General features: G+C 37.5%; 2 protein-coding genes and 1 non-coding gene across 4 annotated transcripts; 2 read left to right on the plus strand and 1 right to left on the minus strand.

Moving 5' to 3' along the window:
• The first annotated feature begins 48,226 nt into the window (after window positions 1-48,226).
• CCDC73 (coiled-coil domain containing 73) lies at window positions 48,227-152,091 on the plus strand. The gene is given in 19 exon segments (XM_057749219.1): window positions 48,227-48,349; window positions 61,971-62,042; window positions 72,928-72,999; window positions 74,631-74,666; window positions 75,600-75,674; window positions 100,295-100,333; window positions 106,364-106,499; window positions 106,743-106,822; window positions 119,609-119,740; window positions 120,268-120,327; window positions 121,695-121,796; window positions 129,415-129,528; window positions 133,951-134,085; window positions 141,776-141,962; window positions 143,039-143,737; window positions 143,740-143,830; window positions 143,832-144,517; window positions 146,621-146,754; window positions 151,565-152,091. Coding segments are annotated over 19 exon segments (3,078 nt in total). The 5' UTR covers window positions 48,227-48,340; the 3' UTR covers window positions 151,784-152,091.
• Window positions 152,092-152,181: 90 nt separating this feature from the next.
• EIF3M (eukaryotic translation initiation factor 3 subunit M) lies at window positions 152,182-168,133 on the minus strand. Of its 2 annotated transcripts, none has more exons than XM_057749221.1 (11): window positions 167,995-168,133; window positions 165,706-165,838; window positions 164,764-164,902; window positions 164,357-164,480; window positions 164,106-164,200; window positions 159,378-159,461; window positions 158,023-158,122; window positions 157,333-157,414; window positions 153,675-153,818; window positions 152,829-152,889; window positions 152,182-152,375 (listed from the first exon to the last, which is right to left on the minus strand). In XM_057749221.1, the coding sequence occupies exons 1-11, from the start codon at window positions 168,034-168,036 to the stop codon at window positions 152,255-152,257; spliced, it is 1,125 nt and encodes a 374-aa protein (XP_057605204.1). In that variant the 5' UTR covers window positions 168,037-168,133; the 3' UTR covers window positions 152,182-152,254. The 2 variants fall into 2 exon arrangements, with proteins under 2 accessions (XP_057605204.1, XP_057605205.1); XM_057749222.1 differs by lacking the exon at window positions 167,995-168,133 and adding an exon at window positions 167,655-167,761.
• Window positions 168,134-263,055: 94,922 nt separating this feature from the next.
• Window positions 263,056-263,161, plus strand: LOC130829586 (small nucleolar RNA U13). The gene has a single exon (XR_009047609.1). It is a non-coding gene; the product is annotated as a small nucleolar RNA U13 (small nucleolar RNA).
• The last annotated feature ends 25,197 nt before the right edge of the window (window positions 263,162-288,358 follow it).

Genomic DNA, 288,358 nt, shown 5'->3' on the forward strand with positions numbered 1-288,358 from the left:
GGCTATCTATTTTACAGTTGGTACTATATATATGTCTGTGCTACTCTCTCACTTCCTCTCAGCTTCCCCTTCACCCCCCGCCCCCCCAAAACCTCAAGTTCTCCAGTCCATTCTCTGCATCTGCATCCTTGTTCTTGTCACTGAGTTCATCAGTACCATTTTTAGATTCCGTATATATGAGTTAGCATACAATATTTGTCTTTCTCTCTCTGACTTACTTCACTCTGTATGACAGACTCTAGGTCTATCCACCTCATGACATATAGCTCCATCTCATCCCTTTTTATAGCTGAGTAATATTCCATTGTATATATATGCCACAACTTCTAGGAAAGGATTTCTTAAGAAAGACACACACAAAAAAAGCACATCCTAAGGGAAAAGTATTGATAAATGAAATAAAATAATTTCCAGCAAAAAAACATAATGAAAAAAATGTGAAAGGACAATTTACAAACAAGAAGAAATATTTTCAAAACACATAATTGACAAACAATGGGTATTCAGAATATATTCTTTTAAAACCTCTTTCAAGTCAGTAAGACAAAGACAAACAACCTGATAAAAAAATGTGCAGAAGAGAAATCAAACTGGTCAGTGAATATATGACAACATGCTCAATATCATTATTAATCAGAGAGATGTAAAATAAAACTAGTATCTGATTGGAAGAAATGAAAAAATCTGACATTTCCAAGTGTTAGAAAGGATATCAATCACTGGAAACTCATAATTACTGCTAGTTGGAGTGAAATTTGTAAATTACTCCAGAAAGTAATTTAACATTATCTCAAATTTGAAAATGTCCATACCTTACCACTCAGCAATTCCACTGCTGTAGTACTCTTGCCTTCATGAAACAGGATAGAAGTACAAGAATATTCTTGGCAGTATTGTTTGTAATAAAAAAAATTGGGTTGTCCATCAACCAAAGAATGCATAAATACATTTTAGTGTATTCCTCTAATTGCAAGCAATACAGCACTGAAAACTAATACTTTAAGGCAACATATAAAAATTTTTAACAAATGAAATGCTGAGTGAAAAAAGAAAGTTATAGGGACATATTTACGTTTATGTCAATTAAGTTTGAAAGTATGCACAAATTAAACAGTGTATTGATTGGGGGAACATTTGTGTGTAGTAAAACTATATAGAAAAGCAAAGAAATGGTAGAAAAGAAATGACAGTTACTTCTGAGCATGGGAGAAAAGATGCAATCAAGAAGGGATAAAGAAAAAGTGGTATACAAATGGTGTGTGTGTGTGTGTGTGTGTACACATATTTTTTATGTATGAAATAGTAAAATAAAATCTCAGAGGAGTTTTCATGAAGAAGGGTAGTGGGAAGAGGAATGGGTTAATAGGGAACCTGGGTTTATGTAGGAGTGTAAAATGGGGAAGGGAGGTATTGAGGAAAGTCTTCACAGTTTTGTCTAAGGTTGGCCTTTTCCAAGATAGGGGTTCTATTTCTTTACACCTTAATGTCACAAAAAAATTGGGAAAATGAACATATTTTGTTTATTATTTTGCATAAGAGATGACTACCCCTCAGGGCATAGGAACTGCAAGCATTACATACACTAACAATATGAAAAGTACAATAAAGGAATTTCTTTTTATCCCCCTTTAAATGGCTTGATAAATTTGAAAGAGCACTGGATTAAGAATCAGAGACCCAAGTTTCTACTTTTGCTCTGTCCTAATTAATTGTGTGACCTTGAGTAGCCGTATTTTGTCTCACTGAATCTCAGTTTGCTTAACAAGATTATTTCCAAGGCTCAACTTTAACTTCACTCATTCTATGAGTTAGAGACCCTCTCAACCAAAAAGAAAGTAGGCATGTACATTCATCATTTTAATAAAGATATATTCTATTAATTTGGAAAAGCAGAAGAGAGTATTAATTTTCCTCCCACAGTCTTAATGAAGAAATAAAGAAACTAATTTTCCATTACCATTCAAGGGGCAATCCACTCCTTCACAGATTGTGAAATTAATGTAACAGATCCAACCAACTGAACAGTCTATGCATCTTTCTTCCCCTCTCCAATTCCAAGCCTGGGAACTGTATTTTATATAAACAAATTTTAAAAAGTTAACTAAAATTGAATACCATTTTAAAACAAGTTTATATATAGTACTGTAGTAAGAGCAAAATACCTGTAGACAGTTTCCAGTATCTTTGACTTTGTAACATTTATTGAGTATTTTCTGTGTGTGAAGCATGGCAGATATTATGATCTTTACTAATTATAATTTTCCTAATTGAAGTAACTTGTATCTATAATGCCTTATTTTCCTAAGATGTTCAGTGTAGTTAGTAGATATTAAATCATTTATCTTTACAACACATCAGTGAAGCTAGTAGAAGTATTGTTCTCATAATTTAGAGGAGAATATTAAAAGTCAATGATCATAGGTCATGATCATACAGTAAAATTTGTCAGGAACATTAGGATTAGATCTCTCTCTCTCTCTCTCTATTTTCCTCCCCCATCAACTTCCTGTTTAGGGGCAATTCCCTACCATGCGCAGCCCTAATGGGATACAGGGATCTGCCTTCCACTACTTAAACCAAAGAGCAGTGATGTCCCCTCTCCTCAGTTTGGGGCAGCCAGAGTAAGGGCACCTTATATAGGATACAGGACTTGGACACTTCAGCTCAAGGCCTTGAATCTTTCTTTAATTTTTATTTTATATTGGAGTATAGCTGGTTTACAATGTTGTGTTAGTTTTGGGTGTACAGCAGAGTGATTCAGTTATATATGTACATATATCTATTCTTTTTCAGATTCTTTTCCCATATAGGTTATTACAGAGTATTGAGTAGAGTTCTCTGTGCTATACAGTAGGTCCTTGTTGATGATATATTTTACATATAATAGTGTGTGTATGTTAATCCCAACCTCCTAATTTATTGCCCCCCACCCACCTTTCCCCTTTGGTAACGGTAAGTTTGTTTTCTAAGTCTGGGAGTCTATTTCTGCTTTGTAAATAAGTTCATTTGTATCATTTTTTAAGATTCCACATATAAATGATATCATATGATATTTTTCTTTCTGTCTTATTTCACTTAGTATGATAATCTCTAGGTCCATCCATATTGCTGCAAATGGCATTATTTCATTCTTTTTTATGGCTGAGTAGTATTCCATCACATGTATGTACCACATCTTCTTTATCCACTCATCTGTCAATGGACATTTAGGTTGATTCTATGTCTGGGCTATTGTAAATATTGCTGCAATGAACATTGGAGTGCCTGTACCTCTTTGAATTATGGTTTTCTCTGGATATATGCCCAGGAGTGGGATTGCCGGATCATAGGGTAGCTATGTTTTTAGTTTTTTAAGGAGCCTCCATACTGTTCTCCATAGTGCCTGTATCAATTTACAGTCCCACCAAAGTGTAGGAGGGTTTCCTTTTCCCCACATCTCCTCCAGCATTTGTTATTTGTAAACTTTTTGGTGATGGCCATTCTGACTGGCGTGAGGTGATACCTCATTGTAGTTTTGATTTGCATTTCTCTAATCATTAATGATGTTGTACATCTTTTCATGTGCTTTTTGGTCAGGGCCTTGAATCTTGAGGGAGTAACACACAGACGCAGAAACAATTTAGGAATTACTCGTACATACTAGCAAAGACAGCCAGAATCTACAATGGTGTTGAGTGTCTGATGTCAATCATGTCCTGTGGTGTGACCTCTCCTAGCATCCTAGCCAGACCATTCCTCTGGTGTTTCCTGAGTTCTGGCTCCTGATGATCAAGCTTCCTTGGCTTCTGCTCATTTTCTGAATCTCCTCCTCCAGGCTTCTTATCGATTTTGTGAGCTGCCCAATGCCCTTCCAATAAATTCCTCTTCTGCTTATGTTAGCCAGAGTTGATTTCAATTACTTGCATGCAAGAACACAGATTTCCTTAATCTGACTGCTGTTGAAGACATTATTTATTTTGGCCCACTGCACGGCATGCAAGATCTTAGTTCCCCGACCAGGGATCGAACCCATGCCCCCTGCAGTGGAGACACTCAGTCTTAACCACTGGATGGCCAGAGAAGTCCCAAAGGGATCAATCATATTTTAATCACTGAATTGTCCCGTATACTTAGGATGTTTAAGTTTTGCGCTAAATTAAAAAATTTCTCTGCTGTTGAAGTCTAGCTGCAAAATCATAAGCCTGTGTATACAGCCTTTAGGATAATGTCAACCACATATCTTTTTATTGGACCTAATCAATAAAGTTAAAATGGAATTATAGATTGAAAATATTTCCATTATATCGAGCAAGGAAAAGCAAGATACAAAGCAGAATGTATAAAATATTCTCAATTTTATAAACATATTTGTGAATACAAAAAGTACTGGAAGAATGGATAATGAAAACTAAGTCTAGTGGGAATATAGGTTTGATTTCTTCATGCTTTATTTTGACATTACAACGATTAACATGTATTATTTCATAATTAAGAAAAACCCATAACTTAAAATTCTGTTTTTTTAACCGAAATTTACTGTTAAAAGAAACACTTCCCCAGACAATTTACTGATTTAGTAGGCTTTTAGTTAACGATTCATGAATTCATTCATATTGGGGAGGGATTCAAACTAGCAGGTAGAGAGGAGCTCTGAAGAACCGCACAAGATGAGAGATTTTTATAGATCAAAGTGAGCAGGAACAAGGAAGTTATACTGGGCATTTCCTGGTTGGTTAAAGCAAGATTACTTTCCTTATATGGAGCAAAAGAGCATCTTGGAGCTGGTCAGGTAACTTGTGCTGAGCAGGCCAAGCACAGAAACATAGTTAAGTTTTGTTTTGCTGACATGGGGCTTAACATGAGGGACTCCAGCTTGGGCCTCATCTGGTCACTTTAACATTACGAACAGAAAGAACTAGCCTCATCTTACAAACATAGAAAGAAAATTAGTCATCATTTGGCTTCAACAATTACCAACACTTGGCCTTTCTTGTTTCATCTGATATGTGCTTTACTCCCACTCATGCTAAAGTATCAGCTCAGAAAGATTTTTTCATTTATTTGATTATTCACTCTTTTGCATATGTTACTCTCCCTTTTAGGAATTCTTAAGCAGCATTTATTTCTTTCACTTCTCTAACCCTTATTCTCATATTTTTCTTTCCTTTATCCTTTATCTCTTTATTTGGGTTAAATTTCTAAGTTTGCTTCCTGCTTTACTAATTCTGCTTCTAACTTTCTTGTGTACTGCCTTCAATGCAATTGTAAATCCAATCTTTTCTATTCTCAAAGTGTTTCATTTTTATGAATGCTTATTTTGTTCTTATAAATGCAACCTAATCTTCAATCTTATTGAGAAAAAGAATCAGAAAATTTTCTAGACTTTTCTTGTTTTTGTATTAAATTTACTTTGGAGGGATCCATTCCTCTGATCATTCTCCATCACAAGTAGTCAAACTACAGCTCTCAGGTGCCTGTTTTTGAAAACAGTTTTATTGTAATACAGTCACGCCCTTCTATTTACATAGTATCTATAGCTGCCATTGCATTATAAAGGCTACAGGACCTGCTTTCGGGCTACAATACAACTCTGTCTAGTTGCCACACACTGCAGGGCCTGCAGACGCTAAGATGTTTACTATCTGGTCCTTTATAGAAAAAGTTTGTTGACTACTTTCCTAGGTGGTAGCTTACTTCCAAGTTTCAGAATGTCTTCATAGCTCCAGAGATTTTTTTTTTATTTGCATATCAACAAGGATTATGAACAAGAGGTTAGTACCAGAATCAAAAGGGGGCCCTTTCAAATTTTACCTGCTTGGGGCCCCACATTAGACCTACCAAATCGGAATTCTCTGTTGTGCCAACCTTCTTTCTCTTAATACCTTGGCTCCGCTCTCAAGAAGACGCTCTGGAGGTTAATCCTTTGTCCGTTGTTTCGTAGGCAACTATCTTTTCCCATTCTGAGGGCTGCCTTCTAGTCTTGTTTATGGTTTCTTTTGCTGTGCAAAAGCTTTTAAGTTTCATGAGGTCCCATTTGTTTATTCTTGATTTGATTTCCATTATTTTAGGAGGTGGGTCAAATAGGATCTTGCTTTGATGTATGTCATAGAGTGTTCTGCCTATGTTTTCTTCTAGGAGTTTTATAGTGTCTGGCAGCTCATGCAGCTTAATACCAAAAAAGCAAATAACCCAATCCACACATGGGCAGAAGACCTAAATAGACATTTCTCTAAAGAAGACATACAGATGGACAACAAACACATGAAAAGATGCTCAACATCACTAATCATCAAAGAAATGCAAGTCAAAGCCACAATGAGGTATCACCTCACACCGATCAGAATGGCCATCATCACAAAATCTGGAAACAACAAATGTTGGAGAGGGTGTGGAGAAAAGGGAACTCTCCTGCACTGTTGGTGGGAATGTAAGTTGGTACAGCCACTATGGAAAACAATTTGGAGGTTCCTTAAAAAAACTACAAATAGAACTACCATATGATCCAGTAATCCCACTACTGGACATATACCCAGAGAAAACCATAATCCCAAAAGAAACACGTACCATAATGTTTATTTCAGCACTATTTACAATAGCCAGGACATGGAAGCAACCTAAATGCCCATCAACAAATGAATGGATAAAGAAGATGTGGCATATATATACAATGGAATATTACTCAGCTATAAAAAGGGATGAGATGGAGCTATATGTCATGAGGTGGATAGACCTAGAGTCTGTCATACAGAGTGAAGTATGTCAGAAAGAGAAAGACAAATATTGTATGCTAACATATATACGGAATCTAAAAATGGTACTGATGAACTCAGTGACAAGATAAGAACAAGGACGCAGATGCAGAGAATGGACTGGAGAACTCGAGGTTTGGTGGGGTAGGGGGTGAAGGGGAAGCTGAGACGAAGTGAGAGAGTAGCACAGACATATATATACTACCAACTGTAAAATAGATAGCCAGTGGGAAGTTGCTGTATAACAAAGGGAGTTCAACTCGAGGATGGAAGATGCCTTAGAGGACTGGGACGGGGAGGTTGGGGGGGAGTCGAGGGAGGGAGGGAATACGGGGATATGTGTATAAAAACAGATGATTGAACTTGGTGTACCACCCCAAAAAAAGTAAATAAATAAATAAAATGAAAAAGAAAAAAAAAAAGAAGACGCTCTGCCCGTCTGCTTTTATGGCCAGCTCTGTAATTTGTACCTGGGGAGGCAAAATGCCTGGATGAAGTCTACTTGGAAGACTAAGTTTTTCTCCATGCCTTTTCCTGTTTCTCCTCTATGTTAATATAAACCAATAGGAATCAAAGTGTTATTGTAAGTTGTTTTGGCTTGACATAAATAGCTATAATAAGTAATCAAAATAAGCTTGCATTTTTAACCTCCTTTAACTGGTTTCCTACTCAGAGTATAGATTACACATATATACACATATTAATTCACATAGGGCAATATGAGTTAAACGTGATTATTATCTCAGGTCTGATTAGTTTGCTAGTTCATAACAAGAAAAGAGCACTTTTCAAAATGAGTCTTAGACCCTGAGTACGCAAAAAAAATGAACCATAGATTTGGAATTAGTGTTAGCTTATTTGTGATTTATGGTAAAGTCTTTGAATTTTCTGTCCTTCTGATTATTCAGGTTTAAGAATTATGCTTGGAACTGAGAATTTTATTTCCTTCCAGCTCTAAAATTCTTTACTATGACAATACTTGAGTATGGTCCTGGAGTCTGTCCTAGTGCTAAGTTCCAACAAGTCGAGTCTCCACATAAAAGCCCTGGTGGCTCAGAGGGCTGGCTAGGAGGCAGGGGAAAGGCATAATGATGCAGAAGATAATTGAAAAGTAATACCGTTAGCGGAAACACTGATTGAAACTACCCGCCATGCCCAGGCAAAGACAGTAACAATTTGCATGAGTTATTTTATGACAGGAGATCCTGGTAAGGAACACAGAACTAACAAACCACCACCAACTGGAAGAATATGGGAAAGGTCAAGAGGAGAGCAGAGATACAGTGCACATATCCTGTCAACCTCCCAGAATCCTTCTGGCTGGAATCCGTCTTGGATGAGAGATGTGTGTGCCACCAGAAAGGACCCTGAGTCAGAATGATTGTTCAGAGACAACCTGGAAACTAACCCCATTTCCATAAAACCCAAGACTGCGAGCCACGTGGCGGAGCAGTCCTCCTGGGTTCCCTTGTTGCAGAAATTGGTCCGTCGAGAAACCAAGCACCACACTCGGAGGGTTGGAGAACTCAGGTTTATTAAGCCGGTGACACCAGATGAGCTAACACTCCAAAGTTCTGGGCCCGAGCTCAGGGTGAGCTTTGCTTTTATAGTGCACGTGTTCACAGAGCATGGAAGTTTCCAAAAAGAAACTTACAAGAGCAGGTGCAGAAGATTCCATTTTTTAGCAAAACATCTTAAAGTTACATTCGATTGTTAGGTCATCCTGTTTTTCTGTTTTTCTTGGCACAGCAAGCATATTTCACAAAAGCAGAACAAGTGCGCAGTTATTTTTAGCTGAGTGTAAGTTTCTAACTTTCCTCTTCACCCTTACCCTGCTGCTCTCTGCCATGGCACCCCTTCCCCATAAAGTCTCTTGCTTTGTCAGCACGTGTGTCTCCTCGGACACTGCGTTTCTGAGTGTTAGACAAGAGCCCACTCTTGGGCCCTGGAAGGGGTCCCCTTTCCTGAAACAATACCATAGTTTTCCCCAGGACTGGTTCAGGTCTCTCTTACTTGGTCTTGTGCAATTGCTTTTAACTGAATTAATAGGAATGTTTCAAGCCACATTTGGCCAGAATATGAGTTTGTTAGATAAATCTGACCTTCAGAAAATTACCTCAAGTTGGCCTTGTGTTTTATATCTTTATTTAACTTAGATCCACATTTTGGATACAGTTTTTTACTTACTGAACGCTGTGAATAAAGGAGCCCAATAAGCATTTTAGTGTATTTTATAGCAATATAAGTTTTAAGAGCTCTTTCATCCTTTCCCTACTTATGTGGAATTCCTGTTAATGTCAGTGGGACTTACTGTGATTGAAATGAAGGGAGTCTGTGTGCTCGAAAAGTTTGTACGCAATCTTTAGATATAGAAATGGTATTACATACTTATGAACAACATATAAAAATTTAAATAGCGTTAACATGAACAGAAAAAAGTAAGATGTTAAAGATATGTCTATATTAACAATTGAAGAAAATTGGAGGGGAGATTGAATTAATTATCTAGGTAATTGTTTTTTTCACTTTAAGTTTGGGACAGAGTATTGCGAGAGGCTCACTGCTCAGGTTGAGTAATGAAGTGCCTTCTTTCAGATACAAGGTTCTGTATGCTTGAGTTAGTAGATCAAGGATTGCAAGGATAGAACCACTTTCCTCCAGATGAATTTCGTTTTTTTTTTTTTCTGTTCTCTCAAGATGGTTTGTCTCTGCATCCATTCCTTTATCCCACAGTTTGAGTCAGGTAAAAACAGGTGGGTGTTTCATCTATATTCTACAACTAATTTTGAGGGAAGAAGGGGGTGGAGATTGAACATTCCATTATATATTCTAGCATAAGTGGGTGTCTTTTTTATCTCAGTGTAAAGACTCAGTGAGGAAAATCCCAGCTTCATTCATCAAAGGTGTACAGACAGGGCTTAAGCAAATCTTTGTTTTGAGGTTATGGACTAAATCTTTAATCTAGTAAAAAAAAAAAAAGAAAGAAGAGGAAGCCTCAGAGCAGCCCATCCACACTATTTTAGAAAAATACTTGGCCTATTGAATAGAGGAATAGTTCAGTATTTGAAGCCCTAGGCAAAATCCATCACTAAGTCCTAAAACTTGGAGGAAAGGAATAAGAGAGAGAAAAAGACAAGAATACTGCTACTCTGAAGTCCTTATCTTGATTAACTAAGAGAATAATGCTACGGCAAAGGCATAATACAAGTAAAGGGGTCAGAAAGATGATCTGGTTGGGGGGCAAATAAGATAAATTTTATAAACTTGCGGGATTTGTCTCATTGCTTTTCATTAAGATTTGGATTGGAAGTTAAAAGAAAAGAAAAAAAAGTCTTAGGAAGAGTATGTTTAATGCAAATTTTCTGATACAAGGACTTTTTTCCCTCCTGCCGTGCTTGAGGGATCTTAATTCCCCTAGTTCCCCAACCAGGGATTGAGCCCCGTGCCCTCAGCAGTGAAAGCACAGAGTCCTAACCATTAGACTGTCAGGGAATTCCCAAGGAATTTTTTATTTGTTCTCCTATGTAGTGTATATACAACATAAAGTTAAGTAAAGTCAACTAATCATAAGGTCAAAAAAAAAAAACCCTACCAAATCATAAGCTCACAATAAAACCTCTCCCATAGTGCATGTAGTACATATAGTAAACATTGCATAGTTGATTAGTGTCCTGATATCGACACCTAAAATTCAATAGCTGATTGACATGTTACATTGCTATATATGTTGAGGGGAAAAGCCAGAGTGAAGACCCAATATGTGAATTTTAGAGAGATTTTGACTGCAGTTTGTGGCACTACCAACATGAAATTCTTTAAGTTATATGCAACTTTGACTTTAAATATAAGTATATATCCATATTTATTAAATGTGCCTCATGGGCTGAGCACTGTGCTGAGGCTGCAGATACAAAGATGAATAAGATACAATCCCTTCCCACAAATATGGAAACAAATAACTATGATGAAATGTGATAAGTGCGGTAACTAACAAGTTATAAGCACTTGTTTTCACTATAGCATTTATATAAGCTATAGAAACCTGTTCATTTACTTTGTTCATATAACATTTTTCTTCCATGTACATATTAACTCCTGTTATTCTCCTAGGGAGTCATTGTGCTTATTCATGACAAACTCTAAGTAGCTCCAGGCCTATTAATATAGGATGCAAAAATTGTGATTGTAGAAAACCTAGTTTGGGAGACATGTAAATATGCTCACTCCCTTTATGACACCAAGTAAAAATGACATACTTTCACTCTCTGACAATTATGTTTAGGGTTGGATTAAGACATTCTGAAGCCTTAATCTCTGTTAAGTGTAAAAGTGATTCTGTATTATAACAAAGATTCACAATTTATTCATAAAAGAACACACACTTTGTAGTGAGAAAAGCTTTTACTTTGCATATATGTAAAGTTACATCAGAGTAGTTGAGAGGAAGAAATGAGAACAGAGAGCTAAAAGGGAAAAAAAGAGAGAGTGCAGAAGAAAGAGGAAGAACTTCCCATCAACTGGGCATGGACTTAGATGCCTGATAGTCATTTAATATTTATCTCATTCATTCATTAATTCACCTAATCAATGAAGATTTATTGAGTTCTTAAAAATAACAGGCATAGTAATAATAGCAACGCCACTATCATGTATGGAGTTCTTACTACCTGCCAGGCACAGCACCGCTCTTTATGCACCTTATCTATCATATTTATACCTTATAGGTGGGTACTATCATTATTCTCATTTTACTGATGTGGATTTTGAGGCACAAAGAGATTGAATACTTTGCCCAAGGTCATCAGTTAGTAAATGACAGAGTCAGAATTTGTATCAAGCCATCTGCTCTTAACCACTAGATATGGGCCATCCACTGTGCTAGCCTTTGGGCATTTAAAAGTAAATATGACCAGAGTCCCTGTCCTGGAGTTCACAGTCTTTCTGGAGAAAGAAAGTGCAAATAATTGTACTGCAGTGTGATAGTCACTACAATAAACATATGTAGAATCCAGTGGATTATACAAATGAGGGAATGATTACTTTTGCTTAGGTGGGAATAAAGGGTTGATGAAATTTCAAAGAGGCAACCTGTGAGCCGGAATTTAAAGAGTGAGAAGGTGATTTTAGGCAGGCAAGGTAATAGTAAAAGTAGAGGGAGCAGCATATGTAAAAGCTAAGGGGCGAGGTACTGGGGAGGGAGAGCCCAGAAAGGAGGACTCCAAGGATATGCCAGGCAAGTGAAAGAAGTGTGTGGAATTCTAAACAGTTTTATTATGTTTATTAATTTTTAATAAGGCATGTATCTATTAGCAAGTTATTCAAAGGTAAGATAGCCATTCATTAAATAGAATTCATTATAAAACGTAATGGCTTTTGGTAAAAATTTTAGAAATTAAAAGATTTTCCAAACACTTATTTTCACTTCTAGGATATCACTTTCACTCTGGGCATATCACTTTTAGGCCATTGTACACGCAGACATTTTAAAAAATAAATTTCCACCTTATTATACTGTATTAAAATATCTCAGATATTTTGGCATAGATATCTGGACCAGGTGGTTTCCATCTGGCTACTAGCATCAAAATTATGGTGTTCAGAGATGAAAAACAAAGTCAGCAACATAACTTACAGAATGAAGTCTTAAGGCTTCTGTCTGTGAGGTATGAGAGAGAATATCTCAACTAGACACTAATCTTCAATGGTGTCTAGCTTAAAATGGGTCCTCACTTAGGTCCTCTGAGTTTTACAAGCCTTTTCATAAAGAATCTGGGGCTGGGGTCAAAGAATCCTAAAGCCCTCCTTCAAGATTTTTCACTTTTAGTCTTTAGAGTCTCCCTTTCACCTCTTCCCCACACAATTGACTAATACCATGCATTAGATCTCGGACAGATACAGAGGGGTAGGTAGCACTGTTTCTAGTATTTAATGAGTCCATTAAATAATCATGTGATAATTATGTAATTAAGTATTATGGTAATCATATGGTAAATAGTTATGTACAATAAAAATGTTTTGATTATAATAGAAAGGGGTTTGTTCCCTCACAACAATTTCCCTATTTTTGTTTACTCTTCAAAATATCATTTTAGTCTACTATAATTTACTCAATCATCCTTTAATATGATATTTAGGTTACTTTCAATTTCATGCCATTATAGATAATGCTGTGAGAAATAACATTGTGTACATATTTTTTCCCACATGTTATTTCTTTAGTATAAATTCCCAGGAGTGAGAGAAAAAAATAATATTTTCAAAGCTTCTCTGTGTATTACCATATTGCTTTCCAAAAAGGGTATGCCATTTATAAAGTCACCAAAGGTGAGAATGACCAATTTAATCACGTACTTCACGGGCATCAGATGTTACAATTCAACAACAAAAATTGCTAATGTAATAGGAATAAAAAAAAATCTCAAGTTTATTTTGACCTGCAACTCTTTGAGGAACTATAAGGATGGTCATTTCATGGGTTCTCTTATCGTATGTAAGAGAAAATTCGAATTGTGGCTTAAGGTGAGTCTACATAGTTATAACTTAAAAGAATAAAGTGTTAGAATTTACCAGGTTTTGTTAAACATTTTTAAAATTTTTTAAAAATTCCATAAATTTGGGCTTCCTAGGTGGCACAGTGGTTAAGAATCCGCCTGCCAATGCAGAGGTCATGGGTTCGATCCCAGCTCCAGGAAGATCCCACATGCCGCGGAGCAACTAAGCCCGTGTGCCACCAAAAAAAAAAAAAAAAAAAAAAAAAAAAAAAAAACTTAAAAAAAAAAAAAAAAATTCCATAAATTTAAGTAAGTTACGTCATGCTAACGTTTTCTCTGATCCTTCTCAAAATTCAAAGATATGGTTTTAGTTTAAGTCAGCATACCTATTTCTGTGTTCTTTGAGATTACTTGCATTTTATGTATTGAAACAATATACTTGTTGGGGGATTTCACAGAGTGAAGCGAGACACCAAGGCTGTATGCAGGAAGCAGCGTTTATTTGTGCCGGCACTGGCTCAGCAGATTCGTATCCAAAGGCTGAGCCCCGAACACCGTGGGGCATAGTCTTATATACTCTTTGTTAACCTATACATTAGGCTTTCTTTGTCCCCCAAATAAGGTAACAAGGAAGGTTACATGGAATGTGATTGGATGTTTTTCTTTCATGGCCTCTGGGCCCTTACAGAGTTACAAGGGTTACATAGTAGCAGAGGTATGCAGGAAACATGAAAGAGGAGTTACAGAGTAAACAGGCACATATAGATAACAACCGGCTACATTTCTCCCCGGTTGAGTTATGGCCTCTGGGTCCTAGAGCTCCTAGAGCTCCCACCACATACTTATTTTTTAAAGATTATGAAGGGTTTGAATATATTAATATACAATGTAGTTTTCTAAATAGCCAATATTTCAGAATGACTGTTTCAAAGTTTTCATGAACTGCTATGAAGCGCTTTGCATGATTGTTATTCTTCTTTCTCCTGCATCCATTTGATTACTCTGCTTGGAATGTTACCTCAAAAGTGGGATTACTGGGTCAAAGGATGTGCCTGATTGTAATTGTTAATTGTTGTTAACATACTGATGAGTTATTTTTAAGTGATTAACTACTTTTGTTTTAAAATAGGCACTTCAATTGAAACCAAGTTGTTTTCCATTGAACCAGACATTTATAATGAATATTTTAGAAAAGGAGAAATGATCAAAAAAATTTCTGAAAATTGTTTTAAATATTTCTTCTGGGGCAAGTTATATTTTATATTTACCAACCATTGGGAAATTCACATAGAATTATGAGGGGATCAGAGGTCATTAAGTTCAATTCCTTAACCTCTGAACACCTTACTTCCTTAATGTGCAAAAAGTATATAATAATGGTGTTGTTGTGGAGACTAAAACAAGATAATACATGTAAAACACTTAGCTCATTATATGACACATAGTAAATTTTCAGTAAATATTAGTCATTAATAGAGTATAGCTGTTATAGTTAGCATATACCAAACTGAAAGGTCATATTCTAGCCATTCATTTATTTGGCATTTATGTGCCAGATATTGTTCGAGAATTTGGCATGCGAAAGTGAACAAAACTACACAATGAAGGAAACCATTGACAAAATGAAAAGGCAATCTACTGAATGGGAGAAAAAATTTACAAATGATATGACTGATAAGGGGTTAACATTCCTAATATATAAACAGTCCATACAACTCAACATTAAAAAAGCAAACAATCTGATTAAAAAATGGACAGAAGACCTGAATAGACATTTTTCCAAAGAGGACATGCAGATGACCAACAGGCATACGAAAATATGCTCAACATCACTAATCATCAGGGAAATGCAAATCAAAACCACAACAACATATCACCTCACAACCATCAGAATGGCTGTCATCAAAACGAAGACAAATAACAAACATTGATGAGGATGTGGGGAGAAGGGAACCCTCATACATTATTGGTGGGAATGTAAATTGGTGCAGCCACTTTGGAAAACAGTATGGAGGTTTCACAAAAAACTAAAAACAGAGCTACCATATGACCCAGCAATTCCACTCCTGGGTATATATCCAAGAAAAGCCAAAACCAAGATACATGCACCACAGTGTTCATGGCATTGTTATTTACAGCTGTCAAGGTATGGAAACATCCTGAGTGTCCATCAATAGATGAATGGATAAAGAAGTTGTGGTATATATACACAATGGAATACTACTCATGCATTAAAAAGAATGAAATTTTGCCACTTGCAACATGGATGGACTTGGAGGGCATTATGCTTAGTGATATAAGTCAGACAGAGGAAGACAAACACTGTATGATATCATTTATATGTGGAATCTAAAAAATACAACAAACTACTGAATATAACAAAAAGAAATAGACTCAGGTGTAGGGAACAAACTAAAGGTCACTGCTGCGGAGAGGGGAGGGGGGGCAAGATAGGGGTAAGGGATTAAGAAGTACAAAGTATTACATATAAAATAAATAAGATACAAGGATATATTTTGTAAAACACAGGGAATATAGCCAATATTTTATAACTATAAATGGAGTATAACTTTTAAAAATTGTAAATCACTATGTCATACCTGTATCATATGTCAACTATACTTCAGTTTAAAAAAACTAGTCCCTGACTACATGGAGCTTATGTTTTAGGATATAGACAATATACAAACATACCATATGGACACCAAGGGGGGAAAACAGGGATAGGGGGATGGGAGGTGGGGATGGGGGAGATTGGGATTGCCATATATACATTACTAACAAGAAAGAACTATCAAAGTATACACTTTAAATATATGCAGTTTATTGTATGTCAATTATAGCTCAATAAAATTCTTGAAAAAAACACCCCTGCCAAACCCACAAATATACGATGTTAGATGGTGATTGTGTTCTAGAGAATAAAGTGCGGGGGGTGGGGGGTGGAATTCCCTGGTGGTCCATCACTTAGGACTCCACGCTTTCACTGCAGTGGCCGGGGTTCAATCCCTGATGAGGGAACTAAGATCCTGCAAGCCAGCCTCGCAGCTCTGCCAACAAAGAAAGAAACTCAAGACCTTGTAGAAGTGCAATAGATACCACTTAGTACAGTCTCTCGTGAAGTTTCATCTCAGGGGCACAGTTTATATAAAAAAAAAGTAAGGGAGGTATTGTAGAATATGTGTATGGGTGTTACTATTTTATTTAGGGTAGTCAGGGAAGGTGTCCTAATATGGTGACATTTGGGCAAAGACATGAAGGAAGTGAGGGAATTAAAAGAGAGTTCCACATAGACTTCTACTTGCAAATATGGTTAAAATTTTTAGGACAGGGACCATTTCTTTCAGATTTTGGTAGCAGAGCAAAAAGTATGTTGGAGGCCTGAAGTATATTGCATTCTATGTTAGTTAGGTGCCAGAATAGGTTTATCATCAGTATGATTAGATCTACAGTTTTTATTATTTTACTTATATAGACCAACTTTTAATTTTTTGCATGGATAACACTTTCACATGATTCAAACATAAAAAAGTATGAAAAGATATTCAGTGAATGCTCCCTTTCTCTCCTGTCCCCATTTGCAGTTCCTATTGCTCCTACTGGGTTTTTCTTTATCCTTCAAGAGTTTGTTTGGTTTTTTTTTCCTACTTAGGAGGTCTCAGATTGAAAACTTGAGCTCATGCACCCACGGCTGCCGCTCATCAATCTCCTGTATAGCTGGTTCTGTTGGATACTTGTCAGCTGTGAACTGTTCACTCTCAGAAACACACTTGCAGAATCCCAAGAATTTTTTTTTTTTTTAAACCTGGATATATAAACCAATACTTAAAGTAAACAAAGAAAAACATCTAACATCCAGAGATAACTTTCCAGGAGCTTTATCTTTAAAAAAAAAAAAAATCAATCATATTTCCCCAGGTGCTCAAGATTCCCCACCCACGCTCATCTAGGGTCCCCAAAAGCCTGAAAACCGGAAGTGCCCTGGGGTTCGGAAAGGTGAACCGGAAGCGCGGAGGGGGAGGGGCCGGCGGTGCTCGAGAGGACTCTGGCTGAGGTAACTCAAGAGCCGTCAGTACCCTGCGGGTGACCGCTTAGAATCAGCCCAGATTTTTTCACCCGGGGTCCGTTTAAGTGTTTGACCTGCATCTCTGGCTGCTCAGGGGCTGACTTGCCCCCAAGTCCCCTGACTGGGAGTTGGTGGCGTCTAGAATCTTCCACGCACCCGACCAGCGAGAGGCAGGCACCCTCGGACCTCGCTGTCTTTGGGCTTCTCGTGACTTTTCCTGAAAACTGTCGAGGCTGTGGGTTAGTATTGTAAGTCTTGTCTGTTTGTGTTAGAAGTCCAGACGCTTCCATCCTATTCGCGTGCTTTCAGGATTGTTTTGTTTTTAAACCTCGTGTCTGCGTCTTTAATAAATGTAATCATGTTGGTCATTCTTGTGAGAAATTTTCGAATGAGTCTGGTGCTCAACATTTGTAACATTTCAGACTGTGAAGGGTGAGTCTCAGTTTTCGTTGGTGGATGCTACTTTGCAAAATGAAGTATAGTGCAAAAATTCTTCTAGGGCTATGAGCAGTTACCGAAGTGTGTACATGCCCAAGGAAAATGTCTCCAGCTTTCTTTATTCCTAGGGTAATTTTATTCTGAAGTGCCTTGCACAAGCAAACGGAATGGAATCTCCCTGGGACTGAAAGAACTGACCTAATCGTGATAATGCTGAATTGTAGATTTAAATTACTTATGTTATCGTTTTAATCTTACACTTAACTTTGCTTTTGGACATGGTCAGTGATGACTCTCAAGGAGTTTATGCGAACCTTTATAATTAGTACAGTTCATTTAGTGGACTTCCCTGGCGGTCCAGTGGTTAAGACTGCATGCTTGGACTGTAGGGGACACAGGTTCCATCCCTGGTGTGGGAACTAAGATCCTGCATGCTGGAGGGGCCAGAAGAGAAGAGCTGTACCGTTCATTTAGAAAAAATGAGCAGTACAGTTCATTTAGAAAGAAAATGTGAAGATTCCACTAAGAATCTTCCCCTTAGATTAATGAAATCTTTTCATTTTGATTATTTGCTATTTTGTGTTGGTTGTGATAAAAAGTTCATGGCCGTTTTTGTTTTGTACCTTGAAGAAAAACCCTTGCTGAAATATTCTGGCTTGAAAATCAGCAAATACTATGTAAGTGGGGTTTGTTGGGCAGACTTTCACAGTTGTCTTCGCTAGCCATTTCTTTAGCCAATTTGAGTGTTTATGATAACCCTCCCTGGTTTCAGAGTTGGTCGGGAGTAGTTAGTGAATTTTTAAAAATTATATTCCCACTTAATGATTTATAAAGTGTGCTAATGTAACTTGAGAGAATATTTTAATTTTTATACTGCTTCATACCATATTATCAGGAACTAATATCAATTTTTACATCATAGTGTCCACTGGGTGGCAGCATGGTGTTTTTTAGTTTCTTTTGCTTTGACTGGATTTCATAATTTCTCTGGCTATAATACTGCTATTCTGATTGTAGTAGATATCTATCATATGCTGAATGCCAGGCACAGGACTAAGTACTTTATGCCTGTCATATCATTTAACCCTAAAAAGCAAATCCCAAACTCTCTGACATAAGTATTCCCATTATTCTTATATCATATGAGGAAGCTGTCGGAAAGAGGTTAAATAATAACGCAAGGCTGATAAACTACACAGCCAATAAGTGGTCGAGCCAGAATTGGAATATAGGTGCTTAACTTCTTGGTAGTCAGATTAAAGTTATTCTAAGTTTGACCAAATAGTGAAGAACCAGCAGTTAAAATGAGAAATCTGTGGATGTTCTGAAAATGGTGAGAACTGAACCTTGGTTTTATATAATGTGTCTCAAGACAGTTGGGGGCGCATGGTTTCCAAAAGGCAATATTTCCTAAATTGTCCTGGGAGATGCTTCAATAAAAAAAGGTTCCTGTGACCAGAAATGCTCTTGGAGATTCATTAAAGGCTCTCAAAAATCCTGCAGTAAAGGGACTTGTTTAACCCAACTTTTTTGAAACTGATAACGTTCTTAAGTTTAATGATTATATCCCACATTAAAAAATATTTTTTATATGCAGGTCAGTATAAACAAATGTATATACACCTGAAATAAAATACTAAAATAAATACACATGATGCAATACTTACCTTTAGTATGACCAATGTACTCATATTTTCTATTTTTTTCTAGTCTTTTTAAAAATGGTAAATATCTTTGTTGATATTTATTCTTCTATTAATCTTGGTAATAGTTGAATGAACAGTGTTTCTTGTTGGGAAATTATCCTTTATAATCAATTCAGACTACTAGCAAAGTAAGAACATAGGAACAATTTTATTGTTAGAACTCTCCAAAATACATTCTTTGGGACACATGTTCCCCAGAATGTTAGTTGGCATTATGAATTATCAAAAAAGTGTTCCACAGTCAAGATAAACTTGGGAAAGTTAAACAGGTTCTACCTATGCTAATGGTGTTGTTAATCTCTAAGATGGGGAGGTAGTATGCATTGTTCCCGGGTTTGTTTGACCATGGAACCTATTTTTAGAGGTATTATTTTGTGGACCTTGTGCCTATTAAAATACACTTTGGGAAATGATCATATTGATAATTACGGCAAAAATGTTTTTGTTGTAATGTATGCATTTTAGGTGAAATTTTTATTGTAAATTATTTACCTAATTTTCATAAGTCATTTATCCTATTTGCTAATATTGACGTGGCAGAGAAGTATGTCAGAAAGCCTTTCAGCTTCTTAGTTTTCTTCTGATGCATGGAAACTTTCTGTTCATAATAAGAAAAGTCTTTATGAAATTCTTTGGCACCAATTAATTTCATATAAACTGAAACTTTTATTTTCAGTTTAAATTCAATGAGCAGTAAATTTCCAGGTGTGTTAGAATCAGACATGTTAAGACGTTTTGGCAATTTTTGTTTCATATTTGGAAACATTTGGAGTTTAGTTAAAGGTTATACATGTTTAAGAGATCTTTAAGGGATTTTCCTACATTTTATTTATAAGCTAGCCAAAATCAGTGCTTATGTACTTGATCCAGAGATGTCTGTTGTGTTGCTTTAGATTAGTTGACTTTATAGTATCTTTAATAGTTTATTTCATGCTTGGGTCCATAATGATCCCTAGGGAGAGAGTTTCCAGTTCTCTCATTTCCTTCACACATCTCACACATTCAGTTTTAGAATTTAAGTATTTCTAACTTTCTAAAGTTTGTATATGAAATCCCTACTCCTTTTCTTTTTTTTTTAAAGAAGTTCATTCTTTTTTCAAAAATTAATTAATTAATTAATTTATTGGCTGTGTTGGGTCTTCATTGCTGCAAGTGGGCTTTCTTTAGTTGCAGTGAGCAGGGACTACTCTTTGTTGTGGTGAGCGGGCTTCTCATTGCCCTGGCTTCTCTTATTGTGGAGCATGGGCTCTAGGCACGTGGGCTTCAGTAGTTGTGGCACATGGGCTGAATAGTTGTGGCTCACGGGCTGAGTTGCTCTGTGGCACGTGGGATCTTCCTGGAGTAGGGATTGAACCCGTGTCCCCTGCATTGGCAGGTGGATTCTTAACCACTGCGCCACCTAAGAAGCCCCTACTCCTTTTCTTAAATCAAGGAGAAATTTGGCCACGATTTTACTGTCAATAGAGAATATTTTGCTCATAATAGAGTGAAATATTTTCTGTAAGAAACTCAGTGTTTTAGTAATTGCACATAATTTATAGAAAATTTAAAGAAATACTTATCAAGTGTTCCCACATTGCATTTCCCACTGGAGCTTAAGAAACCTATAAACATAAAACAGTTAATGAAAAATAACTTTTATGGCAGCATTATCAATTGACGTAATAAAATACAAGATTATGTGAACCAGACAATAAGAGCAAGGCAGTATACAAAATAAGGTGCTCATCATATGATATGGGCAGCAAGTACAGTTCCGAAAAGGAGCAGTTGGTGTCGAATGGATTCATAAGAAAGTTTCATGGAGGAGGTGGAATTTGATCTGTTTTAAATATGTTTACACAGAAAAGGTAGAGGAAGGCATTCTGTATTAGCAGAATGTGCAAATCAGTTCAAGCTCCTTAACATGGCATGAAAGATCCTTAGGACCTGCCTGCTTCTCAGACCTCATCCCATCATCTCCCAGCTTTACATGTTAGACTCTAATCTCCTTAAACTGTTTCTCGTTCCTTATGTACAGTGATGTTTCATCCACCTGTCTTTGCTTATGCTGTTTTTCCCCTTTAAAAGGCCCTTACCTCATTTTAAACTTTGCTAATTTCTTAACTTTTAAGATTTTTAAGTCTCAGCCTAGAATTCACCTCCCCTAGGAAGTCTCTGACCTTCTCAAGTCTTCCTTGATTTTCCCTTTCTGTTTTAGAAGCTCCTCTTCCTGATACCATAATACTCTCTGGGAGGGATCTCTACCATTACACATGACCGCGTTGTATTATGATTATCTATATATATCTGTATGTCTCTAGCAGAGTTAGTTCCTTGAGGACAACGTCTCTGTATTTTTTTTTTTAATCATTACATTTTGAATATAGAAGGGATTCAACAGATGTTTGTTTAATTAATGATTTTTTTGTTTCCTTTATTTTTTAAAAATTTATTTATTATTTTTTATTTTTTATTTACTTTATTTATTGGCTGTGTTGGGTCTTCATTGCTGCACGCCACTTTTCTCTGGTTGTGGAGAGTGGGGGCTACTCTTTGTTGTGGTACGTGGGCTTCTCAGTGCAATGGCTTCTCTTGTTGTGGAGCACGGGCTCTAGGCACACAGGCTTCAGTAGTTGTGGCACATGGGCTAAGTAGTTGTGGCTCGTGGGCTTAGTTGCTCCGTGGCATGCGGCATCTGCCTGGCCCAGCACTCGAACCCATGTCCCCTGCATTGGCAGGCAGATTCTTAACCACTGTGCCACCAGGGAAGCCCTCCTTTATTTATTTACATTAATATTTTCAGGCTTTAAGATTCTCCTTAGTTCTGGTATTTTGAAATTTATTTAACAAGATCAGGTCTACAATGTTATAATGTCCTATTCCTCTCTGGAATCTCAATGATCTTTGTATCTTGGCCCTTGATCTTCTTCACTCTAATTTCTAAGAAAGAAGGGAGCGTTATTCCCTTTTTTTCTGAAGACTAATTCTCCCAGACCTCACTTCTACAGATCCCTCTCTTTTCATATTAATCACATAATCTTTACTGTCTTTTTTCTATAAAATGTAAAATGTGTGAATTTCTTCTGTTCTGTCCCCTACTTTTCCTTGATTACTTATGACCTTAAACTACTACTTTATATCTCACTTAATGTCTTATTTTGTGAAAACTGCTCATCAGCAACCTCCTACTTGCCAAATCAATTTGTGTCAATAAGAGCTACCCTCCTATCCTTCAGCCAAGTTTGATTTCCCCTTGCTCAGAGTCTATCTCAGAATTCTCCTCCATGAACTATTTCTTAAGTTCCTCAATAGCCTGAAGTCTATTCTCTGAAGGTTAATTAAATCAGAAATTTACTGCTAGAACTAGCACTAGACACCATCTACTTCAATTTGCTATTGCACTTATAACTATTTGGGTAATGAGAGAGGATATTTACAAATTAACAATCATATTAAAGTTAAAATTTAGTTTAGCCTCCTTATTTTATAGATGAATAAATGAGGCTCAGTCACTGTGTACTTTGAGCTCTGAACCCTTAGAGAACCCTTTTTTATCTATCATGTCTTCTATATCATGCCTAGTATTATCATGTCTGGGATTATAGTTGTTTGAATAAATGCTTTATCTACCTTTCTAGACTTTGAAGGTAAAGACCATTAACTCACATTTGTGTCACTTGCAATTTCTTGAACAGAGAGATGTATTGATATTTAATTAAATCACTTATTCTTTACTATCTCTGTATAAGAAGTCTAATTTAAAAAATCCCCATATGTGGGGCGCTTTTTCCATTTTTTCTTTGTTACATAATTTTTCTTCCCTAGGTCTTCCCTAGGTCTTTCTAGTGTTATGGTATCTTTCTTAAGATATCTTATTATATAAATGCAGGTGTCTTAAGATATAAACACATTTACAGGAAACACTTTCAGTGCAACACGCAATGCAACAAAAATTAATTGCGTGCCTGATTTTAGTAAATTATTATATGAAGCAGCATGGGCCTGAGCAGGGAGGTGGTCACTCAGGCCCGGTGCTCAGTCGTATGACCTGTAACTGTCAACTTTTGCCCTATCTGTTAAATATATACTATGTCATTAAATGCTTTTAAATCTAAAAAAGAAAAAAAAATGAGACTCGGCCACTAGCCTCACTACTTAAAATGTAACAGTTAGCACAGAACTATTGCTAATACAAGATAGAATGTGAGTGCAAATTTAATCAGTTCAAGTTTGGCACTGTGCTATGTGGAGCATAAAAAACCCTTTGGCTCTTCACTTTTAGAGGCGATACACTCTAGGAAATGTTTGTAATGTTTATCATACTATTATAAATGGTCCTGATGGAGTTAAGGTGATTTTCCAATGAATCTTATAGCAATCCACGATCAGATAATTAAGTAGTGATTATATATTTTTAAATCCTGCTTTTGTAATTTTTTCTCAATGTTTCTCAATCTATACATACACCAGCTTGTGTGTAATTAATGGAGTTTTTTTACATAAGGGCTCACTTTTTGTGACACATCATCCATATTTTACACTTAAATATATATTAATAATTTCTTATGAAGGAGACATGCTTATAAAACTGATTTAGCATTCAGTTCAAGTCATATGAGTATTTCCAAGAATAAAAAGTAATGAAAAACTAACTTAAGGGTTATTTAAGGAAAAAAAAAAGGAAACTTGAAACTTAGAGCTCTTTAACAAAGAATTTTGGGGGAACAATTCTTGAGAAGTTCTAGTAACTGAAAAATCAGATTTTTGTTATATTTGTAAAGCTATTTTTGATTATTTTGTTTATAGTCTGAATGTTTTAGCTAATGTCAAAGCCTACCAATTGTTATTATGTGAAATGATAGTGTGAAATTGATGCAGTTATAGTATAACAATAAGGACGTGACTCATGTATTTTATGTACACATTCATTCAACTGTAGTGACAAATGGCTTCATGCTGTGTGATTAAATGCATATTAGCGTTTGCCCTAGGCATTTGATTATTACCATCTTTACTTCATTACATTACCACACTGTATGGCCATATAATTTATAAGATAATACACACATCACTTTGTTGCTGATAGGAATTATTCTGTTTTATGGATGGTGTCCTTTAATTTTGCCTTTCATGGATTATAAAATTGGTTAATATCTGCTGAAGTGAATCACTGGAGAAGCAAATAAAGATGTTGGCCTCAGGTCACAGTGTCATTTGTGATACTGGCAAAATCTCACAGGCTCATTTATCCCTGTACATGATTGATATCAGCATGGGTTAAATGGAGAAAGCTTTGCTTCTATTAAAGGATCGTCATGAATGAAGACCTCCCACTTAAAAGTCAGGCGTGATGAGAAGACAGGAGACTATCTACAGGTCAAATTAAATCACTTAAATAATTTAAGTAGACTGACAGTGTAATTTGTCCATTTTGTGTTATTACTCTGACCCCTATCAGGATTATAGGCTAACTTTCTTCTGTAGAGTATTTAAAATGTAATTTTTAATAAATACTTTCAAAGATAAAGCCTTTAGAACTCTTAAATTGTGGTAAAATATAGATTTTTTTTATTATGTGTTTCTGAAAAAAAATCTCTTTTTTAAAAAGAACTGCAATAACTGAATCAGTTATATGGTGAATGCTGAGGTAATGCTTTAAGCATTTTACAGTATTATATTGACTTTAAAATATTTTAATACTGAAATATTAAAATTAATATAAATGTTATAACTATTTTATATTATAAATACATTTATTATAAGTATTTATACAAATTATAAATAATAAATTTATTATTATAAATGACTATAAATGGACTATTTACAAGAGTTTGTTAGTAACACTTTTATGCCAAATGTTAAAAATAAAGATACAGTCAGCATTTTTTCATGATTGCTTTCCTATATGGAATCATTGTTTGAGTTTGGCTATTCAAATTGTGGTTCAAAATGGGGAAGCCATGTGCATTTTTGAGTAATAAAAACAGTATCGAAGTGTGAGAGTGTTTTGATCTGTTAAGAGTAAAATATGGATGAAATCTCAAATTGAATAACATCTGTCTCCTTTAACTGACCAACAAGGTGTATTTTGTACATAAAAACATTCTCATCTCTTGTTCATTGTCTACTGAACCCTTACTATATGCCAGGACTTTAATATATTACCTCTTTTAATCCTCACACCCTGTGAAATAAGTATCCCTGTTTATAGTTGACAAAACTGAAACCCAGAGAAGTCACCCAGTAGTTAAGAGGAGACGGAGTTTGAACCCACATCTGTTGGGGATTCTTAGAAGAATCTGCAAAGACGGATGTATCATTTTCAAAATGCATAATAAAAATCTACATTTTACCACAGATCTTCAAACTGGTGCATTTCTCACTTTACCAAGCTGGCTGTATTCGCATTGTGAAAACTTTTTTGGACTCTTCAGTAAAAAATACATTTCACTTCGTGATCCAGTATACATACATGTGTTTACATTTATGCATAATTAAAATAAAAGTTTTATGAAATATCCCACATGTGAAGATTGCTGATATATTCTAATTTATTCTGTTCTTTTCTGTCCTCTTTCATGATAAGAATTGCCGCTTGCAACTAAATTGACTTTATATCTCTCTAAGGATTCTCAACTGAAGTAATTCTGTACAACTTAAAACATACACAATAAGGTTTTTTCCTCCATTATAGAAGTTATGTATACTCTTCATAGAAAGCAGAATGAAGGGGAAAACATTACTCATACCTTGATAACTGAAAGACAACAACAGTTAACATTCTGATGTATTGTCTTTCAATATTTTTTATGATGGTATTTATGTTAGTATTGTTTTAACTATGATGATTATGTAATTTTGAATCCAGATTTTAAAAACTTAGTACAGTATTTACTTTTATCAAAGTAGTGTGTGCATGTAATGGAAAGAATTAAAATTTTTTTACAAGGTTTGTTCAGAAAAACAGTAATCTCGCCTGCCATTTCCAACTCTCCAGAGAAACTACTTTAAACTATTGTAGCTGATTCCTTATACATTTGCTTCCACAGCTCTAAATAATATACTTATCACTACTACTTATTCATTTTTCGGTTAGGTATTATTAACTGACTCTCCATTATGGAAGATGAGGATTTAACTTTCTTTCATCTTTTGCTCCAGCCCTGCCCCCTTCACATACTATCCATACTGCCTATATACTTACATCACGGTATTGATTATTTCTGTATTTTTTAAGCTCTTTATTGGAATATAATTGTTTTACACTCTTGTACCAGCTTGTGAGGTACACCAAAGTGAATCATCTGTATTTATATGCATATCCCCTCCCTCCCGCGACTCCCTTCCACCCTCCCCGTCCTGACCCTCCAGGGCATCACCCATCATCGAGTTGATCTCCCTTTGTTATACAGCAACTTCCCACTAGCTATCTATTTTACAGTTGGTAGTATATATAAGTCTACGCTACTCTCTCACTTCATCCCAGCTTCCCCTTCACCCCCCGCCCCGCCAACCCTGTGTCCTCCAGTTCATTCTCTGCATCTGCATCCTTATTCTTGTCCTGTCACTGGGTTCATCAGTACCATTTATTTCTGTATTTTTTTAATGAAGGGTAAACATTTATTGAATACTATATTTTCAACATAAATGACAGTTTTTTAAAATTTATTTTTGGCTGTGTTGGGTCTTCATTGCAGCACGCGGGCATTCTCTAGTTGTGGCGAGCAGGGGCTACTCTTCGTTGTGATGTGTGGGCTTCTCATTGTGGTGGCTTCTCTTGGGAGCACAGGCTCTAGGCATGTGGGTTCAGTAGTTGTGGTGTGTGGGCTCAGTAGTTGTGGCACATGGGCTTAGTTGCTCTGCAGCATGTGGGATCCTCCTGGCCCAGGGATTGAACCTTTGGCCCAGTGAATTCTTAACCACTGCACCACCAGGGAAGTCCCTGTTTCTGTATTTAGAGTCATATTATTATGACTGCATAAGTGTTCTTCACAGCTGAACCATTGTAGTATGCTATGATTATTTTTCCTTTCTTATACAACATTCTCCCCAACTCCATTGTCTTGTTTTTCCCCATTCTTTAATTTTTAATGTATTCATCACTAAGTCCAGACTTTTCTCAGTTATATAAAATTCTTATTAATGACTTAAAAACAGTTGGTAATCTGTCAATTTCATCCTATTGAGGAACTTTCTACCAGAGCTTACTAAACCACTCCAATCTGGGCTGGTTGCTTTCTAGGTTTGCTATACAAGTGTCATCTTGCTATCTCCCTTTACCATCCCAGGAATTCCTTTCCTCCTTCTCTCTTGTATAGGGTCCCCTGTTTCCTGCATCCCATACCTTCCTCTTGGAGAAATCCTTAAGTAGCTACCCGAGAAAGGATGCGTGGAAGTTTGGGACACTGCATGTCAGAAAATATCTTTTACTGTCACACTTGGCATGGCTGGTGAAATTCCAATTCCTCTTAATTTTGAAGGCGTAGTTTCTTTATTCTAGCTTTCATTGTAGACAATTTTAAAACAAATAAAAATATTTATTTATTTAGGCTGTGCTGGGTCTTGGTTTGCAGCGTATGGGATCTTTGTTGCAGCATGCAGGATGTTTAGTTGTGGCATGTGGGCTTATAGTTGCAGCATATGGACTTCTTAATTGTGGCATGCATGCAGGATCTAGTTCCCCAACCAGGGATCGAACCTGGGCCCCCTGCATTGGGAGTGTGGAGTCTTGCCCACTGGACCACCAGGGAAGTCCTTCATTATAGATGTTGAAAAACTCTAATGTAATTCTTCATCCTTTGTGTGGAAAAAAATATTTTCCCTTTTTAAAAGTGTATAGGATCTTTCCATTTTCTCCAGTGTTTTATTTCATCGTGTTATGTCTTGGTGCCAGCTCTTAATGAGCCCCTTGCAAACTCCTATTTTTTAGTTCTGGGAAAATTGATTTTGAAAATTTTTGATAATTTATTCTCCTCCAGTTTCTCTCTCTGCTTATTTTGGAGTTCTAGGGTACAGTTATTGGACCTTCTGAATTATGTAATCCTTTTTTTACCTCAATTCTGTATTTCTTTGACTTTCTGCTCTTTTTATGACTTCTTCAATTTTGTCTCCAATCCTATTGAATTTTTCATTTCTTCTACCTTAATTTTTTTTAATTAATTGATTAATTTTTATTGGCTGCATTGGGTCTTTATGGCTGCACATGGACTTTCTCTAGTTGCAGCAAGCGAGTTCTGTCTACTCTTCGTTGTGGTGTGTGGGCTTCTAGTGTGGTGGCTTCTCTTATTGTGGAGCATGGGCTCTAGGTGTGCGGGCTTCAGTAGTTTTGGCACGTTGGCTCAGTAGTTGTGGTGCACGGGCTTAGTTGCTCCTCAGCATGTGGGATCTTCCCGGACCAGGGATCAAACCCGTGTCTTCTGCATTGGCAGGCGGATTCATAACCACTGCGCCCACTAGGGAAGTCCCCCTACCTTAATTTTTAAGAGAACTGTTTCTTTCTGTGAATCTTCCTTTTACGTTAGCATCTTCCTTTTTCCACATAAACACAGTATATACTCTTAGCTTTTAATGGGAATATTAATGTTTCTTTTGAAAGAATTCCCTCTGTTTAATCTTTGCTTCCTCTAAATTCCTTTAAAATTTTTCTATTAGATTTCGTCTGTCTTTGAAATTAGACACTTTCCTTCAAAGTCTGTTTATTGGTCTTTAGCTCTCTGCTCTGTATTTAAGAATGAGGTACCAAAAAAGTGTATTGGAAGCTCTAGATATATGGATAGGACTTACTGACTATGGTCGTCATTTTAGGGTAATCTGACCAGAACATTTTGTGAGGAAACTCCCAGTGTCATATGACTTATGTCTTTTCTCTTGGCCAGTCAAATCCTTGAAAACACACTTCCAATCTCCTGCTTTGAGTGATATCCACCTGTCAGGTGTGGGAGCCCTATAGAGGAAGAAGACTTGTGGGCAAGGGGTGTCTCAAATTTTGGTATGTAAACTTTTCAATATAGTAGCCACTCCTCCCTCCCCCACCCCTGCCCTTCTCAGCTGTGCCTGTTATCTCCTGTTCTAGAGACTCTGTTTTATCATCTCAAAACAACTTCTAATCTGTCCAAATAAGGGAAGGGTAGTCGTTTGGAAACCCAGAAAGAGAGAGGGAATCTGTGGGTCTAACTTCTTCTTCAATAGACTTTCAAGCAGTTGTCCTGTTTTTGGCTTCACGTTACCTTCACCTTTACTTTAGAAGCCCTTGGTATCACCAGACCATTCATTTGCAAGGGTGGGAAAGGAGGGACCAGGGAAGGGGTTGGGGAAGTGGGGCAAGTGATGTAAATCAAATTGCTTGTTAGTTTTCCCTGTTACTGGCTTTGCTTTTTCAGGTCTTGCAAGTATTAGTACTCCCCTATCTGCCTGCCAAAAACCAAATTTTTGTTGGTTTTGTCTTCTCTCTCATCTCTTGGTCAAAGGTTTATGCCTTAAATCTTGCACTGTCATTTATTGGTGCCAAACTAAATGCTTGTGTTCAACCCATTATCTTTAACTGGAAGACTCTAAGTCCTGTTGTTGTTGTTTTTGATATTTTAACAAAACATTGTAACATAAACATTCTCTGTCTATATAAACTCTACAAACATTTTTGAGAGGCAATATAATGTAGTGGTTAGGAGTGAAGCCTAGAATCTGGTTGCTGGGTTCATATCTTGGTTCTACCCCTTATTATGTTATCTTGGGCAAGGTACTTAATCTCTTTTTGCCTTGTTGTTGTTTATTTATTTTTCATTTCTGAAATGGAAATACTAATAGTAAATATCTCATAAAGTTGTTTGGAGAACTAAATATAGTGTTGTCTTGCATACAGTAAGTGCTCAATAAATATTATTATATTTTCATGTTAAGTGGCTGCATATACTTCATCAGGTAGTGATAACTTAATTCACTATTTTCTTATTACTGGACACAGGTTGTTTCCAATTTTTCTTTCTTGTTTTCATTAACAGATATTTAGTAATAAACATCTGGTAACAAAAATTTTTCTGCATTTTAGGACTTTTTCTTTTGAATAGATTCTTAGAAGTGGAGTCAGTGTATATCTGTATAGTTTATGACTCTTGGGATATTATAAATTGTTTTCCAAAGGACTGTTTCCACTTACATTTCTACCAGAACTGTTTGAATGCCTGTTTTACTGTCCTTTTACCAGTACTAATTTTTTTTTAAACCTTTGCTAACTTGGTAGGTAAAAATATGTCATTTTAACATACATTTTTTAGAATGCTAGTACAATACTTTTCAAGAAGAAAAGTTTTAGTCAGTTTTAGCTTGTATTTTAGCTCATTTAGAGATGTATGGCAAGCTGTCATGGAAAGTTGTTTTATTGACCCACATACATTCTTATGGGTTCTTAATACCCAGACCACAGATTGAACCTGGGCCCTCAGCAGTAAAAGCACAGAGTCCTAACTACTGGACCGCTGGGGAATTCCCTCTTCCTCTTTCTTGATGACAGTATCTGACATTTCCCTAAGTAGTCCTCTTCACTTTCTCAGGCATGTGATGTTTGTGAGATTAACCTGGATTGAATTCATCTCCAGCTGCAAAGGTTGAGCTTGTTGAACTGTTTCCATTCATCCTGAGCTCAGTAATTGGTTCAGGGATGGAAAGGTAACCCAAGCAGCTCCAAATAGGTAACCTTAGGACTTTTACTGGGACACAGGCTCTCTTTTTTTCTTGCTGAAAGAAGGAACAAGGAAGTGTGTAGCCTTGGTAGGTGCGTGCAGCCGTTTTGGCTTTATGAAATGATAGCTTATTGAGAATGTAGCCAACATCAAGGGAGCATAAGCAAAAATTAAAAGAATAACAATCCAGGTGTGCTGGTCACATTGGTTGCCTGAAGCCAAATTTAATTCCCTAGTCTTTAAATCAGGGAAGCCAATAAATTTTCTTTTCTTTTCAAGCCAGTTCAAGTTGGGTTTTCTGTATTTGCAATTGCAGTTATCCCACTCACTGAGTTAGCAATAATGGTTGGAAGCGTGCTTCCTCTTTTTTTACTCTCACATCATGGCACAATTGAAAAATGATATTTGTACAGTGCAGAGGGGCATGTGGAGAAAGTTACTCTTGACCAGTTGCAGCCAGCCCTGGGTGTTTTGGCTTTCCCAGGCTGTGCCTGGCCTTTGCACGACTGAGAGAAGTAATGAGTCTCAAACCTGTAACTTATTCATAGTATACTGTCTTAGCACATCAGTTGGAAATCTCTGGCTAGAATAAAATACTTATTAACTTAAGCCCATGGGATTGATTCCCATATGCTTTGCTTATTTTGCTCCTTCTATGACACTCCTAACTCTGATTATGAATTTAAAAAGTGTACCAAATGGGGAAGCAATGAAATCTTCTTAATCATTTGCCCTGATTCAGATTTTGGGAACATTTGCAAATTTGTGGGTACTTAGCATTAATTTTCTCTGATTCTTAATACAAAGGATAGAGTTGTCACCAAGTTTCTCATTTCCGTTGAAGCCTGATTATAGTCCTCATAGTTTCATTTAGTCCTTTAAATCAGGATGTGGTAAACTAAAACAAGAAAACAATCTTTTCCTACATGAGATCTAAAATCTACATCTTCTGTATATTTTTAAAAAATTCAGTGACCAAGTAAGTATCATGTGCTTAGGTTCATTTGTATCCGTGTTTTTCCACACTTGAGTGGACTTGTTAAAACAGGATTGTTGGACCCCGCCTTCAGTTCTTGTTTCAGTGGATCTGAGTTAAGCCCTAGAATTTGCATTTCTAGCACGTCCTTAGGTGTTGCTGATATTATTGGTCCAGGGACTGCATTTTGAGAACCACTGATTTATTTCATTGCTTTTGTTGTTTGCTTAATACTATTGATTGTTAAAGTTAACAGATAGGTAATGTGATTTTCTACTCTTAACATAAAGAGACTGTTCTCAAATTTTGAACTTTGAGCATTTAGGACAAGTAGTGTTGTATGTAGCAAGAAACAAATACCAAGTCACTAAATAAATGCAGTTTAAAGTGTATTTCTGATAAATGAATAATATTTTGACATTGAGTTACCATATAAAATAGGAGGAACATTCTAATGTAAATAATTTAGCCTTCTTTAGTAAAAAAATCACAGATAAAAATGTAACAAGTCTCTTAAAGAGACCACTATGTAAAATCTATTTTGGGATATGTTGGGATATAAGTAATAGCTAATATCATTTTAAAGAAATATAGGTTTCTGATAAAATATTAATAGTATTTAAATATTACCATTATTTTGTGTTTTTTAAAAATAAATAAATAAATAAATGTATTTATTGGCTGCATTGGGTCTTTGTTGCCACACATGGGCTTTCTCCAGTTGCGGCAAGCGGGGGCTTCTCTTTATTGTGGTGCACGGGGTCCTCATTGCAGTGGCTTTTCGTTGCAGAGCATGGGCTCTAGGCACATGGGCTTCAGTAGTTGTGGCATACAGGCTTAATAGTTGTGGCTCACAGGCTCTAGAGCGTAGGCTCAATAGTTGTGGTGCATGGGCTTAGCTGCTCCATGGCATGTGGGATCTTCCTGGAGCAAGGCTTGAACCTGTGTTCCCTGCATTGCTAGGCAGGTTCTTAACCACTGCACCACCTAGGAAGTCCCTTGTGTATTATTTTTAAAGGTCTCAATAGTATAGAAAATGAAATCAGACATAGTTGTCAATTTTTCCTGTATTCTTTTCACAGTTATTTATTAATTTAACTGGTTGGAGTTGTTAATCCATCTAAAAATATATTTCAAGCCTTTAGCAATGCTGTTCTTTTAAAATAAGAGCCTGATTTTTTTGGGGGGGGGGTTAAACTTGAAATTTGTTGTCAGATTAGGGAACTGAGTCTTTTTCCCCCAAGTTATATGATTGACAGAGCAGTCAAGTTTTCACTCAAGTTTAGGCCTCTAACTTTAAGTTTAGTGATTTTTTTTTTTTAAATATACCACATAGGAAGTAATACCTTACAAACCTCAGAGAAGGAATTTAAGGATCAAAGGAAAAATATAGGTGAAATTTCTCTGTAATATGTAAGAAGTTGTATAAAAATAAGCTATTCTAATTGTCAGTTAATTCATTGAGTACTTTGTGCCTAGAAATGCTGTGGGGGAGTAAATGAAAGTGTGTAGAACAGTTCTTGCCTTTAAGAAATATCCAATTTGGAGAGGCAGATAAAACACACATAGAACAACTGGCAAATTATTGTTAAATTTTGTAGTGTTGAATTTAACCACTCAATAGGAATTTAGCAAGTGGAGTGGTCAGAGTGGTTTAGAGTGGTCAGGGAAGGATTCCTGGAGAAAATGGGCCTTGAATCGGGCATAAGAGACGGATAGAATTTAAATGGGGGGGGGGGAGTTGAAAAATTGTTCTAGGTACTGAGGTGGGAATGAGCATGGAATAGGTAGGCGACAGTAAAGAAACTATAATAGAGGATTTGTTGGTCTTCTGTTGGGACCTCTATTTGGTGTAGAAGATTAAATTTGAATAAGAGGATGAAAGTAGAGAGTGGGAAAGCTTTAAAAGTCAAGCAGATGCATTTGGACTTGATTTGTAGACAAGAGGAACCCTCTTGAATTTGGAGATTGATGAGATTTAAGTGGTGTTTTGAAAAGTAATTCTGGAGAAAATATGCAGGATAGATTGAAATGGAGGAGAAGATTAAATAAAGGGATAACAGGAAAATGTGATTATAATTCGTGTCTGAGGTAATGAGGGTCTGACTAGATTGATAGCAGTAGGAGTAGTGATGCAGAATGAATCGAAGGGCCAATTAGAAGGAAGAACAAACAGGTCCATTTAGAGGTTAGATTTAGGGATGAAGGGGAGTGAAAATGAGACAGAGAGAGAGAGGAGAGAGAGAGAGCAAGAGAGAAAGAAAGAGATCAAAGATTTTGTGAATGTTCATTGGAGATTTAAATAAAATACGTGATACTACTGACAAAAATGAAGTTTAAAAGATTTGAGGGAGAAATGCAAATTTTGATTTGTTAAATCTGAGGAGAAAAAATGCCAGTGAGAAATTTTGAGATAACTGAAGATACATTGGGAATCATTCACAAGGTAGTCACAAGATAGAACTGTGAAACTGGAAGTGAATTTAGAGATAAAGTAAGAAAGTAGATCCAGAAAAGTCAAGCATGCTTATTTGTCTGAAATCACATGACTTCTTATTAACAGATTTGTTAATATCAACTGATTCCCAGTCTTTTGCTCTTTGAATGATTATTTATATGCCTATTGCAGGGGTCACTAACTAAATATTTTTAAGGAGTAGGAAAGTGAGGTAAATTCATTGACTAGTTAACAAATATTTATTTAATCTCTGATATTACTTTATATCAGGCCCTGTCCTAGGTGCTGAAGACACAGCATGGCCAAGAGAGATGAGATTGTACTCTCACAAAGCTCATTTTTTTTTTTAAAGGAGGAGACATAATAAACAAAGTAAACAGGTAATTAACAGATAATTTTGGGTAATGGGAAATGCTGTGAAGAAAATAAAACAGGGTGATGTACTGAAGAGTGATGAGATGTGGTGCATACTGAAGAGGTAACATTGAGCTGAGACTTGAAAAACGTTAAAGAAATTCTCTGTAAAGGTGAATGGAGACAGAGCATTCCAGACAGGAGGAACAGCAAGTATGTAAAGGTTAAAGCTGAAGTAGATTTGGTATGTTTTTGAACTGAAAGAAGATTTATTCAGTTCCTGTTATGTACCAGACATAATGTTAGGCTCTGGGGGATACAGCAGTGAATAGAACAACACTGGCTCCCCAAACTGAGTGGCAAATTATCTAGATTTGCACTATCTGTTAGACATTTCTATTGGTAAATTGATATATTTTATGTGAATGGTAAACAATATAAACATACAATTATTTTGTTATTTTCTCCCCCATAGTCGTTGTCCAAACAATATTTAAGGCCTAGCACAGTTATATTTTTCTGTAACACTCTTTAAGCCCTGTGGACAGAATTAGTTACTTTCTTATTTGCATTTTCATTGGTACTTGTATATGCATCTATTTTAGTGCTTTTCACACTGTTGGTTTCCATGTCTCTCTCTCCAATCAGGTTATGAGCTCATATACTGGGAAGCTTGCATAGTGCTCTGCATGTGCTTCCATGTCCTCTGCATATGCTAACCTCATTAAAGTTTCTTTAATCAATTGCTTTGTGCAATTCATCATGTATTTTGTTGTTGTTGTTGAGAAGTAACATTGTTTAAGGTGTTCTGTGCATAGCAGTTTCTCTAATGAAATAGGATGTGGGTTTTGCAATCCTGTTTGAGGCTTTTGGTTAAATATGATGAATTGACCACATAAATTTATTTTCCTCATTCTCATTAAAATGCATAAAAGGAATTTTAACTCGTAGAGAGAGCAGGAGATGATTCAACAGTGTCTCTCAGAAAGCAAATAGAGGAGTGGTGACTGACTTAAAAGTTTGTAAGTATGCTCAGCACTTGGAAAAACCAAATGCTAAAGACAGGAATAAGGCTTAGGCATAAAAAGGATGATTTGTTGAAAATCTTTGTATGGAATACTTGAAACTTCCTAATCTCCTTCTCCACAGGAGATGGGAAGTTTATGCTCTGAAAAAATTAAACCATGGCAGTTCTAGTCAGGAGTACACCAGACACAGTGGAGGACAGGGCTGAGGCATAGAACTGCAAGTGAAATTGAGTAGAAATCTGTCCATTGAACTGTGGAACCCTTACCTCCTGTCTATCACACTTCTATCATAACGTGCCGACAGATAAAATCCTCTTCCCCTCCTCTTGCATTCCAAGACAAGAGAATGGAGAGTTTTTCTCTGGAGAAAATGAAAGTCCTGAGAGAAACGATGTCTACATATTAATATTGGGGAGGTAGTCCCCTAAGGAAAAGACTGTCTTGCCACCTAGTCAACCGGTATTGGAGTCTGTTAGTCAATAAGCCCTCCCCAGAACTTCCATTCAGCTTTTTAGTATACTATTCCATTTAAAAAAATAAAAGCTTTATATAGATATAGTTTACATACCATATAATTCATTCAAAGTGTACAATTCAGTGGTTTTTAGTATATTCACAAAGTTGTGCAACTGTTACCACAATCAATTTTAGAATATTTTTATCACCTGAAAAAGAAATCCCAAACTCATTAGCAGTCTCTCTTTATTCCCCTCTAATTTTCCCAACCCCCAGCCCTAAGCAACCACTAGTCTGTGTGGTTTTACCTATTTGTAAATAGGTAAAAATGTGGTTTTACCTTTCTGTCTGTGTGGATTTACCTATTCTGGACATTTCACATAAATGGAATCATACAATATGTGGCCCTTTGTGATTGGCTTCTTTCCCTTAGTATAATGTTTTCAAGGTTCATCCGTATTGTAGCATGTATCAGTACTTCATTCTGTTTTATGCTGACTGACATTCCATTTTATGGATATACCACATTTTATTTATCCATTCATCAGTTGATGGACATTTGGATTATTTCCACTTTTTGGCTATTATGAATAATGCTGTTATGAACATTCATGTACAGTGTTCTCTTGAGTAACTAGGGGTGAAATTGCTGGGTCATGTGGTAACTATGTTTAAACCTTTAAGGAGCTATAAACTGTTTTTTTGTTATTCATAACAAGCCTCTTTTAAGCACACCTGAGTTTATGTTAAGGAGGTGATTTTTGGTTTTCTGTTTTTAGCCTTGTTTATTTATTATTGAAGTATAGTTGATTTACAGTGTTGTGTTAATTACTGCTGTACAGCAGTGACTCAGTTATACACAAATATATGTGTATTCTTTTTTTTTTTAATTCTTTTCCATTATGGTTTATCATAGGATATTAAATATAATTCTCTGTGCTATTCAGTAGGACCTTGTTGTTTATCCATTCCATATATAAAAGCTTCCATATGCTAACTGCAACCTCCCACTCTATCCTTCCCCCAGTCCCCTCCCCCTTGGCAACTACCAGTCTGTTTTCTGTGTTCGTGATTCAGTTTCTTTTTAGTCGATAGGTTCATTTGTGTCATATTTTAGATTCCACATATAAGTGATATCGTACGGTATTTGTCTTTCTCTTTCTGACTTCACGTAGTATGATAATCTCTAGTTGCATTCATGTTGCTGCAAATGGCATTACTTCGGTCATTTTTACGTCTGAGTCGTATTTCATTGTATATATGTACCACATCTTCTTTATCCATTTATCTGTCAATGGACATTTAGGTTGTTTCCATGTCTTGGCTATTGTGAATAGTGGTGCTATAAACATAAGGGTGCCTGTATCTCTCTGAATTATAGTTTTGTCTGGATATATGCCCAGGAGTGGGGATTGTGAGATCATATCGTAATTCTATTTTTAGTTTTCTGAGGAACCTCCATACTGTTTTCCACAGTGGCTGCACCAGCTTAACAGTTCCACTAACAGTGTAGGAAGGTTTCCTTTTCTCCACATCCTCTCCAGTATTTGTTATTTGCAGAATTTTTGATGATGACCATTCTGACTGGTGTGAGGTGGTACCTCACTGTAGTTTTGATTTGCATTTCTCTAATAATTAGTGATGTTGAGCATCTTTTCATGTGCCTATTGGCCATAAGGAGATGATTTTTGGAAAGCTCCTAATGATGGCAACTGGTTGCCAGGGGAACCAACCATGCGATTAGAGGATTTGAACTTTCGCCTCCCCACCCCAACTAGACCTCCTGGTAGGGAAGAGGCATTAGAGAATAACTTGGTCACTAATGGCCAGTCAATCATGTCTATGTAATGAAACCTCCATAAAATGACCATCATCAAAAGTTATGCAAATAACAAGTGCTGGAGAGGGTGTGGAGAAAAGGAAACCCTCCTACACTGTTAGTGGAAATGTTAAGTTGGTGCAGCCACTGTGGAAAGTTTGGAGAGTTTCTGGATTGATGAACAAGGATGCATCTGTGTGCTGAGAGGGTGACACACTCAAATTCTATAGGGACAGACGCTCCTGTGCTTGGGACCCTTTTGGGTCTCTCCATGTGTATCTCTTTATCTGGCTGTTCATTCACATCTTTTAATGTCCTTTGTAATAAACTTATAATCTAGTAAGTAAACTGTTTTTCCTGAGTTCTGTAAACTGCTCTAGCAAATTAATCAAACCTGCATGGGGGGTCAGGGAAACCTCTGATTTACAGCCAGTTGGTCAGAGGTACAGGTGACAACCTGGACTTGTGGTTGGCATCTGAAGTGGTTGGGGAGGGGGGGCAGTCTTGTAGAACTGAGCCCTTAACCTGTGGGATCTGACTCTATCTCTAGGTGGATAGTATCAGAATTGAGTTAAATTGTAGAATATCCAGCTAGTGTTGCAGAAGTGCCTGGTGTGTGGAAACCCCCTACACATTTGGTGACCAGAAGTATCAGAAGTGAAGTACTGTGTATAAAAGAAAACAATAGAGTTTCTCTTTACAGTCTCCATTCTGCTCTCTGAACATGTTCCTCCAGTCCGTTGTTTTCCTCTTGGCTCTACCTCCGGATTCTTGGCTCAGCTTTTTGAAAGCCTTTTCATTTTCCATGAGAAATGGTCTCTGTTTGCAACTGAATAGCTGTTTCAGTCTTGTTTCCCACCTGTAGAACTTTGGTGGCCCAGAGGGTCCTTCAGTTTGAGCTGTCTCAGTCCTTTTTAGTGTAAGCTGGCAGTGCTCCTACCAGTACTATTAAACAGACAAACAAACAAAAAACCAAAACCAAAACAACACACCAAAGCCAAAAAAGCCATAAACTAACTCAAAGCAAAAAACATAACACTTTCTTGCTTTCCTATGAATTTTTTTCTCCAAAGCCAAACCCATAATTCTTTTCAAGATGGACCTCTGTCTGCTCTGGACATATCAGGCTGCTCTGAGATAACACCCTTAAGATTCTTAGTTAGTAACATTGCCTTGCATTTTCTGAGGCATTAAAGGTCTTGGTTTGATATTTATTTTGAGCTTTTTCTTACTGTGAAAATTTTTGTTGATTAGAGACTGGAAGTGTGAAATAGTTTTAATTTTCCAATGCAGCACATCTTGGGCCCTTTACATTTCCTACAAATTTGACTTAACGAACCTAAACAATTCTTTCCTTAATTTATGTCTTTATATACCTTTAATATTTAGCTAGAAAAAAAAAACCAGTTGACCCTTGCAACATTCTGCCTGGAAACCTCCTTAGTCAGATTCACATTTTAATTAGGTACATTTTTTATCTTCCAAGTTACCTTAGTACTTTGGCCAGTTATTTTGTGCCATTTTTACAGACTCTAATAACAGTTCCTCATTGCTCTTCCAGTTTCCATAGTTTCTTTGCCACTCTTCCAGCCTCTGCTTACCATGCAGTCCCCAAATCAGTGCTACATATTTTAGGTTTTTGTATGACATCATTCCATTTGCAATATTCATTTCCGTATCAGTTACCTGTTGCTGAGATACCCAAAACTTAGTGTCTAAAACAGCAGTAGTTTATTATTTCTCATAATTTTGTGGATTGGCTGAGATCTTTATCTGTTGATTTTATGTAAGCTGTTTCATACAAGTTTATTTAATTGATGGGTTTCCCTGGGGCTGAGTTCAGATAAAAAAGAACTCCTGGGTCTCTTTCTTTGTATGTTTTTTCACCCCAGATTTCTTAATAGCATGGTGATGTCTGGGGAGCATTCCAAGAGTTCACAGACAGAAACTTCAAGACTTCCTGAAGCCTAAACTCTAGGAGTCAGACAGTGTCAATTGTCTCACATTCTATTGATCAAAGAATGTTATATGGCTAGCCTAGATTCAAAAGGGTTAAGAAATATATTCCATTTCTTGGAGAACTCGAGGTATGGGAGGGGGCAGGGGGTGAAGGGGAAACTGAGACGAAGCGAGAGAGTAGCACAGACATATATATACTACCAACTGTAAAATAGTCAGTGGGAAGTTGTATAACAAAGGGAGTCCAACTCAAGGATGGAAGATGCCTTAGAGGACTGGGGCGGGGAGGGTGGGGGGGACTCGAGGTGGGGGTAGTCAAGGAAGGGAGGGAATACGGGGATATGTGTATAAAAACAGATGATTGAACCTGGTGTACCCCCAAAAAAATAATTAAAAAAAAAAAAAGAAATATATTCCATTTCTGGATGGGAGGAGAAAGAAAGTCATACTGCAAAAAGGTGTGAATACTGAATGGGAGGAATTTTTGGCTGTTATACATGTGTGTAAGAATTATAACACAATATATAAATAATCATCAGATAAGAGAGGTTTTTATGTTCATAAAACAGGATGCTATGAAAAAAGTACAATTCTATAACACAAAGGAACTTTTGGACATTAAAAACATAAAAAAATTCAACAGAATGATTGGAAAATAAAGGGGAGGAGATCTCTGAGAAAGTAGAACAAAAGTACAAGAAGATAGAAATAGGAGAGAAAAGCAAATTAGATGATCAATATATGTGATTCAACATCCTACTAAAAGGAGTTCCAGAAAGAGAGAACAGAGAATGAGGGGAGGATATTATGAAAGAAAAAAGTGAGGGCAAACTGTCAATTAAGTATGAGGTTGGAATAGTGTAGTTTTCAGACATTTTTATGTTAAAAAAGTTTAGCTCCCTTTCATCCTTCCATAAGAAATTATTGGGGACTACTCTTTATCAAGACCAGGAAAAAACAAAAAAGAAGAAAGCATAAGAGACAGGAAATAGAAGTTCCAACATAAGAAAATGCCAGTGGAAAACAATGGTTATGCATCTGGACAAGGCCAGGTTGGAGCAACAGAATGGAAGGATGTGGGAGAGTTGTGACTGAAATCATTTGATGTTTTTGAAAACTCAGAAAAAATTATTGACTGATTTTTTTTGAGTACTTGGAAAAAGTAAGGGCAGGTACAAAGCAAAATAAGAAATGGAAAAAAGTCTCAGCAGTTACTAAGCTTGAGGATAACTCAAGAGGACATATAATAATATTTTACCCGGCTGCCAGTAAACAATATTTACGTAGTCTTAATGATTTAAACCAGTAGTTCTCAAAGGTTTGAGACCTTATACTTTTAAAAATTGTTAAAGACCTTAAAAAGCTTTTATTTGTATGTGATACATCTTTTGCTATTTTTTTGTATGAGATGAGAAATTAAAACTGAGAAAATTTTAAAATGTTTATTCAAATAAAAATAACAAATCATGTAATTGTAGCATGAAATAACATTTTTATAAAAAATAACATTTCCCTAAGCAAAAAAATTTAGTGATAAAAATGGCATTGTTTCTAATCTTCATATCTGGCTTAAAAGGAAACAACTGGATTCTCATATCTGTTTTTGCATTGTCTGTTGCAGTATCATGTTATTTAGCTTATGGAAAATGCCACTGTACACTAATGAGAAGATAAAAATAAAGAAGGCAAATAACTCTATAGTACTATAGTGAAAATATTTTTAACCTTGCAGACCCCCTTAAAGAATCTTCGCACACTTTTAGAACTACTGATGTAAGCTGACCTTTGAGTCAACCAAAAATTGTGCTATGAGTATGTTTGGAAGATGGAAGAAGGGAAAGTGGTGGTGATTGTGTGTGATGTAAGTGAGCTAAATTAATTACTATAACAGGATGTAAAAAATGCAGTAAAATGGATACATTAAGAAATAGAGTTACATTATTTAGAAATATAAAGGTATATATCAGAAGAAACAGCCAAAATAGTTGAGAGTAGCTGACTCTGGGAAGTGGGAATGGGGAAATGTAGGCCAGATGATCACTGTTTTCCAGTGTTTGCTTGTCAGCTCTTTTTTTTTTTTTAACCAAATGCAAATATTACTTTGGTTAAAATTAAAAATTAACAAAATAAAGCAAAGAAAGAAAATAAGACATGACCCTGCCCTTAGAGGTCATCTAACATGAGATATCTTATATACCAATAATTACTTGTAAACATATTTAGATATACACAGTTATAATAGATTCTCAATGATATAGTAGCATGGTAGATTAGAATTACTTTGCAGCAGATAATATAAAATTTGACTGAAACTACCTTAAACAAGAAGGACATTTATTACCTAACATTATGCAGGTATAGAGGTTGAGTAGATTCCTGGTATGGTATAGTTGGTGCCTGAACAGTGTTGTCAAGGACCAAGGTTCGTTTTCTTCCTTCCTTCCTTCCTTCCTTCCTTCCTTCCTTCCTTCCTTTCTTTCTTTTTCTTTCTCTCTTCCTTCCTTCCTTTTTCTTTCTTTCTTTCTTTCTTTCTTTCTTTCTTTCTTTCTTTCTTTCTTTCTTTCTTTCTTTCTTTCTTTCTTTCTTTCTCTCTCTCTCTCTCTCTCTCTCTCTCTCTCTCTCTCCCTTCCTTCCTTCCTTCCTTTCTTTCTTTCTTTTCTTTCTCTCTCTCTCTCTCTCCCTTCCTTCCTTCCTTCCTTTCTGATTTATTTTCTTATTTATTTAGACTGCATTTATTTTGGCTTCATTGCAGCGCCCAGGCTTTCTCTAGTTGTGGCGAGCGGGAGCTACTCTTCGTTGTGGTACACAGGCTTCTCATTGCCGTGGCTTCTCTTGGTGTGGAGCATGGGCTCTACGTGTGTGGGCTTCAGTAGTTGCAGCTTGTGGGCTCAATAGTTGTGGCACACAGGCTTAGCTGCTCTGTGGCATGTGGGATCTTCCCAGACCAGGGCTCGAACCTGTGTCCCCTGCATGGGCCCTAGGCAGGTGGGCTTCAATAGTTGCGGCACATGGGCTCAATAGTTGTGGGGCACGGGCTTAGTTGCTCCATGACATATGGAATCTTCCCAGAGCAGGGCTCGAACCCATGTCCCCTGCATTGGCAGGCGGATTCTTAAGCACTGCGCCACCTAGGAAGTCCTGGCAGGTGGATTCTTAACCACTGTGCCACCAGGGAAGCCCCCAAACTTCTTTCTTTATCAGTACTTTATCATCCTCACTGCCCTCAAGCTGACTCTCTTTGTGGTCAAATATGGCTTCAGCAATTCCAGGTGTTAAGACTAGACAAAATAATGCCTAGCATAAGAAAAGGTTCCTCTCTTCCTGTGATTCCTAGGAGCAAGGAAAACTTTCTCAGGAGCCTGCCTTCAAAATACACTTTCCTTCTGAATTCTTTGGCTAAGATTGAGTTGCCTGGTTATTCATAAATCAGTCAGTGGCAAAGGTAATCTTCTATGGTGAAGAAGATGTTTGGGAATTAGTTACTGTGACTGCAGATATAAGATGTATTTTAAGATAGCTACATATTATTATAGTTGCTCAGCAAAAGAAAAGAACCACTCTAATTAATGAGACCAAAATGACCTCTTGGAGGAATAGGTATGTTAGTGGAGCCTTGAAGTATGGTAAGATTTATACAGGTCCACATGAGAGTAGGGATGTATACAGAACAAAGAAATTCCTAGGTCACAAGGGTGTTTGGTGTATTGCATAAATGGACACCATTTCTGCCCTCTCTGCATACACACCCTTTGCAATGTGACTTTGCATCTCCTTACATTAAGAAATGGAGTGTATTTTTTTCACCTCTTGAATCTTGGGCTGGCTTTGTGATTTGCTTTGGCCAATAGAATATGACAGAAGCAATGGTACACCGTATATGAGCCTGGACCTCAAGAAGCCTTGTATGCTCTGCTTTTTTCTTGGAACTCAGTCCAGCCACTATAAAAACAAACTTAGACCACCTTAATAAATGATGATAGGTATGTGGCCCAGTTGTCCTTATACTCCAGCTGACAGTGATTCCCCTAAAGCAGTCATCTGACAGGCAGCTGATCACAAACTCATAAATAATCCTATCAGTGAACAGAGAAACTACCTAGTCTAGCCCAAATTCCCAATCCTCAGAATCTTGAGTAAAATAAATGTTTTGTTTCTTTTTAAAAATTGAGCTATGATTCACACGTAATGTTATGTTAGTTTCAGGTGTACAACATAATGATTTAGTATTTGTTACGTATTGCAAAAATGATAACCACAACGAGTCAACATCCATTACTATACATTGTTAGAAGTTTTTTTCTTGTGATGAGAACTTTTAAGATTCACTCTCTTAGCAACTTTCAAATATATAACACAATATTATTAACTGTCATCACCATGCTGTACATTACATCACCATGACATTTATTTTATTTTATTTATTTACTTTTTATTTTTTGGGTCTGCATTGGGTCTTTGTTGCTGCACACGGGCTTTCTCTAGTTGTGGAGAGCAGGGGCTACTCTTCCTTGCGGTGCATGGGTTTCTCACTGTGGTGGCTTCTCTTGTGGAGCACAGGCTCTAGGCGCACTTCAGTAGTTGCAGCACTTGAGCTCAGTAATTTCGGCACGTGGGCCCTAGGGCACATGGGCTTCAGTAGTTGTGGTGTGTGGGCTTAGTTATATGTGGGATATTCCCAGAGCAGGGATCGAACCTGTGTCTCCTAAATTGACAGGCAGGTTCTTAACTATTGCACCACCAGGGAAGTCCCCCCATGACTTATTTATTTTGGAACTGGAAGTTTGTACCTTTTGATTACCTTCATCCAGTTTCACCCCCACCCCCGTATCTATCAATCACTAATCACTTTTGTACCTATAAGGTTTTTTATTTTTAGTTTTGGGGTCTTTTTTTGGAGGGGTGGGTTCTACATGTAAGTGAGATTGTGCAGTATTTATTGTTCTCTGTCTGACTTATTTCACTTAGCATAATGCCCTCAAGGTCCATCCATGTTGTTGCAAATGGCAAGATTTCCTTCTTTTTTATAGCTGAATAATATTCCATTATATACCTATGTATATACCACTTCTTCCTTTTCCATTCATCCATTAATGGACACTCAGGTTGTTACCATATGTTGGATAGTGTAAATAATGCTGCAGTGATCTTGGGGGTACATATATCTTTTCAAGTTAATGTTTTCATTTTCTTCAGATAAATGTCCTGAAGTGAAATTGCTGGATAATATGGTTGTTTAATTTTTCAAGGAACCTGCATACTGTTTTCCATAATGGATGCGCTAATTTACTTTCCCACCAACAGTGCACAAGGGTTCACTTTTCTCCAGGTGATATTTCTTGTCTTTCTGATAAGAGCCATTCTAACAGGTTCAGTGAGGTGATATCTCATTGTGGTTTCGATTTGCCTTTCCCTGGTGATTAGTGATGTTGAGCACCTTTTCACATACCTGTTGGCCATCTGTTTGACTTCTTTGAAAAAATGTCCATTCAGAGCTTCTGCCTATTTTTTAATTGGATTGTTTGCTTTTTTTGCTAGTGAGTTGTATGAGTTCTTTATATATTTTGGATATTAGCCCCTCATCAGATATATGATTTACAAATATTTCCTCCCATTTGGTAGGTTGCCGTTTCATTTCTTGATTTTTTTGTTTGTTTATTTTGCTGTGCAAAAGCTTTTTAGTTTGATGTAGTCCCACATGTTTCTTTTTGCTTTTGGTGTCAAAGCCAAAAAATCATCATGAAGACTGTTGTCAAGGAGCTTACTTCCTGTTTTCTTCTAGGAGTTTTATGGTTTCAGGTCTTTTGTTCAAACCTTTAATCCATTTTGAGTTAATTTTGGTGTATGGTGTGAGTTAATGGTCCAGTTTCATTCTTTTGCATGTGGCTGTCCAGTTTTCCCAACACCATTTAACAAAGAGACTTTTCCTTTCCTATTGACTTTATTTCTTTAAACATACTAAGCATTTTGGTTTTTGTTTTTTAAAAAAGAATTATTTGTTTAGGCTACACTGGGTCTTAATTGCTGCACTCAGGATCTTCGTTGAAACATGTGGGATCTTTAGTTGTGGCATGAGGACTTCCTAGTTGCAGCATGTGAACTCTTAGTTGTGGCATGTGGGCTTCTTAGTTGCAGCATGCATGTGAGATCTAGTTCCCCGACCAAGGATGGAACCCGGGCCCCCTGCATTGGGAGGTAGGAGTCTTATCCACTGGACCACCAGCAAAGTCCCCTAAGCATATTTGTTTTAAAGTCTATTTGTGATAATGCCAAAATCTGCAGTATGTGTATGCCTGTTTCTGTTATCTGTTTTTTCTACTTGTTCTCATAATGCAATGTTTCCTTCCATGCCTGGTTATCTTTGTGTGCTACTCATTGTCTCTGAAAAATTATTTGTGAAGATTCCTTGAGTACCTAGAATAAAGTCACATTCCTCTAGAAAGACTTTTCTGAGGTTTCCCAAGGAAAAAGGAATTCTGCTTCCAGACTGCCTTTGGACTTGAGTTGCAATATTACCTCTTTCCTGGGTCTCCAGCCTGTTGGTCTGCCCCCAAAATTTTAGACTTGCCAGACCCTACAATCACATAAGCCAATTCCTTAAAATAAATCTCTTTATATATATATATGCACATTCTATTGGTTTCATTTCTCTGAAGAACACTTACTAATATGATACCTATGAGAATGGCTAAAATAAAAAATAGTGATAACACCAAATGCTGGTGGGGCTTTGGAGAAACCGAATCACTTGCACAAAGCCAAATGGAATGTAAAATGGTATAACCACTCTGAAAAATAGTCTGGTAGTTTCTTTTAAAACTGAAAATTGGCTCAGTATTTATTCAGCCCAGCAGTTGCACTCTTGGACATTTATCCCTAAGAAATGAAAACATGTTCGTGTAGAAATTTGTACATAAATGTTCATAGCAGCTTTTTTTTTAAGAGCCAAAAACTGAGAACTCAGATGTCTTTCAGTGAGTGCATGGTTAAACAAACCATAGTATGTCCATACCATGGAATATTGCTCAGCAATAGAAAGGAATGAACTATTGATACACATAACAACTTGGACGAATCTCAAAGTAATTATTATGAGTGAAAAAAATCCAGTTTCAGTGGGTTGCATGATATGTGATTCCATTTTTATAATATTCTTGAAATAACAAAATTAGAGAGAGAGAGAAAAGATCAGTGTAGTGAGTATGGAGACAAAAAACCTGCAAATGGGAGCCTGTGTTGATGGTACAGTTCTGTATTGTGATTGCAGTATACAATATATAGCTATACATGTAATAAAACTTGCACAGAATTATAAACACACAAAGACACATACACAAACTAGTGTATGTATAATCAGTAGAATCATTATAAGCTCTGTGAGTTGTAGCAGTGTCAAATACATAGTTTTATATTGTATTATTATTATATAAGATGTTAACATTAGGAGAGGCTGAGTGAATGGTGCATAGAACTCCTTGTACATTTCTTTGCAGCCACCTGTGAATCAATTATTAAAATGAAAAGTTAAAAAAGAAGAGCTTCTTGCAGCCTGATTCATATATTTTCTCGGTTGAGAAAGACATTTAAATGCCTTGGTTTTTAGTAAAAGGCAGTTGTCCCCGTCCTTCTTTTCCAAGTTTGTTGGGTTTAACGATTGCATTGCTATTAATTAGTATTCACACCACCCTTACAAAATGCTTTATATCAAAACAAAGTTTAGGAAGCACAGTATCTATCTCAGCCTTGGTATGAAGAGATTAGTGATGGGCCAAGCCTTTTCTATAACATTAGGAACCCAACCTTTGGATGTTAAGGGGCAGAAAATTTGGTCTCAAGGGTACTAAGGTAACAGAAACAGCCTCAGCCATAGAGGAACAGAACAGGATCATTGTTGCTGACTGTTTTGTGTATGAAGATCAGAATAGCAGTGATGACAAAACTGTTATTTGGTGTTAAACCTGGAGGGTTATGGGATACAGGTTGTTATATTTTCATGGTAACTGTGATTTTACTTGAAAAACCTAAATAAATTTTTTTTTTGGTTAAAGCTTTTTATATTACAGGAAGTAAATGGTAACATGGAGAATGATTTTAAGACTGAGTCAGCATCATCTGCCTTCACTCTTCAAAGTTCTTCAGAGACATTGTTTTCTATTCAGCTATTAGATTTCAAAACAAGTTTACTGGAAGCATTAGAAGAATTACGTATGAGAAGGGTAAGTTTCTTTTTAAAATGCTTTTTTAAATCAGAGGGCTTGATTTTATCCAATATTTTCTTAAGGGGGAAAAAAGACAACAAAATAACCTCTTATTTAGAAAGAAGAAATACAGGCCAGATAATGGAGTAAAAGAGAAAAGTCAGATTTAGTCAACATCAGGAGATGGAAAAGAAGAGTTATAAACTAAAGTAAAGAATAAAACAGAGATTTGATAAGTCAGCCAGTATTGAGTGCCTTGGAATGCATAGATAGCATTACAGTTGGATACTGTGGCTGATAAAAAGAGAACTGCTCTTTAAGGAGATTAGTTTTGTTATGGCTATAAGATAGGTGCCAATGAAATGATTAAATATGAAACGTAACATGATTAAGTGACAGAATAAATGTATGTGGTAAGTATTCTGAGTTCAAATAATAAAATGCCTTTATTTTTGAAAATGATAACCCTGAGATTTTTAGAAAGGAGATATCTAGTATAAAATTGTAAGAGATGTTTGGTTTTAGCAGGAGATCCATATAGGACAAAAACCCTTAAAAGCATTTCATTTCTGAGATTCTGTGGGTCTGAATTTGCAGAACATGTTGTCAGCTCTCTTAGATAGATTGGAGTTGATGAGATTCTAAAAAGAAGAAAATAAACTCTAAAACATTGTAATAATGATCTAAGGTTGAGGTGAAGATAGACCAAAAGAGACAAAAAGGTGAATCAATAAAATTTGGTGACTTCTTGAAAATAAGGTATAAGTGAAAGAAAAAGAGATCTGAAATAACATTTTTATTATATGAACCCTGTTCTAGGCTTTAAAAATTTTGAGATTTGTTGTCATAATAAGAAAACTTAATTACTGTAATGTTCATCCTGTATAAAGCTACTTACTATCAGTATAGCAAAAGTCTATTAAACAAAGAAGAAATCCTGCTAAAAAAAGATATCTTAGATAAGCATTGAAAATAACTACTTTTATAAAATTAGCTTAAAATGCTATCTTTTCTAGGTAAAGCAAATTTAGGTAACTATTTAAAACTTTATATTCTGTTTTATTATGTTTAAACGTTATATTTTGGTCTGTTTATATTTCTTACTTGAAAAATAAGCTTCTTTTAAAAATCTTCTGAAAAGTTTCAGGGTAGCAATAAGAACAGTGTTTTTAATAACCAAAGGAATTATACTACTTAAAAAAATATATTTATTTATTTATATTTTTGGCTGTGTCAGGTCTTAGTTGCAGCACGTGGGATCTTCTTTGTGGCATGCAACATCTTCGTTGTGGTGCTTGGGCTTCTCCCTAGTTGTGGCATGTGGGCTCTCTAGTTGTGGCTTGCGTGCTTAGTAGTTGCAGCACATGGGCTTAGTTGCCCTGTGGCATATGGGATCTTAGTTCCCTAGCCAGGGATCAAACCCACCTCCCCTGCATTGGAAGGCAGATTCTTAACCACTGTTCCACCAGGGAAGTCCCAAATGTATACTATTTTTAATAACATTCCTCACTGAAAGGAGAACTTTATTCTTAAAAGGGGGGCAATTCCTCCTTTTATTGGAAAACAACAATTATGATTTTCACATTTACCATAATGGCAACATTTTATCCATATTGCTGGATTTTATTTTTCCTCCATATTTTAATAGGAAAATTTCAAAAATGCATATGGCTGAAATAATTTCACAGTGAACACCCATATACCCACTAAGATAGGCAGAATAATGGCCACCCCAATGAAGTCCACATTCTAACCCCCAAAACCTGTAAATATGTTACCTAACATGGCATATATAAGTGATATCATATGATGTTTTTCTTTCTCTGACTTCACTTAGTATGATAATCTCTAGGTCCACCCATGTTGCTACACATGGCATTATTTCATTCTTTTTTATGGCTGAGTAATATTTCCTTGTATCTATATCTGTATCACATCTTTTTTATCCATTCATCTGTTGGTGGACATTTAAGTTGTTTCCATGTCTTGGCCATTGTAAATAGTGCTGCAGTGAACATTAAGGTGCATTTATCTTTTCAAATAATTTTTTTTCTCCAGATATATGCTCAGGAGTAGGATTACAGAATCATAGAGTTCTATTTTTAGTTTTTTACGGAGCCTCCATACTGTTCTCCATAGTGGCTGTACCAATTTACAGTCCTACCAACAGTGTAGGAGGATTCCCTTCTCTCCACACCCTTTGTAGCATTTATCATTTGTAGACTTTTTGATGATGGCTATTCTGACTGGTGTGAGGTGATATCTCACTGTAGTTTTGATTTGCATTTCTGTAATAATTAGGGATGTCGAACATATTTTCACGTGTTTTGGCCATCAGTGTGTCATCATTGGAGAAATGTCTGTTTAGATCTTCTACCCAATTTTTGATTAGATTGTTTTTTTTTTAATATTGAGCTATGTGAGCTGTTTATATATTTTGGAGATTAATCCCTTGTCAGTTGCATCATTTGCAAGTATTTTCTTTCCTTCTGTAGCTTGTCTTTTTGTTATGTTTATAGTTTTTTTGGTTGTGCAAAAGCTTTTAAGTTTAATTAGATCCCATTTGTTATTTTTATTGTTATTTCCATCACTCTAGGAGATGGGTCCAAAAAGATATTGCTGCAATTCATGTCAAAGAGTGTCCTGCCTATGTTTTCCTCCAAGAGTTTGCTAGTATCCAGTTTTACATTTAGGTCTTTAATCCATTTTGAGTTTATTTTTTTTATGGCATTAGAGAATGTTCTAATTTCATTGTTTTACATGTAGGTGTCCAGTTTTCCCAGCACCACTTATTGAAGTGACTGTCTTTTTTCCATTGTATATTCTCGCCTTTTTGTGGTAGATAAATCGACCATAGGTGTGTGGGTTTATTTCTGGTCTTTCTATCTTGTTCCACTGATCTATATTTCTGTTTTTTAGTAACATACTGTTTTGATGACTATAGTTTTGTAGTATGGTCTGAAGTCAGGGAGCCCATTTCCTCCAGCTCTGTTTTTCTTTTTCAGGATTGCTTTGGCTATTTGGGGTTTTTGTGTTTCCATATGAATTTAAAATTCTTTTGTTCTAGTTCTGTGAAAAATGCCATTGGTAATTTGATAGGGATTGCATTGAATCTGTAGATTGCGTTGGGTAGTATAGTCATTTTGACAATACTGATTCTGCCAATCCAAGAACATGGTGTATCTTCCCATCTGTTTGTGTTGTCTTTGATTTCTTTCATCAGTGTCTTATAGTCTTTGGAGTACAGGTCTTTTGTCTCCGTAGGTAGGTTTATTCCTAGGTATTTTATTCTTTTAAAAAAAAATTTTTATTTTATTTTATTTATTTGGCTGCATTGGGTCTTAGTTGCAGCATGTGGGATCTTTTGTTGTGGCACATGGGCTCAGTAGTTGCAGCATACGGGCTCTAGAGCACACGTGTTCAGTAGTTGTGGCCCGTGGGCTTAGTTGCCCTGTGGCATATGGGATCTTAGTTCTCTGACCAAGGATTGAACCTGCATCCCCTGCATTGGAAGGTGGATTCTTAACCACTGGACCACCAGGAAGTCCTGGTATTTTGTTCTTTTTGATGCAATGGTAATTGGAATTGTTTCCTTAATTTCCCTTTCTAACCTTTTGTTGTCAGTGTATAGAAATGCAACAGATTTTTGTGTATTAATTGTGTACCTGCAACTTTTCCATATTCATTAATGAGCTCCAGTAGTTTTCTGGTGGTGTCTTTAGGATTTTCTATGTATAGTATCATGTCACCTGCAAACAGTGACAGTTTTACTTCTCTTTTTCCAATTTAGATCCCTTTTGTTTCTTTTTCTTCTCTGATTGCTGTGGCTAGTACTGCCAAAACTGTGTTGAATAAAAGTGGTCAGAGTGAACATTCTTGTCTTGTTACTCATCTTAGAGGAAGTGCTTTCAGATTTTCACCACTGAGTATGATGTTAGCTGTGGGTTTGTCATATATAGCCTTTATTATGTTGAGGTAGGTTCCCCTCTATGCCCACTTTCTGGAGAGGTTTTTTTTTTTTATCATAAATGGATGTTGAATTTTGTCCAAAGCTTTTTCTGTATCTATTGAGATGATCATATTATTTTTATTTTTCAATTTGTTAGTGTGGTGTAGCATAGTGATTGGTTTGCAGATATTGAAAAATCCTTGCAACCCTGGGATAAATCCTGCTTGATCATGGTATATGATCCTTTTAATGTATTGTTCTAACATAGAACTACCATATGACCCAGCAATTCCACTCCTGGGTATATATTAAAAAAAAAACCCAAATATTAATTCAAACAGATACATGTAGCCCCAATGTTCACAGCAACATTGTTTAGTTGCCAAGGTATGGAAGCAATGTAAGTGTCGATGAACAGATGAACAGATAAAGAAGATGTGGTATATATGTGTGTACACACACACATACATGTACATACACACACATGCATGTACATACGTGATGGAATACTACTTATCCATAGAAAAGAATGAAATTTTGCCATGTGCTGCAACATGGATGGACTTGGAGGGCATTATGCTAAATTAAGTAAGTTAGAGAAAGTCACATACTATATGATACCACTTATATGTGGAATCTAAAAAATACAGCAAACTACTGAATAAAACAAAAAAGAATCTGACCCCCACAGATATAGAGAATAAACTAGTGGCTACTAGTGGGGAGAGGGAAGGGAGGAGGGACAATATAGGGGTAGGTGAAAAAAGGGTTATTACGAGATTATATGAAATCATGTGTGTGAAACTTTTGAGAATTGTAGCACTATAGAATTTAAAGAATCTTTCATTCAGTAATAATAATGTAATAATAATAACAATAATAATAAAACATGGAAAATCTTAAAAGCAGTTGGAAGTGGAAAAACATCCATTTATTTTCAAAGGAACAATAATACTATTGATAGTGGACTTAATAATAACTCAGTCCAGGAGACAATTATACTTTAAAGTGATTAAACGAATAACTACCAACCTAGAATTCTATTCCCCCCAAAAATAGCCTCAAAAATGAAGTCATGAATAGTCAATGAATTTTTTTTAAGGAAAGAAGTAATATCTAAGTTTACGTACTCTACAATGCATTTATATGACATTTATAGACTATAGGGAAGGAAAACAAATCAGTAGTTGCCAGGTGTTGACAGATGGGATAGGGATTGTCTACAAATGGAATGCATAAGAGAATTTTTGGGAGTGATAGACTTTTTTGTATGGTGTAGTGGTGGTGGAAACATTCTGTGCTTCTGTCAAAACCCATAACACTGTACACCACAAACAGTGAACTATCCTGTGTGCAACCTTTATAAAAATTCAACCAGAATATGAGGAGAATTCCAGGATGGAATGCAGACTGTGAAAATATATGTAACTATTTCACCAGTGTATGACATTACTTCAGTTAAAGAAGTGGTTGGGAAAAGAAGCTGATTTAAGTAACTTTGGAGAATATATGTTGACTCCATACTGTAAGGCTAAAGACAAAAAGCTTAATAGTTTACATTAAACACTATCTCTAGTTGGTAAATTTGTTTTTCATGGGAGTAACATTGAAACTACTTTACAGGTATGCTAGGGTTGAACAAATAAGCAAATTATAGATTAGGAGAGTTAGGAAGATTTTTTTTCTCTGTTAAAGGAAGAAGTTACAAATAAGCAAGGGAGCCGGGTTAGAATGAGTTCTGTGGTGCTATATTAAAGTTGAAAAGAACAGTGTGAACTCATTTAATTCTATACAGATAGAAGGACAGAAGCCTACACATGTGTACACATGGGTTAGAATACATACATACATTTTGTAGCTCTGCTGAAAGGGCCTAGAGGTAGTAGCAATACTCCGGTAGCAGAAACCATCTATAGTGCCCAGATCTTGGTTCTAAAAGTCATTATCTAATAAAGGGAACCAGAACTCCTTGGAGAAGTGGCTTATTCTGGGATTGGACATCTTGTAGTGCTGGAAAGTTCTTAAAGAAGGTACTTAAAGCAGCATATCAAAAGAGTACAGAAGCCAACCTGGAAAAGCTCCCATGAACAAAGCTGGAAGAATTTAAGCAACAAAATAAATAATGATAGTATTGGATTGTAACCTGAAGAGTAAAATAAATATCCATTTTACCCTACTAACATAAATAAATGATAAATAAATGGAGGAGATGGGACAAATCTTTAATTCCAATTAATAAATATAGGACGAAGGAGAGAAATAGAAACCACCCTTAGAACATCACAGTAATAATTGCTGCAGGGAAGATCCACTGATGAATGCTGAAATTAGTGGATGAAACTTTAAGGAGAAATGGAATAGTTGCATACTCACACAGTATCTTCCCCAAATTGTTTAGTAAGTTACTGTGGTAGTTTTATACATGTTTACAAATTTTTTGATATTCCTCCCTCTAGGAAGTGGAGCTTAATTTCTCTTGCTTTAGTTGTGGACTAAGTTCTAACAGATAAAAAATATAAAGGGAAAAGTAGTTAAGTTTACTGTGGAGAAACCTGGTAGATATCACCTTAACTAAGTGATTGTGTGGTATCAATAATTCATGTGAATATCATGTACTCATGATATGATGTGATAAGAAGACAACTTTACCTCTGTGGTAGTCATCCCTGAAACCTAGTCTAATCATGAGAAAATATGAGACAAACCCCATATGTGGAACATTCTACAAGATATCTTAATAATGCTTGTCAAAAGTGTCAAGGTCATGAAAAAGAAGAGGACTGAGAAACTATCACAGATTGGAGCAGTCTAAGGAGACATGACTAAGGGGAACATGGTGTCCCATATAGCATCCTGGAACAAATATTGGAGGAAAAACTAGTGAAATATGAATAAACTTTGTAGTCTAGTCAATAATATCGTAACAATGTTATTTTCTTTGATCAATGTACGCTGCTTATGTAAGATTTTAATGTTAGGTAAGCTGAGTAAGGGGTATACAAGAACTCTGTCTTTACACAAGTCTTCTATAAATCTATAATTATTTCAAGGTTAAAAAGTTTGTAAAAAGAAATTAGGACTTTGAAACCATGAAAATTCAAGAAATACTATAGTACAAATTAATGTCACTTTTTTTTATTTTTAAGAGATATTAAGTAAGAAAAACTATATTTGGTCACTCATATAATGTTTCCTGAGCATTTACTGTGTCAGGTTTTAGAGATTATAATGCCATTTAAGAATAAAGGAGTGCAGGATATACCATGAGAGTGTGGACAAGGAAATGCCTAACTTTACTAAGGGGAGTGAGAGAAGCCTCATGGAAGAAATAAGTCATGAGAGATGCTATGAATGAGTTGGAATTTTGAATCAGTCTTTCTAAGAGTTTATCAATTATGTTAGTCTTTTCAAGGAATTAAATTTTGACTTTGATAATTCTCTCTATTGCGTATTTGTTTTATGTTTTATCACTATCTGCTCTTATCTTTATTATTTCCTTACTTTATTTAATTTGTTCTTTTTGTCTTGAATTTTTGGAGATGGTATTTAGTTGAGTAATTTTAACCTTTTTTTCTTTCCTAATACACAGCATTGAAGGCTCTAAACTTTTAGCATGCTTCTAGCCAAATTTCAGCTTCATTATCATTCAGTTCAACTTACTTTCTAATTTTCATTGTAATTTATTCTTTGGCCCATGAGTTATTTAGACATGTATTACTTGTTTTATAAATATTTGGGAGTTTTATTTTACATTTTATTAACTTTAAAAAATTGATTTCTAGCATAATTCTACTATGTCAGAGTATAAGCTCTATATAATTTCTGTTTTTCTTGGCTGTGTTAGGTCTTCGTTGCTGCATGCAGGCTTTCTGTAATTGTGGTGAGCGGGGGCTACTCTTTGTTGCAGTGTGTGGGTTTCTCATTGTGGTGGCTTCTCTTGCTGTGGAGCACGGGCTCTAGGTGCGTGGCTTCAGTAGTTGCAGCATGAGGGCGCTAGAGCTCAAGGCTTCAGTAGTTGTGGCGCATGGGCCCGGTAGTTGTAGCTCACGGGCTTAGTTGCCCCGTGGCATGTGGGATCTTCCCAGACCAGGGATCGAACCCGTGTCCCCTGCATTGGCTGGCAGATTCTTAACCACAGCACCACCAGGGTAGTCCCTCTATATAATTTCAATCACTTAATATTTTTGGAGCTTTGCTTTCTAGCCAAACATATAATCAAGTTTGGTAAATATTCCAACATAGATAAACTTGAAAATATTATATTCTGTATTTCTTGGGTGTAGTATACTATGACTGTGAATTTGGTCAACTTTGTCAATCATGTTCAAGTCTTCAGTATATTTATTGATTTTTTGTCTATATTTTCCTTCCCTTTTTTCTTTTTCTGTCCATGTTTCAGTCTGTTTATTTTTTCTTTATTTTCAGTTAATGAATTTTCTCTTCAGTTTACCTAATCTGTTGATTAAGTAAATCTATTGAGTTCTTAATTTCTCTTCTTATATTTTCAGTCCTAGTATTTTCATTTGGTTCTTCTTTTATAACTTTCATTCCTCTGCTGAAATTGATTTTGTCGTATAATTTCTTGAGCCTGTTAGTTTCATATATTTCAAATCTGTGTCTATAAACTCCGATATCTGGACCCCTTGTAGATCCATTTCTGGCATCTCTTTTTTTCTCTTTAATTTTGGTCTTTTGGTGAGGTGCAACAAAAACAAAACAAAAAACAATGATTTGCTAAGGAAATTGTGGAGGAAACTGGGTAATTAATGGTATATGTGGTAAATAACATTAAGCAGAATTTTAATGTCCCATAAAATTAGTTATGCTATGAGTGAAATAATACCCCTTTGTAATTATAATGATTTGTAGAATCTGTATCATGATTCTGCAAATGGAAAACTGATAAAATGAGTGTTACCCACATTGCTGGAAGATAACATAATAATATGCTTCTATATTAGGATTTTGATTTAACTTCATGCTTTTTATTAAAAATTATTACTAACATTTTATTTGAACTTTTCATTTTTACCCATTCTTCAAGCAGCTTTCAAAAGGTATTAATAAAAATTCTTATTAAATGGTCAGTGAGAAAAAATATATTAAATTTGGTAAGAAAATCCCATGTGTAACTTCAATAACGTATCCAAGATAGAATCTTAAAAGTGTTTATTTTTTATTAGCTGCCTTAGGACTACAAGGATTTAAGTGTTTTTATAAAAACAATAAAAGAGGAGTAATTTGATGGTTTATTTACTCTTTGTAACCTTTAGAAAGTGTCATGCTTCTTTTAAAGTACTTGCTTCAGGCTGTAGTTTTACAAGATGGGCTGAGTATTGGTCAGGCCTCTTCAATTCTTGACCCTGAACAGATTTAGGGACATAGTATATACAGCAGTCACTTGTCCAAGCAGCCAAAACTGTTACTGGGTACTTTTATTCTCCTTTTCAAACTCATAATCTACCTCCTACGAAATTGTCCAATTCAGTTTCTCATGTTGTCTGATACTATACTAATCTCTCTTTCCAAGAGTTTCTTGGTTTGATTATCTACAAAGTATCCAAGATAAATATCTCTAGTATGCTTGGCATAGCCTAAAAGTTCACATTTTAAAATATGTCTTTCCTAATTTGTATTTAAACTACTGTTTTCATGTTAGTCAACTTAATCTATTACAAAGATTTCTGAAATAGAAAAATATTAATATTAGACTACCCATAGCAATTTAAAAGTTTTTTGCTTTTCCTTTCAGCAAATATTTCTAGTTCTTATTTTGAAGTATTCTACCAAATAATCAAAATGTACTTGTGTATTTACAATAGGTAGTGTGATTTTGAATGGTTTTCTAACTTTTATGAGATATGAAGATTAAATTCTGAAGTTTCTGAAGGAAAAGAGTATATTATAACAATTCATACTGTCCTATAGCACCCATAGTTTCTTAAAGGTGATATAATGGCATGTTTGGAGACAGATCATCTAGGTTCAACTGCTTGCTCTGCTGTTTACCTGCTGTATGACTTTAGGCAAGTTACTTATCCTCCTGCTAATAACCCAGTTTCCTCATTTATAAAATGGCAGTAACAAGAGTACTTACCCATAAAATTATACTTAAGATTAAATTAATACATAAAAAGTGCTTAGAACAATATCTAAATCATAGTAAGATCTCAGAATCCCCTGTAGCCACTAAAAGAGAAGTGTGTAACCAGGCCCACATGAAGAAAGCTGTATCTTGCACATTTTCAATCCAATTGCTTTGGGAAGATATGCATGTTATATGTTCCACACACTTCCCCCCCAAAATGTGTATACACTCATTTCCTTTTTCAATATTTTGATTATAGATACATATTACTACAAGAGCTTCTATTTTCTCCTCACTCTATTTATCACATAGCATACCCTGTTTGTATACATTCTGTCCCTTATTCCATGTTGGAAGAACCTTTACTGTTTCTTAGGGTCCAACTCTCACCAATGTGAGTTAGGTAAATCCTGACTGTCCTAACAACTCATGAAGGTCTAATGCATTTCACCAGCCAGCAACCGGTTTAGGAGTGGGCATATGACCGAGTTATGGCCAATGAGATATTAGAAGATGTGATAGAGAAGCTTCTGGGATAAGTTTTATTATCCTTTTAATAAGAGATTACACTTTTTCTACTGTAGGATAATGTCCTTTCTATCCTTAATGTCTGAAATTAAAGTAGTCGAGGGGTGAAATGCCTAAGGAAAATCACTTGGATAATGGCAGAATGGAAAGATGGGCAGAATTATAGTCCTTGATGATGTTGTTGAGCCACTGAAATCAATTCTAGAAGCACTCTGCCTTTAGACTTCCTGTCATGTGAGACAATAAGTCCTATAAGCCATTGTGAGTTTGGGTTTGTTGTTGCTGCTACTTGCTCCTGAAAGCGTTTTATATGAGACAGCTTTCATGAAAGCCTCTTTGAATACCGTAGCATAAGTGTGTGTATGTGTATGTGTAATAAAGCAAAGAATATGAGTCAAAGGAAAATATTTCATAACAAAATGTATTTTTTTTTTTTTTTTTGGTGCACGGGCTTAGTTGCTCCGTGGCATGTGGGATCTTCCTGGAGCAGGGATCGAACCTGTGTCCTCTGCATTGGCAGGCGGATTCTCAACCACTGCACCACCTAGGAAGCCCCACAAAATGTATTTTATCTGTTAATATCCACTCTTTAATTTCTTCCAGTTTGTTATGAGAATTGTTACATACACAGCAAAACTAACAGATTTTGACAGTGAACACTCATCCACTATTAATGTTTTACTGTACTTGTTTTATCACATATCTATCCATCTGTTTATCCCTCCTTCAACTTTATTTTTGATGACTTCAGAGTGAATTGCAGGCATTGTACTTCCTAAATACTTCAGAATGTGTATCATTCAGAATTCTGCAGTGAAATTATGTGGGCCTGGAAATTTCGTTTTTTGGAGGTTTTAAATTTATTATTATAGGGCTGTTGAAGATTGTTATTTATCTCCTTGGTTGAGGTTTGATGTTTATGGTTTTAGAAGAATTGGTCTGTTTCTGTATGTTGTCAGATTTATGAGCATAAACTTGTTTGTAGTTTTCCCTTAGCTTTTTAATGGCTTTAGGACTTTTGTACATGGTTCTTTTAGCACTATGAGCATATTTTAAATTATCGATATAAAGTCTTTGTCTAGGTCTATTGTCTGCACTTGCTCAGGACAGTTCCTATTAAATTGTTTTTTTCCTGTGCATGGATCACACTTTTCTGTTCACTTGCATGCCTTGTAATTTTTTGTTGAGAAATGGACACGGACATTTTGAATATGTGACAACACTGGAAATAAGATTCCTCCCTCTCCGCAGGGTTGTTGCTTGTTTTTGTCATTGTTTGTTTAGTGACTTTTCTGAAATAATTTTGTTACGTCTTCAGTTTTTGTCACTTGTGTCATATGCTCTTAGCTTAGTGGTCAGCTAGTGCTTTGTTTGACAGAGATTTCCTTAAATACCTGCAACCAAAACAAACAAAAAAACCTCTCAGTCTTTGCAGAAGAGCTCTGTGTGTGTGTGTGTTGGGGGTATGCCTTCAACACTCAACCAGGCAGCTTTCAAGTCTACCTGTTGAAGTTTCCAACAGAAGCTTCAGATTTCTCTAGTATTTATTGTGTGGGCTAAATTCAAGAGTATTACAACGTTTTAAATAAAATCAGAGGGTTTTTCTAAATAACTGCTTCCTGCTTGGGTTTTGGCTCCCCAGCCCCCCCCCCCCCACCCCCCGCCCTTGACTTTGAGTCTTCCCTTTGTGCTGCTTCCCGGAAAGAGTTTGTCTTTGCAGCTCTCCCAGCTATGTCTCACTGTTTTTTTACTTGACACTTGTTAGTTGGGTGGTGGTGGCAGGTGGGGAATAGGAGCATTCGCTGATGTTTCTGTTAAGTCTCAGTCTTTGGTGAACCTGAGTCTCAAGGTGAGGCCTTCACAAGAATTCTGATCCCTCTTTCGTATTTAACGGTGGGCTTAGCGTGTATTCCTTCCCCTCACCCATCGATAGAACTGTTGTTTTATTTTTTTAGCCTTCTCCTCTCAGCTGCAGTGCGTTTCCACAAGTGCTCTCATGCTATAGTTTTTATTGTCCTTCCCCGTGTAGATTAAGACTTTTGTTCCTTAGAGGAGATAAGGAAGACAGGTCTGTCTAGGTAGAATTTTCAGTGTTATCTGTTGATCCCTTTTCCCAGCTGCAGAGGATTTTCACTCGTGTCCTTAGATACAGTTTTTGTTGTCCTTTCCCTTACACATTCAAGTTTTTGGTCTGTAGGAGATTTAGGGAAGATGGCTTGTGACTGCTCCTCTCCTCCCCAGCCAGTACCACAGGGAAAAAGCTTTCTCAGGTTCTTCCCATCTTTCCCTGTAAGCACCTGGTAGATTTCATGGAAGAAAAACCTGTTAGAAGGTATAAACCTCCTTATTTCTAGAAGATATGAACCTCCTTATTTCTGGGGCCCTTAGGAGCTTCAAGTTCTTACACCAGCCCATGTTCTGCCTTTAGAAATTTTTTTTTTAATGAAGATTATTTATTTACTTATTGGCTGCGTTGGGTCTTCTTTGCTGGACGTGGGCTTTCTCTAGTTTTGCTAAGCGGGGGTTACTCTTGGTTGTGGTGTGCAAGTGCTTCTCATTGTGGTGTCTTTTCTTGTTGCAGAGCATGGGCTCTAGGTGTGTGGGCTTCAGTAGTTGTGGCACATGGGCTCTAGAGTGCAGGTTCAGTAGTTGTGGTGCAGGGACTTAGTTGCTTCTCAGCATGTGGGATCTTCCCAGACCAGGGATCAAACCCATGCCCCCATTGGCAGGTGGATTCTTAACCACAGTGCCACCAGAGAAGTTTCCCTTTAGAAATTTATTAAGAACTTTTAGCTGAGTTTTCTTATCAGTACTCAGGGGCTCATGTCCCAGGTAAGCAAATGCTGTGGTTCAGTTCTCCCTGCTGCCACCCATTTCTCTATCCAGATTTTGGATTACTTGGTTGATCTGGGACCTCAGTTCTCTGATGGATTTGGCTATTTAATTTGCAAATTTTCCAGCTTTTTTTCTTGTTGTGAAGATGGGAGGATGCTCTTTCTATCTCTCTAGAAAGAGCTGAAACTGCAAATTTTCAAGTCCTAATTTTCCTAGCATTTTTCTTCTTTTTGACTTAGGAAGCAGAGACTCAGTATGAAGAGCAGATTGGTAAAATTATGATGGAGACACAAGAACTTAAATGGCAAAAGGTGAGTATTTCCCCCCTCTAATTAGCATTTTATTTTAAAATGTATTTTAATCCTTAATTGTGAAGTTAATTTTTAAATTTCCTAAACATATTTAGGGAATTGTGCATCATTTTAGAGAGTCGCAAGAAAATTTCAACTAAAACTGTTTAATAACCTTTCCAGAAAACTGAGAATAACCTTTTTTTTTTTTTTAAAGCAATGTTGTGTTAATTTCTGCTGTGAGAATAACCATTTTTTTTCAGGCTTTCTGATAAGAAAATAGCCAAGGGTAACTCTGAAAACTACTATGAATTGTTTCATATCTGAGAAACATATTGTGTGTTATAGAGGAGTCAAAATATTTTTTAAGAAGTGAAGCCTCAGAATAGTACCATATTTTCCTAGGCTGTTGTCACATATACTGTAACCAAATATTTAAAAAAATAGTATCAAATCTGATTCTCTTTTGATCCTTATTCATATAAAGGCATTTTTGATAGTGCTTCTGTTGCCTTTCCACCAAAGTAATCTTTTTTTTTTAAATATTTATTTATTTACGTATTTATCTGACTGCTCCGGGTCTATGTTGCAGCACTTGGGATTTTCGTTGCTGCGTGTGGGATCGTCGTTGTGGGATGCAGGCTCTCCTAGTTGCGGCATGCAGGCTGTTAGTTGTGGCATGCAGGATCTGGTTCCCTGACCAGGGATTAAACCCAGGAGCATGGAGTCTTAACCACTGAATCACCATTTGAAGTCCCCCACCAAAGTAATCTTAACAGCTAAAAATTGAAAGCTTAATTAAGATGGCCCCTCTTCTCAGTATTTGGCAATATTGAAACAGGAACTTGGAGATAACATGTCAGAAATAGAATTCAAATGACAGAGGATAGGCCAACAATGGGAATTTTGAGGCCAGGCAGATCCAAAAGGTTGTGTAGAAATGGGAGTGAAACCAGAGTTGGGTTTTGTTGAGGGACAGGTCTGAAATAAAGAGACTTGTTTGTGGAGAGAAAAAATAAGTAAACACCAAATATAATCTAAAGCTCCAAGCACATTTCAGAATGTAAAATCATATCTTGTTTTTGAGAGAGGCAACAGTAGAAAGTTATCAGAATCCTTAAGTTAATCATTAAGTTTAATACAATCCAATTTAAAATTACAAGTGTGTGTTTGGGGTACTTAAGCTGATTCTAGAGTTTACGTGGAAGTAAACTTAAAAGAGTGGCTGGGAAAGTTTTGAAAAGGAAGAGGATAAAATAATCACACTAGATTCTTAAATATATCACAAAGCTATAATAATTAAAATAGCTTGGTAGTATACATGAACAGCTAGATAGAATATAATGGAGTCCAGAAGTAGATCCAAATACATAAGATAATTTAGTGAATGATAAAGGTGGTGTTTCAGATCAGTGGGGAAGAGTAGATTATTCAACAAATGATATTAGAACTGGGTACTATCTGAAGAAAAATAAAACCAGATTCCTACCTTACTTTACAAACTTGTAGAAAAATAGAACTTTCATATATTCTTATTGACAATGTAAATTAAAAGTATCTTGTTGAATTTCCCAAATACTGAAATCCCATAACCTTCTATATAGCCCAATTCTAACTTGTCCCTTTTGAGATACTACTAAGACTCTGTCAAGGTAGTATCCTCACTTACTGCAATGAATTCTAATAAACATGATTTTGCTTTGTTAACAGGTTGTTTCGGTGGTGTTTTAATTGAGTTCATTTTTGTATATGGTGTTAGGTGAGGGTTCAGCTTCATTCTTTTGCATGCGTATATCCAGATTTCCCAGAACCTTTGGTTGAAAAGACTGTACCCCATTGAATGATCTTGACACCCTTGTCAAAAATACTTTGACCTTGTGTGAGGGTTTATTTCTGGGCTCTTTATTCTGTTCCGTCAGTCCATGTGTTTTTCTTTACACCAGTTTAACGCTATTTTGAGTCTTGGAGCTTTCCAGTATGTTTTGAAATTAGGAAGTGTGAGTCCCCCAGCTTTGATCTTCTTTTTCAACATTATTGGGCTATTTGGGGTTCCTTGAGATTCCATATGAATTTTAGGATGAGTTTTTCTATTTCTGCAAAAAATATTATTGGGATTTTGATAGAGATTACATTGAATCTGTAGATAATTTTGGATAGTATTGACATCTTACCAATATAAAATTTTCTAATCCCAGAGAAAAAGGTGTGTTTATATTTTTTATTTAATTTCTTTTGGCAGTGTTTTGTAGTTTTCATTGTACAAGTCTTTCATCTCCTTGATTATGTTAATTTAATGTATTTTATTTTTGTTAGTGCTATTGTAAATGTAATTGTTTTCTTAATTTCATTTTTGGGTTTTTCATTGTTAGTGTATAGAAATGCAACTGATTTTTGTGTGACTTTGTATCTTACTACTTTGTTGAATTCATTTTTTGTGGAATATTTAGGGTTTTCTGCATGTAAGACCATATCATCTGCAAACCCTTTTTCCTTTTCAAATTGGATTTATTTTTCTTGCCTCATTGTTTTGGATAGGGCTTCCAGTACTACACTGAATAGAAGTCCTGAAAGCGAACATCCTTGCCTTGTTCCTGATCTTAGAGGAAAAGCTTTCAGTCCTTTACCATTGAATATTATGTTCCCTGTGGGGTTTTCAAATATGGCTTTTACTATGTTGAGGTAATTTCTTTCTATTCCTAGTTTGTTGGCCTTTTTTTTTTTTTTTATCATGAAAGCGTATTGAATTTTGTCAGATCCTTTTTATTGCGTAAGTTGAGGTGATTGTGTGCTTTTTTCCTTTCATTCTGTTAATGTGGTGTATTACCTTAATTGATTTTTTTTGTATGTTGAACTCTCCTTTTATCCCAAGTATAAATCCTACTTGGTTGTGGTGTAAGAACCTTTTAATATACTTCTGAATTCAGTTTGCTAGTGTTTTTTTGAGAATTTTTGCATCAGTGTTCACAAGGGGTGCTTGTCTATAGTATTCTTTTTTTGATGTGTCTTCGTCTGGCTTTGGTATTAAGGTAATAGTGGTGTCAAACATGAGTTAGGAAGTGTTCCTTCCTTTTCAACTCTTTGGAAAAATTTGAGGAGGATTGCTGTTAATTCTTCTTTAAATGTTTGGTAGAATTCACCAGTGAAGTCAGGTTCAGGCTTTTCTGTATTGGGAGTTTTTTGATTATGGATTCAGTCTCAATAGTTATAGGTATATTAAAATCTTCTGTTTCTTCATAATTTGGTCTTAGTAGATTTTGCATTTCTAGGAATTCTCCATTTCATCTAGATTACCCAATTTGTTGACATACAATTGTTCATAGTACTCTCATAATATTATTTCTGCAGAATCAGTAGTAATGTCCTCACTTTCATTTCTGATTTTAGTAATTTGAGTCTTCTTTTTTTTTTTTTTCTTAGTCCATCTAGGTAAAGGTTTGTCAATTTTGTTATCTTTTCAAAGAACCAACTTCGATTTCACTGATTTTCTCTATTGTTTGTCTGTTCTCTATTTTATTTATCTCTGCTCTGGTCCTCATTATTTCCTTCTTCCTGCTAGCTTTGGGTTTAGTTTGTTCTTTTTATTAAGTGTAAGGTTAGGTTGTTGATTTGAGATCTTTCTTGTTTTTTAATGTAAGCATTTATAGCTATAAATGTTCCCTTTAGTATGTCTTTTGCTGCATCCCATAAGTTCTTGTGTGTTATAGTTTTGTTTTCATTTGTCTTTAAGTATTTTCTAATTTCCCTTATGATTTATTCTTTGATTCATTAGTTGTTTAAGAATTTTTTGTTTAGTTTCCACAAATATATGGGTTTTCCAGTTTTCCTCCTGTTATTGATTTCTAACTTCATCCTATTGTGGTTGGAAAAGATACTTTGTGTGATATCTATCTTTTGAAATCTATTGAGACTCAGTTTGTGACCTAGCATATGGTCAGTCCTGGAGAAATGTCCCATGTACACTTGAGAAGAATGTATATTTTGTTTTGGGGTAGTGTGTTCTATATATGTCTGTTAGACCTAAGTGGTTTACTGTGTTGTTCAGGTTCTCTATTTCCTTACTTATCTTCTGTCTGGTTGTTCTCTCCATTATTGAGAATATGGAAGTCTGCAACTACTTTTATAGAACTGTTTATCCCTTCAGTTCTGTCCATTTTGCTTCATATATTTTGATGGTGTGTCATTCAGTTCATAAATGTTTATAATTGTTGTATCTTCTTCCTTATTGAACGTCTTATGGATATACAATGTCTTTCTTTGTCTGTTGTAACTTTTTAAAATTTAAAATCCATTTTTTATTTTGTTTTATTTTTGTTCTTTTGGTTATTGTTTGATAGAATATCTTTTTCCATTTTTCCACTTTAAACCTGTTTGTGTCTTTAGATCTAAAGTGAGTCTCTTGTAGACAGCATAAAGTTGGATCATGTTTTTCATCCATTCTTCCAATTTTTGTCTTGATGAGAAGGTTTAAATACACATTTAAAATAATTACTGATAAGGAGTGACTGGCTTCTGTCATTTTGCTATTTGTTTTCCATGTATTTAATAGCTTTTTGTCCCTCATTTCCTGCATTACCATCATCTTTTGTGTTTAGTTGATTTTTTTGGTAGTGAGATGTTTAAATTCCTTTCTCATTTCCTTTTGTGTATATTCTCTAGCTATTTCCTTTATGATTACCATGGGGATTACAGTTAGCATCTATCATTATAGCACTCTAATTTGAATTTGTATCAGCTTAACATCAATAACGTACAAGAGCTCTATTCCTTTATAACTCCATTTACATCCCTTTCAGGTGTTGATATTACAAAATTACATCTTTATATATTGTGTGCTAAAGAGAATAAACTAGTAGTTTTAAAAATGCATTAGTCTGTGGATTATATAGAAAATAAATATGGAGTTACAAACCAAAGTTACAGTAATACTAGCTATTAGTCTAATAACTGTTTTTTTAATGTATTAGTTTCTCAAATCACGTAGAAACAAAAAGAAATAAAAATTGCTATTAGAGTATACTAGCTTTTATAAATTGCTCATGTATTTGCCTTTACTGAGATTTTTATTTCTTCATATGGCTTTGAGTTACTCTCTCATGTCCTTTCATTTCAACCTGCAGGACTCCTTATATCATTTCTTGCAGGGCAGGTCTGATGGTAATGAACTCACTCAGCTTTTGTTTATCTCTGTTTTAGATCATGTAGAGGAAAGGCAACACATATGAGATAGTGATAAGATTATGAGGTATATTTCCTGAGTCCTTGGAGTACTTTGCCAGGTTTGTCTGAAGTAAGAAAATGTCTAAGATTGGGGCACAGGTAGCCCAGTTTCATATGGTAACCTGTAACAGGTGTGTATGGTGGAAGCCAATGAGTGTAGGAGAGTGTGGACTTAATGGTTTTGAGGGTTAGACATAACCTTCTTGGTCATGGAAGTTCAAGAGTGTCAGATTTAAGATGCCATTAACTCTCTCTACTTTTCCTTAAGATTGGGGATGATTGGGGCAATGAAATATCTAAATAAATGACAAGGTTTTGCAAAGTTCTCTAATAACAGGTCCAGTAAAATGAGTGCCTCTGTTATTGGAGATCCTCATATTGGGAACACAAAATCAAGTAATTTTTTCCTACTCTCATAATTATAGCTCTCTCTCAAGAAAAAGTTTTAATCTATCCAGAGAAGTAGCAAGCAATGATCAGAACATATTCAGAACCCATTGCAGGGGCTAATTTTAGGAAATCCATTTAGACATGTTCAGCGGGGTCCTGAAGCTTGGGTTTACAAGGGTAACAGTTTTACTAGGATTGTGAAGGAGACAAATGAGATTTGCACCAGAAACATCCTCAGAAATCTTAGTAAAATATCCCCATCAATGCTCATTGAATGTAGTTTTCAATATGTCCTTGCTGTGATGGGTAATTTCTTGTAAAAAAAAAAAAATATGTTTGCAGAGTTTCATCGAGGTTCTCTGGTGCCACCAAGTGTCTGTCCTGAAAGTGCCAGGGATTCTCTTGTAGTTCTCTTGTAGAAAAGAAACCATGTATTCTTTTCACATTCTGGAGCCAGTTGTGGGAGTTCCAAAATGGCGTTTTTGAATATCCACAAAGATTTAGCTTTTTAGAGTATCATGGGGCCAGGACCTGACTGAGATTTGCCTGTGTGTCATAAAGATAAACTAGGATATTTCTGTTAGGCTTTGTTATCCTTAATAGTGTGGCTTCATGATGGCCACCTCCTTAGGAAGCATTAGACTACTTAAAACTATTGCTCATTTTACACTGGGATTCCTATTGAGGTTAGAAACTCTCATTGTTTCTAAAGTATTACAAAATCATGGACTACTCCAAAAGGTATACCTGATATTAGTTTTATGTTAACTCTCTTATCTCTTAACAATTGACAAGCTTCACTGAGCGGGTAAGTAGTGTCATCTGGACTGGTTTTACCTCTGTAAGGAATTGTGTTTTAGGGGTCAGTTGAGACTGTTGCAGTATATCTTGCTTGATAGTTTCCATTTCAGTTATAAAAAGTGATATATCAACAAATAATATTAAACTTAGATTTTCTAGGAGAAGTTTCTAATAAATCCATTTGAGGCATAGTCATTGTTTGGACAGAGGCTAGATCCTGTGGAATTCCCTTTCTTTGGGTAATGGGAAAAGAGTAACAATCTTTAAAGTATAGCACTGAATTGATATGTGTGAGGAAGAAAATAATAAAGAGTTCATAGGATGTAAGCCTGCTTGCCGAGAAATGTGTTTTCAGTAGCGTCCAGGATTGTACAGCATACAGGACCATCAAATTTAAACAAGATCCTTAAACCAAGTCAGTAGAGGCCTCTACTAGTTTGGCTGCTGCTTATTACTATCCTTAGATAAGTAGTAGGATTTTGCCACTGGGTCAAGGGAAAGGTTGTAGTAAGCAATTGGGCTCTGATGATACCTGTGGTGTTCTGTTAGAGCATTAAGGACTTGTTTACATTGCTCAGATGCAAATAGTTAGAAAGCTTTATGACAATTTGGAGGGCCCCAATTGTGGGGGTGTGAGGGGGCCTGTTGAGAGTTATTTTTATTTTATATTAAAAATAAATTTATTTATTGGCTGCATTGGGTCTTCATTGCTGTGCGCAGGCTTTCTCTAGTTGTGGAGAGTGGGCTTCTTGTTGTGGTGGCTTCTCTTGTTACAGAGCTCAGACTCTAGGCGTGCAGGCTTCAGTAGTTGCAGCGCATGGGCTCAGTAGTTGTGGCTCGCAGGTTCTAGAGCACAGGCTCAGTAGTTGTGGCACATGGGCTTAGTTGCTTTGCGGCATGTGGGATCTTCCCAGTCCAGAGCTCGAACCTGTGTCCTCTGAATTGGCAGAAGGATTCTTAACCACTGCGCCACCAGGTAAGCCCAAGAGTTATTTTTATTTTTATTTTTATTTATTTATTTATTTATTTATTTTTCCCAAGAGTTATTTTTAAATCACAAAATTCTTGACCATGTTCAAGTTCCTAAGGAAACAGTTCCATTGTTGAGGACTTAAATTACATAGAGATGTGTCAATTTCAGGGATAGTTGGAACCCAATGTCTGCAGTAGCCAGTGAAATCTAGACAACTTTTTTCTTTTTCTTTTTTAAATATATTTACTTTATTTTTTTGGCTGTGTTGGGTCTTAGTTGTGGCATGTGGGATCTTTCGTTGTGGTGCGCGGGATTCTCTCTAGTTGTGGTGTGTGGGATTTTCTCTCTCTAGTTGTGGTGCACGGGCTCCAGAGTGTATGGGCTGTGTAGTTTATGGCACACGGGCTCTCTCGTTGAGGTGCATGAGCTCAGTTGCCCTGCAGCATGTGGGATCTTAGTTCCCCTATCAGGAATCGATCCAGCCTGTACTGCATTGGAAGGCAGATTCTTTACCACGGGACCACCAGGAGAGTCCCTAGACAACTTATTAATTTCCTCTTAGTAACCAGCCTTGGAAAGTTTTGAAGGGCTCATAATTTATCAGGAATGATAGATTTACCCCCTTGGGATAAATTATACCCCAAATAATGTACTTTTTTCTTATAGGATACTATTTTTTTTTTTGGAATTCTTATGTCCCTTCTGAGCTAAAACAGGAAGTAGATAAATGGAGTCAGTCTTAGAGTTCTCTTCATCTTTAGAAGATAGCAAAAACTTGCTCACATATTGTTTAAGTGTAGAGTTTACAGGGAGATTTAAGGTCCCTAAGTTCCTCAGTAAACCACTGCTGCGTAACTCTCCAGGTAAATTGTTGACTTCCCCAGGACAGAGCAAACAGGTGAAACAATCCTGATCTAAGGGGACACCGTAGAAAGCAGAACATACATAAATATATAGTAGTAAAATATGCAGAGTCCAGTGGCACTGAAGATAAAATAGTATTGGGGCTCAGTACTACAATGAACTGGGAAAATGATTATTTTTATTTATGGCCTTAAGGTCTTGAACAAATCTTCACCCATTGGGTTCTTGACTGGGGAACAACAGTGTTTTAAGACTGGTATAGGTGTGATTAATTCATCCTTTCTTTATTAGGCTTTAGGACAACTGACTTTAGTTTTTCTTTGTTTCTGGTTTTACAGGTATTGTATAAAGTTAAGTAGAGGTTTAGATGGGTCATTCTGAACTTTGCTGCCAGTATCAGTTAAGACATTTTGCCCACAAAGGGTCCACTTCATGGAGATCTTTAATTTGGTCTCATCGTACACACAGGTACCTAAGTCGAGATCCAAATAAGCTATGATCTGATTGTGAATAGGATCCCCAGGAATCTTAAAAAACAACAAGAATTTAATTTTTAAATTCTATTTGCATAGCAGATTCCTGTCTCTTAAATTAGTGGGTGCAGTGTCATAAAGGAAAAAATAATATTCCTCACTTGAGAATCTAAGGATAGCAGTTATAGGCTAAAATGGGGCGAGTATCTTTGGATTATTAGAGATATGCACTATTTGAGTAGCTCATTGACTCTGAGGGGAAGGTTATGTGATGCTGCCAGGGTTTATGGTATGAATAAAAATTTTCAAGGTTTCTTTTAATATTTAGAGAAATTGCTCTTGCAAGTTTGAGGAATAAAAGGTAAGTTTGGTGTGTGATTTCCCCTTAGAGCAGTGTCATTGATTTACCCACCTGATATTTTTTTCCCTTCATTTTCTTAGCTAGTTCAGGATGTTTTTTTCACCAGTGTGTTTTCTGCTTATAATAAGTATCTACAGGTGTCTTTACCATGAGATTATTCTCTTCTCTCATGCTTGATGACTGGAATGGGAATATTAAATTGTTTTATCTGTAAGTCTACCAGTTTATTCTTCTTTTGTTCTAAGCCTTTTTGAAGATCTGAATTTGGAGATCTAGTAATGGGGCTATTTCCCATTCCAGTTTTTGTTTCATATTAAATCTCCTATTTCTAGATTTACAGCTGTTCACAAAAAGTGAGGAGGGAGCTGGAGTTCACATCTGCTTCAGAATCTACTCCTCAAAGAACTTATCCCGGAAGTCTCCTATAAATTCATTCTTTCCTTGCTTGCAGGAGTAGATTAGAGTCTAATATAGTTTCGTAAGAAAACTGGGCAGTAGCCTCTGAAAAATTTTGTCCAGTATCTACAGCTTTTCTAAATGTCTGGTCTCTGGAAAATTCCCTGATAGTCCAGTGGTTAGGACTTGGTGCTTTCACTGCCCGGGCCCAGGTGCAATCCCTGGTCAGGGAACTAAGATCCTGCAAGCCATGTGGCGCAGCCAAACATTAAAAAATTTTAAAAAAAGGTCTGATTTCCTATGCAGTTTGGGATTTCCTTAGTCATTCTTGGGATCTTCTCACTTTGCCTTTTCTATTCTTTTTTTTTTTTTTGCAACTGAGCATATGAACCAATTGATACAGACCTTGGAACTGGCAGTATTATTGTTAAAAATTAGTTATGGGAATTATGACATTTTAAAGTAATTACTAACTTCAGGAAAAAAAAAGTATGAAAATTGAAATGTAATCATGATATACCATATGGCTTAACGTTGAATAAAAATTGCATAGTTATAAGAGTATAACTACTGACTATTGATTTAAGCCACAATTTTTATATAACTGTTGGAAGAATAGAGGGAGGACATGTAGGATTATGGTTATACAAGAAAGCTAAACTCCCAACTATCATAATAAGAGGTCAGTAGATAAATTTTTTAAATTGATAAATCAGTGTATATTTAGAATCATGGAGTAAAATAGAAACATTTGAAAGTGGTTGCCAGTTTTAGATCTAATTTTTTAAATCATGAAAACTATTTGATAAAAATAGAAGAAACTAATCTTAAATCTAAAGGACAGGACACACAACTTCTACCAAAAAACAGGTGGAAGGGAAAGAAATGGAATTGTATATGTGGATTTTTTTCAAAAATGTGCTGTGGTAGTTTTGGTTTTGTAAAAAATTATTTCAGTGAATTTAAAGAGTCGTATGTTACCATGCAAACATTTGTGCCTGGATAATAAAATTGTTTTCTTTGGAAACTCTAATAGTCTGCTTATATACTAGACTTGTATACTAGTCTGCTTGTATACTAGACTTGTTAATTTGAATAACTTGTATACTAGCCTGCTTGTATACTAGACTTGTTAATTTGAATAACTTTTGATGAAAGATATATTCTTGAAAACTTTAGAGTAAGCTATATTCAGAGTTTAAGATTTTAAAAAGCAATATATTGTATCATGAAGAAGCAACTGGAAGCAAAATTATTGTATGCTGAATCCATGACATTTAAAAAAAATCAAAATTGTTGTAAGTTGCATTTTAAGAGCATAAAATAATATGTGCAATAAATATGTTTATCTTTAATTTGTGAACCCAATTAAAATTTAAAACTGAAGGTTGTTGGAATTTATGTTTTAACTTTTCATAATTTTTAAAATAGGAAACTCTTCAGAATCAAAAGGAAACATTAGCAAAGCAGCACAAGGAAGCAATGGCAGTTTTTAAAAAGCAGGTAATTTCATAAGGATAGACAAACATTACAGTATTAAATATTGCACTTTTCCCACTTCTCATGAATATTATGACAAGTTGTTCTCCAAACTCACTGAAGACAAAAAGGTTATTAGAAGTAGGAAGTGAATAAAGTTATTTTGAATCACAGCTGATAATAACGTAATGCAATAGAATGATTTGGTTAAGGAAAGAAACTGAGAAACTCTTTTCTTGGGCACGTCTTTTCATTTGTCCTAAATGAAATATGTTAGTGATATATGTGTTCTTGCTCTTTCTCTCTCTTCTCCGCTTTCTCTCTTTAAGTAGCATATCCTAGGAGCTTACCTTTTCCACATTACTCCTTTACCCAAGCTAGCATTATAACACTTCATGAAAAGCTGAAATGCAAGTAGGGAGATGTAAAGGATGAAGAGATGTGATTATCAGGCACCTCCATAAATAGCAGCTAGCAGCAACTAAGAAAGATCAGTAGAAAAAAATGAGAAAAATAAAAGAAAAATATTTTAAAGAAGTGAAGAGCAACTCCTTCCATTATTTTGAATTCTATAGCTCTTCTTTACTACTTCAAATTTCTCTTCAGTCCCTAGTTATAAAATATAAATGTAAGCAATGTGCCTACAGAAAATGTACTCTGGCAGTGCTTTTCTTTACAGCCATGCCAACATCACCATTTTTTCTTCCTTTTTCCTTCCCTTTTTTTTTGTTTTGATCTCCATACAAGTGTGTGTGTTTAGAAAGAAATGCATAAAAAGAAATAAACCTATATAACCTAAATCACTAGTGGGTTAAGGTTATTGGTAATTTACACTGTAGTGTGGATTTGTTTAAGCAGATGATAAACTTCCTTACAGTCTGAAATTTGCTTTATCTAAGTTATGGGAGTTTTAATTGAAGGGTAAGGAAGCAGAAACCAAATGTACAGCATAGTATTTAGGAGATAGCAAGTCTGTTTCTCTGTTACCACAAGGGACTCTGGGCAAGAAAGAACAGCCAAGTAACTGAAGGGTAGAAGAGAAAGTGCTATTGGGTTCTTTTTTTTTTCTTCTTTCTTTCTTTTTCTTTTTTTAATTTGTTTCTTTTCTTTTCTTAAAAAAAAGGATTCTTGAATGTAAGTGAGGAGTATGGAAAATGAGATGCATAAATTCCGAAGAAAAATTTTATTTCTTGTGTTGCTTGGAATATTTGTTTTCTTTGGCAAGTTCACTTTAGTTTTTCTGTTTTAAAATGTTGTTATTTATTTGACTGACACATGCATTTTAAAAAAATTTCAGAAAATATTGTCCGTGCAAATACAAATGATACCAATTTCATAAAAGTGTGCCTTTAGAAAATGTTATATGTTGTTTATGAGTAGATGGCATAATGTTGAAACATTAAAAAAAACCTAGCTTTCGAGGATGATTGACACTCTGATCATGAGATTAAATTGTTTATTTTCTTTGGAGACTGGCTTTTTCCCCCTTTTATATCTTTTATTATTTATTTTCTCAGTATAAAAGTGGTATAATCACATTGTACTGAGTTCAAACAATATAGACATGTAAAACATTTCTGCAGTCTCACTGACCAATGTAAATCACTGGTGACATTTCACTTACCTGTATTTTAATTTTTAAAATTCTTTATCAGTTGCAAATGAAGATGTGTGCCTTGGAAGAAGAAAAGGTATTTATTAATTTTTTTAGTAATTTGAAACATAGTTAAATGCATTTAATTATCAGTTGTTCACCATAATGGAAAGGAGCATTGGTAAAAAAAACAAATGGAAACTATTAATTTCTTAAAATTTTAGAAACAGAAAGGACCTAAGGGAATCATGTTACTTGAGCTCTTATTTTATAGTTGAGCGTACTGAGACCTGTTAAGATATAAATGACTTGCTGAAGCTGAAGTTCCCATTTTGAAGTGGCGAAGTTGGGACTAGAATCTAGATTTCTTAAGCCCCTAAATTAATGCTCTTTCCACTATACTTCAGTGTTTCTATTAAGTATAATATATTTTTAGTGCCTTTTCAGTGAAATTGCCTTCTTTAAAAAACAGTAAGATGATTTGCATCTGCATGCAGACCAACAGAAAGAGAGCATTCAACTCTGAACAGGGCTAGAAATTCATCTGGCATTAAATGTTTTCTTTAGCTATTTAATAGTTAATACATGTTTTTGTTATATCAAAGGACATGCCATTTATAATATTAAAATTTATAGTTATTTTTAGCAAAAGACTTTTTAAAATTTTTCCCATAACCTTATATTTATAAGACAAATGTACTTGTGTCTTATTAATTAGAATATATTTATTCTAGCTATATGAATTAAATAATTATATAGTGTCCATAAGTTCTCAGAGATGCTCTACTGATAAAATGATTTATTGTTATAAGATTTTTCCATTTCATGATATTTGTAATTTTGTATAGACCTTATTGTAATTGTATGATATCTTGAAATCATTAGAAATATAAGCTGTAGTACAGATACAAGTTTAAAGTCTGTGAAGTATTAGGTTTCAAGTAGAGATTTTGGTTCTTGAACTCTTGTTTTCCCTGTTAATAATGTCACTTACATTGGAAAGTACTGAAATATAGTTTTTTACTTAAAGGGTAAATATCAACTTGCTACAGAAATAAAAGAAAAGGAAATAGAAGGATTGAAGGAGACATTAAAGGCATTACAGGTAAAGTAACTTAGTATTGCTTGAATAGTAATTTGGTATTTTTAGCATTGTATCAGTAAAACACCATAAACATGTAATCTAGCAAAGTGAAGCTGACAAAAATTCATGTATCATATATTGTATAATTTAGTACTTTTTCCTGAGATCCTTGGATTTCAAATTAGTAGGATTTTTGCTTTATCTTTTATTTTAAAAGGAAATATTAAAATAACTTTTATTATTTCTCACAATATAATTAAGTATATGTTATTTTTAACACTTTATAGGTGACAAATACGAGTTAGGTGTATATATTATAACTGATTTATCCGTGGTTCTTAAAAAATAACATAAAATAGCATTTATTGCTATTATTATTTGCTAAGTACCATGCTTATTTTCTGCAAATACACACTTGAAGGAAACATCACTTTGCCTTTAAGTCATTCAGTCTCATAGAGAATACAGAGGTATATAACAAATGATGATTCATTCAATACATATTTGTGAAGGTCTACTATGTGCCAAATACTGCTCTGTGCACTGGGAATACAGCCATGAGTAAAAGGGACAAAAACCTCTGCCCTTGTCGAGTTTACATTCTAATGGAGAAGACAAACAATAAAGAGATAAAGAGTGAAATAGAGATTGTTGGGGGAAAAGATATTCACATGATTTCAGAGTACCACTCTATAGATAATATTAACTACAAAGAGAAAAGTCTTTTTTTTTTTTTTTTTTTTTTACAGTGGAAGGATCCTGGTGGTTACTACATTAATCAGGTCATTCACACTGTAGTGTGGATTTGTTCAAGCAGTTGACAAGCTTTTTTTCTTTAGTCTGATTACAGTAGTACAAGGATTCCTTTTCTCCACATCTTCACCAGCACTTCTTGCCTCTTGTCTTTCTGATCATAGCCGTTCTGATAGGTGTGAGTTAATAACCTCATTGTGAGTTTGATTTGCATTTCCCTGATTGTTAGTGATGTTGAGCATGTTTTCATACACCTGTTGGTCATTTGTATGTCTTCCTTTGAGAAATGTCTGTTTAGATCCTCAGCTTATTTTTTAATTGGGTTATTTATGATTTTCTGCTATTGAGTATGTATATGACTTCCTGCTATATTTTGGATATTAACCATTACCCTAATCAGGTACATGGTTTGCAAATATTTCTCCCATTGTGTAGGTTGCCTTTTCACTCTGTTGATTATTTCCTTTGCTGTGTAGGAGCTTTTTAGTTTTATGCAGTCTCATTTGTCTATTTTGCTTTTGTTGCCTGTGCTTTTGGTGTCATGTCTAAAAAAAAAGTCACTGCCTAGACTAATGTTGAGAAGCTCTTTTCGTATATTTCCTTCTAGTAGTTTTATGGTTTCAGGATTTATGTTTAAGTGTTTAATCCATTTGAGTTGATTTTTGTTTATGATATGAAAGTTTGTATATTGTATGAGATAAGGGTCCAGTTTCATTGTTCTGCATGTGGATATCCAGTTTTTCCAAACCCATTTATTGAAGACTATCCTTTCTCCATTATGTGTTCTTGGTGTCCTAGTTGAAGATCAGTTGGCTATAGATATGTGGATTTATTTCTGGGCTTTCTATTCTGTTCCATTGGTCAACATGTCTCTTGTTAATTTTTGGTTTTTGTTTTGTGTCTTGTCAGCACCATGCTGCTTTGGTTACTATAGCTTTGAAATATATTTTGGAATCAGGAACTGTTGTGTCTTCAGTTTTATTCATCTTGCTCAAGATTGCTTTGGCCATTCAGGGTCTTTTGTGATTCTATATAAATTTTAGGATTTTTTTTTCTATTTCTGTAGAGACTGGCATTGTGATTTTGATAGGGATTGCACTGAATCTGTAGATCACTTTGGCTAATACAGACATTTAAACAATATTAAATTTTCCATGCATGAACACAGGATGCCTTTACATTTGTCTGTGTCTTTTAAGTTTCTTTTATCAATGTTTTATAATATTCAGTGTAACAACATTTACTACTTTGCTTAAATTTATCCCTAAATATTTTATTCATTTTGTCACTATTGTGATTATTTTCTTAATTTTCTTTTCAAATAGTTTGTTGTTGTGTATAGAAATGTGGTTGATTTTTGCATGTTGATTTTGTCGTTAATTTTACTGAATTCATTTATTAGTTATAACAGTTCTTTTGTTGAGTCTTTAAGGTTTTCTATATGTATGATTATGTTACCTTCAAATAGAGATAATCCTACTTCTTCCTTTGTGATTTGGATGCTTTTATATCTTTTTCTTTTCTCATTGCTCCAGCTAGGACTTCCAGTACTCTGTTCAATAGAATGGTGAGAATAGGTACTCTTGCCTTATACTGGTTTGATTATAATGATCACTGTCAGTTTTTTATATATGGCCTTTATTATGCTGAGGTAAGTTTCTTATATACCTATTTTTTGCGGGGGGGGTACACCAGGTTCAATCATCTGTTTTATATACCTATTTTGTTGTGAGTTTTTATCATGGATGGATGTTGAATTTTGTCAAATGCTTTTTCTGCGTCTATTGAGATGAACATGTGTGTTTGTTTTTTTTCATTCATTCTGTTAGTGTGGTGTATCACATTGATTGATTTGCATATGCTGAACCATCCTTTTGTCCCAGGGATTCAATCTCACTTGGTAATGGTGTATGATCCTTTTAATATGCTCTAGAATTTGGTTTGCTAGAATTTTATTGAAGATTTTTGCATCTGTGTTCATCAGGGATACTGACCTGTAGTTAGTTTTCTTGTAGTGTCTTTGTCTGGTTTTGTTGTCAGAATGATGCTGGCTTCATAAAATGAGTTTGGAAGTGTTCCCTGTTCCGTATTTTGGGAGGCTTTGAGAAGGATTTGTATTCAATCTTCTTCATATGTTTGGTAGAACTCTTCCATGAAGCCATCTAGTCCTGGGCTTTTCTTTGTTGGGAGGTTCTAAATTACCAATTCAGTATCCTCATTTGCTATTGGTATGTTCACACTTTTTAGTTCCTCCATCTTCAGTTTTGGTAGGTTGTATGTTTCTAGGAATTTATCCATTACTTTTTTTTTTTTTTTAATTTTTTAATTAATTTATTATTTTTGGGGGGGTACACCAAGTTCAATCATCTGTTTTTATACACATATCCCCATATTCCCTCCCTCCCTCAACTTCCCCCCCACCCTCCCTCGAGTCCCCCCCACCCTCCCCATCCCAGTCCTCTAAGGCATCTTCCATCCTCAAGTTGGACTCCCTTTGTTATACAACAACTTCCCACTGGCTATCTATTTTACAGTTGGTAGTATATATATGTCTGTGCTACTCTCTCGCTTCATCTCAGCTTCCCATTCACCCCCCGCCCCCCCCAAACCTCAAGTTCTCCAGTCCATTCTCTGCATCTGCGTCCTTGTTCTTGTCACTGAGTTCACCAGTACCATTTTTAGATTCCGTACATGTGAGTTAGCATACAATATTTGTCTTTCTCTTTCTGACTTACTTCACTCTGTATGACAGACTCTAGGTCTATCCACCTCATTACATATAGCTCCATCTCATCCCTTTTTATAGCTGAGTAATATTCCATTGTATATATATGCCACATCTTCTTTATACATTCATTTGTTGATGGGCATTTAGGTTGCTTCCATGTCCTGGCTATTGTAAAGAGTGCTGCAATAAACATTATGGTACATGTTTCTTTTGGGATTATGGTTTTCTTTGGGTATATGCCCAGGAGTGGGATTACTGGATCATATGGTAGTTCTATTTGTAGTTTTTTAAGGAACCTCCAAATTGTTTTCCATAGTGGCTGTACCAACTTACATTCGCACCAACAGTGCAGGAGAGTTCCCTTTTCTCCACACCCTCTCCAACATTTGTGGTTTCCAGACTTTGTGATGATGGCCATTCTGATCGGTGTGAGGTGATACCTCATTGTGGCTTTGACTTGCATTTCTCTGATGATTAGTGATGTTGAGCATCTTTTCATGTGTTTGTTGTCCATCTGTATGTCTTCTTTAGAGAAATGTCTATTTAGGTCTTCCGCCCATTAGTGGATTGGGTTATTTGCTTTTTTGGTATTAAGCTTCATGAGCTGCTTGTATATTTTGGAGGTTAATCCTTTGTCCGTTGTTTCATAGGCAACTATTTTTTCCCATTTTGAGGGTTGCCTTCTAGTCTTGTTTATGGTTTCTTTCGCTGTGCAAAAGCTTTTAAGTTTCATGAGGTCCCATATGTTTATTCTTGATTTTATTTCCATGATTCTAGGAGGTGGGTCCAAAAGGATCTTGCTTTGATGGATGTCATAGAGCGTTCTGCCTATGTTTTCCTCTAGGAGTTTTATAGTGTCTGGCCTTACATGTAGGTCTTTAATCCATTTGGAGTTTATTTTTGTGTATGGTGTTAGGAAGTGTTCTAATTTCATTCTTTTACATGTTGCTGTCCAATTTTCCCAGCACCACTTATTGAAGAGGCTGTCTTTTTTCCGTTGTGTATTTGTGCCTCCTTTGTCAAAGATAAGGTGCCCATATGTATTTGGGCTTACTTCTGAGTTCTCTATTCTATTCCATTGATCTTCCTTTCTATTTTTGTGCCAGTACCATACTGTCTTGATCACTATGGCCTTGTAGTATAGTTTGAAGTCAGGAAGCCTGATTCCACCAACTCCATTTTTCCTTCTCAAGATTGCTTTGGCTATTTGGGGTCTTTTGCATTTCCATAAAAATTGTAAGATTTCTTGCTCTAGTTCTGTGAAAAATGCCATTGGTAATTTGATCAGGATTGCATTGAATCTGTAAATTGCTTTGGGTAGTACAGTCATTTCCACGATGTTGATTCTTCCAATCCAGGAACATGGTATGTCTCTCCATCTATTTGTGTCATCTTTGATTTCTTTCATCAATGTCTTAAAGTTTTCTGCATACAGATCTTTTGCCTCCTTAGGCAGGTTTATTCCTAGGTATTTTATTCTTTTTGTTGCAATGGTGAATGGGAGAGTTTCCTTAATTTCTCTTTCTGCTCTTTTGTTGTTCGTGTATAGGAATGCAAGAGATTTCTGTGCATTAATTTTGTATCCTGCTACTTTACTAAACTCATCAATGAGTGCTAGCAGTTTTCTGGTAGAGTCTTTAGGGTTTTCTATATATAATATCATGTCATCTGCAAAGAGTGACAATTTTACTTCTTCTTTTCCAATGTGTATTCCTTTTATTTCTTTTTCTTCTCTGATTGCTGTGGCTAACACTTCCAAAACTATGTTGAATAATAATTGTGAGAGTGGGCAACCTTGTCTTGTTCCTGTTCTTAGAGGAAATTCTTTCAGTTTTTCCCCATTGAGAACGATGTTGGCTTTTGATTTCTCATATATGGCTTTTATTATATTGAGGTAATTTCCTTCTATGCCCATTTTCTGGAGAGCTTTTATCATAAATGGATGTTGAACTTTGTCAAAAGCTTTTTCTGCATCTATTGAGATGATCATATGGTTTTTATCCTTCAGTTTGTTGATATGATGTATCACATTGATTGATTTGTGTATATTGAAGAATCCTTGCATCCCAGGGATAAACCCCACTTGATCATGGTGTATGAGTTTTTTAATGTGCTGTTGCAGTCTGTTAGCTAGTATTTTGTTGAGGATTTTTGCATCTAAATTCATCAGTGATATTGGTCTGTAATTTTCTTTTTTTGTGACATCTTTGCCTGGTTTTGGTATCAGGGTGATGGTGGCCTCATAGAATGAGTTTGGGAGTGTTCCCCCTTCTGCAATATTTTGGAAGAGTTTGAGAAGGATAGGTGTTAACTCTTCTCGAAATGTTTGATAGAATTCGCCCGTGAATCCATCTGGTCCTGGGCTTTTGTGTGTTGGGAGATTTTTAATCACTGCCTGAATTTCCATACTTGTGATTGGTCTGTTCATAGTTTCTATTTCTTTCTGGTTCAGTCTTGGAAGATTGTATTTTTCTAAGAATGTATCCATTTCTTCCAGGTTATCCAATTGATTGGCATATAGTTGCTTGTAGTAGTCTCTCATGATGTTTTGTATTTCTGAGGTGTCCGTTGTGACTTCTCCTTTTTCATTTCTAATTCTGTTGATTTGCATCTCCTCCCTTTTTTTCTTGATGAGTCTGGCTAATGGTTTATCAATTTTGTTAATCTTCTCAAAGAACCAGCTTTTAGTTTTATTAATTTTTGCTATGGCTTCCTTCCTTTCTTTTTCATTTATTTCTGCTCTGATCTTTATGATTTCTTTCCTTCTGCTCACTTTGGGGTTTCTTTGTTCTTCTTTCTCTAGTTGTTTTAGGTGTAAGGTTAGGTTGTTTATTCGCTCATTTTCTTGTTTCTTAAGGTAGGACTGTATTGTTATAAACTTCCCTCTTAGAACTGCTTTTGCTGCGTCCCATAGGTTTTGGGTTGTTGTGTTTTGATTGCCGTTTGTTTCTAGATATTTTTTGATTTCCTCTTTGATTTCTTTAGTGATTTCTTGGTTGTTTAATAGTGAATTGTTTAGCCTCCATGTGTTTGTATTTTTTGCAGTTTTTTTCCTGTAATTGATATCTAGCCTCATGGCATTGTGGTCTGAGAAGATGCTTGATATTATTTCAGTTTTCTTGAATTTGCTGAGGTTTGATTTGTGACCCAAGATGTGATCTATGCTGGAAAATGTTCCGTGTGCACTTGAGAAGAAGGTGTATTCTGTCATTTTTGGATGGAATGTCCTATAAATATCAGTTAAGTCAAGATGGTCTAATGTGTCATTTAAAGCTTGTGTGTCTTTATTTATTTTCTGTTTAGATGATCTGTCCATTGATGTAAGTGGGGTGTTCAAGTCTCCCACTATGATTGTGTTACTGTCGATGTCCCCTTTTATAGCTGTTAGCATTTGCCTTATGTATTGAGGTGCTCCTATATTGGGGGCATAGATATTTACCATTGTGATATGTTCTTCTTGAATGGATCCCTTGATCATTATGTAGTGTCCTTCCTTGTCTCTTTTAATAGTCTTTACTTTCAAGTCTAATTTGTCTGATATGAGTATTGCTACTCCAGCTTGGTTTGTATTTGTAGGTGTTTTCCTTTTCTTGTGTGTCCTACTTAGAGAAGTTTCTTTAGCACTTGTTGTAAGGCTGGTTTGGTGGTGCTGAATTCTCTTAACTTTTGCTTGTTTGTAAAGCTTTTGATTTCTCCCTCAAATCTGAATGAGATTCTTGCTGGGTAGAGTATTCTTGGCTGTAGGTTTCTCTCTTTCAGGACTTTCAGTATATCCTGCCATTCCCTTCTGGCCTGCAGAGTTTCTGTAGAAAGGTCAGCTGTTATCCTTATGGGTTTTCCCTTGTATGTTGTTTGTTGCTTTTCTCTTGCTGCTTTTAATAGTTTTTCTTTGTGTTTAATTGTCGTTAGTTTGATTAATATGTGTCTTGGTGTATTTCTCCTTGGGTTTATTCTGTATGGGACTCTCTGTGCTTCTTGGACTTGGTGAATTATTTCCTTTCCCATGTTGGGGAAATTTTCCACTATAACCTCTTCAAATATTTTCTCAGACCCTTTCTTGTTTTCTTCTTCTTCTGGGATGCCTATCATTCGAATGTTGGTATGCTTAATGTTATCACTGAGGTCTCTGCGGCTGTCTTCTAGTCTTTTTATTTTTTTTTCTTTTTCCTGCTCTGTGGCGTTTATTTCCCCCATTCTATCTTCCAACTCACTTATTCATTCTTCTGCCTCAGTCATTCTGCTGGTTATAGCATCTAGCGTATTTTTTTTTTTTTGGGGGGGTACACCAGGTTCAATCAACTGTTTTTATACACATATCCCCATATTCCCTCCCTTCCTTGACGCCCCCCCTCTCGAGTCCCCCCCACTCTCCCTGCCCCAGTCCTCTAAGGCATCTTCCATCCTCGAGTTGGACTCCCTTTGTTATACAACAACTTCCCACTGACTATTTTACAGTTGGTAGTATATATATGTCTGTGCTACTCTCTCGCTTCGTCTCAGTTTCCCATTCACCCCCCGCCCCCTTCCATACCTCGAGTTCTCCAGTCCATTCTCTGTATCTGCTTCCTTGTTCTTGTCACTGAGTTCATCAGTACCATTTTTAGATTCCGTATATGTGAGTTAGCATACAATATTTGTCCTTCTCTTTCTGACTTACTTCACTATGTATGACAGATTGTAGTTCTATCCACCTCATTACATATAGCTCCATCTCATCCCTTTTTATAGCTGAGTAATATTCCATTGTATATATATGCCACATCTTCTGTATCCATTCATTTGTTGATGGGCATTTAGGTTGCTTCCATGTCCTGGCTATTGTAAAGAGTGCTGCAATAAACATTATGGTACAAGTTTCTTTTGGGATTATGGTTTTCTTTGGGTATATGCCCAGGAGTGGGATTACTGGATCATATGGTAGTTCTATTTGTAGTTTTTTAAGGAACCTCCAAATTGTTTTCCATAGTGGCTGTACCAACTTACATTCGCACCAACAGTACAGGAGAGTTCCCTTTTCTCCACACCCTCTCCAACATTTGTGGTTTCCAGACTTTGTGATGATGGCCATTCTGATTGGTGTGAGGTGATACCTCATTGTGGCTTTGACTTGCATTTCTCTGATGATGAGTGATGTTGAGCATCTTTTCATGTGTTTGTTGTCCATCTGTATGTCTTCTTTGGAGAAATGTCTATTTAGGTCTTCTGCCCATTTGTGGATTGGGTTATTTGCTTTTTTGCAATTAAGCTGCATGAGCTGCTTGTATATTTTGGAGGTTAATCCTTTGTCCGTTGTTTCATAGGCAATTATTTTTTCCCATTCTGAGGGTTGCCTTTTAGTCTTGTTTATGGTTTCTTTTGCTGTGCAAAAGCTTTTAAGTTTCATGAGGTCCCATTTGTTTATTCTTGATTTTATTTCCATGATTCTAGGAGGTGGGTCAAAAAGGATGTTGCTTTGATGGATGTCATAGAGTGTTCTGCCTATGTTTTCCTCTAGGAGTTTGATAGTGTCTGGCCTTACATGTAGGTCTTTAATCCATTTGGAGTTTATTTTTGTGTATGGTGTTAGGAAGTGTTCTAATTTCATTTTTTTACATGTTGCTGTCCAATTTTCTCAGCACCACTTATTGAAGAGGCTGTCTTTTTTCCATTGTATACTCGTGCCTCCTTTGTCAAAGATAAGGTGCCCATATGTGTTTGGGCTTACTTCTGAGTTCTCTATTCTAGTCCATTGATCTTCCTTTCTATTTTTGTGCCAGTACCATACTGTCTTGATCACTATGACCTTGTAGTATAGTTTGAAGTCAGGAAGCCTGATTCCACCAACTCCATTTTTCCTTCTCAAGATTGCTTTGGCTATTCGGGGTCTTTTGCGTTTCCATACAAATCGTAAGATTTCTTGCTCTAGTTCTGTGAAAAATGCCATTGGTAATTTGATCGGGATTGCATTGAATCTGTAAATTGCTTTGGGTAGTACAGTCATTTTCACGATGTTGATTCTTCCAATCCAGGAACATGGTATGTCCCTCCATCTGTTTGTGTCATCTTTGATTTCTTTCATCAATGTCTTAAAGTTTTCTGCATACAGATCTTTTGCCTCCTTAGGCAGGTTTATTCCTAGGTATTTTATTCTTTTTGTTGCAATGGTGAATGGGAGAGTTTCCTTAATTTCTCTTTCTGCTCTTCCGTTGTTCGTGTATAGGAATGCAAGAGATTTCTGTGCATTAATTTTGTATCCTGCTACTTTACTAAACTCATCAATGAGTGCTAGCAGTTTTCTGGTAGCGTCTTTAGGGTTTTCTATATATAATATCATGTCATCTGCAAAGAGTGACAATTTTACTTCTTCTTTTCCAATGTGTATTCCTTTTATTTCTTTTTCTTCTCTGATTGCTGTGGCTAACACTTCCAAAACTATGTTGAATAACAGTGGTGAGAGTGGACACCCTTGTCTTGTTCCTGTTCTTAGAGGGAATTCTTCCAGTTTTTCTCCATTGAGAACAATGTTGGCTTTTGGTTTGTCATATATGGCTTTTATTATGTTGAGGTAATTTCCTTCTATGCCCATTTTCTGGAGAGCTTTTATCATAAATGGATGTTGAACTTTGTCAAAAGCATTTTCTGCATCTATTGAAATGATCATATGGTTTTTATCCTTCAATTTGTTGATATGATGTATCACGTTGATTGATTTGCGTATATTGAAGAATCCTTGCATCCCAGGGATAAACCCCACTTGATCGTGGTGTATGATTTTTTTAATGTGCTGTTGCAGTCTGTTAGCTGGTATTTTGTTGAGGATTTTTGCATCTATATTCATCAGTGATATTGGTCTGTAGTTTTCTTTTTTTGTGACCTCTTTGCCTGGTTTTGGTATCAGGGTGATGGTAGCCTCGTAGAATGAGTTTGGGAGTGTTCCGCCTTCTGCAATATTTTGGAAGAGTTTGAGAAGGATAGGTGTTAACTCTTCTTGAAATGTTTGATAGAATTCACCTGTGAATCCATCTGGTCCTGGGCTTTTGTGTGTTGGGAGATTTTTAATCACTGCCTCAATTTCCGTACTTGTGATTGGTCTGTTCATGGTTTCTATTTCTTTCTGGTTCAGTCTTGGAAGATTGTATTTTTCTAAGAATGTATCCATTTCTTCCAGGTTATCCAATTGATTGGCATATAGTTGCTTGTAGTAGTCTCTCATGATATTTTGTATTTCTGAGGTGTCCGTTGTGACTTCTCCTTTTTCATTTCTAATTCTGTTGATTTGCATCTTCTCCCTTTTTTTCTTGATGAGTCTGGCTAATGGTTTATCAATTTTGTTAATCTTCTCAAAGAACCAGCTTTTAGTTTCATTTATTTTTCTTATGGTTTCCTTCCTTTCTTTTTCATTTATTTCTGCTCTGATCTTTATGATTTCTTTCCTTCTGCTCACTTTGGGGTTTCTTTGTTCTTCTTTCTCTAGTTGTTTTAGGTGTAAGGTTAGGTTGTTTATTCGCTCATTTTCTTGTTTCTTAAGGTAGGACCGTATTGCTATAAACTTCCCTCTTAGAACTGCTTTTGCTGCGTCCCATAGGTTTTGGGTTGTTGTGTTTTCGTTGTCATTTGTTTCTAGATATTTTTTGATTTCCTCTTTGATTTCTGTAGTGATTCCTTGGTTGTTTAAGAGTGAATTGTTTAGCCTCCATGTGTTTGTATTTTTTGCAGTTTTTTTCCTGTAATTGATGTCTAGTCTCATGGCGTTGTGGTCTGAGAAGATGCTTGATATGATTTCAATTTTCTTGAATTTGCTGAGGTTTGATTTGTGACCCAAGATGTGATCTATGCTGGAAAATGTTCCGTGTGCACTTGAGAAGAAAGTGTATTCTGTCATTTTTGGATGGAATGTACTATAAATATCCATTAAGTCGAGATGGTCTAATGTGTCATTTAAAGCTTGTGTGTCTTTATTTATTTTCTGTTTGGATGATCTGTCCATTGATGTAAGTGGGGTGTTCAAGTCTCCCACTATTATTGTGTTACTGTTGATGTCCCCTTTTATAGCTGTTAGCATTTGCCTTATGTATTGAGGTGCTCCTATATTGGGGGCATAGATATTTACCATTGTGATATGTTCTTCTTGGATGGATCCCTTGATCATTATGTAGTGTCCTTCCTTGTCTCTTTTAATAGTCTTTACTTTCAAGTCTAATTTGTCTGATATGAGTATTGCTACTCCAGCTTTCTTTTGTCTTCCATTGGCATGGAATATCTTTTTCCATCCCTTCACTTTCAGTCTATATGTATCCCTTGGTCTGAAGTGGGTTTCTTGTAGGCAGCATATAGAAGGGTCTTATTTTTGTATCCATTCAGCCAGTCTGTGTCTTTTGGTTGGAGCATTTAATCCATTTACATTTAAAGTGATTATTGACATGTGTGTTCCAATTACCATTTTCTTAATTGTTTTGGGTTTGTATTTGTAGGTGTTTTCCTTTTCTTGTGTTTCCTACTTAGAGAAGTTCCTTTAGCACTTGTTGTAGGGCTGGTTTGGTGGTGCTGAATTCTCTTAACTTTTGCTTGTCTGGAAAGCTTTTGATTTCTCCCTCAAATCTGAATGAGATTCTTGCTGGGTAGAGTATTCTTGGCTGTAGGTTTCTCTCTTTCAGGACTTTCAGTATATCCTGCCATTCCCTTCTGGCCTGCAGAGTTTCTGTAGAAAGGTCAGCTGTTATCCTTATGGGTTTTCCCTTATATGTTGTTTGTTGCTTTTCTCTTGCTGCTTTTAATAGTTTTTCTTTGTGTTTAATTGTCGTTAGTTTGATTAATATGTGTCTTGATGTATTTCTCCTTGGGTTTATTCTGTATGGGACTCTCTGTGCTTCTTGGACTTGGTGAATTATTTCCTTTCCCATGTTGGGGAAGTTTTCCACTATAACCTCTTCAAATATTTTCTCAGACCCTTTCTTGTTTTCTTCTTCTTCTGGGATGCCTATAATTCGAATGTTGGTTCGTTTAAGGTTATCACTGAGGTCTCTGCGGCTGTCTTCTAGTCTTTTTATTTTTTTTTCTTTTTCCTGCTCTGTGGCGTTTATTTCTCCCATTCTATCTTCCAACTCACTTATTCGTTCTTCTGCCTCAGTCATTCTGCTGGTTATAGCATCTAGAGTATTTTTAATTTCAGTTATTTTGTTATCCATTGCTGTTTGTTTTTCTGAGTTCTTATGAACTGTTTCTTGTACTTTCTCTATTTTGTTATTGAGATTTTGTATCATTTTTACTATCATTACTCTAAATTCTTTTTCAGGCATTTTTCCTATTTCCTCCTCATTTATTTGGTCTTGTGGGTTTTTTTCCTGCTCCTTTGCCTGCATGGGGTTTCTTTGTTTCCCCATGGTTGTCCAAACTTTTGGGGTTGCTTGTCCTGGCAATAGAGGTGTTTATAGAAGACTGTCCAAGCCTCAGACTAATGTCCAAGTATTGTATTAAACAAATACTAAGTCTAGGAAACACATACGTGTATAAGACACACAATTACTGAATCCATTAGGACGTAAGGCTCTGGAAAGACCTGACAGAACCCCAGTGTGCTATCAGATATTCAAAGAGAAACCCAACAGAAATTGACAACTGAAACAGAACAAGTCAGAGACAAAGGCAAAAGCAAGCAAAGAAACAAATAACACCTTACACATACAAACACTAATCCAGGGAGATTTTGTAAGGTAGGATCACATATAGAAAAGAGCTAGAGTACCACCAGACAGAATGGAGGGTCTCAGAATGAAATTAGACAATTGTACTAAGAACTAAGATAAAGACAAAAACCTAATATTAAATACCAAGGTGGTGCGGCATCTGGAGAATAGAGCAAGGAGTCTGAGCAGATCCATAGTATTGCCTATAAGTATGTTAAGATAAAATAAACTTAAAATGGCTGGAAGAAAGGGGAACAGAAGAGCATAGTGTGGTTGGAAATATGCAAATAAAAAAAAAGGAATAGAAATGTATAAAAGATAGGGATGAAAGGAAAGTATGAGATATATTGTCCGTACTACCAAAAACTTAGCTAGATATAGAAGTATATAAAAAGGCAAAAAAATGAAAATAGAATAAAAAATATCATTAAAAAAATTATGTTATAAAACTTGTAGATCCCTTAGGTCTAAGATCGTAATAAATAAGGGGAAAAAAAAGAGAAAAAAAAAATCCAGAACTGATCCAAGAATGGACCAGTTCAATGGGATTGATACTAATATTTCTGTTTCCTTAGAGTCTCAGCTGTAAGTGTCCTTCTACTCGCCTTGGATTCTTTTGCATTATTCTGTGACCAGCAGAGGTTCGTTTATTGTTCGTCTGTATGCGTTGGTGTGTGGGGAGGGAGAGGGTACAATAGTGGCTCCTTCCCCTGGGAGTGAGTGAGCAGTGGCGCACTGTTGTTTCAGTCGGGCTTGGAGGTGCCTGTTGCAGAGGGGCGCCGGTGGCTCAGGTGTAAACAGAAAGTCTCAGAGTTGGGCCTTTCTCGGGTTTTTGTTTGTTTGTTTTCTTCGCAGCCTCCCTGCTTTCGGTGTTCCAAGGGGTTTTAATCTAGCCCTGCCCGAGTGCCTGAGGGTCCTTGTTATCCCTGAGCGCCTTAGGTGGCCCACAGGGTGTCTTTCCACTGTCCGCTGCAGGCGCTGAAAGAGAGAGAGAGTCTATGCCCGTGGCTCCTCCCCGCCACCCGCGAGCCTGCAGCAACCAGCCACCATCATGGCCGGGCAGCTCTCAGGGACAGGCACTCCTCACCACAGACCTCTTCCCTCCTGTCCTCTCGGTCCATCACCTTACTGGCAACAATGTTTCTCACCCTGAACCAGCTCTCCGGTTCCCACACTCCCACTCCCAAACCCTCTGTTCAGCTGTGGATTGATGTCTCGGTCCAGGAACGCTGAGCTGCGGTGCGGACCCTCCGTATGTTTCTCTCTCCCTCCTGTCTGCCACGGCTCCGCCACTTCACCCTCTTTGAGCCGTCGTAGATGCCTCCCTACCAGTTATGTCGGGATCCTTGTGGTCTTTTCTGGTGTCCGAGGCCGTCTGCTGGTGTTCAGCTGGTTCTCTGTGGGAATTATTGTGTCCTTCGGTGCATTCCCAATGCATCTGTGGAGAGGGATGCATTCCACGTCCCTCTACTTTGCCGCCATCTTTTTCTCTCCGCATTACTTCTAATGGAAGATGCCGGCATGTAATTGTTCATAAGTCTCTTATAATTCTTTTTATTTCTGAGGCATCCATTGTAATGTCTCCTTTTGTTTTCTGATTTTGTTTGTTTGACTCTTCTGTCTTTTTCTTAGTTTAGCTAACAGTTTGTCAATTTTGCTTATTCTTCCAAAAACACGAACTCTTAATTTTGTTGATTTTTTTCTATTGTTTTTCTATTGGCTATTTGATTTATTTCTGTTCTGATCTCTATTATTTTCTTCCTTCTGCTGATTTTGGCCTAGTTCTTCTTTTTCTAGTTGCTTGAGATGTATAGTTAGGTTGTTTATTTGAGGTTTTTTTTTTTAATGTAGGCATTTATCATTATGAAATCTCCTGTTAGTATTGCTTTTGGTGCATCCCGTAAGTATTAATATGTTGTGTTATCGCTTTTGTTTTGTCTTGAGATGCTTTTTAAATTCTCCTTTTTTTAAAATATAATGAATGTTCAAGAGTGTGTTGTTTAGTTTCCATGTATTTGTGAATTTTCCTGTTTTCTTACTGTTAATGATTTCTAATTTTATTCCACTGTGTTTAGAAAAGATACTTGGAATGATTTTGATCGTCTCAAATTTGAGACTTTTTTTGTGACCTGTCACATAAAAGTTGACTTTTCTGTGATATACCATATGATAGAAATATGATCTATCCTGGAGAATGTTCTATGTGTGCTTGAGAAGAACGTGTATTCTTCTTCTATTAAGTGGAAAGTCCTATATATGTCTGTTAGGTCCATTTGATCTACAGTGATGTTCAAATCAACTGTTTCTTTATTGATTTTCTGTCTGAATATTCTTCTATCCATTATGGAAAGTGAGGTATTGGAGTCTCCTACTATTATTGTATTTTTGTCAATTTCTCCCTGCAGATTTGTTGATATTTGCTTTGTATATTTAAGTGGCTCTAATGTGGGTGCATATATATTTATTATATCTTGCTGTTGAATTGACTCTTTAGAATTATATAATGACCTTCTTTGTCTCTAGAGACAGTTTTGACTTAAAGTTTATTTTATCTGATATAAGTTTAGCCAGCCTGCTTTCTTTTGGTTACTCTTTGGTATATCTGTTTCATCCTTTTACTTTCAGTCTTTGTGTGTCCTTAAATCTACAGTGAGTCTCTTACAGATATTATATCATTGGATTAAAAAAAAAATTCATTTAGCCCTCTATGCCTTTTTATTGGAGAGTTTAATCCATTTACATTTAAAGTAATTATTGATAGGTATGGAATTACTATTGTCATTCTGTTGATTGTTTTCTGTTTTAGTTGTTTTGTATATCTCTTCCTCTCTTGTTTTCTTTTGTTATTTGATTTTTTTTATAGTGATTTTGAAAATTTTTTCCCTTTATCTTTTGATGGTGTTCCATAAATCTTATGGGCTTTCTTCACCCTCTTTCATTCTTTTTTCTTTTCACTGGATAATTTTAAATGATCTATCTTTGAGTTCACTGTTTTTTTAATTCTGTTTGAGTGTGCTGTTGAAGCTCTCTATTACATTTTTCATTTCATTCATTGTGTTCGTCAGCTCTAGAATTTTTTTTGGTTCTTTCCTTATGACTTTTATCTCTATTGAACTTCTCACTTTATTCATGTAATATTTTCCTGATTTTGTTGAGTTTTCTATCTGTGTTTTCTTGTAGTTTGCTGAGCTGCTTTAAAACAATCATTTTGAATTCTTTGTCAGGTAGATAGACATATGATAGATCTCCAATTGTTTGGGATCAGTTACTGGAAATTTGTAATATTCCTTTGGTGGTGTCACATTTGCTTGATTTTTCGTGTTCCTTGTAGCCCTTTGTTGGTGTTTGTGCATTGAAGGAGCAGTGACCTCTTTCAGAGTTTTTGGACTAGCTCTGGTGGGTATAAATCTTGACCTACTGGTGGATGTGAGGTTGCTGGCTGGATGGCATATGTGGTGGTGCCAGGTGCAGTGCTGGGTCTAGCAGCTCTGGCTTGGTGGGGAGCAGTGGTGCCCCCATCTCCAAGAAAGGGCACAGTGTCCTCGGCTCCAGACAGCTCCATCAGCTCAGGTAGGTGTAGACATTAGCAAAGACTGTAAGGGTCCTTGGAGGTGAAGGCTGCTGGTGTCCATGGTAGTGATGAGAGCTGTTGACGTCCTTGGTGGTGAAGCCTACTGGTGTGTTCCTGCTCTCTCTCCTTTTCTCCCATTTGAGGGGAGTTGTGGCTGAGGGCATTTCTTTTAGTGCCAGGCTATGTGAATCTAGAGGATGGAATGACACAGGTGAAATTCTTCCTGTACTTTTATATTCAGACATTCTTGTTTTTTTGTGCTCTACTGGGTTGCTGCAGCTTCTTAATTGTACTCCAGAGCTCTTCCAGAACTATTTTCTTTTGTAGGTACTTGTCACATCATGTGGAGGGGGGATGGCTGGGACCTTCTGGTCTACCATCTTTCTGATATCACTCCCATGAATTCTTTATATTTCTCAGAAATAAACCTTGTTGTTTGTGTTCTGGGCTTCAGATGGTTTCTTCAGTTTGTCATTTTGTATTTTGATTTTGTTTGTTTGGCTTTTTGTTTAACATTTGCTATAAATTATTTATTTTTCTTTTATGGCTTTTGGAGTTTGTCATGGTTAGAAAGGCATTCACAACTACAAAGTTATAAAGAGGATTTGCCCATGTTTTCTTTTATTACATCTAAGTACTCAAATTTTAGATTAGATCTTTGATCATTTGAAGTTTATCTTTGTAACACAGTATGAGATGTGGATCTAAGTCTATATTTTTTCAGGTTGTTATTCAGTTGTCTTAACACTATTTAGATTCTACTCATTTGAGATATTAAGCAATTTTTATTTTGGATTTCTTTTGTTACTTTGATGTAACAAAGTGAGTAAAAATTAAGTACAACAAAATGCCAGTGAGCTCCAAGAAGAATGTTTCAACAAAAAGAAGGGCATGAATTCCGTGCCTCAGATTGGATGAATTAGAGGCTGGAAGATATTAGTGATGTAGTAAAGAATCCTTATATCTTGCTTCTTCAACAACAACAATAACAACAACAACAGCAGCAACAAAGCAGTAAGTGATTAGAAACTCCAGAGAAAACACATTACTATATAACTAAAGCATAAAGTAAATTAAAATTCGGGATGGTTTTGAGCAATTGATGGGTTAAAACAAGAGAAAAGATATTTAGGTCCTGACCCTAGTAAAATCATCCTTCATGTAGCACACTGGACCTATACAGAGGGAAATGTGATATTAACACCCTGTTGGGCTTTGCAGTAAACAATATCTACATTGATAATAATAACATAAACACTGTTGACTTCCATTTTTTAGAATTAACCTATAAGCAAAGCATGGAAGACTTAATTATGGTTACAGAACAAAACTTAGATGTTACTAACCTTGTTGATGAAAAAGTAAAGGTGTAGTGAGATGAAGTTGATGGTGATATCCAGAAATATTCTTTATAGTTCATGAAAAAGAAATAGAGATTTAAGGCTCCTATTTAAAGTTTATGTAGTTACACAGTTAACTGCTTCTTATCGTACCTCAGATATTCAGTTTAAAATGACCCCAGTAGGTAAACATTTTTCTTATTATTTAGAGAAGTTACAAAATTGTTTTTATAATCGAGTAAACAGAAATTACCATTATAGCTATTATAAAAGACTTTAATGTGTTTTCTTACATTATCTTGAACTAGGCATAACATACCTCTAATTTCTGGATAAATCTTGAAAAAAGTGTTACTTTTTTCTATTAAAATGTTAGTAAAGAAATATATCAATTTTGTTATAAGTGCTTTGTTCTTTTTTTAGCACTTTTTCTTAAATTGTTTCATTTGATACCACTCATGCATGTTTAATTATCTGGATAATGTAATGAGTATTTTCAAAGCAAAAGAAATTTCTTCATATGGCTGACCCTCTGTGCAAGAGATGTAAGGATTTGTTTTGCCTTGTTCAACCCATGACATAGTATAGGTGATGTATATGTTACTTTATGGTCAGCTGAACATGATATATGAACAGTGTAGAACAATGAAGAAACTTTGGTGTTTCCCCTCCAGGTTAAAGAAACAAAGTTTCTTTTTAATTGGGGATCTGCTATAAATTCATTAGGCAAAGGAAGTTTACAGCCTCTTAATATCATGTAGCAACCTCCCTCCTTCCTTACTTAGGTTGCTACTTTTTTCCTTTCATGAAGTTGTGCCTACCATGTGCTAGATACCAGGAATAAGAAATCAGTGCCTTCTCTTGAAAAGCTCATAGCCAAGCCACTCTACCTATTGAATTCTAAAACAAAATGAGTAGACACAAAACCATGACACACCTGGGTTCTTTGAATGTGTTTAGTTTCTATTTAAAGTAGTACCTTGTTACTTGATTTTAAAGGGATTAGTTAGAGCAGGGCAACCTGCTTGTATCTAAGTTACCTGACAGATTAAACTTTGTTTATGTAAACAGTATGCCTAAGGGCTAAATTTTGCTGAGTGTCCTGTAGATTTTAAGTAAATTATTTCTGCCTATTAAAGACTTGCTATTATACGTGATCCTGTGGTAGGACTCTTTGTCTTCCTGAGCTTCGATTTTCCTTTAGGTAAAATGAAGAAATTGAATTTCCCAAACCAGACCATTTTGTGAAGCAATAACATATCACATTGTCTACTCTAAATACATGAGTTAGGAAGTTTGGGAGAGATCCTTATTCAACTTCCCAGAAGAGGCATGATTAAGAGAGCATAGATAGAATGTGGTAAAAACTGGATTGGGAGTAATGGAATAGATAACCTCTAAGATTTTCAGCTCTAATGCTCTATGATATCATGTTACTGCACTAAATTTTAAACTTACTGAATTCATAAACTAAGACGTTAATTCCTCTCATAGAACTGAAGGTATATTTAATACATAATGTGTTACTTCTACTATTGAATCCTTATCTTATTAGGCCTTACCCATCCATAGTGATAAAAGGAAACTAAATTCCTGGAGCTTTGAGTTTCATTTATTCATAAGGAATTCTTATAGATAATTTTGTAGTTTGGAGAATCATAAACTTACAGAGGCATTAGAAATACGTTACAGAGAACTATTTTCCTGAATGATTTAAAAGTAATATGCCAGGGACTTCCCTAGTAATCCAGTGGGCTAAGACTCCATGCTCCCAGTGCAGGGGCCCTGGGTTTGATCCCTGTTCAGGGAACTAGATCCCACATGCCACAGCTAAGAGTTCCCATGCCGCAACTAAAAGATCCCACGTGTCACAATGAAGATCCTGCATGCTGCAGCTGAGACCCAACGCAGCCAAATAAATAAATAAATAAACATTTAAAAAATAAAATAAAAGTAATATGCCAATCTGATGCCCTATCACCCCAAATACTGTAATATCTCTTCTATAGTCAAGGACATTCTCCTACAAAATCATAACACAACCGTAAAATCAGGAAGTTAACATTGATGTATAATTGTAATCTAATTCTCATGCCTCATTCAGGTTTCACCAATTGTCATAGCAAAAGGATCCCATTTAGAATCTTACATTGCATTTAGTTTTCGTGTCTCATTGATCTCTTTCAGTCTGGAACAGTTCCCCAGCCTTTGTATGATTTTTATGCCTTTGAAACTATTGAAGATCACAGACTAGTTATTTTGTAGAATGTCCCTCAATTTGTTTGTTTTTTTAATTGAAGTGTAGTTGATTTGCAGTGTTGTGTCACTATCCCTCAATTTTTATTTGTATGATATTTCCTCATGAATAGAGTTAGTTTATGCATTTTTGGCAGAAATATTACAGAAATAAGGCCTTATTCCTATAATTGAATCCTGCCTTATTCCTATAATTGAATCCTATCAGATAACTGATGATTTTAGTTTGTCATATTATTGGTGATGTTCAGTTTGATCATTTGATTAAGGTGGTATCTGAAAAGTTTCTCCACTGGAAAGTTACCCTTTTCCCCTTTCTAATCTGAGTATTTTATAGGCAGGTACTTTGAATAGAAATGTTCTATTTCTCACCAAACATTTAATTGATTAATTAATATCCGTTTAGACTCATAGTTTCTTTTTTTAAATTTTATTTTTATTTATTTATTTTTTTAATCATCTGTTTTTATACACATATCCCCGTATTCCCTCCCTTCCTTGACTCCCCTCCTCGAGTCCCCCCCACCCTCCCCGCCCCAGTCCTCTAAGGCATCATAGTTTCTTATTTTATTCAATGGATTAAAATCTGTGACTCTCATTATTTATTTTGATGCTCAAATTATCATTAGTTTGGCCAGTAGGAGTCCATTCTTGCTGATTTTTTAGTCTTTTGGACATGTCTTTATCATTCTTTCAGCGTTTTCCTGCTCTCAGGTAAAAACAAAATGTTCTGGGATCACATTGTAGTTTATCTAACCTTGCCCTGGAATAAAACATTTCTCCACATTGCCCTGGTTCCTTTTAGTGGAATGGAATGTAGACACCCAGATCTGGGCACTCTTACACTCACTACTATTGGGGTATCACTGGTCTCAGACCCTCTCAGTGGACAGAGCTAGGGAATTTATGTATGTATTTATATACACACAAGTATATAAACCACACATTTATAAGTATGTTTGTTTCTCTATCAGTCTATATATGTCAAAAACTATGAATTCACATGATTTCTAATTCCAATCCAAAACCACAAGGTTAATTTTATTTCCCTTCCATATTTATATATTTCTTTTCTGTTACAGTAAGAAATATAACTTTCTTTATTCTTAATATATTTACTTATTTGATAAATTACCCTGTATGTGACCAGGCCACCATTCTGCTACTCTTTCTTAATGTGGATGCCCTCTTTTCCCTGCTTCAACTCTGACACCTGGGTTGCCCTTTTTTAGCTCTGCCTACTAAGCACCCTACTCAGCTTTTGACTCCCCACAGTAGCCATTCAGGCCTGATAACCCTGTTCTGGAATGCTGCCACCACGACCCCTTCACCTCTTCCCTACCTAATGAACTTGGGACTGAATTGTTCAGGAAGGGGAGGGGTTAAATATTTTTAACACAGGATTTAAAGGACTTTATTCCCAAGTAACAGAAATCCAATTAATGGAAATTTAATGGGAAAATAGATTTGCTCTAAACAAATGTACTTTACAGGCAGCTTTTCATAAAATTTTCCATAAAGTGAGGGAGAACTGTAACTAGGAAAACATTTGTACTTTTTCTTTGAAATTGCTTTCTATTGTTAACACACTAATTAGTGTTACATAGATTTGTTCCAGTATTAGAAATAGGCCTATATCTGATATTATAAACCAGTTTTATGTGATTTCAGAATGAAAAATCATTATCTAGAACATCTATAAAAAGATTTCATGTCAATCTAGTTATATTACTTTCAAATTTGACTTATTTGGCATAGGAATGCAGCTACATTGTAGTTTTTTAAGTTGAGAAGTGCTCTAGAGATGTTGATAAAATAGAGCTGTGAATCATGGTTCAGAAAGAATAAAATGCAGAGATATTGATGTTTAAAGAATAGTGACCTAAAAGAATTTGGTATCAGTTTTATCTTTGGCTAATTGTAGCTGTATTAGTGAGCGTTCACCAGCAAAATGGAAACTAACTATGTATCTATAGAGAGAGATTGATTGATTGATTGATTGATTGATTGATTGATTATGAGGAATTGGCTCACACAATCACACAGGTATGGAGACAGGGAAGTACAATGATCTGTTTGCAAGCTGGAGATTCTGGAAAGCTGGAGGTATAATTCCAGTCTGAGTCCCATGGCCAGTCTTTTTTTCCCTCTTATTTTTCTCAATGACCTCTACCTTTTTACTTTTCTTTTGTCTGTATGCCTTAAAAATGCTCTGATCTCATCCAGTCTCATTTCTTTAAAATGAGATCTACATGCAAAGGGCTTCCAGTGTATATCTCCAGCCCCACCTCCAGCCAGGATTGACTATTGGATGTCTAAAAGACATCTCAAACTTGACGTGTCCAAAACTCAGTTCCTAAAATTTGCTCCCTCTGAAAACTAACTTATTTGTCTTTTCCTTTTTTGTTAATTACAACTCCCTTCTTCCTGTTGCAGATTTTTTTCAGCTTTTCCCTCAGAGTATATCCAGAATCCGACCACTTACTGTATCTATTGCTAACACCCTGGGCCTCTTTCATCATCCTCTTTCATCTCAATTGCAGTAGTTTATTGTTTTTCCTGCTTCCACTTCTGTTCTCCTTCAGTTTTAATATAACAGTTAGAGTGATCATTTTAAGGAGTAAGTCAGGCTATGTCACATTTGTGCTTAGAACTCTTCAGTGGCTTCCTGTCTCATTCGGAGTAAATCATTATCATTTGGCCCTACCCCCTCTCCTCCTCTTCTCTGAACTCATCTTTTGCGGTTCTTCCTCTTGCTTACTAAACTTCCCAGCCACATTGGCTTCTTTGTTGTTCTTTGAACACACAAGACATTTTCCCACTGTAGGGCCTTTGCACTTGCTGGAATACTCTTCTTTACTTTCTATCGAGTCTTTGCTCAAAAGTTGCCGTCTCAGAAAGGACTTTCCTGGCCATCCTGTGTAATCCCCTTCCCTGATTTATTATTTGTCTTTAGCGCTTATCAGTATCTAATAGAACCATATATTTTAACTTGTTTATATTGCTTATTATCTACGTTCCCCAGAATTTACCTGGACAGGATTTTTTGGTCCAATGCTATATCCCCAGTGTCTACATTAGTGCTTTACTTACAGTAAGCATTCAATATTTGTTGAAGAAATGAATCACACATAACTCATTCCACCAAAATGAAATAAAGTTACTAGCTTGTTCAAAGCAGTATGCTAAAAAATTTATTTCATAAGAAATGTGAATTAATGACCTTTGCTTAAATTTTAACAAATATTAGTGAATTTAGTAAATAAGCACTCACACATGGCTAGTTGGAGTTTAACTTGGTCTACCATTCTAGAGGACTGCATGTGTGATAACAATTGTTAAGTCTATAAAAATGAACACGTCTTAGGAGTTCTGCTTCTTGAAATTTATTTTGCTAAAATGAAAAACTACAGAATTTTCTTGGTACAGCATGTTTATTCCAGAATTCTTTCATAGAACTGAAAACTGGGTAAATCTACAAAAGTGAGAGTGATTTGATAAACTACAGTATAAAGTTAACAGTGGAATACTGTGTAGCCATTAAAAACTTGTAGATTAATTTGTAATATAAAAATGTTTGCTATATATTAAGTAAAAATAGGTTACAAAATAGTACACATATTATTATTCTACCCTCATACTGTGTAGCCATTAAAAACTTGTAGATTAATTTGTAATATAAAAATGTTTGCTATATATTAAGTAAAACTAGGTTACAAAATAGTACACATATTATTATTCTACCCTCCACTGACTCTCTTTTAAAGTCTGAATATGTGGGGAAATGTCTGAAAATACCTTGGTATTAATGATTGTTATCTCTGGGTGGTGAGATGGTTTGCTTAAGATAATGTTTTTCCATTGTGCTTATCTATTTTGTCAAAATTTTTTCAACGAAGAGCCAATATTAAGTATCAAACTCTCCTAAACTTCTCTTGCTTTCCTTCTTGCTTTATTTTTCTTCACAGTAATTGTCACTCTCTAACTTCTATACTTTTTACTTATATTTTATTGCCTGTCTGTCACCACCCCCACTAGACAGAAAGCTTATTACGGGCAGGGACTTTGTTTTGTTCACTGTGGCATCCCAGGGTCCTAGGAAAATGGCTGGCATATAGTAGGTGCTCCATAAATATGTGTTGAATAAATAAATATATTGTTTTTATTATAAGGAATAAAGTTATGGTAAATAACATTTTGAAAAAATGTCACTGGAAAAAAGTGCATAGAAGATAAACATCACATTATATAACATACAATTTTAATATCAGAAGGAATTTATAACAAATAACTAAAAAGTTTTAATGAGATTTTTTTCCCCTTTTTTCAAGGTTTCTAAATATTCTTTACAGAAGAAAGTGAGTGAAATGGTAAGGAAATTTCAAAATATACACCCACCCCAGATTAGTACATAATGTGCACAGTATTTTTGTCAACATTAATGTGACATTTATAGTGAAAAAAAAAAGTTGAAACTGGATATTAATGTCCCCTTTACAGGACTGAATTACAGATATAGCTTAAATGAATTTATTTCAGAAATTTATTTCCAGATTACATAGTGTTTACGTATTACAAAATAAATTTAATACAGTTTCAAATTATTGATAGAGGTCTTATATGAAAATTGAACAATAAAGAAGTGAAAACAACAGAGCACTGAAACCCCTTACTTTAATGATATCTTTTCTAGGTATTTGTGTAAACATGTAGTCATTACTTTTAGCCTGAAAAACTGAAATAAAATGAAGTAGCATTTGAATACTACACTTGGGATGTAGTACTCATCCTTTATCATTCAACAAGTGTTTATTTGTTGTGCATTCCTCTTCTATAGTATATTAAAATTAATATTTACACTTTTACAGCATAACATTTTGTGAAATATTTCTTTTTATATTCTCTCTTTCTGTCCCTGTTTGATTAAGAAGAATTTTTTCCTCTGTATTTTTGATTGAGGAAAATTCTCCCATATCCACTTATGTCTTCAGAGGGCTTCTTGGGTGGGTTTATGTTATTTCATTCTTCCTTCTTTGGAGTAGACTGCAAGGCAAGTAAAAATAATTTTTGAGTAAGGTTTATATATTATATATATGAGAAGTAAGAAATGGGAGATCACTCCTTGTGACATTAAATGCAAAAATATAAAGTAAGTATTTTGCTTCTTGAAATGTTTTGGTGTGTTAGAAAATAAAAGAACCATAGAAAGGTTGCTAAGCTTGATTGAATAAAAGATGTGAAAATTCTGTCGCTCTTCAACTGGAAAGACTAAAGATAATATTGTCAGACTATTTTAAACTATGATTTTAATTAAGGAGCTGAAAAACTACATTCCAGTTCAGCTTTAAGTACCGTGACATTTGTACTGAAAGTCATCTTCAACGCTACAGTGGTTTTACACAAAATATAGTGAAATTGAATAATGTACCCTCTGACCTGGGAGATAAGGCTACAAGTTAAAGATCAAAGGCAACATAAAATGTGTTTTATTTTATTCCACTTTAAAATTTCATCAAACAGATACTTAAAATCTTAAAAAAACATGGAAACGTGCAGCATACTTTTGGTAGTTTTTGGTCACTTTTGAGCATTTTATTATTGTGAATTAAGACTCTTAAGAACCTATTAAAATTTGAATTATAGTTATAATATTTTTTCTGACAGTTCAAAGCATTAAATAAATCACTTTGCATTAAAATAATTTTATATATTGATAGGTACACAATATTTTATGCCAATTCTGGCAGAATATTATATGTATTTTAGGTGATAGATTTTAAAAAGTTAAAAATAATCTTTTTTTCTAAACATTCGTACATTATTCTTTTTACATTATTTTTATAAAATTCAGGTGACCTTTTCTTTATTCAAAGGGCTAAGCAGTATTCAGTAACCCAGTTAATTTTATTCAGATCAGCACATTATCCTTTTATATTGATATTATTTGACTATGTGCAAGACTTGAAACAAGATGGTCACTTGTGTCAAGGCAGGACTTTGAGGAGCAATTGATAAAGTTAAGTGTCTCAAAAGAAATAATTTTAAAAAAGTATTAAGATACTTTTAAAGAAGTTCATGATAGGCAAGCGCTTAACTACTAGTAAATTTCTGTCTTGTGGGAGTTCAATAAGGTGATTTTCATGTAGAGGTGGTATGTCTTAGATAAATTAACACAGTTATGAATGGAAAGATTCATTTATCTCTACAAGTACCCAAACCTTCTCTTGAACAAATGATCACATTGATTATTACCAATAAAAAAATGCTACAAAATATGATAAAAAAAACTATAGAACATCAAATTAATTGATTTGGTCACTGGTGAAAATCTTTCCTGCTGTGTTCCCATGATTGCGTGTGGGTGACTGTGTTGTGTAACTGAGTAGCCAGTAGAGCTTAATGAACAAAATAAAAACTTATCCAACCATCTCTTAGTTATAATTTATTTCTTTTTTGTATATCACTTTCCTCTAAAGGAAAGACTTATAAGAAGGATTTATTTTTCTTTATTAAATTAAAACAATTTTTCATTATTGAAGGTTTTGGTGAGATTTGGAATTACCACATATTTTCTTTCAGAGTAGAATATTTTTAGACTAAAGATTAGTCTGGAAATAATCTTCATGATTGTAATATTACATACATCTATACACATAAAATATGTGTATGTATTTATTTTTTAAGTATATACCTTATGTTGTGACTAGAAAGGTGAAAGTATCAATATCGAAAGAAAGATGCTGTGGGTTTTTAAAAAGTGGGGTTTTTTTAAATAAATTTATTTATTTATTGGCTGCATTGGGTCTTTGTTGCTACATGCAATTTTCTCTAGCTGTGTAGAGCAGGGGCTACACTTTGTCGTGGTGCACAGGCTTCTCATTGTGGTGGCTTTTCTTGTTGTGGAGTACGGACTCTAGGCGCTTGGGCTTCCGTAGTTGTGGCACGCAGGCTCAATAGTTGCACCTCACAGGCTCTAGAGCGCAGGCTCAGTAGTTGTGGCGCACAGGCTTAGTTGCTTCACGGCATGTGGGATCTTCCCAGACCAAGGATTGAACCTGTGTCCCCTGCATTAGCAGGTGGATTCTTAACCACTGTGCCACCAGGGAAGTCCCTAAAAAAGTGAGTTGTATAACCCATTGATTTATTTTGGGTTTCTACTGAAGAAATTGAAAGGTAAGTTGCAAAAATAGAAATGAGGAATATATGAAGTTTGTTTTTGGAGTAAATTCCTCTAAAATTTACTTATAATGAACTAATTGTTTTAAGGGAAATTGATTTTATCTCCAAAAGTTTTTAAATCAGTCTCTATAAGGAAATAAGAAAGGAGGGAAATGAGCAGCTATGCCTTTTATTAGTAAGTATAGTTCTAAAAAGTTGCATGTAAATGTTATTTTAAAATTATTCCTATTTTAAATGCCTTAAGAGGCTTTTAAGTAAATTTTTAGAATACACACACACACACGCTCATAATTATGTATGTGCTGTGTTCCTCTAATCTTGATTTTCAAAGATTAAATTTGTTCAAAATGAAGTACATATGTATTTGGAAAGCAACAAATCCTGACATTATTTTCTTGTTGACAGTCTTTGCATTTAGTAGTAAAACTGTATGAAAGAGAAAATAACTTGACCCAATTCACAGAGGTAAAAAGAACAAAACACTGTATACTTAGCCATTTCTTAGTCATTTCAACAAAATAATCTTTATTATGGTATAGTATGTAATGTTAAAGTTATAATAACATCATCAATATAGTTGTATTATTCTTTATAATGTTCTGAAGTTTTTTGGGCAGATGTTACCAAGCTGCTTTTTATTGTTGCTTTCCAAAGAATTTAAACTATATGCTGACAGTCATGCAGTTAGTGACAAGCTGCCCTCTTCATCTCATTATCAAAACTAAATCAAGGCAGCCAAATAGGTTCATAAGTGAACGGTCCCGTATAGGCCTGTATGAGCTAATGAGCTATAAGTGCCCACTGTGATTTAAAAGTCTTTATAGCATTTATCATGGCCATTGAGTAGACTAATGTATTTGAAAATCAGAATTATGTCATGCAAACAAATGAAACTGCATTTTAATTCAACTTTGGCTTCAAGCAAAGGGTGTTGGAATAGAGTATGTTACAAACTAATCTAATGTGTATAGAGCTCTGTGTATGTAGAGAATACCTATGAACTCACTTTGATCTTTGCTGCATTTTTACTTATCAGGATTAGTTAACCTTTGCAGGCAATGACGGTATTAGTGTGTATTAATATGTAGTGGACAGTATTCTCATAAAGGCTATATAAAAATTGACTGGACTTGAAATATTGAAAGAATTCCTTGAATTAAACAAAATGTCTTTAGACCAATTTTTAGTGAAATTGTATTGGGTTTCTACACATCTCCTAAAAGGAATATAATTCTCTAGATTAGAGAATTAAGTGGTATTTTAGAGGAATAGAATATGGGTCATTATTGTTCATTGTTAAATTATCAGTAACACTGACTACCCAGGTAAGCATAAGATCTCAGGGGTAATTGCACTTGTCAACTTTTTTGAATTTATAACTGCTGCACACTTAATTCAAATTACTAAGTAGTGAATTTGAAAAGCCCATAGAAGTGCATGAGAAAAATTTAACTGATCTTTCATAACCATTGCCAATGAACTTATCACTTTGCTTAAAATCATTTAAAAAAATCTTTGAAAAAGTTAAGATTTTCACCAGATTTGCCAAGTTAATATAGTTAGATACAACTTAAATTATAATGTGTGTTCCTTATTAATATTAGAAAGGGCTATTCTTATTCCAAATAAAGCTTAATTAAGGTATTGAAGGCACTTTTATCATTTAAGGAATAATAATAACAAAACATTATATTGTACTTGTTAGGTGACGGGCTCTGTTCTTAGCTCTCTGTATGTATTAATTTGTCTTATCTTCACAACAATCCTATGGGGGAGATACTGTTGTAATCTCTATTTTAAAGACAGAGTAGGTAGTTTTCCCGAGGTCACACAGCAACTGAATTACAGAGCAAGACTTAAACATAGGCAGAATAGCTTTTGAGCACTCCACTATACTGCCTGTACTTTGGTGTTAAGCAGTACAAAATGGCTCTGGTTAACTTATGCAAAAGGAAATTTAGTGGAGACACCCACAATCAATCAGAGTCAAGAATGGTTTTGAAAATGAACAGGGACTAGGTTAATTCCAGGGTTTGTGCAGCAGCATGTAGGAACTCAGGACAGAGGTATCATATCAGTCTGGATAGGATCACCACTGAACTTCTTTAGTTTTATAGTGTCTTTTGCTCAAGATTCAAGTTCCAAGAAGGTAGAAATCAATTGGTTTATTTGAGGTAATATGCCATACACTTGACTAGGGAAGAGTAGGACCCCTGAATTTTGGTCCTACTAGGTTGTAATGAAGAGGTATTTCAAGTAAATAGTTGAAATTGTGTTGCTTTTGGATAAGGGAAATAGGCGCTGGCCAGGCAAATGTAACAAATTGCCAGTATCAGAAATTTATAAGACAACAGTTCTTTCAGAAAGTGATTGCTGAGTGCCTATTGATGGGCCTACACTGTTCTTTGTTTATCACATCTCAGTAGACACTGAAGTGTGTGGCAGAAATGAATGAAAGTTGTAAAATCAATCAATGATTCTGCTAATGCCCAAATAAAAACTTTTGGAGAGTGTTATTGATTCTGTTAACATAATATTTCTTTTAAAATTTTAAAGTCATTTTTCTGAGTATGGTAAAACAAGCTCCTTTAGCTGAAAGCAGTGAAGGTCCATATTATATTATACATAATGTCCAGTTTTTACCCACTGTGTCTCCCAGCTTAAGTAAACTTTCTGCTATAGTATACTGCTTCCCTATCACCGATAGATAGTGTTCCCATGATTCCATATTTTAATGCAGTGAGAAGGTGCTATATTCATTAATGTTAATCTCAGAAAAATTATCTGTTTTGTTTTGATAATGCACATTATGATTATGCCAGCATTTAGAGAAAAAAATTCCTAAATCAGCAAGAGTATTGCTTTAATAATATTCCCCCATACACACTTTGCTTAGTGCTGTACTGGACTAATTAACTTTTCTGTAAATAAAACAACCAATTGATTTTGAAAAAGAAATTGGAAACAAGGAAAATATAACCTTAAGTGACTATTTTGTTACAGGAAAAAAATATGTTTTAATTTTATCTAGATTTAGAACCTAACTAACATTTCCTCCCTGAGGTGTACTCAGAGAATACTTTTTTCATGACATATTTATGTTAATAACAGAAGTTATTAAAAAGAATATATTTTTATATATGTTTAATAAATATGTGTGTGTGTATATATGTATGTATGTGTTATATATGTATAACATTTAAAATAACTCTTCAAAACAGGAACAAAAAGTCCAGTTACATCTTCTGGCTAAAGAAGATCATCAGAAGCAACTGAATGAAATTGAGAAATACTATGCTACAATAACAGGTCAATTTGGATTGGTAAAACAGAATCATGAAAAGTTAGAACAAAATGGTAGGTGCTATCTTATTTAAACTTAACATATATAGTAGGAAATATTTAAATGGACTTATTTATAATGAATAAATTGAACTTATCTGATCCTGGTAATAGTAAATGGCAGTTTAATTAATATTATTAAATTCAGTCATGATTTATATATATTGCATTGAGGCTATTTTCCTTGTCCATATTAGTAATATTTTCTTAAAATGCACATTGAATATAATGTTTTTCTAAGTGTCTTTCATGTTGCAGTCCAGGAAGCAATACAGTTAAACAAAAGACTTTCAGCTTTAAATAAAAAACAAGAATCTGAAATATGCAGTTTAAAGAAGGTATGATTGCTGTAGTTTATTGTATTATATAAAAATTGGTCTAACATAATTAGTTTTATGAAATAATACCAGAAAAGTCAGGTAGTTGTTTGTTTTTTTTGTGTGTAAAGACAAAATGTTTTAAGTACAGATTTATAAAGTTTGAGTTATGATTACAATAAATGTAATGAATGAATTTGTTCTAACCCATTCAAAATACTGTTTATTTGACTTGTGATCAGTGGCATGCGTTTTTATGGTGATATGAATAACCAATAAGCATTCACTATATGCTAATCTCATTAGCACCATTCATTCATTCATTCAATATTTGAGTGGCTCTATGTGTGAGGTACTGTATGGCACTGAGGATACAGATACGAAGACAATAAAACATGTTGCTGCTTTTTCGAGTTATATTCCAATGGAGGAGTTATATATAAAACTGTCACACAGATCAAATAATTTAAAACTGTTATAAGTGATCTGAAGAAAAACTAAAGGATGTGATGACATTATCATAGGTGACTTTATTACATTGGAGGTAAAGTGGTGGGGGAGGGAAGAGAATAATGTTTTAGGCAAGGGAACAGCAAAAGTCTTGAGACAGGAAAGAGTAGTATATTTGAGGAACAGGTAAAAGTCTGGTATGGCTGGAGCGTTTTGAGTGAAGGAGTGCATTGGATATTTATTGGTTGCTTACTGAGCATCAGTATCCCCCTTCTCCTTCCTAAACTTATCCAGATTTTGGTTTTGATGCCTCCAGCTTTAGAGAGAAGCCCTAAATTGGCAGAAGGCCATAAACATATTTCATTATTCTAGCCACAGTCATTGGTTCAGGAGTGGATAAATGAGTTTAGCCAGTGGTTAAGAATGTAACCCCTACTGGGAATGGCAGGCATCCTGCAATCATGAGAAGCTAAAAAGGGGAAACCTGAGAATGTAGTTGCCAGATTGCTGTGATACAAAGAAACCTGTTCTTTGATGACATGTTTGAGTTCTTGAATGGACCAACCCTATACTTGCCCTGCCTCTTGACTTTTCAATTATGTGAGCCAATAGATCCCCATTATTACTCAAGCCAATTTTGTTAGGGCCAGTTTAATTTTCCATTATTTGCAACTAAAAATATCCCCACTGCTATAAGGGCAGAGTGGTATGTGAGGAAGGAGAAGTAGGCAAGGCCATGTTCTTTCTACAGAGAATGACCTCTTATTTCCTTTTCCTAGTGTTTTCAAATCCGCAACTGAAATAATACCACTTTGGACCGCATCCTTATCCCTGAGAGAATTAAGTACCTCTTTACTAACACTCAAATGCTTTGAAACAACATTTACTGTCATTTAAATATCTTTAATTTTCTAAAGTTTGAATATGATATGCCTGGGTTTAATTTTTTTGGTCATTGTTCCTTCTTGGTGTTCTCTGAGCTTCTTGGATTGTGGTTTGGTGTCTGACATTAATTTGGGGAAAGTCAGTCATCAGTGCTTCAAATATTGCTTCTTTTCTTTCTTTCTTCTCCTTCTGGTACTCCCATTATACATATGTTACAATTTGCATATGTTACACTAGCTGACCTGCAGTTGATGGGTAGTCTTTTATGCTTTTTTCAGTCTTTTTACTCTTTGTTTTCAGTTTTAGAATTTCTGCTTCAGTATCCTCAGGCTCAGAGATTATTTACTCAGCCTTGTCCAGTCTATTATTGAGACCATCAAAAGCATTCTTCATTTCTGTTGCAGTGTTTTTGATCAGAACCATTTCTTTTTTATTCTTTTTTAGAATTTCTATCTCTCTATTTACATTATCCATCTGTTCTCCCATGTTTTGTCTGTTTTTTCCATTAAAGCTTTTAGCATATTAATCATAGTTCTAGAAAATTCTGGGTCTGATAGTTTTAATATTCCCATTATATCTGACTCTGGTTCCAAGACTTGTTCAGTCTCTTCAAACTATGTCTTTTGCCCTTTTAGTATGCCTTGTAATTTATTTGTTGGAAGGCAGACATGATATACTGGGTGAAAGGAACTGCAGTAAATAGGTCTATAGTAATGTAGGGGTAACGTGGGGGGGATGGGTGTCCTATAATTAATTAAATGAGCCTGTTGCCCCTGGACTGTGAATTTCACCAGTGCTTCTCAGTCCCTGCCCACCCATCCGTATGGTATAGGATGATTGGAGGGGGCTAGAGTTGGGTATTACCCTTCCCTCAGGTAGTTTAGACTGAGGTCAAATAGTTTCTCCTGAGGGCAGGACTTGTTGATAAGAATAGAATGAGTTAGTGTATTTCAGAATGGTTCCTTTTCCTCTCCTTTTCCTCCTGCTTCTAGCAGGAGGGAATTTTTCTCTGATATTCACTGTGAGAGGACCTGGAGGTAAAACTTCACAAAAGTTTGAGGGCCCTCATGACTGTGTCCCACTGAATTTTTTAACTCCCAGAATTGTCCACTCTGAGCCGCTTGGGAATTCGTCAATTACAGTTCAGTTTTTCATACCCTGGCATTGGTTCCTGTGGAGATTTCTGTTTATGATTCTCTGTATTCACCTGTCCATTTCTCCAGTTTTTGAGGCAGCAGTTTGCCTTATGTTGATTTTTCAGTTTGCTCAGTTTTTTACTTGTGGTAGGATCATGTAGAAACTTCTAACTAAGCTCCTTACATGCTGAACCAGAAACTAGAAGACCCTCTGTTTTTAATTTTACCAAAATTAAAAATGTATTGACAACTTATTATTTATAGAGACACAGGCTTAAGTTTTGAAGAGGAATGTTTGTGCTACCAATGAATGACATATACTTTAATGAGTAATTCAAGAAATCAGGAAATTTTACTATTTTATCTTTTAGTACCATTTCAAGGAAAGCAGGACCATGTGGGCTAAAGATTGACATGACTTCTAAATACTAAACCAGAGTTCAAGGACCATTAGTATTTATAACACTTTTATATCTGGGTCTTGTTCTTATAACTGCCAATAAATTGGTTTCATATTCCCTGGACTCTATCCTTATACCCAAGGGATCAGAAAGTAAGAACATAGGGCTAGCCCAGTACAGAATATTAGAATGGTAATGAGCATATGTTCCTAGCCCTTAAAAGTCTTCTGTCTATCTAGCAAACTACCTGAGAGGACAGTTTATATGTAAAGAATATTTCTTTTCAGTCATACTTAAGAATATTGAAGATGCCTCTTTTCATATAAGGAGAAAAAGCTGTAATTTGAAAATTTTGTCTGTCGTTTTAAATTAGAATTGTTAAATGGACCATACATTTTTATCAATACAAACTTTGAAAGCAAATATAAATAACTGATACTGAGTAGTTGTGAATAAGCACATTTTCAGTGATATCTCTTTGGTTTGTTTATTTTTTGTTTAATATTATTATCAGTGTCTTAAGTGGTTAAATCATTAATTTGTTGATTATATTAAAATAGTCATATGTGCCTTTATTCAGTTAGTTTTTGCATTTTATGAATATATTATACCTCATAAATTTCTCTACTAAATTATGTAATCTTTTTTCGTTAAATAAGGACAAATGTTTCACTGTAACATAATGGACTATTGTATTTCTGATGTATAGTTTGAGACTGACCTGTAGATGGAGACGAGGTTCATGTAAATCCATGGAGAGTTTCCCTTGCCGGATTTATGTGAAAGGATTAAAGAATGTCTCTGTACACAAGTGGAATAGTGTTGCTCATGAGCACACTTGCTCCCTTTCCCAGGTCTTGCAGCCTTGGTCAGGGCTGCCCGAATGTACTGATGTGTCATGTGATGGTGATCTGTGTCACTATAGAAAGCATTAAGTCAGTAATCATGCTGCTAAAGAGTTTTGGAAGAGAGATTATATAGAAGGGTGAAGTGAGAGAATATTACTCCCTTTAAGAGTCCCAAGTTCAAGTAGCTGAAAGGGTAAGAATTTAGAAATACATTTTAACAGATAGTTTTTAATATTTCAGACATTCTAGGTACAATAATTTTGTAGTTTTTAGTATAGCCTTGATTTTTAACTTTAAGAAAAGTGTTTTCTGTTTTGATTTTCTTTTTCAGAGAGTAATCAAGCCTAGTAACATTGTTTTCCATTACTCATTTAAAACTTTTAATCATTAATTTTTTCAATGATAATTTTTATTTTTCTTTTATGCTGTTCGATGATGTTGTCCAGGACAGTTAAGTTCCTGGTTTGTGATACGATGGAATTCTTTTTTTTTCTTTTTGGTGGAGCAAAGTTAAACAGACCAAACTTAGTTGTTAGATAAAACCAAGTCTTACAGCAGTTGTGGATGCTGGGTTCCCCGTTGTGGCGATCATGAAGAATTCCTGATCCTATCTGTGAGCAGCATTCATAACCTCTGCTGTTTGTCTGAGTAAACGTCAGAGCACTCAAGGAGATAGTGATATTTAACAGACTACCTCATACCAGAAGAGGAGGGGTAAAGGAGAAAAGGGCATGATATTTATGACTCTAGGAACTATAAGTTGTAATTTAATGAGATCAAAGCATGTGCTGTTTATTTGCTGCACTAACAGCTTTGAATAAAATGGTTAGAAAACAGACAGTGTACTAAAAGTTCAAGATATTTAAAAGCTATCAGGGCTATAAAATCAAAAGCATATTTTCAGTCGAAAATCATTTCATGAAGGTCTCTGCTTTTAATTAATATGCTCTTAAGACTAAGTAATTAATATATGAGAAAAAGACATAAGAAATGATTAGTCTTTACTTTTGTCAGCCGCATAACTTGGTTTTTGCCCATTCCCGCCCCTTTCCACTTCCCCATTGTTTCATAACAGTTATTGTAATAGGAATTGATGTGTTTTAGAGTATCTTCTACAAAACTTAGCTGATTACAACAGCTCCATGTTTTCAGTTGTTGAAAAATGTATTGATAGAAAGACACAGACCTTTGTTGCACTTTGTAAACTTGACAGAAGAAAAACTTTTAGAAAAACAATCCTTTTTTTATTAATTCAGAGAATTATAAGCTACTTTATATGAATTTAAGTTTTAGCACATACCTCAGTTTAATTGTATATTTATCAGTAGGACGTATCTTAGGAATGAATCTAGAACAGATCACTAGTTTAAAACAAGCCATCTAATTAATTTCTAACTTGCTTACTTTATACAGGTGTATCTTTCTCCAGGAAAACCCAATATAAAAAAGTTAAAAATTCAGAAAAATTGTTGCAAGTTTTCTTTTAAAAATTACCATTTTAGTGCACCAAAAACACAAAGCTTTAGAACACCATGTGTAAAGAAAGATATACATTATTTTAAACCTAATATCATTGGTGTCTTTTTAAAAAGTCAGTTCAGCATAAAAGATTTCTTTTTATTACTCAGGTGGTGTTTGACTAAATACCAAGTAGCAACATAAATATTAGTCAGACATCCTGTAAATCTGAGTTGAGATTAAAACTCTGAGGTCCTCTAAGAGATATTTTTCCTTTGAATTCATCTCCTAAATTTTAAAAAAGTTAAATTAATTGCTGAAATGACTGTCTTTGTTCTTGTATCCTTCAGTATGCGTAGTCAATTTAACTATCATCCTGTGTTTTTGAATATTTATCCAGGGTGGATATAATAAGATCAATAAATTCTTCTGTTCAGAAAGTTTGTCAAGTCAATGACCATATTGCTTATGAACTAGAATAATGTTTTATTATATTGTCTTATGTCTGTAATTGTTTTCTAGAATATTCTTGGATCTGAATTTATAGTGCAGAATTAACCCATTTTAATCTCATGAGTTTAGTTGATTAAGACAGTCAAGGTTCCAGCACCAAAATATACTGTTCTTTTAAAGTTAACATAATGCTAGTGACCCACCACCTACTAAGCTTTATTTTTTTATTATTGTTAAGAAAATTGTAGTGGTCTGTTCACATTTAAATGAGGAGCATTTATCTGTAACATGGTGGTCTTCGGGGCTGTGGTTGTTACCTTGATCAGAGGAAGCCATCAGGTTCAATCAGTGATTAAATCCCCAGCACTGTACTTTCCTATATGCTACAATATACTTAGCACTATAATATACCTACCACATTCTATGCAATTTTACAAACTGACTATGAACTTTCATGTCATTAACAATCGTCTTATTTGGCTGACATTGACTGCTGTTTTTATTGCCATTTGCTTTATCCTGAATAAATCAACTTTGATTTCATCAAATCTTATTTTAGGCAAAGGTAAGTCCCATTTTTTTCATATCACATTCATCACTCTTTTATTCTTATGTTCATTAAAATTTTTAGTTCTTCTTAGCTCCCTGAATGTATTAAGGTGCTGTGGGATAAGTATAAAATGTGGTACTTTTCCTTGAGTTCATAGTCTACAAGAAAACTCTTATTATAATCAGTTATGAAACAATGAATCTTAATTCTTTAAATAAAGAATACTTAGTTATTCATACCACCATTAGGACTTCAGACCACATTATTTTAAAGGTAGAGAAAATAATCATTGAATCCCTTGAATTCACCTTAGTAGTAATAATAGGTAACAATGCCTAGAACATAGTAGGTGCTCAACAAATACTTGTTGCATGGATTATTACGTGCCAGGCACTTTGTTAGTTTTTTTTAAAAATTGTATCCCCATTTTACAGATGAGGAACTTGAGGCAAAGTGCAGTTAAGTAAGTTACCTAAAGTTACACAACAAGGAAAATAGAGCAAGGATTACAACCCAAACAAATTTGGCTGCAGAATCTGTGATCTTAACCATTCTACTGATAATAGTAGCAGTATAAGCAATTCATCCACATAAATTTGTTCTCTGCTTCATTCACCATTAGAAAGCATATACTTATTAAAAGGGGAAGTTGTTAATATTCATACTCCTAAACTACCAGGTCCCCATAGGCCTTGACTGCGTATCTAGACTAGTATTTCCATTACCTTGAAACTCATTAAATACTGCTTCCTTTGGGCTCCATCATTCAGCCCTCTCTCCTTCTCCAACCAGAGCATCCTTTTCTATCATCTGTCTTTTAGTCTCCATTACTTCACCCAGTCCGTTGGCCTATTCCTGCCTACACATAATCCCCTGCATAATATTTCTCATTTATCCTATTTATCTTAACTCATACTTTACCTTTTTCCTTAAAACGAAACCTTTCAACCATAGTCATCCTAAGGAGGTACATGACTCAGATCATACTAGTATTGCTTTTCTCTTTGTATTCTCATTTGAAGTATGAGTTTAATGATGTTTGCCTTTCCTGTTTTATATATGTGTAACAAATATAAAATAATATATGGAAAAGCACTTCAGAAAGTTTAACTTTCTAGGGCTTCCCTGGTGTCACAGTGGTTAAGAATCCACCTGCCAATGCAGGGGACGTGGGTTTGATCCCTGGTCCAGGAAGATCCTACATGCCGCAGAGCAACTAAGCCTGTGTGCCACAACTACCAAGCAGGCGCTCTGGAGTCCTGGAGCCAAAACTACTGAGCCCACGCACCGCAACTACAGAAATCCGTGCACCTAGAGTCCGTGCTCCATAACAAGAGAAGCCACCACAACAAGAGAAGCCACCGCAACTGCACACTGCAGCGAAGAGTAGCCCCCGAGCACAGCAATGAAGACCCATTGCAGCCAAAAATAAAATAAATAAATAATTTAAAAAAAATAAATCTTAAAAAAGAAAAGTTTAACATTCTATAGAAATTTATGGGATTATTGTTACTCACAAGTGAAATTAGGTTAAAATTAAGGCAAATTTTAATGGTGCAGTTTTTCTGCACCATAACTATAGGTGGGTTATGTGTATGGGCTTTCAAGACAACTGAAACAGCCTCATCTGATAAATTTTTATCAGAAAGGAGTCTGAAATTTCTTCCAACTCATTAATTGCTTTTTCTCCCTTCATGCTTGAATTACATTCTGTTTTTACAGTGATCTAGTTCTCTCCCAGCTATTTATCTTCTTCAGGTTATCTCTAAATTTCTTAGAATCATAGGGATCATCTAGTCTACTGGTTTTTATCTTTCTTTGAGTTGTAGAACCTTCTGTTAAAGATGTGGAAGCTCAGTATTAAAACAAAGTAGAACTACTTGTGTTTGAAGGGCGAGTTTTAAGAACACTGGAGCCATGCCTGTTGACTCTTCTCTATCAGCAGCTGTGCAGGGGCTCCATGGAACCTCTAGGACTTCTCAGAGCTCTAGTTAAAAACAGTTAACTGGATCCAACAGTTAGGTGAATTATTCAGTGTCAAGCAGCTTGTAAAAAAGAGTCTCCATTTATCCTCATTTTGTACTGTATACTGTTCGTAGTCAGTAATATTTGAAACAACCTATAAATTTTATAATGTTAGTTGAAATTCTTCATGTAATGGTCATTGCAATAATTCCTCAACATCCAGTGCACCTCACGTGATCAGTCTGTCTCTAAGCCAGTTGGTGTCATCTCCATCCCTCATGCCAGTATTTGGTTCAGGAATGAGCATGTGATCTAATTCTGGCTAGCAGGAGGAGGTTCAAAGAAAAATTTTCTTCCTCTTTAGAAGGAGATCCAGGAAGAGACAGTTGCTCTGGAATACCTAAATTACCTCTTGCTACAGAATAAATTTCTTTATTATTTAATGGTTTAAGTATGGTTTTCTGATAGTTATAACCAAAGCATCCTAACTGATACAATTCATGTTTTTCATTATGGAATATTGTATTTTGTACAAAATAATGTTTAAAATATGAAATGTATTAATTTTGAACATCTGTATGATAGTTCACTTTTTAAGGGTCTTTGGGTACGAATAAATCCCTCTGATTCCCTGATTATCTTCTCTTTCTCCCCCGATTCCTCCAAAGCTCTATCATAACGTCTCTTTCTTTTTTTCATATTCTTTTTTCAATTAGCTCATCCTCCTTAATTCATTCATACACTTCATATAGATGACTTCATATCTATATTTCCAGCCTCACATTTCTTTTAATTTCCAGTTCTATATTTTCAGCTACCTGCAGGTCATCCCCTTTTATGACTTAGTGTAACTTCAGGGTCACCCATTGGATTGATTCTTTATTCTCCCCATCCTACCTCCTCCCCCTGCCAAAAAAAAAAAATTCATACAACCCTCCTTTCAAAGGAAACCATCTTGCTGTCTATGAAGGTGAACCATCACTGATACACTGAAACTTCATTTGAGGGAATTCATCATATATAACCTTTTATCACTTGAAAAATAATGAATGAACGATTTTTTTTAGAACAGTAACAGGCTATGTCTCAGGCTTAGTAATTTGTGCTTTTTGGCTTTCTTAAGAGTCAGTCTCAGAATATTGTCCATCTCTTATTTCTTGTCTTTAATAGATTTTTCATCTATTTCATCAGTGAAGCAGATTTTTCATTTCCTTTCCATTTTCATGCATCTCTCTTTCACATTTCATGGTCTGTTATTTCTTCTAGCTTCATCTAAACACTTTGAAATCATCTTTTTTCCTTCATTTCCTTTGTCTGTTCGGTTGTATCTTCCTTTAGAATGTCTCATATTTTTCATTATCCATGTCTCAATAATATAGACATTCATCATCTCATGCCTGGATTAATAAAATAGCCTTTTAGCCAGTGTTCTTTTCTCCAGTTTTTATTCACTCTTTTTGCTAGACTAACTTTACTAAGCTACTAGTTTAATATATTGCTTTATGTGCCTGACACATGCTAGATACTTAGCATATGTAGAAGGAGTGATAAATTGAATAGTTCTCCTTTGTCTACCAAATCAAGTCCAAAACTTTTTTTCCAGCTTTATTGAGATATAATTGACATATAACATTTTTTAAACTTAAGGTGTACAACACGTTGATTTTGTTCCAGACTTCTTTAATTGGCTTTCCAGAACTTCCATGGTCTGTTCCCATTTTACATCTTCAACACTGTTTCCTACTACTTCCTAATAAACATCTTCCAGTCTGTTTAATCCAAAATCTGTTACCATTATCGTAATTCTTAATTTTCCCTATCTTTTTGCCTTTTCTCTCCTCCATATTCCTTACCCAAACTTGAAATACGTTCTCTCAACTTATTTGTATTAAACAGGATTGAGGCAGGAAACAGATGGCACACTGGAATGGGAAATTGAGAAAGAGCTATTTACAAGGTTGTAGGCAGAGTTAAGGGAAATTGCTAAGGGATAGAAGCACCACCTAGACCTGATGATGGCGAGGGAAGGAAGCAGATACTGGAACCTGGAGGGAGCTATAGGTAAAGCTGTGGAAGAAAGCTGCAATTCAGAAGCTGTGACCTTTGGTAAAGGTACAGAACTGTTGCTAGTTTGTTGTCATGTAGGGAGGGAGCTGGGGAAATGCCTCAATCTCTCTCTCTCTTCCCAGCATACTGATTTACTGATGCTTCCCAGGGATTGAACCCAACCAAGCCAGGGGGGAGGGAGTTTGCTTGCTATATCTACAGACGCCAGCCACACAGGCCACAGAGAAAGACTAGAGTGTGAATCAGGAGTGACAAATGAAGGATATCCAGTTTACTACTCATTCTTCAAGGCCTACCTCCTTCATTCAAACTTCTTTCATTATTCAATACATGCTGATTGTTCTCTTCGTACATTATTTTGTCTTCCTGCTTCTCTGAGAATAAAGCCCTGTCTGTTAAGCCATTGGTTACCTTAGTGGTCATTTTATGCAGTGCACATATCTAAAGGGGATATGTGAACTAAGACCAATGAATCCTTTCTCCTGGGTTTTGGACTAGAAGTTAAAAGGTAATCAATCAGGCGAGTTCTCTCTAGGTGGCTGAGGTTATAACATGTAGAACTCTGGAGGTATTGACAGCCCTGTTTTCTACTGTTCCTTTTTCAGCTTCCTTGATACTGCACTCTCTTGGTTTTCTTCGTACCTCAGTTGACTGTGCTTCTCAGTCTTTTGTATTAGCAGCTTATTTAATCCATGAATCTTGGAGTTCTTTAGGACTCAGTCATTTGTCATCTTTTCTGTAACTAAGTGATTGCATCTGTTTCCATAGCTTTACATGGTATTTAAAAACTGATACATGAGAAATATGTGTTTATTTTGGAAAAAGAAAACACTTAACAGCAAAATGAAGAAAATAAAAATGTCCTGTAATCTCATCACCCTAGTGAACAACTTCAGTTCTTAAATACAACCTTTTAAAAATTGAAGTATATTAATCAAGATTCTTAAGTGTAAGATGATTTTTTTCAGCAAAGGAATTTGCTGAAATGTTGGAATTTGCTGAGATGTTGGTCATCTCAGACTTGGAAAATTGTCAGAAACAAGGAAAGATATATCCAGGACCACAGCATAAAACCAGCTTCCACTACTAAGTTGTTGTGCCCTGCAGCTTCTGTCATCACTGTTGACCATAGTGGATACTGCTGCTGCTACAGCAGAATCACTGTTGCCAATGGAAGCTTGAAGTTAGTAGCATGGCCCTTGCTATCTACAGATTTGCAACAGTTCTTCTTGTTTTTGTGATACTAATTCCTGATCCAGTATCCAAGACAGGTGCTTCTGATTAGCAGAGCCTGGTGTCATGCTTATAAAGCAAGTATTTGGCATTTCCGGCTTCTCTAGTGGGCCTTTAGAATTCAAAGGGAGTTCAGATGCTATGTAATTAAGAATGTGAGAATCAGATCCTTGAGTATTTAATACAGTCAGTATACACAGAAGAGCAGTACAATAAAGTACACACCAATTCAGAAGTTGGTATTTCGGGATGTAATGTGTCTGGATGTATCTATCAACTCAGTGGACTCGTAGCTTTGCAACGAAGACTTCTTTCATATTCCCTTCAAGTCTATCCTCTACAATGATGCCAGAGTTATTTTTCTAAAATGCAAGTCTTGTTATGTCATTCTCTTACTCAAAATCCTTCAGTGGTTAATTCCTCATTGCCTGTAGGATAAAATTAAAACTCTTTAGCTTGGTCCACAAATCTTACAGTATTTGAATTTTGCCAAATTTCTGATCACAACTACCAATACTCTACTCCTCCCTCTTACCCATAACATATTAGCTCCAACCACATCATATTAATTCTGTTGCCCTGAAAAATACCATACTCTTTCATGTTTCTGTACCTTTCTGAATCTTTTTGGCTGGAATATCTACCCATTTTTTATCCTCTTCGAAAATGTACCTTTAAAGATTCTGTGTAATGCCTTCTTGATGCCCTCAGCCAAACTGTTTCATTCTTTATACTTCTATACGTTCCTGTATTATAGCACTCGTCACATTATAATTATTTCTTAGATAAATTTTTTTCTTAGTTGCTAATAACTTGGAATTGATAATCTTTTATATCATCTTTTTTATTTATTTATGTGGTTGTGCCTGGTCTTAGTTGCATACGTGGCCTCCTTAGTTGTGGCATGCATGTGGGATCTAGTTCCCTGACCAGGGATCAAATCCCGGATCAGTGCATTGAAAGCGCAGTCTTAACAGCTGTGCCACCAGGGAAGTCCCTATGTCATCTTTTTTATCTTAGAAGATTTTTGTTGAATAAGTCATCAGTGAAAACACACTACTTCTGGTTGGTTAGTTCATTTAGTTAGTGTATTCTTTTTAAGAACAAAGATCATGCAGTCTATCTTTGTGTCATTGTGTTTGCCTATACCATAACCAGAAACAGCATTCCCACCTTGGCTAATTATCTTGCAAGGAAACTAGGGAAAGTAGACCTTGATGGGCCAGTAGTATTATCTTAATATATGAAATAAAGTAAATTATAGTGATAGGTTTAAAATGAACTTTAAAACTGTCAGAAAAGTGCCTTGCTTTGATGAAATATGTATACTGAATTCTCTGTTTGATGTTTCTTATGTTAAGGAACTTAAAAAAGTAACCTCAGACTTGATAGCGACCAAGGTCACATGTCAACAACATAAGATGGGAGAAGAAAACATCAATTTAACAATTAAAGAACAAAAATTTCAAGAACTTCAAGAAAGACTCAAAATGGTATTTAATTAAATATATTCGTGTTTATAAAATGAACATTTTTGTAAAGTGTATGAAAATTTATGAGATTATATAAACAGTTAGATAAGAGGATTATAATATGAAAATATTCCTTCTTTGTAGAGTTAACATACATAGTAAAAACAGATTTTATGAGTTTTAAAAAAATTGCTACATAATTTTTGGTATTACCAACAAAACTTTAGGATAATAAAATTTGGCTATAACCACTTTATTTTCACTTTAATATGGTATCAGGTTATCTTCTGGTATAACGATGTCTTCAGGAAAGCTTTTGGAGATGAGAAATCCTGTAGTTTTTAACATTAACGTGTATAAGTTTGCAGTAGCCTGTATTGGGTATCTAATACCATCTTCAGTTCAGTAGAGTCACTGCTTCAATAGTAAACAAACGTTGGTACTCTAGAGTAATAATAGGCCATGACACTCCCAAATTTAAGTACTGAATTGAATGTATAATTTGCCGAACTTTGTATCATAACTTTAAAATTATTCACATTTTTTAGGAATTGGAATTAAATAAGAAAATTAATGAAGAGATTACCCATATTCAAGAAGAAAAACAGGCAAGCAATCATAAGTTATTTTGGAAACCAGTAAATATTTTAAAAACCAAATACAATGTGGAAAATAAACTAAGTTAAACAACACATGGAATCATGCCTAGGTCAACTCATAGCACATAGTAAGCACTCAGTCGGTGTGTATTGAATGGATACATGTGTACGGTCTCACCTATGTTCCCATTAAATAAATAAATCAGAGGAGAAATGGGGAGATGTTCAACAAAAGGTACAAACTTCCAGTTGTCAGATGAGTTAGTTCTGGGGGTGGAATGTACATCATGATGACTTTAGTTAGCAATACTGTATTATGTATTTGAAAGTTGCTAAGAGAGTTTTTTTTTATGAGACTCCAAAGACATATTCTTATTTTTAAAATATTTATTTAGTTGAGGTGTAGTTGATTTACAGTGTTACGTTAGTTTCAAGTGTACAACATAGTGATTCAAAAATTTTATAGGTTATACTCCATTTAAAGTTATAAAATATTGACTGTATTCCCTGTGCTATACAGTATATCCTTGTAGCTTATTTATTTTATACAGAGTCTTAAATGTTCTCACCACATACAAAAAAAAAAAAAAGGTGGTGATTATGTGTGGTGATAGAGATGTTAACCTTGTTGTGGTAATTAAATCACAGTAAGTATGTGTATCAAATCATGTTGTACACTGTAAGCGTACACGTTATATGTCAATTATATCTCAATAAAGCTAGAAAAAAGATTACATTAAAATATTTTATAAATAAAATAAAAAGAATAAAAATAAATTAGTTTTTTCCTTAGTTTAGACCACTGGCAGATAACTACTGAAATGTATGTATGCTTAGAGCATGCATTTATAGGACATTATTCTCTCATTTGAATGTATTTGATATTTATAATTATTTTACTCTAAAAAAAGATATGTGAAAGAAAATGTCTCCTGTTTCTTTTGTTTTCTCTTCTGCTTTTCCTCTGATTCTGAACGCGTGCCGTGCCATCCGAGCCCACTAGCGGTGTGACATTCCAGTAATGATATATTTACTGTCTGGGGGACAAGCCAGCAAAAGTTTTAATTTTAAATTCTTTACATTTTTCAGTAATGTCCCAGAATCGGTGGTCCATTTCAAAAACTTTGTTAATTATTTGAGGAACTCTTAGAAATAGTACTTTGTAAGAAATCACGTAATACAAATTATGTTAAATATTAAATTAATAAAATGTACCATTAGTTTATTTCAGTATATTGTTTATAATGGCATTGAAATTAAACTGTAAAGATAATATGTTAAGAAACTAGAAAATGTGTTTTAAGAATGAGTTTAGAAACATATCTACTGCCTTAAAACTTTTGCAATTAATATATCATATTTATACTTTTTTAAAGGGTATCATCATTTCTTTCCAACAATTGCAGCAGTTACTTCAGCAACAGACTCAAGCTAATACTAAAATGGAAGAAGAATTGAAGGTGCTAAAAGAAAATAATGAGGATATATATACACATCCTGATTTTATATACACACACATATATATTAGTATATTTTCATCTAATGAGCTTTACCTGTTTAGTTGCATTCGTCTGTCCAACTTTATCTGAGATCATTTTGAATTTTAAGGGTAAAATATTAGCTTCCTTCATCAGCTTCTTATCAGTGTCCAAAGTAATGAGCATTTATTTTATTTCATTTTTTCCCCAACATTTTTTAATGAAAATTTTCAAACATATAGGAATGTTGAGAGAATTGTATCATACCTACCACCTAGATTCTACAATTAATATTTTATCATGTCTCTACAACCCCTTTTTTATTATATGCATTTCAAAGTAAATTGCAATCATCAGTGCACTTCATCCTTAACATGTCACATCATGAATAAGTTCAGTAGTTGACAGATCTTTTGTTTGCTTTTTGAGATAAAATTTATGAGCATGTTTTTTAAACATTTAAGTCGCTAGTTAAATGTTTGGTTTTATCAAGTAACTGATTTAATTTTATAACAGATTGGATGGTGAGAGGTTTTTTCTGTGTTTTAGAATTGTGGCCAAGATCTAAAACTGAAAATAAAAGGTGAGAAGTGTCACCACATTCTAAGAGAAGAATCAGTGAATGCCCAGAAATGGGGGAGGGGGCAGATCCCTTTTCACAAGAAAATGATAGAACTGCCCCTATTACCATAACAGTCAGCCCATCATCCTCTTCCCAGTATATATAAGAAAATGTTTGGGGAGGGGAAGAAGTTATGGTCACTGATGTCTTGGGAGTGAGGGTTCATTAAGAGAGGCTTTTCTGTTACATCCATAGTAGAGAAGGATGCATTTCCCTTCATGAATCTAAGTGAAGGAGTCTACAGGAAAATCGTGTAGAAATTGGGGTTCAAGAAGGGGAGACTGCTATTTTGTTTTTTTAGATGGATGTTTGAGATACTATTGAAACCGGAGGGTCCACTGTGGTGTTGACAGTAAAATATGATAAGTTCATGTGGGAGAACTTGGCATATGTTTCTTGAAGTTTCAAAGTGTATACCAAGAACGTATAGACGGATGCCCAGTGCTAGTCTAGAAATTTCAAGGAGGAAAGTTTTTGGAGTAATCAGTTCCAGTGGGGCTTGAAGTGTGCATTATGATTGTTCTAATGCTATATGGCCCTGGAAACGTGCAGAATAGAGAACTTGGTAGTTCCTTGGCTCCACATGAAAGAATGTGGAGGTTAGCAGAAGAGCAGGAACTACCAAGTGATGGGATGTCCAGCTCAAGAGAAGGCATTGCGGACATGTTCCCCTGGGGTGGCCAGTGGAAGACATTTGTGCTCCTCTGAAGGGATTCTTGGTAATGAAGAGTGAAGCTGAACATTTCCCAAGAAAAGGACATTCACCTCCCATGAAAAGACCAGCATCAGCAGAGGCCTGGGCCAGCTTCATGGGAATGTAACCTGTACAGCTGCATAAGGCCCAGAGGAGCCTTGAGTTTCAGGTTTAATATTCTGTGGTCACTGTCTTAACATTTTTATTAATTTTTATATTTGAATATATGTTTTGTAAATTAAGTCTGATGGGAAAATGGAGCATGCACTGGGGCTTGAAGCCTCCGCTCCAGCATTCTCCTGCCTCCCACTGCCTATCAGGAACCATTCTTGGCTGCTGGCTCTTCTACCCTTTGGTGCCCTTGGCCCGGCCCAGCCTTATTCTCCCTGCTCCTGTCTTGCCACTGTGGTGAGTCGACCGGGTCACATTGGTGGGTAGAGGCCTATGTTCTCTTGTTGCCCTTAACACTGGTGGAGGCCTAGATTTAGCAGGGAGGGTCTGAGTTGAGTACATGTGCCCTGCAGCATCCTCTGTCCCAGGCTGGCAATGCCCTGACACATTAGATAGGTGTTTTGGCAGGGAGTAAGTCCCCAGTCCAGGTACTGAGTTGCATCCCTGCCTGGCAGTTGTAGTCTTTTGGGGGTTACCCATCTGCCATGAGTTGGGGCAGAGGGCCCACAGGATGGAGAGACTGACTTCCTCAACTTCAGCCAGGACATAGTACATGGGTCTAGCAGCTCGGAACCCAGTGCTGAGTCATGTGGTGAGGCCCTTAGGCATCTGTGAGGATCTGCCTTTGGCCTGTGAATATTCCAGGGGACCATAACATTAAATAGAAAATAAAAAGCACCATGATAGGTGGATAGGAAGGAAAAAAGAGAGGGGGAGAGAGAGAAAGAGAGAGGGAGGGAGGGACCACAAAGAAAAGAAAAAGTTTTTTATCTTAGTGTCTTTAAATAGCACTTTTTTTCCTCTGCTTTTTTTCATTTTGTACCTGGCCCCAGAAATTACGCTGGGTCCATCGTCATTGAATGAAACCAAACTTAGCCTGAACAATGAAACACTTATCTTCTCACCATTGCTGTTCTATGACTAGTCATGTAAAGAGAGGTTTGCTGTCCTCTTTTTCTTGCCTGCTCCCCAATACTTTAGGAGTTAGACCTGGAAGAGGAAGAGGGAAAAGGTATGCTAGAAGCAAATCTCTCCCTTTTTTTTTTTTAACACTTTCACCTACTCCAATAAAAGATTACTTAAAATTTCTCTTAAAGTCCAGTTATCAGCAAGTATCTCCCCCCTCACCTCTTCTACTCATCCTATAGATGCATAACTGGGACTATTTCTCTAAGGTGTGGAACCTTCTCCCAAGAAACACATGATATAATTTATCCGAAGTCTTGATGAGTAGCAGTTATCAGGATTGTCTCCTAATCCATTTAAAGGAGTTGAAACGTAGGTTTTAGGGTGAGCAAAGTATTAGAGATTAGCCAGTCCAGCCATTTCATTGCATGATGAATAGAGGTCCACAAAATGCAAGCAGTACAGTTCAAGGCCCTGTAATTAGTGGCAAAACCAGAATTAAATCTTTGACTTGATTCTACTTCAGCACTATTTCTACAACATCACATTGTTAAGATACTTTTCCTAGATCTGTGAGAACTGCTGTTCTTGTTAGATCAGTTATATGAAGACCACAACTTTCAAACTGCACTTCATCAGCTCTAAATCCAATGTTTATGTATTGTTGAATTCTACAGAGCCTACAGTGTCGTAGGTATATGTAGTCATGTGTTTCTTTGAGTTAATGATGACAGTAACTGTGGTTCCAGGATCTTTTAACTGTAACCACCAATATTTTAGATAATGCAAGTGCCTCTCTCTTTTACTAGCCCCATTATTGCCTGAGACTTCATAGTACATAGAGAAACTGGATCTCGTAAAGTTGCAAACAAAGTGTTGGCAAGAACAGGGTAAAATTGTCAGCTTTTTATTTTAACAGCTAAGGGCATTAAAAAATAAACAATGCCATCTATCATCACTTTCATTTTGTAAAAGATAACATTTTAGCACCAAAAGTATATTAAGGATGTAATATCAGATAAAGGACAGTCCTTTACAAGAAAACACATTTGATGACCTTATATTGACATTTTTTGCCATGGACTAGTGAGATTTCTGTCATGGATCAGTACTTGTTTACAGACTGGTGTTGGAGAACCACTGATATATAGTATAACAAAATATTAGTGTTCAACTACTGCTGAGGATTATGCTGCAGAGATATCTCAAGTGTTTTCCCGAGGAGCATTCTAATTCCACCTGTACTAAAAGGGATCATTACTCTTCATAATGGCCTACTGTTTTTCAGGACTCTGCAATCATGCTGTCATCTGTCTTTTTTTTTTTTTTTTAAGTACAATTTGGAGCTTAGAGACCTAAGTTCTCATGATAGAGAATATTTTCTACTATGACTGAATCATAGTTTAGTCCAGATAAAAGTATAATTATGCTGCTGTTATCATAGTGTTAGGAAGAATAATTTATTTGTTTAGTTTGCTCCTATAGTCATAGTGTTAACATAGTATTAACCAGAATTATTTACTTAGTTTTTGATATATTAGCGCATTAACAGGTGGTTTTATTTTGATTTTCCATGATATACATTTTTCCAGAGAGGGTATTCAGATTTGTTAACCCAGAAGCAAATAATAGTGAATAATTTCTGGTAGAGTATAAATTCCATAAAAAGAGTAACATTCTCACTAATATAGTATAAGAGCCCAAAAGAGTATCTGGCACATAGTAGGAACTCATTAAATCTTATTAAATTAGCGAATGGTTAACAATGAGTAAATTCAGACTCTTTGCAAGTTCAGATATTGCCAGATCAGGGCTTCTGGTTAAACATAATGGATTGAACCTATCTGTTCCCTTCTATTTCCTTCTGAAACTGCAATAAAATGACAGTAATACATCCACAAGGATGAGGAAATAGAAGAAGAAACAATAAAAAATAAAGTTTTAAAAGTGGGAACCAGATGGAAAATTAGTAATTTACTTGGCAAATGAGAGAAAGTAAAAACCCAAGTTGAAGCTACAGGAATAATTAGGAATTGCCAGCATCATGTGCCTGTAGAAGTAAGGTGCACAACTGAAGCCAAAAACTAGAAGGTCTGTATAGGAAGCTGTTGCACATCCAGATTCTTTTCCCTAGCCTGCACAAATAGGCACTCCCAGTCTTCTATTTGGCAGAAGATTGGAGAATTATGTTGGAGAGTTTGAGGAGCAGCTGAGGTTGGGGAGATTCAGTAGTGTGCTGGAGGCAACTAGAACCAGGGAGAGCTGGTTGTTAGAGCTGTTGTCATTTTGTAAGCTGATTTAAATGAATGGTAGCTTGAATTGACCATGGTGGGGTTTTTAACGCTAATGAAATTGGCAAGTGCTGCAAATCAGGCACTTCTTTTTTTTAGAGACCCAATTTACCAGTACAGTACTGAGAATATTATATTGAAAACAGTTTGGGAAGTCTAAATACTGAATTCTGAAACCTCCAAGCCCAGTCTCCCCATTTAGAGGACAGTTAGCCTTGTAACATCCAGGCAGCAGAATGGAAGATTCCATCATGGGGCAACTAACCTACTCAAGAGAAAAGACTATAGCTGCTGCAGTTCAGCTTTCCTGATGAAACAGCTCAGCCAGATCAATGCACAGCAAAGCCCACCACTATAGTGACAAAATTTTGTAGTTGACAAAACCGTCAGTCAGCTTTTTAATATTTCATTCTTAAATATGAACAAGCAGCTAAGAATCACTGGTTATTTGCAGAAAGTCTCCAGTGTGAAAAACAGACAAAACGGTAATGAAAATAAAACTTGGAGAAGCTAAGAAAATATACTAAGTTAAGAGAAATATATATATTAATCCACAAAACAGCAATTGAGTCTAAAAAAAGAAACTCATAGAATAAAAGAGAACCCTTAAGATATATCTTAGCAAACATAAAGAGTACAGTGGAAAGGTTGGAAGATAATATTGAGATAATCTTATAAGAAAGTAGAACCAAAAGACAAGAAGATGGAAAATAGGAAAGCAAGAAAATGAGAGGGTCAGTTCAGGTGGTCTGGTGAGTTACAGAGAGAACAGAGAAGATGGAAGGAGAGCAAATAACCAAAGAAATAATGCAAGAAAGTAACCCAGAACTGAAAGATCTGAGTTTGTTTTGCCTAACACCAATGCATATCATTATGAAATTTCATACTACACTTAAAGAGAAGATTATAAAACTCCCTGTGGGGGAAAAAAAAAAGGTCACATATGAAGGATCCAAAATGAAAATGGCAACATAATGGCTTCAAAATTTCTCATTGGCAACATTGGAAGGTAGAAGATGATAGAACCTTACCTTCAAAGGTTCCAAAGCAGAATTGTATAGTATTTAGCCAAACAAGTTGTTAAGTATTGGTAGAATAAACATTTTCAGATATGCAGGGTTTCAAAAAATGTACCATATCTGTCTCCTTTATCAAGAAGTAATAGAAAGATTGCTTTACCAAGACAGGGGAGTAAACCAAGAGGAAATCATGGGATCTAGGAAACAGGAGACACATCACAGAAGAAAAAAAGGAAATTGTCAGAGATCAGTGTAGGAGAATGAAAGAGAATTCGGTCCAAATTCTAAGGGAAGGATGGAATGTCTCCAAAACATGGAAACAGAGAAAACCTGGCAGTTTCTTTTAGATGGGGGTATAGGAAGGGACAGGAAATGATTGATATATATTAATATAATGTACTTTTTAAGAATATAATGCTCTTGGTCATGTATTATTACTAGGATAGAGTCTGTGGTATACTGTATATCTCTTCTAAACTTTGATTTGTCTATCTTAAAATACAGTGTTATTAATATAAATAGATGCGGTAGATATTTGTTAGAATGTTAAAGTACTAAGCATCTATTAACTACATACCATTGTAAATATTCAGAGACTTCCCTGTTATTATAATAATATGTACCTATAAATTAAGATGAAATCATGATTCTATAAAAATATTTGCCTCGTCCTAAAGTAGAGGCAGTCAAAGTAGGTATTCATTGAGTGCTCTCAAAGTGCATAGTTCTTTATGAGCTAGAGGAGAATCTTCATGTTAAAATTGTAAAATGGTTTTTATTAGATGTTTCCATAGTTTTGCATAATTGTCTTTGCATATTGATATCCTGTATAGTAATTGAGAACTCTAAATAGCTGCAATGCTATGAAGCCTTTATGAAGACTTAATTTCCATATCTATATATAATGATATAGAAATTAAACAAGATACATTATTCATATTTTTAGAAAAGCAGATTGCAGAATAACATGGCATGTATGATATGATTTCATCTCTATTTAAAAAGATATATTTTATATACTTGTATGCTTATGGATAATTTCTGGAAGGATATACACAAAACTACAAGAGTGGTTACCTCTGGGGAGGAGAGTTGGAGAACTAGTAGAGGAAAATTTTGCCTTTTCTCTCTTTATCCTTTGTGTGGCTTGGATGTTTACCCTGAATGTAGGTAGCTTTAATAATGATAAACAAATGAACATAAAAATTCCAGATGTATTGAACACATAGGTAGCGTTCTTACTATTTGTCTTTTTATAGATGTTTACTTGGATTATCAGCAGACACTGAAGAAACCTAGTAATATTGGTGACACTGATTTAATAGCTTTTAAATCCTTGTTTCAGAAAACAGTAGTATTTTTACCCTTTAAAGATTTTTTGGGAAGGGGAGAGGGGAGTGTGGTGGTGATTCTATAATATGTTAATGTATGAAGTAATAAGTTAATATACTAAATATTGAAGTTCTACTAAAAATGTTAATTTGAAATTAAAAATTTAAATTGTATTTAAGAGTTTTCTAGCCAATTTCTGAAATAGACAGATATGGAAAATATGTTCTGTGGTAGTTAAAAATTTTTAGTAGGGTTAGGTTGGATTATGCTACATTTCATATTTTTCAGTGCTGTACTTTATATTACTTTTTCAGTACATTAAAACTTATGCAGTGAAACTGAATAATGGCAATGTTTTTATACCCTTTTATAGCCATTTCTTTTCCATAACCTCCCCCTATTTCCTGTTAACTAAACTATAAGCACCTTTCTGTTAATTTATGAAAATTATTGTTAAGATAGCACATTATCACTGATCTGTATGGCACTTTCAGCATGTTAGAAGCAAAGGTCCAAGCAACATAAAACACATCAAAATTCATTAATGTGGTATTGATTATTTTTTGGATAATTAATTTTATTGCAGACCCTTGAAAGAGATAATGAGCTGCAAAGGGAGAAGGTAAAAGAAAATGAAGAAAAGTTCCTTAATCTTCAAAATGAGCATGAGAAAGCACTAGGAACTTGGAAAAAGCATGTAGGTTTATTAAATAGTAAAATATTAAAATACTTTAAGTAGTTGTAGACATTTAAAATAACTATTAAAAGCTAAGAAAATATTGCAAAAATAATATAGGAATAAAGTCAGACACATTGTCTTCTTGCACTTATATTTCCAAGAAGCGAATGTTTTTAAAGCTAAATTTAATACAATTTTCTGTAATGCTTTCATGCATGAAAAACCACACATATATGTGTGTATTTATATATTTTTGTATGACTTTTCATATATAACAAATAAAAATCAATTTTAGTGTTTAGTGTTTTACTGAATGATTATAATATTAGTAAATGATTATAATAAAGAATTATATAGGTCTTATTGTTAGCCGATCTCTTTAGCTTTCCTCAGCAGTTTTGTTGAGTTGTATTAGAGCCATGTTTAGACCATGTATACAGTAGTTGGGTTCTATACTATTAACATTTTATCATGAGAATTGTTATAAACATGACTGTTTCCTTAAAGCACGACTCTTTATTTTACATTAAATTTTAATTTCAGTGAAGTAGATAATAAAAATATAAAGTGATATAAATTAAAGTTGTGAAATATAAGGTTCACTTGAAAGACTGGTGAACCCCCAAATTGACGATTCTACTTTATTATCTGTTTTTATTGCCTTCAATTCTTTTAAAAGAACTAACAAAAAATAGAAGGTAATTATTTATGAGTTTATGAAAGCTGTATTTTGGGAAAGTAAGATTATATTTTAAGCTATTATGCTAATTTACTATATAATTCTAATACTATATTAATATATTTTATAATATATATTTGCATACTAATCTGTAGATGATTTTGTTTGATATAAATTGTTATATAAGTAATTCTTGATTTTTTGATACATTTGCAGCTAACATGTTCTCTTAATTTGTATTTTGGAGAGATTAAATCTTCACTGATGTATTTGATAAGCTTTACCCAATTATCAGAAAGTATTTTGTAATTAATTGTATCAGAATACTATAAAATGCTTAATGACCCCATGTAGATAAAGTTTATCATTAAACAACAAGCATAGTAATTTTCATTTTAGCTTCAGCTAATCTACCTTGCATCCCAACACTTCCTTCTCATTTCTAAGGTTTAAAAGACCATGGAAATAATACTGTCAGGGTAAGGAAAACCATGCAGTAAAAAGGGAATATAAACTTGAATATGCTGACCATACCAAAAAAAAATTAGTTGAGATAAGAAAAAAATTAAACATTTATTTTTCCTAATGATATTTCAAGTATGTCCCTCCCCCAAGAAAAAAAAATCAATCGAATTAAGAAAAATAAGCATTCAGCTTCACTGGTGGAGGCCTCAGTCTATAATTTGGATAAAATTGGTTTTGTCTTAGGATTTTTAGCATCATTTCATTTCCAAATGCATTAGTAGTAAACAGAACATAGTTAAATTTTTAAAAAGCTGCTTTGGTTCTATAGGAGTTTTTTCTGAATGGTAGGTCAGATCTACTCCTTAATTGTATTTCTGTCGCTACATAAGTTTTTCACCATTCTTGAGTGAAGGGCAATTATAGTATTGCTACTGAGATCAGATCAAGATGGGTTTTAAAAAAAACATTAAAAGATACTGATAAAAATAAGATGAAATCATAAATACTACTTTAAAAAAACAGTGAAAACTGTACAAATTAAACAGTGAATATTACTAGACAATATATTTAAAATCCATTGAAATGTCATAAAGAACATGGTGTGTGTATGTTTTTATTTGACTAGTTATATAGCCAATGGGTATGTATAGATAAAAAGACAATAAATGGGAATGTTAAAAAATTATTTAGGGAAAGGAGGTATCACAAAAAGAATTCAATTCACAACATATGTTGAGCATCTGTTATGTGTTAGGTACTATTCTAGGTGCTGAATTTTCAAAGATGCCTAAAATACAAAGGTTATTAAAGAGCTCACACCACAGTAGTGTGGAATGTTTTTAGTAGTATTAACATTAGTATTAACAAATTACTATGAAAGCACAAAATAAATCACATTGTTTAATTAGGTTGGGGAAAGTTTTAGAGAAAAGATGATACTAGAATTTGGACTTGTAAGATGAATAGGGTTTCACCAGGCAGAAGGTGCCTGTTTCCTATATTTCCCATTCCACTCTGTTGGCATTCCATTTAAGAAAGGGAAAAATGATGGAGGCATGAAACTGCGTTCTCAAGGATGATGAATAGTCTGATCTAGAATGTGACATTGGAAATTAGGTTAAGATCACCTTCTGAAGAGTTCTTTATTTTACTAAGGTAGTTGAATTTTATTTTATAAGTAATGGGAAGCCATTGAGATTTTTAAAGCAGAAAAGTGACATAGATCTGCATTTTAGGAAAATAACTCTTGCAACAGTATGGAGAATGGGGTTATGAAAGAGATTAGTAAGAAGAATGTTGCAAATAATCTAACCATGAGCCAATAGGGTGTAAATTATGGCAACGGTAGTAAGAACAGAGAAGAGAGCTTGATACAGGAAGCATTTTGGAGGTAGAATTAGCAGGATTAGTGACATTTTACATATAATGGATTTTAGGAGGGAAAGGAGTCAACTGTGATTCTGAGATTAGTATAATGAGCAGAATAATGTCACTGACATAAGAAATGTGAAAGGAGAAGCAGATTTGGTGGATGAAAATGAGTTTGGGGAAGCAATGAATTTATGGTGACTGCAGGACATTTGACTTGAAATGTATATCATGCATTTGAAAACATGAGTCTCATCTTAGGAGAGAGGTTGGGAGATGAGATATAGATTTAAGACATTAGCATAAAGATGAAATTTGAAGGTGTGATAAGGTCATCTGTGGAAGGAGGGTAGACTTGAAGAAAAGGCTAAAGAAGAAAGAGCCTTGGGGAATGCCAAAATTTTGTGAGTGGTTAGTGTGTGTGTATTGGGGCAGGAGGGGAGAGGGAGCCTGAAAAGAATAGTGAGAAAGGTAGAAGGATAGCGAGTAGTACCATGAAAACAAAGAAAAGGAGCTATTTCAAGAATAAGTAGTCAACATAGTCATGCTACCACGCTGTTAAATGGTGTGAAACTTGGAACAAGTTCTTTTGCTAATTCGCAGGTGATAGCTGAGAGAGAAAAAAAAATCAGTGGAACAGTGAGGGCAGAAGTCTGGTTGTTAAGGAGTGGTGAGAGATTAGAATTTGAAAGTAGCAAAAGTGGACTTTAAGAAGTGAGAGAGAGTAATTGGGTCAAGGAGAAAATATGGCAAGTGCATATTTGTGGACTGAAAACATGCTGGTTTAGCGGGAAAGATTGAGAATAGGCAGGAGAGAAGAGATCTTTGCCAGAGCTAGGCTCTGAGGGAGACGGGAGGGACTTCCCTGACAGTCCAGTGGTTAAGATTTGCCTTCTGATGCAGGGGGTGCAGGTTCGATCCCTGGTCAGGGAGCTAAGATCCCACATGCCTCGTGGCCAAAAAAGAAAAGACCCAAAACATAAAACAGAGGCAGTATTGTAACAAATTCAATAAAGACTTTAAAAATGGTCCACATAAAAAAAAAATCTTAAAAAAAGTAAAAGGGAGACAGGAGAGGATGGGATAGAGAATACATAGAGAGTTGAGCCCTGGAAAGGAAGAACCTTGCACAGATAGATTAAAAGATGGTTAAAAATAGGTACGATGAAAGAAAGCAGTAGATGAGCTCCTGTCTGTTAGCCTCTATAAAGAATATTACATGCACTTCACGGAATTTTTGGTAGTTTAAAATTGTTCAAGAAAAACTTCTGTAATATTTTATGACAAAAGGGTATTTTTCTCTTCAACAGAACTTACTTTGTCTCACATTTGAGGTTCCTATGAAGGAGAACTGCCCCAAGAAAAAGATTATGAAATTTAAAGCCAGAAAAGCCCAGTTTGTAGATGTATTAGGCTGAAGTGTCTGTTTCTTTTGTACTGCTTAGTGCTCAGTACTCTTCCTCTAGTTGAGTTAAAATCTGTATAACTAATTTGCAAAAAGAAAATAAAACTTTAAGAAAGCAATGAAATGGTAACTTTTATAGAATTTTTATGATTAAAAATAAATTAATTTTTCATTTATAACGAGGTAATTTAATGTAGTACTTAAGAGCACAACCCGTAGACTTAGCCTTGGATTTGAATCTTGACTACCACTTTATATCTACCTGATCTTGGGCATGTTACTTAACGTCTGTGAGCCTCACATTTCTCACCTGTGAATCGGAGACTAAAAATACCTCATAGGATTTTTATGAGTATGAAATTATGTTTTTTAAGTACTCAGTATAATTCAATAAATGGTAGCTTTTAATATTAGTAATTTCTTCGGGAATGTTTTCATTTTTTTCTATTTCCAAAAACTTGTGTTAATTAATTCTTTTTATACAAAACATTTATATGTTCATTTTGGTTAAATGTTATGTTAGGTAGAAGAACTTAATGGAGAAATGAATGAGATTAAAAATGAGTTATCATCACTTAAAGAAACTCATACTAAGTTACAAGAACATTATGACGAATTATGTGTTCAGAAAAAGTTTGAGGAAGACAAGAAATTTCAGGTAAATAAAATTCAAGTATGTTGGGGGGTATAAGCTCTTAAAGAAATTAGGACCATCATGGATGATTTTCTCCATACTTTATATTTTCTGTTTCTCAACTTTTAAAAATGAATATAAGCATATAGTCTGTAATACATTTTTAGTTAATTTTTATGTACAATATGACATAAAGATCGAGGGTCACTTTTTTAGACATGAATTTCCATTCCAGCACATACCTTTGTGGAATAGACAATTTTTTTTCCCATTGTACCTTGGTACTTTCTTTGAAAATCAGTTGACCAAATAAATATATGTTGGTCTGTTTCTGTACCCTCTATTATATTCCTTTGCTTACATGTCCATCTTTAAGTCAATATAAACACTTTCTTTATTAGTGTAGTTTTATAAAAAAAAGTCTTAAAATGTGGTAATATAAGTCCTTCAATTTTGTTGTTCCTTTCCAAAATTGTTTTGGCTATTCTAAGTCCTTTGCATTTCCATATAACTTTTAGAATCAGTTTGTCAATTTCTAAAAGAAAAAGTCTGTGGGGTTTGGATTTGGATTGTGTTGAATGTATAGATTAATTTGCAAAGAATTGACATCTTAACATACAGTTCATGAATATGGTATATCTTTGCATTTATTTAGATATTCTTTAATATCCCTCAGAAATGTTTTTGTAGTTTTTGTTGAATAGGTCTTGCAAGTATTTTGTTAAATTTATCCCCAAATATTTCATGTTTTGGGCTGTTACTGTAAACAGTATTTAAAAAATTAATTTTTCTAATTGTTTCTTGCTAGTATATAGAATTAAAATTGATTTTTGTATATTGGCCTAGTGCCCTTTTACCTTTTTAATTAACTTACTATTGTAGTAGGGTTTTTTTTTTGGTTGAATTTTGGAGTTTTCTATGTACATGATTATGTTGTCTGAGAATTTAAGGCAGAAGAATTTTACTTATTTTTCTGCTCTGTATACATTTTATTTTTTCCTCAACTTACTGCATTAGCTAGGACTCTTTCTTATAGTGTTAAATAAAAGTTGTAAGAGTGGACATGCTTGCTTTACTTCTCATCTTAGATGGAGAATATTTAGTCTTTCATCATTTCATATTATGTTAGCCATAAATTTTTTTGTATATGCTCTTTATCAGGTCGAGGAAGTTTCCTTCTCTTCCTAGTTTGCTGAGTTTTTATCATGAATGATTTTTTATCATAAATGTTTATCATGATTGGATATTAAATTTTGTCAAATGCTTTTTCTCTATCTGTTGAGATCATCTTTTTTCTTTATTCTGTTAATGTGTCAGTATTAACCAATTAATTATACTAATTAATTTGCAGATTTACCTTACATTCCTGGGATATGTATTATCCTTTTTATATATGGCTAGATTTGATTTGCTAATACTACATTAGGGGTTTGAATTGATGAGGAGTACTGATCTGTAGGTTTTGTTTTTTTTTTTTTTCTTTGCGTTCTTTTGGTCTGGTTTTTGTATCAGAGTAATACTGGCCACATAAATTGAGTTGGAATGTGTTCCTTCCTCCTGGAGTATTGTGTAGAACTGATGTTATTTACTACATATTAGATACAATTCATTGGTGAAGCTATCTAGGCTTTTTCCTTGTGGAAATATTTTTAATAACAAATTTAATTTTTAAATTATTTATAGGGCAATTCAGAGTCTTAGTTTCTTTTTATGTTGGTGTGCAGAAAATAGTTGACATAACAGGCCTGTGAAAGGCCTCTGAAAGACCTGCTTGTAAGTTTGGCTCTTGACTGATACCTGGAAACTTGGATTTGGGAAGGGTTCCCACCATTTCCTAACAGACAGGAGTGGCTCACTATACCTGAACTATTAAGTAGTTTACTTTGAATATCTGCTCTCTTTCTGGGAGTCAAGAGTTTTGGCACATGCTAGGCAGAGAGTGATGAGCAACCAAAAAAACTTTGAGCACTAAGTCTCTAATGAGCTTCCTGAGAGACAACAATTTACATTTGTGGTCACAATTCATTGCTGCAGGAATTAAGCATGCTCTGTTTGACTCCACTAGGAGAGGACTCTTGAAAGAAGTTTGTACATGGTTTCCTCCAGACTTCACCTCGTGTCCCTTTTCCCTTTGCTGATTTTGCTTTATATTCTTTGCTGTTATAAATCTTAGGAGTACAACTGTATTTTGAGTCCTTTGAATCTTCATAGCAAATCTCCAAACCGGGGGGTGGACTTGGAGACCTCCAGCACAGTCCATTTTGCTAATTTTTCTCTTTCAAGGAACTTGTCCTTTTATCTAAGTTGTCAATTTATTGGTTATTGGCCTTTCTTCTTCTCTAATATAAGCATTTAAAGCTATTAATTTTCCTCTAAGCACTGCTTTAGCTTTATTCTACAAATTCTGATGTGTAGTGTTTTCATTCTTATTCAGTTGAACGTACTTTAAATTTCTCTTGTGTGCTCTTCATTGACCCATGAATATGAATTTGACCTAACACCATGCTGTTTGGTTTCCAAATATTTGAGAATTTTCCAACTATCTTTCTGTTAATGATTTCAAATTTAAATAAGACTTTTATCCTTTTAAATATATTAAGAATTGTTTTTTGGCCAAGTATATTGTCTGTCTTGGCAAATATTTAGTGTACCCTTGAAAAGAATGTGTATTATGTTGTTGGTTGGTGGAATGTTTTATAAATATCAGGTCAGTTTGGTTGATAATGTTCTTCAAGTCTTCTCTATCCTTAGTGATTTTTTTGCATACTTGTTCTGTCAATTAGTGGGAAATCTTTAATTATAACTGTGAATTTATATTTCTCTTTTCAGTTCTGTCAGTTTTTGTTTCATGTGTGTTTAAACCCTATTATTAAGTGTATATATAGTAATAATTAAGACTTCTAAGTGACCTTTTTATCATTATGAAATGTCTATCCCTATCCTAGTAATATTATTTTGTCTGATATTAATATAGCTACTTCAGGTTTTATGCTTAGTGTTTGCATTATATACTTTTTTCACCTTACTTGTGTGTGAGGGGTAGGCCTCACACAGCAAGACATTTTTAAGCTGAGTTGTTAAAAATAACTAAGAATTTTCCAGATAGAGATTTCAAATAGATGGAATAACATGAGCAAAAAATCAGAAAAGTGAAATATCGTTATTCAATATGTAAACTAGATGTTGGTTAGCAAGGCTGCAGTATAGGATGCTAGCAGTGCAATAAATAGCAGGAGAAGAGGTTGAAAAGATAGGCAGAAAACAGACTGTAGAGGCCTATATAGTCCATTCATAGAAATTTGTTCTTGACACTACCATTTGGGGGCTTTTAAACAGAGTAAAGTGATTAGGTTACTTTTTTAAAACATCATTTTGGTGATGATGTGGGTAGATGGTGGGATAAAACTAAAGGCATGGATTCCAGCTTGGAGAATACTGCAATAGTCCAGGCAGGAGATATTTATTGTCGTTTTAGTTTTCATAATTATAACATAGCTTGAGAGTTATAAATAGCAAGTAATTCCTACAACATCTGATTGATTATAGAAATGAATATAGATTTGCATTCATAAAAAATTGACCATAAAAAATTCATTCACTTTCAAATTGAAAACAACTTACTTAATCAGATTATAAATCATGTTTTTATTTTAAGAAATGTAGACAATATAGACACTTTAAAATAAGAAAGTGAAGATCACCCATAACCCCACCATCCAGAAATAGTTATTGTTAAAATTATGATATATGACTTCCAGAGTTTTTCTATGCATGTATTTGTATAGAAACAAACACGTATAGGTATTCATATACATGTATTTTTTAAAAACTAAAATAAAATCATACTTACTCTGATGTTTTGTAGACCATTTTTATTTAGAAATTTCTTTTATTGTAAAATATATATAACATAAAATTTGCCATTTTAAAGTGCTTAAACAGATCAAACTAGAACTAGCTTAGAGGTGGAGCAAGTGTCTGGGAGTATGAACTGAGGCCAGACATGATGTATTTCCAACTAAGATGTCCATGGTTACCATCTGGGAATTTAAAAAACAACTCATGCTTAGAGTTTCTGTATTTGCCTTGGCTTCCCTGGCAGAGATGTATTTTCCTGCATGTTTTTAAAAAAAATTATAGAATGAAGAATTCTATTTTTTTAAAAGAATTATTGTACATTCTTTTAAAAGTTTCACTATTTAGATACCTCATATAAGTGGAATCATGCAGTATTTGTCCTGCAGCTGGCTCATTTCAGTTAGCATAATGTCCTCTAGGTTCATCCATGTTGCTGCAAATGGCAGGAATTTCTTCTTTTTAAGGCTGAATAATGTTCCATTGTATGTATCTACCACATTTTCTTTATCCATTCATCTTTTAATGGATATTTAGGTTGTTTCCATATCTTGGCTATTATGAATAATGTTATAATGAGCATGGGAATGTTGTTATCTCTGTAATATCCTAATTTTAACTCTTTTGAATGTATGTATACCCAGAAGTGATTGCCAGGGGCTGGGAGAGGGGGAAATGGGAGCTGCTATTCAACAGGTATAAAGTTTCAGTTATACTAGATGAATAAATTCTAGAGATCTGCTGTATAACATTGTGCCTACAATTAATAGTATTGTATTATGCATTTAAAAACTTATTAAAGGGTAGATCCCATGTTAAATGTTCTTATCACAATAAACAACAAACTTTGTTTCATCTAAAAAAATTGCTTAAACATAAAATTACAATTCAGTTGAATTAATTATAATTCAGTGGCATTAATTACAACAATGTTGTACAATCATCACCACTATCTACTTCCAAAAGTTTCATCATCCACGACAGAAACTGTGTAACCATTAGTCAATAACTTTTGATTTCCCCTTCTCCCCAGGTCCTGGTAACCTCTAATGTACGTTCTGACTATGAATTTGTCTGTTCTATATATTTTATATACATGGAATTGCACAGTATTTGTCCTCTTTGTCTGGTTTATTTCATTTAGATGATGTTTTCAAAGTTCACCCATGTTTTAGCCCTTCATTCCTTTTTATGACATCCTTTTATTCCATTGTATGGATACACCACATTTTGTATGTCCATTCTTCTGTTGATGGACACTTGGGCTTTCACCTTTTGCTGTTGTGCTGTTGTGAACATTGGCATACAACATTGGCATCTGTTTGAATCTCTGGTATTAATTTTTGGAAGATATATACTGAGGAGTGGCACCAAATGATTCCCACCTCCTGGTATTCATGTTCTTTTGTAATACCCTCCATTGAGTGTGAGTTGGATTTAGTAACTTGATTCTAATTAATAGACTATAGCAGTAGTGATGCAGTGTTAGAAGACTTCTGAGATTAGGTTATACGAGGACTGTGGTTTCTGTCTTGGGTGAACACGCTCTCTATCTCTCAGTCTGTCTTTGTCTCTCTGCCTCTCTTTCTGTCTCTCTTTCTCTCTGAGCCATGTGAAGAAGTCCCAGCTATCCTGCTAGAGGGGCCACATAGTGAAGAGAGGCTCTGGAGGATGAAATGCCACATGAAAGAGAACTGAAGCACTCCACCCAACAGCCAGCACAGCTGCTAGCCATGTGAGTGAGCCTTCTTGAAAGAACCCCCAGCTCCAGTTAAAGTTTCAGATGATAGCTCGACTAGACGCTCATGAGAGACCTGGGTCAGAATCATCAAGCCAAGCCATTCCTAAATTCCTGACCCGTCAAAACTATGGGATAATAAATATTTGCTGTTTTAAACCACCAAATTTGAGGTATTTGTTATACAGCAATGGATAACTCTTAAAATGGTTGACCCTGGAACAACTCAGGGGTTAGGGGCACCAACCCCCGGAGCAGTGAAAAATCTGTGTGTAACTTATAGTTGGCCCTTCATGTACGCAGTTCCTCCATATTGATGGTTCAGCATCCACGGATTCAACCAACTGCAGGTGTGTAGTACCGTAGTGTTTACTATTGAAGAAAACCTGTGTATAATTGGACCCGTGCGGTTCAACCCATGTTGTTCGGGGTCAACTCTATAAGTATCCTTCTAGGATTTCACAGTTAATAGGTACTGAAACAGGATTTGAACCTATATTTATCCAACTCCAAAGCTCCTGGTGACACCATACTTTTTTTTTCCATCTCCTTTGCAAACTTCTCTTTTGCTAGTTTCTCTTCCCCGGCCTCTTCCTTGAGGATTTTCATTAGCATTTTATTCTTTATCCTCTTTCTTCTTTAAATATACTCTTAATCAGTCTTATCAACTTGTATGTCTTCAGTTGCCCTCTATCTGCCAGTGGTTTTCAAGTCTACATTTCCAGGTCAGTTTTCTCTCATAAGCTCCAAATCTGTACATCTAAATGTTCAGTAGACATCTCCACCTTTTTGTGTTACTAACTCTTAAAACTCAAGAGATTTAAAATGAACTTGAGATATTTTTTTCGAGATCTCCTACTCCTGTTTTCTAGCTCAGTAAATAACACCCACCAGTCACCTAGGTACCTGATCTGAACTCTGCAAATTACTCTTGACTCTCCTCTCAGTTTTCATATCCTATCATTCAACAGTTGATAACAGCTCAGTAAATAATTTATGAATCTATTCAGGCTCTTATCTTTACTGATGTCACCTGGGCTCCTGTGGCATTCTTCTGATGCAGCTCTCTGCCTCATGTGTTTTCCCTTAATTCATTAGTGTTTTTCAGATTTCTAAGTACAACCTGTTAGTGGTTCATGGAAATCAGTCTAGTGGTTTATGACTGGCATTCTTTTAAAAATGAAATTAAATAATGTAGCATAGAAAACATTAGAATGTATCTCATTAAGTTGGTGTTACTTCGTATGCTCATTGTGTTGTAAAACATATTTATTTCTTATTGCCGGTTTTAATCGGTGAAGTTTGGGAAACAATACCCTGGTCCACTGCAACCAGAATTGTCTTTCCAATCAGCTCATATTAATCACCTTCTCTAAAATCCTTCAGTGACTTCTCATTGACTTCCTGGTAGAGCTGGAATTCCTTAGCATGCTGTATTGGGCCCTTGAAGGCCTAGCCTAGTTCAAGCCTCATTTCTCTCCATTCTTCTCCCAGCATCTAAGCTCAAGCTGAAGTAACTCACAAGTAGTTCCATGAAGCAGAACCACATGAAAAGACTATAATTTTGTTTGATTTTAACATCTGTAAATGCCATTTGTTCTCCCTGGAGTGCCTCCTTATCCCATCTATATTAAAATTGCCTGTCATCTTTTTTCCTATCTTCCCCAGTGGATCATAATTTTTTTGAGGATAAGGACTATATTTTGTTCATCATTGTATCTCAAAGCCTAAGTGCAGTGCTTCCATGTAATATGTGCTTAATATTTAGGGGGAATAAAAAGATGTTTTATTGATTCACTATTATAAAGATACATATAAATACCAAACACTCAAAACAATTTGCCTGCCATGACTACTTTGCTTTCAATAAAGGACTGGTTCTTAATATGTGGTATTATATAATAATGTGGAATGCATGTTTGAAAACATCTAAGGCTCTCCATTATATTTAAATATGATAGACTATACGGAATGAACTTACAGTGATCTTGTTACAAAGAGTAGTATATTAAATTTAGTCACAAAATCATTTGGCTTTCAAAGAGCAAAGTTTGTTCAAATGTTTTATACTTTTTAACAATCTGTTTTTATATTAAAGGAATCTTTTCCATTTTATACTAGAATCTTCCAGAAGTAAATACTGAAACGTCAGTGGAAAAATCAGAAAACACCATCATACAGAAATATAATTCTGGGCAAGAAATAAGGGAAGAAGATACTGAAAATTGTTGTTTAGACACTGAATACAGAGAAAAGGAAGAAAAGAAAGAAGGCCCATTTATAGAAGAAATCATTATAGGTGATGAAGGTAACCTAAGGTTATATTGATATTTTAAAATTTTTATATTGATTGTTTTAGGGGAATATCAATTACAGTCTTTGCTTTGAGGACCCAGTAGTATAATTGGAGAAATACTTTTCCATTTGTATGTGTTTTAACAAAAGGACTTGTATGTCTTTTGAGCTATTTTTTAATAGAGTCAATATTTGGGGGGAAAATACAATTTTGCTTTCTCTTCTCATCACTTATTCGTTGGCTTTTTGCATTCTAGTTTCTGCCTTCACTGCTTTGCTGAGAATGTTCTCTGAACTACCAATAACCTTTTGATGACCAGACTCCAGAGCACTTTCCTTAGTTCAAGTGACCTTTCTGTAACCATTGAAAAATTGACTAATTTGTCCATATTGGAAAAGACTGGTTTAAAGAAGGTAGTTTGAAGGTGTTCAAACCTAGGCTGAACAACCACTTGGTGGAGATGTTGTAGAGAGAATGATTGGATTAAAAAGACCCTTCATGCCCTAAATTTGTAGTCCAGATTATTGTAACTATACTGAAATTTTTTAAATTTATGGTTAAAACCCAGATGAATAAAATTAATATCTTAAGTAGATATTCTATACATTTTGTCCAAATTTAAAAAATATTTACAAGGTAGTGAGTGAAAAATTGATGATTGTTAGTCTTGAAGAAACCAGCTAGCAATTTCTGCATTTAGGTAGTAAGAGCAATTACAATATGACATGTTAGTGTAAATTAATTTTTTATCTTATCAGCTGTGTGTTTATATGGAATTGTACTGTATGCCCAAAAGGAAGCAGCAGACTTGAGAAATAACCATTTTGTAATGCCCTCAACTTTTTTAAACCAAAAATACTTTCACTGTTAAGAAATAAAAATTTAATGTGAGTAGAGCCAAATATTTTAGCATGCTTATTAAAGGGAACTCAATATTTATATAAAATTGGCATCATTATGTTTGTGTAATAACTTTCCAGTGAAATATTTAAAGCTAAATACGTTTTTATAAAAATAGTTAATATATGTCTTACAGAAGCAGGCCTTAGTGTATAACCCCCAAATTTACTGTGTTCTCATTACAACAGACTTACAGCTTTTTGAAAAAAGCCCCAAGGAGGAAGTTGATACAATTGTACCTCAGGATGAAAATCACAGTGAAATCTCCCTAAGCAAAATCCTCAAAAAAGAATTAGGTAGTCAGGGACAAACCTTGGATGTTACTGACTTTATAAAAGTGGTTACTACAGAAATAAAAGACAAGGTGGACTTGGAACAAGATAATGGGGGTACAGAATTTAAATCACCAAATATTTCTTCTTTAGTGGCAGATGTATCAATAGAAACAGAAAAGATATACCTAGAAAGAACTGAAGGACTAGATCATCACCATGCAGATGTACAACTGGGGGTTGAAAATAACAGAACATCATTTAACAGTATTTTAGATGAGATGGCTTGCAATACAAATCATAAAAAAGATGTTTCCGTAGATGAACCATTCAAACAACAATTCAGGTTGCTTCCAGGGACTCAAGAAAGTGCCACAGAGAAGGAAATTACAAATAGTCACCAAACCAAAGCAGATTTGAATTCATCTCTAGATGTAAAAAGGAATCTTGTCCAGTGTCAGAAATGTAGTTTACAGGATTCAAGTAATGTTATGTTAGATGATAATAATAGGACAATTAAACTGTTAAATAAAAAAAGTGAATGAAGCATATTGCCATTAAAAGAAACTTCAGATTTTCAGCAAGTTGGTGATGATACTTCCGAGCAACCTGAACTATTCCCTGTGATACAGCAATCAGCCACCCTATTTCTTCTGTTTTCAGTGACAATTTGAATGTACTTTTAGAGAATTCAGATAAAACTGATAATATGCCTATTATTGGTGACACCCAGCTCAAGCCCTGGGAAAAGAGCTGTAGGGGAAAATGTGAATGATATGCATAGCAGTCAAGTTAAGGGCTGTTTGGGGTATCTAGAAAACAGTGTGACTGTTTCCAGTCTTCAGATTAACAATGAGAATATAGATGCTTTCCAAGCCAAAGATATGAAAACTGCTCTTCATGTGAAAACTTCCACAGAAATATGGTTTTTCAGTAAAGAGAGTCAGATTGATGAGAATCAGATAACTGAAGTAAAAAAAAATAACCTCTTCCCTAGTAAAAGACAGCATACATTGTTAAATAGCACAGAGAAGAGGGAGTCATTAAATGACATTGTTTCGGGAAAAACTTACAGTGAAGGACAGCTGGAAGAATCATGTTCATTTCACATAAAGCCATCTGGAGGTTTAGTAAACAGAAGTGGAAGGTCAGCCTTTGATCTTTCAACTTCAGATAAAAAAACTGAGAAAACTCTAGTATATGTGAATTTTTTAGACCCCAGTTCTTGGTCAAAGGTAAATCAAATTGAAAGTCAAACAGTGAGCACTTCAACATCTAGCATTCCTTTGTTGCTGAAGAAGAGACCAATAGGTCTATTAGAAAACAAAAAGATGGTTTCGATGACACTTTGTAAAAATGTTAGTGTGGATGATGCCAGGAAGGATATTGGACCAGGTAAGAAAATAAGGTTTATGTTTTAATTCTTTTAAAATTTATACTTCTATTTATTATTCTTGGTAAAAATTTATTTATATTACTCTACAGATAAGTATTTTTTGCCTAAACCTAAAAGACTCCCTATATGTATTAATATATATGTAAAAGTAGGAAAGGTTTTATTTAAATGGAAGTAGACTTCTTTTCACCTAAATCTGAACCAGTATTATCAACACGTACATAGGTCAATTGCATTTTGGAAATTAAAAACAAAAAAATCCTTTTCATTATCAAAGAACTGAAAATAGCAAAAACGAGCACAAGTCTGGGTCATTAATTTTAAATTAGGAACATCAACCTAATCCAAGACTCTTTTTGTTACTTTCTTAGAGCAAATGGAGTGAAGTTGTTGATAAGGCTTCTGTCATTGTTCATGTTTACTCCTTTTCTTTCTATACTAAAAAAAAAAAAACAAAAAACAAAACCCCAAAACCCAAACTTCCTTCTCTCAGAACCATGTTTTAGTTTCTCTCCTATGTTGTCACTTTCTTCTCCCAATTTTTTCCCTTTCCTTAATTTTTCTATTTTTATCTGTCCCTTCACTAGCACCACATACCCAGCTCTTGGTTCTTTTGTTTTGCAAGTAATAGTGAGGTATAACATTAATACCTTTCATATCATTGATATTTATTGTTTGAAATACTTTAAATTGAATCCCTTAATAATTATATGCCTATATTAATACATTCAAATATTAAATATTTCAGATAGTAGAGACTGTTCTACTCTTTAAAACCACCACATGAAATAACAATGTGCAAGTTTTGCTTTAAAAATCCTCCAGAATTAAAAAAAAAATAGGGAGAGTAGTAAATGGATGAAATACACATGACAATATTGAAGGTACTAAAGGTGGGTGATGGGTACATTGAGGTTCATAACTTCTTTTGTGTATTTGAAAATTTTAGTATTAAAGATATTTTAAAATAGAAATACAGTACATATATAGGTGCTGTATAAATGTAACTTAAAGATAACTATTGTTTAAGAAGTATGATCATGATAAAAATGTTTATTTTGCTAATAGCAGTCTCATAGTTAAAGTTGTTGAGGTTGTTAAAGACAGTCTTAGATTTTAAGGGAACTTTGCCTGTTTAACAATATGCATTTAGACCCAGTAAAGAAATATGGATTACAAGGAAAGCTTTGTATGGCCCTCTGACTTAACAGGCGTCTTTTAAAAAGGAAATTGAGAAAATTTTAAAACGAAAAAGTGGTAGTATCTTGTTTACTGGTATGAATGGATAAGTAATGTAGGGAAAACTAGAAAACACCAAAACACTGTAAAATCTCATTTCACAAACTATAATTTTCCTGATATAATAAAATGTATTAAGATTCCATTAATTTTGTCTGTCAAATGCTGCAGTTAGTTTAATGCTGTTAGTCAATGGACTGGTCTAACATTTACCATTTTCTCACATGTCCTTTTTTCTAAATTAAATCTCAATGATATAAATTAGGATGGAAGGAGAAATGACTAAAATTCTATAGAAATTCAACTTGTATAGAAGATACAACTTATAAAAGATATTCCTAGATATCTTTTAACCTTCAAAGACATGTTTCTCTAAATCACTGTTATCTATTTATTAAAGCCCAGTGACCCCCTACTAGACATCCCCTTGTTGGATTTTTTTATTATGGCTAATTTCTTTTTAAATATATTTTACAAATCTGACTTTCAGTTGGTTCAGACTTTTCCCTTTGAATTGGTAAGATGTTCACTATATAAATGTTTATGTGTGTAGGCAGTGCAGAAAACAGAGGAATAAGGGTAACATTTTAATGTATGTTATATTGTTTTAGAAGATATTTATACCAGTCACTAATATTAATGTGAAATCAGCAGGTTTTAGAAAGCAATAAAAAAATCGTTTTCTGAAATGAAATACCTAACGTAAGAGCAAAGTCTATGGAAACGAGTGTTCAAAGTAAGAAGAAAATAGAAATTGTATCTTTTTAAATACAAAAGCATAGGATCAGAGAAAAACAAGTTTAGTCACTAAAATGAGTGCCTGGAGAATAAAATTCAGTTGTCATTTCCTCTTTGTTAACCAGATACTACCAGCATTAACAGAGTTGCTGACACTTTGAATAACTCGAGTATCCATCCAGATCCCAAGGGAGAGCCCAGTGATGAGAGGAATGCAATTGCAAAGACTTTTTATGATTCTTCTTTTCCCACAGAACATGTAAGTCAATTAAAAATATTGCCGAGCAGACCTTAGTGAGCTAATTCTACAGATATGTGTAGAACTGTATGCATCTGGATGCTTTAAGACCTAACTGATCTTCAAAATAATATCAAGAGGGCAACATGGCACCATTTTTCACAATTAAGGTTGATGGAAAACAGCAGGAAAAAGTCACAGTGTATAAATCAAATAGATATAATCCAGCCTGTTTTGGGAAGGAGAGTGTGAGGTAGTGTATTATGTACTTATATTTTTTTATTCACCTAAATTTAGAAATAGTGGCATTTATTTAAACTATTAAAAAAATAGTTCACTCATTTGAGCATTTTAAATTTTAATGAAAGATGCTTTAAATAATCAATAAAGTTCAGTTGTTTTTAATAGTGCTTAAGTTAATTTACATTATTTTGGGAAACTATCGCAGAGGAAGAATCTGTCCACTTTAAATGATTTCAGTTAAAACACCGTATGTGAAAGGATCAAATATTCATAAATATATGATATAGAGTATGGATATAAATGTTAAAGTATTTGTAGAGATTATATGGCTCCAAGAGTCCATTTGTTGTAGGAAAAGCAACTAACTACAACTGACAGGCTTTTCTTTTGGAAAATTTATGTTTTTTAACTTAGTGTGCAAAACTCTAGTGCAAAAAAGTCTGTATTGTTCAAAGTCTAAAAAGCATTTACAGGTATAACTGCTAAAAGGTAACCTAAAAAGGTTAGGAAGGATGGCAAAAAAACAACTGCATAGTCACCGTATATTTCAAATTTTAGGGATGCACATTAAACAACTTTCTCTTTAGCACATATAAAGTGAAAAGCCTTAACAACGAACAGGTTCTAATTTAATTTCCATTTTTAAACTGAAGAAACCTCAAGTCAGATAGCATAACTCTCCCTTTGGGAAAGTTAAAACTAAAATCAGGATCTACTTTTTCCACCTTTGCATAACTGAGCTCAAAAACAAATTGTTTCAGCTTGATGTGCAAGTGTACAATCTTTAAACTATAACTAAAGCACAGTAGGCTGGGCACTGGGAAATCTAAGTTCTGACCTTAGCTAATTGGATACGTCATAGAATCAAAGTAAAGCAAAAAGAAGCTTGAATATCAAAAGTAGATACCCATTCTAATTGGGTTGAATACTTAATACTTCTAAGATAATTGTCCTATTTTCAAACAGTTTAAGGGTATGATGGAAATTTCACATCTCCCTTTCAAACGCATTTTTGTAATAAACCCAATAGGGAAGTTCTTTGTATCTAATTCCTAATGCCTTTTTTAAAAATTAATTAGTTTATTAAATTTGTTTATTGGCTGCTTTGGGTCTTTGTTGCTGCACACAGGCTTTCTCTAGTTGTGGCAAGGGGGGAGCTACTCTTCATTGTGGTGCATGGGCTCCTCATTGCAGTGGCTTCTCTTGTTGTGGAGCACGGGCGCTAGGTGCGTGGGATTCAGTAGTTGCAGCACACAGGTTCAATAGTTGTGACTCACAGGCTCTAGGGTGCAGGCTCAACAGTTGTGGCGCGTGGGCTTAGTTGCTCCTTGGCATGTGGGATCTTCCCAGAGTGGGGCTCGAACCTGTGTCCCCTGCATTGGCAGGTAGATTCTTAACCACTGCAACACCTAGGAAGTCCCCCTAATGCCTTTTCTAATTAATGTTAAGAAATTATATAGAATTTAAAACTGTTTCAGAGATATTCCCACAAAGCCCCACATCTTTAAAAACAGATGAGGCAGTGACACAAATGTGAAATAATTTCCCAAAGTCATTATGAACAGTCTGCAGTGGACTTTGAATAGGTATCTTGGCTCTTAGTTACATGCTACATAACTTTCTCAGTTTTCATAATAGAAAACATTTCTTCTCAAAATACTGGTGTATGTAAAACACTAAATGTTTGTTTAGCTAAGTGATCCTCACTAGGCATCAAGCACTATGTTATGTATCATTGTCCCAGCTGAAGCTTGATTACCAATGAACATCTAATGTGGAACAAATTTAAAAGCAGATCAACTCTGCCTAGTCTACTGAAAATGCTTTGATCCCTGGATTAAACCAGGCCAATCCAGTCTCTTTATGATGCCTGTTTACTTGCTTATTTACACTCTTCCACATCAGGGGCTGTTGAATGACAGCCAGTGGGCCAAACGAAGCCCACTGCCTTGCTTTAGTAAAATTTCATTAGAGCACAGCCACACCCATTCCTTTCCCTATAGTTCTGTGGCTGCTTTTGTGTTGCAATGACAGAATCAAGCAGTTGTGAGGGAGACCACTTGGCCCACAAAGCCAAAAATATTTGCTCTGGCTTTTTACAGAAAAGTTTGCCAACTCTTGTTCTGAATGAAGTGAATTTTGTGAAGACTTATAGCCAGAAAGGGAATATAAGCTTCCATTTTTCAACATTTTTATGCATACTGTCCACATCAATCCTGTAAAATTCTGGGTAGTTATTATGAGCTAGTCCACTTTTCCCCTATAGATCCAGAGCAACGAACGTGAAAAGAGTGTTTTTTATTCTTAGAGAGGGTTAGGTCGGCAGCCTGCTGCAATCTTGATTATACCCAGGAATGAGGATGGCAGAGAGGGGCCAGAATAAGCAAAAAAAGCCACTTATTTTACACATCCAGTGATATTAGGTTCATTTAAGTTACATTTTAAAATGCAACCGCAAGGCTTAAAGAGGACTTGTACCAGGCTAGGGGAAGCCTTAGGCCGAAGAGTAAATCTTCTGCGTCAGGCAAAAATTGGTCAGGAGGTAAGTGATTTTTATAAGGAGAAGGAAATGAAGGAGCAAAGATATGTGGCAACATACCTGTAACTTAGAATTACTGCTGCAGGCTGCAAAACGTAAGTTAAGCTAAATAGGACAAGTTTTGTTAAAATTACATCTTGTTTCTCTCTACAGCCAATCCTTGTTCCTACCCCTCCCACCAAGTAGGTAAAGGGAAACAAACTAAATCAGATATGTGTAAATGTCTCCTTCCTTTATCAAGATTAAAAGTCAAAGAATCAGGATTTTGGAAAATTGGGTAACTTGTACTTGATATCAAATGCACCAACATGCTTCTAACATTTCATTGGCAAAATAGGACCATTATGTCATACAGAACATCAATCATTTTACTCCAAAATCAGCAGCAACCTGCACTTGGATTCGGTCTGTTTCTCCGTAACTGTTCTCAGTAATGCATGAGACTGGCATACTCCCCATTGCATTTAGGAAGCAGGGTCTCAGTGTCACATGGATAACGTATATTCATTTTGGCCCTGAGCTACACAAGGTATGTTGAACAGTTACATGCCAGACATTATGAAAAATATACATTTATGTGCATTTTTATCCATTACCAGTTACTCTTTACAGTAATAGCATCTTATAACTAAAAGAAGCTGATGAGAAAACTGAGGCCCACAAAAGTTAAACAACTTAAGGTTTCTTGGTGGTCCTGCACCGATACTTTTTTTTTCATCTGTTATTTCGTAAGAACATAGGCAATCAGACAAATATGAACCCAGCATCACCTTGAGGATCAGAGGCTAAGACCCTGAGGGGACTGGTGGCTGACCAGAATTCTCAGGAGCCAAACAGAGCAATCCAGAAGTCCTTTAGGGAACTGAGATTAAATGTAAACATTTAAACTCATTAAAAAAGTTATTACTATATAATCTTACTTTGAAAACACGTTACAAATATGCCACTGTTATCAGACTGGAAAAGATTTTAATGTAAGGTAGTACTCAAAGATATTCACAAAGATTTATGAACAAATGACATTCATTATAGCCTAATTTATAACAGTAAACGTTTTCCAACAACTCAAATGTCCAACAATATATTAAGTTATGGAACATGGAATATGATGGAGCCATGCTCTTTCAAGAGTAGAGGGAAATGTTAAGAATGTTTTTAACCCAACATAGAAAATGATAAAATGTTAACAATAGGATAGTTAAATTATCACACATCCATAAAAAGTATTTTGCAGGCACTGACATTTGCTTATGAGAAATTTTAATGATCTAGGAAATAACTCACAGAGGGAAAAAGCAAGATATAAAATTCTATAGAATGGTCAAATATGCTAAAATAGACTAATAGCAAACAATACCAAAATGTTGACAGGTCCCTCTAGATAGTGGATTACTATTACTAGTGATTTTTAGTTTCTCTACACTTTTCTCTATTTTATAAATTTCCAGTAATTATTTTATAATCAGAAAAAAACCTTAAAATGAAAAACTTATTTAACACAGTATTGGAAGTATGACCCAGTGTGGTGCCTTGAAAACATGCCAGCTTCCAAATACCTCATTGCTCTTTCCTGTTTCTCCAACAATGGTGCTCTGAGGCATAGAAGGAAACGTGAAGTAAAAGGCAGTTTTTATATGTCAGTTTGCTTCCATTAGCATTTAAAATTTTCCCCCTGGTTTTGATAGATGTTACAAAACATAGACATGTTTGGGAAGGGAAGGGGAGTAGAAGACAAAACAGATTTTTATCTGCATTGTTTTAAATCTTTTCTTTCAATGTAAGCTAACCTTTAAGAAAACGTTTGTGGTATTCCTGGTATACATTAGGGATCTTGAATAACTACTATCTATATAAGCCTACAAATTCACATTTTAAAATAGTTTCTTTGGTGCCAAAATTACTAAGGTAATTGTTGAAAATTAGCCAAGAAAACGGTGGCTTTTATCACATACTCATAATTACAGAGGCTTAAGGATTTTCTTTAAACTTGATGATTGCTTAGAAAATGAGTAATAATTTCAGTAGTAAAACAAGTTTGGTATTTCTTAGGTGAAAACAAAGCCTCTGAAATCAACTCTGCTACAAAGCCATTTTCAGGCAATCAAGATTAAAACTACTACTGATTTGGCTGTGTCTTCTACTGGTGAAGATGACTGGCAGAGCTCGGTAACAAATCAAATCAATGAAATTGAAAAGCTTCTAAGCTTAGAAAATGACAACCAATCTAAAAAAAGAAAAGCAGAAGAGATGGTAGAAAAACCAGATTAAAATAATGTTGATAAATGCTTGCAGTGGTGAACTGACAATTGAAATATCGATGTGGTTTAGACCAGAACAGAGTGTTACATCTAAAGCTTCTTTTCCAACTTTTTCTGTGACTGTGATGAAATTATATTACTATTACGTTTTTGCTCAGTAAATGCATCATTTAAGACAGCTAAGATTGCAAGGTTTGATGTTAGCATTCAGTTCCCCTTAATTAAATTTGTCTTTCCTCCATATATTCTTTCATCAAAGCTCTTGTAGCACCTCAAAACCCTTCCTTACAGAACACAACTTATGTATTATACAAAACAGACATAGTGACCCTTTGTAATTTATTACTTTGTATGCTCCGAAGACTGTGATTTCTTTTAAATTCGAGACAATAAATGTCCAGACCACAGTCAGATTTCAGTCTATAATGTTTTACTATGATTTAGATTTTCCAAAAAGAACAAAATCATATAGCATAAAAATTCAGGTATCAGAAAGACTCAAAAGGCTGTTTTTCACTTTGTTCAAGTTTTGTTTCCAGGCATTAAGTGTGTCATAGAGTTGTTGCCATTGTTGTTTTCCAAATGTCCGATGTGTGCTATGACTGGAAAAATTAAAAACAAAGTTATTAGTCAACCTTTTATCCTCTGGTATTTTTTTTAACAGTATTAAACGCTTGTATCTAGTTAAAAGCAAGGTTATATATACAGAGAAGACAATGTAGAGTCATAAGAATAATTAGCTTATTTTTTTTTTTAAAAACCTTTATTTGCCATACTGATCCAAAACCATCTATTTTCCTGAACTACATAAACCAGACACAGAAGTCATTAGTATTCTAGCCAGTGCTAAGCCATTAAATGAAATGTGCTGGAAAATAGGACTCTTTCATTAAATAAGCTAATCACATTCAGTGTGAACTTTAATAAAATTATGATAAATAGCAACTATTTAACTATAGTCAACTGATAACACCACCTTGGTTCTCTAAACATTTAAGTGAAATAGAACAAACTAAACTGTTATACAAAATGCTGCAAAGTATTAAGTGTCTTACCTGACAACTACTTTTCTCTGGGTTTGATCAATTTTGCAGTAGACCATTTTAGTTCTTACCGCTGGAAAAAAAGGTGTTTTACATGACATGTTATATGGAAAATTCCCAAGGAAAACAGCCTAAGGTATGAAACTGTGACCAAGTAAGCCATAATAAAACTTAAGAGTTTTCCAACATTACTTTACAAACTGGTGCTTTGAATTTAATAACAAGCACAGCAATATTATGCAACCAAAAGGAAGGCCAAGCATTTGTCCTCTGGTTGCTGTGCGTATCTATATTAAATATCACATATGGTTTTCATTAAGAATTCTAGTGTTCTCCCCTGAAATCACATGGGGGAGGGGGACTAGTTTAATCTTAAAACGCCCAGAAAAGAATCTTAATTAACAGTTAAATCACTTTATAATGCAATTATTAAGCAAGATAGTCCTATTTCTAGGCCAATCAAAAAATTGATAATGGTTAATATTTGCAGATCATTTACTATGTGCCAGGCACTGAGCTAAGTGCTTTACCTGTATCAATTCATTTAATCCTCACAACCACAAATTAATTCCTGGTTTCCTGTTTCAGAGAGGAAGACGTAGTCTCAAACACGGGTCTAATACTAAAATCTAGGCTCTCAGCCACTATGATATACTGCCCAAAGGCCTTTGTTCTACGTGACTTCAAGGAACAGACACACCAAAAACCACATAGCAATTTATATTTCCACTGAATTTTCACTCTACTACAAATATAATCTGCTAAACTACTAAGCTGAGTTTCAAGATTAAAAATCTTGTTTCATGGGGCAGAAAGAGAAATTCTAGGAAAAAAATGAAAATGTTCCAATTGCCTTACCATCAATGACAAATGCTTCAACATCATCAGCTCCAATCTGAAGTTCTTGTTGCATTGTGTCAAAAGAAATTTCTTTATTTTCCACTGCCATTCCCATAAAAGTAAGTAGTCTCATTTTTGCCATATTCTGTTCATGTAGTAGGCCTGAGTAACACAGTAATGAAGCCAGATGAGTATCCAAACTAACTACAGCCCTGCATGATTACAACTCTTGTGTAAAACTGTGGAAGTCACTGTGGGCACTTATACAGAGTAGTTTCCACAGAGCTTCTTATATGTGCAAACCATGAACTAATAACCCCATAATTAAATTATAGAGCATTTACAATTATTCTTCTATAACTACATTTCTTTATTGCTTCAATGCCACAGGTGACAGACTCAAAGAATAAGCTATAAAATGGTACTTTTAGGCCCTAAAAGTTTTGTACATTTTACTTTTTTAATATTTATATATTTTAGGAGATAAAGTATACAAAGTACATTTCATAAGAACACTATTATTTAACTGAATTACTTAAACTTATTTTTACTAATAGCTCTCCATTTAAACACAAGATTCTTTATCTACTTACTATTTGTTTTGCATCCGTGTTACTGGTCAGTTTTAAAATATTTTAATATACACTCAGTTACGAAAACATTCCATTTCCCTTTAGGCCACTTTGGACTTAATACTTAAAAATCAAAACTGCAAAAGTGTATTTAACATTTATATGTTTAAAATGATTAGCACTAGATAAAATTAACAGTGATACCTGTTCTTTTTAAGACAAAAGTAGAAAAATTGTACAAATAATTCAAATTTTGCCTTATAATTTCTGATAAAACACTCTGTTACAATTATTCAGATCACAAACAACTGTTAGACCTAAAAGGAAACAATGAATTACCTAGTCCTGATCCTTTCACTTTAAAAAACAATAAAATTGAGGAGCAAAGAGACTGACTGACTTAGTCACGAAGTGGCAGTACTAGGCCTAGAAAATCATTTATAAAATAAATAACTAGAAATATAAATACCTAAAAATCCGGAATATCCAAATTACCTATTCCTAAACAGAAGCTGAATTATAACACACAAATATACTTGATTTGATGCTAATTTAATTATAAAAACAAGTTTCTAAAATTAATTTAGAAATACTTGCATGTTCCTTTTCTCTGAACTTTCAGATTATGTAAACTCAGCAAATGACCAATCACATACCCTCTAGTAATTTAGAGCCTCAAGTTTGTATTGCTAAAAAAAAGTTCTAAGCACTCCATAAATAATTTGAAATTTATAACATTCATAATATTAGCAAAAGACTAGGGAAGCCCATTAATATAGGACATAATTGTCTGTTAATTAACTGTAATTATGATGCAGGGTTTCTATTTGGCACAGATTCAACAAAAACATGATCACCATAACTCAAATGAATGAGGTACCCAAGTAAGTACTGCTAACCAGGTTTAATGGAAATCTACAAGCATCAATTAGTGCACATTAACCCTAATTAACAAATGCAAATTAGATGCTGATCAACTTTCCGAAGCAAAAAGGTAGCAACTGGGTAACACCAGATTACATGTGGACATGTTAGGGCAATTCAGTTGACACAAGATAGTGCTACTGTTGGCCCAAGTTGTCAGTGTTAATAAAGTGTTTTGAGATAAGCTGATGCCACCTGTGGAATCTAGACATTTGTAACCAGACTTCCAGCTGTAATAAATGTTTAGTACATCTAAAAACCAAAAATAAACATTTAATAAGATGTCTTCCCCGAAACATCTTTTACAAACAAATTTCTAATAAATGGTTGCTAATCTGCACAAATTATGAGAAACAAAAGGCAAAATAGGAAACTGATTTCTGGTTTGCACAGAAATTCTATTATGTTTTTCCTATCACAGAGAACAAATAAAGATTTTTCTAAATATCTGACAATACAAGAAAATTCCTTAACATTACCAGTTCAGTGGACATAAACAGTCCTCTTTTAATGATAAAATGACAGAAACTCCTAAAATTTCTAAGATATAATTTAAAGCACTCTTGAAGTTAAATTTATTTTACTGCTACTCCCTGTGCAGTTACAAGATTGCCATAAATCAAAAAACTTATCAGAGGAATGAAGATTATTTCTAGAATGAATTATGTAAAACCATGATCTAACACAGAAACCTACATTTAAAAACATTTCAAATTGATGTTTAAAGTAAAACAAAGAACCAAACAAAGCCTTTCAGACTCTTGTTCTCAAAATCAAACTATTAAGCTAGTGAAGTCTGAGTTAAAGAGTCTATGTAGGAAGCTGTGCTTTTGTTTCATGAAAGTAGAACATTACCTTCAAAGAGGAAGTCACAGTGTTCTGTGTCATATTTCAATTTTAAAGTTATAAAAAAATCTAATTTTATGGAAACATTTATTCATTACTAATATGTCAAAACCTTAATGCAGTAATAAAAAAATGTGCATCATTGAGCAATTTCTGCATTGTCACTGACCCCTGTCTTAAAATGCTGCAATATAGAAAACGTAATTTTAATGCATGCAATAGCTTATGAACCAGTGCTCCTTTGAAACAGTCAATTACACATCAATGGGGGAGTGTCAAAGTGTTAATTACTACTCCTTTTTCTTTGGTGCGTAAATAAAGAGGTTGCTGACATTAACATTCCATCACATAGCTTCATGCCACAAAACAAATTAACTGGGACAGAATGTGGTTTTCTGGGTCTAGTGCACCTGGCAAAGCATTCAACACAAACACACTTGCATCTACTTTATCTTGGTGTATTTCAAATGCCTTATTATGTTCAGAATAATTCAATCTCCCCCAATTCCAATGGCTGCACAAAATTTACAGGTGACAGGAATTAATGATTACCATATTGAGGACTAATAGTATAATCAAAGTAGATTATAAATGTATTCTTCATCTACACTTCAACCAACCAGGAAAACTAAATTCAATTTTAATAAGGGAAATATAACTAGCCTCTAATGTGTTCTGATTATTGCCTGGTTTTTTAAAAAAAAACAAGCACCTTAGCTTCAGTTGACTTCACTCTCAAAAAACAGGTAGTTTTAGAACAATTTAAACCTGTTTAACTACAGATTTTCTAAGTTTTCTTAATTTTAGCATGTTAAAAACATGCTCCAGAAGGAAAATACTGAAAATATACTATACAGTTAGCTCAGTGAGAATGAGTAAGAGTCAATTCGGCAACATTTACTGAACTCCGCTGGTCTACAAAGAAAACTCCAAGATAAAAATCATAAAGCTTAAACTTACTATGCTGTCTTCAACAAACCGTAGTTAGGAAAGTTTCTCCTATCACACAAAATCACTACAACCCCATTTCTAGCTCCATCTACAGCTTCACTTAGGTCTGCTTGGCACCACAGCATACGCCTATAATTTGTTAATGGGAAGGGGGAGAACCAAGTATAAAAGACTATATTAGAAGGAAAAAAGCTATTTGCTACAAACGTGACTATGGCTTTTTAAAAGAAGTACCAAAAATGTAAATCACCAAGCAGCGGAAGGAATAAAATCTTTTACAGCCCCAGTCAGGGTAATCTACACGTGAGGCCATGATCATATTTGCTGGATCTTACATTCCTATTTCTCTCTCTACCCCACCAAAGAACAATCCCCAAACTTACCAAGTGAATCAATGAAGTCTTTATTATTCTGATAAAACTTGACATATGATGCCAATTTAGCACTCACAAAAATGGTTAAAAGCTATACAGATAAAGACAAAAAAACAAAGAGACAATATTCAATACAGGATCAAGATTTATACTCAAGATATTTTTAAGACACTGACTCCCAGCAACAAGACTTTACATTTCCTTCACGCAGAAATTTCAATCTGTTTGGTCAAATTACCATCTAAATTTGCGTTCATTAAAGCTCACTATATGAAAGAATCAGTAAATACAGTGGGTGCTAAACCATCTACCCCGGAAAATGGCAGAAACGACAAATAGAAAATAATCCAAAATATAACTGCACTTGAAAAGTGTGTTCATCTGTTTTTAAATATCAGATTTATCTAACTGGGGATAGCTGACACTACATACTAATAAGAAATCTGTATTCTCTAAGTTCATAATGGCCAGGCAAGTGAGGAGATGAAGGAAAGGGAGAAGAACTGGAGTGTGTTCAGTGGTTGGAGAAAAGCTAAATGCTAGTCCTAAATTTCAGTCTGTTCCTGATACAAAATGAATAAATTGTTCTTCTCTTTCCAGATTCTCTAAGAATCATGTTCATTAATACAAAGAGTTACAGTTCAGTATGTTAGATTTAGGAGAAAAGAACATTTTTCACATTAAGGATAAACTACTTACGTCATGAATAAGCTCGCCTTCCAAAAACTTGACTGGTTTTAAAGTAAGAAGATGGTCAAAAAGAAATGCATTTGGATCTTTCAATGCTCGCACAATACACCTTTATTAGAAAACAAAAATCCAGGCTCAGAGTCTTGAAATTCAGGTACTTTTCACTGCCCTTGCAGACTGCAAAATATACTCAACTAAGTAAAATATCTAAGAGTTCAATATCCATGGCATTTAAAAAGCTACAAAACTGGGGTTAAAACGGGCCAATAAATCTATAGTGATGTTTTAATAAAATTACTTGTAGGGAACTTCCCTGGTGATCCAGTGGTTAAGAATCTGCCTTCCAATGCAAGGGACACAGGTTCCACCTCTGGTCAGAGAACTAAGATCCCACATGCCGCAGAGCAACTAAGCCCATGCGCCACAACTACTGAGCCCATGCACCTCAACTAAAGAGCCTGCATGCTGCAACCAGAGAGAAGCCCACACATTTCAACTAGAGAGAAGCCTGTGCACCACAACGAAAGATCCCATGTGGCACAACTAAGACCCGACGCAGCCAAAAATAAAATTAAAAAATTACTCGTAGACAAAAACACAGCTGGAGAGAAAGCACCATCAAAGTAATCAAAGAATAAAACAGCAGCATTTTACCATCTATGCCAGACACTAAGGTAAATGCTTTAACATGTATTATCTCATTTCATCCCCAGAGCACCCTGAGAGACATACAGTATTATCATGCCCATTTTATCAATGATGAAACAAGCTCAGAAAGAACTTGCCTGGTTTTAAGTACTAATTAAATGGTCAAGTATTTGAATGCAGGCATTCTGACCTCAGAGTCAAAGATCTTTTCCATTACCTACCCTTTATACCAACACATATTATATACAAGTTCTTGAGAAGCAATAACCCTCCATTTCATAGATTTAAAAAACTGATTCTATTCTTATTGCTGCTAAATAGGATCTAGGACTGTCTGAAGCAGTTATTCTCATTAGCAATGGGCTAATTTTTATAGAAAGCCACCAACCATTCCCCATCTACATACCTTAATATTAAGGTAAAATCAACCTAAGATGAGGTTCTACTACTCAGATTGGTAACCCCCACTGCAGCAATACCCCAAATAGCAAACACCATATGGCTATTTCACATGCGTTTTATGTGAAAAATAATTTGGTATTCTTTGAATACCAGATTGAATTTTGGTCTCTACATTAGAATCACCATGGAGCACATGGTATCAAATGGCTTTGGATCACTGGTGGATGCAAACGTGACTGCAGTTAGATGGCTGAATACTGTAGCTCACCTCTACCTGCTGATAGCTGTCACTGGAACACTATGTTTAACGTTACCTGTGGGCATCAACTCGAGCCTGGGAAGCATTGTCCTCCGTGTAACTTCCCAGCAATTCCACCATGACTTTTGATGCGGCATCACTAAAAAGAAATACAGCTTTAGGAATTTCAGAATATCATTACTGCCATTCATTCACTCAAAAACATTTACTGAGTGCCAGGTACTGTGCTGATGATACATACAGTGGTGACCCAGAGACACAGTCCTCCTCTATGGGAAAAGCATGGAATTTTCCTTCTAGTAGGAAAGAGACAACTAAGGAAAAATCACAACTAATGAGTAAGTGCCATAAAGGAAATAAATGGTGATGTACTAGAGTAACAAGAGCAGAGAGAGGAAAGAGGAGGCTACTTCATAAGGAATGAGCAGGGAAAGTCTCTCTGAGGAAATGACATGTACGCTGAGATCTAAAGGATAAAAAATAAGTGGCCATGAAAAGTACTAGAGGTGGAAGGTGGGGGCTGGATGACTTTCCAGGCAGAGAGAAGACCAGGTATAAAGGCCCTAGGTGAAAAAAAAGTTTTGTGTCTGAGAAACTGTTAGGATAGTAGAGCTGAAGTTGAGCCAACACCAGGTATTTAAGTAACTCCACTAACTCAATTTTAACTGCAATGAAAAGTACAAAATAATTAAATGCATTCGTTCAATCTAAACTCTCAGAAAATGTTTATCTTCACCCTTCATTTCTTCCTTTAAACTGATGAATCTTCAGCCAGTTACAGAAAGCTCAAGTCTGCTAATAAGTCAGAGAAACAGTTCTTCCCCCCCTCTTTTTCATTTTCTAAAAACCCTCCCTTTCCCCCACTTCTGGTTCAACCTGGGTAAAATCAGTAAGAGCTATACCATTTATTTTAAAAAGTTAAATATTATGAAACTTCCCACAAAGCTACAGTTCAATTAAAATTATTATCCTGTGCCACACTGCAAGCATAGGCATACTTTCCAGTTTTAGCAACCACAGTACACTTCATCTTATCAGTTAAAGAAATCTGAATTCACAAAGATCAGATAAAATAGTCCACTTAAAGTGCACAGCATCTGACATATAACGGACTCAGAAGATGTTACACAATTTGCACTCAATATAAATAAAATCATGAAGAGGGCACCCATAAATGTAAGCATTACTACTAAGAGGGCAAAGCAACTCTCAGAATTCTATTTAGAAGCAGAAACAAACCAACCAACAAAACAATAACAAAAAATGACCATTTTCTGTATATTAGGCAAAAACCAAACCCTAAAATTTAAATCAGCAGCATGACAGAAATTTAGAGTTTAAATAACCATCCTTTCCTAGTTCCCTAAGTGTGGGTAGCATTCATCAACTCAGGGCCCACCACTACCAAACACCTTGGGCTGACAAACACCAATGGTTGACAGATAAGGTTCCTAGCCTTCACTGAGCCTACAACCTCCTAAACCTTTTAACCAAGGTGTGAAGTGCCATGATAAAAGTAGAAGGTGCTGTAAATATGGGAGGAGCATTTCAGGCAGAGAAAAGGAGTTGAGTGTAGGTCAAGACCAAGCATAGGCAAACTTTCCATGAAGCACCAGGCAATAAATATTTTAGGCTTTGCAGGCCAAGGCCACGTGTTTTCTGCCGCAACTACTCAAGTCTAGGCAAAAGCAGCATAGACGATACATAAATAAGTATGGGTGTGTTCCAATAAAATTTTACGGACACTGAAATCTGCATTTCATATATTGGTCACAGTTCAAGAAATATCCTCCTTGTTTTGATTTTTCTTTTTGTCAACCACTTAAAAATGTAAAAACCATTCTTAACTTGTAGGCCATACAAAAACAGGTACCAGCCTCTGGTCCAGACTGGGAAACAGCATGATGCTTTTGTAGCTGACACAGGTTCACTATGTCTAGGGTATGATAACCAAGAGGAAGGGTACAGGGTGCTGTGCATGTGCGAACAAGGAAGACGGGGGAGAGAAATGGAGTGAGGGAATATCCCTCCCTATAAAGAAAGCAAAATTTCTGCAGTTTGTCACTGCACAATACAAAAAATGGCAAGAGGATTATCATCACATTCACCAAGCCCATGGTACAGCAATAAATAGGAGGCCATGTTGGAAAGGACTTACATGCCATACTAAGAATAGTGTACTGTATGCTAAAGAAAATGTAAACCTAACGAATGATATGTTAAAATTTTTGTTTCACAAAATCATTGTAGAGAATAAACAGAAGACCACTTCAAGATGTCCTGCTTAGGAAAATAGACTAATTTAGAGGGAGAAAATGATAAATTCATTTTGGTCACATTGAGTTTGAGGCAACTGTGGGCCACATCTAAGCAGAACCAGGTAGAAAGCAGTCAGACATAAAGGTGTGAAGCTCAGAAGAGAAACCTGGGTTGAATGCCTCTGGGAAGGGCGTACACTCTAGTTCCGTAAACCACCACTTCATACTGCCTTAGATTGCTGCCTCTTACATCCACTGCTTTTGCAACATGTTCATTTTCCAGAAATCTTCATTTAGCACATATATACTGAGTGCTTACTTGTGTCAGACACTGTTCTAGTAATGAACAAAAAGTTCCTGCCCTTGTGAGACTTACACTCTAGTGGGCACGGACAGATAATAAACATTAAAATATAGTATGTCAGTTAAGTGCAATGGGGGCAACAATAAAACAGGGATGAGGGGGAAAAAAACAATGTAGGGAAAGATTGTTATTTTTACAGACAGCCAGAGAAGGCCTTTCTGATGAAGTAACAATTGAGCAGATTTGAAGAAGGGAGGGAGCCACAAATGAGGTGCGAATGAAGCAAAGAATCTAGACAAGGGCCCCAAAAGCCAAGTGAAGGAAGTGTTTCAAGAAGGCAAGAGTGATCACCTGTGACAAATGCTGCAGGTATTTCCTAATATGTTGACATTAGGGTACATCTAGGAGAGCACAGACGGGTACTGATGTCCTATCTCAATTTCTCTGAGAATTAGCTTTGGAATTCTTTAGATCATTACCTTAGTTACTTCCTTTCTACACATAAAAGACTGACAATCTATTAACAGCAATTAGAGAAATCATCCAATGAGTAGTCATCATCTCTGATAAGCAGCAGACATTCAAAGGGAAACCATAACACTCATCATTTTAAATTACTGTACCAAAGAAGACTAACTTTTTAAAGATGAGCTTGAAAAAATGAAAAGGATAATAACAGGAATAAAATACCCAATATTTACTGAGTGCTTTCTCAATAATGAAACCACTGTTTTAAGAACTTCACGTGGGACTTCCCTGGTGGCACAGTGGTTAAGACTCCTGAGTTCCCAATGCAGGCGGCCTGGGTTTGATCCCTGATCAGGGAACTAGATCCCACATGCATGCCACAACTGAGTTCACATGCCACTAAGGAGCCTGCGAGCTGCCACTAAGGAGACTGCGAGTTGCAACTCAGAAGCCTGCAAGCTGCAACTAAGACCCAGTGCAACCAAATAAGGAAATATTTTTAAAAAAGAAAAAAAATAAAGAACTTAATGTGTAAACTAGCCTATTTAATCTTTTCAACCACCTTATGAGGTAAGTACAACTATTATTTCCACTTTGAAGTTGGAAATCGAGGTACAGAGATTTATTTAGGGTCATATAACAAGTAGAAAGCCAAGGTTTGAATCCCAGTAGTCTTAGTCCACAACCTGCACATTCATAGCATTTATTAAAATATGGATTCTTTCTCCAGTAGTTTTTATGCCCTCCCCATTTGAAATGGTCTGATATAAAACTACTTGCTCTTAACACTTACTGGCAACTGGCTAGACTGCTGCCACAAGTGTGCTAGCATGTAACAGACAGGAGCCACTGATACAAAATGAAACAGGCTATTAATATAAGATTCCCTGCTTATCTTTTTTTTTATAATAAAATATTGCAACTTTCACAACAAAAATATAATTTCTTCTTGTATTGTGAAATGTAAATGGTCTGCAAAAAATTTAATTACTTTATTTAACATAACAGAAACATATTAATCTTACCAATCTTCTCTAATATATTAACACCCTAGCACTGAAAGCCACTATAAAAACTGTGCAATAAAACTAAACTGAAGACTGATCACTTTTTCTAAAAGCTTTTAACCACTATGTAAAAAGAGAAATTGAAAAGTTAGGTCAAAATGGTACGATTATCCTTCAACACTAATTCTAAAAACTGGGCCAAATATATCATTTGGCAGCATCCATAAACTGAATGAAGAATAAATATTTTGGGCATAAAGTTTGCTGGGCTGAATACAAGCCTTAGAAACTCAAGACCTTGCAAAAGCGCAATAAGTACCATTGAATACAGTCTATAGCAAAGTTTCATCTCAGGAGCACTGTTTATATAAGAGACTTTGACTATGGGAAACTTGGATTGATAGACCCTCACCACCATTTAACAGAAGTGATAGCACTATCCTGTACTAAGACATCAAAGCACCATTAAATAACTTAGTCAGATGTTACACACAGCTTTGGGATTAACAGTTGCACCATTTTTAGAACAAAGCAAGTTTTCCTTTTTGAAAAGTTTAAAGATGGGAAAAACTATTTTGTTTTGCAGTTATCTTTAATTTAGTAGGTGAAATTTACAGAAAAAGATTTATGGCAGCTACTCAGAGAATGAAATAGAGCAAAATTACTTATCCTACTTGTCTTTAAAAAAAGTCTCCACTACTTATATTGCCTGTTAAGTTTTAAGTCAGTACATTAATTCCGAATACCTTTTCTTACAATCCACAAGTGCCTCATAAAGGAGCCTTAAAAGGGTGTGTTTTTTTTCAGTGGTGAGGTTCCAGTCAGAAATCCATTTTCTAACCTACAATGAGATTGACAGAGGAGAAAATTCAGTGACACAGTGAACCTGTTTTCACAATTTAAAAGATAATATTTAGAAGACATATTTACTTCTTATTTTAGCTATAAAACTATATACTTCTTACAAGCAGAACAAGAATTCCACGTGATAACTCACTTGATCCAGTTCAGTTGGAATATACTGAATGGCCCCACAAGATGCTGCCACTTTAATAAGGCTGCAATATACTGTATATCTTACAGGAGTATTCTTGTCCATCCCATGGAAAAGGTTGCTTAGCCTGGTTAACAAACAAATAATAAAACAATGCTTGAGATCAGTAGCTATGGCCATTAAATTGAGGTTATCTGCTCTGACAACAAACTTAAAAGAGATACCATTAAGAACATCACATTACAAGGAGGGAAATGGAGAGTTAAGCAACTTGTCCGAAGACACACCAGCAGTAAGAGTCACAGGTGATAGTCAAGTTCTAGAATTCCTGCTTTTAACCATTAAATGACAGTAACATGAAGAGCCCCTTGAAAAACTGAGCCTATTTCAGTTTTCAGTCCTTAACTTACAACTGCAGCCTCAGAGATGGACGTTCACCTTCCCGAAATTTGACCAGTTTCTCACACAGGCTTTCAATCAGAGCTTCTTGCTTATCTGGTTCCAGGATCAATAAGAGGGATACCACGCTGTTCATCACACTTTCAACATCTACACATGTATGGATGACACAACAGTGATCCTTTAATATTTAATGTACCTAGTTAAACATGTATTTCCAGTGTTTTAATACACCAAAAACATTAAACATAAAACATATAAAATGTACTCTGACTACTGTAAAATAGTTCTAGAGGACACTTTTTCTTCAATGGTGTGCATTATACTGAAACACACAGTACACATGAATTCAAACTAAACCAACTTGGATGTATAGTTATCATTCAGAAAGTAACTCACACATTTTAAAAGAAGGAGGAAATTACCCAAGATTTCGTTTTCAACCAGTAAAACAGAAGACTGACTGACATGTCTATGCAGTGTACAGTTTCAATTTTTACTAGCAAGATACTGATCATATGCCAAGTTTAATTTCAAACCTTAACTAGAGATTTTACAACTCCCAATTTTCAAAATTCCCCATTTTATCTCAATAAATAGGGAACCAGCCAAATAATTAAATGGCTTTTAGATTACCTGAAATTGTATCCCATTTCATATTAATCTAAACCTTATGAAGAGACTCACTGTTTCCTTCAGTTCATTCTGAAATTACCAGTATTTACTGTGTGCAATAACACTCAAAAAACATGTAAAAAAGATGTTTTCTCAAAATAGGCTTACTTCATAGGTATAATAGATGAGAATAAACTGAAAGTGTGTGCAAAGATAAGATTAAAAACAACAGTGCTTAAAAGTTCTAAGGTCTAAAACAAAACAACTATAACACACAAAGTTTTAAAAGTAGGTCCTCTATGATTAGTCAGTAATATTACAATAAATTAAAAACAAACCTTTATCATCTTCCTTCAAACATACATCACAGGCTTCAATAATTTGAGCTAAATCTACATGAAGTCCACCTTCTGAGTTCTCTTCTGAAATTTCAGCTCCTTTAGATTTCAGATAAGCTCGAAGCTCAGCAGCCTGTTGAATCAAATAGGGTTGCTATATATCTATAAAACAAACTATGAATCACAAGATCTCAAACCATTCTGAGGTATTTCTAAAAAAAAATCAAATGTAAACACAGCACTTAATGATAACTTTAAATTATGTTTAAGTGCCTCTCCCCCAGCTCATCCATCATCACAGCCCCACAGGTTCTCCTCAACAAGTGGCCACACAGACCCACTATGACCCACAATGATCACCTTCAGAATTTCTCTCATATCACCTGTATATCCTGAATGGACTCCCAATATACAGCAAAAACCTTTCTAATATAACCCAAAGCTTTTTTTTGGGAGGGGGGGTCGTGGGGGAGGGGAATAATCTGTTTTAAAGAAATGTAGTGTTATTGCTCTCAGGTCTACATAACACAATACTTTAACTATCGTACCACCTCCAGGTATTTAGATATTTTCTTCTCTAATCCATATATAATATTTAACAACTTATTCTTTTGAGGACTTTGTATTTATGGCAGCCACACATGAATCCAAACGGTATTTAAGATAATAAAATAAAGAACTGAAATGGAGATGTAGGGATACCATTAGCAAATGTGTAGGCATCACAGTTCTAAACACACAAATATGTTTGTCTACCTAAACATATTAAATCTGTAGATCTGATAGTGCTATCCTTTCAGATGACACAATACTTTCACGTGAATTGGTATTATAAACAAGATTTCATAAAACAAATCTCACCATATCAGAGAGCACAAAAATATCACTGCACACGTCTTTATGAAGGAAACACAGTATGGTGCCCCCTACCCCCCCCAAAGGCATTTCTTCAGTTTCTACTTTGTACCCACAAAGCAAACTATTCAATCAACAGTTTTTTGTTTTCATCTGTCATCCTTACTGGCCACAGGCAGTTGTGAAGTGGTAAAAGCAAAGGAAAAGAAACAAGGATTCTGAGCACCACTTCTTAACTCTAATCAGCGAATTTAACCAAAGTTAAACTCCTGAAGCAGTCACCTACTTACCCAAAAGGTGTGAAACAAGGACATTAGCATAACCTAACTAGAAATGACACTTTAAAACTAATATAATCAATGACAAGAACTTCCTGCATCTACAAATCCTCTTCTATGTTAAAAAAACAAAAAAAACACTTTTTTTCAGTCACCTAACAGCCAATCGCTGATAACGTGATTCCATTCCTAATCACATAGGCTTTTTCTCCTTCACATCTTCTAATTATGCTCAACTCGTTCCCTAGCCTTCTTTCCCCCCATTTTTCTTTCCCCTTCTTACTTTGCTCTTCAGGGCTGAAGGTCTGCATTTTTACCAAGTTTTACTAAGGGCGGGGGGGGGGGGGTCACACCTGCAATTCTAAAAGTTATTTTAGACTAGTAATGATGTTTTCTCTTCTGTCGAACCCAAAATTTCCATGTTAGTGGTGTAGCAGAAAAACAGAAAATGACAGCACTTAAGACTTCACAGAAGTTTTCAGTTCTGCAAAATTAACTTAGAAAAAACCATTTCAAGTTTAGTTTAACTCCCACCAACTGAAGCTTAACAAGAGTTATGAGGAAAATGAGACGCATTAGCCATGCATACCAAAGAGCAAACCCCAAACGGAGAATTTTAAAACATTAAGATTGTTCACCAGGTGTACGCCTCAAAATATGAGGGTGGAAACTGACGTTACACTTTCAGGTTACAGAACTCGCACTCTTGCTCAAGTAAAAATATAAAATACAGCCTACGTATCAAATACGAATCACCTATGCCTTTGTAGCGATTTTGATCTTTGGTACCACATTATTTTTCCCCAAACTACTTACGCCGTCTAAAGATTCGCCATCTCCCACCCCGGATGTGGCTGCATTCGGAGGACGGAAGCGGATACCCTTCGCAATGAGTCAAAAAGTACCGTGACGATACAGAAGTGACTCCAAGCTGGACGAGTCCCGACGCCAACCAGGAAGTTGGCCGCCGAGCTTCGGGCCCAGCGCTGGGAGTTGTCGGCCAGCGAGCCGGGGCCACCCCAAGCCAGGAACGCGCGCTCCTGCCTCTCGGCGTCCCGCCCGGCCGGCCCAGGCTTGGCCCCAACTCGGCCCCTCACACCCCTGAACCTCCCGCCCCACACCCCACCCTGGCGGCATCCGCGGCCCGGGAACACACCTGATCTTCCTCGCTGATGTCGATGAAAGCCGGGACGCTCATGATGAAGGCGCGGGGACAGCGGACGCTCCGCTCGCAAACCACGCCGACCGGAAAAGGGAGCTGGGCCGCGCGGCGGCACCTCACAACCGCTTCCGGGTCACCCTGCGCGGGTCTTGCGGGGCGGGGTCACCGGGACTACGGAGACCAATCCTAGCGCGCGCTCTGGCTGGGGCGGGGCGGAGGGGGGACGCGCCAACGGCGCCACCTTTCCGCGCAGCGTCTCGCAGCCTCTCACTGCGCTGGCAGTGTGGTTGTCTGTCATCTGTATCTGTATCATCTGTATCACCAAAAGCAAAAACAAAACGCAGGTGAATGGGTAAACAAATTGTTATATATTCATGTAATGGAATACTATTCTGCAATTTAAAAAAAGGATGAACTATTGATACATGCAACAGTATGGATGAATCAAAATAATCTGTTGTGTGAAGGAAGCCAGACGTACTGAATGATTCCACTTACATAAACCTCTAGAAAATACAAACCAAAGTGGCAACAATGTAGATTGTCGTAGCCTGGGTGAGGGGGATAATATTCATTTAAAAATAATGTCTTAGAGCAAATTGGTTTTGAAATGAACCAAAAAATTTTAGTTGTATTTTGTTAAACAAAATAAGTGTTCTGTGGGCTTTTTTTTTTCCTTTTTAAGGGAGAGAAATCTCCCTTAATTTAGACAAGTGATACAAGAAATATTGTCTATTCTTCTATATATGCATGTTCCATGTGTTCCAAATGTTTCAGATAAAAAAGTTTGGAGCCAATTGAAGAAATTTGGAGCCTGTTGAAATTTGAGCTGGCCAATTTCAGCTTGATCCTGTGCCTGAAATAAAATACAGGTCAACTGGTGTGCTAAAGGCAGTAAAATAAGAGTTGTCATTTATGCCACCACAATAGCAACCTATGATTATTGTATCATATTCTTTAGAGTTTCTTAAAAACATACCTAGGAACTTTCAAAATATGAATTAATACCAAGAAGTTGAACAGGTCCCCTATCTTCTAAAAGACAATATTCCCTAGCTGATTTTTTTTTTACCTGAAAAATACAACCAAATATTTCTAGTTTATTGCTTAATTTGTCTGCTTTCCCTCTAGTAACATCTCCTTATACTTTCTGATTAAAAATTCTAGAAAACTTGGATTTAGCTATATTTTTAATTATCTTGTTTGAAAGAACCATATTAATATATTTACCTGAAATTTTATCATTGGACCAAAACTACATTTTTTTGCAAAAAGAATGCTTTGCCTGATATTGATATCCAAAATTTGTCTTCAAGTATATATTAAGTATCTCAAAACTATAGTTATTCATCTGATAAATAAAACTATATTTTTATGCTAAAATAGTACATGTAGTTGATTACCTAAATAATAATGCTATATTTTGAAGGATAGCCCATTCAAAATGGGCATCGTTTTTCATAATTAATCATCGTCCTTTTAGTTAGTCAATGTTCTGGGAGCTTTGAGAAGGCAGGAATGTGTTCATTATTTCTTTCCTTCACTTATGGAAGTGGCTGATACAAAGAAGGTGTAATAAATATTTGTTTTATTAGTGAATGAGATCATAAAAGTTAGCTAACTAACTTGACATATAATAATTCTCTGATCATTGCTTTAAATTTTAATTTTGAGCGAGAAACAGATGATTACAACATTCTAGAAAGACAAGGAAAAGAGTGGGGGGGGAAGTGTGGCACAGACTGCTTAGTCTACTATCCATCCTCTTATTCCTTAGTAGCAAATCCTCCCTATAGTGTAGGTGTGGCAGTAAACCCACCATGCGACTGAATTTATCAGCCTTATTATGGCTGAGGTAGCCAATGAGATGGAAATGGAAATTTTGGGAGGAGCTTCTGCAAAAGCTCTATAAAAAGAGCAGACTCAGCCTGGAAGCTGACTCTTTTGTCCTTGTCCCTTTCTCTTTCTTGGTGCCTGAAAACCAATCTACTTAATGGTGGGAGTTTCAGTAACCAAACTAAAACCAAGATGTGGCCTTAAAGGTAGAGGCCGTGAAAATGGAAAGGAAAGATGGAAGAACCTGTATCCCTGCTGACATCAGGAAGATGCAGTATCAGCCCATGACTGCCTGCCTCTAGACTTATTTTACATAAGAAAAAATAAAACCTTGTTTAATCTACCATTATATTGGATTTCTTTTGTATACAACTGATTGACACAGAGAAAAGTGTGAAATCTAAAGTCATAATTCTGTAAAAAAAGTTTATGTAAGTTAACAAATTTTTGTAATATGTATTTATGGGGGGAATCTTGGAATCTCTTAGCGCTGTTGTGGTATAACAGTGAATTTACAAAGCAACTATCATCTTAGGGTCTCAGAGATTTATAACTAATTAAATTTTATACTAGTGATGTAACATATGATTATAGAGACTTTGTAGGTGAAACACCTAATGTTTAAGCCAGTTAATCAGTGGCGTACTGAAATATATTACACCTGAGCTGTAGATTCAGTAGTGGAACTAATACAGTGCCTTAAATCTCTAACACTTTGACCATTAGAAAACATTAATCTTCCCAATTAACTTTGCCAAATTCATAAGGTTAACTTCTTCACTTCACATGACATAGCTGATTATTGAAACATTCATAAATCTGTTGAATCCAAAGAAGACACATTCATCATTTATGTTTTTTTTAAAATGATTTCAGAAATACATGTCTATACCAGAGGGAAAATCTTAATGCACTAGTCAAGAGACATATCAGCTGCAAACCATGCGAACGCAAAAGTAGTTTTATGAGCTAATAATTTTTACATTTTTGGGAAAAAACAGTGGTTTTAGCTCCTCTATGAGCCACACTAACCACAACCCTGTGAGTTGTTATTTTAAAATTTTTATTGGAAGATGAAGCAACAGAGGCTCAGAGGAGTTAGCAGCTTTGCCAGCCTGAGATACAGAGCATCAGTCAGCATGGATTCCAATCCAGGTCTGTCCCACTTGAAAGCTGCTGCTCTTGTCTCCTTTTTTGTTGATTAGTAATGATTTCATTTTAAAAATAGAATGTGAGCTTCCTAGGTGGCACAGTGGTTAGGAATCCGCCTGCCAATGCAGGGGACATAAGTTCAATCCCTGCTCCAGGAAGATCCCACATGCCATGGAGCAACTAAGCCCATGTTCTACAAAAACTAACAAACACAGAAATAGAATATAAGAAGTCTTTACCTGATGTAGAATATGTACTTTCAAAATAAACTTTTTATTGAAATGTAACATGTTCAGAAAAATGCACCAATCATAAGTGTATACTTTGATGAATTTTCACAGTGAACGTATGCATGTAACCATCATCCAGGTCAGAAAAAGAGCATTCCTTAGCCTTAGCTGGGGAAACGCAAATGGAAACCAAAATGAGATACCCTTTCACACCCACTAGAATGGTAGCGATAAAAAAGACATACAGGGCTTCCCTGGTGGTGCAGTGGTTACAAATCTACCTGCCAGTGCAGGGGACCCGGATTCCAGTCCTGGTCCGAGAAGCTCCCACATGCTGTAGAGCAACTAAGCCCATGTGCCACAATTACTGACACCACGAAACACAACTACTGAAGCCTGTGATCCTAGAGCCTGTGTTCCACAACAAGGGAAGCCATGGCAATGAGAAGCCTGCCCACTGCAACGCAGAATAGCTCCTGCTCTCTGCAACTACAGAAAGCCTGTACACAGCAACAAAGACTCAATGCAGGCAATAAAAGCAATTAATTAATTAATTTTAAAAACAGACAGACAATAAGGGTTGATGAGGTTGTAGAGAATTTGGAACCCTCATACACTGATGATGGGAATGTAAAGTGGTGCAGCCACTTTTGAAAACAGTCTGGCTGTTTCTTAAAAGGCTAAATATAGTTATCATAGGATGCAGAATTTCCACTCCTAGGCATGTATCCAAGAGAACTGAAAATATATGTCCATTGAGAAACATACACAAATGTTCATAGCAGCATTATTCGTAACAGTTAAAAATATTCATCACAGTTAAAGTATTCTTAACAGTCAAATGTCCATCAATTGATGAATGGCTAAACAAAATGTGGTATATTTATACAATGGAATATTACCTGGCAATAAAAAGGAATGGAGGACTGGTACATGCTACAACATGAAAGAACCTTGAAAATATTATGCTAAGTGAAAGAGGCCAGAAACAACACATATTGTATGATTCTATTTGTAGTATATTTGTGTTACAAGGGGAGGGGGTTGACGGGAAGAATGGAGAATGATAACTAAAAGGTAAGAGGTTCTTTTATGGAGTGATGAAAATGTTCCCAAGTTGATTCTGGTTCTGGTTGCACAACTCTGTGAATATACTAAAAACCACTGAATTGTAGATTTTAAATGGGTGAAGTGCACGGTATGTGAATTATACCAACAGAGCTGGGGTTTTTTGTTTTTCTTTTCTTGTTTTGTTTTTTCTTTTTTGCTGTGTTGGGTCTTCATTGCTGTGCGCGGGCTTTCTCTAATTGTGGCAAGCGGGGACTACTCTTTATTGTGGTTCGTGGGCTTCTAATTGCGGTGGCTTTCCTTGTTGCCAAGCACGGGCTTTAGGCACAAGGGCTTCAATAGTTGTGGCACATGGGCTCAGCAGTTGTGGCTCACAGGCTCTAGAATGCAGGCTCAGTAGTTGTGGCCCATGGGCTTAGTTGCTCCACAGCATGTGGGATCTTTCCAGACCAGGGATCGAACCCATGTCCCCTGCATTGGCAGGTGGATTCTTAACCACTGTGCCACCAGAGAAGTCCTCAAAAGAGCTGTTTTTAAAAAGAAATAAATAATGTACAGGAGAGACAGATGGGGGAAGAAACAGCATCTTTATTATTGGTAGGGATAGATCATATGGTGTGACTTTTGACCTGTTAACTAAATATACTGCGTAAACCTCAACTCCAGAATGTGGAAGACTTATCCACCTAGCCTCCTGGATAGAAAGGCCTCTGATATGGTAAGACTTACACCGTGGAGGAGGATAGAACTCATGCTGTCTGTGGCCAAGAAGAGAAAAGGCAGTGATGGACTGGTTCCCCACTACACAAGGCCAGTAGGGAAAGAAACCTCCAGTTTCCAGCACAAGACTGCACTTCATGGGGGGCCCACTCCAAAATGGTGGACCTGAAACGCACCTACTTATGCTTCCCACTGGTACTGATCAGAGAAATCACTCAACTGCCCATTGGGCAGAGGGAGGTAAAGATAGAGAGAGACAAGAAGTGTCGAAATGGACGCTTTGTAGAGCCCTTTTCACTTGGAAAGAAACATCAAGAATAGGGAGGTGCTATTTTCCCCAATTCTGAACAGCTTTTCTATCCTTTTGATTAACTTTTCAATTCAGACCCTCATCATTTCTTGTCTGGACTGTTGAAGTTGCTTCCTGTCTGTTCTCCTACCTTCATTTTCACTATCTGGCCAGGCATTCTGAGATTGTACTCAGAGAACCTGCAGCACAGATACAGCTTAAAATATGTTTATTTGTCCTACATAGCATTTAAATTTTAAAAAAATTAATTGCCATGGCAGACATTGCTGGTAACGTATCCAATACATGTTTTCTCTTTTTGCTTTACTAGCAGAACCCTTCTTTTGTTAAGGATGGCATCATGCCTACCTAAGGAATTGTGTTTCCCAGCCTCTTTTTCAGCTGGGGGTGGGGATATAATATCTTTGGGATGACAAAATGACAGGAAAGTTGCTATGTATGGCTTTCTCAAAAGTCCTTTGAATGGAAGCCTACCTAACTTCTGCCTTTCTTGCTACCTTGGTTGTAGATGTGAAGCTGGAAGTGGGGTAGCCACTTTGCAACCACAAGCTAACAAGCTGGGAATGCATTCCACATGCTGAAGGGATGCAGTATAAAGCTAGAAGGAACCTGGGTCCTGGTTCACTACGGAACCACCCTTTCAGCCCTGGGGGACTCTAGATTTCTAGTTTTGTGGGGAAAATTCACACCTTATTTGTCAAAGCCACCATATGTCAGTGTTATTTTGTTACTTGGAGACAATCTAACCAAACAGACTTGGTACCAGAAGTAAAGTGTTTCCAACAAGAGAATGTAAAGAATGGTATTGACTTACTGAAAGAAGTAAAGATTTGACAATGAGGACCCAGATTTTGCAGGCTTAGAAACATCATGAACCTTGTTAATTGATGTCAAAACATTCTCCATGGAAAACTGTCTTATTTCTTGGGACATAAACCATGATATTTTATGTTGTTGTTGGGGGTAAGAGTGGATCTAATCCATGTTGACATATTCTGGTTACTCCTGGTCACTCTCAGCAAAGTCTCAAAAGATGGGGTAGATGGAGACTATGTGAATGGGCCCAGATGTGTGTCAGATGTGCGCGTTACAGGAAAGGAGCCCTGAACTTAGGGAACCCAAGTAGTTTATAATGAACTATAAGCATGTTTGCCCTTTGTTATGGAGGGAAACACCATCTCTGTCTTCCAAGGCTGTTTTCTATACAAACACCCTTGAAAAGATAGTCTGAAACAAAGGGTGATCAGTGCCTGTGCATGTAAGATATTAGCGAGACAAGAAACTCAAGGAAAATTGTCTCACAACAGTATATTGTCAAAGAAATTCCAGACTAGTCCGGCAACAGCCTATAATTGTTGAACCCCTTAGGCCACCCCAGGTTCCTAAACTCACACCTACTAGAAGTGGACTGGGACGGTTATCCATGAGATCATGGGTAATAATGGACCAGGAGGATTCCTCCAGAGGACAGAACCAGACCTTACACCACCACCAAGGCATGGAGTCATCCTTCTCACTGCCAGAACACAGGGTTTGAGGTGTGCTCTGGCCGCCACATTTCCTAGCCTCTTTCCTGAACTGAACTTATTACTGCTTTCCTGCTCCTTTTCTACTGTATATTCAACACATAGGAGGCAGTTATCTTTTAGTGTTAAGGTCAGGGGACCCTGAGGACTCATCTCTGGACCTGCACATCATCCAGAGAGCTAAGATGCCGCTGGGTACAGTACTTAGATGAGATTTTTTTCAGATTGTCTCCCTTTGGGACAGAGAGGGGGTGTTTTTATTTGCGTCAGGGATATTTGCACTGTGATCCATAGGAGAATTTTATTGTGATTGTTCATGTATTGGTATTAAGTTTAAAATAAGGACATGTTAATGTTGAACAGCTAGAGAAGTATGTTGCAGCGGACTTTCTCGTGTAGTGACTAACTATCACTTTCTGGACATACTTCCTGTGATTTCCTGCCTTCTGATTCCCACTCCCATGAGGGGGAATCCAGAAGACAAATTCCTCCAAATTTACTCATTTGAAACTAATATTTGGAAATGGGCAATTGAGGAAGAAAGCTCTATGCATTTGCAGGGCAAAGGCGGTGGCAGAGGTCTCCGACTTCCGGGGGCAGCACTGGCGCCAGTGACTTCCTCTTAACGCTCCCTGGGCCGGCAGCTGCAGCAATGGTTCTGTGAGGCCAGGTAGGCCACGTGGTCTGGGGTGTTGTTTCAAAAATAGCCTCAAGCCTATTTGTCCAGTTTGCCCAACACCTCTTTCTGTGAGCTGCCCTAGACATTTTCTTCCTCTTTTACCTTTTTGTTGAAATATACTATGCATAAAGCAAAGAGCACAATAAGGAGGTGCTTTGTCTGTGGATTTGTTTAAACACATATATATCTCTCTAAAAGGTTATTATATATAACATAATATAATAATATTATATAATTATATAATATCAATATAAAATATATACATTATAAAATTCAACAGTAATGGCACCAAATGTATAAAACTTAACCATGAAAAGATTTTTTTCAGGGGGGACTATTTTATCACTGACCTATTTAGAAGTAACTATGTATACACATATATAATGTGTAGAGAACTATATGTGTATTATACACACACACACGCACACGTCAAATCATCACACTTCTGTTTGCTATCCTTTAGTAAGCATTGTATTTTATAAAGAAGCTAACTTGGAGGACACCCAGTTATACAGTTGGGCACTGACACTTGTGGGCTCAGCTACATGTGTACGTTTCAAGAGTACATCTTAAAGGTCTGAAACCTTTTGAACTGGCTTTCAGTGCAGATTATGGTTCTACAGATTTCTGCATTTAATTAGGAGGTTTAGAATAAATGACTGGTAGTACAGTCGTTAGTGATGTCAAACTTCTTTTAATGTGTTTGTTGGCAATCTGTGTGTCTTCTTCAGAGAAATGTCTATTTAGGTCTTCTGCCCATTTGTGGATTAGGTTATTTGCTTTTTTGGTATTAAGCTTGCATGAGCTGCTTGTATATTTTGGAGATTAATCCTTTGTCAGTTGCTTTGTTTGCAAATATTTTCTCCTGTTCTGAGGATTGTATTTTCATCTTGTTTATGGTTTCCTTTGCTGTGCAAAAGCTTTTAAGTTTCATTAGGTCCCATTTGTTTATTTTTAAAGTTTCTTCTTTGTAGATTGTTAATTATTTAAAAACGTGTGTTTGTGTAGGTGTATACACGTATGTAATATTCAAGTAAAGAAAGATTTCACTGCCTACATTTCTTTCATGGCCACTATTATTTTAGGTTTATTTCATGACTATCATTAAAAATTATTTTGTCATGTAAGTGAGTAGGTGTTTAAAAACAAACATTCTAGGGACACCTCTGCATATATCATAAACGTATTACTCAATAAATCTTCACAAACTTAGCAATGTACCCAGAACCAAAATGAGACCATTAGGAGAATCTCAAAATACCTGTTGTGTTTCCCTCTAATCACAAGACTCCTAACAGCAATCACAACACCATAGTGGTAAACACTATTCAGATTTCAAACAGCATGGATTAGTTTTGCCTGTTTTTGTGTTAAATATAAAATGGAATCACATAATATGTACTCTTTGAGTTTCTCACTTCTTTTGCTCCACATTGTGTTTGCGAGATTCATCCATTTGCTGCATGTAGTCGTACATCATTCATTCTCATTGTACACAGTATTCCACTGTGTAAACACATTGTACTATATTATCCTTTCTATTGTTAGCAGGCATCTGGGACATCTCCATTTATTGTAAGATTCATCGTGCTCCTGTGACTCTCCTACTACATGTCTTTTGGGGAGCAGACCTTTTAGTTAGCTATGTATCTAGGGATGAGGTTGTTGGAACACAAGGTATACATATGTTTGCCAAACAACTTTCAAAGTGGCCTTCCTATGTTAAACATCATTTTAATAAATGTATTTTCTGCTTTATCATCCAGAATCTGTTTCTGTTCTTTGTAACTAAGAACCTTACTGATACTGTTGCTTTTTAAATACTGGGAGATTTTACATGAAAGTCTAGATAATCAGTTTATTTTGAAAAACTGAACAGTCTGACAGCACAGGTTAAAATTCCTACGTGTCAGTAATTGATTGAGGCTACACAACGACCACTCCCTTAGCCAAGGTTGTGCTCTTTGGTTTTCCTCGGTCCCCACCACTCCCTGATCATTCCACCCAGCCTACTTTAGTCGTTTATTTTACACGCCTCAACCACGTAAGCATCGAAGTTGAGGATCCTGCATAATACTACTAGAGAAAATCCTTGTAAAGGCAAATCTGATTGTTGTCCTCTATTTAAAACTTTGAATGGCTCCCCATTGCCTATATTCGCAGTCCTCAAACTTAGCAATCTCCTGGAGAGCTTTGCAGACTCTTGGTCTTTCTGACCTCACGCATCATTCTTCCTGAGATTCTGAATCATTACAGCCCAGGGATCTGCATTTTAATGAGAACTAAAACCAAAACAGTCTGAGACAAGTGTTCCTTGGATCACAATTTGAGAAACACTGGCCCATTGAATGAAATCCCAACTCCTTACCATAGCATATAAAGGGTCATGTACCTCACTGCCCACATACACACACACACACACACACACACACACACACACACACACACACACCCTGCCCCCCCCAGGTCCAGCCATACTGAACTGTCTGTACTTCCTTACTCACCAGCTGCTTCATAGCCTCAAGCTTGTGCTTTTCCCTTTGACTTGAATGTCTACTGTCCACTGATGAACACACACTAACTTTCAAGACTCTGATCAAGCGTCACCTCTTCTGGGTAACCTTGTGTGGTGTGCACACATCCCTCTCTCCATCTCCCCAGAGGAATGCAGCACTCCCTTCTTTGTCTACCCTTTGTCTCCTGTGCGTACTTTCTATATCTGATCCCTACAACATTTCACTGTACTCATATGTCTGCCTATCCGTATAGTCTATGAGCCCCTCAACAGCCGTGGCCCTGGGTTACTGGTCTTTGCAGCAAGGGCCCTAGCACAGTGCTTGATACTCATCAGATGGCTTAAAAACATTGAGCTGCTCAAAGAATAAAAATATTACTGTCTTGAAATTAAGCCAAGTGCCACAATTCATCTCTAACTAGATATACCTCTAGCTATGAAAGTTCTTTTCAAACTACAAAAGGGCAAAAGAGCCTAATAAAGAAAAACATATCAAATTTCTGCTGATCCAGAAGCTCCATGAATGAGCAGGATTAATATTTCAAGATATGCTCTCTAGGATTTTCTTCTAAAGTCTCGGGAGATCAAGGTCTAATGCCCTGACTCCAGACTGTTTTCCTCTCTCAATTATTAACATCAGAATTAATCATTTCTGGCATTTTTCATTACAGAGAAGGGGTGTTCCGAAGCATAGTTGTTTGGAGGTAAAAACAACCCAATTACATTTGAATCTGAGGCAAAGACATGGCCCTTTACGCTCAGGAGCTCTGTTTCCCTCTTCTATAGGGATATAAACAGATTTTACTTCTCTGGCCTTATATTCCACCCCCATATACATCCTAATATTAAGCTGTAAAAATTCCTTGTAATTTCTCAAATGCAAAGATTCTCCCCACCTCCTTGTGAACTTGGTGAACTTGTGCAGGGCTGTCAAGGCTCTCTTTACATATTGCCCTCTGCATGAAGCCTAAGCCTTTCCTGTCTGCTGCTTCTATCTACACCCGGCCTGGCCCCGCCTCACTGGCTGCTCCTTATCTGCGCTCTCATCTCCCCCAGCGCATACCACTATCACTGCACTCGGCATCCTGCTTGCATCGTGGTGCTGTAGTTCCCTTCTCCTTCTCGTAGGCCAGAAGGAATGTGCCTCATCTCTGTAGCCTCAGTGCTAGAATTGCAGTTGCTTCATTAATGCTTTCTGAATTTCCTGTGCACTTACGTGTCAGATACTGTTCTGGGCCCCTGGGACACACTAGTGAATGAAACCAGCAAAGGTCCATGCCCTTGTGGGGCTTACATTTGATCAGAGCGAGACAGACCAGAAGACTCAATAAATAAGCAAATCATATATTATATTGGAAGGTGATAGGTTCCATGGAGAAAAAAAGAAAAAAAAAACCAATCAGGGTAAGGGGGAACAACCAACAGGAGCTGGTGATTTATAAAGGAGTGGCCAACTCTCCCAGCAAAGGGGAAACCAGAAGTAAGACTGTAAAGGAAGTTTCACTTGACCTACACGTAGGGGACTGAATAGGAATCTCTCAGGTTGGAAGTGGGTAGTGAGAGTTTTAAACCCAAAAGGGCATCCCAGGCAGAGGAAGCCGTGCACCCAAAGGCTAGTGGTCATGAGAGCTGCTGATGTGATGGTGGGAGTTCCGTGTGGCTGGGGGAGGGTGCAGTGCTGAGCTGAAGTAGTGGAAGATGAAGCTGGTGAGGAGCATGGGGCCAGGATGTGAAGGGACTTGTGTGCCCTGCTAAAGAGTTTGCACTTTACCCTGTAGACAGCTGGAGTCCTGTTGATGATTTTATGCAGGGGAATGTCATGTTTATATTTATTTTTAGGAAGATAATTCTGGCAGATGGACTGGAGTGGTGAGAGACTGGGCAAGTCACTTAACCTCTCCCTTCCTCTATTTTACCATCTATCAAATGAGAGAAGCCATATCTACTCTACTTACCTCATAGGATTTTTAGTGAGAAATAAATGAGATAAGAGATGTGAAAACACTCTGAAAAGTAGATGGTACTGTAAAAATGCGAGCTGGTGCTGTTGTTATTTCAGCTGTGCTGTGTTTGGGAATGTGGTTTTAGAGAAGCTGAAAGAATTAAGGAGCGAAGCAGGACAACTCCTTTTCTGTCTTCCTGAGAGAATAAAACCTAATAATACTTTAATTTATTAAATGCCTATTTAGGGCTTCTGCTGCACAAAGAATTAAGGGGGTTTTATAGAAAATAGAGAAAACCAACCCTGGTGAGTTTATAGTCTAACTGGAGAGATATGGTACCTTTAGGAAATAAAACAAGTACATGAAAATATGATCCAACCCACAAGGAAAATGCTGGAGGGGGGCAGAAATGGAAGGAGTAGAAAGAGACTCCCTACAAGAAAAGAAAGTCATGTAATTTGCTTTAATGAAGATGATTATTTGATAAATAGCAAAATCTCTGTTATTCCACTCCCTCTGATGAGGCAGAATGGGCAGAGGAACTAGGAAAACATTTCACCAGGTAGAAAATTTTATTTCATAATTGGTTGCATCATACAGTTCATCTGTCCAAAAGCAATGCTAATAAGTTATGACATTTTGACATTTTCAAAATTATGAGTTACTTGGTAACAAATTGGAGTAAGCTTCATTGCAAAAATATCTTGAGTCCGTCTACCAAGTGCTTTTCCTTTCTCAGGTATGTTTTGGGTAAAATCAGAGTCTAGGCATATTAAATTATTTCCCTAGCCTCCTTCTTGAACACAAATCTCCTTTGAATTATACCTTTCTATCTCCTGCTAGATGCTGTTCCATAAATATATTACATTGACAATTTTATGTCCATCTATATTCTCTTTTGTAGATGATGATGACAAGGTGTGTATCTTTGTAAGAGTGGCAGAATTCTTGGTGTTTTGGAAATATTGATAAAGTATGATGTAATAATTAGTTTAATAAGATGTATTAGCTTCTTCCTAGCTTTTGTAAAAACATTATTTCATTTATTAAACATCCTCTGAGTTGGTAAATTATCCTCTTACTCAATGTTTTTAGTTAGGAATTATACAACCTTTAAGATAGTACTTTGATAAAGAAAGCATTCAACTGAAATGGAGTTCTCCGTATGTGAGTTCTTAGCGTGTACTTAGAATGTGCTATAGTTAGTTCTAAGTATGTGCTTAGCACATGGTCATCACCTCATTAAACCAATAACCTGATTAAGGAGACAAGATTTACACATAAGAAACAATTAACAAAAATACACTATAGTATGAAATGTGCTAAATTATGAGGCAAAAGCTAAAAGAGCTATGAGAGTGAATTAGCTTGGTTAGAAACAATTTTTCAGTTTCGATACTTTTGTATCAACGAGTGCAACTGATAGTAAATATAAGGATGACTGTTCCCCTTGCCAAGGGCCTGGTGTGATGGAAAGAGTATGGCTTTGGCATCCCGCTGACCTGGGTCCTAATCCAGGCTCTGATACTGCCTAGCCATATGGCCTTGGGCAAATTACTTAACCTCATCCGTGAAATGCACCTATTTTTAAAAAATTATTTTTTAATTAAAAAAAATTTTTTTTGGCCGTGCCACATGGCTTGCAGGAGCTTCATTCCTCAACCAGGGACTGAACCTGGGCCCTTGGCCGTGAAATCACAGAGTCCTAACCACTGGACCGCCAGGGAATTCCTGAAATGCAGCTATTAATAGTAGCAAATAAATAATGGTAGTTCCCAGAAAGAAGAGAAATATGCCAGCATCTTTGTATTTAGTTCTGCCTCTTACCACCTATCCAAAAAAGCAGCCAGTGTGGGGTATTTTCCTGAGAGCCCTCCAATACAGGGAAAAGGCAGTCATTTCCTTGTTGACTTTTAGGATAATGTCTTCCCATTGAGAGTGTGCAGTGGGAAGTACAATTGGATATGTAGGGTGGGATGGACTACGAAGAAGCTTGAAAGTCAGGCAGAGTTATTAAGCCTCGAGGAGAAAAGCAACAGGAGGCCACTGCTAGGTCTTAAGCAGAGCAGTGCCGAGATAAAAGTGATGGAATACGGAGAGGGTGGGGGAGATGGGCATGGAAAGGAAAAATCAGTACAAGAGATTTAAAAACTCCACTTTGTCTTCTTGTACTAAATGTAACACGTGCATTGCAGCAAGTCAGGAAGTATACAAAATAAAAAGAAGAAAATAATTACCAAAAGTCCTTCACCCTGAGATACTCATTGCTTATGTTTGTTTGTTTGTTTGTTTGTTTGTTTGTTTTATGGCTTATGTTTTGCCATATTTTTTCTGAGTCCCTCCACATTCATTACCCCTAAGAGATATTTGGGGAGAATTTTGAAATAAAGTTGATATAAAGCTTGCATGTCACTCTTCTGGGAAGCCTTCTTGGATTTCCATGCAGGATTCATTCTCTGTGCTTATAGCATTTTATACATATGTAGCAGGAACCCCAAATAATTTTAAATCAAATGAAATTAATGTAATTAATGTGGTTATTCTAGGAGTGACTGCAGAATTCTTCTTTAAAGGAGAATTGCTCTTTTATTTGTAAGAAAAGCAACTTGTAATGTGCCTTTTGACTTATGCAAAGAGAAAAGCAAATCCTGCTTTGGGATAGGGCAGTTCAGGATGAGTTGCTAAACTGCTTTGCATAACAATGTAAAAGACAGTCTGGCTGTGATCAGGGAGTGTTTCTGTAGAAGTTATTATTTAATTGGGGCTTTTACTTCAGGGGACAGGGGACAGATTTGGGGATGCTTGACTTGGGTGGGGCCTGAGGACAGGCCGTGGAGGAATTCTGTCTTGAGGTTTATGAGCTGACTCCTGCCACCCAACAGTAGGCTGAGGGCTGAGCAGAGAGATCTCCTATAAGTGACTTCCTGGAAAGGGACATCATTAATGAACTCTAGGTCCTAGTGATGCTTTCATAAACACCAGAGTATTTATCAGCAGCGCTTTGCAGAATTAAAGGAAGCAACTATAACACGTAGAAGTACTGTAGACTTATGGAAACATAGCAGCCTGAAGAAATGAATAGGACACTCAAGACACTTACGTGGATAAGATCCTTATTACATCAGCTACGTACTATTCTGAGACCTCTACAGGTATTATTTCCTTTGATCCCAGAAACAACCTTATTATCCTCAGTTGATAGTTGAGGAAACAGAGGCACAGAGAAGTTAAACATCTCAAAGATATCTAGGAAATAGTGGAGACTCAAGTCTGGGCTCTTAACCACTGAACTCTAGTCTCTTGGAAAGGGATCATGCCACCTGCAGACACACAGGATGGTGCTTCAGGCAACGTCCACTGAGAATGGGAGGGAAAGAGAACATACAAAAGCTGGAGAACTTAGGAACTTCCATCAGAGCATTTACCAGATATTTTCATTCATACACCTCCCCCCCCCCACCTGACTGATTTCTTCTTGGACAGGAATGTGTTGTATTTCCTCTGTACCCTTAGTGCCAAGCACAGTGCCTGGCACATAAGCACACAGCAACCACTCAGAAATACTTACCCAAAGGAACACATGGGACACGTCACCGATGACTCCAAAGTGTTGAATCTGGTTTGCTGAGAGAAGAATGTTGCTACTGGGAGACAGCTGACTCTAGTTGGAAGATCCTTACAGCCTAATAAGCACACCGTTATTTTGAACAATTTATATATTTTTCAGCTTTTCTTCCTAGGAAAGTCTGCATTAGGCAGTGGGCTGAATTTTGCTTGTAGTTTTCTCTCCAATGCCAAGATACAATAGGGCAGGAACAAATCTGAGATTTATAGCCTTGAATATTATCAAGATATTTGAGAACAGGTAATAAGAGCAATCTATGAACTTGGTAGGATTTATAGCATGTTTAAGTCTTGTGTCTAGCCCTAATATATAACAAAACACAGTGGGACAGTCAAATAAAATTCATGTAGAATGCAAGGTGCATGGAATAGCTGGCTAGTGCCCCAACGCCTGAACTTGAAACTTCTGTTCCTCACTAACAAGTCCGCGGGGAATTTTGGACTGCTAATGCACTGCAGCTAAAGACATTTCACTGTGTTTAGCTTAAAATAAAATGCCCTGAATCATCTGTGTTTAGTAGTATTGCTATTATTGTTGTTGTTAGGTTTAAGCCAAGAGCAAAAGCAAGAGTTTACCTCAAAATCAAAAGACAGATACGAAAAAATTCAAACATAGACAGAAATGGAGAGAATAGTATAATCCATCCTTATGTACCTCTCATCCAGTTTCAACAGTTAGTAATTTGTGGCCCATCTTGTTTCATCCTTTGGTCCTTACTCCATTCCAGATTAGTCTGAAGCAAATTCCCAACACCCCAACACCATATCATTGTAGCTCTAAATGATAAAAACTCCTTTCTTAAACTTACCACACCTAAAAAATTAGCCATACTTCTTTAATATCATCAAATATCTAGTCAGCGTTCAAGTCTCCTGATTGTCTTATTGTTAGATTTTTGTAGTTTGCTTGAGTAAGGATACAACTAGATCCTATACCTTGTGATTGACTGTCATCTCAATTGAGTCTCTTGTAATTTACAGGTTCCCCCTTCATCTCTTTTTGTTTTCTTACAATTATGGTTCTGAAGAGTACCTCACATGTGAATTTTACAAATTGCACCTAAACAAGTATTTTTTTAGCCTGTTCCTTTCTCCTTTGTATTTCCTGTGAATTGGTTATTAGCTCTAGAGTTTTGATTACATTCATTTTAGCAAGATATTTCATAAGTAGTGGTTTCGGAGGAATGTACGTCTACCAACAGGCATATAAACCTGATTATTTTAATTTTTGTGATATCAGCAGTCATGGATCATTGTTGCCGAGAGCCATTAATTAATTAGGAGTTGCACAATTCATTGATTCAATAGGGGTTAGCTTGATTTTTCTAATTCTAGAATTCCTTAAATGTTTAACAGCTGAAATAATTCTACAAAGAGAAAATTCCTCTCATCAACTACTTGATTTCCCTAGGATATATGAAAAAAAGCAGAACAAATGTGTGATTCTTTGCCTTTACTTACCAGATTTTAAAATCATAAGTTGATTCCCCAGCATCCTCCAAAGATGACAAGGAATCAGTTCAAACTCATGGACTTAAATATATTTGATATATTTCAATCCATTATGATTATTGGCCAGTGGGATCTTTTGCAAGTTGTCTCTTGACTCCTATTAAGAGCCCTCAGGTGTCTTCATGCACTTCAATGTTCATTGCGGCGCTATTTACAATAGCCAGGACATGGAAGCAACCTAAATGCCCATCAACAGATGCATGGATAAAGAAGATGTGGTACATATATACAATGGAATATTACTCAGCTGTAAAAAGGCATGAAACTGGGACATTTGTAGAGACATGGATGGACCTAGAGACTGTCATACAGAGTGAAGTGAGTCAGAAAGAGAAAAACAAATATCGTATATTAACCCATATATGCGGACTATAGAAAAATGGTACAAATCAACCGGTTTGCAAGGCAGAAATAGAGACACAGATGTGGAGAACAAACATATGGACACCAAGTGGGGAAAGCAGGGAGGGTTGGGGGGGAATGAACTGGGAGATTGGGATACCAAATTGTGCACTCTAAATATATGCAGTTTATTGTCTGTTAACTGTATCTCAATAAAATTTCTTAAAAAAAAAAAAAGAAAGAAATGCAGGGTAGAAGACACACACACACACACACACACACACAAAGAGCCCTCAGGTGTCTTTAAAGACCTTCTAACTTTCACAGAGAGATGTTTCAGGCTCATATTGTAGATTTCCTACCCTAGACCTGGAATCAGCTATTTATCCAAAGCGCTGTGGGTCATTTAGAGGGAAATGGTATTGAGAAACCACTATCTGAGGACTAGGGGGACTAGGACTTGTTTGAATTTAAAAAAAATTCTAGACCCAAATAGCGAAACCTGTCAATACTTAAAGCACCATTCATTTAGAGGGGCTCACAAGATTCCTGAAGATTTCTTTCCCATAGAGAGTTACTACTCAGATAAAGCACTGTGTTCTTTGAACATCCAAGTTTAAAAAGAAAACATACTATCTAGAAGGAAATAATAATATAATTACTTCACACTTGGAGCCTATGATAGGCTGAATGTGTGTTACCACTGCCCCCCCCCACAAAGATGTTATGTGATATGACAAAAGAAACTTTGTAGATTCTGTGATGAAATTAAAGATACGAGATGGGGAGATTATCCTGAATTATCCAAGTGGGCCCTAAACATAATCCCAAGTGTGTTTATAAGAGGGAGGCAAAGTGAGATTTGACTACAGAAGAGGAGAAGGTGATATGACAACAGAAGCAGAGATGGGAGTGATGTGACCACAAGCCAAGTAATGCCAGCAGCCACCAGAAGCAGGAAGAGGCAGACAACTGTCTCCTATGGAGCCTCCAGGAAGAACTGGCCCCGCCGACACTGATCTTAGCTCTATAAAACTTATTTTGGACTTTCGTCTTCCAGAATTGTAAGAGAATAAATTTCTCTGTGTTTCAAGCCATTAAATTTATGGTAATTTATGAAAGCAACAATAGAAAACTACTATAAAGACTTACTCTAAAATGAGAGATAGGAAGGAGGGCAATATATTTTGGAGTTTTTCTGCTTTTCTGCTCTCGTCTGTACCTTGGGCCTCAGCGTCCAGTCCAGAGACGGCTCCTCCTCTCAGCTCCCTTCCAGGGACAGGGAGATGCTGTTCTGCAAGAACCCCAGGGTCGCCTGTCTGGTCTGCACCCAGTAGGTACCTCCCTGTACCTCTCAGAGGTCCAGTCCACCCCATTCGTCCCCCGGGCCAGCTCGGCCAGGCTGGAGGAGTCGCACTGTCTTCCATGGGCCTCTTCCCCTGCGCTCCCCTTACCCCGTTCTCAAGAATGAGCTGATAAACTCATTCATTCTCAGGTGTGAGTAACTAATGATACCTTAAAAAAAAAATGAATAAATTTTTAAAAAGCAGAAAAGTTGTGCCTTAGAGGACGTCTGGGATCTGTTGAAGGGCTCATGTTTAGATAAAAGAAAGTAAAAGGACCAGTTAACAGGGTAGTTATTAAAATTCACTTTCCACATCTGTTTTAGCAACTCGAACTTAGGCTCAAGCAGCAATGGAGGTGATTTGCAGGAGGTCCAACCTGCAGGTAGCCACGCCAGGCTTTAAGGAATGTGTGAAACTCACCGGAGCAGTTAGGTGCTGATGTGATGGGTTTCCTGGGGTTGGCAGCCGGATGGGAGGTGGGACAGCAAAGGTGTTCAGACCCACTGTTCTTGGTAATAACAATGACTGTTAGCAAGTAATAAAAGAGCCTTTCATTGACCATCTGCCGTGGAATAATTCAAAACATATTTTTGTGAGGAAAGAAGAGGTAATGGGATTGTGCCGTAGTAGGAAGTGAAGAGCTGGAAAGGATCTCTTCTTTAATAGGAGTTCAGAGGCTGGTGCTTCGACCTTACGGTCTGTGCGGTTTACACGAGAAAGTGGGATTCAGCCCGCTGACGGGATGCTTCGTAAACTCTTCCCTTTGACTTACGGTTTCTAAGACAGACACAGTACATACTGGCTGCATTTTGCTTCATGCTTCAAAAGTTTAAATAAATAATCCTTCACTTCAATTCAGCAGCTATCAGGGAAAATGATATTGTTTTCACTCATCCTGCGAGGGGAGGCACTTCTGAAGTGCCCACGCTTTCAAGCAGAAAGAGAGCATTTCTGCCAATGAAGCGTGTAGTGAGTTCCCAAGTCACCAGCCAAACTTTCTATCACAAAGGAAAGATGGATGCCCCCATCTAAATCTCAGCGGCCTGCTATTTTTCCTATATATGGTCAGCGGTTTCCATAGAATCAAGCATGAGAAAGGCTTTTGGTAATGATGTTTTCTTCTCTTGGCTAACTGAAAGTTTTTGATATTTAGGTGAAAGAGTCAGAATACTTTGCTGGATGGGTTGTGAAATTCACAAGGGAACAGCAAATTCACATGGGTGTTGAGCAGCCACAAGGGGCCACAGTAAGGTTACTGTACTTAGGAAGAAGGGAAATGAATGTTCTTTTAAAATTCCGCAATGTCCCTTTCATAAAAGTGTATCAATCCCCATTAAAAAACACAACTTGATAACTTTGACTTCCTTTGGCAAAATAACCATGAGAGTTTGTTATGAATTGGACATCAAAGAACCAATAAATTTAATGAGTAGTTTTCAACACTAAAGGCTCCCTAGCTAGTATGTTTCACTATTACTGTGTCCATATTAAGAAAAAAAGAATCTTGATTCTAATGGACACGCCTCTCAAGCTTTAACACTGGGAATGTGCCCAAGATCTGTCTTATGAATAGGTAGGTTAGTGACGTAAAGGCTTGTGGCCAAGAATATGTCTCATGGTGCCTAGAATGTTGTCATTAAAGATCCACTGCTTTCAGTTAAAAAGTCTTTTCTAGACTCTCTTCTCTGCAAACCCAAAGGATGCTGTGTTAAGTCACACATTGTCAGATTACTTTTCTCTGGGAAAAACAGGGAGGATGTTAGAAAGCCTTGGGAAATAAGGGTAGAGTGAAGTTGAAAGATGGGGAAAGGGTGCTGAAAGGGGAGATGATGTAGGCTGAAAAGACAAGCTGCATCCTCTTCACAATCTTTCATAGGATGCCCTGAATCTTCCTGTTATCTCAGAGAATACAAACGCAAATGTCTATGGGGCATCTTAAGTCAGATGTCTATGGGGCATCTTAAGCTACAAGGTAAGTTAGCTAAGTAGTGAAGACCATGGCAAACTGGATAGCAGGTCTTGTCTAAAGAGACCAGCAGCTTCTTAACTGCAGTCCATTGTTGCCATGCATATTGTCAGATGCAAGTATGGGCTCAGTTTTGCTAGAGCCTCTGATTTTTCCAAAAATCTGGAAATCCAAATTTCTATGTGCAATCCTCTGATTTTGAAATATAAACAACTACTCGCATTATTCTTAAAACAGCGCAGACAAAAACAAATTGTGACTATAGGCTGAATCGAGGTTTGGGGTCACCATTTCACATCTTTCACATTAGCTTAAGAACAAAATTTTGCATTTTCAGGAATATGTTGGTTATTTATGAGAAAAGGCTGGGTTCTCTTCTATCTTCTATACAGAATGCTCCAGATAAGAATGAAGAAGGAAAATAATCACTTAAAAAGGAAATCTTAAATGACACTTAAAAAAAAAAAAAAGTTCTTTTGACCTTTAATCTCACAGACTATTTATTTCCAAAGTTACACCTTCAGCCAGGTTGTTTCATACAATTGTAATGGAGTTCATCATTTTGCCACATTCTTCACAAGGATCCCCCAGCCTCCTTAATGAGTTTTTAAAAATTATCATACATTATGGTTCACCTTTTGTGTGTGAAGTTATATGGGTTTTGGCAAATGTATAGCATCAATTATCTACCATTACTATATCACACAGAATAGTTTCACTACCCTTAAAAAATACCCTGTGCTTCACTGTTCAAATGACTTTTTGGTCTAGTCACCATGAGTCAGACATAAGAGATAGTATGGAGCTCAATCTAAAACTATACAACTTTAAATATTAAAATTTTCTTTTTAGCTGCCAAAAAGGTATTGGTAGGGTTTAGTTGACTCACTTGCTATTTAAGCAGAAAGTGATTTAATATAGGATTCTAGGTTGGCTCTCCAGAATCACTCCAAGAACAATACCAAAGAACTGACCGGCTAGGAGAGCTGCTACCTCTGCCCCACTTGGGAAGGTGGGAATCAGGAGGACTCTGTTGGCTTCAAGAAGGCAGGTTTGGAGCTGTCCTCTAGAGATCAGGAAGTCCTGCAACTGCCCTTGCTCTTCACAAATTCAAAGGCTGTCCTTGCTAACTTGCTGCAGAAAATCCCAAGCTCTTAATAACTGTGATTGCCAACAGCTTCAGCCCAACGCAGTGGAAAACTAGCCCCCTCCTCACTTCTGCCTTCCAACTCATACAGTGCATCCAATGGACGGAACCTAGTTCATATCCAAAAACACAGTGCAGTGGGTTGAATGGTGGCTCCCCCAAAGATATGTCTACCCAAAATCTGAGGATATTACATTAGTTGGAAAAAATTATTTCATTGCAGAAATAATTATGTTAAAAATCTTGGGATGAGATCATCTCGGGCTGTCTGAGTGGGCACTAAATCCAATGACAGCTATCCTTGTAAGAGACAGGAGAAGACACAGAAAGAAGAGAAGGCCATGTGAAGATAAAGGCAGTGATGGAATTGGAGTGATGCAGCCACAAACCAAGGCATGTCTGGAGGTGTCAAAGCTGGAAGAGGGGTTCTGCCTCAGAGTCTCCAGAGAGAGCACAGCCTTGCCAGCACGTTGATCCTGGATTTCTGGCTTCCAGAACATATACTTCTGTTGTTTTAAGCCATCTAATTTGCAGTAATATGTTAACAGCAACCCTAGGAAATAATATACCTAGCTTCAAGTGACTCTAGGAAGTGTCCTTCACTTCAGTTTTCCAGCCTCTGCCTTATAAGAACACTACAAGAAGAGGCTAGATGGACGCTGAATGCTAATCTACCATGTTTACCACTAGGAAACAGAAATTATATGGATCACGCTTCTTCTGAGCATGTCAGCTCGGTGATAGCTAACTTCAAACCATCTTGTTTGCAGGTATAAGTCCATGGATCCAGCCCTCATGTATACACCCTTAGTATATTCTCACCAACCAAACACACATAAAGCACAAGGCCAATGGCACCATCTTTCCTTTTCCTTTAAAAAAGTTGTCTGTGTAAAGACTCTTGGGCCAAGTCTAACTTGGCTGAATTTATCTTGATTTACGTATCTTGATTTAAGTATCAGAAGGTATCTTACTCTTGTAAAAGAAAATCTTGGGTATTCTGTATTTCCACTGCTCGATGCACAGTGGCCTCTGAAGGCACAGGTCAATATGCCTTGCCAACTACCAAGTGGCACCTACCATCTACCTCTACAAGGTAAATCATGAGCTGCGGTGGCTGCCGACCTCCAAAAACACCCCCTGAGAGGAGTTCAGGGTGGAGATCAAGAATGAGGCATTCTGTGTTCTGGGACAAACTGGCAGAGCAGGACTTCAGATAGTTAGAGATTTTCAGGAGAAGATTTTGTGAGCCCAATTCTTGCATCTCCTCCTATCTAGAAAAGCACTAAAATCCTTCATGGTGACGTCTGCTCCTCGTGACTAGCAGTAACCTCCGGCAAAACATATGTGCTTGATTTCAGGTATCCCCCTTTACCAAAATCACGTATATATTGACATTTCCCCATGCCTCCTTGGAGCAGTTTCTCAGAGCTATACGAAATGCCATCTTCCAGGCTACAGTCCTCATTTTATTCCAAATAAACCTTAACTCACAACTCTCATGTTGTGCATTTTTTTCAGTCCACAACCTCCTGAAGTTAAATGTGAGACATAAAATACCACACCATGGAATATACATGCTATTTAAGACATGCAAGAATGTGTCATATTGCTGGCATCGTATGAGGTTGGCTAAATTTCAGTCTTACAGAATGAAAAATTATTTCTGAGGCTGTCCCAGGAAAATTGAATCTAAGTAAGCCATTATATAACAAATTATTATATGACAATTACTAGCGTTGAAGGTAAGATTCTTCCTATGTGAATTCTATTACCTCTTTGATGGGATATTGGACTGGTTGGTCCCTGTTAGATTCTGTGCAGGTGAAATTTCTTATTTGAAACTGGGAGGGGGACCAGAACTAGGAGGGAGAGCAGAGTTTAGAATCTTGTGAAAATCCAAAGTTCGAAAAGCCAGAAGGGGAACCTGATGGGTCTTCAAACAGAAAGGGGAGTAGCATATGGTGAAATCAGGGTGTGGAGGCTTCTGCTGTTTGTGTCTTCCTTTTAGGAAGAGCTAGGGTGTGTAGTGTGTAGTGAGTTAGGCAACTTAAAGGGCCAGAGTAGAAGGGACCTCTGGGACAATGAACACTCCAGTATAAAATTAAGCATTCGATAAACATAGCCAGAAACTCACTGAAGTGATCCACATTTTCTCAGCCGTATGGATATTATACATATAATAATCAGCGATTTAGCATTAAAGAGGCAAAGTTCAGCCTCTAACTATAATGAAATTCGGAAGCCTTATGTGTTTAACAGTATCACAGAGTAGATAGCACTTTATGATGTGATGTTTTGAAAGGATGGATGGGTGAATGGATAGGAAACTTCTATCTCCCAAAACATTCCTCCCATTTACCATTCTACCATTACAAATGCCTTCCTTGGGCCAAGGTATCACCACAAGCAACCTTTTTTCGTATGTAAATAAACCATGCTGAGTATTAACATATTAGTTACACTAGCAAAGGCCATTTCTATGAGTCATTTCTCAAAGCATCATCTTGTAAATATTCTGTATCACTTTTCTAGCATTTATAGGGAGAGATCAGGGAGGAAATAGGAGCTTTGATGGAGAGATATGGGAGGACTAATTTGGGAGCAGAGGCCATGGTCAGAGGTGACAGCTAGAGTGGACGGACGCCTCAGAGGGCTCCAGGCATCAAGAGGGCATTCAGGGCCAGCAGGGGCCTGGGAAGGCCAGGAGAGGGAGCGTGGCCAAGGAGAGCTGTGCTCCAGGTGACTCCACTATGTCATCATCTTTGTCCCCAGCTCAGAGCGAGGTGCTTGCTGACATTCTCTTTGCTGATAGGCTATATGACTTTTTAAAAAAAATTTTTTTTGGGGGGGTGGTATATTTGTTTTACAATGTTGTATTAGTTTCTACTATACAGTGAAATGGAGTTCCCTGTGCTATACAGCAGGTTCTTGTTAGTTACGTATTTTACATGTATTAGCGTATGTATATCAATCCCAATCTCCCAATTCATCCCACTCCTCCTTCCCCCTTGGTGTCCATACATTTGTTCTCTACATCTGTGTCTCTATTTGTGTCTTGCAAACCGATTCATCTGTACCAATTTTCTAGATTCCACATATATGCATTAATATACGATATTTGTTTTTCCTCTTTCTGACTTACATCACTCCGTGTGACAGTCTCTAGGTCCATCCACGTCTCTACATTATTAGAGCAATCAAAACAGCTAAAACACTTTGATCTACTCTCTCAGTGAGCTTAGCAGCCCCACGACCCCACTATTCCCAGAGGCAAAACCATCATATATTGATCTCCAGTGGCAAAAATCTGGGACCATTTATCTGTTGTGGAAGAATATAGTGAGGAGCTATTGAATGATAGCTACGACCTTGGGATGTAGTGACTTCATTCAAGAACTTTTCTTTACCAATATAGGCTTGGAACTTAGATGTTTTGTGTGTACTAGCTCAGTACTTTAGTACCACTGTCATACTCTCTAAACTCTAGTTATTAGCAGGCATTTTGGGGGGGTCTTTTTTCAGTAAAAAGGCATAAAAACTCTACTTTTAACATAATGTGAGCCTTAATAATGGATAAAACCATTAAAGTGGAGAAAAGACAAAAAGAGAAGAAAACCTTAATAACCGCGAGCCGCAATTTTCCGTTTGGTGGGTTGTTTTGGTCGATGGCTTCAAATGAATTTCGAAGTAAACATTACGTTGGATAGTTGACCAAACGGAGTGTGTGAGCTTATTGACTTGGTAGCGATGATAGCCTTTTTAGAGCCAGGGTTGGAGGGGTTGGGTCACATTCTTTCCATGACATTTTAACGAGAGGTTTAGGGAGTGTGGCTGGTGTGATGATAGGAAGTGGGGACAAGTGGCAGAGATTAACTCACTATTCATTTGCCAGGGTGCAGAATTTAATACCTCACTGGGGCTAGTACTGACCACACAATGGCAGAAAATATCAATTAGGTTGTGCCCTACAATATCTTGTATGTAATAACTTCACCCATTAAAATATTTTTAAAGGTTTTTGATTGTTAATAATAGTCCTTGCCCCAAATTTTTTGGTGAGGATCATATATTATTAACAGTATATTTATATTTCTGTTGATCTATCATGCACACACCATAACATTCATCCTTTTAAAATGTGCAATTCTGTGGCGATTTTTTTCCAAAGAGTTGTGCAACAATGACCGCTATATAATTCCAGAACACTTTTACAAACCCTGAAAGAAACCCTGTCCCCATTAGCATTCACTCCCCAAGTGTTTTTATATTTAATTGACCTACAAATAAAAAGGTAGAAGAGGTTGTTCAAGAATACATCACCCATGAGAATCAGGTGGACCCTTCAGACGTGTGAGGATGCCACTTTCTCTTATGAACCATCTTGTGGCCTGCCCTCGATTTTTTTGATTCTGGTCAAATTTTTTTTTAATGTTTATTGTTTACTCATATTTGTCAATGACTAAAACAATTTTGCCAAATTTTTTTCACTGCATACAAATCTCAACTCCTGCTGGAGTGGAGAAGAACAATTTGGACAGTGAACAACTAAAAGTATGAGATAAGGAGTGGTGTTCAAAGTTTTATATATGATTTTACATCATTCCCTTTCAAAAAAATCTTCCCTGGATTTTGATTTATTTTACTAGTTAATAATAATAAAACTTTAATAAGCTACTTACAAAGCAGTGGACAGGAGTTTGGAAATCGTGAGTAAAGGATCTAAAACAATATCTGGCCCAAAGCCACTAAACAAACCATGGCTACTATTACTAACAATGACGATTTGTGCCTCATGTAGTGTTTAATTCACAGATAGCGAAGGACTCTGTAAACCACTCATTATCTATTTTTCAGGGGAACTGAGTAAAATCCTAACAGGAAAAAAACCTTACAACATGCTAACAGTATATTGTTATTGGTGAGAGCTACAATTGGTTGTTACAGCGTTGACTGTGGATACCATACTTGCATGCCTTACAAAGCAGGCAGCATTAGAATACAGTACCAGGAGTGCGTAATCTTAAAAAAAGTAACTGAATTATTGTCAAGCTATGTAATAACATTTTAGAGAATTGATTTTGTATATCTGAATAGAATGTGAATAAAGAGATACAGTTCTTACTTCAAATACACTCTTCCATACACACACTGAGAAAAAGAGATAACGTGTTTGAGTTTGCCTTCCCAATGGTAGCTTGTAGTTAAATACTGACCTCTACCATTTCTAGAAGTATTGAAACGTTGGAGGAAGCGGTAGAGGCAGGCAGGACACTGAGGCTTATAACGCAAGCAGCAATGTTTATGGTACCGGTACAGGCCCAGTGGATTCACATCCAAAGACTGAGCCCTGAACTACAGGAGAGCTTCTCCTTTTATAGACCAGTTCCCGCGCTTTTGAGAGCCTATAGCTACGTGTATCTATACAGAAGCAATGTACAGAAGCCAGAGTGCATATGGTAGTTTTTTTTCTTATCTCATTGACCCAGATGTTTGTGCTGCCCTTGGCAGGGTCTTGTGAAAGAGGCCATAAGTTAGTTATTCCCTGGGGCTTGTATTTTCCTATTTTTGCTTTGTCCTTCTCTGATTTGTTATTAACCTGCCTCATCATGGATTTGAGGGTATAACAGCTTTTAAAGATGGGCCCAAATTCTTTGACACGTCTCCCTTCTAAGAGGTGAGGTCTGTGTCCCTTCCTTTGACTATGGTTAGGCTTGTGACTACTCTGACCAAAAGAGTACAGAGAACTGATGCTGTGTGACCTCCAGAACTGGGTCACAAAAGGTCATGCAGATTCTGCCTTGTTCACCGAGACACTGACCCTTGTAAGCAGTCTGACCCCTCAAGCTGCAGTGCTGGAGGAGCCTCATGAGGTCGTTGTGGTTGACAGTCCTAGCTGAGCCTCGCCTTACAGCCATCCCCTTCAAATCACCGGACATGTAAGCAAAGGTGTCTTCGATTCTACAGATCAGCCCATTCACCAGCTGAATCCCCCAAGAGACTTCTGTTGACACTACATGGAACAGCCAAGCCCTATTCAAAATCCTGACCCGCACAATTCTGAGACAATGAGAAGAGCTGCTGTTCTAAGCCACTAGGTTTCAGGATCGCTCGTTAGACAGCAATAATGTTTATGTCATCAGCTATACTGTTGATCCCTTGGATTGATTGTACTGGCTAAACTGATATACCCTTCCTCCCTCACAGCTCTAAATGTTCTCCGAAGAGCAGCCTTCCCAAAAAGTGGCAACTATTTCAGTTCTAGCTTACGCGTCCCTCCCTTGCCTGGCCCCATTCTCCATCGTTTTGTTTGTTTACTTTGCCCTTGTTGCTGAAGGCCTTTGAATATATGTCTGACCTTGGTTGTTTTGGTCTCTGAATAGTTCAAACAACATCATCTAAGGCTTATAGCATGCAAATGCATTTGGAGATTTTACAAAAAGTTAATTTCTTGAAAGATTTAAAAATTCTTTCCCCTTGTATTTGTCCAATAAAACATGAATGTTCTTGAAATCTTTTCTTTCATTAAACTAGATGTTCATCTACAAAGTGCAGTGGAAAACTGGGGTCATCACTCTTGATCTCTACTCTTGAAAAATACAGAAAACAGAAAGAGAAAACCGGAATATCAGTTTTCCACATTTCGAAATAGTATATCTCTTACTCCAAAGAGGAAAGAAGGAAAAATCCATGAAACCCAGCCCACAACAATAGATTCTAAGCTAGACGATTATTTTTTAAGCTTGGGGAAATTTTCAATTTGTATCTTGACTGAAGGTTTAAGAATCTCCACCTCTAACCATATATACAGTCTGAATGATGCAGGAATGAGTTGGTATTGGAGAAAGAATTCTCCTGGATTAGTGGCTAAAGCCTCAGGGTATCTTGCGAACATACATGATGAATCCACATTTCCTCCCATCCTTCCCTGAGAACAGAACTAGGATTTGAGTAAATTTGTGTACATCTTATCAGAGGCATAGCTGAGTATCTTTTTTCTTTTCTTTTAACAGTACAACTTTGAGTTTCTGGATGATGGTTAATGAATGAAAGCAAAATGTATGTAAGTACGGGAGCTACCCGACTGAATGTGTGTGGGGGAGAGGGATCAAGGTTACTAGAAGGAAAAAGAGAGGAGAGAAAGAGCTAGTGTGAACGTGAATAAAATAATTTTCACTTGACCCAAAACAAAGATCATGTTCCACATCACGCTTGCTTTTAATCAGCTAGTGTTTGGTTTATGTTTATTCTCCAGGTTGCCCTTCTTGAAGAAGGGCAATAACGTGGCTGTCAATTTTTTTAGAGGTTTTATGGTAAGGATTTTTGTTCATTTCATAGAGTCTTCAGTGACCCCACAGGGACCTCATTGAAACTCCTAGGATATGGCACTTGGAAGAGACCTTTGATATCATCTAGTCCTTGCTACTCAATGTGGTTCAAGGGCCAGTAGCATTGGTATCACCTGCGGGCTTGTTAGAGATGCAGAATTTCTATCCTCACATCAGAACCACCAAGTCAAAGCCACCTTTTAAACAGGACACCCAAGTGATTTACATGTACATATATTAAAGTATGAGAGGCTAGGATGTAGTCCATCTCCTACTCCATGTAGGAATCAAGTGGAACGAATGTCGGTGTATCCTGAGATGATGAAATTACCATTATCATGACAGTAAAGAGAGTTTAAAGTTCCATTTTCAAGTAGGAAAACAACATTATAAACCAAAACCAATCAATCAAACAAAACACACAACAAAATGGTGGAAAATCAAAGATGAATGTAGAAACTTTAATGCCAAGAATTAAGAGCAACATCAAGATAACATCAAAACCAACAAACAGCTGGAGGTGGGGATCAAGATACAGAAAAGATTGGGAACAACTGGTCCAAGGGAGCAGCGTGACATGGTCATGATTCTATACATTTAGTAAACAGGGGACAATCCTCTGATGATTTTCGAACAACCCTGGCCTTCTGGATTTGTTTGTAGAAATTCCTAACCAGGAAGTCTACAAGAGAAGTCTTTAATAGTACTAAAGTATTTGTTTGTTTGTTTGCTTTGGCACAATTTTGTTTGAAGCAAGTAAGCCATGTTTTGGGACTGTTGTAGCAGGTGTTTTTCTTAATCTTTCTCTCTCTCTCTTTTTTTCCTAAAGGAGAACTGCTGAGTTCAGAGGAAATGAGTACTCTTTTATTTAAATTTCCTGAGATTAGAGGAAGAACATATTGCCAAACAATGCCTCTTCACTTCAAAACCTCTCCCCATAAATTATTTGAGGATATCTTATTAAAAGTCTGTAAAATTTCCTATTAAGAATGGTTGATTGCAGTCCAGATCATCATAGCTTTGGTGCTTTCCCTGAAATACCACAGCTGTCGGGAAGAAATATATTTTGAGACAAAAGGTTTTGTTTCCCCAGCAATAAATTATTTTAGTGATATCTCAAGATAGATAAAACTTTCACTTATGTTTGAGTGAAGGAAGATCCTACTGATAACTTGTTAAAAAATCTATAAAAAGAATATGAGAATGTAGATGTAGATAGCAAATTAAAATCAGACTTCCTTTCAGTTTAGCAAAGCAATTATTTGTAAAGCCAGTGAAGATTATTACTATGGATAATGAAATGATTTACTGGAATATGTGGAATGACATTCAATATGGCCACATCTCTGTACAACCTCAAGTTGGTATTTTCAACTTTAACCTTGGAACCATTAAGAAAAAAAAAAAGTTACCTCTAGTAATATTTTATGTAAATTGCTAAACAAAACCCTGCCTATGGTGATGTGGATCCTGAGTGAGGTAGGAAATGCCTTGTTAGTAGTGCTGATGTAATAATCCATTGATTTCGTTGTAGATGAGCTCTTTAAAACAAAATTGTTCTCCCTAATTCTTTTGGGTCACCCTGCAATCCCTGTTTCCCCCATCCCTAAACAAGGAGGGCCTTCCTTACTATAGCCATAAGAAAATGTATTTTGTCCAAGACATTCATTTTCAGAGCTGCAAACAACCTTTTATCCACTGGAAGTAATGACGTACATTGAGCAAATTGCCAAAAATTTCTAATTTTATTTATTTCCCATGAACATTTTCAGGGAACGCTGGGTTCATAAAACATTATGTAGGCCAGTAGAACTTTTTGTTTTGTTTTGGTGTGCTTTCAGCTCTGGTGTAAAGCCAGTGAGAAAAATTTGTTACGTCTTCACCATTTCCAGAGTGATGTTAATTAGGAAAGATCCAGTCCATTTTTCATCTAGTCCCTGAAAGCAATTCTGCTGACTTCTGGCAAATGAAGATCTTTGATATTTAAGTGATGGATATTAACAGCGGATAGAGTTGGGGGGTTTGAGACTTCACATAGCTCAGTAATGATATAATAGAGAAGTTGTGTTAACACTTTGATGATAACAGCAAAGTGGTACAAAATGCTACTAAATACTGATAAAAAAAATAATAACTTTAAATGTGTGATAAAATAATCCTATTGTCCATGCATTTATTTTTAGTTTAGAGATGATAAATAAATTGTTAACATACTTTTTTTGAAATTAAAAAATGGAGGGGTCCTCTGTAATTTTTTTAAATAAAAAATACAATACAGTAACATAAAAAAAATACATACTTACCCTTTCATAGGGTACCTGCAATTAAAAAATGATACAACTCCCTGGGTACTAGAGTGAATATTATTAGCAGTTTCATATTTGAACAACCGCATTTTGCCTCGAATAAAAAATCTGCACACAGTAAGTACATGCTGCCTCCTGCAGCCTGCGGTTGTTAAAAGAACATTAATCATTTAAACAAGGTCACGCGCAACAAAGGCCAGTGAGGGTTCAAAGTTTACAGGTCCAGGCATTTATCAGGTAGAAATAGGCTACATTTCAATATTTTGTAAAATACACTTTTATGAAAAAGCTATCAGTCATTGTATAGCCTGGCAAAACTCTGATTGTTCCAGTGAACAAAGTGAATGATGACAAATGAATCAAGAACCCCTTTATGAGTTTACATTTTTGCAGGACCACCATGGCTTGAACACACGTTTTCAATTTCTATAAGGATGTGATTATGATGTGGGAATGGCTTCCTCCCTCTGGCAAAAGCAAAAGATATATCAAGGTTGCCTGCACTTCTGATAGGCAGATTAGGATCAATTGGTTAAGGAAATCACAGAGCTGGTATCACTAAATACCATGCAAATTATTGTTTCCCACTGACTTTTGTGATGCTTAAGGTTATTTTTATGAGGTATAAAACAGAATGCTTTGGTTTGTATTTAGCTTTGGTTTGTATTCTACCGTTTGATGGTGCGTTAAAGATGAATCTAGGTGCATTGCATTTCTAAGTTTTAGGTTGGATATTTTCCCCATTTGTTGTTGGCTTCACATACACCTTTTCTCATTCATTTGAAATCTTGAGTTTAGGGACTTCAAATCTTTCAAGTTCAGAGAAGAAACAAATGTTCCTTTTCCCAATGTGTGTGACCTTGCATTTAATCGGAGAAGATCCGTTTAGTATCTGAGTTTATTTTTTTAGCAACTTCATTGAGATATAATTCACATGCTGTACAATTTAGCCATTTAAGGTGTGCAATTTCATGGTTTGTAGTATATTCATAGAGTTGTGTAACACTCACTGCAATCAGTTTTACAACAGTTCACTAGCAGTCAATCCCTATTTTCTCCCAAACATCCCCAGCCCTAGGCAACCACTATTCTACTTTTTGTTTCTATAAATTTGCCTATTCTGGATGTTTCATATAAATGGAATCATATAATATGTAGTAGTTTGTGACTGGCTTCTTTCATTTAGCATAACACCTTCAAGGTTCATCCATGTCATAGCATGTATTAGTACTTCATTCCTTTTCATGGGCAAATAATATTCCATTTTATGGATATACTACATTTTGTCTAGCTATTCATCAGTTGACAGAAATTTGGGTTACTTCCACTTTTGCATATGGTGAAAAATGCGGCTGTTAGCATTTGTGTGCAAGGTTTTGTATGGACATGTGTTTTGGTTTCTCTTAGGTATATACCAGGAATGGAATTTCTGGGTCATATGGTAACTTTGTGTTTAATATTTTGAGGAACTGTCAAACTGTTTTCCGAAATGGTTGCACCATTTTTGCATTCCTACAGGCAAGGTATGAGGGTTCCAATATCTCCACATTCTTTCTAACACTTGTTATTGCAGTCTTTTTCATTTTAGCCTGAGTTTAGTTTGTACCATTGTTACAATGCCAGAATTAGACACTGAAAATGCATTACATTAAAAAAGTATTTACTTAGTAGAAAAAAATATTTAATTAAATAATAAGACTAAAAAACAGAGATATATCATACATTTATAGTGCTTTTAAATTTGGGGGAATTTTCATATCTTTTAGTATACTGTAAAGGATTAACAGCCCACTTCTAGAGTTATGTAATTACATCCCCATCTTCATGAATCCCACCAGAACCCAGAAGTTTTCTGTACTAATCATAGGTAAGAGGCTTCAGGATGGGCCAGATAATATGATTGGTAAATGGAAACATTATAAAGTGCTTCATACATGATATCACCCAGGCTGGGTCAATACTGTGTCAACATCTGTCAAAAATATAAGGTAAATCATTTAAAAAAAAATTAGCTGTAAGATGCTTAGATTCTAAGGAGCATAATTTTCATTGGCTACACGGTATTCCTTCGCACAAATGGATCATAATTCATTGAAACATTTCCTAATTTGGGGATGTGTAGGCAGTTTCCAAACTTCACTAAGATAAATAATGTTGCAGTGGATAATATAGCAATTTCTCCCATGCCAAATAAAGAGTTGATAGACTGAATTTCCTATTGCCGGCTTTGGCTTCATGGAGATCCAGCCTGAGATTATCTTGAGATTGTGTGAAGTTGATGCAAAGCAGACCGAGCTTCACTTAACAAGGGGCTCATCCGAAAGACCCCGATGAGCCCACTAAACAGGGGCATTCCAAGAACTCAATTTATCTGTCTTAAAAGGTTAAGCTCTCATGTTGACCCTGCCAAGATTCAAACCTGTGCTCCCAAGAAGGCGACATGTTCTGAGACTGCTGTTGGCCCTGATTGGCCATTCCCTTCAGTTACACCCATGCGATTTCTTTATCCCCAAGACTGGAAGCCAAGGACTCTGTGACATAACAGAAATTTCTCTTCCCATTTGAGACTATGCAGTACAGACCTCTCTCTTTTTCCAAAGAAGTAGATTTTACTATGGTGGAAAGACTTTGAAAAAAATCACATATGATACAGCAGAAAGAGTATGTTGCACTTCAATATACAAATCAAATACAAGAAGAAGCTTAATAAAGTGGAAAGCTTGAGTCAAGTCCTCATCCTATCTCTTACTAGCTGTGTGACCTTAGATGAGTCATTAAACTTCTCTGAGCATCAGCTTCTTTTAGACAAAATCCGAGAGTTTGATTAGATGATTGCTATAGACATTTCTACTTCCAGAGCTCTATGCTTTCCAAAACAAAAATGTTATTAGACTAACAAACGCATAGAATTTGCTGAAGAGTGAATTTTCTGAAAGTGCTGCTGATGTATGTGAGCCAATTCTAATTTGTATGTTTGTTGTGGATATTACACCATATTATCTGCTCAGTTCTTTAAAGTTTATAAAATAGTTACATACATTTTGTGATTTGATCATTCCTCAATTCTTTTTAGTTGGAGAAACTAAGCAACATGCCCAAAGTCATACATCTACTCGGGGACAGAGCCCTGGGCTCCAACCCATGTCTTCTGTATGTAAAGTTCATGTGCTTTCCCCCACATCACTATTTCCCCCTACCTTAACTCTTTTATAGTTCAGGCACATTGAGAAACCATTATAGGTGAATTTGAAGACAAGATTCTTATGTGCATGAGGGAGAGGGGAACATTAGATGTATATAGAATGTTCAATTGGTGGGCAAAGCTGATACCCTCTCTTAATCCAATCACTCTATCTGATCACCACCTTCTCTCCCTCAGTCCCATTATGGTCAAATCCTTAAACACCATTTTTTCACCTCCCATTCACTCCTTGGGCACTGAAGTCTGACTTCTGCTCCCAACACTTCTCTCGGAAAGACGGTTTATGGTAGACCCAACTTGGGGTGGGGGTGGGGCTCCCGGCTGACAGCAGCGCCCCCTCCTCTAACTCAGCCCCAACACAGGGCAACAGGCCAACCCTGGCCATTCTGCACAAGGCTATCATACCCCACAGCAATGGCTGATCATTTAAAAGTAGATGCCTGACCTGAACTGGGCCAGTCTCGCAGGACTTTGAAACGTGAATAGAAATCCAGAGACCAGGAAGGATTGGAGCTGAGCTGGTGAATGGTAGTGCGCTGGAGACTAGGGCCACCAGCTGTTTCAGCACAAGTTCCTGCAGCTGCCTTGATTCCACTCTTCCTCTGACTTTTTACATGACTACTTTTCTAGCTTAAACTGCTTTCTGAGGCTTCCCACCCAGATACTCTTAACCAATACATTCATCAGTAATCCTTTTTCTCTTTCAATCCAATGGACACTGTCATCAATTCCCTTTCTGGAAGCTCCCTGTTGGTCTTCACAATACCCCCTCCCCATTCTCTTCCCCTTTCTTGGATGACACCTTCTTGGTGTCTTCTGGGGGTCCTCTCCACCTGCGCTACCCCCTAGGCTCCATCCTTAGATTCTGCAGCTCTGCTTATTCTAACTTTTCACCTGGGTGATCTGACTACTCCCATGGCTTCAGCTGTCCGCATGGGGCTCCACTCCAGCTGTCCTAAAACAGTTCTCCCTTAAATATGTTATCTTCTCTCTCTAGTCTCACAGTCTTAGTTCATGCCCTACAAGGGTTGCCACCAGCCCCCTGTCCATTTCCTCTGGATAGTTCTTCTGCGTCTTTTTGAATTCAGTGTGGACATTATATTCCACAATAGGGATCTTGCAATGCTTTTGCTCTCATAGGTACCAAAGTAATTTAAAAAACCAGGCACACCCTTGCACAATTTAGATTGACCATCAGAAAGTGTTATCATAAGTTTAGTTTGCAAATGAGGTAATTTCTGGTTTACCGGAAACATTGACATTTTAAAATAAAACTGGGCTTTAAATACTTTAAATACTTCAATGATTTGATGCCTTTCATCACCCTTTTAAAGAATACATGGGGCTTTCCTGGTGGCGCAGTGGTTAAGAATCTGCCTGCCAATGCAGGGGACACGGGTTCGATCCCAGGTCCAGGAAGATCCCTCATGCCTTGGAGCAACTAAGCCTGTGCACCACAACTACTGAGCTCGTGTGCCACAACTACTGAAGCCTGCACTCCTAGAGCCTGTGCTCCACAAAAAGAGAAGCCACCACACTGAGAAGCCTGCACACTGCAAAGAAGAGTATCCCCCACTCACCACAACTAGAGAAAGCCCATGCACAGCAACAAAGACCCAACATAGCCAAAAATAAATAAATAAATTGGCTGTGAGGATTAAGATGGTGGAGTAGGAGGATGTGCGCTCACTCCCTCTTGCAAGAGCACCAGAATTACAACTAAATGCTGAACAATCACCAACAGAAAGACACTGGAACTCACCAAAAAAGACACCCCACATCCAGAGACAAAGGAGAAGCCTCAATGAGATGGTAGGAGGGGCACAATCGCATTAAAATCAAATCCCATAAATGCTGGGTGGGTGTGTCACAAACTGGAGAACAGTTATACTGCAGAAGTCCACCCACTAAAGTGACGGTTCTGAGCCCCACGTCAGGCTTCCCAACCTGGGAGTCCAGCAATGGGAGGAGGAATCCCCAGAGAATCAGACTTTGAAAGCCAGTGGGATTTGATTGCAGGACCTCCACAGGACTGGGGGAAACAGAGACTCCATTCTTGGAGGGCAAACAAAAAAGTGTGCTCACCAGGACCCAGGGGGAAGGAGCAGTAACCCCATAGGAGACTGAACCAGACCTACCTGCTGGTGTTGGAGGGTTGTCTGCAGAGGTGGGGGGCAGTTGTGGCTCAACGAGAAGATGGGGGCACTGGCGGCAGGGGTTCTGGGAAGTGCTAATTGGCATGGACCCTCCCAGAGTCTGCCATTAGCCCCACCAAAGAGCCTATAAGCTCCAATGCTAAGTAGCCTCAGGCCAAACAACCAACAAGGTGTGAACACAGCCCCACCCATTAGCAGACAAGCAGATTAAAGTTTTACTGAGGTCTGCCCACCAAATCGGATTAAACCCTTACTGAACTCTGCCCACTCAACCCAATCCACCATCAGTCCCTCCCATCAGGAAGCACGTACAAGAGTCTCCTAGATAGCTTCCTCCACAAGAGGGCAGACAGCAGTATCAAGCAGTATCAGCAGTATTTCGTCTTGTGGAACTGAAAACCACAGCCACAGAAAGATAGAGAAAATGAAAAAGCAGAGGGCTTTGTACCACATGAAGGGACAGGATAAAACCCCAGAAAAACAACTAAATGAAGAGGAGATAGGCACCCTTGCAGAAAAAGAATTCAGAATGATGATGGTGAAGATGATCCAGGACTTTGAAAAAAGACTGGATGCAAAGATCGAAAAGGTTACCAAAGACCTAGAAGAATTAAAGAGCAAACAAACAGAGATATGCAACACAATAACTGAAATGAAAAATACACTAGAAGGAACCAATAGCAGATTAACTGAGGCAGAAGGGCGAATAAGTGAGCTGGAAGACAGAATGGTGATCAGCACTGATGCAGAAAAGAATAAGGAAAAAAGAATGAAAAGAACTGAAGACAGCCTAAGAGACCTCAATGTTAAACGCACCAACATTCCCATTCTAGGGGTCCCAGAAGGAGAAGAGAGAGAGAAAGGACCCTAGAAAATATTGGAAGAGATTCTAGTTGAAAACTTCCCTAACATGGAAAAGGAAATAGCTACCCGAGTCCAGGAAGCACAGAGAGTCCCAGGCAGGATAAACTCAAGGAGAAACATGCCAAAACATATAGTAGTCAAATTGACAAAAATTAAAGACAGAGAAATGTTATTAAAAGCAACAAGGGAAAAATGATAAATAACATACAAGGGAACTCCCATAAGGTTAACAGCTGATTTCTCAGCAGAAACTCTGCAAGCCAGAAGGCAGTGGCATCATATATTTCAAGTGATGAAAGGGAAGAACCTACAACCAAGAATACTCTACCCAGCAAGGATCTCGTTCAGATTTGACGGAGAAATCAAAAGCTTTACAGACAAGCAACAGCTAAGAGAAGTCAGCACCACCAAACCAGCCCTACAACAAATGCTAAAGGAACTTCTCTAAGCAGGAAACAGAAGAGAAGAAAAGGACCTACAAAAACAAACACAAAACAATTAAGAAAATGGTAATAGGAACATACATATCAGTAATTACCTTGAATGTAAATGGACTAAATGCCCCAACCAAAAGACACAAACTGGCTGAATGGATACAAAAACAAGACCCATATATATGCTGTCTACAAGAGACCCACTTCAGACCTAGGGACACATACAGACGGAAAGTGAGGGGATGGAAAAAGATATTCCATGCAAATGGAAATCAAAAGAAAGCTGAAGTAGCAATAGTCACATCACATAAAATAGACTTTAAAATAAAAAATGTTACAAGAGACAAGAAAGGACATTACATAAAGATCAAGGGATCCATCCAAGAAGAGGAGATAACAATTATAAATATATATGCCCCCAATATAGGGGCACCTCAATACATAAGGCAAATGCTAACAACTATGAAAGAGGAAATGCAAGGCAGAAATAGAGACACAGATGTAGAGAACAAACACATGGACACCAAGTGGGGAAAGTGGGGAGGATTGGGGGGGATGAATTGGGAGATCGGGATACCAAATTGTACACTCTAAATATATGCTGTTTATTGTCTAACTGTATCTCAATAAAAGTTCTTAAAAAAATGCAAAATAATAAAAAAATAAATAAATTTATTAAAAACAAAAAAAAGAATGCATGGGGCTTCCTAGGTGGCGCAGTGGTTGAGAATCTGCCTGCCAATGCAGGGGACACGGGTTCGATCCCGGGTCCAGGAAGATCCCTCATGCCTCAGAGCAACTAAGCCTGTGCACCACAACTACTGAGCCTGCACTCCAGAGCCCACGAGCCACAACTACTGAGCTCATGTGCCACAACTACTGAAGCCTGCACTCCTAGAGCCTGTGCTCCACAAAAAGAGAAGCCACTGCCCTGAGAAGCCTGCACACTGCAAAGAAGAGTAGCCCCCGCTCACCACAACCAGAGAAAGCCCATGCACAGCAACAAAGACCCAACATAGCCAAAAAAATAAAAAATAAATTTATTAAAAAAAAAAAAAAAAAAGAATGCATGGGGCTTCCTAGGTGGCGCAGTGGTTGAGAATTCGCCTGCCCGTGCAGGGGACGTGGGTTCGATCCCTGCTCCAGGAAGATCTCACATGCCACGGAGCAACTAAACCCGTGTGCCGCAACTATTGAGCCTGTGCTTTAGAGCCCATAAGCCACAACTATTGAGCCCATGTGCTGCAACTACTGAAGCCCACACGCCTAGAGCCTGTGCTGTGCAGCAAGAGAAGCCACGGCAACGAGGAGCCTGTGCCCCACAATGAAGAGTAGCCCCCACTCACCACAGCTAAAAAGAAAGCCCGTGAACAGCAAAAAAGACCCAACACAGCCAATAAAATTAATTAATTAATTAATTAGTTAATTTTAAAAAGAAGAATGCATGGACCCACTCTTTAACAGTTTGAAATTTTGTATCATTTCTCTTTCCCTTTGAATTTATATTTTCATTCTACTTCCCCATAGAATTTCACCTGCATGTAAATCATTTTAATCTTGAAAGTCTTTTATTGATCACTCTCTCATAGCTCTTTGCCCCAGAAATAATGTAAATAAAAATGAAAAGTCCTATAATCATAAACCTTTAAAAATTACATTTTTCTTTCTTCTGGATTGAATTTTCATTACAATTACACAGCACATGGCAGTACACAATTAAGTAAAAGATTATAAAATATATTACAAATTTTACTAAATAATTATTAACCACAAAAGTAAATGATTAATGAAACAGATGGGCCTTTATAAAACTTGATTTACATATCCATGGATAGTTATCACTTATTACCCAAATGAGATAGAGTTTCTGCATCAATTCTATTCCAATTTTTCTTTTACATGTAAGTACTGCAAGACCTCAATCACAAACAGAATCCAAGTTTTATTAGGGCAATGTCATTTGATTCTTTGAACTCTCTCCAAAATGAGTGCTTAAAATAATATAATTACCTAGCATAAAAATTATTTAAAATTTTCTTTTGGTTAACAACTATATTTTACGTTCCCTTAATTTTGTAAAAGGATTTGTGCTTTAGCTATTAGAATAATTTGCTTTCTTAATTGCTGGGACATAAACCCAAAGTTCTTAACAAAACTTATTGAGTGACTATTAATTATATCTGTTACATTTTCACCTAGCTGTATCTTATTTAACCCACTATGTTCAGAAAGATTTAGGGAATATTAAAAAAATTAATTTTAAAACTCCTTTGTTGATTTTTTTTTTTGCTAAAGTTATTTTATATTGCCACATGCTTTAAATATATTTTTGTCAAATCCTAGGAGCTTCTGATTATAATCATTCAACTTACGGAAAATATCTAAAATACAACCTAATTGGAGTAAACAGTCCTCACTCTTAAAGTAGATGCATTTGGTCTTTCTATGTGGAAAGAAATAAATTGTTTTATGGTCTATTTGGCTTCGGGTTATGTGAGTGTGTGTTTTATTTAATGACATCATAACTGACCTGGCTGTTCCATTAATGTTCACATTTCTCTGACTTTACAGCATCTTGTGTCCTGCTAGCATTTCTGAAGGGCAATTATCATCTGGAAATTGAACAGAAGAATGAATTCATTTAATCTACAAACTATTTTTAAAGCTATTTTCTTTGTAAATGTTTAGTATATGGTTTGTTTGATTCAGTTAAGACTGGTTAAAGAAATTACATTAGATGCAAGAATAGAATTGTATTGATCATATGTTGATGGAATTAAGCTATATTGTTTCCATGACAACCAGCCTCAAATAATCAGAATAGTTACAATGACTAAGTACTCAATAAATGCTTTGCTGAGTAAATCAATAATGAATGGGGGGACTTCCCTGGTGGCACAGTGGTTAAGAATCCCCCTGCCAATGCAGGGGACATGGGTTCGATCCCTGGCCCAGGAAGATCCCGCATGCCACAGAGCAACTAAGCCTGTGCACCACAACTACTGAGCCCATGGACCACAACTACTGAAGCCTGCCTTCCTAGAGCAAGAGAAGACACCACAATGAGGACATTGCGCACCACAATGGAGTAGCCCCTGCTCATTGTAACTAGAGAAAAGTCCTCGTACAGCAACAAAGACCCAATGCAACCAATAAGTAAATAAATAAAGTTATTTTTTTAAAGTAAATAATGAATGGGAAAATCCCAAACAAATGTCTGAATAGTTGTTTGAAAATTTCCAGTAAACTCTGTCTGCTTCTGAAATTTCTCCTGTTTCTATTTCTCTTAAAAAGAAAATTGATATCAGCAACTTACATTTATTAAGTTTTTGCCAGGTATCAGGCACTGTTCTAAGTGTTCTGCATGTATTAATTTAATTATCACAATGCTATTGGCTAGCTATAAAGATTAAAAATGTATAAAGTTCTTATACAAACATGGAAATATGTATCTAATATTAAGAGATTTAGTTGACATCTTTCTAAATTTAGTTTAACTGGGAAATGACATTATTCCTCAATCCTCCAATTTACACTGGAGGATTACGTATTTCTACATTTGCTACAAAAGCATCTGATTGTTTTTTTAATTTTTAATTTTAATATAATTTTTTTTTTTTTGGCCGCACCATGTGGCTTGCAAGATCTTAGTTCCTGAGCAGGGATTGAACCTGAGCCCTGGCAGTTAAAGTGCCCAGTCCTAAACACTGGACCTCCAGGGAAGTCCCAGAAACCCTCTGATTTTTAAATAACCAATTCAAATCCTTCCAGAACCTGTGTTGATAAACCAAACTCTGTTTGTGTGGCATTTTGGAGTATTTATTTTTTTTCTAACATAAATAGGATTCAACCAGGCACATTTAAACTGTCCAATTAAATCTACTTTGCCTGAAATGGTTGTTTTACACATCTTACCCTCTGAGTCTGCTCACAATGGCCACGGGTGCCATCATCCTCAACCTGCCTGGAGTAAACGCACACATTCGCAGATCATGGAAACTCTGGAAATTGGCTCTTGACTCTTTGCAGTTGGCATTTGTTGATATTCATCTTTAAGACCTTGGTTATTTTACATCCTGTATTGACAGACAGCTCTACCCACAGAATATTTAGCAAGACCAGGCTGTTGGGCTTTCACTAACTTCGCGACATCTCCCAAGGGCGTTTTACAGAATAGAGGATTTTAGTTTCTCTCCTTAGCTTTTTTGGTTCTATTGGCATTGCCAAAGGGCAGTCATGGATCCATTCAAGGTAACGGGGTGTGAAATAACATCCTTGAGTGCAAAGCTTCAGCAGCATTCCATTACCTATAAAACAGAGTGACCAGTGTGTTGGTTTGCCTTGGACACTCTGAGTTTATGCCTGTTTTCCCAGCCTCCCACCTAGCATTCGTACCAGGTGTTTCATCTTCTAATGACATATTTTTATTAACAGTTGAAAGGAAAGCTGGGATGTTTTTGACATACCTCCACACTTTTTCAAATTGAAATATAGTTGATGTACAATATTATGTTAGTTTCAGGTGTGCTACATGGTAATTTGACATCTGCGTGTATCATGATATGATCACCAAGCTAAGTCTAGTAACACTCTGTCCCCATACAAAGTTATTATAACATTATTGATCATATTCATTATGCTGTACATTATGTCTCTGCCAGTTATTTATTATATAACTGAAGGCTTGCACCTCTTAATCTGGTTCATCTATTTCCCTCCCTTCTCCTCCATTCTGAAAACCACCTGTTTGTTCTCTGTATCTGTGAATCTGTTTTCATTTTGTTTTCTTTAGATTTCACACATAAGTGAGATCATGTGGTAATTATCTTTCTCTTTCTTATTTCACTTAGCATTATACTTTCTAGATCCATCCATGTTGTCACAAATGGCAAGATTTCATATTTTATGACCTAGCAATATCCCACTGGGTATATACCACATCTTCTTTATTGATTCATCTATCAATGAATCAAAGCAACACAGGTTGCTTTCATATCTTGGTTATTGTAAATAATGCAGCAATGAACACTGGGGTGCATATATCTTTTTGAATTAGTGTTTTTATTTTCTTTGGGTAAATACCCAGAAGTGAAATTGCTGGATCCTATGGCAGTTCTACTTCTAATTTTTTGAGGAAACTCCATACTGTTTTCCACAGTGGCTGCGTCAATTTCATTCCCACCAACAGCACAGGAAGGTTCCCTTTTCTCCACATCCTCACCAACACTTGTTATTTGTTGTCTTTTTGATGGCAGCCATTCTGATGGGTGTGAGGTGATATCTCGTGGTTTTGATTCGCATTTCCCTGGCAATTAGTGGTTTTGAGCATCTTTTCTTGGTGTCTGTCAGCCATCTGTATGTCTTCTTTGGAAAAATATCTATTCAGGTCCTATGCCCATTTTAAAATTGGGTTATAATTATTATTTTTTTTGATGTGAGTTGTGCGAGTTCCTTGCCTACTGTTATTAACCCTTAATTGGATATGTCATTTGCAAATATCTTCTCCAGTTTGGTAAGCTGCCTTTTTGTTTTGTTGATCATTTCCTTCACTGTGCAAAAGCTTTTTAGCTCGATGTAATCTCGTTTGTTTATTTTTGCCCTTTTTTCTCTTACCTGAGGATGCATATCCAAAAAAACATTGCTAAGATCAATGTCAAGGAGCTTATTGTCTATGTTTTCTTCTATGGTTTCAGGTCTTATATTCAAGTCTTTAATCCATTTGGAGTTTATTTTTGTACATGATGTGAGAAAGTAGTCCAGTCTGATTCTTTTGCATGTAGCTGGACAGATCTCCACTTTGAATATCCAGCTTCTGTCATGGTCTCTATTGGATGTGAAACATATATGCAATGAATAGAATTCTTACTTTAACACATGGTTCAATGTGGAGACTAATTCTCCTCTCTTTACTGGACCTTTTCAAGGTGCAATGCAATTAACACCTTCCTTTCAAGGACAGCGTGCAGACTGCTTGCCTATAAAAACAGGTGTCCTTAGATGGGAGCAGCTAATGACAGCTAATTCCCTCCATCTCCAGTGATGGTGGGAGAGACAATCAACGATGCTGCTCCTGCTGGGCTCTTGGTACACTTGCCAGACCGTCAGTGGGCTAGGTCAGAGAGAAATGGGAAGGTTATAGGTTAGGTGTGCACAGGTTAGATTTTAGAAGTTTTATCATTTATTGCATGATGAAAATAGCATTTATTTTTTGCTAACAGTTTTTTAAAATGTTGCAATAAATCCTTTCAGCAACTGTCTTAGATTGGGTTTCTGAGGAATAAACTCTGGAATGGAGTTTTATTCAGGAATGCTCTCAGGGAACCGCACCAGTGAGGGAGTGCGGGAAGCAGTCTTGGGCAGAAGGAAAACTGAACCGTGATGAGGGTGCAGCAGAGGCCCCAGCTGATCCCATGGAAGTCCTGGAGCTGGGAGGGCCTGTCAGCATCATCCTGAAATGAGACCAGGTCTTTATTTTTCACCAACATCTTCCACCCCCTTACTAGTGACCAATTATAGCCTGGAAACTGCCCCTGGGGCAGGGACATGCCACTGGATAAGGCAGCATGTTTTAGCCAACAGCAATTCCTGGAGCAGGAATCAACCATGTGTGAGCTGTCAAAATCCAACGTTCCCAGAAGCCAATGTTGCCTCAGTCCTGCAGGGGGAATCTGGGCAGCTCGCAACATTCACTATAGCGGCAATGAGAAGGGAGGAAGGGAGGAAGGGAGGAAGAAAAGAAGGAGGGAAGGAAGGAAGGTTAGTTTTATAAAAATTACTGTTTGCATATTTCAAGACAGTTGACCACCAAAGGTGTTGAGGTAATCTAACAAAGAAGGATGGTCTCCATCCCACCTCCCACTAAGCCTGGCAAATGAAAGTGTTCCAACTGGATATTCTTACAGAAAAAATGAACCTCATTCCTTACCTCAAACCATATATAAAAAATTATTCATAATCATAGTGGAAACATCATAATTTAAATGTCAAAGCTAAGCAATAAAACTTTTAGAAGAAAATATTGAAGAAACTCTTTGTGATTTTGGGAAAGTAAAGATTTCTTAGATAGGATACACACGCAAAGAACAAATCATAAATGAAAAATTTGATAAATCTGAATTCGTTAAAATTAAAAACTTTTATTCTTCGAAAGTCACAATTAAAGTAAACTTAAATCACTGACTAGGAGACAGTATTCACAACACCTATACCTGACAAGGGACTTGTATCTGAAATATATAATAAGTGCTTACAACTCAATAATTAGACAAAAATCCAATTAAAAATTGACAAGAAATTTGAACAGAAATTTCACTAAAGGAAATATATGAATGGCCAACAAACGTTTGAAAAAATAGTTCCATTTGACAGGAGCAGAGTGGGTATTCAAAAGAATAAAGTGGAAACTCATGAATATCCAACTATAATACTACTTTATTAATAAAAAATGTATTGATCAACAAATAAATGTATCCAAAAAATGTATAATTTTAATTATTTTATGCCCTTTTCACTCTCAAATGATAATCTGGATGATAAACGATGCGGTCCCCCACCAGTGAAAGTAACCCAGATTTCCGTAGTTGGGTATCATGAGTCTCCCTCCCTTCTTTTTTTTTTTTTCATTGAGATATAGTTGCTATACAATATTATATGTTACAGGTGTACCACATAGTGATTCACAATTTTTAAAGGTTATACTCCATTTATAGTTATTATAAAATATTGGCTATATTTGTGTGCTGTATAATATATCCTGGTAGTTTATTTTATGCATAATAGTTTGTACCTCTTAATTCCCTACCCCTATCCTAGCCTTCCCCCTTCCCTATCCCCACTGATAACCACTAGCTTGTTCTCTATACCTGTGAGCCTGTTTCCTTTTTGTTATATTCACTAGTTTGTTTTATTTTTTAGAGTCCACGTATATCATACAGTATTTGTCTTTCTCTGTCTGACTAATTTCACTTAGCATGATGCCCTCCAAGTCCAACCATGTTGTTGCAAATAGCGAAATCTCATTCTTTTTCATTAATGAGTAGCATTCCATGCATATATGTACCACATCTTTATCCATTCGTCTGTTGATGGGCATTTAGGTTGTTTCCATATCTTGGCAATTGTAAATAATGCTGCTATGAACATGGGGTGCATGTATCCTTCCAAATTAGTGTTTTCAATTTTTTTTCAGAGATATACCCAGGAGTGGAATTGCTGGGCATGCGATGGTTCCAGTTTTAGTTTTTTGAGAAACTGTCACTTCCTTCCTTTTAATACACATTCTGCTCCTGTCAAATGGAACTCTTCACTTTTCTACATCCAGGTCTTACATTTTTCTGCCTCTTTGCCTTGATTCATGTTAATTCCCAATCCTCAACCCAATTCCCAGTTTCATATACTTGTTTCCTACCCCTTTATCCAAGGCCCCAGCTAACTCTCCTATGAAGCCCTTTTCTCTAGCCAGGTCTCTGTTCCCTAGCACATTAATTCTTTTGGATGATTTATCACATTTTACATCTATAGTTCTTAAAATGCATGTCTTATCTCCTCTTCTTTCCTCCAAGTGTTCTAAAGTCAGAGATAGTGTCTTATTCATCTTTATATCACCCATAATTCCTAGTACAGTATATGTACTCTGTAAACATTTGTTAAATAAATGAATATGTGAAAGAAAGAACAAAGAAACCAATGAATGAATGAGTGAAACCTCTGTTTAGCACAGGTGCTGAACGTGACATCAGCATGCATGGTGAAGTGAAACAGATTTACAGGTTTTTTTTCATTGAATTTGTGATCATTGGTAAAATTTACAAATCCATTTTAGGATAAGGTATATGCACATGAAATAGTTAAAAATCTTTCTTTTTCACACTTCCAATTTCTTGAGGTTTATTGAAATGCTTTTGACATCCTGCTACAAAAAGAAGAGGGAAGTTCTGAAGTGTGGAAGTCCTTATTCAAAAGGTCTTGATCCATGTTTTGCCTGCCCCCAGGACAGCATGTTCCAGCGGAGTCAGGACTCCAGCCAGCAGCTCAGACACTGACGTGCGATGCCCATTGTTTGCAGATTCTGCCCCCAAGCTTCTTCCGTGAGAAAGAGCCAGGAATTTATCTCATCATAATTCAAGCTGAGCTATAGGGCACCCGGACATTATGGTTCATAACTTTTTTATATGTCCTCCATAATGCTTAGCACATTGCCTCACACGTAATACACTCTCATGGCTCAAAAAATAATAATATGGTAGTCTTCCGTTATCCACAGGGAATACATTCCAACACCCCCAGCGGATGCCAGAAACTGCAGATAGTACTGAACCCTATATATACCATGTTTTTTCTTACGTATACGTGTCTAGGATAAAGTTTAATTTATGAATTAGGCATAGTAAATAAATAATAAAATAAAATAGAACAATTATAACAATATACTGTAAAACAGAATGTGGTTGGCCTCAGAATATTTTAATGTCTCTTTATCTATTGACAGTGTAGAATCAAAGTACGGGCTTTTTTTTTTTTTAGCAGCTCAAACAATGCAAATGTTTTAACCTAGCGTTCTGAAGTTCTACATAAGTTCATGTATATGTCAGTACGTGGTCAGAAGTCTGATGTGTGTCTCACTGGGCTAACATCAAGCTTTTGACGGGACTGGGTTCCTTTCTGGAGGGTCCTTGCTTATTAAGGTTGTTGGTAGACTAGAGTTCCTTGCCGGGATCTCCATTTTCTTGCTGGCTGTCATCTGAGGGCTGGTGCCAGCTTCCAGAGTCTGCCAACATAGCCACATCATTTGGCCCGTGACCCCCTTCCTCTATCATCAAAGAAGCATGGGCATTCTTAGCACAGGTTTGGAAGTACAGAGTAATAAAAGCCAAATATATGCAATGAGTTCTTAAAACACTGAGAACATGAAAATATTAACTAAGGATAGAAATATTAAAGCATCTCACGAGATGCTGTATTAAAAAAGCCATTCTTACACCCACCACAAAAAATGACAAAAGTTCAGTTCATGATTTCAAGAGGTACTGGTAGATCACGTGGCATTCGACACTAGAAATCAAGACAGGGATCTAGAATTTAGGAAAAAGGGATAACTCCTGAAAAGGCTCTGAATAAACGAGTAGATACCCCTCAATTAATGCTCACTGACTCCATGAGAGACATGTAACTTTGTGATTTTTATCACAAAGTGCAGCCACACATGTCCGGGGGAAGGCTGTTCCTGAGTCCAGGTCTGCCTGAAAACCAGTGTGGCCCAGATGACATGAATGAGGAGATAGTAGGAAGAGACTGTAGTCAACTGTAGAGCAGGGACAGCAAACTTGAAGTTTCAGGGAACATGTTCTAGAGGAAGAGAAGATGCTGGGAGAAAAGTAAAAGCTAAAATTAGATGCAGGGCTTTGCTCATAGGCTAAATTTGAAGTCAAATCTGTATATTCAATGATCACTTTTGAATACCTACTCCATAGCCTGGCAGGCGCTAGGTAGAAATGATAAATGCACAGTCTGAAGGTTTAACAGGTTCTATATGGTTCACAGATCCATCGTCCATGAAATACCCCAGAGGCTGTCAACCATTTTATAGATGAGGCTAAAACTCAGCCACCCTTTCAGGGTCTGGGAGACCATCCTCTAAGGCTGTATCAGCAAAAACCCGACTTAAAGAGGGTCAACCCTCCTTGCCCTCACTAGAACGCCCACTTAGAAGGAGACGCGAGGCCTGGCTTTGGATGCCCCCGACCTTTCTGGAGCTCTGGGGCTCCGCTTCCGGGCCCCGAGCCAGGGTGAAGCATGTGTGAGCTGCTGTGCACGGCTCCCGGAGTTCAAGGGCAGGCCTGGCTCTCTTTGCTAAGCTTGCTCAGATCTTCAGCCAGCTGCCCCACTTAGGAAGTTCGCCTTGCCCTTGTGGAAAACAAACATTTACAAAAGATGGCCTGGAATTTTGCTTCGGTGTCTTTTAGGGAGGCGAACTACCCCCGAGGCAAACCCTCGCGGCCCTGGAACAGAGAATCGGAGGCCGCTTTCCCGCAGCAAGAAGGCCTGTGGGGCTGGGACCCTCCACCTGGGCCCCTCATTATGCAGTTCGGGCTGTGAATGAGGTTGATCGTTTTCTTCCCCTTTCCCTTCTTTCCTCCCATAGAAGAGAAGAGTCACGGTGTTTTCCTTAATTTCACCTTCATTAATCTTATGAGGTTTCAGCAAAGCTTGTTCCATGAACGCCCCGACAGGGAATGTTTTCTTTACCAAAGTTCATGATTCTTCTATTCAAATCACTAATTTCCATGGTTTCACCTCAGTGCTTTAGTGCTCCTCAGGCCTTTCAGGAATGAGCTCAATTATCAACCTCGAGTGAATCTGAAACCTGATTCGGTCTTCTTATGATCTGATTAAAGGAATGGGGTTTTATAAATGTCACTAAAGAAATAGTCGAACCTAGACTGCTAGAGGCTGGCCAGGCAATAATTTCCCCCTGTGAACCTGTGGCTTATTAGCTTTCGAATATTTGAAGCAGATCAGTGGTCCGGTGGTCCTTGTGTGTCTTAGGGGGTTAAGATTTTACTGTGAAAAACATTCCTTATAATACTTGGCGTGCACATTCCAAAAAAAAAACCCTATCACGAGACTGGCAGTTTTTAAATTAATTATTTGAGCTTGAACAATTCAAAAGCCTCATCAAATTAAAACAAGGTAATTTGGCACAAAGGTTATTGCCCATCATGTCTTCTAATTACTTTTCTGTATTTTGAAAAAACAAAAACAAAACATTAAATGCTGAGATAATGAACTTTGGGGGCGGCGTTCCGCAGCAATCCCCTTGGTGATGGAAAAACAGTGCTGACTTCCAAACGGAGCCATCTGCTCTTTCCCAGAAAGATCTGCTTGTAGGAAGTGTCAAGTCGAAGACCCAGTCTCCTTAGAACATCTTCACAGCACAATGGCCACAGATTGCACACACGGTTATGAAGCAAAGAGAATTTTTAAAAAATAGACACAAGAGGGCTTTAAAAAAATTCAACTTTTTGTAGTATAATTTATATATAATTAAATGCATCTATTTTAAGGGTGTAGTTGAATGAGTTTTGACAAATGCACACAGTTGTGTAACCATCAGTGCAATCAAGATAAAGCACACGTTCATCACCCCCCAAATCTCCCTGTGCCCCTCATGGGCACCCATCCAATTCCGCCTTCCCTGCCCAGGCAACCACTGATCTGTTTTCTGCCACTAGAGATTAGACTTTCGTATAAGTGGAATCACAGAGTATGTATTCTTTGTGTCTGAATTCTTTCAATTCAGCAAAACATTAAAAAAAGAAATCCATCCACGTTTCTATGTGTATCCCTAGCTTGTTCTTTTTTTTATTGCTGAGCAGTATTTCATTGTACGGATGTACCAAACTGGTTTTCTTCCAGTTTTTTTCTGTTTTAATAAAGCTGTTATGAACATTTGTGTATAAGTCTTTGTGTGGACACACCACATCTTTTTGCAGGAATAAATATAAAAAGTATAAAAGGTTCATGTAAAGTCCATAAGTTCACTTGTCAAAAGGGAGAGGCAGGTGATGTAAATGAGGGAAGCAGGGTAGGTATGAGCCGAAAGGAGGTGGTGGGAACTGGAAAAATTTGCCATAGGAATAGTTTTCAACTCCTGGTTTAGAGAAATAATGTTAAGAAATAGGAAACATAATGGATCAAAACTATTAAAAGAAAAAGCTTTACAGGTCAACTCATTCCTTTGGGTCAGGGAACAGAGCACTTTGTCCAGACTTTCCCCTTCCCACAGGCATCATGGCATAGGAGTCAAGAACCTAAAATTTGGGCTTAGACAGTCTTGGGTTTGAATCTCTGATCCGTACCCGCTAGCTACTTGGATGATCGTGGACAAGCCTCCCAACTCTCTGGATCTTAGTTTCTGTCTTTGTAAAACGGGAGTGCTGTTGATAACAGCTATCTCACAGAGAGTGGTAAGGAATAAATGAAATAAGGCTTAGTCGGAGCCAGCCTAAACGCTTCCAGAAATAAAGTGCCGTTCTCCCCCTCACTTTGGCATAAGCTGCATGCCAGTCCCAGTGCCAGACTCTTTACTCTACCTTATGTTATTAAATCCTCACTCCATTTTGCTAAGCAGGAAACGAGTCTCGGAGAGGTGGTGAGCCCAGTGATGAAAGCAGAGGATGAGAAGCACCAGCTCCAGCCGGACTTTGCGATGCTTCCCTAAAGCACAAGCCACAACGTGACGCTCTTTGAGACCCTAGATGTCTCTCCTCACACACTTGCGGTGAACCTCACCTTTGCCCCACCACTGCAGCCTCCGCCACTGTCCGCAGCCCTCATGTCTGATGTCTTCAGGAGCAGCTTTCCTAAGAGCACCTCTTAGGCTAACCCCAACCAGGCTTTCAACCCAAGTGTCTCCTCCACGAGATGACCTAGTGCCGCTCTACACTGTTTGCCCAGGACCTGGCACAGTGCCTGGCATGTGGTAGGACCTTGGTCCATGTGCATCGAAGGAAGCAAGGAAGGAAGGATGGATGGAAGGGAGGGAGGGAGGGAGGAGCATTCTGGGAAAAACACAGCTATTCCTGACAAGGACATTCTTCCTACTGCCTACACACACACACACACACACACACACACCTTGAACCCATGAATGATTGCAATAAAATGTAATTATATCCAAAGAAAAGGAGAATTAGGCAGGTTATTTCTATAGATGTGATGTTGCTTTAGGGCTTATACAGTATCTACTGAAAATTTTAAATAAAAGTCTATAGTCATTTGCTTTAAACTTTATATGTGTATGTATATGTGTATATATATGTACACACATACACGTGTGTGTGAGCTGACTTACCAGAGAGTAACTTAAAAGTTCAACAATAAAAAAGATGACATTTAATTAGAATATTAGGGACTATCTGTTTACTAAACATTTTCATTCTAATGAGATGACTTTTAACTCTTTGATATTTGTTTTATTTTTTATTCGCTTGTGAAAATGTGGGAGCAACTCCAAGAACACATTTCTAGGGGGTTTTTTGTTCCTGCATGAATGTTGGGGATAAAATAATACCAACACTTTCAACTGCTGGCAGTGTTGGGCAGAAGAGGACTTATCACAAGAGATGGATCAAAGCTCTTAAATGACCAGGTGTTCTGTGAAGTGCTCAGTAGAGTGATTTTTTTTTTTTAAATGTTCTTAGACACCGGTAACTTCTTTCTGCTGTCCATTCATGTCGTGAGTTCTATGCAGGGGCTGGGTTTTTCAGTGTTGTGACAGATAGACTTGTGGGTCGTACAGGGACACTTAGAGAGCTGAAAGGGACCCGAGACAGCAATGAGTTCAAAAACTTCACTTTTCTGAAAAAGAAAGTGAAATATGGAATCTAAAAAACAAAACCAATGAGCAAACACAAAACAGAAGCAGACTCATAGAGAACAGACTGGGGGCTGCCGAACAGCAGGGCGAATGGGGCAGTAAGTGAAATAGGTAAAGGGAATTAAGAGTTACAAACTTCTATTTATAAAATACACAGGTCTCAGGGATGTCATGTACAGCATAGGGAATAGATCAGTGATATTGTAATAACTTTGTATGGTGACAAATAGTAACTAGACGTCTTGTGGTGATCATTTTGTAGTGTATAAAAATATCTAATCACTATGTGGTACTCCCGAAGCGCGTATAATATTGTAAATCAATTATTCTCCAATTAAAAAGAGAAAGTGAAATGACTCAGTTCACAAAGTAAATACGTGGCACTGTTAAGTCCAGAAGCCCAGATCTTCTCATAGTTATGCAGTGCTAACAAATGCTATAAATCTTTAATTTTGAAAATTTTCAAACTTATAGGAAAGCAGAAAAAAGTAGTACAATGAACAGTATACATTCCACATACATTCAAGTTCAATATTTGCCACATTTGCTTGATATTTTTCTCTCTTGCTCTCTGTAAACCTGAGTAACAAAAACTGGTATGGCTGTAAAGCAATTATATTCCAATTAAAAAAAAAAAACCTGAGTAAAGTTGAAGACTTGTGTACAATTCTTTCTGTCCTTACAATATATCCTATTAAAGAAGACTATACGCAAAAGTTACCTTGAAAAATTCATTTCTCTGTGTGGTTATGATATCAATTTGATGTACAGTTAAGTTCATTTATTTCTGTTTTGCTTCAATTTTAGGGCTTGTTTGTTTTTTCCATTTTATGTAAGTGTATGTTTAGAACATACAAAACATTTGCAGTGTTCAAAAGTCCAGGTGATATAAAAAGTTATCTTTTTTTATATCCTTAGAGAAGTCTCACTCTCATCCCCAACCCCACTCCCCATAAATATTTTAATCCTACTGCAATTTATCCTTCTTTAGTTCTTTTTGGAAAAATAAGCACATACTTGCATATATTCCTATCCCCCTTCTTTCTCACATAAAAGGGAGGATAGTCTAATGCAGTTCTGCACCTTGATTTTTTTTTCATTTAACAGGATATCCTGGGGAGGTCTCTGTATTGGTTTATCGTTCTCTTCTATGGCTGTGAAACTTGCTGTTATGTGGTTGATCCAGCCATTCCCTTTTAATGGACATGTGGGCCATCTCTGATCTTTTGTCATGAAATAGTGCTACAGTGAATAACTATATTCATTCATGCATACGTTGTTTCGTATTAATCTTGTCTTCAGAGCAGATTCTTAGGAGTAAGATTGCTTGTCAAAGGGTAAATGTATGTACAATTTTGACAGATATGTCCAAATTCTCCTCCAAAAGAATATACCATTTTGCGTCCCACCGATAATGTATGAGAAACCTGTTCCCCCACAGCCTCACAGTGTTATCAAGCTTTATGGGTTCCTGCCAGCTAATAGATAAGAAGTGGTATCTCAGTGCAGTTTAGTTTAGTTTGCAGTTCTATTATTATGAAAGAAGTTGAGCATTTTATCATATACTTAGGAGTGATTTGTCTATCTTTTCCTATAAACTGTATGGTCATGTTTTATGCCCATTTTTCTATCAAGTTTTGCTCTTTTTCCTTATGAGCCCTTTATAAATTAGGGAAATTAGACCTTATTATAAACAAAAGTTGCAAATATCCCTTCACACTACATTTGTCTTTTGTTGTTATTGTTGATGTAGTTTGCATATGGTGTTATTTTGTTACTCCATAAAAAGTTTTAAATGTATTCAAATTTATTACCATTATTTTTTTATTGTTTCCAGCCTTTGAGTCATGGTTAGAAAGACTTTCCCTACTGCAGATTATAATGGAATCCACCCAAGTTTCCTTTTAGTAATGCTCTGGTTTTATTTTATTTTATTTTTAATTAATTAATTAATTTGTTTATTTTATTGGTTGTGTTGGGTCTTTTTTTTTTTGTGCTGTGCGTGGGTTTTCTTTAGTTGCGGTGAGTGGGGGCTACTCTTTGTTGTGGTGCGCAGGCTCCGCATTGCCGTGGCTTCTCTGGTTGCAGAGCACTGGCTCTAGGCGCGTGGGCTTCAGTAGTTGCAGCACATGGGCTCAATAGTTGTGGCTCACGGGCTCTAAAGTGCAGGCTCAATAGTTGTGGCGCAAGGGCTCAGTTGCTCCGTGACATGTGGGATCTTCCTGGAGCAGGGATTGAACCTGTGTCCCCTGCACTGGCAGGCGGATTCTTAACCACTGCGCCACCTAGGAAGCCCCTCTGGTTTTATTTTTTACATTTAGATCTTGGATCCATTTAGCATTTATTCTGGCAATACTGTAAGTTTTTAGACAAATTTCATTTTGGCATTTGATTTTTTCTTTATTTCACAGTATTTTTAAGATTAATCAATCAAAAGTTTTTATACTTTATCATTGGCATCTTCTCTGCTTTTAAAATTATAGTGTATACTAGTTATAGACAGAATGAAAAGCAAAGTATAAAGAAGCAGAGAAAAGAATTCCAAAGTTTACATATGTGCATATTTTCATTTTTACAATAATATTTTGTATTATTGTGATAATACTGCCTATACAATTTTGTATCCTCCTCTTTTTCACTTAACATTCTAGCATAAGCACTTTCCTATGGTCCTAAAAACGATTCACAAACATGCATTTTAGTGCCTGCAAAGTAGTCCATAATTTGGATATATTATTATGCACTTGACCATTTTCACCTTGTTGATATACTTTTTTTGTTACTTTTTCAATTGTATAGCCAACTCTGTGATGAGTATGTCTACATGGTTCAATTTGGAAGATCGATTCCAGAGAGGAACTGCTTTGTGAAAACTTAAGCACATTTTTTTAGAATCCTGATACATAGTGCCGAATGCTTTCTAGAAAAGTTACAGCAATTAACATTGCCACCAGCAATATATCATCACTACATCTTGGTACCACATTTTTGAGAAATATCTTTTCCCTTCAACAAACTTTTCTTTTTTTTAAATCATGGAGGAAGTTAAATTCTTAGTATGGAGCAGATAAAAGAATATTATTCAGAATATCTTTCCATTGACCAGTAAATTTAGTTTTATCCTCCTTAAATCTTGTATAAGTCATCATAGTGACGTTTACATAATCAAAACACTACTAAAGTTTCAGATGTATAATTTGCATCTGACTAATAAAAAAGGTCTCATATTAATTCTCTTAGCAAATATTTATTGTCTTCTACTTACCAGGCACTGTCTGGGTCACATGAGATACACAAGTAAACAAAAGTCACCCCTTCACGTATTTAAGTTACCTGGCCAAGCCTTGAAGCATCTGAGTTCGCTGCATCTTCTATACATTAGGCTGTCTTGCATTTATTCTTTTGCAAATATGTATGTATTCATTTGTCAAACATATATATGTTGATTGCTTACATTGTGCCAGACAGTGTTCTGGGATCTCAGGATAAACCAGTAAACAAAATGAAGACCCTCCCTCAGGGAACTTGTCTTCTAGCAGGGGAGCATACAATAAACACTAAAAGTAACAAATAAGTAAATTATATATGTTAGAAGGTGGCAAGTGTATGGGTAAACAGAGCAGGAAGCTGTCAAAAGCAGCAATGGTACTATGTAGGCAAAGCATCCTAACCCCAATCTCCTCCACTATTATTTCCCATAAAGTTCTTCTCCTTGGGGGCAAAAATATTTTTACATCTTTTTAAAAACTTTTATTTTTAACTAGTTTTAAGCTTACCAAAAAAGTTGCAAAAATAGTGCAGAAAGTTCCTAGATGCCCCTTACCCAGCTTCCCCAAATGGTAACATTTTATATAAGTGCAGCATGAGTACCAAACCCAGGAAATTAACATTGATACAATTTTAATTTCACCCATTTCCCCTCAACGGTCTTTTTTCTGTTCCTGGATCTTATCCAGCACCCTACCTTGCACCTGGTTGTTAATTCTCCTTAGCCTCCTTTAGTCTGTAACAGTTTGAGAGCCATTCTAAATCTTTTAAGACCTCAATTAACACTTTTGAAGAATGCCCCTCCTTTTGTGCAATATCTCCAAATTTAGATTTCTGATGTTTTCTCATGATGAGAGTGAGGTTAAAAATTTTTGGCCAGAACACTAGAAATGATGTCAAGGGGATCGTGATGTCAGTATATGTTATAACTGGTGATTTTAACTTCGATCATTTGGTTAAGGTGGTATCTGAAAAGTTTCTCCAGGGAAGGGTTACCATCTCTCCCTTTGTAGCTAATAAATATCTTTAGGGATGTATTTTGCACTTTCTCTCCTCTTGTGTTTTCCCTGCCCCTGCCCTGCCACTTCTTCAAGGAGCCCTGATTCCTTTTATAGAAGAATGATGTTTAGAAACCAAGATCTGGGCAATAGATGTGATCACTGAGACTGGTTACCACTGTTTCTAGGCCCTCTCAGCAGATAGCTAGGAAATTATATATCTATGAGCCGTTCGTATATACTCATCAATACCATCTCTACCCATCTAATACATTTTTGTATGTATCTTTCTGTTTTAATCTGTGTATATTATGTATGTACACATGTATATATACACACATATACATACATATAATATTATGAGTTTATATTGATACCTTGAATTTCAATTCAACACCACAAGATTCATTTTAACCTTTCCCCTTTCCTTATTTGCGAGGTCTTTCACCGACAGAAATTAGGCTGTGGTTATCTACAACTTATTTATTTATTTGTTCTGGTAAACATTTAATGAGACACATTTAATGTTTACTAGATAGAATACAGCATTTACAGGTACTTCTCTGTCCTTGACCTGACAATATCCAGTCGGGATACGGTTCTCCATGGTTACTTAACTCAGCTCTTTTCATCCCCCTCCTTTAGTGTAGTTTTGTTATTCATTTGTAGTGTTTGTAACCTACTTTAAGTTCCCTCTATATCCTGGTTAGTTTTATTTTTTAGGGCTTAAAAAAAAAAAGGTATATGAAATATTACTGTGGTTTTAAAAAGCAGGGCTATAGGAAAAGGTAGCCTCAAAGATGTTATTAACCTTTTAAAATTCAGTTCTTGGCAGAGTGTTGGCAGTTCAATCAATATTTATTGACCGAAAGAATTAATTTATAATATCAGTGCAAAATGTTGGTATTCTAAAAGCATAGTTACAAGAGTATTTGAAACTAAAATGCTGGCATTGGAAAAACATGGCTGGGAAAGAAAAATTTAGAAGAAAAACATATTAACAGAATCAAATTAAATCATAGGGGAAAATGGCTTCAGAGTCTCACTTTGGCTTTTCTATCTTAATTCTGTAGCTTTTCAATTGAGCACTTCTAGGGCGTCTTATACAAATTTGAGAGATGCCAAAGTCTGAGTCTTCTTTCCTTTTCCTGTCTCGTTGTAAAATTAAAAGAATTTCCAAACAGAAGAACGCATTTAATTATTTCACGTTATAAATCTGCATGCTTCCTCTAAGTAAATACCATTATAGGCCACAAATAATTTAAGTTTCCAAATAATTAAAATTTCATTGTTCAGAGAGGGGGAGGGACTGTCAGACTGGGGGAAGTTTTCATTTCTTTCCATTATCAGCTTTTGTGGGACACCTTTTATCGTCATTTTCTTCTATGTCATTTTCTTCTCTGTCATTATCAAAGAAAGTCAACATGGGGTTCTTCATAAAGTCTGTAAACATGATTTCTTTTTTTAGAGTGGGGAGATGAGGAACTGGATATAACAAGTTACAATGTATAATGCAGAAAGGGTTTTCTGAGCAGAGTCTGAGTTAGATCCCTATCAGCTGGACTTTTCCTGAATATGCTCATCCAGGCTTAAAAGCATCAAGTGGCTTTGAAGTTGCAGACATTCCCACATGTACTTTTTTTTGCAGGCAATCTACAGTGTTCACCAAAACAGAACCTTTTCCCCATTTTCTTGCTGATACTCCTCCTGGGCCTTCATCCTCCCTCTTCTGCCCAAATTGCGCCCTCAGGAAAGAATCTTCATCTGTTTACTCCAACTTCCATAAATTAAAGTCCACAGGATAGGGGAAGGGAAAAGGAAACCAGCATTGGTGGGGAGGCATATACCAGGCATTGTGCTGGGGTATATATATTTATATTTGTATCTAAAGCCTCTTGTCTAAAATGAAAAAATGGAACGGATTTGACAACCATGTTAAAAGAGTTTTAGTGAGAAAGTAAAAAGAAAATAAATAAATAAATAATTATTTTAACAGATAGAGTCATCCCTTTTGTGAAAGCTGAACTTCTACTCAATCCACTGCAAAGGTTGGAAACAGCATCTCCTTTAACCTCTGCTTGACTCTTCCTCGTACCCTGGCTAGTCTTCATATACCAGACTCTAAATAGTGTTAGCTGAAGATTAAGTTGTTTTCACTGACAATCAGAAAAGATTCTGTTCTCTGATAGAGTTCATTTCACAAATATTCATCAAGCTCCTGTTTCATAAATCTCATTTCCTGTGAAAGGGTGATTGGGAGAGGACGTACACAGAATAAGCCATCAGCCCTATTTTCAGGAAGCTCACAGTCCAATGGTAAACATATTTAGAGTGTGATTAGGGAATGTGTATGAATATCTATTAGGGTGGGTCTCCATGCTGTGCAACTTTTACTTTCTAATCTCCATCAGGCTCCAGGACTCTCACAAATTCCCTGTTCTGATTTACCTTTAACCTGCTGTAAACATGGTCAGTTTCTCTGGATTGTAGACAATAATAAACATGGTGGACCAGTGATAAATAACTCTGTGAGGGCTGTTCTCTTTCCAGCTGGAAGGAGCCTCCTTATCCTTGTCAGTGCTCGGCAGGATTTAGGGGCTTAAGCTTGGTGTCAGAGCACTTTTTCTCTCCCAAGATACATTACTTTTTCTTAGCTCTTATCTTGATACACTCAGCTGTCTCTTTATTTATGCTCTTGCACCAACACCGAGTGGATGTGAGGATGTGTTGATCTCTTGTCCCGAAGAGTTGAGTGAGATACCTGAGTACCTCACCACATTAGATGGTTCTGTCCCTACTGATGATGCTGGGGATGAATTCAGAGCCAGGGAGGAGGACGGTTGGATTGGCCACAACCACCGTGAACTTCTACTCTTCCCTCCTGTCTCTCTGGCGTCCTAGGTACGGGGCAGGATTTGGCTTCATGTTCATTTTCTCAGGAGTTGCCTAGGACTGAAGAAAGGTGACTTCTAACGACTCTTGGACTCGCCTTAGCCAGTTTTATTCAAATGCCAGTTGTTCCAACAGCTAAATGTCTTGGGTATACCGTTTATTGTGATGTGTTTTCCTGAAGGGCCCTGAGCTCCTGGCTGGTGAGGTTGAGGGCTGCGTCTCCCTGTACGGAGTACCCACAGGGTGGACAGGATGTCTGCACAGCACGTTTCCTCATCCTCAGGTAGGATCGTGTGTTGCAGGGTAGTTGCAGGGAGACCTCTGAGAGGGAGACAGTGTCTCTTGCTGCCAGATTTCCTTTGCGCACGTCTCCAAACCTAGACAAACGTTGAAGACAAGAGAATTTTTGAGGAAAGGAAAACAGACCATAAATAACCACACATACTCGGGTTTTACAGAGAAGTAAAAGTTATGAGTTCTTTGACTTGCTTCTTCATCCCCAAGTTTTTTGGAACCTAAAGCCTTGGACCTCTTTGTATGAAACCTAAAAGATAGTCACCGGGAGGACAGAGCTGATATTTCTATTTACTTTGTTGAATGTCCTAGAGAAGCTGGGTAAAGATCTCACAGTTTTGTCTAGAGTTTCTAAATAATAGCTGGGAAAGATGTCCACAATACTTTGCATGGTGGGGGAGAACAAAGCAATATGGGAGATGTAATCCTTATCGTCTGTCTATATGATTGCATGTGTTTGTGTAAACACTTCAAAGGTATTTTTAAAGCACTTGCAAGTCATGGGAGGATATTCACAGAATGATTCAGTATGTTTGTTGTATTTGTTACCTTAGGATCAGGATAGCGAGTAGGGAGTAAAGAGGGTGGCGGTAGGGAGACGATTCATTTTTTCCTTTATACACTTCAAATTGAATTGTTAGCATTAGCATTTATTTTACATTTATAATTAGAAAATAAAGCATACTGTTATAAAAAGGAGCCGGAAGGTTTGCGCGTGCGCCTGAGGCTGTCTGAGCGCGGGATTCAATGAGAGCCTTGCTAATCGGGCAGGAGCGTGTTGAGCCTCACTGAGTCCCTCTGACGGACCAGGGGCTGCCCCGTGGGCTGTGCAGCCACAGGGGAGGCTGAGGCGGCTGTGGGCAACAGGCCTGCGGGAGCCTGCACTTCCTCAGTCTTGACCTCCAGTAGAAGTCATTGCAGACCCCGGGAGTGATCAATCAAGAGTCTGGCTAGACCTGGGGCTGGAGGGAGCATCTTGAAACCAAATGAGCTGATAAGCAGGGAGCACTTCAGCAGGGCCTAGAGTCTAACATTGTTCTTAGGTGTAGCCAGCACTAAGCGAACCCTCTGGGGCCCAGAGAGCATGCTAGTTCTTTGCAAAGCTCTCCTTTAATCTACCACATGCCTGTGAGTTGGTACTGCTGTTATTACCCGTTTAACAGATGAGAAACAGAAGTTTAGAAAGCTATGTCAGGGCTTTCCAGGTGACGCAGTGGTTAAGAATCCTGCCTGCCAACGCAGGGGACATGGGTTCGAGCCCTGGTCAGGGAAGAAACCAAATGCTGCGGAGCAGCTAAGCCCGTGCACCACAATTACTGAGCCTGTGCTCTAGAGCCTGCGAGCCACAACTATTGAGCCCATGTGCCACAACTACTGAAGCCTGTGTGCCTAGAGCCTGTGCTCTGCAACAAGAGAAGCCACCACGAGAAGCCTGTGCACCACAACGAAGAGTAGCCACCGCTCTCTGCAACTACAGAAAGCCCGTGCACAGCAATGAAGACCCAACGCAGCCAATCAATCAATTAATTACAAAAATAAAATAAAATAAAAATGGTCCACATCAAAAAAAAAATCTTGAAAAAAAAAAAAAAAGCTATGTCATTTGTCCAAGTTCACACAGCTTCCAATACAGTTCTATGGTGAAAATATAAAGTTGTAGAGTTATAATATATTAATATGTGTGTGGTTATATATTTATATATTTATAGTATATACTATATAGCCTCCTAGTTTTTCCCAGCACTTTCTCACACCTGGTTAATCCTGTTTAATCCTAAAAAGCAACAAACATACTGAATTTATTTCAATCTTCCTCAGGGTCTGTTGTGTCACACGCCCTCACTAAATAGTAGTTAGCTGTATTTATTTGTTGGACACAACACTGACAGGACTCAGACCCCAAATAAGTTGGAATAGAAGCTCCCCAGGTCAAGCAGGGGAAGCAGTTAGAAGCAGGTCAAGCCTTGGGGAGAGCCCCAGGAACACTACTTTATGTGGAGAAAGTGGTCTAAATTCTTCAGCCCACTCTTTCCTCATATCTTTCTCCTCTTCCTCTTCCTTTCCTTATAAAAACATCTAAGTTTGTGTCCTGGGATAAGAGAAAAATGCCGGTCCTACCCAATTTAGTTCTTCCTCTACTGATCTGATTAGAATAAACAAGAGCCTCCTGGGACTTGTAAAAAAAAAAATCCTTACTCAGATCTTGGATGAATTATTGCTGAGAGGTTTTAATTGGCTGTGGTTGGCTTCTGACCTCTTGTACAGATTGATTTATGAGGTGAATTTGCAATCAACTGTTGGAAAAATTGATAGCATGGTAGCAGGTAGAAGTTGCTGTTTGAATAGGGCTTGGAAAATATTTATGCCATCCGAGGCCCCACCACAAACACCCAGTTTCATGTCTGAAGACAGCACTCCCTAGGAACCCTGAGGGACCTTAAGCTAGTCCTACATATTATGTTTATAAAATCAGCTAACATGTTGCCATTTTCCAATCTGCAGGGGGTGCGGAATATGCAGTTAATGTATAGAAGTACCTGTTTAATTTTTCCTGTAATTGTGCTTAAGCCTCCTACAAGATTTTATATATAAAAGTTTCTCCAGGAGACATGACTTCTATTTGTGAACGGCTGCCCTAGGGATTTGGATAAGCCCTCAGACTGTAGGACTGCAGGTCCTCTTTCTTTGTGTAAAGAAGGAAGTCAGATTTTGAGGCACAGGGTGAGGAAAAAGAGGCTGTGACCACATGCAAAGTGGTACAATGACCTCATATCAACCTATGTACGTGGCCCTAAATCCCTTTAGAAAATGGGAGACCTGTGCTCAGTGATATTTCTCTCCAGTTCATATTCCTCCTGGGATGCAGGACACAGTTCAGATCCAAAGAGCCATTCTTAGAAAATGGTTTAGAAACAAGTGGAGCATTTGGTAGTGTGAATTCCTCTAGCCTGTGTGTGTTACACTGAATTACATCCATTATCAGGCACCTACCATCTCGGCCACGTCTTCTTTCTCCACCAAGCTTCTAAATGTTCCCCATGCTTTGCTAGGTACAGAGTCAGTGCCCAGTAACTTAGGGTTACCTTTGTTGCTTTACTCATTCATTCAGCACGTCTTTCATGAGGGCCTGCCATGAATAAGCAGTGAGTAGGCATCAAAGATACAGTAGTAAGCAATAGGGATGTGGATCTTACCCTCATGGGGCATAGCTTCTATGGGAAGGCAGACCCCGGACAAGTAAAACACATAAATATGTCATTACAAATTATCATGTGTGTTAAAAAAAGAAAAAGGGAGGGCAGGATGCTGTGGGGGAGAATAAAAGAGGAGGCAGACTTTACATTTTAGTCAAGGAAGGACTTCGTGAAGAGGTGGCATTTAAGCTGAGACCTGAAGAAAGAAGCCAGCCATAAGATGAATGGGGAACACCATTCCAAGCAGAAGGGACAGCATGTGCAAAGGCCCTGCATAGGAGTAGGCACATTCCAGGCACATGAGCAGGCACATTCCAGAAGATAAAAAGGGCCTGTGTGGGTCAAGCATAGTGAGTAGTGCAGGGAGAGGGAGGATAGATGATCAGAAGACCAGAATCATTTCGGGGCTGTACAACTTAAGAAGTCTGGACTTTGTTCCCTGAGCAATGGGAAGATGTATAGATCCTTACAGAACCTCACATAGACACTGGGTAAAATAGGCCTCTTGTCAGCCTTGAGCCAAGTTAAACAAGGTCATGTCTTTTCCGAATGTTTAGTATATCTCTTTAGGTAGTTTTTCAGTGCATATTATATGCCCTACATGTATATTACACAATTGAGGTAGTATTTGCTTGTGTTCACTTTATCTTGATTTTTAATGACTTCATATTATTTCAGTACAGATGTGCTGTAATGGATCTAGCCTAGTTCCTATTAGACTTTTGAGTCTAATAACATAGTAACAATGTTAATAACTTGATATATAGGTTAACTAACAATGCATATAACTTACACATTAATCTTTGCACACAAATTCCTGATTATTTCCTTGGGGAGCATTCCTAGAAATGAAATTGCTGGGCCAAAACAATATGTTTACTTTTATGATTGAATCAAAAGTGCCAGCCTGAAAACTATCAATTTATATGCCCATGCGTGAAGTTGGAGAGTAGCCATTTCAACAGGGGTACTGTTTTCAAATGGTGTGTATTGGGTTACAGAGGAAACGGAGAGTTACTCGGGTCCACTTGGGTTGGAATCTTAGGTCTCCTTTGATCGGTGTTGGTAAGAACACAAACCCTAACCTCAGTTTATTCATCTGTAAAACAGGGGATATAATAGTATTTGCCTCACAGGAGTAATGGAAAGACTCAGAGAAATCACGTTTGGAAAGCACTTAACAGAGTAGCTACCCAGAGTAAGCATTTATTAATGTCCCATCTCTCTCTCTCTCTCTCTCTCTCTCTCTCTCTCTCACACATACACTCACTCACACACACAATGTCATGTTATGTTGTGAATTTGGATACTCTTTTGAGCAAATGGAAAAAAGAAAACTCCTGTCTTTGTTATCACATCTTTTAGGCATTGAGTAAAGTGTTTTTCCACTTTCTCCTGGCAAAAGTGTAATTTCCATATTCAAAGGTGAAATTTCTCCACGTGGATATTTCCTTTTTAAAGAGAAGAGAAGTCATCTTTGACAAACACTGGGCTTAGAGACTATGTGTTTTGCATTTGAATCTTTCATTATTGGCTCATGATATGAGGCAAAAAATGTGGTCTGAAAGTAAGAGCCCCTAAAGACCTGGGTGGGAAGGCTGGCTCTTGCCACTCGCAGACAGCATGGCCTTGGGCCAGTTGCTCACCCTCTCTGAGCCTCATTTCCCCCCAGCGTAACATACAGTAATGCCACCTCTCAGTGTTGCGAGAATTCAATGAGGTTAACACAGGCAGGGGCACTTAACCTCTGCTATGTAGGAGATCAATAAATGTTGAATCCAAATCTCATATCCAGCTCCCAAGCAACAAATAGTGAAGATGTGAGCACATAAAACTTCCTACATTCATGAGAAAAGACATCTGTTCTTGGGCCTAGCTCAGCCTTTTATTCCTACAATGATCAATTGCCTCTTCCTTTCCATATGCTGTCTTAAAAAATTACAGCGACCCTGACTTATAATCAAGATAAGAAAACACAAGTGATAAGGACACTGCTGAATCTCCTGACACACTGCAGGGTTATTTGAATGATTAGTTTGACCTGCCATCTTCCTCCTTTGTCAACCTAGAAAAACTCTGAGATGGCTAAGAGGTCCAAAGCAGCCAGTAGCCCAACGAACTGAAGAGTGGAAAGAGTGCCTGAGTCCATGGTCATCCTGAAAGCGTGTCAACAAGTAGAGAACCACTGTTTCTCTAAAGTGTATTGTGAAAAGGTCAGTTTTTTCCCATTGGGAGAACTTGGGCTTATACAAATTTTATTTGAGATGGGAGGGGAGGAAAGGGCCCAGATAATCAGAAAAGGTTTAGGAGGATCAGGACTTTAAAAGTCATAACTCGAACTATAACTTTTTCTTGAGATTTTCTAAGTAGTTTTTTCATTCTTGTTACTTCTGGGAAGCTGTTCCCCTCCCATCCCCATAAACAGGTACAAATCCCCAAATTCCAAGTTCTTAAGCTATTAGCTAGAGCATGGGCTTTGAGACTGATTTATACCTGCAGTCCAGGTTGCTCTACCTCTCCTAATGTTTAACAGTCATCTTGAATCTCTCTCTCCATCTCCATTAGTGACAATTCCACTCTTTTACTTGCCGGAGCAGAAAACTTTGGGGTCCCTCTTGTCTCTTGGCTTCTTGTTTTGCTTTGTTTCTCTTATACCCCTGTCCAGTCTGCTGGGAAATCCTATTGGCTATACCTTCGAAATATTGGGTTGGCCAAAAATTTTGTTCGAGTTTTTCCATAAGATGGTATGGAAAAATCTGAACTTTCTGGCCAAAGTCTATATATCCAAGCCAATTTGACCCTTTTAAATTCACTACTCTCATTGCCACTCCTTGGCTATAACCATCTCTTACGTGATTGTTACAATATCCCATTCATTGCTCCCCCTTGCTTTATCCTGATCACTTCAGTCTGTTTCAAACACATCAAGAAGATGAGCCTGTTTAGGTGTACGAGTCAGATCATGTCAAAAACCTCCAGCTACCTTTTGGGAATTCTCTGGCAGTCCAGTGGTTAGGACTCAGAGTTTTCATTGCTGAGGGTGGGGTTCAATCCCTGGTGGGGGAAATAGGATCCAGCAAGCTGTGCAGTGCAGCAAAAGAAAGAGAGGAAGGAAGGAAGGAAGAGAGAGAGAGAGAGGGAAAGAAAAAAAGAAAGAAAGAGAAAGAAAGAAAGAAAGGAAGGAAGGAAGGAAGGAAGGAAGGAAGGAAGGAAGGAAGGAAGGAAGAAAAAGAAAGAAGGAAGGAAAAAGAAACCTCCAGCTACCTTTCATCTCCCTAAAAAGGGTCCTTACTGGGACTTTTTGCGAGATAGGCTCTCTGGCCCCATCATGGGCTGGCTGCATTTCCTCCTGCTCTCCTCCTCCTTCACCTAACTTCCACCAGGCTGGGTCTTGGCTGTTCCTCCAACACCACTGCAGCCACATTCCTGCCTCAAAACCTCTGCCCTTGCCCTTCCCCCAGCCTGAGGAAGGTTCTCTCCCCAGATACACACCTGGCTGCTACTTTTGATTTCTTCATATCTTTGCTCAATTGTCACCTTCCCAGTGACACCTTCCCTGACTGTCCTTTCTAAAATCAGACCCTCCCCATCCCAGCCCCTCCTCCTCTTCCATTTTATTTTGTCCCTCCATAAAGCTTATTTGTGTTTTACTTGCTAACCCGGCTTATCATCTGTCTGCCCAGTGGACCGTGAGCTCCATGAGGGAAGGGATTTTGGTTTGTTTTCTTCACTGTTGTGTCCCCAGTTCCTAGAACAACACCTGGCCTCTCAAGCTGCTCCTTTAATATTTACTGAGTTGAAGTAAACCTAGACCTGGATCTAAAGGCGGGCTCTCCCACTTAGCTGCGTGAGTCCGAGCAAGATACTTAATCTCTTTGAATGTATGAAATACGTGGGACCATGCCTAACTTACAATAGATTTCAATAAATATTTATTCCTTTGCCTTCTCCTAATTTTAGTAATGGCAAAAAGCCTTTTGAGATGCTAGAAAAGTGACAGCCAAGTACAAGGAAATTCTTCTTCTCACTTTATTTCTCTTCTTTACCTTTCATCTTCTTTGATTCCCCGTCCTCAGCCTTGTTCTTACTAAGGCTGCTGAAATAATGCACATCACATGGAAAGAATGGTGGAAGACCCCAAGCTACCAGTCATAATTGTTAGAATATAAGAAAAACTCCATGCTTCCTATACAGGGGGCGCAGGCTCGATCCCTGGTTGGGGAACTAAGATTCCACATGCCATGCGGCGCAGCCAAAAAAAAAAAAGAAAGAGACTTGCTCACTGAGACATTAGCCCAGTACATTGCTAATGGAAAAAGAGGCTAGGGAAGAATATTGGAGCCCAAAGCTGTTATACATGTGCAGTCTTTATAGCAAACTTGACAGTTTCTCTGTGCCATTTGGGAGAACACAGGAAAGATATTCAGGAGCTAAACAGTACCCACAAGAAGAGTTTAAAATAATTCGGGTGATTAGGAGAAGGAATTCCTGTGTGAAACCGTCCTCTCTTCTCCTGCCTCACCTCAACACCCCCGAAAATGTGACTTTTGAGTATGGAATGATAAAAATGAAAAAGGAACAATAGCAAACCCTCACATCACACTTGCACATGCCAAGCTCTGTGCTGTGCTTGTGACATAGATTACCCTGTTCAACTCGTAGCTATCCTGGAAGGTAGATATTATTTTTATGCTCATTTTACAGATGAGGACATTGAGGGACAGAGAGGATAAGTAATTTTCCCAAGGTCATACAGCTGGTAAATGGCAGCTTAGCAGATGACGGACAAGAAATAGGACTCAACAAACCTCAAACAGTCATACTGATCACATGAATGTAGACTTGCTCAACAAACTCTAGATGTGCTTATGTGTCCCGATAAGCTGTCACCCTGACTACTCATTCTTGGTCAAGCTCTGCTCCGTGCTCTGCAACCTGGCCACCATTCGGTCTAGCAGCCCAGATGGGCAGGAACTGACCTGAGCAACATTTGCTGCTGCTTCTCTCTGTGCAAATCTTGTGAAAGTTCCATCAAATCTTGGCTCCTCAAAGAGACTTTCCCTACTAATGTCATCTGGTGATTTATCTTTCTGCTCACTGGTCATCCACAGGTTTGTTGCCTACGTCATCCATTTTGACATGTGGTGTAACTTTCCTTTAGCACTCTGCACAGTTGGTACTTTTTGCCGTTTATTTCCTATCACATCTTTTCAAGAAGATGGCATGTCCTTCTAGCCAAGGACTGTATCATGTGCTTCCTTTATGTTCCTTCTCTCCCTTCATGTGCTAGTATTTTCCCACCAAATGCTTGCTGACTTGAAGATTTTATGACTGATCCACGAAGAGTGAGTGATTGAGGGAAATGTGATGCTGTGGCGATATCTGCAGTGTGGGACTTAGGAGCTTAGGTTTGGAGGCTGATAGCTGTTGATTCCCATCCTGGCTTTGCCAGCTCATGGGTGGCCCGCCCATGTTACCTTCATAACATCTGTCTCCTCACTGGAAAATGAGGGCTGTAATGAGGGTTAGCCCAGAAAAAGTAAGGCATCCTTAGGAAGATGTCTGGCAGAGAGCAAGAGCTCAATGAATAGTAACTATTATTTTTCTTGTCCCTTTGAAATTTATATCAAAGAGAACAATGACCTTCTGGAGTATGTTCCCTGGTGAACTTGTCTGAGACGTCCTGGACCATGAACCTGTCCCATTAGAGCATTTCAAATGACCTTATATTAAACTGGGTTGTGGGGCCTTCATCCCCTTGAAACTATGGCATACACGTTATTAAACAGTCAGGACCGAGGATTCTAGGGAGAGGCTGTGAGATCGCATGGAAGGGATAAAATGAAGGCTTCTGATTATTTCCCGATTGTTCCATTTCATTTGGTCTTCCTTTGTGTCTTTCCTCCCTCCCTTCCCCTCAAATTTTAAAATGAAAATTATGAAAATGAACTGAAAGATGAAGGACATTTTTAATATACTTAGGTATATCATGTAGATATTTATAGATTCTTTCGTCTTCAACATTTAAAACTTGGGTTTTACTGTTGAGTGAAACATCGCTGGTTGATTCTTGTTGGTTCACCCTATATATAGGTGCAACACGAGGCAAAACCATCTATTAAAATATTGAGTATTCATTCAACCTTTCAGATGTGGGTTCTTAGTTGCTGAATTACAGCTGCTAGAGTTGTAAGTTAACTTTTGACCTATGAGTTCAAAGATCATCTCTGCTTATATTTTTTCTTTATTTCATTAATTCACAAATATTATTGGGTTTCTGATATGTGTCAATTGTGGAGACGGAAAAAGTCAATAAGACATGGGCCCTTCCCTCAAGAAAATTACATCTACCTACAGTATGATCTGCTGAATCATAATAGTCTATTATTATAGATTATCTTGATTTTCATGACGTATTTAGAAACACTGGGAAAATTTTTTATCTACCAAAGGGGCATGTATGTGTGTGTGTGTATTCATTGCCCCCAAATAATTTTTTGGTGCTCTAGACAAACTTTTAAAAAAGTTCTCAAGTCCAACTTATGGTTTGGGAAGCTGTGTCTACTTAGGTTTCCTATCATGTTTTGTATTACAGTATTATAGGCTAGATTATTCAAATTTCTTAGTTTCATAGTTTTGAAATGCAAGTCTTCTCATACCTCTGGAGAATTCTTTTATAAATAAATCCTTTTGTTCTCAGAAAATTTTTGTAGAATAGATAAATAGACCCATAGGAAAATTTAAAGACTATTAGTCTCTCATATAATTGAAAATCTTTTATTTAGCTATGTATTTATTATTTATACATTTTAATGTTTAATTGTTTCTTGTTTGCGTTTCTAGGTGATGCATGTTATTTACCATTAATGAAAATTAGTTATTTTCTAAACTTTATTTCTCTTATTTATGTTTTATGTTTGTTGCATTGTATAGAACAAGTTCTCTCAGCCTCAGCACTATTGATATTTTAGGCTGGATAATTCTTTGTTGGGAGCAGGGGCTGTCCCGCACAATGCAGGATGTTTAGCAGAATCCTTGACCTCTACCCACTAGATACGAATAGTTTCCCCAAAGCTGTAACAACCAAAAATGCCTCCAGATGTTGTCAAATGTCCCCTGGGAAGCAAAATTACCACCAGTTGAGACCCACTGGTCTAGAATTTCTAAAACGTATAATGATAACAGTGATATGGGCATACCTAGATTGCTTCTGATTTTACAGGAATTAATGCTTCCATTATTATGTTTTTCCATTAAATATATCAGTTTAACATAGGTAGTCTTTATGAAATGAAGGAAATAGAATGTTACTCTTATCTTAAAATAAATAAAATATAAATTTGCAATGAGTACTGATTGGCGATAATGCAGGATAAATTCCTTGCAGTCAGAAAGGATTAGTACAATTCAGTGGACCCTTTAGGACCAAGGCTGGGTGGGGAGTATGGGGTAGGGGGGAATGTGTGTGTTTGTGTGTGCGTGTGAAGGAGTTGGGTAGAGAGTGTTTGTTGTGTAAGTTTTGATTCTAGACACTTGATCATAGAAGCAGAAAAGAATCCATGCTAAGAGAACACAGCCAAAGCTTTTGCGGAGTGAAGGGAAGGAAACCAAACACTGGATTATTGCCATAATTGAGAAATAGCCCTCAGGTATTTTGAGTAGATGAGTTCTTTAGCCACTCCTTTTAAATGATAATTTGTAGCTCTTTATGTTTTTCTTAACTTACTTTATTAGGCTTCTGCTTTCAACATTTCACATATAATAATGAAGTTGAGAGTCCCTGTTATTAGCTTCCATTGGCCTTGAGGAGTCTGCTTCTGTGACTGAGGTGATGATGGTGGACTTGGAAAGGAGCTGTGAGGTTCTGGTCAAACCTTCAAAAATAGCCTTGAGAAGAGGCCACAGACAGATGGCACAGGTGACAGGAAGCATAAATTCTACACCTTGGCTGCTCAGACTCCTCTTGGCCTGAAGGGCCTCCCTCTGTGGGGGGCTCAGAGGCCCCCTGGGCTGGCGGATTTATGTCAGCAAAAACAGCGCAGTAGAAGGAGATTAAGAACACTTTCAAAAGGTGCGGGAGTGGGCTGCTCCTCCAGCTGAGCGATCTGGGACAGAGCTCAGTCTGTGAGGACCTGGGCTGGTGCCAGAGAAGGGAGTAGGGCAGGCCTGAGGAATGGAAGGTCACTGGCCAATTGGGTGTTGTGATAATTATATCCTTGTTTCCTTGAAGGTACCAGCGTCCTTGATTTTCCAGCTTCAAAGAGAGCTGCCTCCGAAGCAGGGGGACGTTCACACCTGCTTTGCCACAGTGATTTCTGCCTTCCTGGCTGCAGACTCAACAAGACAACAATAGTTCTGTGGACGTTTTCAAGGCCACATTCATAAACCAGGCATGGGAATCTTCTCATCCACTCTTTCTTCCTAAACGAAAATGAAAAGGTTGGTGTACCCCGTGAGAATTCAGCAATGAATCCAATTTAATGGTTTTACTTTAAATTCAGATACTTTGGAGGTTAGGCACTCTAAACCACTGTCCCCTTATCCTCTCTCCCTCCGATTCTCCCCCATCCCAAAGGGACTATCACAGGACCAGAAATCTAGTAATTACTGGAGATGTCATTATACAATATACCTGGAATGTTTGGGTTTTTTCTTTTCCTCTATCCCATTCATCTTCAGAAAGGCTATGTCAACAATAGTTAAGAAGTACAAGCATAGTTTTACCTTCCACATTTTCCTTATAGCAGTTAGATTTTCATGAGCGGTTTCAAGAGGAAAGAGAAGTGGTTTGTTTTGTTTTGTTTTGTTCTGTTTTGTTTAGTGGTACTCTGTTTATCTACCTGGTGCAATGAATATAATCTAAAAGTGGGATTTCCACTGACTAAATATACATTTGCTGCCTCCCACCTCATCTTTCCACTGATCATCTGAACCCTTCCATCATTAAATGTGCAAATTTAAAGCCATATTTTGATTAATAAATTCCCTTTGTTAAAGATGAGATGACTGGTTTCTGGCACATAAAACCTTCCCAAGAAGTAGACTGGATATTACACATAACTCCCTAAATCCTGAGCGCTAATGGTTCTCTGTTGTTGCCGTAAGCTCTGGAAACTAAACCCTCCTTCTCTATGCAAAGGCAGGTGCTGGTCAAAATCTGGAAGGTAGAAAGAGGAAAATATAGTCTATTTTGAAGCTATTTCTTGTTCCGACCCTTGACAGTAATAAACAGTGGTCCCATATACAAAATATCCTCTAACTCTTTTTAACTTTTGCTCTAAGATCCTGCAAATATACACTGTTATGCTGATGGATTCCCAACTTAGTGATACGTAAGTAACTAGAGTCTTTCTTCATTGGAACATGCACTCTATCTCTCTCTCCTCCCCCCTCCCTCTGCCCTTCCCTTTCTCTCTCCATCTCCATTGTACTAAGAGTTTTCTACTTCCAAAGATCAAGAGTAATGACTGCCGATACCTGGGGGGAGCAAAAGCTCTGTCCTCCAACGTCTGCTCCTACCCGTCACTCGGGACCCTAGGATTCTGAGCTCTTGCCTGTGATTTAATAATGAGACCCAATGGGGCAGCCCAGGTGCTGTATCTCATACCCTTGCTGATTGCCAAGGGAACATTTAATTTGTTGGCTTTATTCAGTTATGCTAGTCTGGCAAACGTACCTGGAGCTATAAATTATTTGATGTTTAATTTATTTGGTGTGGAAGGAACTCTCTTAGACTTTAGTTATCTAATAGCAGAAGATGAAAAACCACTTTGCAAATCATAAAAACTTTAACAGACTTGTGCCTTAAAGAGTAAAAGAGACTTTCCTGACCTTAAAAGTATAACAGGGATCCAAACAAGCGTTGTTAACACATTATCCCCTAAGATAAAAATTATGGTATAAATGCCTTCAGAATGGAAGTGAAATGTGAAACAAATGCCTTCCATCGGATGCTAACAGACAACTCGTCTGAAGTGAACACAAGTTTAAACTGTCAATGAAGGGTGAGGAGGGGCATAGCAGGGGTCTTTGTCACAGTGCCCCTCTCCTCCGTTATCATGTACTTCCATTATAAGGACCCAGGGGAGGGAGATATTTAAAATTGTAGGAAATATGATATAACCTAAACCCTATTAGTATACAAAATTACTACCTAACAGTGAAGCATGTCATTGTGTTATTTATTCTTTGACCTTGAACTTAGCACATTTCATTAAAATAGAAACTCAGTACATGTTTCATTAAAATAGGAATAGATAGCAAAAAGATATTATCTCGTGGAGCAACCACTGTCACATCATATTAGGTCCCCTTCCCTCCAACTCTTTCATCCGTTCTCTTGATGAAAAGGGGTTGATTTGAAGCAAAATTAAACACAATGTATAGCAACACAAAAATATAAACAATAGGAGTACAAAAATTCCGTGTAAAAATTTTCTTTCATAACTGCATTGTTTTAAAGGTACTTCTGGAATCAGGTGATGTTGCTGGGCTTTTGTTTACCATCATGCAAATATTTAAACAATTTTCCTTTCTCAATGGGAAGCAGCAGAGTTTTTAGCTAAGAATGCTGTTTCTGCAGTCAAGGAGCCTGGGTTTGAATTCTTGACTCTTATTAGCTGTGTAACATTGGAGAAGTTGTTTAACTTCTCTGTGCTGCAGTTGTCTCATCTGTAAAATGGGGATAGTATCTTCCTCATAGCGTTCTTATGTGGTAAAGTATGTAAAACAGCACTGGACATATAATAAATGCTTAATAAATGTTAAATTGTTGCTACTAATCATTCACTAGGTGCTTTGGATTCACTTCCTCATAGTCATATGGACCCAGAGTTAAGCAGGAACTAATTCGAACTCAGGTCTGTAAGTCTCTGTGGCAGGTTCTGATTCCTGGCTCCGACTCTCAGACAGAGGTCTTGGTGCCGGAAACTTAAGGAGAGTGCTTGGGGGCGATACCTGTGGGCTGAGGGAGAAGCTGGGCTGTGATGTAGCACCTGTGACCGTAGCAAAGGCCACCCTACAGTGGCAGTGGCCTGGCCCTTCAGAGTTGGACCCCACTGGAGCAAGGGGTTGGCCTGGTTAGCAGAGTCTGCCGTCCTTGGATGTAGGCTGCCCCGAACGGGTGGTGTGGGTTTGGGCAAAGCAGCTCTCTTCAGCCAAAGGCTACCTCCAGAGAGGGTCTCAGCTGAAGAACCGTCAGCAGCTGGCACTCCCAGCAGCTGGAGGCATAAACGCTTCAGTCTCGACGCGGGAATCGAAGCAGTGGATCACAGTCCACACCTCCTCTGTCTTTGGAGCGTGTTCAAGGCCATCTCATGGCCCATGGCTGTCGTGATCCTGCTTCTTTTGCCCAGAATCTCTCAGACCCCGTTCGAGTGAGGAGTCCAGGAAGCACGTGGACGGACTGTTGCTGTGAACTACAGAAGGTGCTTGGTGCCTTGAGACAGCACAGCTGCTGCAAGCCAGCAGCAAAACCAAGTAAACCCCCCATGGACCCTGGCTGCTGCGGTTTATAGTCTCTGTACGGCTGGCTGTAAGATTGATCATTCAAAAATGCTTAAATAGCCCACATTTTTTAAAAACCCAATCTTCTCGCGAGCACTTTTTATGGTGTTCATGTCATGATCCATAGGCTAGAACTACAGAATTTTAAAACCAAAAGGGGCCTGAGAGATCCCATTCCTCCATTTGGGTTGGGCTGGCAGGGAATGAGGTAGTCAAGGTCATACAGCAAGTTAACAGTTACGCACAATGGGATTGGGACCATAAGCATGAAAATTGATATTCTCAAGTAGAGGCTAGCTGTTTGCCAACTGCAAAGAAATTATAAAAACAAATTCTTGGCTGAAAACTTGAAAGGATAGGTTTGGAATGTTATCTTAATGCACACTACAATCTTGAAGTTTCTTGTCATATCCTAGATAAAGTGCTGTGTTTATATTTTATTCATTTCCATGCAAAATGGCTTCTAAAACTAAATGCCAAGAATTCTCACTGACATCGTGTGGTTCGCATTTCGTTGATTTTGTTATTTTACTATTTTATGATTAAAATAGTCCTCTATTCTTAGCACTGTAGTTTTTCTCTATATAATTGATACAATGACATAAATACTATGTGGTGTGGGTAATCTTTAAAGAACGAATTTTAGATTTGAGAGTGGAGTCTTATCTTAAAATTACTTTCAGAAAACATATCAGACACACGGAGCTTTCAGGTTTAAAACTGTACCACCAATTTTATGTTAACTTATTATCTCAATATTCTCTGGCAGATGGATATATCCGTAACCATGAACATTAGTGCTCAGCCAAAAAAAGAAAAAAAAAAAGCTTTTAATTTTTCATTACCTCCTCAGTACACTACCTGGCTGGAGTTAGACATTTAATAATCCTATATGATTGTTCAGCTCTTCAGAGATGTTAACCCTTAAATTTCCAGCAGAAAACCTCCTGGACATTATTTGACGATTAGAAATGGGGGCAGTTTAGAGTTGAGGTTCAGAGCACAGACTGTAAATCCATACTGCCTGGGGTCAAAGCCTAGTTTCACCAGCTGTGCAGATTATTCAACCTCTGTAAAATGGGAATAGTGTTAGTTCTTGGCTCTTGTGGTTGCTGTAAGGATTATGTGAGATAATATGTGTAAAGTGCTTAGAACGGTCTACACGCAACAGTGCTCCGTTGCTGCTGAATTTGCTTTTTAAAGTATGGACGACTGACCCTTTACGAGGAAAGTTAAACATGAAGATTTTAAAACTAGATACACTTGAGTGATTGTGTTCAACTTTTGATGCTTACAACAGAACTCCTAGGTGAAATAGCATCATAAGCCTCGTTAGACCATAAGTTTAGATTCTAAAGATTTACTCCACAACCTGACACACATGAAACAGTAAATTCCCAATTTTTAACTAGAAGACATTTGATTCTGGAAATCAAAGAACGATGTTCTAATAGGGAGCTCTAGAAAATCATTCTCAACTGGTAGCTCCGTGAAAGCAGTGACTATGCCAATCTTGTTCACCAGTCTCTGCCCAGCACTTTGCACACTGCCATACTGTAGGAATTTAGTATGTGTAGAATGACTGACTGATTGACTATAAGAGGCAATGTCCTTTAATTCATAGAATTTTAGAGTTAGAAGGGGTCACCTGCTAATGATGTCACAAAAGATGAACTTAAGGATAAATGACTTAGAACTAAATATATGATTATCTGTGAATAGACCCAGGATCCAAGATGTTGACTTCAGGCCTTGGACACTCGAATAAGTGATTGCCTTCTGCAGTACTTTTGCAAAATGTATTCTTAGAAACACCAGTCTCTTGGGATATTCATGGAGTAAAGAGTGGAAGGTGTTGTTCTGTGAGTAAAACATTTGGGGGACTGTGGGCTTAAACCAATTAAACTGATCTCAGCATTCCAGAAGAGGGTTTGGCCATAAAACCCCTTTCGTTTTGTTTTCTTAATATTGACTTCTTTATTTGCTTGCGCCAGGTCTTTAGTTGTGGCACATGGGATCCTTGACTGTATCACGTGGGCTCTTACTTGCAGCGTGGATGCGGGATCTAGTTCCCTGACCAGGGATGAAGCCCTGGCCCCCTGTCTTGGGAACACAGAGTCTTAACTGCTGGGCCACCAGGGAAGTTCCCATAAACCCCTTTTGAAAGGAGCATCTTTTGGAACTAATGGTCTTTGAAACACACAGGAGAAGACTGACCAGTAGGCTTCAACAAATACTTATCATGCACCTACTGCATGCAAGTGTCATGATAGGAAGTATACAAAAAGTTAAGGTGAGTTACACACCAAAGAGCTCCTGGGGCATTTCCTGGGAGGGGGTGGTAAGAGCAGTGGCAGGGGGCAAGAGGGTGTTACAAAAAGGCACATAGAACTTCAGTCTATGTCTGAATTTGGGAAGTACCATGAGAAAGGCTCCAATAAAATTCTACGGGGATTCAAAGTTCAGACTGCCACGGAAGAAATAGCATTTGAGATGAATCTTGAGAGATGGATGTGTGTTCCTTTAGTAAATGTCTGCTAGTTTTTGTTTATCTGAAAATGACTATTTTACTCTCATGTATGAAGTGTAGCTTTTCTGGTTGTGCAGTAGATAGTTGTTTCCCTTCGACACTTTGAATAATTATTTCACAGACTCCCTGCATCCACTATTACTCTTGATAAGCCTGACAGTCTAACTGTTAGTCCTTTGTAGGTGATCTTTCTTTCCTCTCAGGCTGCTTTTAAGATTTTCTATGTCTTTGGTGTTCCCCAGTTTCCCAATAACATATCTAAAGCATAAATTTCCTTTCCATTTATTTTTCCAGGGATGTGATATATTTCCTAAATCTGTGGACTTAGGTCTTTCCATCAGTTCTGAAAAATTCTCAGCTACTATTGCTTCAGATATAATGTATCTTCCATTCTCGCTATTCTCTACTTCCAAACCTCCAATTAAATTTATATTAGAATTTCTCATTCTATCTTCCGTATTTTTAAATTTCCCTTTCATATTTTCCATTTCTTTTTTTTTCCTGTGCTACATTCTAGATGTTTTCTTTAGATATTTCTTCAATTCACTAATTATCTCTTCAGATATTTAACATGTTCATTAAATGTTTACTCTCAACCATTTTATCTTTGTCTCTTTTTTATTCTTTTTCAAATCTGCCCGGTCATCCTTTGATGATCTTTTGTTGCTTGCTTAACTTTGATATTCCACTCATTTCTTTAAATGTGTCCCATGTAGACATTCTGTGTTAGAAAGTCAACAAAATGTAGTGAAGAGTGAAGACTCTAGAACCAACTGCCTGAATCCAAATTGTAGCTCTGCCAGTTAAGAAACGCTGACCTGGAACAAATCACTTAATCTCTCTGTGCCTCAGTTTTTTCCTCTGTAAAATGGGGATAACAACAGTACTTGCTTCCTAGAGTTGTTATGGGAATTAAGTTTAAATTGGAAGAAAAAAAAACTTTACAATAGTGCCTAGCACTTAATAATTGCTCTATACACTTTTGTAAATGAAAACATATATCCAAAGTTCTTGGGGTCTGAACTAGATGCTTGTTTTTCCATCGACTCTCTCTCTCGGTGGCTTGCCTCCTTTTGTGTGTGGTGATCTTGGATTCAAACTCAAATTTGGTGGCTCTTGATGGCTTTCCTACTGTGAGGATTTGTATTTGTTTCTGTTGGGAGCAGAAGGAAAACACCAACCTAAGATACTCCACCCCTTTTCGGAGGATCCTGGCCTAATGCAGAAGTGTCAGAGTCTTGGCTTCCTCATCTTCTGGTGTTTTAGATTTCATATAGTGGTACAATGGCACTGGCCCTTAGGAGAACCCAGATTTCTTATTTTCTTAGCACTCTTGGCTCCCTGTTCTGTTTTCAGCTCATATTTGAGGATAAGAGCTGTCTCTAGACAATTCCTTTACTACTTAAACGCCCAGTGGTCCACTTAAAAAGTGATCCAGTTCTTTTGTAATTGGGAGGACTTCAGAGTATCTAATCATCTATATTGCCAGAAGCTACCTCCTGCTTTGAATCAGTCAGAATGGGTTACCTTACACTGCAGCAACAAACAACCTCCACTGGCTTAGAAAAACAAAGGTTTATTTCCCATTTATGCTACACCTCCATCCCAGGGCAGCAGGGCTTCTGTTCCATGTGATTCTTACTCAGGGATTCAGGCTGATGAAGCTTTGACTGTCTGGAAGAACATCAGTCCTGTAACAGGGGAGAGAAAATATGGTGAATCATACTCTGGCTTTAACGGTTTCCATCTGGAAGTGACACACATCATTTTCACTCACATTTTTTTTAATTAATTTATTGGCTGCATTGGGTCTTCGTTGTTGCATGCGGGCTTTCTCTAGATGTGGCGAGTGGGGGCTACTCTTCGTTGCAGTGCACGGGCTTCTCATTGCAGTGGCTTCTCTTGTTGCAGAGCATGGGCTCTAGGCGTGCGGTCTTCAGTAGTTGTGGCTCGCGGGCTCTAGAGCGCAGGCTCAGTAGTTGTGGCTCAGGGACTTAGTTGCTCCGTGGCATGTGGAATCTTCCTGGACTAGGGCTCGAACCCGTGTCCCCTGCATTGGCAGGCAGACTCTTCACCACTGTGCCACCAGGGAAGTCCCTTCATTCACTTTTAATTAGCCAAGGCAAGTCCTAGCTAGGGCCACACCTAACTCCAAGGAAGTGCTTAGGAAGGAGAATTGAAAATATCAGTGAATATCACTAACAATTACTACACGCTTTTTTTCACCTAGTATTATAAACATTCTTATCTTCTTATATAGATTTGGTAAATAATTTTTAAAAATATTATTTTGAAGCTCTCAAACATAAAGAATGTAAAAGAATATTGTAATAATATACTTCGTATTAAGTAAGTTGGTAATGGTGAAGATGGTAAATTTTATGTTATGTGCTTTTTACCACAATTTAAAAAACACTTGAGTGGATTAAATACAAATCATTTTGTTCTGAGGATTCTGATGCATTTATGTTATAACAAGAAATAAACATAGTATTTATTTTCTTAAAAAAAAAAAAAGTTTTGTACCTTGAGGGACCCTGAAGGGTGTTCTGAAGAGAGAAGGCAGAGGGAGGATGCCTTTGAGAAGTGATGAATCTTGGAGAAGAGATGCCCTGTCAGGCAAGAGTGCAGAATCATCTAGAGGGGGTATGACCCCTGCCTCCTGGCAGTGCCTGGAAGGGCAGCACCTAGTGGGGAGGGGATGCCCGTGCTCCCAGGGAGGCCCAGTCCCAGCCTCACCAGAGTCACTCCTGGGCCCCAGGTAAGGTACAGAAGTACCTGCTCAGCCTGGAAGAGAGGGCAGGGATTTGACCTCTTTTGTACATCACCACTTATCAGCTCCTAGAGCAGACCTTGGCATCTGGTAGGTGTTCAAGAAATATTTGTTAAGCAAGTGAATGATGATGATAAGACAGGGCCTTGGTGCTACGTAAGAACTCTGGACTTCTGCATGAGCCTGTGGATTGCAGAGAGGGAGGCAAGCTTGGCAGGATGGGGACTTAGAGTCAGAATTAGGTTGATTTAAGGAAAATAATAGTGACATATTGCACACTTGTTATGCAGCTTTTTAAAAACTATTTTCCTGCATCCTTTATGTTATGTAATACATTGTATTTGCAAATAAGTTATTTTGCAAATAAACAGTAGGTATTTATTTACTAATGGATAAAGAATTTTCAGCACATTACTCATGAGCAGGGTAAGAGCTGTAACTCTCAAAGCGGTACAAAAGCTTCTGACATCCTCCCCATGGACAGCCGTGGGTGTGAGTAGAACCTACGGTAAACCAACAGGTGTCCCATTTACCTTACCTGGGCTTTGACGCCACGACTGCAGCGGAGAGAGTTAGAGGGTGAACACAGAAGGCTTGGTTTCCACTCCTAGCCCTGCCGCCCCATGGTCTCAGGTAAATCCTTCAATCTTTTCTGCAAAACAGGTGTTTGGTTTAATGGTCCCTAAGACAGGGCTGGAGTTCAGCTTATATGCACTGGATCCAGCCATCGCAGTCGTCTCCTACCGTCAGATATCTACTATCTGCTGGTTAAATATTTTGAATGGCATCCCTATTCTCAGGTCTGTTCCATGTGAGGACAAGTCTCTTGCAGGTCTGTAAGCAGACAGAGGTAATCTGGCTTCTCAGAAACAGAAGAATCGCAGGAACGCATCCAAAGCATTAGCTTATCCTGATTGTAAATATTACTCCCGATGACTCCAGGAGCAATTGCTATGTTCCATACAAAACTGACTTCTTACCACTCTGTGCTCCAATTTTCCATTTTCTAACCTCTTCTAAACCTTTTCTCCCTTTACTGTAAAGTAATATTTTCCCTGGCTTCAAAACACGTGGACACCTTCCCCATAGATGTGGAAAATAACAGAAGGCTTGAGCCCAGAGAATCTAGAAATCAAAACACAAAGGGAAGGTGCTGCTGTAACCAGGCAGCCAAGGTTGGTGCTCTCTCATCGCCCCATACATATGCCGACATTGTTTCCTCTGCCTGGGAAGTCCTCTCTGCACCCTTCTTTCTGGTTTAGCTTCTACCCACCCCTCAATGCTCCAACCTACGGTTATTTTACTTCCATGACACCTGTAGCCCCGCTATTACAGAACTTAGCACTTTGTAACATAAGCATTATTTATAAGTCAACTTTCCAACTTGGAGAATCTACAGCCTCTGGAAAACCTGTGTTCTAACATCTAGCATGATATTCTCCCTTTTACTTCTTTACAGTAGGTCCAGTGTTTATCACCTATGCTCCTTTGGTTAGCCAGTCTGGGTGATACTATTTGCCAGAACACAAAAGCAGTGGCAGAAAGGGAGCCCAGAGCAGAATTAACAACATACATGTCCGGACACGTCGAACTCAGCTCACCGGCTGGAAGCAGCCACAATACTGTGTGTTAAGAGCACTCAGAATAGCTTCTTCGCTCTGGATCTCATTGGCTGACAGCAACTGATGACATTCAAAAACTGGGACACCCACTGCAGCTTTATTTTGGAAAATATCTCAGATATAAATAGTGTTGTAATGAATTGGTTTTGAGGGGAGTAATTCTGCACATTAAAAGTATTTCCTGGTATTTGATTCTAAGAGGCTCCACTCTATCAACAGTAAATCTCCTTTACTTAAATTAGCTTGAGAGGCTTTCTGTTCCTGTGCCACCAGGCAATCCTATGCAAATACTATGCCACCTGTATTAGTCACCGTTCTCCAGAGAGACCCAAAAAGATGTCTACATATACGGAGAGAGGGATTGTAAGCAATTGGTTCACCTGATTGTGGAGGCTGGCAAGTCCAAAATCTGCAGGGGTGGTAGGTCACAGGCTGGAGACCAAGGGAAGAGATGCTGTTTGAGTCGAAAGGCAGTCTGGTGGCAGAATTCCCTCTTCCTTGGGAAAAGTCTGTCTTTTTTCTATTCTATTGAGGACTTCAACTCAGTGGCAGAAACCCACCCCATTATAAAGAGTTATTCGCTTTACTCAAAGATTTGTGTTAATCTCAACTAAAACAGTACCTTCACAGAAACATCTAGAACAATGTTGACCAAATATCTGGGCACTGTGGCCTAACCAGTTGACACAGAAAATTAACCATCACACCCCTCATCTCTGATCCTTAGCAGTGTCTGCCTTGAGGACCAAGTTGCAGACAATTCTGAAGCTACAACCAGACTGAACAAGAAAGCACACTTGTATGGACTCGTAATGTCTGCTCTAAGCACAGAAGGGAGGAGAGGCAGCCTGTGTCATATATTTTCTATTCCTACAATAGAAGTTTGGTTTTGTCTTTATTGAATGAACAAGTGACAAATTTTGCCCATTTTGCCATTAATCCTAGGACTAGCCTTGATTCAAGATGTGATCGAATTGAATTGTTTGACGTCAACCAGGCAAGCTGAGCAAATTCTCGTGCTCCCTATTTGCACAAGATTGCTGCCGTCAGCTTCATTACTGACATCCCGAAACTAGAAATAGCTGGAATGTTCATCAACAGTACATGCGTAGATAAAAAAATATGGTGCTGTAATAAATATGAACTACAACTACATACAATTTGGATGACTCTTACAAACAGGAGGTGGAGCAAAAGAAGCCAGACACGAAAGAACAAGGCATTAATTCCATTTATAAAGTTCCAACACATAAAATTAAACTATATTCTATGTAGATACACACTTAGTTGCTAAATAGTAGTTTTTTAAAAAATTGTTTTATTTATTTATTTTGATTGTACTGGGTCTTTGTTGAGACCGGCAGGCTCCTTAGTTGTGGCATGTGAACTCAGTTGCAGCATGTATGTGGGATCTAGTTCCCCGACCAGGGATGAAACCCACGTCCCCTGCACTGGAAGGCAGATTCTTAACCATTGCACCACCAGGGAAGTCCCCTAAATCATTGTTTAAAAAGCAAAGAAGTGATTCCCATAAAAGGTCTGAGAGTGTTTAGGAGCATGAGAGATGCTATGGAGGGAAAACTGACGATATTATACTTCTTGACTGGGGTGTTAACTTTAAAACAACATGTTAAAATGCTTTTTTCTGTATGTGTTAAACAATCAAAAAGTTTAATTCTTTTCCCTAAGGTCTCCTTATGCCAATTCCTTAAAAAAGGAAATAGGCAAGTGTGGAATTAAAAGAAACCTCAGCTAAAAATAGAGTCAGTACAGGCCTGTAGGGGGAGCTCTCACCCCCACCAGGCATCCTTGATTACTCCAAACAGGAAGACACTACCCCATACATCTCTCCTACATCTCCCACAGCAACATGTTGCCAACTTCACTATCCAACAGGAAGAAGAAAACTTCTCTGCCTGAAGGACAGCCCAGCTGATCAGAGACTGTAGCAGTCCAACCGATAAGAAGCCTCCATACTTTGGACTCCCAGCTTGCGCCAATGGCTCTTTAGTTATTACAGCCCTTCCCAAGTCTCCCCTTTTCCCTAAAAAAGTTAGTGTCCCTTCTTTGTTCCCTGGGTTTGCCTATGGTCCTCCATAATTTGGTATCCTGCGTTGCAATTCCTCAGGCTATTACCAAATAAACTCATTTTTGCTGGTAAAATAACTGGTACTATTATATTATTAAAGCTGACACAAGGAACCCAAGTAACACTGACCCAATCCCCATTTAGCCTCTGGCCAAAGAGGCCAGTGCATTCACTCTCCAAACTACTTCTCCACTGGTGTCTACTTTGGACCCTTTTCTGTTTTGCTTCTTCCCCCAGAACAAATGTCTCCATTTTAGTTGTGGTTAGATTTACAATATAACAGATTTAACAGTTGAAAGCCCTAAAGTTCATCCTCAGCAAAACTTGCAAAGCAGCTGCAAAAAAGATGAATGTCACTCATGAGATCAAAAGCCTAGAAGGATTTTGTGGAAAAGTTCAGCAGTGTGTGCATTCGAAGCCTATTCTAAGCAGAAAGCTCTATTAGAGGATAGTGTCCCTCTGTTTCATTATGGGCTGGAAGTGCCTAGGATAACTGGGCTTTGGAAGGCTGCTGGTTTTTACGCAGAAATCCTGGTACAAAGGGCAGGCTCTCATGATCCACCTTCCAGGATCCTAGGTTTAAAATTCAGAATTGAGCTTCATGAGACTTAGAGAAAAGGCAAAGTGATTTTAAGGGCAGGTGCTGGAGGTTTACTTTTCTCTCTTTCATAGCTTTTAGTACTTAGAAATTTGTAGTTAAATATACTTTCTTCCCTCTGGAAAACAGATTTCCCCTGGCTCTCACCTCTCCCTGGGGAATAACAAATTTCATACAGACACCTGAAAACCCAAAGAGAAATATGTAACGCTTCAGACACCTCATGTCGGACTGGCTGTCACAGACCCTGGTTTGGGTCAGGCTGTTTAAGCTTCTTTGGAACAAGCGTTTATCTACTGCAGGGTCATTTTATAGATCCATTAAATCTACATTTTCTCTTGGGTTCCTTTCCTCAGCTCCCCTCAACCCCGCTCTAGTCACACACTCTAAAAACCCCCTTAAGCCCCAGAAATAAATCTCTATAAACCGCCAAGCGTTCAATCAGGCTTTTACTATATCTCTTTGCAATTAGAATAAATTTACTGCTTGGAGAGATCGGGGGAAATATGCAAGGTACTCGGATAAATATACCGCAGTGAGAAAAGTAGAGGCTCTGTAGAAGTTATCTCTGTGAATTCAACAGAATCAAGGTCACTGGAGCTGCTACATACCAGGGAATGTTAATTAATGGGCCTGCAGCTGGTGGTACCACTTGGCCGCTCTGCTCCAGCTGCTTGCTCCATATTTCTCTCATTCGTAGGACCATTCTTGGATCAAATCCCATCTCTTTTTTTCCTCCAAGTACAAAAAGTACATAAGTCTATCCTGGAAGGATGCCAACCTTTCAGAGAACTAAGCAAAGTGTTGTTTCTTTAGCTATTTTTATCTCCTTTTTAAAGAGAGGTCACTCTATCACCTCTGGAGCTGGATTACTTGTAATCGTTCAAGCTGTGGCCTGACGTCACCATTCTGGCACTATCCACAGGGAGGTGTCCTGAAGTTGTAGAGCAGAGATGGGCACTTGTAACTTCCCCTCAAACTAAAGCGGAAGGCACCTGAAAAGAGGCACCTATCTCTCCTCACTACACAGTCTGCATTTTAAGCCAGGCTGAAGGCAAGGTGAAAATGCAACCCAAGGCACCTGATGGCTCTGAGCTGAAGAGGGAGACAGAAAGAAACAGGAGAAAAAGGAGAAAGGAAGAGAGTCTGACAGAAGAAGCAGAACGTATTTCCAGGGTAGTTTATACCACTTAAATCTGCTGGGAAGCATTAAATGAGATCAGGCGTGTAAACCACTTAGCACACTTAGCTGGGGCACAGGCAGCCATTGTTAATTAAAATAACATTCCAGAGTTGAGGTAGAACAGACGTGTTCAACATGGGCCCTTCCCTGCCCTGCCTTGGGACTGTATTTAGGCAGTGCATTATTCTGGTTAAACTCAGACTTCGGAGTCAGAAAGATCTGGTTTTCGTGTCCCTGCTCAATCACTGAAGTAGCTGTGTGTCACTTGACTGCTTAATTATCTCTTTACACCTCAACTTTCTCACCTGAATAATGGGGCTAATTATAGTATCTGCCTCAAGGCTACTGAGCAGATTTAATGAAATACAGCATGTGGGACCTTTAGCATAGTGCTCGGTACATGTTACTCTCAATAAATACTCATTGTTGTAATTGGGGCTCCTGTAACTCTTTTCATAGGTCAGCAAGGGAAGAATCAGGAAAAGTGTTTCAGGAACACAGTTTGCCTTTGTGGGCAGGTGAAGATGGCTTAAGAGGGGCAGTGTTTCCAAAGCCGTGAAAATGGCCCAGCTTGCCTCTGTTGCAGCCAGGCTTGTTTTTCTTCTCATTTGGAAACTTTCTTTCCTTCTGTGTTACATAGTGAGGAGACTGGGCGTTCTTCCCACAATGGCAGACACGCAGATCTCTCGCCCAGAAATAACAGGGAAAATACCTGACTCTGCTTCTTTAAGGAATTCTCCAGGTAGCCAGGAGCCAGGCAGGGCCCTGGGCAGGGCTGTACCCACCCCCCCCCCCCCACGCCAGGTGGGCTGGCTTCCACTTGGGCCAGTTCCTTTATGAGAGAGACCCAGCTTTACTGAACCCTTTTTAAAGGAAAAAAGAACGTTCTAAAACATTGGGAAATGTTCTCCATTACTACTTCCAAACGGTAAAATGATATGTGGGCCTTTTAAAAGACTTGGGAAATTTTCTGAAATTAAGGAATATGGATTTAAAGGAAGCCTTGGAGGATTAGAATTTTCCTTCTCTTTGAAGCATCTGAAACAACTTTAATCTGCTTTCAGAGTGCAGTGCAATTTGGCATGGCATTCTGGTGGGATGTTGTTGCCTTCTTCCTGGAACTGATACTTTTGTGCCCCTTTTAAAACCCATTTGGAGAACGATTTAGGGTATAAAAAAAACACTTGCATTTAAAGAACAAGACTATTCAAGGTAAAGGAATGGCTTCTAAGATGATTCAAAGAAATTTTTAAATTTCTATTTTGGGCAAAAGAAAACTAAAGAAACAAAAATCTAGTCGGATATGCAGCCAGGAAGAAATAATTATTCATATTTAATTTCCTGGTTGTTGGTCCTCCCAGTATGTATGTATTTCACAAAATGCAAAATATTATATACACTCTCATGTAATATAGCACTACTCTGAAAGCAGGTGTTATAATTCTTGTTTTACTGACAAGGAAACTGGGGCTCAGGAAGTTCGAATTTTGCTTAAAGAAAATATAATATGGCAAGAATTTGAACGTGGGACTCTAGGTTTTAATCCTAATACCTTTTCCACAACACCTCATCACCTTTAACCTTGCCATGTGGTCTAGGCAACCCCAGTCAATCTTTGATGCCTCAGTTTCCCAGTCTGTGAAATGAGAATAATACACCTCTGGCTTGCTTTCAGGGACTGGTGGATATATTTTCCAGGGCCAAGTCTATCTATGATGTGACCAATATTTCCAGGAACAGTGTATGATAATCCTGAGTGAAATACTGTTGTCCCTCAGTCCCTCAGTATCTGAGGGGAATTGGTTCCAGGAGCTCCTGCAGATACCAAAGTCTGCAGACGCTCAAGTCCCTCATATAGGACAGTGAAGAGAGTCCGCCAGAGGTATCCAGAGGTTTCCCATCCGCGGATATGGAGGGCAGATTGTTCACTCTGCTGAGCCCAGAGAAATATTGCTAACACCCTGTCTACCCCAGGAATGCTCCAGAGCTTTACAGGAGATGCACTCTGAAGCTTTGAAATGCCATTGGTTGCAAAAGACAAGTGCAGAATGGTTACAAAGCTGGCAAGTGGCCTGGAAGCTGTGAATAGCTCATTATCCCAGGGGATGGAGAACCTGCAGAAGGGGCGGATAGGGAAGAAAGGGCACACACTTGTCCATCTGGGGCCTTAATTCCCTGAAGGTATAAAGGAGGAGATAAGTATACCATCAAAGGGAGTGAAAACTCAACTGCTATGTGATTCTAGAAGAATGTATGGTTTAAAAGTGTCTAGGAAAATAATATTTCTCCTTTCTGTTTATTTACTTAGTTATTACAAAAGTATATCTATTCATTGGCAAAATAATCAATGGAGATGTGTAGAATGAGAAAGTGACATTCCCTCTTTCATTTGCTCCTCCCCTAATTTACTTGCTAACCTCCCCTAACTCCCAGACACATACTCTGTGTGTCTCCTAAAACTTTTTCCATTTAAATACCATGTGTGTGTGTATTCAGACACACGTCATACAGATTCACATGTGTTTTAAAATGGGGGGGGTCTCCCAACACATAGAGTTTTGCAACTTGCCTTTTTTTTTAACGTTGCAATTTATCATAGCTACTTGCTCATACGGACCTCTCATTCCCTCCCCCCCCAGCTTTATTGAGATGGACTTGACAAATAACAATTGTATATATTTGAAATGGTTACCATAATCAAGCTAATTAACATATCCATTACCTTACATAGTTACCCTATTTCTGTATGTGGTAAAAAGCTCTATTCTCTCAGCAAATTCCAAGAATACGATACAGTATTAGTAACCACAGTCACTGTGCTGTCCATCAGATCTCTAGAACTTATTCATCGTGCATAAATGAACCTTTGTACAGCTCGATGAACATCTCCTCATTTCCTCCAACACCAGCCTCAGACAACCACAATTTTAATCTCTGCTTTTATGAGTTCAACTTTTTTAGAGACCTCTCATTCTTTTCAAAGCATGGAGATGGTTCGGTTGTATGGATATACCATAGTTTATTTAGGCCCCCTTTCTATGGATGGAGATATAGGTAACTGCTGTGTTTTTCCCCTTAACTATTACAAATAATGCTTCAGCAAATAATAACGATGGTTTATTATTGTGAAAGAAAACAATCTAGGGATAAGTGGGCTAGAGCAAATTTGGGAAAGATAGTACACAACAAAACCTTTACCGGTGAGCCCAGTGTGGGGAATAAGACCCTTTCTCTGTTTAACTCTTCATTGTGTCAGAGCGACAGCTGACACCAAAGAAAGAACTCGGGAAAAAAACAAGTTAAAGAAAGGAAAAAAGAAAGCACAGCAGGATTTTTGAGAAGTTGGGTAAATTGAATTAAGGATCATTATCAAGTGTACAGAAACCCTATACAGAAATCATATGACTACCTAGGAAGTTCAGATTGGTGGCACTGTAAGAAGGAAAATGGTGGTGAGAGTGAGAAAATGTTTGAACATTTAATCTCCATGTCAGTCCCCACAGGATAGAGGCTGCCTTAGTCCTTCGTAGCCTCAATACCTGGCATAATACCCGACAAGTAGAAGGTGTTAATAAATACTTGAAGGAAAAGCAAAGAATACTTCTCTCCAGAGGACCAAGCCATCTGGACATGAGCCAGCAGACCCTAACTGAATAGAGATAAATCTTGATTTGTGACGTTAAAAATAACTTGAAATTTTTAACATATTATCTTGAGTTGAACAGCAGTAAGTTAAAAAATATAGTTTCACTAAAAGCCCTCTGTTTTGTAACTTACCTGGCATGTTTCTCTGCTTACTGTTCTTTGTGTTTTAATTCATTGTCTGCTCAAAAAATGTATTAAATTGTAATTGGACATTGAATGTAAAAAAATTTTATTGACCTCATTTTTCTTGAACCCACCCCTAAGTTGTTCTGTGTCTAGTTGCCAGTTGTGTCGATTGGCTGGTTTCTGCCTCTTGGCATCAGCATTCATGTTCCTAAATGAAGTAAAAAGAACCAAGTGCCCTGTGGATGTCTTCAGTCTTGTTTACTGAGAATTCAAGGGAAAAGTTTAAGACACAATCCTCTGTATGATGGTCCTATTGATTGGGTTACTCTGTTCCAGTCAACCAGAGATCAGATAACTTGACTTGAGTGTGTATGTACTCTCCTCAAGATATTTTTATGAGAAAGGGACAAGTGAAAGATAAACAAACCGACATGAGGGGTTTCCTTTTTTTAAAAGTTTAATTATTTATTTTTTTAATTTATTATTATTATTATTTTGGCTGCATTGGGTCTTAGTTGTGGCATGCAGGATCTTCGTTGAGGCATGTGGGCTCTTTCGTTGCAGAGTGCAGACTTCTCTCTAGTTGTGGTGCACAGGTTCCAGGGTGTGTGGGCTCTGTAGTTGTGGCACGCGGGTTTCAGAGTGTGTGGGCTCTATTGTTTGCAGCACATGGCCTCTCTAGTTGAGGCTCACAAGCTCAGTAGTTGTGGCACTCAGGCTTAGTTGCCCCACGGCATGTGGGATCTTAGTTCCCTGATCAGGGATCCATCCCCTGCATTATACGGGGGATTCTTTTTTTTTTTTTTTAAGAACTTTTATTGAGATACAGTTGACATACAATAAACTGCATATATTTAAAGTGTACAATTTGATATTTTTTTCCTTATTAGTAACGTATATATGGCAATCCCAATCTCCCAATTAATTCCCCCCTAACCCTCCCCACTTTCCCCACTTGGTGTTCATACGTTTGTTCTCTATATCTGTGTCTCTATTTCTGCCTTACAAACCAGTTGATTTCTACCATTTTTCTATTTTCCGCATATGTGTGTTAATATATGATATTTGTTTTTCTCTTTCTGACTCACTTCACTCTGTATGACAGCCTCTAGGTCCATGCATGTCTCTACAAATGTCCCAGTTTCATTGCTTTTTACAGCTGAGTAATATTCCACTGTATATATGTATCACATCTTCTTTATCCATTCATCTGTTGATGGACATTTAGGTTGCTTCCATGTCCTGGCTATCGTAAATAGTGCTGCAGTGAACATTGGCGTGCATGTGTCTTTTTGAATTATGGTTTTCTCTGGGTATATGCCCAGCAGTGGGATTGCTGGGTCATATGGTAACTCTATTTTTAGTTTTTCGAGGAACCTCCATACTGTTCTCTATAGTGACTGTATCAATTTACATTCCCACCAACATTGTAGGAGTGTTCCTATAAGGGGGGTTCTTTGCCACTGGACCACCAGGGAAGTCCTGAGGGGTTTACTTTTAAAGAAGAGAGAGAGAAGAGCCAACTTGGTCATCCTCACCTTATACATCAGCATCAGCAATTTACCAAAAATACACCAAAGGGAAGACTGCCAACCCCTGTTCGTCATCAGTTGAGTTCTCCAGAGTGTTACTCCATACTTATTATGATCTTGACATACTAGGGGAAGAAAGATTGAATTAAATTCAGTAGAATTGCTGATATTATATTTCAATGCTCCATATATTCATTCATTCCACAAATATGAGCAAAACAACTAGATAATCAGAAAGACCATTCTCTAGTCATTTCGAATCAGCAGGATTGTTCTGCTGAGTATTTTAGTGAGTTTAGGAGTCCCCCCCCTAGAAAAACCCCTGCTGAATCCTCTGTCTGCATCCCAGCAGAAGCTCTAGTTCATGATGAAATATGCTTCAGAGTGTTTGAATTGGCTTATGGATAGAATTATCTGCAGGGAGGTGACCTAATGGCCTTGCAAAAGAGAGAAGGAGTCATCTGTTTAGGAAGTCATCCCTTGAATTGTCATTTTGGCAGGGTGGCTCAGAGGGTAGAGAACTGGACTGAGGTCAGCAGTCTTGGCTTCCAGGTCTTTATTATCATAATGCTGTGTGACTCTGGGCTTTACTTTCTTCATCATAAAATGAGGAGTTCAACGAGGCGGCTGTGGCATGGAGGATACTGCCTTCTACTAGCATACTGGATAAAGGATGCTGATAAAATCATATTAAGATAAATTTCCATAATCCTAAAGATTTATCATTCTTTATAGAAATGAAAACAGGGCTTCCCTGGTGGCACAGTGGTTAAGAATCCACCTGCCAATGCAGGGGACACAGGTTTGAGCCCTGGGCCAGGAGGATCCCACATGCCTCAGAGCAACTAAGCCCATGTGCCACAACTACTGAGCTTGTGCTCTAGAGCCTGTGAGGCACAACTATTGAGCTCACATGCCACAACTACTGAAGCTCGTGAGCCTAGAGCCCATGCTCTGCAACAAGAGAAGCCACCACAATGAGAAGCCCTCACACCACAACGAAGAGCAGCCCCCGCTCACCACAACTAGAGAAAGCCTGTGTGCAGCAACGAAGACCCAACGCAGCCAATAAATAAATAAATAAATAAATAAAAATTTATTTTTTTTTAAAAAAGAAGAAATTAAAACAAAATCCTGGGGATTCTAACAGGACTCTTCTTGGACACCAGTCCTGGGGTGGATTTTTCCCCCCAAATCAGATATTCCTTGTACTCAGGGATTGTAGTGAGAGGTCTCATTCTTAAACTAGATCAGCTGTCAACCCTGCCCTTCCTGATGGCCACAATAACCTGGAGTTTGCCTCAGAGACTTAGAGCTAAAAACCTGGCACAGGGTCCTAGCCAGCAATAACATTCTTACTGCTTTACCCAGAAAGTTCTCTATTTGTAGCCCCTGAGCTCTGTGAAGCCTACCCATCTCAAAAGGCAACCTCAGGGCCTCTCAAAGAAAAGTCTTTCATAGGGCTGTGGGTTGGGCCTGAAAACTGAACTCTGACCCTGGCGGAAGCCATCGTTTGCATAACCATGAGCGCTTCGGTGGAGTTGATAAAGCCTCAGCTCGAGGTGCTCTTCACTTTTGTAACCCGTCACTGTCAAGCAGGGGATGCCTCGTGTTATCTTTTGGTAACTTTAGGTACCTAGAGTTGTTCTAGAAGAAGAGAAGCTTAAAGAGGTCTTCTGAATTGTGTCTCTAATCTGATTAGATTTAAAGGCACGAAGGACCGTATTTCCCGTAGTACAGAGCTTGCTGACAGTCCGTGGTGTGTTGTGGCAACAGAGATACACAACATAAGATCCCTGGACACTCCTAAATAAATACTCGTAAAAGGCAAGTTTCTTCAAAAGAAATCCACTGCTGGCTCTTAAAGGAAGGCGTCGTCCTCCCCCACCCCACCCCTTTCCTGATAAGACAAAGACTTAAGGCTGCCCTGAAGAATCTGGCTTTGGAAATGGCGGGTTTCACTTTGCTGAAAGCCCTGAGGCTGGGAGCAGCAACCTGGAGGCCTTAGTCTTGTGTTCCTTGGCCAGGAGAAATCTCTTGAGGCAACATGACGTGGTGTCTCTTTGGGTCATTTGCTTTTCTCCTGTCTCTGCATCCTAGTTTTGAGTCAGTAGAATAATAACAACACCGCAACAACAGTGACCACTCACGTGGTCCTCGCTGCATGCCAGGCACGTAGCTCTTAGGCCATAGACAGGTTCATATTTTTAATTTTTATGACAACCTTATGAGGTAGGTATCATTGTGAATCCCATTTTACAGTTGAGGAAATGGAGGCAAAGTCAAATAGCTACCAAGGAGGGACGTGGGATTTAAACCCAGGAAGTCTGGCTCCAAAGTCCAGGCTCTTGTGCACTTGGGTGATGAACAGATCTGGATTGAATCCTGGCCCTGGCCCTGCCCCTCAGTAGTGATAGGCTCTTGGACTGGACCCCTAAACTCTTCCAGCCTCTGCCTCTGAATTTTAACGTGGGAATAGTAACAGCTCCCGCCTGACAGAACTGCTGCAAGATTGAAATAAGTTGACAAACATAAAGGGTTTGGTCCAGGGTCTGACACATCATAATGGCTCAATAAATGGTCTTCCCATCCTCTGAGATGCTGATGTGCAGTCGTTGCAAATAATGTTTTCTCCCAGTCTGTAGCTTGTCTTTTCATCCTCTTAGCGATATCTTTCACAGAGCAAAAGGTTTTAGTTTTGATTGTCTAATTTATAGATTTTTTTTCTTTTATGGATCGTGCTTTTGGTGTCATGTCTAAGAACCCTTAGTCAAGCCCTAGATCCTGCAGATTTTCTCCTAAAATTTTTATAGTTATGAATTACTTTCCGAAAGGGCATTTTCCCTTAAATATAAAAGAAAGACATACCTATCGTAGACCATTTGGAATATAAGGAAAAACTCAATGAGGAAAGTTAAAATCACTAGTAAAACCAACATCTAAAATTACATTTGGTAGTAGATGCGAGGACCTGCAACTTTAATAAAAATGTCACCTCTTTTATAACGGGGAACCAGAGCCCTCCAACAATAAACTGTGCTACTGAGTACCAACCGGAGTGCTGATGGACGGTGCCTTGCTTAACGCCAAGATCAGGTGGGGGAGTTGCCATTCAGAAAAGACGAAGAACTACTGACCCAAACAGTGAAACATGTTTATGAACTGCAGCTGTTAGTCACAGGCTGTAATTGCCCCACCAGATAAAGAAGCTATTTAAAAGAGCAGGTTGCTATAGCTGAAAAGAAACAGAAAATAATCTTTTTGGAAATCACAGGATTGTAACTAGGGGAATGTCAGGTTTGAGGGCGGAATGGATCTTTGTGTATTTGCTGGCTTGGAGACGGACAGGCTGATCTGGCATGAAGACGGTCCAGCCTTGGCTGCTGTTCTGTTTTGTTGGAGAGTAATTGGTTGAGGATCCCTTTTTCAAGTCCTGGCATGTGGGAGCGTCCAGGGCTAGAATCCTTCCAGCCTACCCACTTCTGATTCCTGGGCACCTGGAACTCTGCCTCCTGTCCCACCCCGCCTCACCTGCCTGACTTGTCAGGTCAATTGGTAACTGCTGTGATCAGAGCAGTGCCCTCCATTAGTACATACCTGCCCTGCCCCCACTGCCCCACCTCTACAGAGAAGACATGAGCTAGCCTTAAAATAAAGCATTAATATTTCAGAGGCATCCCTCCCTATCCTTCACTGCCAACCTTTTGAGAAGCTGATACTTTTTAAAACTTGTATTTATTTACTTATTTTTAATTAAAGTATAGTTGATTTGAAGCTGGTAATTTTTGAAATGGCATTTTGAGTGAAAGAGGTGAAACTTGCTATTTAAATTGTTTAGTGAAGTTAAGAAACAATCCTGAAGTGGATTTGGTCAGTCTAGATTTTCATATACCAAGTCTGCACCCGGTGGAACATGGTATGAAATACTTGACTATATACTTGCAAAGAAAATCTTATTTCTTGATTACCAAGTGAGTATCACTGTTGTTTGTGGAATTTGAGGAATCAGGTAAAACCCCAGGATGGTGACAGACACAAAAGATTTCATAAAAAATTTATATTAAAAGATAATTATGAAAAAAAAGATAATTACGTGGTGAAAATTGCAATCGAAATGTTTATCAAAAGAGAACTGGTTAAATGATAATACATCCATTCAGAAGCTCAACATTTATTGCCAAGGAAAGGTGCCTACATATATAGAGTTTAAAAAGCCGGTTATTGATCCTTCTGTAGCGCATGAGCGTGATGATTGGGTGTTCATGCAGTCGTGTGACACGCGCCTCCCTCCAACCTTGTTACGACAACCTGGGCATTCCCTGAGGTGAAAAAAGAGCAGGAAAAAAAAAGAAAAGGGACTTCCTTGGTGGTGCAGTGGTTAAGAATCCCCCTGCCAATGAAAGGGACATGGGTTTGATACCCGGTCCGGGAAGATCCCACACGCCGTGGAGCAACTAAGCCCTTGCGTCACAACTACTGAGCCCACGTGCTACAACTACTGAAGCCCGCATGCCTAGAGCCCATGCTCCACAACAAGAGAAGCCACTGCAATGAGAAGCCCAAGCACTGCAACGAAGAGTGGACCCGGCTCACCACTGCTAGAGAAAGCCTGCATGCAGCAATGAAGCCCCAAAGCAGCCAATAAATAAATAAATGTATTTTAAAACAGAAAGAAAAGAAATGAAAAAACGGAAAGAAAAATGAAGAGAAGAAATAGAAATTAAAAGTCGGTTATAAATTAACAAGTAGAATTCGATCCTATTTTTAAAAGGCCGTTGGGAAAGAGATACAGTGTTCCCCTTTATCCATGGGGGATATGTTCCAAGACTCCCAGCTGGATGCCTGAAATGGTGGATAGGATTGGACCCTAGATATACTGTGTTTTTTCCTGTACATACATACCTGTGGTAAAGTTTAATTAGGCACAGGAAGATATTAATGACAGTAACTAATAATAAAATAGAATAATTATAACAATATACTGTAATGAAAGTTATGTGAATGTGGCCTCCCTCTCTCAAAATATTTCATTGTACAAGTTTTCTGTCTTAACTCAGCACTTACCACGCACTGTGCCCCTAAGTTTTCCAGTTTGAGGGGCAACAGCAAAACTAGCACAGATTTCTTTTTCCTTCTTCACTATTTCCTGGATAGAAGATTCATTCTTACTGTAGCTCTTAGCACGTGATTCTTTTTTCTTTACGTAGGAAATCGAGAACTTTCACCTTTTCACTTAAAGGAAGCACGTTATGGCTTCGCTCTGGCAAATCCGAATTGCCAGCATCTCTACACTAATGAGCTCTGGGGCCATTATTGACTAAAATGCGCACTTGGAACACAAGCACTGCAATACCTGGCAGTCGATCTGATAACCAAGATGGCTACTAAGTTACTGAAGTGGCGGGATTTGATGGACAGAGAGGTGATTCACATTCAGGGTGCGGCAGAGCTTTGCGCACAATTTCATCAGGCTACTCAGAATTTAAAACTTATCCATTGTTTACTTCTGGAATTTTCCACGAATATTTTTGGTCTGCAGTTGACCATGGATAACTGAAACCTTGGAAAGCGAAACCTTGAATGGGGGTGGGTGGGTGGGGGTACTTCCGTATACTGAGAGAATATTAGCGGTAATCTCTGGGTCATTCAGTCATGATAAATTTTCTTTTCTTTTTAAATTTTTTCCCTGAGTTTTCCAAATCTAATTGCGTTGAGCTTGTATTGACTTAATAATCATAAGGGAAAAAAAAAAAAGAAAGAAAACTAATTCCCAGCAACGGTCATAAGGTGTCATGTTAAACAACTGTATATGTAGTTTACAATTTTATTTAATAGTTTTATAATATATTATGAAAGCTCATAGTTAAAAATATTCAAAAAGGATGAGTATAAGATGAAAAGTAAGAATCTTCTCCTTTGTGAAGCCTCAGAACCTCCTCCACATGTAGCTACTGTCAACAAAACAATATATTTAGAGGAGAAATTGAATAGACAGAGCAGATCTGGAATACGGAAGCTAAAATGTGAAGGGGCACCCGGAAACCTTGAAGAGAAGTGAATGAAATTCACCAGCCTGATGCTGGCCAGCCCCTAGCCCACTCTCCGAACATTCCCTTATAATCATATTGCCCTTCACATGAGGGAAATTACCCTCTTTACACTTTGAACACATGGGCTCCTACAGACACTGACACCCAGCCAGGCATGCAAATTAGCATGGGCTCTAAAACCCAGATGAATCAAGTCAAGTTTGAATTTCATAGTACATTGGGCAATGAGTCACAGAAGCAGCAGACACTGCTCCTAGGTGTGTGGAAGGCTCTTCCCTCTCTCCCGTACCCCCCTTTCCCAAATTTGCTTATTTAATAGTTTAATAATTGACGCCTCCTCATCCCCCATGCTTTAGCTTAAATGTCACTTCCTCAGAGAAGAGACAAATGGGCTTGGCTAAATTGGTATAGCTCCCTCCTTTATCCTCTACCACCATCGGTGATTGTATCCTTGGGAGCACCTATTACCATTTGTAATTTTTTATTTTGTGTATTTATTCCTGACCCCTGCCTCCCCCTTCTCCCCAGGTTGTAAACTTCACAAGGGCAGGAACCTTGTATGTATGTGTGCATGTGTGTATTCAAACACTGGCTTTGTTGAGTCAGCTTTTAGCCCATAATAGGCATTTAATAAAAGTGTTAATAAGATGGAAAATTTTCCAAGTTCATTTTTGAGCTGAAACTCTAATTTTATAAATGTTTTAGACAATGGCTGACCCTTGAATGGTAGGCTGTTCATTTCTTCATTCAGTCAATCAACAGATTTTTATTAAGAGCCTAGTATTTGCCAGACCTTGTGTTAGGTGCTGGGGACAAAGGTGCCTAGCAAGGAAGACACATAAGATGCAGGCAAATATGATCTAGGGAGACATGAGCTATGACATGGGTAGTAGAGGGTTTTAGGGAGGCATTGAGTTAGCAATTTCCTGAGCTTTACGAAAACCACAGCTGATTTTTTTTCTCCACCCGTCACCCTGTGACATCCATTCAAGCCCAACAACTTCATACCCAAAATGTTGACTGGGGTTATCGTGTATCCATAAGTTTATATAGAAAAGATTGTAATCAACTTTTTAAACAGAGACTAAACAGTGTTTGCCAGTGACACCATAATAAATGAGTAAGAAACCAGAGGGATAGTTTTAAAAACTATCTTTGCAAAGTGGGGTTTTATAAAGTGCATTCTCTTTCTCTTTACTCCATCCTTTCCTCACTCCCGCCTTCCTACTTTCTCTCTCACACACAGCTCAGACACAAGACGTGGAGAAGCAAATGTTTTCTGACTCGATGACTTCAGCGGATTAGCGCTCCTTTGAAAGTGATATTGTTACAGCCATAACGTGTTTATGTGTAACACAGACATCTTTATGTATAATGCAGACGTGTCTGTGTGGGGAACATTAACATCCTGGCCTTGTCGTTTAGTGAGGTAGGAAGTTCAGCCTAGAACTGGAGATTCCCAAAGCCTTGGGAAATCTTGAAACAGGAGGAAGGGAGCAGGAGAGAAGAAGGGAGATTATTAAGGGTTATTTCTCTTTTTTTCTAACCCTCATGGGCTTAACTCCTACTGGCAGAGAAACAATCCTTTTCCAACACAGCTGGGGTGGTTGTCAGGCAGAGGTATCCTTGCTGAGGATAGCAGTCATCCAAAAAAGCGTCAGGCAATTAGAAGATGCTGGTAAATCAGAGAGACACCACGGTGAGAGTTCCATTTTCTAATAACCTGATAGCAAAACATTTATTTCAGATTCTGACACTCCGTTCCCAAAGAAACAAGTTAGAAGGAGTATTTTTTCATAATTTTCTTTATATATTAAACTGTATCCTAGAAATTAAATTTGATTTTAATATTTTAAAACACTTTATTGTTCTTTGTAAATTATGAAAGTTACCCAGGCTTACTGTAACAAAATGAAAGAATACAAAAGTATATCAAGTAAAAAGTTAAAGTCTAGCCCTCTCCTCTCACTCCCAAAAGCAGCACTGTCCAATAGAAATATAATGTGAGCCACATATATAATTTAAAAATTTTTAGTAGTCACATTAAAAAAGTAAAAAGGAACAGGTGAAATTAATTTTAATTGTATATTTTATTTACCCTAACATACTCAAAACGCTGTTACTTCAACATGTAATCAACATTATCAAATTATTCATGAGTTATAAAATTATTACTGAGATCTTTTCCATTATTTTTTTACCAAGTCTTCAAAATCCGGTATCTGTTTTACACTTACAACATCTCTCAATTTGGATGCTAAATTTTCATTGAAAAACCTTCATCTATATTGAGATTTCCTAAAACATACAGTTGAAAAAGTAGATTCACATATCCAAGTTGTTGCAGACATACTTAAAATTTTTCCAATAAGTGAATGAAGTACCAGTTTTTAAGTTAAATGTGAAATAATTGAAATTAATTTTAAAAATCTGATTCCTCAGTTGCACCAGCCACATCTCAAGTACTCAGTAGCCATATGTGGCTAGTAAGTACCATACCGGACTATGTAGCCCTAGAGGGAAGTGCTACTCTGAATTTGGTGTGAAATGTATATTACATATATCTGGATTTCATTTCAGAAAAATCATGCTATATATTTTACTCAATCTAATTTCTTTCAGTTAAAGTTATATTTTGGATATTTTTCCTTTTCTGTATGGATCTGCCTTTTTTATAACAGTGGTGTAGTAGACTTATTTAACCCCTTTCTACTAATGGGCACATAAGTCATTTCTCATGTTTTTCAGTTATAAACATCTGTGTTTGCATATTATTCTAGTATTTCTGGAGGATACATCCCAAGAATTAACTCTTCTGGGCCAAAGGGTATACATCAAAAAATTTGAAAGCTAATGCCCAATCACCCTGCCGAATGGTTAGGCCAAATTTTATCCTACACTCTTTGCTGGTATTCCTTGCCAGCATCTGCAGATGCTCCAAATGCCAGAATCATAAAACATCGGACAGAAAAGATCTTAGGGATTATCTATTCCATTCCCTTTATTTTACGGACCAGGAAAATCAAGCCAAAGCTGTGGGAAGAGTCCATGTAGCTTATTTGTGGCCAGGCTGGGACCTGAGAAGCTCTGTTTCTTGCCCTCCATCCTAGTCCTGGCGAGCACGGAGAAGGCTGGTTGCGCCTTTACGGGCATCCTCGGGAAGGTCATCCTTCCTCCTGCTCCCTGCGCTGTGTCATTATCAAACCCGTGCCGGCGAGACCAGCAGGCCTTTCAATGGAGCATCACACAGCACCTCAGTAAACAAGCAGCAGGAGCCAGGGAGACTTTCCTTGACATTTGTATCCAAAATTGAATTCAGTCTGCTCAAATGCTTGCTACAATTTCAAGAGTGCCTTTCCCGCCTCCCTTCTGCTGAGCACAGCCAAGTCATAGACTCAGGCAGAAGGAAAAAAAGGCGAGGGGGGGTGGTGTTTTGTTTCATGCAGAAATAAACTCCACTGGTCAGCAGTTCCTGGCCGGCTAGCTCAGAAACACTGTCTTTAATAGGAGTCACTTTGGGAGGGCAAAGGCAGAAGGGCATGAAGGTCTTTTGGGGGGAAGGTGCTTCCCTCTAGCCACCCTTGAGCTGGTGGGGCCAGTGCGATGCTAGAGGTATCTCACGTGCCAGCAAGATGGGCTTCTCCCGAGGACTCCTTCCCTACAGTTTCCTACAACTTTGCAGAGCTCATGAACACAAGTGCTCTCCCACAGCGTCCTTGCGCAGTAGGCACCAGGCTCGAACGTGCATTGGTGGCAAGGGGCTAGAAACCATCTCTCCTAACTCCATCTCCAGGACGCTTCCCTCTTCCCCCATCGCTCAGACCCCAGTCCCATCACATACCCTGCACAGCCACCATGGGCCTGGTTCCTCTCCCCTCCTCTGTTGCCCACATCCCCAGCCCAACTTCATTACAGGCATTAAAAACAAGAACTCATTTGCTTATGCTAACTCATTTATTTAAAAATCAATTCAGATCATCTTAATTCTATTTAATTTTCTTTCCTTTCCTGTCATACACCCCTTTTTCCTGCCCATATATAACACTGTCTTCACATATGGGCACCAAAAAGCCAAAATCCAGATACAACGCTCCTGTTTTTGCTATGTATTGCCAAATAGTTCATACTCCCACACTTGGTGATTCCCTTTGGCCCTGGTTTTTATTTTTCTTATGTTTCTTTATTGTGGGAAGAAAGGAAACCGATATCACAGTAGGAAAAGATGGAGGATGGGGAGAGCACAATAGCAAAACAAGGATTTATTTCATGCTGTTTTAGCAGGGCACGATAAGGCTTTTGACTGTCACCCTGGGCACAGCCTCACCCCCTAAATGCAATTCATCAGCAGGCCTTGCCTGTACAGTATCTTTACCTCTGCAGTCTCTCTCAAGTCCACACATTTCTTTCCATTTTGACCATCTTCACCCTAACTCAATCTTCCCCCAACAGCTCCACTCTTGCCTGTTTGGTGTATGTCCCACACTGTAGACAGAATGACTGAGAAGGACTTCGAAGCCTCATGTTAACCCCCGTAGGGAATCATAACAGTCACCATCACCACTACTTTTAATGCTGAATATCTGTCATTTAATCTTCACAACCTTAGAGGTGAATAGTATTATTCTCATTTGAGAGATGAAGCAATTGAAACACAGAGATGTATGTGATTTGCCCAAGGGCACCTATCAGTTAAGTGGTGGAACTAGCTGAGGAACCCAAATCTAAAAGAATTATCAAGAAATAATTAATATTTACATGTGGCAATGGCAGAAGGGTCACAATCAGGTGTAAATTTTTGTACAGACCCCACGGGATGGCAAGTGAGTTGCATTTCACGGATTGATTGGGAGTAACTGCCTGGGCTGCTGGGTTGAGTAAGATCCTAAGGCTGCATCTGGGCTCAGTGGGAAACTGTGAGGGATGAGAGATGTCTGCCCTGGGCCCAGTGGTGGCTGGAATGGGAGTGTATTTGTTTCCTAGTGTAACAAATCACCACAAATGTAGTGGCTTAACACAACACAAATTTATTACCTAATAGTTACTGAGATCAGAAATCCCAAGTGGGTCTCATTAGGCTAAACTCAAGGTGTGGGCTGGGCTGCACTCCTTTCTGGAGGTTCTTTCTAGTGGAGAATCCGTTCCTTGCCTTTTCCAGCTTCCAGAGGCTGCCTACAGTTCCTGGTTTGTGGCCGCAGTCCAGGAACTGCATCCCTCTCACTCTGCTTCTGTCCTTACATCTCTTTCTCTGACTGACCCTCCTCTCTCCCTCTTTCACTTTTAAAAGGACTCATGCGATTACATTGGGCCCACCTGGATAATCCAAGATAATCTCCTCATAGCAAGACCTTTAATTTAATCATTCAACATGTCTGTTTTGCCATGTAAGGTAACAGTCACAGGTAGCAGGGAGTAGGCGTGGACCTCTTTGGGTGGCCATTATTCTGTCTGCCACAGGGAACAATGGCATCCTGTGGTGTGAGTGCATCCTTGGAACCAGACTGCAGCCCTGTAAGCACAGGAGCTTCAGTCTGATTTGCTTCTGTATCTCTCACTTCTGTCATACTATATGCAAACCTCTGATGAATAGATGAGCTGATTTAAAAAATACACAAAATAATAAAGTATGTGTCTTAGGAGTGTAAGGAAATGCTGCTATTTTTAACATGGAAATCTGGAGGAAACCTTTAAAAGACTTTAATGGGGTCCCCCAGTTTAAGCAATGCCAAAACGAATGGTGGTTAAACTGAGGTTAACATGAAGCCGACCTCAGTGCTGAATGCATTTTTGGGTTGGCCAGTTGTCTTAACCAGTTTGGGCTACTATAACAAATTACCATAGGCTGTGGCTTATAAACAACAGAAATTCATTGCTCACAGTCCTGGAGGCTGGAAGTCTGAGATCAGGTGACAGCATGGTCCGGTTCTGGTGAGAGCCCTCTTCTAGGATGCAAACCACTGACTTCTCATTGTGTCCTCACATAGCAGAAAGACAGCAAGCTAGCTCTCTGGCCTCTTCTTATAAGGGCACTAATAGCATCTCTGAGAGCTCTGCCCTCATGACCTAATGACCTCCCAAAGGCTCTACCTCCTAATACCATCACATTGGGGATTAGGATTTAAACACAGGAATTTTTGTTGTTGGGAGTGGGGGCACAAACAGTAAGTCCACAGCGCGAGTCTTTTCTTGACATTGCTGTCTTTTAACTGCACCAGAGGACAGAGGTCTGATAAGAACACAAGTGTGTAGCATCCACTCACTCCTACACAAGACAGTGGGAAGGAGGGGTGAGTTGCTACAACACCTCTCCTCTCCCAACTGCAGCAGTTGGGCCTGGAGCAGTACCAGCCTGAGTCCCAGAGAAAGTCAGGTCTTTCAGGAGCTCTCATTCTGCTCAGGATAAAGCTGAAGATTCTCAGCAGGATTTACAAGGTCCCATGTGCTCTAAGCTTTGCCCCCCTCTCCAGCCTTACCTCTCACCCCCCAAGTCACACCAGCCTTCTAGCCCAACTCCTTCTGCATCAGGGCCTTTTCACATGCCATTCTTAATTCTGAAATATTCTTGTTCCTTTCCTGTGACCAGTGGATTCCTACTTATCCTTGGGCTTGGCTGGAAATCATATCCTGAAAGACATTTTTTTTAACTCGCAAATCTAAATCAGCACCCCTTCCCTACTCAGGTCATAAAAAAAATTGCGTAGTGTCAGGAACTTGGGACCTGGACTCAACCACTTGACTCCCTATCCTAGGCCCACCTCTCATTAACTGTGTGACCTCGGGCAGGACATGCAGACCTCCATACTTCTGTTTCTTCATCTCTAAAGTGAGACTAACAATAGGTTCTACTGCAGAGTATTACTTATGAGGATTAAATGAGATAATTCATGTAGAAAGTTTGGAAGCGTGTACCATGAGTCTAAGCTATTATCTTCCTTTAATAGCAGTTATCCAAATTATAATTATAAAATTATCTGTTATTATTTAATGTTTTCCCACATGCAGTAGGTTCTGCAGTGGCAAGGCAGTGTCTCTCTCGTCCTCCACTGTACCTGCAGTACCTAGCATGCTGCCTTCTATGCTGAAGGCCCTCAGTAGGTATTTCCTGGATGGATGGATAGATGGATGGATGGATGGATGGAGGGATGGATGGATGGATGAACATATTACCATTCCTGGAGTGGGTCCCATGAATAAGTGTCACCTTGTCAGAAAGTAATCACTATGATTAAAGAGAATTATCTGGAAATTTTTGATTGTCAAATTCTGGGCCACTTAGTAGCCTAAAATTAGATGCAACATTCACTGTCTTTCCCTTTCTGGGGCCTGTTCTCACCCTGCGCCTTGTGATGCCCGTTGCCAGGCAGATTTATGAAACATCTCAGCAGACGCTTACATTCCATATGTCACCATTTACACATTCCTGCTGGGGTCAAGGTGGGGAATGGCATGCGTGCTAATAGCTGTACTTCTCACATGAACTTTCTCATAAACCCTCTTCTCAGCTCATTTTACTGATACATTATAATATGCTTTTATAAACAAGTTTTCAAGGTCATGAATGAATGCTTCCTAATTTCCATTTTTTTTATTTTTTGAGGATTACAAGTCTAGCAAGGGCAACTAGAGGTTTCTTAGCCTCACAGGCCAGAACTCCATCTGAACCATTCTAGAAGATCCCTAAGGAAACAGGACAACAACATTTTTCAGTGATTCTAAGCTCTTGCCAGGTCCTCCTTCCTTAGCTCTCAAGGATACTACGTCAATATGTGTTAATCGTGCATTTCTTACTCTCATTCTATTTGAAGTCCTAGAAAAAGAGCTATTTTTGCCAGAAAATAGCCAACAAAATTGCCAAATCCAAATGGCCACCACTGAGCCTGTTCGTGAAGTCAGTGGAAACCTCCCACAGAATGTTTGCTTCTTGGCAAGGAGGCCAACCAACATCAGTCTTCCTGTGCCTTCATTTTCTTTCTGACCTGAATGGTCAGCCAAGCTCTATCTTTGTTCCATTTGTCAAAACACCATTGTTCTCTCTCCTCCTTGTGGCAGTTTCATTTCTATTGTTAAAAAAATCAGAAGTCAGAGCAGCCTTGGGTTGATGGACGCAGGTCTTATTGACTGTGCAGTCTGGTTTGTGGCCAAGAGCCAGTCTCATCTTTAGTGTTCAACTGACCGTGGAAATTTTCTCATGCCAACCAACTTTGGCTCCACTGCAACCCACAAAAGAATTTCCGTCACCAATTGTTCTGTGCTGGGGCCACAATTTATTCTACAACAGGGCAATCTCTTCTCCCAGCTATAATATCTTCATGTAAAGTAATGAGATCTTTAGAATAAAACATATCATTTTTCTAAGAGAAATGTCTGATAAGTCTGCATTTTGGATAGTCTGAGGCCCCAAGTTATTATTGAAAAGACACACACAGTTCAGTGCTAACCTAGGCCTATCTCATTCAATAGCAATTTTCATGTGAGGATAGGATAACTAAGGCATTTTTAGATGCTGAATAGAAATACACTGATTTTGGATGCTTCCACTATCATGCATTTTTTCCCTCCCTATCTCTTACATTATTTGCCCAGAGAATGTAATTTAAAATTTAATATCTATCTCAGATTGGGCTTTAATGCTACTTAAGGGAAAAGGGATTTTTATGAAAATCGATGTCATTTCTTCTGTCATTCTAAAATAGTTGTTGGGATAATTTATTTAATGGGTAGATTCTTTTTAAGAAAGATTATTGGGAATTAAATTGGGCAGTTTGGGGGACTCCTGAAGAGAAGATCCTATCAACTTCCAGTGAGAAAAAGCTCATTTCATGTATGGGCTCAAGAATCAGGTGGCTTTGGATTTCTCAAAAGCATAGAGCAATGTCTTCAAAATTCTAAGGGAAAATGATTTCCAACCCATCATTATATAGCCAGCCAAATGTCAGTTAAGAAAAGGCTGGAATAAAGTTATTTTTAGACACTCAACCCTAACACTAACTCCTCCCAGTCCATCTCCACCTTTCTTCACTCTACCCTGGGCCCCAGGAGGCTGACCTGAATCGATTCCATCCATGGGCTCTCTTCCACTTCCTGTAGGATTTGGCCAATGGAAAGTACTGGCAGAGCTTGGAGAGAGAAAGAAGATGAGATCAGGCTGTTTTCCCCTGGCTCCCTCCCTGCCACGTCAGCTCAGGTCGACTTCCTTACCCAAGGTCAGCGTTCCTGAAAGGTGGGCCTCTCCACTCTCTCCAGCAACTTCAGTTCCTCTGTCTGGGTCCTGGGAACCGCTCCCTCTGCTCGCCCCTCTTTCAGTCCCAGGACGGTAACAGGATCCCTGCAGTAACTAGGGTCAGGGGGCTTTACCATCCTTTGTTGTTTTCCCTTAACTCTGCCTGTATCTTTTTAAATAGACCTGTCATTAAATATCCCTCAATCACCCCATGGGAGTGTGTCTACTTGTTTCCTGCAGGACCCTGACCTACGCAGACGCCTGGATGACCAGTAGATTTTTGCCCTCACTCCGTGAAGGCAGTATAGTTATGATGAAAGGTTTCGGTATCATGTCAACCTGGATATGTATTCCAGCTCTGCCATCTTGTACCCGTGGGACTTTGGACAAATGACAAGCTCTCCATGCCTCATAGGTAAAATAGAGATGTTTATGTGATTTTCCTCCCAGAGTTTCTGTGAGGATCAAATGAAATAATCCAGGAAAAAATGTATTGCAGTGCCAGTCATTTAATAAGCATTCAGTAAAAGGTAGCTATTATTATTAATTATTGTTCTCGTGCCATTCTTAGCCTGCCAAGAGCTGCCCATTCTTCAAAGGGGCCAAACGACCCAAAGAGCAGGGATGCCACCCACATAAGCCTCAAAGCCTCACTTGTGAATCCTGAAGGGATGCCCAAGGAAGCTGAACTAAGTGGGCAAGCCTCATGCCCAGCCCTGAAGCGTGGTTTGGGTTGAGAGGGCTGCTCTTGCTTTTGGGGGTGGACCCTGCTGGGCAGGGTGGGGCATCCTCTGGCAGCTGGCTCCAAGTTCCGCCCACCGCCCTTAGTTCATTACAGGGTTCTTTGCCAGAGATAAAGGGGAAACTGAAATCATGATGCATTTCTCAGAAGAGTTGTGATCCCAAATACCTGGCGGAGGATCCCTGGTTATCTTCCTAAGGCACTCAGCCAGGCTGAGCTATTTTAGCTTTTCAGGGTTTGACACCCTGCCTGGGATGTTTAACCCTTCTCTCCTACCAATGTGTGAGAACCTCCAGAAAGTGAACTTTGATGGAGCTCTGTCTTTTAGTGTCATTGGAAGTTCCCAACTTGCCCCGACGAAGCCATCTTCCTTTCTAAATCTGCAATATTCCTTTAGCTCAGGACTTGAGGATTGTATGTGTGAAGCAGGGTGTGGAAGGGAGAGGAGGGTTAAATAGAAGCTGCTTTTTCAGTAGAGGTAAATACAAGAAAGCCCAGGTCTGTAAATGTTAGAAATGTGCACATGTGCGTGTGTACGCAAGTGTGGGCACGCTCATGTGAACAGCTATACGTACATATGAGCTTCTGGGTTTACACAGGTGCGTTTTCTTCTTCCTGCGACCACCAGAAATGGCCCAGCTCTGAGATCTTTTGAGAGCCACCTTGTTAAAAAACCTGAGTAGATTCTTCAGTGGAGTTGCCTCTGGCTTTGTTTAGACACAGTATCGGTGTGCTCCTATATTCCACCTCCGCTCCCCATCCCATCTGGCTGTGAAAAGTCAAGTCTAGAGGGAGGGAGAGAGAGGAATGATTCAGGAGAGAAAAAAAAAATCACCTTGGGATTCCTTGAAATAGCACATTCTTTTTGTAACTCCCCCACAGTGCATTGACACAATTTTCACGTATTTAACAAAAAAATTAATTTCAGGGACGCAGCCATTGTATGAAGTAGGGCATGCCAGAGTTTGATATAAACAGGAAGTGGGTGGGTCAGACGTTAGTTGACACTGTGTGGTGGAAATAGATTCTGTGGCAAAAGCAATTTAATTTTCCTTTGGCCTGTGGATCTTGTCATGATTGGGCAGGACAATAAGTCTGAGTCTCAGGATAAGCGCTATGCCAAGGGCTGGTGCTGAAGTGGATCCCTGAGGTTTAACCACTTCACCACCTTCCAGAATTCAGAAGCTACACCGTACAAGATGATGACTGTTGCTCTGGCTATGCGACCTTCTGGATGGCCTACAGTGGACAACCCAAACCTCCTGGCATCTATTTCCTCATCTCGGACATGGTGATAATAACTGCTAATTAAAATGGTTGTTATGAGAAATAGAGAGAATGCATGAGAGCGCCTAGGCACTTAATAAGTGATGGCTGATGATAATAACTATGATGCAAAGAAGAGAAGGAGGAGGAGGGAAGAAGGAGGGAAGCAGGGGGAGAGCTAATTCTAATTACATAAAGAAGTCACCCACCCACAGGGCCATCTGGGGAGCATAAGAGTGATTTTATAGTACCCTTTAAAGAAATCCTATTCAACGTTCTCTTAAATAAGCTTGCTAATTTCCCTGATGGGATTATTTCTTTGTTTCTAAGCTTCAGCATTTTATTCTATTTTAATTATACAATATTTCAGGTCTGACATCAAAAAGTGCATCATTTGTTTTTATCTTTCTTAGCCTCATCCACATCCTTAGTTACTGTTGCCAGGTATCCTGGGGTCACCCAAAGTACTTTTGTTCCAGAGACCTTTCAAAGTAAGCCAATGCAGCAGTTTAGAAAACTTCTCTTGTTTGTGGACAAAAATACATTAAAACAACCAAGGGAGTGATTCCTCTTTGGGGATAATTATTTTTAATGCCTTACTGGACACGTTTGCAATGCTTTTGGGGCCCTTTGGGATTCAAATTAGAGAAAATCTTTTTTGTTGTTGTTGTCATATTTTGTTTTACATCTTGGAATTTGATCTTTGGTAAATGTCTGTGATGTCTGCACATTGTGTAACACTCAGCCCTCCCACCCCCACCCCCTGGTCCCAAATGCTATCAGGATTTCATCAGCTTTAAATAGGCAACAACACAATACATGGTGGAGAGAATTAATGATTTCTTCGTGGCTTTCCAGTTATCTTCCTCTGACTCCGCTACTAAATGCAGCTCTGAAAGAGGCTTGTGCTTTTGGATTTGATCAGCTAGTCACTTCAATTCAGTTCCAAACCAGAAGAGCTCCCCCTTGGGGCATCCTTGTTGCTAAACCTCTATGAGGCATCATTGACTAATTCAATGATATGAGGTATATTAGGTATCTTGTTGAGTCCTCCTTAAAGTACAATGATGCTTTCCTAATTGTAATAATATTGTGCTTAGCTAGTTATTTAACAGACCCACCAGAGGCCCCCTCTCTAAAACCTAATGAAGCGGCCTTTAGTCTCCCTGCTCATTATATGGCGGAGCTTAAGAGAATTCTTGGACTTGGTCTAAGTGAGGGCTGTTACAAGGATACTTCTTATAGCACAGATTCCACATCCTGCTTCCATTCTGACCAAGTCCTACAGCACAGCCAGACTGTGAGCAAGTTGAGAGCAAGGACTCTGTACCTCCAGTTTGGTTGCCGGGCCCGTAACAGGTTCACAGGAACTGTAGATGGGTGAATACTGTTATACAAAGATGGTTCTCACCCTCCACCGGCCTGGCCTCAGGGACAGCTCTGCCACTACCTAGCTATGTAATCTTGGGTAAATTATGTTATATCTTGTCTGAAAAAGCTTTGTAAAGTCCCTTGCAGCTGTAACCTGCTGCTTTACCTCAGAGAGAATTTATCTTACATATCCTGTGTGAAATGAGTGGTACCTAGGAAGGCACCATATTGAGTTAGGAAATGGACATAGTGAAGAACCTCTTAGCAAGTGACATTTAGATTCCTCTTGCCCCAGATGATTACTTAAAGCACGTTCAACCTGAAAAAGTCCAGCTGTCTCAAATATCCTTATCTTTTGAAAAGGGTTCTGTTGATAGAATCCACAAGGTAACTGAAGTCTCTGCGGGGTTCTCCATGCAAGTGACCCATCTGAGATGAGCGGGTGAATTTTTTTCTGTTTTTAAACGTGGTCTCAAACAGAGAGATGATCAAGGAGCAGTTATGGCCTTATAGATCCATTTCACATCTATCTGTGACAGAAGTAATTAGAACTGTGTTCAGTCAAGGCAATGGCCTTAAGGAAATGGGACTAAATTGACCTAACAGATGTTCATGCGTCTCCAATAATAATAATGATACACTGTGTTTATTTGGAACACGATTAAATTGTTGCTGCTGACTTCAAGGTCCCAGTGCAAAATCCTGGATTCAGATCCTGTGGATTTATCACACCCACTGGAGGACACTGGCTCTTCAAACCCCTGAATGGGCTATCCTCTTCCATTAGGGTCGGCTCATCCTTTCCAAAAGATAACATCTTGTTTCTCTGGCCTGAATTTCCCTTGACTTCTTTCAAAACACAATTTGTGAAAACAATGTGTGAGAACACATGACAATGGGAAGTACTCAGTGGGAATACAGCAATAAACATGTCAGGTATATAAACTAGCTGATGCTATTTATTTGGTCCTTAAGAAGAAAGCATTGGGATACGATAAATTGCAATCATTTTTCAACATCTCAGATTTCTCCAGTAACACATATATGTTGGCAGACCTTAGTGGATCCTGCTAATTTATTTGTAAATCATCAAAGGAAAGAATAAAATATATGACTTCAGGCAAGTGGATGGACTGGAAAGCCAAATTGGGCAAGAGCAGTATTTTCGTATGCCAGAAATCAACATGTCAACACGGTGAGGAGGGTTTTGTCCCACTCCTGGCTGAACTTTGAGGGGTGAGATGGCTAATGTCGAGGGACCCGGCTTCGTGGTCTTTTCTCACAAATTGTTCCACGATTCAAGAAAAGGACAGTCTGTAGCGTGACACGGCAAACTAGGTCAGAATCATATTTCTTAATGGCGATTCCTACAATGTTCTATTAATTACAGCAGTTCAGAATTTTCTGTGCCTTGATAGGTTGTATTTTTAAGCAGGCACCCATTTCTAAAAATTTAATGTGATATAAAACTGAGTTCCAAGGAATCTCTAATATGTAAGTGGTGAAAAATGTTGTGGGGGAGAGGAAGCAAAATATGTGCCTATCCATATATATAGCACAAGCCAGTATTCAAACGATGATCTTTGTGGACATAAAAGTTTATGCTGCCTTTGATTTGTGTGGTTTTTAAAAAACACGAGCGATATTTAGGGATCTTGGAGCATAACATCAGAGCAGAAACTCTTTGCCCTAAATTTGTGTGTGCTCTCTGGCTTTCTCTCTTATTTGCTCCACATGGATTCTCCCTCTTTTCTAGCTAAATTAGTTTACCCACAATTCCCTTTGTGGATAGCATCCCTACAACATGCCTTACCTCTTCTTACTTGCCTGTTTCTGTTCTCACCATTTCTTGAGTCTGGGGAGAGGCATCCTCCAGCTCCTCTGCGGTGGGATGGAGGAATCTAGTTCAAGGACCCCTCCTCCACGAAGCGTTTTCCTTTTTACCCCAGCTAGAAATAATGATCTCTTTTACCGATAGGACTCTAGGGCAGGGTTTCTCGACCTCAGCACGACTGATATTTTGGGCTAGATAATTCTTTGTTGGGGGGGGGGGGGTGGGGGCTGCCCTGTGCATTAAAAAATGTTCCACAGCATCCCTGGGCTCTACCCGCTAGATGCCAGTAGCATCTACCTCCTATTCCCGGAGCTGTGACAATCACAGCTGTCTGTAGACATTGCTAGATGTAACCCGCCCGCAACAGCGGGTGGGGTGGTGTGCAAATCACTTCCGTTAACCACGGCCGTACAGTTCTCCCCAAATCAGATCACACATTCTGAAAAACAACGGTCAGGTCTTTAGTGGTGTTTTGGTTCATGTTCAGAGTTATCTGATGATTAACGAATAAAAGATGTTTTTAAAAATGATCAGTTGGGAGTTTCTTAAAATTAACACATTAGGTTAATTTGAATCAGGTTAGATCCTCAGAAGACTTTAATAGGAGTATGTTATTGCCTCTCCCCTCTTAGAAAAAGCTTTATAGAACTATAATTTTAATACTACACCACTGAGATGAAAAGAGAAACCAGTTAGAGAGTGTCTCTGCAGCTTTTGAACCATTATTGTTGAGGTCACTAAGCATTGCTGCTGACCTTTACAGAAAAGCCAGTGAGGTAAGTTCCTCTTCAAGTTTAGTGCTAGAAGTTTGTATCTTCTGAAAAGCTGGGTTTCTTCCTTCTATTGCATAAAGAGAGATATGGAACTAGTTTTATTTTCCCTTTTTGACTTGGCTGTCAGGAAGCTCAAAACTAAGATTTATGCTCAATTACAGTAGCTATCCTTATCCTTTCATTTCTAATATTAATCCAATCTTTCCTTCTCACTAGCTCCACTTAACTCTTATCTTTCCCCTTTGTTCTAGGCTTTCTTAAATCTGTCTTTTTTTATATAATAAAATTTTAAGCAAAGGGAATCCTTATCACTTACCATCAAAACTAGGATGCTTTGGGGAATAAAGGGAAAATAATAATTAAGCTGGGACAGCAGCTTAAACTGAGGCTGACCTGGGCAAAATCAAAATGTGGTGTCACTCTAGAAATAGATAATAAATATAACAGATAACAACAGTTACTCCATTCCCATGTTGGGGATAATTAAAGATAAACATGTACCCTAAATAGAGAATCAAAGTTATGTGCTTCTTATTTATCGTGTGTCAATCTGTTGATTAGAGTTTAATATTTATTATCTCTTGGGAAATTTTGTAATTAGCCTCTGTATCAGTAGAGGAAAAAATCTTAGAGGTTCTTAAATGTATTTAATTTCTACCAAAGGGGAGAGGGGAATCCTTTAGATCTGGAACAATGATCACAATAGAAGTTTCATTTGTTTGTGATTTATGGAGACTTGGAATAAATGCTCTTTTGACCAGTATCAGATTTCTAATGATTCTATCTTGTTTTTCCTAAGCAACTTCTCATAAACTTTTGTAATATCTTGAACAGCCAGCTGATACTATGTTCAAGCCTGTTTACAGAGCTATTAATAAATGCTGTGTGGCAACTTCAGGAAGAGTCAAACTGCTTTTTCTCCTCATTGGCTGAAAACAGTTTCCTGCTTATTTTGAAAAAGCATGAGATTACCAAAATCCTTGATGTATGCTAGATAGTCTGCAAAGAAACCCAGTGGAAATAAATAGGATTCTAACTTTTATCCTAATGGGCTCATAGTCAAAAAGGAAACAATTGTCAATGTCTTGATTGCAAAGTCTTCCATATATGAAAGAGTGAGATTTCAGTGTGGCACAGGTTAGTTTAAAAGAAGATGGGAATTCATTTCTGTGAATGCTCAGAATCATGCTGTAATTCAAGATCTTGATAGCTAATCTGTTTCTTGAAGTCAGCTAATATTCTCTGATTAGACAAATTAAAATTTTAATTACTACCATTTATTGATTTCCAACTACATGCCAGGCCCCATGTAGGCACGTTACATGTGTTGTGTTAATTTGTTATCAAAACAACTCTGTGAGGTGAAGGTATTATTAGCCCCATTTTACAGTTAAGAAAATTAAGGCTCAGAGAGAATAAGGAAGTCACCCAAAGTCATACAGAAAATAAGTAGCAGAGGAGGATTTAAGCCCCAGCCGTCTTTTCCATAAGCCAGATTTTGTATACTAGCCTGTGCTTCCAGAATAAGAAGCTGTTGGTGTGAAAACTTAAGGCCTACCTCTGAGCCCAGGAAAATGACCAGAGAAGGGTAACAATAACAGCGACAGCAGCATCCACATAGCACACACTCCATGCCAGGTATTATTCGTGGATCTCATTTAATTCTCACAACAAGCCCAAGAGAAAGGCCTTATGCCCACTTTACAAATGAAGAAACACGAGAGCAAGCCACATACCCCAGTGCTCCCAAGAATATTCCTTTCCACTGTTAGTTTCCATGTTACAGGTCATCCTGATGGTTCCGTGCACTGCCCAGCAGTGGACAGTTTTCAGATCACTCTGTACGCTTTATTTCCTTGTTATCCCCCTCCACCTTTTCCAGATAAGGGTATTGAAAAACCAAGAGTTTATTTCCCCAAGGCCACGGTCATTGGCAGAGACGAGATTTGAGCCCAGGTGTTTTTGTAGCCAGCCCAGGAGTCTCTATTCTGGACCAGGCTGTACACCTGAAATGTGACTATAAGGAAGAAGGCAATCCTAAACTTTTCAAGCTGACATTAGCGTAGAGCCTCCTGTACTGAAAGGAAAGAAGTGGATTTTGAAGCAAAAGCCACATATTTCCCATTTCAGGGCTGGGGTGTAGAACAACATGATTTCAGTTTACTCTGAGGTTAGACTCTTGAGCAAAGGGCTTCCCTTCCTGCCCTTCTCCTTGATACAACAAGAATAAAGATTGTTACCTTTTCTTAACTCACACCAATATCAACTTTAAATCTAGAACTCATCAGTTAATTACAAGTAAAAACCAAACCAAACCAAACCAAACCAAACCAAACCAAACCAAACCAAACCAAACCAAACCAAACCAAACCAAGTCTGCACATTAATATAGTTAACAGCCACCATTTATCCAGTGCTTCCTATGGGTTAAGAAATTTACATACTTACCTCATCTAGTCCTCACAACTAGAATAGGTGCTATTATTTTTACCTTGAAGAGGAGAAAAATCAAGTTTTTCAGAGTTTAAGTCACTTTCAGTCACTCTGGCAATTTTAACCCAGCTCTACCTAAACAGCCGCCCCATTGATTCCATAAAGCTCAGCCATCTTGCAGGCAGAGACTTATCTAGCCAAAGCATTCCAAATCCTTCAAACTTTCCCTGCATCTTGACCGTAGGGTGGGATGCTACTAAACACATTAAAATGGGGGCAGTGTGGGAAGAGGGTGGAATGAACTGAGGGCGATATGTTGCTCCCACCCCATCTCACCTTAAGCCATTCTCAGACCAGCAGACCTCCTTGTTCCTTTACAGCAGTTACCACTATCTGAAAGCATCTGACGTGTTTCTTGTAGTTTGTCCGTCATTCCTACTGGAATGTAAGACCTATGGGAGCAAGGCAGAGCCTGTCCCCATGCTGCTATATTCTCGGTCCCTGCCACAATGCCTGGCACATAGGACATGCCAATGAATATTTCTGCATGGTGAATGAATGAATGGAAATGAAAGGGGAAGGATGCCCCTGCTGGAAAAAAGAGGGGACTATTCCCTTTGTTTGGTTGACTCCTTGATTAAAAAAAAAAAAAAAAAAAGCTTCAGGGCTACCATTTCTAAAAGGAAAACAAACAAATGCAAAACAAAAACATAAACAAACCCTGCTTTGCCAAGATTTTGCGAGCCATTGCTCCTGAAACATTTTATCTGATTTTTGTCTTGGTAAACCTCTGCTAGGAATTCTGGCAATTCCCCTTCCTCACTCCCCCACCCCTCTTCTCCCAGTCCACCTCTAGTGAATACACATCCTTCTCCTGCCGACCAGCTGCATATCCGGGTTCACAGCCGAAGGCCCAGGTGGCTCTTCACTAATGGCTCATCCGTTATCTGTATGAAGAGCCAGTGCTTTTTTGAGTAGATTTTTTTGAAGCTGAATTGACCTTTGGAGGAAAAAAAAAATGCATTCTATAGAAAGCAATGCCTTTTGTTCTTTATTTATCTCTTCTTTCCTAATTCCTGTACTTCCAATCAAATATAGCCTTTAAAAAACTGTCTACTGAATATTCCAAACGCAAACTGTTCAGATTTTTCCTTTCTGTCACACTTTTTGAGCACCACAATGTTAATAGGCTGCTCTAAAGAATATTTCCTTCCTGCCCTGCCACCGCCCCCACATTCCTAACTTAACATTTGGATATTTTTACAACATATATTCAGTTTGAAAGATAATACTGATACCTTGTTTTATACGAACATTTATACACCAGGACCCTGGCAAGGGACTGACTTCATTGGGATACTTTATAGCTTAATACATCTGAATGATTTATATCTCGTTTTGTCTAAGCATTTATGCTAATAAATTTAACAGATTCCCCAGTACTGCCTGGTTCTTCGTTTTCTTCAGGGGGTCAAAGTGAGAGGAAAATAAAGCAGCATGTTACTAAAGAAAGAAGGAAGAAATTGGCACAACCAATTTAGAACACAAATAAAATTACAACACCAATAACATCTCTGATTACAGTTAAGGTGGAGCAACAGTCCAAAAAAAAAAAAAAAGAAAGAAAAAAAGTTTCTAGATCCAAATAGATTTCAGTAATTAAGCTATTTTTCAAAGGCAGGATCACAAAAGTCACAGAATATTTAGCAGGGTAATTTACCTAGGAATGTTTCGGTCATATATAATTCAATCCAACACTGAGGGAAAACTGACAACTATTAAACTGAGTGCAGTCGGGAGAGGGAAAGGGGATAAGATAAAATCCAATCTATAAAATATATTCCATTATCTCCTATAGGTTAAAAAAACACAAAGGAAATACTTGGAAAGAATCTTCTAAGATGGAAAAATGTTAAGATTGTGTGAGGATTTTTTTTTCTTTTTTTACAGGTGCAGAATAAGTTCGGGGTTTTTTTTTTTTTGTTGTTTTCTTTTCTCTTAGTTTTTTCTTTTTCCCATTTTTTTTCTCCTGTTGTTTGCAAAGTTGAATCTGGGGTCAGGAGTTCTAATTGTAACCTCAGACTGGAATTCCAGATGGTGCGCTCAGGACTGGAAGCAACGCAGCTCATCAATTTCATGGGCCTGCGTATCTGCTCTGGCCACAGCCCGGCCTCCATCCCCACTGTGGCATTAATGCAGAACAAATTGAGACATATCCTCTATATAATTAGTTCCAGAATTTAAAAAGATTTACGGTATAATAATAGAGGCAGCGCTGCGGAATCCTTGCAGTGGGGACTCTCTCGGAGCTCGGGGACCATCTCGCGGTGGCATCAGAACAGAAGGGTAACCCTGACCGCTCTAGGCACTTCGAGCTGGGGAAAAGGGGGAGTTTTGCTCTGCGCACCTCGTAGTGCGCACCGGTCCTGGGCCCCCAAACCAACTGAGTTTGAACCGTACATGGGGGATTGGCCAAAAGTCGAGTTAATTTTCCAATGAACAGAGGAAGCCGGGTGTAGACGATAACAAAAGCCCTTCTCTTACTTTGAAAAAAATTTAGATAAATGAACCTGGGACTTCTGTCGCCTGCGCTGGAATGGAAACCAGCCTAAGCGTCTGCCGGGCGGCCGGGGGTAGGCCGGCTGCTAAGAGCTGGAGTCGGCGGGGAGGAGAGGAGCAGCGGTCAGGCGCGTGGAGCTCGGGCACTGGCCTCTGCGCGAGGCGCTAATCGAGCGCTGGGTTTGTTGTCTGCCGGGCGCGGGCTGGCGGCCTCAGCCCTTGACAGATCGCAGCGCTGCGGTGTGTTTATTCAGTTGTCGGCGGCCGCGGGGTGACGCCCGGAGCGCGGCTCGGGAGTAACGCGCTGGTCCCTGGGGCCGCGGCTGCAGGGCGGGCTGGGCGGTTGGTCTGTTGCAGTTGACGGCGCCGGGGTCAGAGTGGTGGGGCGGGGGGGGGCTAGTTAAAGGACTCCACTGGCCCCTCCCACTCAGCCTCGATTTTTTAAATCTTGCAATAATTAAGCCCCTTCCAGGCCAGGATGAACTTTACCAATGGTACCAAAGCCACAGGGGTTTCCAGTTTCTTCTTGCTTCTTTCCCTTATTCCCCATTCCATTAGCTCTAAAGAGACAGAGGGCTGGTGGGTTAAACCCAGTTTAGAAAAACCTGGGTTTCAGCTCGGTTTTGCCACTAATGTGTTACGTGTCCTTGAACAATAATACTAACAAAAATTGTAACGTTTATTGAGGCCACAGGGCAATACTGTCTTCCGTCTAATCCTCAGGACCCCTTGAGGTGTGTACTAATATCTCACTATTCCATGTGACCAATAAGGAAACTGAGGCTCACAGCGGCTACGGAACTCGCCTATGGTTTGCACAGCTGCTGGTTACCTGGGGGAGCTGAGATTCCTTTCTCTGGCCACCAATCCCTTGCTCTTAACCACTGCACTCCACTAGCTGCCTTTCCTCCCTCTGCCTGGGCCTCAGTTTCCTTTTCTGTAGATCGAGGAGTTGAATTGCCAGCTCTGCCAATCGGTGACTCACACCACGCCCTCTGCCACAGGTCTCAGTGCTATCGGCGGTGGGAAGGTGAATGAGAGAAAGGAGCGGCCAGTTCTCCGCAGTCCTCAGATCCCTGGGATTTGGGGGGCGGGTCTCGAGCCACAGGAGCTGGGGCGGGGGGAGTTTAGACCTTTTTCCCGGCCAGACTGTCTCCCCTACTGCCCAGCTCCGGGCGCCGAGGCCAGCATAGAGGGCGCGTCCGCCTAGGTAACTATAGAGCTCCTACAGAGGACGTCCCCTGGGGGAGGAGGCGGGGGAGAAGTGGGGAGCGGAGGGCACCCCGTGAACGCAGCAGTTTGCGCGCTACCCAGGGTTGGCCCCGGGGCGCCTGGGCTCCCGGGCGTGGGCACAGGCTAGAGGCGTGCAAAGACTTCATCTCGGGTGAGGCCCTCTGACTGCGGCTTCGGACGCGGGGCACGTTACTCCTCTGCCCTGAGGGTTGCAGGGAACTCCTGCCACCGCTTCGGACTAAAGGGTCGGGGCGAGCGGGTACCCTAGGGTTGCGATGTGGGTCGCGCCACTGCTCTTCCCTCCCTTAACCGTTCTCAGGCAACAAATGGCGGGCGAGGGAGGAGGGCTAAATTTGCTAGCCCCCCCCCCTTTCTTCTCACCCCACCCCCAGGCAAAAACTTTAAAAAAAATTATTTTTAAGTCAGAGAATTAAGCGCCCTTGTCCAATCTGGGATTCAAAACCACAAAAGCTCACAATCAAGCCACCCTCCTCCAAATACCAGCCTCCCCAAAAAAATTGCAAAGAAGGATAAAAAAGAAACAACCTCGACCTTTTTGTTTAGAAGTGGAAATCCCTGGCTTTTCATGAAGGGCTGTCCTTCCCTCTGTAGCGCCTGAGTCAGTCCTACTTAAGAAGAACGACTTGGAAGTAGAAGTAGAAGTGGAGGGTGTGAGACAGGGGTCTGGGGTGTCCTAGGGGCAACTTGGCCTGAGGAGTTTTGTCTCGCTGGGCCTTTCTCCACCCAGAAGACGAAACACGCCTGTGTGGGGCCCAGCCCTGGAGCCCACGCAGGTTTAGAGATGGGGCATGCGGGCGAGGAGTGGGCGGCCCACGGAGAGTGCAGGGGAGAAGGAGCTGGCCTCCAGAGCTTTTTCACTTTTTTTTTGAAAAGGAAAAGAAAAGAAAGAAAAAGGTTTTGAGTGAAGACTTCTTAAAGTCGGGCAGCAAAGTAGCGCGGCGAGGTGTCCATCACCACGAAAGTGGTCCGGCGATCAAACGGGTAGCGCCTGTTCCTGACCTTTGCCCTCACGGTTTCCTGCGCCTCGGAGACAAGTGACCCCCAAGAGGAGGGAACTGCACTTAGCGTGTAGGTCCTGTGCGCGCGCACGCTTCTGGTCCGCAGCAGGAACCCCCGGCTACCACCTACTGCAAGTTAACTAAAACCAAACCGTAAGAAACTGTGAGGACGTCAAGGCGTTTAAGACGCCCGGCTTCTTTATAAAACTGCAACTACCTTGATGTTGCTTCACGTGGGCTTGGCTGAAAGTCTTCGGGCCCCACCCCGGCCAGCCTCGTGTCAGAGGCCAGGCGGCAACGGGCCGCTCCCCGCCCGGCGCTCCTGGCAGTTCCAGGCTGCGCCGTCGCCGCTGCCTCCTGGGCGTTTCCACGCGCCCCCGAAGCGCACTCCAATCCAGGTTCCCGGAGCTTCTAGCCTAGGGTGTTTCCCGATAGCAGCCGACGATTTTGGAAGAATAAGAAAACAGAGCAAAACAAAACCTCAAAACACCTGCTCTATGGCGTGGGGCTCCCAAAGAATGACTAGGTGGGGGGAGGAATCTGATTTGGCGGCGCCAGGCGCTGGGAGCTCTCAAAGGTAAGTGCCCTGTCTTGGACCTTGGGCCGCTGGAGGCTCTCCTCCGTCCGTCTACCCTGGCTTGAGCCTCCGGATCAGTCACTGCGCATCCAGAATGGTACTCCCGACTGGAGTGAGCGGAGGCAGAGCTCAGCAGGAGCGGCTCTGGGAGCCAACCTCGCCCCAAGGACTTCGTATCCAAACTTTCCCACCCCCTACTCTCCAAACGCGGCGCCAGGACTCTCCGACCGGAATCTGGGCATTTCCCTGAGGGTTTTCTTTTCTCCCAGACTAGCCGCCGTTTTGTGTTGCCGGTTTCACCGTAAAAGAGTTAGATACTCCTCACTAGAAAGGGAGATTAAGTGCCGCTGATACCGATTTTAGGTAGGCGGCAACCCGCCCTTCTCTGGGCGCACATCTCACCGTGTCACCAACTATCAGACGATGGAAATACGCCCCGTTTATCACAACTAA

The sequence above is a fragment of the Hippopotamus amphibius genome, chromosome 9 (genome assembly GCF_030028045.1).
Source record: "Hippopotamus amphibius kiboko isolate mHipAmp2 chromosome 9, mHipAmp2.hap2, whole genome shotgun sequence".
Taxonomy (NCBI): Eukaryota; Metazoa; Chordata; class Mammalia; order Artiodactyla; family Hippopotamidae; genus Hippopotamus; species Hippopotamus amphibius.

Excerpts from the sequence above, each read along its gene's own strand:
- EIF3M (XM_057749221.1), bottom strand. The coding sequence starts at position 168,036 with ATGAGCGTCCCGGCTTTCATCGACATCAGCGAGGAAGATCAG. Across the intron at positions 165,839-167,994 it reads ACATCAGCGAGGAAGATCAG|GCTGCTGAGCTTCGAGCTTA; the intron begins GTGTGTTCCCGG and ends TTGATTCAACAG. Across the intron at positions 164,201-164,356 it reads TTCCAACTGAACTGGATCAA|GTTAGAAAATGGATTTCTGA; the intron begins GTGAGTTATCAC and ends ATCTCATTGTAG.